This window comes from Stigmatopora argus, chromosome 3, assembly GCF_051989625.1.
Source record: "Stigmatopora argus isolate UIUO_Sarg chromosome 3, RoL_Sarg_1.0, whole genome shotgun sequence".
Lineage (NCBI taxonomy): Eukaryota > Metazoa > Chordata > Actinopteri > Syngnathiformes > Syngnathidae > Stigmatopora > Stigmatopora argus.
In genome coordinates, this window is record NC_135389.1 from 1,918,617 (window position 1) to 2,170,117 (window position 251,501).

The 251,501-nt window shown below is 42.7% G+C and overlaps 3 protein-coding genes and 1 non-coding gene across 18 annotated transcripts; all 4 read right to left on the reverse strand.

Moving 5' to 3' along the window:
- Nucleotides 1-8,275: 8,275 nt before the first annotated feature.
- On the reverse strand, nt 8,276-48,496 carry coq9 (coenzyme Q9 homolog (S. cerevisiae)). 2 transcript variants are annotated; one of them, XM_077595264.1, is made up of 9 exons: nt 48,348-48,496; nt 41,355-41,526; nt 21,785-21,917; nt 19,459-19,601; nt 19,262-19,346; nt 19,047-19,151; nt 18,732-18,887; nt 8,813-8,866; nt 8,276-8,716 (listed from the first exon to the last, which is right to left on the reverse strand). In XM_077595264.1, the coding sequence occupies exons 1-9, from the start codon at nt 48,433-48,435 to the stop codon at nt 8,681-8,683; spliced, it is 972 nt and encodes a 323-aa protein (XP_077451390.1). In that variant the 5' UTR covers nt 48,436-48,496; the 3' UTR covers nt 8,276-8,680. The 2 variants fall into 2 exon arrangements, with proteins under 2 accessions (XP_077451390.1, XP_077451389.1); XM_077595263.1 differs by having other exon boundaries at nt 41,355-41,529.
- Nucleotides 10,150-10,263, reverse strand: LOC144072020 (U5 spliceosomal RNA). The gene has a single exon (XR_013299806.1). It is a non-coding gene; the product is annotated as a U5 spliceosomal RNA (small nuclear RNA).
- Nucleotides 48,497-60,210: 11,714 nt separating the features above from the next.
- On the reverse strand, nt 60,211-226,695 carry fanca (FA complementation group A). 14 transcript variants are annotated; one of them, XM_077595441.1, is made up of 42 exons: nt 226,244-226,695; nt 218,308-218,403; nt 218,072-218,168; nt 216,254-216,393; nt 216,002-216,097; nt 212,337-212,410; nt 203,011-203,117; nt 198,329-198,442; nt 196,628-196,691; nt 187,519-187,631; nt 186,195-186,271; nt 179,953-180,094; nt 179,592-179,725; nt 178,115-178,225; nt 170,657-170,752; nt 170,485-170,547; nt 159,147-159,229; nt 158,962-159,022; nt 153,216-153,265; nt 149,666-149,736; nt 149,475-149,573; nt 137,890-138,023; nt 137,744-137,814; nt 131,191-131,290; nt 110,785-110,975; nt 110,583-110,673; nt 98,383-98,580; nt 97,604-97,677; nt 97,392-97,520; nt 92,769-92,841; nt 92,538-92,692; nt 92,351-92,456; nt 86,422-86,481; nt 86,227-86,331; nt 80,955-81,070; nt 80,372-80,519; nt 76,318-76,380; nt 75,604-75,697; nt 72,591-72,672; nt 68,260-68,401; nt 60,494-60,592; nt 60,211-60,415 (listed from the first exon to the last, which is right to left on the reverse strand). In XM_077595441.1, the coding sequence occupies exons 2-42, from the start codon at nt 218,350-218,352 to the stop codon at nt 60,317-60,319; spliced, it is 4,167 nt and encodes a 1,388-aa protein (XP_077451567.1). In that variant the 5' UTR covers nt 218,353-218,403; nt 226,244-226,695; the 3' UTR covers nt 60,211-60,316. The 14 variants fall into 14 exon arrangements, 8 of the variants coding, with proteins under 8 accessions (XP_077451567.1, XP_077451566.1, XP_077451565.1 ...); XM_077595440.1 differs by having other exon boundaries at nt 60,494-60,577; nt 218,308-218,420; XM_077595439.1 differs by having other exon boundaries at nt 218,308-218,420; nt 226,244-226,694.
- Nucleotides 226,696-241,234: 14,539 nt separating this feature from the next.
- Nucleotides 241,235-243,689, reverse strand: slc10a3 (solute carrier family 10 member 3). Its single transcript, XM_077596164.1, has one exon. The coding sequence runs from the start codon at nt 243,097-243,099 to the stop codon at nt 241,696-241,698; it is 1,404 nt and encodes a 467-aa protein (XP_077452290.1). The 5' UTR covers nt 243,100-243,689; the 3' UTR covers nt 241,235-241,695.
- Nucleotides 243,690-251,501: the final 7,812 nt, after the last annotated feature.

Consider the following 251,501-nt stretch of genomic DNA (forward strand, 5'->3'; position numbering starts at 1 on the left):
CAAAACCGGGGGCAGAAAATTACACTCCCCAGCAAGTTTTCAATATATTTGCTTGTGCAGCTCGCTCTAGATACAGTTTGGTAGCTCTGGCTAGTCCACTCTATCACCAATCATAGTTGGTGAAAGCGATGATGTATCCCTACGCCTGCAAGAAGGCCTTGGTGTCACCAAATCGAATTCTGATTGGTTAAAGCAACAATCTTATCGACGCTTGTTAAATGCAGCAGAGCCTGCAGAACTGATTGTGAAGGCCTTGAGGCAGATTTCTGACCCTGGCAACAAACAGTCATACCTCATCATACGACCGCTCGTCATACAATATTCTCGTCTTACGGCGGAAATTTCGATCGAATAATTCGCCCAAGATACGATCAAAATTTCGTGATGCGACCAATCCTGGTGGCCATGGCACTTTTTTGCATCTCTTTCGTGTATAAAATATATCTACGAGCACTGGGCGGACTTTGCATTTCCACACCCGTTTTTCCCCCCACTTGGTGTACATTTACATACCAGGTAAAACGATATTACTATGGATCGGCAAAGTTTTGCAAAGAAAAGGCGACCGTTGACAATGGACATGAAATGCGAAGTAATTGAAAAATATGAGCGTGGGGCAATGTTCCCTCTAAGCTGCGCGCGTGCGCAATTGCGCACTACTCTCATCTTCTCTGCGCAGCAGCAATCAGGGAGACAACAGTTGGAACCTTCACGAGGTGTCTCCCGAGAGGCCGCCCGCCGCGGCCTGCGAATCCAACACAACCACCCAGAGCTGCCACCCAGGAACATGGCACCCTATGTTTTTCACCCAGCCGGAGATGTCCGCCCTGCCCCACATCTCCGGTTACTCCTCCTAAGGGCAGGCGACGTCGAGGAGAACCCGGGACCTTCCTGCCCGAGATGCTCTAAGACGATCCGTCGTGACTTCACCCCACTGGTCTGCAACGCTTGCCGACAAAATTTCCACAAGACCTGTAGCGGCCTGACCCGAACCCAGATAAAGAGTCATCAAGGCTTTCTCTGCGGATCCTGTTCCGGAAATACCGGCGTGCCGTCACTTCCGTGCACAGCCTACGTGGGACCGAAAGAAAAATGCTGTGTCTGCAAAATCTCCTTCTCCCCTACCATCTCCCCCATCCCCTGCTCGAACTGCCCCAACAAATCCCACCGCTCTTGCTCTGGACTACCTCGCTCCCAAACTAATGCAAACTGGCTATGCCCGACCTGCTCACCACCCCTGACACAACAATCCTCCACACACCAAACAGCCATAACAATACACCAACCTATAAACGCAAACTGCCCCACCTGTAATAACAAATTAATCGTTTCACGCTCTCCCCTGACATGTAGATCCTGCAAACGTGGATTCCACCTCAAATGCGCCCCTGAAACCAGACACGCTTTAACCATACTTCGCAGGAACAATAACTGGTGCTGCCAGAGCTGTCTGAACCTGAAACCCTCCCACCCTCAACAACCCACAGATAGCATTGCCGATCTACCGGAGGCACGGAAAGCCGGTCTCACCATCCTTCAATGGAACTGTGACTACCTGGCAACCAAGACTACCGAACTGAAAGAGGTGAAGGCACGTCTAAAAATTGACATTCTCCTCCTCCAGGAAACAAAACTGGGACTCGAAGACCCGACGCCTCAGCTCGACGGTTATGACGTGATTCGCCAAGACCGTGAGGGCTCAGGCACAAAACAGCGACGAGGCGGGGGTCTCCTTGTCTACCTGAGATGCGGCATCCCCTACTCCATCCTTCCAGCGTCCCCATCCGGCCCCCTCGAACTCCAGCATATCCACATTCCCATCGCCCACAGGCGACACCTCTCACTGGTCAACGCCTACATCCCCCTGGCGACATCGGATTATTGTCCTGCCCCCCAAGATTTCTCCTGGTTAAACTGGCTCCCCACGGAGCATGGCCTGATCTGCGGGGATTTCAACGCACACCACCCGACCTGGGATATACTTGCCAAGACAGATCCCAGGGGTAACGCAATCCATCAATGGGTCGATGACCATGACCTAACTCTCCTTAATGACGGCGTGTGGACACGGACTGCCAGATACCAACAAGGAGCAGGCATGAGTGCCCCCGACCTAACGATCGCTGACCCCACCACGGCCGAACATCTGCAATGGGAACCCATCGACGAGATGACCTCCGAACACAGCCGATTCTGATTAGGTGGAACCGTGCTCTCTGTGTCGAATGCCAACAAAGAAGAGTACGACCCAACTTCTCGAAAGCTGACTGGAAGAGGTATCGTACCATCCTCATAGATCGCCTACCCGTAATCTCCACAGCAGCCACAGCCCCGGAAAAACTCTCCCTCTTATTGCAACACATGAAAGAGGCAGCATCACTTACAATACCGGTCAAAGTTATCCGCCAGAAGGAGCTCCCATGGTTGACAGGACCTGAAGGACCTCATCCGCGAAAGGAATCGACCACGTCGAGACCTCCAACAAAATAGGAAAGAATGGATAGCACTCTGTCAACAGATCAAACAAAAAACCACTGAAGCGAAAATAAACGCATGGCGCTTACACCTCGCCAAGATCGCCGAGACAAGATCTACGGGACAAGCCTGGTCCTTAGTAAAATCCCTCTCAGGCACCAAAACACAACAATCTGGCGAGTCCCTGGTCTACAAGAACAAGGAGTGCGTGAGTGACCGAGCCAAGGCAACAGCATTTATCAGGGAATATTCCTCGGTCAGCGGACGCAAGAGTGACAAGCGGAGCAGATGAGCAGTGCTTTCTCTACGTACTACCCGCAGACTGCTCGGCTCACCGCGACAAGTCCTCGAGCTCCCGTTCAGCGATACTGAACTGCAAACAGCGCTGTCCCAACTTAAAGCGGGTAAGGCAGCTGGACCCGACAACATAGCCCCGGACCTTCTAAAAAATCTCCCGGCAAACATCCTTCCCGAACTACTCCATATCGTCAACACCAGCTGGCTAGAGGGCTGGTGTCCACAAGCTTGGCGAGTGGCCACCATCATCCCTTTCCTCAAAAAAGGAAAACAATACCGTCGGCAAGAACAGAACCTTCAAAGAAAGGCTCCCCCAAGGCTCGGTCCTGCCACCCCTCTTATTCATCATCTACATTAATGACCTCGACAAGTTCAACGATTCCACCCTGGTCAGCGCCTATGCAGACGATCTGGCTCTTGCTTGTCGGGGTAGGAACAAAGAGGAGGTGGAAAGCAGACTTCAAGCGGCGGTTGAAAAAGTCTGGAGGTGGAGTTCCGAGGCACACCTAAACCTTAACACCACCAAGTATGAGGCGTCATTTTTTAGCCTGGACTCAGCTGAGGCCAAATGGCAACCAAAGATCTTAATAAATGGCGCCAACCTCAAGCATAACCCCACCCCCACTTTCCTTGGCGTATCTTTCGACCGACAACTCACATTTGCAGAGCAAGCAAAAAAGGTCCGCCAAACCATGTCCAAAAGAACGAACCTCCTCCGCAAACTCAGTGGCCCATCTTGGGGTTGGCAACCAAACGACCTTAGAACGGTGTATATTGCCACCCAGAGAAGTCTCGCAGAGTACGTAGCACCGGCATGGGCCCCCTGGCTGGCCCAAACTCACCTCAAATCCCTTGAAACTGCCCAACTGGAAGCAGCCCGCGCCATAACCCACCACCTCAGGGCTACCCCCACCAAAGCAGTCCTACATGAGGCACATCTTACACCCCTCTCATCCCGCCTCAAATTACAAGCACTTCTTAAGGCGGATGCCTGGAACCAGCTGCCTCCTTCTGATCCCCAACACCACCTCCTCCATGAAAACGTTAAAATGTGGTTACAAAAGAAGCCAGACTGGCGATCATCGACCCTTCCCTGTCTTACCGCTCTTGAACTCCATACCCCTTGCACATACTCTTCCCACCCCTGCCCACCCTGGCTATTACCCCCCCGCCCCCCATCCAAACCGCCTTTACTGCGGTCTCTAAACAAATGCCGATCATCATCCAAAGAGATAAGGCCGAAGAGCTCATCAGAAGCATGGGTAAACCGGACCTACAGATCTTCACAGATGGATCCACCATACCCCATTTTGGGCACTATTTCTGGCCTAACATCCGCCTGCGGACGGTGGTGCAGGTTTCGTCGTCATTAAGGAGACTGCAATCATCCACCAATGGCATGGTGCCACTGGCACCCGCAGCAGCTCCTACCACTCTGAAAAAGTGGCACTGACCGAGGCACCCTCCTGGCTGAGGGAAACAGCAGACTGGCAGACATCAATTATCCTCAGTGACTGCAAATCGCTGGTCCAAGCTATGGGAAACCCCCAAACGCAAAACCCCGCCATTCGGAGACTTCAGGGTCACATCGTCCTATTCCCTCCGCCTAAGCGACTACAGCTACTGTGGATCCCGGGCCACTGCAACATGCGGTAACGACCTGGCCGATGCCCTAGCTAAACTTGCCTTGTCAGATGACCAAACCCATACCCCCCCGGACGCAGCCACAAGACGTGCCATCATCCAACGTGAAGATCACTAACCCCCCCCCCACCCCCACCTTTTGCAGACCTACACTACGAAAGTCACAGAGGAAGAACTTGCCCTATCGAAAGGAGACCGCACAGACCTGATTCGTTTCCGCAGTGGACACCACCCCCTGCTCCGCCATTGGCTCCACCTTGTGGGGAAATCCGACTCGGATCGCTGCCGCCTGTGCGACGAGGAAACAGAGTCGTCTGAACACTTATGGCTCCGCTGTCCGGCCTTAATGACCAAACGCTACCATCGCGGCCTGGGCAACTCCCTGGATGAACTTATCTGTGTTCCAGTGGCAGCTCTAGCGCTGCTGAGGGTAATCCTCAGGCGCCTGAGGTGAAAAAGAAGAAGAAGAAGAAGAAGTAGCAGCAATCATGGCGCGCAGTAATATTTTTTTTTTTACCCCATGATGGCGCCGTTTAAGCGGCAGCCAGTGGCAGTAGCTCTGTCCACTCTTATGTTTTTCGTGTTTTACAGCATGTTTTACATGAAAAATTAGAGGGAACATTGACATGCACCTGCTTGTGGCAGGTGTGATACTGGTGTGCCCATAGTGAGTAATGATGATGTCGTGACCGGATGATTCGCCTAAAGATGTTTTGCCGACGGACGTTTGACAGACGGACAGGTCGCCGGACGACCGTTCGTTCAAACAGCGTTTAATGATTAAATACAAATACTAGTATTTGTTAGTTTAATGATTAAATACATTGTATTTAATCATTAAACACTGTTTTCAGCTGGATTTGACCGAATTTGAGAGCATTTTGAGCCGTTTGGCGAATGGACGTATATGGACGTTTTTTTTGCCTCCATCACGACATCATCGCGTTATTTTACCGAGGAATTCACTTCCCTGGGCTCGGTTCTAATGTCCAAAGAGCTCCAGTATTTGTATTTAATCATTAAATGCTGTTTTAGGATGGATTTGACCCGATTGCTGTCATTTTACGGCTCGGTTCTGCTACATCTGCCCGCCCAAGAGTGCTTATTCCCGGGCTGCCGTGCCCGCCCAAGAGTGCTTATTCCCGGGCTGCCATTGATGGTAGACTAACATAGATTTTTACTATAATTTGGACAACGCCAGCGGCGGGCCGGATTAAAAATCCTAACGGGCCGAGGTTGAAAAACTTGTACACACACGATACGGGGGCGGGGCGAGCGCGCGAATCCCGTTTCGGCGAATAAACGTTCGGCGGAACGTCCATTCGGCGACCTGCCCGTCTGTCAAACGTCCGTCGGCGAAACGTCTTTAGGCGAATCATCCGAGTTCCGATGATGTCGCTCACACTGGTACTCAGTGCCCTCAGGGAGGTTGTCTTTCTGCCCAGACCAACGAAAAATTAGAGGGAACATTGGCGTGGGGTACGTGTTACCGAGCTCGCTCGGCAATACGAGAGGAATACGTCAACCATATCCACCATCCTTAAGCAGAGGGACGCAATTAAGGAGAAGAGGCCTTCCAAAGGACTATCTATCATTTCCCACCGGCACAGTGACATTCACGACGAGATGGAGAGCCTCCTTTTGTTGTGGATAAAAGAAAAAACAATTAGCAGGACATAGTGTGGCCGAGCCAACCATTTGTGAAAAAGCCAGTGGAATTAACATAGATTTTATAACAACGAAAGGAGAGCCTTCAACAACTTTGCAACCATTTAAAGCAGTGGTCTCAAACCGGTCCTCAAAGGGCCGCAGTGGGTGCAGGTTTTCATTCCAACTCAATAAGAGGATACCTTTTGCAAGTGTAATCAGTTAATCAGTTGATTGCAGCCAGGTGCTACTTATTTTGGAAGACACCTGATTGGTTAAAATGTCGGCACTGGATCGGTTGGAACAAAAACTAGGACCCACTGCGGCCCTCGGCGGAATCGGTTTGAGACACCTGATTTAAAGCGAGTCATCGCTGGTTCGAAAAATTTAAACAAACGATCTGGAATACACTCTGTAATCCGACACGGAGAATCGGCGAGTTACAATTCGAAAGCCGCGGTGGAATTTATCAAGACATTTGCCTTGATTATCGCCCAGGAAAATTACACTCCCCAGCAAGTTTTCAACTGCAATGAAACTGGTCTTTTTTGGAAAAAGATGCCCAGGCGGACATTCATCGTGGCAGAGAAGGCATTGCCGGGACACAAACCTATGAAAGACCGCTTAACGCTAGCCCTGTGTGCTAATGCCAGCGGTGACTGTAAAATTAAGCCGCTACTAGTGTACAATGCGGAGTACCCGCGTGCCTTCAAGAGACACATCAACAAAGAAAACCTACCAAGTGATGTGGCGCGCTAATTCTAAAGCTTGGATTATGCGTCATTCACAGAATGGGTTAATCTGTGCTTCGGTTCGGCAGTCAAAACGTATTTGACAGAGAAAAGCCTGCCAATGAAATGTCTCCTGGTCCTCGAAAATGCCCCTGGTCATCCTCCTGGTCTCGAAGAGGAAATTGTGGATGAATATAAATTCATCAAGGTGCTCTATCTACCGCCCAACACCACGCCACCCCTCCAGCCCATGGACCAACAAGTGGTTTAAAATTTTAAGAAATTGTACACAAAGTATTTATTCAAGAAATGCTTCGATGTGACAGATGACAGAGCTAACCCGTAGTGAATTTTGGAAAAAGCACTTTAATATTGTCCATTGCTTGAAAATTATTAACGATGATGCATGGCAGGGCATAACACAACAAACTCTTAATTCAGCATGGAAAAAATTGTGGTCAGCTTCTGCTGAAAGAGACTTTGGAACAGCAGGCCCTGCTGCACATGATGAACTTGTGGATGATATCATGTCGCTTGGAAATTCCTTGGGGCTGGAGGTTGACGAGGCAGATGTGAATGACCTAATCGCCGAGCACCATGAAGAACTCATGACACAGGATTTAATCAACCTGCAGGAGAGTGAACATTTGTTGCCAGAACTCAGTAGTGCTGAGGCGGTGGAGGAGGCGGGGCCCTGGCTACAAAAGATATTAAAGACATGCTCGCGAAGTGGCAAGAGATTTCGGATTTTATAGAAAAGACTCACCCTAACAAGCTGGCAAGTGGTCGCGCATTATCGTATTGTGATGACATTTGTATGTGTCATTATCGAAATATTTTGAAGGGGAGAGAAAAACAAACAACTCTTGATGCGTTCGTTTTGAAGACTTCGGCGGAGTGGCCAGGTGGTGTCAACCCGTAGAATTACGTAAGGTAAAAAAGATTAAAACAAAATTAAAATTCAGTTTTGTTTGAAGTTTCATTAAACGTTGAGTCTGTATATAGTTATCCAAGTTAATTTAAATTAGTTAGTTCGTTTACGAGTGCGTTGTGGATAAAGTCCCATCCAAACACGCCCCCCCCCCCCCGCCTCCGTGTATGTCACTGTCTCTACCTTCCGCGAAGTGTGTCTAATTTTACTCCCATTAAACACATTTTATTATCAAACCACTCGTTATTTATTACTTTGTCAATATATGGCGAATTAGAAGAAATAAAACATTTTTTCCAATCCAATATCCTGTTTTTGGTGTTTTTTCAGAGGGTTGGAACGAATTAATTTGTTTTCAATTCATTTCTATGGGAAACGTCCGCCCGAGTTACGAGAAACTCGTCATACGATCTCTGTCTCGGAACGGATTAAGATCGTATGTCGAGGTACCACTGTAATGGGTGAAATGTGATTGGTTAAATGCTTCAATATGAAAACACACATCTGGAAGCAGTGCAACCAGGGGGAAAGCAATGAAAGGACACTCACAGACAATTTTGAATTATTTAAGAAGTATTCATGGACAAAATATAATTAACATCAGTCTGTGATTCAGATATTTCTTAGGCCAGCAGAGAAGGCCTTGAAGGCCCTGACGGCACACCACTGATGCTGATAATATACCTGATGCCACCAGGACCCAACATAATGTAGGCAGGTAGTATTCGTGCTTGGACTCGCGATGGTGCTGTTTCCCAGGTCAAGTACCATATAAATTTTTACTACAAGTCCAATCCTTGGATGAAATCTTACTGTCATGCGATCTACTTTAGCAATCGATTAGTAGCTCACGATCGACGCTAGGCTATGTCACAAAAAATATGAATATTAATTATATGAGTTTTATCTGCGTAAAAGGATTGGAATCTTTCTTCGACAGGTCTTTTTTTTTGCATCAGCGTCTCTTGTTTATTCTGGTCAGATTCCTCACCTGCAGAAAAAAAGGAAAATAGCAAAAAAAATTGCTATTCAAGCCCATCATCATTCATTACAATTATCTTTAGTGTAAACATCAAAGAACACTTACAGTTACAGTTGCACCCACTAGCCCTTGGACCACTGCTTTGCTTGTTGACTGTATCTGTTGGATCAAAGAAAACAAACACAATAAGATGTTATGAGGCGTGATAAGGAGACAGTTAATTGTTTTACTCATCTTTGGGTTCTTTGAAAATTGTCTGGCTTCTATGGGTGCTGCTATAAGACTCAGCAAAAAGATTGACTGAGGGCATGTGCCACACGCCAGTTTGATTCACGCTTTTTTGGTCCACTTATCAGACAAAATTCTGTCTCTCCTTCCCGGTTTAAATACTATTGAACCTGAGATTCTTTTCACTTCTTTTGCCACAGCAGTGTTCACTCATATCTAGAGCTGCCCCAACTAGTCGACATTGTCATTGACAAATCAGTGGCGGGTCGTGCATTTCACACTTAGTCCTTCAGTAGTGCTGTGTGAATCAATCCAACCATCAATATATTTTATGGCTATAAAACCTTTAATGCAACTACAGCTGCGACACATATAAAAAAGAATCAATAGCCTAAAAAAATGAAATATTTAGGAAAATAGACATATTTTACTTTTATTATTTTTATTTATACACAAAATCCATCCTCCTTTCTTTCCTCAAGAAGATTTCAATTACTCTGTCGTACAGATTACACGTGCGTTTCAGGTCCATCAAGAAGTTCTTTTCTATCGCCATCAAAACTAATGCTGACAGTCGAGTCTGTCCTGTTGTATTTCTGGCATAAGTTTTGATTCTGTTTCGGTCTGAAAATGTCCATTTGACAGAAGCAGTGGACAAAGGAATGGTCACTGTCAAACCCACTAATGTGTACAGCCGGCCCATGCTCTCATTCAGATTTTTCTGCTGAAGGAAGTCAAGGAGATCAGTGGGAGATTTTCCTGTAAAATCATCCGTGGCATACATTACAATCAGTTCTGTTCTTAGCCGAGGCAGATCGAAAAGTGTACCGTGGCTCTGCGTTAAGATGGAGAAGGCTGCATGTGGGAAAGTTTTCTGGTACTCCCTCCCTACACACTTCCTGTTGTTTATTTGGTTGGGAATGCACGGTGCTACTAACGTTTAGTGTTGTGCAGAACATGAATGCAGTCATTAAACATTTGCATGAAAAGGCTCATAATTTAATAATTGTGTTCTTAGTTTGTCAAGATAATGACTTTTAAAGGGATGTGAGGGGACAAATCAAAATACAACTATCTATCAGTTACCATTGTTTCGTTAAGAAACATCAGATGTTTAATGACTAAATGCGCATCAGACAAGCACTAAAGTATGAATCTAATGGACGACCCTGATTTATTGTATAATATATTGATTTAATTTGACAATTGAGGGAAGCTCCGCTTGCGCAGAACATCAAAAAATTGAACAAAACTCTTGTTGATCCTCCCCACGGAAATCTTTCGTAAAAGGCAAAAGATTTATACGATCTGAAGAGAAACGAGAGTGTACTGACAAAAGCATGACAGAACGAGCTAGGTATATATCCGCAATAGTACTTTAACACACAGGCTAACGCACTAAAGTGGTACCTTGAGATACGAGCTTAATTCGTTCCGGGACTGAGCTCGTATGTCGATATTCTCGTAACTCGAACGAACGTTTCCCATTGAAATGAACCAAAAACAAATTAATTTGTTCCAACCCTCTGAAAAAACACCAAAAACAGGATATTGGATTGGAAAAAATGTTTTATTTATTCTAATCGCCATCTATTAACAAAGTAACACATAACTAGTGGTTTAATATTACTAAAATGCGTTTAATAGAACTAAAATTAGACGGATTTCGGGGAGGATAGAGAGAGGGACATAGAGGGAGGTGGGGCGCGAGCGGGGGCGACTTTTAGCACCGGTTAATCGTAATATAACATAAACAAATTTAAATGAACTTGGATTACGATGCAGACACTCAAAATTAAGTTTAATCTAACCTTAGACTAAACTTAATTCTAATTTCGTTTTGCATTTTTATACCTTCTCCTTGGCTGTTTGCCCTGCCGCCACCCTCACGTTCACTATCGAAGGGCTGTTTGCTGTTGTATTCCCTTCAAAATATTCCAAAAATGATGCATGCAAGACCAGAGATATTACACGAGGAGTTGCGGAGCCAGTGCCCCTGATGTTCTTATGAGCAGCCAACTAGAAGTAATATATACCTCGTATTAGCGATCGCTCCGGAATTCGCGCTGAGTGACGGGAAAAAAACACGGGAAAATACAACGCTCCACCCAGTGCTCGTAGGTATCTGTTATACATGAGAGATGCGGCAAAAAAGACAGTGCACTACAATGATAAACGGATGGACAAAATATAATTAACATCAGTCTGTGATTCAGATATTTCTTAGGCCAGCAGAGAAGGCCTTGAAGGCCCTGACGGCACACCACTGACATAAATACATCGCACCATATTGAAAACAGTAAGCTTTAGCAAGGCGAGAGTCAACACATTTTTACATGTTGTTGTGACGTTGATGTGGCTTTAATTAATTGAAACTATCATACTGGGCGGCCCGGTGGAGCGAGTGGTTAGCACATCGGCCTCACAACTCTGGGGTCCTGGGTTCAAATCCAGGTCACGTCCACGTGTGGAGTTGGCATGTACCCCGGTTTCCTCCCACAGTCCAAAAACATGCATGGTAGGCTGATTGTACACTCGATATGGGTTTGAGTGTGCATGGTTGTCCGTCTCCTTGTGCCCTGTGATTGGCTGGTCACTGATTCAGGGTGTCCCCCGCCTCTGGCCCGGAATCAGCTGGGATAGGCTCCAGCTAATTATTGTATAATATTTAATGTTTATAATTTATGAACAATTAAATAAAATTAGCGTTGCAAACCAAATGAAATTGTCATTTATCTCATGCAATGAATGAGCGAAGGAGCTATCGTTTTACTCCAACTGCTCCAATTGCATTAATATCACCATTTCTTTTTATTTCTTGCAGACAGGATGCACAAAAAGAGAATCCAGTAGGGGAGCACTTTTTTCTCGCCAATGTCAGGAAAAAACAAGTGCAATATTGAAATATTATAAATAATCTTAAGCAACTACTTTCACCGAAACCGTTTGTCAGTCTCAGGCCCACAGCGCTAACAGGCGGGTGGTTGCGCTTGTCACCCAACAACAGGTCCAGCGCCAGATGGGTCAAGCAACACCAGGTGTGGCTCATCACCATCACTGACCGACTGAAGCCACCCGAGCTTGACCACATCGCTGGATCGTCTTAATCAGTTCACTGTTAGTACTTTCTCACATTTCTTCATGTTCATGTTGTCTGATGTCCGAATTGTTGTTTTGGGCTAGGACCATGTTTCTCGCTTCACAGATATTGTACCTTCGTCTTGAATATTCCCCCGAACTTCACGACTCTCGACCTCCACGTTCACCAACCTACCTACGCTGGTTCCCTTGTGCCTTTGTTCTATCAGGGAACATTACAATAGAGAGAAATTGCCAAGAGCAAAGCTGTCTTTGTGCCTGCTTCGGGACCCTCCGCCCACGTTCATAACAGTCAATTAGGTTGCTGTTTCTTTTTTTAACAGCCTCTTACCTATTCTGTTTGACATGATTGTGTATACTTAAAGTTCAATATTTTTTTTTATTATACTGTTGTTTTATTTCCTATATACATTTCGACAGTGATGTCCCGTCAGAGCCTTCTCTGCTGGCCTAAGAAATATCTGAATCACATATATTTTTTGCCCATGAATACTTATCAAATAATTCCAAATTGTCTGTCAGCTTCCTTTCATTGGTTTCCCCCTGGTCGCACTGCTTCCAGATGTGTGTTTTCATATTGAAGCATTTAACCATTCACATATCAGCCATTATTTGTTGCCAGGGTCAGAAATCTTCCTCAAGGCCTTCACAATCAGTTCTGCAGGCTCTGCTGCATAAAGCAAGCATCGATAAAACTGTTGCTTTAACCAATCAGATTTCGATTTGGTGACACCAAGGCCTTCCCGCAGGCGCAGAAATACGCCATCGCTCACACAAACTATGATTGGCTAGTGATAGAGTAGGCGGGCCAAAGCCAGAGTGAGCGAGCCAGAGCTCGTAAACTCCACCCACAATGGCCGACGGAGGAAAACGAATGGTTTGGTTGCAGATTTGCTGACAAAGCTATTTTCCTGATGGACTTTCCCAGAAAAAATGGACATCATTAAGAAAGGGCGGTCAACTCCGAAGCTAGCAAGCCTGTTACAAAAGGGTTTGTCCGACACTTTCAGTTCGCTAACTACGAGCGCTACCCCTGACTCACGGACTCTAAGGAACACTGCAAATTGTATTGCTGGGAGTGCTTGTTATTTGCCACTGATCGACATTGTGTTTGGAGCAACACTGGATTTGCAAATTTGACTTGTTTAACCAAAGCAGCAAAGAGACACCAAAGCACTGCCAAACACTTACAAGCAACGGTGCTCTCCAAAACATTTGGGGAAACCCGAGTGGAGTTACAGTTCAGCGAGCAAGTGCGCAGGGAAACAGAGCGCCACAACGAAAAGGTAAAACAAAAATAGGGAAATTCTAAAAAGTTTGATAGACATTTTTAGGGGACAAGAAGGAACTTTCATTTCGGGGACAAGATGAAAGCGCTGCATCCCCAAACAAAGGAATATATGTGGAACTTCTTTCTCTCATTGCTGAGAGAAACATGGATTTACATTACCACCTGTCCACTAATAAAGTGTTTAGTGGCACGTCGGGCAAAATACAAAACGACCTGATCCCTGCTATTGCTGAAGTGACGGAGGAAGAGATCAGAAGGGAAATTTAAAAAAGTACTGTTTGTCTCTGTAATGGTGGATGAGACGTCAGACGCGAGTAATGCAGCACAGCTCGCACTGGTTCTGCGTTATGTCACGGGCAAAGGTGTCAAGGAGCGGTTCGTCAGATTTGAAAATGTTAGCAGTGAGAAGTGAGCCGATGACATAGCGGTCTTATCATTCAATTTTTGGTGGAAAATGAATGTCTGGGTAAAGTCGTGGCACGGTGTTATGACGGTGCAGCGGTCATGTGTTCTGGATTAAATGGGGTGCAGGCTAAAGTTAAGGAGAGAGCACTGTTAGCTTTATTCATACACTACTATGCACTACATCGGCTCAATTTAGTACTGACTCAGGGGGTCTCAAAGCTTAAAGAATGCAAGATATTTTTTGCTCAAATCTTGAGGAAAGATAGTTGGATGGATTTTGTGTATAAATGAAAATAATTTTTGGTGAGTAAAATGTGTCTATTTTCCTAATTAATATTTCAATTTTTGAGGTTATTATTGATGCTTTTTTATGTCGCAGCTGTAGCTACAGTAAAGGTAGCACTACTGAAGGCCTAGGTGTGAAGTGCAGGGCCCGCCACTGCATTTGATAATGCATAAAATATACCTTTCATAATCAAATTGTTTTGGGGACGTTGACTTAGGAAATTGGGGCGATGTGACTGCTCCTTTAATTTCATTTTTTTAATGCTAAAAGAAAATTAAATCAGTGTTTATAAATGGTTTTGTTTGGAGGGGTTCATGACAGTTTGCCTAACCAGTTTACATGTGTTTTGTGGACTTAAAAAAAAGTGTTCAACCGCGCCCGCAAGGTATTCCTTTGGGCTATCCTCCGCAATTATGGGGCATGAGAACCCTGGATACAGTGGTCTGGTCTCTGAATGACCGTAGTCTGTTTTGCGTAGCCTGCAGTTAATTGGATTCATTTCCACTGAAAGCTGGACTTCACCAGGGATGCTTCATGTCACCGATTCTGTTAATAAATTTTGATGGCATCTCTGCTTTCTGCAGATGATGTTATTCTGTTGGCTTCATCTGGCCGAGATCTTCAATTCTCACTGGAGCGGTTCGCAACCAAGTGTGAAAAGGTGGGGATCTGAGGCCATGGTCTTCTGTCGGAAAAAGGTGGCATGCCCTCTCCGGGTCAGGTATGAGATTCTTCCCAAAGTGGAGGCATTTAAGTGTCTCAGGGTCTTGTTCATGAGTGAGGGAAGAATGAAGCAGGAGATCGACAGGTGGTGTGACGTCTGCAATTGTGGTGAAAAGCTGAGCCAAAAGGCAAAGTTCTCTATTTACTGGTCAATACATGTCCCTACCCTCTACCCTACTTTAAAAGAACAAGCTCACGAATATAAGCAGCTGGAATGAGTTTCCTCTGCAGGCTGTCTGGGCTCTCTCCTCGAAATAGGGTATGAAGCTCCGTCATCCAGGAGGGGGTCGGAGTAGAGTTGCTTCTCTTCCGCATAGCGGGGAACTAGATGAGGTTACCTCCCGAACGACTCCCCGGTGAGGTGCTCTGGTCCACGGGGCTGATGCAGAAGACACTAGGTGGTGGGGGGGGGCGGGGGTCCTTTTCCCAGCTGGGAATAAAATGTGTATAGTAATATCAACCATTTATATTATAGTACATAGTAGTAAACGGACTTTGAAGCCTCATGCCTTTTGGGGCTGTTTTAGTAAATGGAGCAGGACGATTGATAAGTGGAAAGGAGAGAATAAGTAGGGTCTTGTATTGTCGTATTTTGAATGAGAACCTCGTTCCATTACCAAGGGCAATAAAGATAAAACCTGGCTGGTCTATGAACATGACAATGATTACAAACACCAAGCAGGTAACGAGAGAGTCGGTTCCAAATAAGCATTTCAATGTCCTTGAGTGGTTGAGCTCCCAACCCCATAGATACCTTGGAGGTAGCAAAAAGGTTGTGATGCCCAATGACGGCCCAAAAACATAATTGCTCTAAAATCTTCATGGAGGAATTGGCCAAAATCCGATTAACCGTGTGTGAAAACCTGCTAAAGGTTTACAGAAAACATTTGATCGCTGTTACTGGCAACAAAGGCTATATAACCAAGTATTGAGATTGACTTTTGTTATTGACCAAATACATATTTTTCAGCATAATGTGCAAATAAATCATACAGTCATGGCCAAATGTTTTGGGAATGACACAAATACCCCATGGGGTCCGGCCGGGCACAGCCCGAAGAGACGACGTGGTTTCTCCTGCACATGTGGGCTTACCACCTGTGAGAGGGTCCAAAGAGGTCGGGTGCGTCGACAGTTGGGCGGTGGCCAAAGGAGGAATCCTTGGTGGTCTCAACTCGAGGGGGGTTGGACACTCTGGAGTCGCTCACGGTGAGAGGAGCCAAGCACGTGTAGACCGTGCACGCTTCTATTGCTGAGGCGACAGACCGCAGCTGCAGCCGCAAGGTGGTCGGTGCCTGTCGTGGCGGCAACCCCAGAACCCGCTGGTAGACACAGGCAGTAAGGGATGCTGTGAGGCTGAAAAAGGATTCCTATCGAGCCCTTTTGGCCCACGGGGGCAGCTGACGTGTACCAGGTGGCCAGGCGGCACGCGGCTCTGGTCATCTCCTAGGCAAAAACCCAGGCATGGGAGCAGTTTGGTAAAGTCATGAAGAACGACTTCCGGGTGGCTTCAAGGAAATTTTGGCCTCGCTGGAACGATTCTCAACGGAGTGTGAAATGGTCGGGATGAGAATCAGCACCTCCAAATCTGAGACCATGGTCCCCATTCGGAAAAAGGTGGCATGCCCTCTCCGGGTCAGGGATCAGGTCCTTCCTCAGGTGGAGGAGTTTAAGTATCTTGGGGTCTTGTTCACGAGTGATGGAAAAATGGAGCGGGAGATCGACAGGCGGATCGGCGTCTGCAGTGATGCGGACTCTGCATCGGCCCGTCATGGTGGAAAAAGGAGCTGAGCCAAAAATCAAGCCTCTCTATTTACCGGTCGATCTATGTGCCCCCCATCTATGGTGACCGAAAGATCCCGGATGCAAGCGGCTGAAATGAGTTTCTCCACAGGGTGTCCGGATTCTCCTTTAGAGATAAGGTGAGAAGCTCAGTCATCCAGGAGGGGCTCGGAGTAGAGCCGCTGCTCCTCCATATCGAGAGGAGGCGGATACGTTGGCTTGGGCATCTGATCAGGATGCCTCCTGGACGTCCCTTAGCATGTCCCACCGGGAGACCACATGTCCGACCTCGGACACGCTGGGGAGACTGTCTCCCGGAGGAGCTGGATGAAGTGGTTGGGGAGAGGGAAGTCTGGGCTTCCCTGCTGAAGATGCCGCCCCCACGACTCGGCAGAAGATGAGACGAGATAAGATGTGCTTTGCTGCATTTTTTTCTTATTTTCTCTCTTATCGTTGAGATACACCTATGATGAAAATTACAGGTCAAAGGACAGATTTTCAAGTGGGAGAACTTTGGTGACATACACACAAATGGAGTGACTGGACCTAATGTCTGATCGGAAACATTCCTAAGGAAAACATTTATTGATAAAAGGGGTTGGCATATTTTGGCACCCTTTGCCAAACACAACGGGAGAAGGGTACCAGAAGAAATTCCACAAATAGAGAGTTCATTCATAGGGAGTTCATTATATCAGTGTTTCCCAACCTTCTTACATTGGAAAAAATCTCAAGGCACACCATTAGCTGAAAATCTTCTAATTTAAAACTATGTCGCCTATATTAACATTATAAAGTCTTCTCATCAAAGTTTTATCAACAGGAATCAAATATGCCCCCCCCAAATAATTCCCAAATCTATTTTTTTCACACCGATCTAACATCATCAAAGTTGATGTCTGCAGACCTGAACAGCTTTCAGTTTGACTGATGTTAAAATAATTAATGCAATGTTTTTAACCTTATTTTAATTTTGGACTTTTTCTCCCTATATTACGCAAAAAGTAATCTGGTCACATAGACTACGTCGCCAAAAGTTGATGCCCCTGAAACCAAACAACTTCCGATTCACGTAGCGTAAAAACAGGAAAATGACTTAAATTACAACTTTTTTTCCTCCCAATATTACTTCAACTGCCTAACATTATGAGAAGAGCCGTTTTGTGCTCACACAGATTTAACGTCGAAAAAAGTTGAAGCCCGTTAAACCAAAGAGCTTCCGGTTTACTTTACATAAAAATAAGCAACAAAATCACTGTAATCTCATAATATTACAATTTGAATCTTATTATAGTACAATCTAAGATTTCATATTTCAATTTTAACCTCGTACTAGTTCGATTTTAATCTCTTAATATTTTGATTTCTCGAGCGGCCCGGTGGAGCGAGTGGTTACCGCGTCGGCCTCACAGCCCTGGTGTCATGGGTTTAATTCCAGGTCAAGTCCACCTGTGGGGAGTTTGCATGTTCTCCCCGGGCCTGCGTGGGTTTCTGCCGGGTACTCCGGCTTCCTCTCACATTCCAAAAACATGCATGTAGGCTGACTGGACACTCTAAATTGCCCCTAGGTATGGGTGTGAGTGTATGGTGGTCCATCTTCTCGTGCCCTGCGATTGGCTGGCCAACGATTCAGGGTGTGTCCCCCGCCTCTGGCCAGGAGACAACTGGGATTGGCTCCAAACGCCCCCCCACCCCTCCTGCGACCCTAATGAGGAGAAAGTGGTTCAGAAAAGGAGATGAGATGAAATTTAGATTTTTCTCTTGGATTATTACGATGTATGACTTCTTGTAATTTCCCACGGCATACCTGAGCATCGCTCACGGCACACTGGTTGGGAAAAACTACATTATACTACTGATATAAGAGTTGCAAGAACACGCTGTGTAATGCATTTTTCCAAGATGTGTCAAGGTTAATTTTATGAACTGCTGTTTTCAGCCACTAATCAATAGTAGCAATAATAGATATATATTGAAGACTATAACATAGTCTATAACAGACTATGACAATAGACTATAACACTAGAACATTTTTTCCTTCGATGCTGAACACGCACAATTGTTAGACGGGACCAGACTGAGTTAAGGAATTAGGGATAGGTGCTAAAACTGTACGTCTAACAATTTTTAACCTGAAATCCTTTTAAAAAATTCTATTATCCTAGTCTCCTATGTTTTTGTCCTTGGCCAAGCCCAATGCTGCATCTTACCTGTTTGGCAGAAGAAGCAATACTGAATATATCTTGAATGCGATTGTCAAGGAAGTTCCAAGTCTCCTGGAAATCCGGGGAGGAATCCTGAAGCATCACTAGCTCGGTGGTGTTGTAGGTTCCAGTCAGTACTGCTCTTTTATTGTACCAGCTCATCTGTAATAGAAATAAGAAAAAGTGAAGTTAGGGAAGTGAAATGGCACACTCCGCTAAAGGAATTGAGTATTTCGATTATTTTAAATTCAGTAAAGGGTGAAGAAATCACACAGTGGAGCAAAGTGGAATAAAAGAATGCAAAAGATCAGACCCACTCACATCTATTGATCGATCTCCCGCATAGTACCAGATGTCATCCACAAGGGTGGAAAGTAGTTTGACACTTTTGGGGATGTGATAAGGCAAAATCAGAATGCTCATGGCCTGGTGACATACAGCAGCAGCAAAGTCAAAAATATGATAGGCTTTAAATTTAGGAATGATATTCTAAGAATGGTGGGTTGCTTATTAATGCAGCAACATGCAGATATTACCTGTGGCCATGTTTCTATGTAGGGGATAATCATCCTCAGTCTCGTCTTGACAGCTCCTCTTAGGAATTCAACAGTCTCTTTTGGTCTGTAAAAATTTATGGTACTTACTGAACGGTTACTGAAATGATTTGTTAGATTACAATAGTGTTAAAGCAGTGACTTTGGGTCTGTGCGGGGGGGTATTGCATGTGACCCACTCTGACTGGCCTAACTGGCCCTGCTTCTGTTCTTCGGCTAGTGTCTCAGCCAATTGTGAATTACACTGTGCGATGAAATATAAGACGAGATCTCCGGCTCCATTGTGGAACATCCCAGTGGAAGCAGATGACAGACCAAGTCTCTGGGACATACACAGACACCAACACATTGTACAGGGGACAAGGAAAATTTTAGCAGTGTGAAAACTTGAATTGCCAGTGCATAAAGACATTGCAATATGTATACAGTCATACCTCTACTTACGAAATTAATTGGTTCCAAGACTTTTTTCGCAACTTGAAAATTTTGTAATAAGGTGTACTTTATATGTAAATTCTCTAATTCGTTCAACGGTCCTCACACAACTACCAAGTAGACCCTTTAAATTTGGTCGAAGTGTCCTAATTTTGTATGAAAGATGTGAAGAAACACAAAAATGAGAAAATTATAAGGAAATGATTTATTAATGACTTAAAATAGATTATGAAAATGTGCCCTGCTGTAATATCTTCGTCCGCGGCCGTTATAGATGTAATACCCGTGGTTGTCTGCCAGATGGCAGCAAGAGCCGAAAGCCATCCACTTTGTAGAACATTTTAGACTTATGTGTGCCCTGTGTGTGTGTGTGTGAAAATATGTGCCACGTTGCATTTGTAATAGGTTAATAAAGGTCATTCAAAATAAAATAATGGATAAGGAAAATCATTTACTTTTTGGGGGACTTTGTAACTTGGATCTTTTTCGTATCTTTAGTCAGTCATTTGCATATAAAAAAAATTCATAACTAAAACTTTCGTACCTAGAGGCATTCGCAAGTAGAGGTATGACTGTACAGTTATACCTCGACCATACGAGCAATTTGCGGTACAAGTAAAATTTTGAGCAAATATTTATCTTGAATACGAGACAAATTTTGATATTCGAGAATACAGCGGACGCGAGAGGCTGCTCAGAAGAACATCATGGGCACTGTCTTTCTGGTCGCAACTCTCTCGCGTAATGGCTCTACGAGCACTGGGCGGAGCGTTGCATTTTTATCAGTGTTTTTTTCCCGTTAGTCAGTGCAGAATGGCGGAGGAGCTTGCTCGATAATACGAGAGGAGTATATACTACTTCTCGTTGGCAGTGGTCGTGCGTTGTCCTATTGTGAGGACATTTGTGTGCATCATTTTGGGAAATATTTTGAAGGGAAGACAAAAGCAAACAACCGTTGATAGGTTGCATCTGAAAGTCAGGGTGGAGGCGGGGCAAATAGCGCCAACCCGGGAGGAGAAAGGTATCAAAATTTAAAACAAAATTAGGGTTTTTTAATTTCCAAATTAGAGTGGAAAATAAGTATTTATGAGCTGGTTCATGGCTGCGGCATGGGTATGACCGGCGGGCCAGCCGGCACGGAGAATCTTGTGCGTGGCTTTGGCACGGGGGTGACTGGGAGGCCAGCCGGCACGGGGAATCTTGTGCGTTGCTTGGGCACGGGGGTGGGTGACTGGCGGACCAGCCGGCACGGATAATCTTGTGCGAGGCTTCGGCCTGGGGCCACCCAGCACAGGCGAACGCGAGCGGGGAGCTCAGACGGGCGAAGGGAATATAAGGGAATCACAGTCTGAGTCCGAATCTGCAGCCCACAATCAGGAAAATCTGAGTCCAAATACAGATAGCTGGGGCGATCAACAGGGGGCGATGGAGGCTGAGGATTCTTCTTCCATTGAGAAAGTGAATAGCCGGAGTCCGAACCCAGATAGCGAGGAGCGATGAACAGGGGGAATTGGAAGTCGAATATTATTTCCTTGTCGAGCGAGTAGCCAGGAGCGACGGAGTGAGGGATGGGGCCAATAATCGGGGCAGTGTGAGCTGGATGGCTGGCGTCGGCGAGAGCGTCAGTGGCTTCCCGCTGGTTCCATGCTGGTCGGATCGTATGGTTACATCTTTGGGAAGACGTCGAGGCATATGACCCAATCGCAGGGAAGCAGGCGAGGACAAGGGAAGTGGTGCTCAGACGAAAACTTTAACAAGGAAAGTAACAAAGGACTTGGCGAGAAATAACGGAAAACAAACCCGACTAGGGAAAATACGGGGAATCGAGGAACGAGGTAACGTAGACACATGACAAGGCAAATAAAGCAGACGATCCGACAGATGACTTAACAATCAGTGGGATTTAAATAGACAAAACAGGAACTAATTCTAAATGATGCGCAGCTGCGCGAGAGCAACGGCGAGAGAGGAGGGACAAACAAGATTAGGGAAATGAACATGAGAACACAAGGAGAAAGCAATTCAAAAACAATAACAAGCCAATCCTAAAACATTCTGATTGGGTCTCACCTCAGCGCCAGCTGCAATGGCCTCCGTGGTCCAGCCATGCAGTGGGACAAATTCCAAAGCAGCATTGAAAACTTGAGCTTTAAGCTGTTCGTGTTTTGCATCTTCATTTTGTTTTGAACCAGACTCTTGGCAACTTTCAAACAAACACGGACAAATTCATTTTAACTTGGAGAAAGCAAAAATGGGGAACATTTTGTGACAATAGTAACAGATGTGAGAATCATACGTTTTTATAGACTGCTAATTATAATGCTACTACTAATAAAAAGAATAAAGAAAGGGCCTATATAATATTTACTCGCATATAAGCCGCATGCGCGTATAAGCCGCAGCCTTAGAATTGTTGAATTTAAAATTTCTAGCGTATAAGGCGCCTCCTGATTCTCAATTTTCACCTCCATATTTATGGTTTTAATACGAGTACAAATATGTTACTTTAAAGGGAAAATCTTAAGAAAAATCATCACACGTGGTATTTGTGAGATACTGTATGAATCAAAAGCATAATATTAGGGTCAATATTAGTTAAGTAATAAGTTAATATGCCTGTCTTTGTGAATGCAAAATATCAAATTATTCAATTTGAAAACAGAAATAAGTATCTTGATGATAACCTGATGCTTTCTAATTACAGAATTAAAATGTTCTTAAATGTTGAAATATCTAGATTTTTTTCGATGGTTCATATTACTGCAATAGTTGTCACAGCAGAATTTTGTTTTATTTCATGATCACAAATGTACAGTAATACCTCGACATACGAGTGCCCCGACATACGAGCAATTTGAGATACAAGTAACATTTCGGGCAAATATTTATCTTGAGATACGAGACAAATTTTTATATACGAGCATACAGCGGACGCGAGAGGCTGCTCATAAGAACATCATGGGCACTGTCTTTCTGGTCGCAACTCCCTCGTGCAATGTCTCTCTGGTCGCAACTCCCTCGTGTAATGCTTCTACGAGCACTGGGCGTTGTGGTTTTATTTCCCGTTAGTCTGTGCGAATGGCAGAGAGATCGCTAATACGAGAGGAGTATATACTAATTCTCGTTGGCAAGTGGTCAAGCGTTATCCTATTGTGAGGACATTTGTGCGCATCACTTTGGGAATATTTTGATGTGAAGACAAAGGCAAACAACCCTCGATAGGTTGCATCGGAAAGTCAGGGTGGAGGCGGGGCAAATAGAGCCAGGAGCCGGGAGAAGGAAGGTATAAAAATTTAAAACAAAATTAGAATTAAGTTTAGTGCAAGGTTAGATTAAACTTAATTTTGAGTGTGTCTGCATCGTAATCCAATTTCATTTAAATGTGTTTGTTATGTTACCAGCACGTTGCCGTGCAAAAAGTCCCCCTTTCTCTCTATCCCCCTTGCTCTCTCCTCTGCAAAATCTGTCTAATTTTAATACTATTAAACACAAGTTATTTGTTACTTTGTTAATAGATGGCGAATTAGAACAAAAAAAAAGTTTATCGAATCCAATATTCTGTTTTTGGTGTTTTTTCAGAAGGTTGGAACGAATTAATTGGTTTTTAGTTCATTTCTATGGGAAACGTTTGTTTGAGTTACAAGAAAAAAATCGACATACGAGCTCAGTCCCGGAACGCATTAAGCTTGTATCTCGAGGTACCACTGTACATCATTTACTTTCTGTGTTCCAAAAGGTAGGGTGTTGTTTGGATGTAGACAAAAAAGGAAGTAACGTAAGCACAAACCAGGAAATATGCCCATAGCGCTATACGTAGTGTCACCAAGTCTCTGGGTGAAATAATAGCATACACATTGCGTAGGTATCAATGTTTATATTTTAACGATCGACTGCAAGACCTTCGATCAGCCTTAACTATTGTGATGTGCTGACATGGTAAACGCTACGGTCAGAGCATGTTTATCTACGGCAGGGGTCTCAAACTCGCGGCCCGCGGGCCAACTGCGGCCCGCGGGACGATAATTTGCGGCCCCCGTCTTAATATGAAAGATTAATGTCCGTGCGGCCCGTAAGATTGATATGAATGACACTTGTTGTGTTCGGAGCTGAATGAACCAATCACGGTGAGGTAATACTGAGGCCTCCAAACCGGACCTCTCAACGCCACGGCTGCGCCTAGATATTCTGTCCATAAAAGTGATGAACATAATCGGTGACATAGCCTTGGCGGAGTCCAACCCCCACTGGAAACAGGTCCGACTTACAGCCGGCTACGCGGACCAGACTCCGGAATTTCAAGAGTTTCTCCGGAAATGCAACGCAAACTCCGGGACTCCGGACAACCTCCTTAAACTCCGGAAATCCCCAAAAGTGTTCACTATTTTTTAAGCAATAATTTCAGAAAAGTACCAAATTTCCAATTTAAATGCCTCGAAATTCACACCATCGCTACGGCCTCCGCCATCTTGATTCAACTGCACTGTAAACTGGAAGAATTCGGTAACATGAGTGCATTGTGAATCATCCCAGTTACAAGTTCTGACGAATGATTTGTCTTGTGTGACTTCAACGTGGCAATCAATTCGGAATCTATTGCGTAGGTAGCTTCTATCGCTTTAATATTTACGTTTAAGTTTTTGTTCATACGTTTTATTAAGGTTAAACCACCAGTCTTTTGTTTTGAAACTAATCCTATCATTTCCGGGGTTATCCTAAAGGAAGTAGGAGTACAGACGCTCCCCTACTTACGAACGAGTTAGGTTCTGAGCGATTGTTCATAAGTTGAATTTGTTCGTAAGTTGCTCAGTGCTATATTTTGTATTAAAATTTATGTTTAAGGCCTATATAAGTATATTGAAGGTTTATATAAGTGCATTTGTATGTTTAAGGCTTGTATAAGTAACACGCATTGGTTTGTACTGAAAAAACATTTAATTACATGGAGAGAATACATACAGTACTGTATACATACATTAGAGAGAGAGAGATTTACTACAAACTGGCCGAAAGAAGCTATCTAATGACGATTGCAGTTTTCTTTTTTTCATCATAAATGATGCGGTAGCACTGTATGGCATCATTCAATTGATTTGCAAACTTTGTGCAACATACAATAGTTGGGTCCTGCTGCTCGATCTTTGTTTATAAATGGTACTGACGGTCGAACGATTCAAGTTGTATTCACGTGCAACGCTCATCACTTTGTCACGCGCATCAGGCTTCGTTATTATTGCCACTCATTTCAAATGAAATGGCTTGCCTCTTCCTTGCACCTCCCTCAATAGAAGCCTTTCGCTTTTCACCAACCATATTGAATAATGGATGCACGAGATATTTAATGATAAAAATGAAAAAGGTTCTTTGCGCACTGGAGATACGTTCACGCACTTCCGCACTGCAACGAACTGGGCAGAGGAAGGTAGATGCTGGGTGAGCTGAGCTCTCACAGCGCCAGGCGTCGGTATTAGCGGCGGAAAGAAGCACTACTCGGAAAAAGGCGCACAATACAAAATTTAACTTACGAACATTTCTCGACAAACGCAATTTGCAGATATGTTTGTATGTACCGTTGTTCGTAACTCGAATGTTCGTAAGTAGGGGAGCGTCTGTACTACACAGCACTGGTAAGTCTCATCATGCCTGCTTGGGTTAATTGGAAAATGGATGGCAATTTGGATGAAACTTCTAATAAGAAACCTAGACACTCGCAGAAGTTTATTGGTTCATATCTGACGAAATACCCATGTTGAAGCCATCTCCAAAAGGACCGACATTTGCACATTGCACAAAATACAAGTGTGACTTCAGCGTGACACATGTTCGAATTACTGACTGTAAAATGCACGTAGAAGGACCCAAACACAAAGATAAACTTATTTTCATTATGCTGTACTTTTTCAATAGTTTGCAAAAACAATGTTTCAATTAATGTAAAACATGATAACAGTTTGATTTAAATTGTCTTCTGCTTTTTTTTAACATGTTATACAAATTTTGCGTGCATTGCATTCATTCCGGAAATGGGACAAGGTTACTCCTGAAATGTGGTCAACGCAGGTTGGCAGCTCTGAGACTCTGACACGATCATAAAGGGAACAGGGGTTCCGGAGACCCATACTTCCGGAGTACTCCAATCAAGACTGCCTGGGGGAAACGGTCGAACGCCTAATCCAAGTCCACAAAGCACATTAAGACTGGTTGGGCAAACTCCCATGATCTCATCCACCCTTGCCACCGTGGAGCTTTTTAACCACCTCGGTGACTTCAACCCCAGTGATTTGAGAGTCCACTTCATAGTCCCCTGTCTCAAACAAGTTTGGTGCATACGCACAAACAGGTTTGGTGCATACGCACAGACAGGTTTGGTGCATACGCACAGACAGGTTTGGTGCATACGCACAGACAGGTTTGGTGCATACGCACAGACAGGTTTGGTGCATACGCACAGACAGGTTTGGTGCATACGCACAGACAGGTTTGGTGCATACGCACAGACAGGTTTGGTGCATACGCAAAGACAGGTTTGGTGCATACGCACAGACAGGTTTGGTGCATACGCACAGACAGGTTTGGTGCATACGCACAGACAGGTTTGGTGCATACGCACAGACAGGTTTGGTGCATACGCACAGACAGGTTTGGTGCATACGCACAGACAGGTTTGGTGCATACGCACAGACAGGTTTGGTGCATACGCACAGACAGGTTTGGTGCATACGCACAGACAGGTTTGGTGCATACGCACAGACAGGTTTGGTGCATACGCACAGACAGGTTTGGTGCATACGCACAGACAGGTTTGGTGCATACGCACAGACAGGTTAGGTGCATACGCACAGACAGGTTAGGTGCATACGCACAGACAGGTTAGGTGCAGACGCACAGACAGGTTTGGTGCATACGCACAGACAAGTTTGGTGCATACGCACAGACAAGTTTGGTGCATACGCAGACAAGTTTGGTGCATACGCACAGACAAGTTTGGTGCATACGCAGACAAGTTTGGTGCATACGCAGACAAGTTTGGTGCATACGCACAGACAAGTTTGGTGCATACGCACAGACAAGTTTGGTGAAAACGCACAGACAAGTTTGGTGCATACGCACAGACAAGTTTGGTGCATACGCACAGACAAGTTTGGTGCATACGCACAGACAAGTTTGGTGCATACGCACAGACAAGTTTGGTGCATACGCACAGACAAGTTTGGTGCATACGCACAGACAAGTTTGGTGCATACGCACAGACAAGTTTGGTGCATACTGAAGGAATAATAGTTTAAAGCTTAAGGTATTTCATTACATATTGCTACATTCTGTGTGTGAGATTGTAAAGTGCTGAGCGTATGAACAAGGCAGAATGTTGAGTGGGGGCAAAGGTCAGAGCACAGGATGCCATGGGGGATGCAACAGTGGGATGTTTGCAGATCCCGTGGGGGTTGCACCAGTAGAATGTGTTACAGATGCCGTGGAGTGGAAAAATACAACTGGGTGGAACCGCGAGGAGATTCTTCAAGAAATAAAGACCAATGGCCAGGAGGCCTTTGTGTTGTGTCATTTGCATATTGTGGACTATAAACTAAGTTCCTGGGCAACTCGGAGGGAGAAGAACTACGACGACTGGTGGCAACATTCGTCTGCTTGGAGAGACTGAGAGGGGCCTGAACCACAGACTTATGTCTTAGATTTGTGTGTTAGAAATAAATCCACCCGTGTGTGAAAATGTCGGCTTCCTAATATCTCTATATTGCAGAACGAGCGCGCAAATTGTTGGATGAGTGAAAGTCGGGTAAGGTCATAAATTGGAGTCAGATTATTAACTTAACTTTAATATAATTATAGATTTAAATTCCAACAATTTCTGGTGACCCTGACGTGATGCGATTGAGATAGCAAGAGCCACAAGAATCTGGGATTCGGGTCTGGGACCCACGTTCACACCAGGTGACGACCTGAGAAAGGAGCCACACGCGTCCGACCGTCTTTCCTCTTGGGTGCACAGTGAAACAAGGTAAGCAGATTACTTTTCAAATTCTGCACATTGGCAATTCCAAATTATATAGGGGAAGGAGGACCGGAACGTCTTAAAATGTAAGGGTGGACAGTAGGGTATAAAATCTGGGATTTACCTACGTAGAGTAGTCCATGGTGGCTTCAAAGTGTAAGTGTGGACATTAGTAGGGTATAAAATCTGGGATTTACCTACTAAGAGTAGTTCCATTAGTAGGGTATAAAATCTGAGATTTACCTACGTAGAGTAGTCCATTTGTGGCTTAAAAAAAGGATGGACAGTAGGGTATAAAATCTGAGATTTTACCTACTACAATAATGTGGAACTACTCGTGGCTCGATACGGTTTAAAATCTGGGATTTACGTATCAGTGTGGAAGCGGTGTGTGTGAAAACTAAAATTAAAACTAAAATTGTTCTGCGTAAAAAAGTGTTTGGGATACGCACTGGTGGATTTCAAGATGGCGATGATGGGAGGTCTGATAGTGGTCTCGGGTTCCTCAGGTTGTCTAAGTAGACGAATGGAATGCAGAATGGAGATCGGAGAGTTGGTGTGTGTGTGCGTGCGTTTTGAGAGGATGTGTGTGTATGTGCGGATGCGTAATGTGGGGGTTGCCTTTGTCTGCCGCGATGGGTCGAGAGGCATGGTTTTTGTCCCAATTTGAAGGATGTGGAAGGTCTGGTGAAGGTTTGTGAAGGTGTAAGGAAGGTTTGAACATAGAAAGGGAATTATGAATAGAAAAGATTTTGGTAAAGCATGAAGAAAAGAGTTTTGTAAGTGAATAGAAAGGATTTTTGTAAGTGAGCTGAAGGAGAATTAATTGAGTTTATAGAAAAGATTTTGGTAAGAAAGTTAAGAAGGAAAAGGAATGTTGAGAGAGGGCCTGGGAGAGAATGGTGTGTGCGTGTGCGCGTGTGTGCGTTTTGAAAGGAAGAAAGGAGAAAGATGCTGAATGAGAATGGAATGGAATTAATTGATGAGAATGTGAAGATATAGAAACACAGGTTTTCAAAGACAAGCTAAATTAAATGTGAGTTGGAGAAATAATTTTGTACGTTGAAAGGAAATTTACATTGTACGGGTCAAAAGCGTTTGTCCGTAGCATTGAGAAAAAAGAAAAGAAAAAAAAATGAAAAAAGAACTGACGTCACAGCTAGGGCAGAATTTAAAAAAAAAAGAAAAAGAAAAAGTGAAATGAGAGAATGAGGAGTTGGAGGCATGGCCTGGTGCGGGGGGGGGGGTACCTTTCCCCTTTGCCCTCAGGGAGGAGGCGTGATATATGATCCTTCTTAGAGATTTGGCACTAACCCCCCTCTGGTGAGGGTAGAAAGTTTATGGCGGGGGAGGCTTTTGGCCTGGATCAGTGGACAGAGCTGCGCGCTTGACATGAGAGCAGCTATTGTCGAGGGTCTTCCAGAACCTATGTAAATTCTAAACAGGAGAAGAGAGAGCAATCCGTCCAGAGTTTCCAGGCTATGGTGCGGCACGAGCTGGTCGGTTAGGTGGTGGACACTGTGGTCATGGGCGTGGTTTTCTCTGGTGGCCGGGGAAGAAGGTACTCATGACAAGGCCAACAAGGAAAGGCAACTGTTTTATATGTGGCGGTATGAGACACGGGCACATGATTGTCCCAGCCAACAGCAGCAACCGCAACAACCGTTCCCACGGCAACCCAAGCACGGCAGTATGGCCCATTACAGCAACAGCGGCCTACGCGCGGAGGAGGACGAGACACTGGCGGACCATGGCGGCCCACAGCAGCCGGCCCAGTCACCTGGACAATATTACCAGGGCGGAGAATTTGATGGGAAGAGACTTGTTGATATCTAATGGAGCTACCATCATGTGTGAATGGCCGCACAGTGACTTTATTCCGTGTTCAAAACCAACATGAACATGTGGACAGTGGGGGACAATCTATAGGTCACGTCTTGAGCCTGAAACTTCGGCCACTGGGGGGACTTGTCCGTATATCACCGGTGGAAATCATTCATTGACTCGCTCCGGCTGTACCATTAACCTATGGATGATTTTCATTGTACGTTGTTTTACTGTTTTCAGAAGGTTCTTGGAACACCCTGGCAGTTGAAAGAATGCTTTGGCTCTGTCTCCTGGTCATGAGGCTCGCCGGCTCGGTCCAGTGGTCACGACCAGCACCCCCTTCACAGATGCGAACACCCCTCCCCCAAAGATAACAACCAAAAAAAAAAAAAAAAAAAGAGGGGGTCGCCCATTAACTGCTTTTTATCACCTAGAGCCAGGGGAGAAAGAGAGCCCCCACCAGCCCAGCCCAAGGCCCCCTCCCTCTGCGCAAACAGGGAGAGATGGAGAGATGGAGAGAGCGAGATAGTTGACAGTATGGGGATATATTAGTGACAAATTATGGGTCCTCTATTAGACACTGAAATTTATAATTAGGAAATGGCTAAGTGGAAGGTTAGTTTCTCAAAATTTTAATTGGGGTAAGAGTGAGCTACAAAAATGGTTCTTATATTAAATAAACACAAGCTTGGAGCAGAATAGCAATTCAACAAGTGCAATTTAGCTATTTTAGCAAAAAGAGAGGGATTTGCGATTTAGATTTAAGGATTAGGAATCATCCAAATTATTAATGATATCAAACATGAAGACAATGCAGAAATGGCATTGATCCAAATTATTAGGTAAATTGTAGCTGGCAAGTTTAGATAAAATAATTAATTTAGGATAGGCATAATTTCGCTGAGATGCAATAAACATCATGACTTGTCATCAGTGCACGGATAATAATTCATTGTTTTGCCATCAACAGATGAAATATGCTTTAGCGTGAGTCATAAGAATGAATGACTATGAGAATATGTCTGAAAATGAGTGTGAGCATGAATGGTTGTTTGTTTGTCTTTTTGTGTTTTTGATTGGCCGACCACCGAGATATGATCAATCGGGTAGGTATCAAGGTGGAAAATGATTTAGCAAATTGGAATCGATTTCGGAATTTGCCAATAAGCCGTTTCACGGATGGCAACGACAAATTATGGAAAAATATTTCGTCCAAGGAAATTTTTAATGAAAAAGCAGCAGTACTCCAAATGTGAAATTTGAAGGGGAGAAACAAATCTGCTATGCGAAATTTGGGAGCACTGGGAAAAACAAAGGCAGTGCATGATATGAAATTCCAAAGTACTATTGATTTATAGTGATAATGGCATCCAAATTGTGTTAATAGAAACATTGACTGAATTGACAAGAGTTTCCATATTTAGTTCCGGAAAAATATGGAAATCCAATTTGGTGGAATGTACCAGATGCCATTGTTCACTACACGATTGGAACAGGAGGATGAGGCTAATCATATGTCTGCATAAAAGAAAAAACTTTAAAGAAACGCATTAATTTTGGGTTGGCGAAGGGAGATGGTGTTTCTTAACTGGAATCATGGAGAGCACACATGAGCAACCCAGGATAAGAGTGTCCGTGCAAGATCCACCTGATGCACTGTAAGAAGGTTCTCTCAGTTGAAACGTGTGAGGAGACAGGTAAGATAAACTTTTTGACGTAATCAGACGTAATGGCAAGTACTCCAATATTGATTGGAAAGAACTTTTATATTGGTTTTTTGTCTCCATAAAAAAAAGGTGAAAGCGTTTCAATTGAGACCAAACCTTCTTACAGATAGTTAAAGTAAACAATTGAGACTAGATCTTCTTACAGATAGTTAAAGTAAACAATTGAGACCAAATCTTCTTACAGATTTTTAAAGTAAACAATTAGAAAGAGAATGGATAGAAATATAACTGGATTTTAATTTTATGCCTGAATATTGGAAAAGATTGATTAAGAAAGTTTTATAGATGATTGGCAAACTCCAAAGACAATGGCATGTTACATTTGATAAAAAGACTACTACACTGGGATATTTGGAATTTCAGACAACTGAGTTTACTATGCAACGCGATACACATTATTGAATGAATTGGGACTTGATTAATATGCATTTTGAAATTAATGAGTTTTAATTGGAAACTAAAGGACAAAAGTGGTACCATTACTCACAGTTGCGCCCGGCCCCAGACTTTGTGCCCGCCAATGGTGAGCTTAAAGGTTGACCGCCCGGACGGGCGGGTCAAGAGAGGGAATTTGACGATGGCGAGAATTGGATCAAAATTGGACTCAAAAGTGTCCGAACAAAGACGACGACAATGCAAATGTTTAACGTTATTGACTATTTTGCTTGCTGGCGTGTGCTTTGTGTGGACTATGTTGATGGTACAGGATGACGGAAGGAATGGAGTGAAAGGAGAACGAGGGATGGTGTATCATTCCTGGAATGGAACGGTATGGTATGAAGCAGAGCGAGATCGTGGTAAGACGCTGACACAGACACAACAATTACTGCTAAATCTGAAGTGTAAACAATCGACACAGGTGAACGCTTGGGTGACAATTTTGAACTGGACTCAACAATGGCTTGATTTGTTTATGGAAAAGAGAAAGCCCATTTTTGACACCCATGTTGCACAACAAAATTTCACCTGCCTAAATTTAAATGGGACTGGCCCTGGGATTGGAAATATCCAGGAGTCATGGTGTAATGAAAATGTGTCTTTGCCAGCAGGAATCCCTCTCGCTCGTGCTGATGTTTGGATGTGGTGTGGAGCGAAAGTGTTGTACGATAGGCTTCCCTCCAATGCCTCAGGTAAGTGCGCCATAGTAACGCTGATCATGACAATTAAGTGTGACAGCATTGGACATGGATTCCCAACAATGCGTCTCCTGACGGTCGTCTTGCTGGGGCATTGGAGGGTCTGCGCACGCGGAGTAACAAAATGGCCAGAGTTAATTTTTTACTGATTTTTACCAGAATTATTTTTTACTGATTTTTACCAGAATTAATTTTTTACTGTTTTTTTACTAGAATGAACTCTTATACTGATTTTTAGTTTTCTACTGATTTTTTAATTATTTACTGATTTTTAGCTTATGGTCATTGATTTTAGCTCGTGTCTAACAATAAAACAAGGGATTTGAGTGATGACCTCAGTAGTCTGAGGTCATGAGAGGGAATGAAGGAATAATAGTTTAAAGCTTAAGGTATTTCATTACATATTGCTACATTCTGTGTGTGAGATTGTAAAGTGCTGAGCGTATGAACAAGGCAGAATGTTGAGTGGGGGCAAAGGTCAGAGCACAGGATGCCATGGGGGATGCAACAGTGGGATGTTTGCAGATCCCGTGGGGGTTGCACCAGTAGAATGTGTTACAGATGCCGTGGAGTGGAAAAATACAACTGGGTGGAACCGCGAGGAGATTCTTCAAGAAATAAAGACCAATGGCCAGGAGGCCTTTGTGTTGTGTCATTTGCATATTGTGGACTATAAACTAAGTTCCAGGGCAACTCGGAGGGAGAAGAACTACGACGACTGGTGGCAACATTCGTCTGCTTGGAGAGACTGAGAGGGGCCTGAACCACAGACTTATGTCTTAGATTTGTGTGTTAGAAATAAATCCACCCGTGTGTGAAAATGTCGGCTTCCTAATATCTCTATATTGCAGAACGAGCGCGCAAATTGTTGGATGAGTGAAAGTCGGGTAAGGTCATAAATTGGAGTCAGATTATTAACTTAACTTTAATATAATTATAGATTTAAATTCCAACAATACGCACAGACAAGTTTTGTGCATACGCACAAACAAGTTTGGTCCCGTCCCCCCACCCGAAGACGGAGGGATGCTACCCTCTCATCCACCGGGATAAACCACAACATACAGGCAAGGTTCCGGGGGGAAACAAGTATGCCCACACCCGCTTGCCGCCTCTTACCGTGGGAAACTCCAGAGTGGAAGTGTCTAACACCCCTCGAGAGGAGTGGTACCGGAACCCTAGCTGTGCATAGAGGTGAGCCCGGCCGACTATGTCGAGCCGGAATTTCTTAACCTCACGCACTAGCTCAGGCTCTTAGGCTCTCAGGCTTCGTCCCAATAGCCAGGTTCTGCAGCCGGGGATCTGACCGCCAAGGATCCTTCCTTTGGCCACCGCCGAACTGTCGACACACTCGGCTTATTTGGCCCCTCTCACAGGTGGTGAGACCATGTGAGGGGGAACCCACGTCGTCTCTTCTGTGCCCGACCGGGCGCCATGGGTGTAGGCCCGGCCACCAGGCGCTCACCATCGCGCCCTTCCCTGCCTGGCTCCAGAATGTCGCCGGGTGACCCACGTCTGGGCGAGGGAAGACGTCGTTAAAATCGTTGAATTTTACAATTTCTCTCGTATAAGACTGATCCACAATTTTCACCTCCATATCCATGGTTTTAAAAGGGACTACAAATGTGTTCCTTTGAAGGGAAAATCTTAAGAAAAATCATCACGTGGTATTTCTGAGATACTGTATGAAACCAAAGGATTGTCTGCTGGATTGCACATTATTTGGGTCAATATAATAAGGAAGTTAATATGCCTGTCTTTGTAAATGCAAAATATCAAATTACTCAATTTGAAAAAAGAAATAAGTCTAACTTGACGAGAACCTGATACTTTTAAAATGTCAGAAATCAGAATTTTCTTAACAGAAGTTTAAGATGCTGTGGCAGCCATATTGGTTCCAGTGGCGGGTTGTCAGGGCCTTCGAGGCCTTCTCTGCTGGCCTAAGAAATATCTGAATCATATTATATTTTGTCCATCAATACTTATTATTCCAAATGGTCTGTTAGCTTCCTTTCATTGCTTTTCCCCCTGGTTGCACTGCTTCCAGATGTGTTTTCATATTGAAGCATTTAACCAATCACATTTCAGCCATTATTTGTTGCCAGATCAGATCTGCCTCAAAGCCTTCACAATCAGTTCTGTGGGGTCTGCTGCATTAAACTAGACTTTTGCTTTTAACCAATCAGATTTCGAGTTGGCAACCCAACAATGATTTTTCATAGGCGTTAGCATTTTGCTGGCTGGGACATGTCATTGCTTTCACCAACTATGATTGGCTAGTAGGCGGGCCAAAGCAGTACCCGAGTCAGCCGAGATCGCAAACTCCACCCACAATGGCCGACAGAAGCAAAAACAAATGGATTCTGTTTGCTCACAAAGCTATTTTCCACACGGACTTTTCCAGAAAAAATGGACATTATTAAGAAAGGGCGGTCAACTCCGAAGCTAGCAAGCCTGTTACAGCCGGGAAAATTGTGTATGCGGGACTTTCAGTACGCTAACTTAGCTGCACCACCAAATAGAATATTGTTGTGTTGATTTAAAGCCATTTTCAAAACGGACTATGCTGGAAATATGACAGGACAGGCTTGACTTTCATCATTAGCTTCGATGGCGATAGGAAAGAAGGAAGAAAGAAAGGAGGATGGATGTTGTGTACAGTTAAAAAGGATTTTTGGTGAGTACAATATGGCTATATTCCTAAATAATATTTCAATTGTGGGCCCGGTTCTGATATCTGAAAAGCTCCAGTCTTTGTATTTAATCACTAAATGCTGCTAGGATGTGGATTTTATCCCAGTTTAATTTTTGCCATTTCGCCATTGACGTCCATCGCTGTCTTTTCCCGAGGAAATCACCCCCCTGGCCTGGTTGTAATGTCTCAAAAGCTCCAGTATTTGTATTCAGTCAATAATTGCTGCTAGGAAGTGGATTTTACCTAATTTTAGTGCTTTTTTGTCATTTCACGTATGTACGTATCGACGTTCATCGCTGTCTTTTTACCGGGGAAATGATACTCCGGGCCCGGTTCTGATGTCTAAAAAGCTCCAGTATTTGTATTTAATCAATAAATGCTGTTTTCGGCTGGATTTTACCCAATTTTCGGGCAATGTTTGCCCGTACGCCATTGACGTTCATCGCTGTCTTTTCCCGGGAAAATCACCCCCCTGGCCTTGTTTTAATGTCTGAAAAGCTCCAGTATTTGTATTTAATCATGAAATGCTGCTAGGAAGTGGATTTTACCCCATTTTTGTGCATTAATTTATTGATTATTTTTTTGTGTCGCAGCTGTAGCTGCAGTAGCGGTTTTATAGCCATAAAATAGTTTTTGAGGGTTGGATTGATACGTTGAAGGCGCTACCAGAAAATGCACCGACCGCCACTGATTGGTTCTAATGTTGAAATATCTTGATTCTTTCGATGATTCATATTACTTCAATAGTTGTCACTTCCAAACAAGAAACAAAAAGAAAAAATATCAAAGCGGACTTTTGTTTTATTTCATAATCACAAATGTAGAATTTCCTTTCTTTGTTCCGAAAGGGTGTTGCTAGCATGTAGACAAATTAAAAAAGGAAGTGTGTCCGTACTGGTCTCGTTTTCACCAAGTCTCTGGGTGCAATAATTGCATGGGATACACATCACACAGGTATCAATGCTGATATTTTAATGATCGACCGCAATACCTACGATCAGCCTTAACAACTATTGGGATGTGCTGACATGGTAAACACTACGAACACATCCATCAAGTCTACTCGCATCTGGCCAGTCAGAGGACATTTAACTACGGTAAGATGGCGAAGTCCTGAGCGAGCAGTGGCAGGCACAAGTGACTGAGTTTTTTATGTTTATCTTTTCTCTATTTTGAAATAAATGACCGTATCGGCCGCATTGTCTTGTTATGGCGTTTTGTCTTTGTCACCTTGCAGTTTCGTGCATGTAAGCCATTCCCTGGATTCAGTCATTTTTAGCGACAAATACGGCTTATATGTGAGAAAATATGGTAAATGTTACAGTAATATATTAATATCTAAATATCATCTATAAAAAATGTCAATACTTTAAGTACTATATTTACAGTGAAAATAGTACCTATCTGCTTCATTTAAATAATAATGAAAAAAAAGGTTATTGGAAGCTTTAGTCCAAGTCCTCTTCATCAGATTCGAGAAACATTGGATCGTCAATGGAATCTTCAGGGGCGGCCATAGGGGCAACAGGAGCTTCTTTCTGCGAGAGGTTTTCGGCGCACAAGGAACGTGGTGACCGCCGTTTCTTTTCTTGTAAAAATATGCTGTTGTACAAGGACATGACACTGTCAAGACATTTGCCAAATTCAATGGCTGGGACCATGTTGTCATCAATCTCCTGGGCCCGTTGTTGGAAACTTCGTGCAATATTGAAGATCTCCTGCAAATGTCTTAAAGTAAAACCACGTTCTTCATCATTATTCTCGTCTTTGTCACTTGGCGTCCCTGGAAAAGGCTATGTAGCAACGTCATTTTTTGGGTCACTGTCATCATATCTTGTTTTTTCTTGGGCTAATTCATTGGATGCCTTAGATGACCCAGGACGCTAGAGGCATGTTCAATGGCGACTCAAAATCCAAACAAAGCTGGAATAGGCTTGGCGTAGTCATTCTACACAGGTGATGTACGCGATGGGAAATTCACTCGCAACAAAACAGAAGGCAAGGTGTCGTCCTTCTCGGCCTTTTATGTTATTCGGCGCATCATTCTTCTGCTGTGAAATATCGCTGAATTGGGTGGCACTCAGCGCTGAAGAAAAAGCGGAGCCCTTACTTCCACCATTTTTTTCATCCCTTGCCTTCCGCTTGCAAGTTTCAGCATGAATTTTGACATTTTTAGGACGTTTGTTTGTGCTTAATATAAAAAACCGCAAAATGGTGAAGAATGACAGTAATGCAAAGAACTTCAAAATACCTTTTATATGATGTCTGCCATGATCATGCATGGTGTTCTAAACATTTTTGGAATATTAGGAGATGACAAAAAAATTGCAATTGGGGAATAATTCTTCATTAACTGTTCTTGTTAGTTAGTGAACACTTAAATTACAATGTGTCTTTTGCCCTTATTTGGTCATGACTGCATGAATTCATTCATTTCCTCATAGAGGTCTGTTTTGTGGCCAGATCTGTCCTTGAACTGTATCGTGCACCTCTGCACGTTGGCTCATCAGTTGACCTTGGTAACTGGAAACCCTGGGCCCTGGGCATATGAATAGGAATGTGCGCGAAGCTAGCACTGGTTATACGAGGGACTTGTTGAAAATCTGATTCTTTGCATAAACAGTTTCGTCAACGCTTTTTTCACAGTATAAAGGTGATTGTAAATCTCTAGCCGGCAAGCAGTTCGTTATTGACACAGCCACTCGTCCTTAAATCACTTGTGCCCGGAATATTCATTAAATAAAAGCTTCAAAGTGACTGTTCATCGCCCCCAGCCTGCATTCGGATAACCAACATTCTCATTTCATCTCATCTCATTTTCTGAACCGCTTTATCCTCATTAGGGTCGTGGAGGATGGTGAAGCCTACCCCAGCTGACTCTGGGCCAGAGGCGGGGGACACCCTGAATCAGTGGCCAGACGATCGCAGGGCACAAGGAGACGGACAACCATGCACTCTCACACCCATACCTAGGGGCAATTTAGAATGTCAGCCTACCATGCATGTTTTTGGAATGTGGGAGGAAACCGGAGTACCCGGAGGAAACCCACACAGAACATGTCTATAGCTATCATAGGCGTGACCCTGCTTTGTGATTTTTCAATTATTGCAGCCATGTCTGGTCTACATTAACCGTGATATTCTAGGGATTACTGTATACCGCTACGGACACACTTCCTAGTTGTGTTTACGTTACTTCCTTTTTGAATTTGTCTACGTGCAGGCAACACCCTCCCTTTCGGAACACATGAAGGACATGATTATACCTTTGTGATTATGAAATAAAACACGATTCCGCTTTGATAAATTTTCTTTTTATTTCTTAATCGAAAGTGACAACTATTGAAGTAATATGAACCATCGAACAAAAATCGAGATATTTCGACATTAGAATCAATTTGGCCGCCAAAACATAAGTAATAAGGTTCTCATCAAGATAGATGTATTTCTTTTTTCAAATTGATATTTTGCATTTATAAAGACAGGTATATTAACTTCCTTATGATATTGACCCAAATAATGTGGAATCCAGCAGACGATCCTTTGCATTCAGGCAGTATCTCAGAAATACGTTGTGCAATTATTTTTCTTAAGATTTTCCCATCAAAGTAACATTTGTACTCCTTATTAAAACCATGAATATGGAGGTGAAAATTGTAAATCAGGGAGCTTCTTTACGAGAGAAATTGTCAAATTCAATGATTAAAAGACAATTTTAAGGGTGCGGCTTATATGCGAGAAAAAACGGTATCTTACCTGCCCGAGGTGGCAATCCACCTGCCTTAATTTTATGTTTACAGGATCACCATAAAAAAAATTATGTAACACTTCCTTTAAGTTCTTTATTAAGCATCAACAACAACAAAAACCTTTTTAAGTCTAACACGTGCCCGGATCACGTGTGAGAGCAAATCCGTGTTATAAAGCATCAAACAGCACACACCTGCCTCCGACATTGACATTTATTAACTGCATGAAGATCACGGTAACAACCCAAATAATAACATGAGGGAGAAAACCATTGTTTCATCTCATCTCATTTTCTGAACCGCTTTGTCCTCATTAGGGTCGCGGGGGGTGCTGGAGCCAATCCCAGCTGTCCCTGGGCCAGAGGCGGGGGACAGCTGGGATTAGCTTCATTCTCTCTATAACTTGCAATACAGCAAGGTGTAAAAATATCAAAATTATCAATAAGAGCACTCATTTAACACATCGGCTGCCATTGACGGCGGTAGACGTCCGATTATACTGTCAGAAAGGCGTTCCCAAATTTTTTGTGCAAAGGATGGGATTTTCTACAATTTGGTAAACCGGTTCTATCTTATATTAAATGGCACATTTATATTCCTATGCCCAGGGCATTACTACCAAGTTTCCAGTTAGCAAGGTACACGATACATTTCAAGGACACAACTGGCCACAAAACAGTTCATGCAGGCATGACTAAATAAGGGCAAAAGACACATTTTAATATAAGAAAGAGTGTGACACCTAAGAAAGGCAGTGACAGACCCTAACAGCAATATGTAAACATCAAAACCATTGTTATGGTAAAAAAAAGACATACACAAGAAATAAAAAACACTATTCAATCGACTTGATTGGTAACAAAAAACTAGAAAGAAAATGTAAAAATCAAATCCTATCAGGGCTCGACATTAACAACTGCCTGAATGGCAGCCAAGAACTTTTGGGCAGCTAATTACATTGACAGCTGTCCGATAGGGCAAGTAAAGTTTTGATTATGTGATCTATAATCCTTATAAAGCGTGATTTATGGATGTGTGTGTGCACCTGGAAACTCGCTGGCAGAAATTCTCCCCAAAATGACGTTTGTAAATGACGTGGAAAGGCATCTTGGGTCAGCGCGTCCAGCACGAAACATCCGTTCGACGAAATGTCTGGCGGCGAATCCGTCGACCAAACGTCCGTTCGACCGGACGTCCGTTCGACCGAACGTCCGGTCGACCAATCGTCCGGGGACCTAACGTCCGGGGACCAAACGTCTTTCGACGAAACGTCCGAGTACCGTTATTAGAACCTATTTTGTTCAATAGCTCACAAGCCAATGGACGTATTGACACCAAATTTACAGAAGAGAAATTTATTTACCTTCTGTTTAAGGAAAACCTTTTGGTTTTTTAATAACACATTCCATTTATTAATTATTAATTTATTGCTATTATTAGCTGTACGATGCACAGTTTGGATCCGACAGACATTTCTGGCCACCATAACGTCAACTCTCTACGATGCAGGGTTTGGACAAAAGTAGCGTGAGCATGTTAACATAAAACATCCACCCACAAATCACGCTATATTTATTCCTGCTCTCCGAAACACTCTTTCCCCCTGTCGTGACGGAAAGACTCCGCGAGACACGTGCTGGACGCGCTGACCCAAGACGCCTTTCCACGTCATTTACAAACCTCATTTTAGGGAGAATTTCCACCAGCGAGTTTCCAGGTGCACAGACACACACATCCATAAATTACGCTTTATAAGGATTATAGATCGCATAATCAAAACTTTACTTGCCTTATCGGGCAGATGTCAATGTAATTAGCTGCCCAAAAGTACTTGGCTGCCTCGGGCATTCGGGCAGTTGTTATGGTTGAGCCCTGAGAGGATTTGATTTTTTAATTTTCTTTCTAGTTTTTTGTTACCATAATCAAGTGGATTGAATAGTTATTTCTTGTGTATGTCAATTTAAAAAAAAAAAATTACCATAACAATGGTTTTGATGTTTACATATTGCCGTTAGGGTCTGTGACTGCCTTTCTTAGGTGTCACACTCTTTCTTATATTAAAATGTGTCTTTTGCCCTTATTTAGTCATACCTGCATGAACTGTTATGTGGCCAGTTGTGTCCTTGAAATGTATCGTGTACCTTTGCACGTCAGGTCATCAGTTGAGCTTGCTAACTGGAAACTTTGTAGTAATGCCCTGGGCATAGTAATAGGAATGTGCCATTAAGATCGAACCGGTTTACCAAATTGTAGACAATCCCATCCTTTGCACTAAAAATTTGGGAACGCCTTTCTGACAGTATAAAGGTGATTATAAATCTCTAGCCTGCGCGCAGTTCATGATTGAGACAGCTACGTGTCTGTAAATCATTTGTGCCCGGAATATTGTGTAACGTGACTGTTCATCACCCCCAGCCTGGATTCGTGTAACCAACATTCTCACCACCTCAAATTAATCAAACCCGTAGAGGAAGAAAGAGCACTCTACAACATTACCATACCTCAATGTTGGTGTGGCGAACTCATCTGCTATTGGGTTAATTGTTGAGTGTCCTTGTGAAGATGTTACTTGGTCATGGCCGGGAGAGATGTATTTTTTGTTTGATTTGCATTCATCCTGAAGCCTCAGACCTGCATCTTGGAAGCCTCCTTTCAGAATTACAGGCAGAGTTGCTGCTGGTAATACCACAAATACAAGGAGTAATGAAACATGAAACATTGGAAAAAACATTTGGACATTTTTCTGGTTGTTTGCGATATAATTTGCGACATTAAAAAGTTAAAGATTTTTCACCAGATTACTTGAATAAGCTGTTTTGGAAGACTTTGGTTGACTCACTATGATGACATTGTATTCTTCTATTGCTGTTCAATTGATTTTTTTTCCAAGATGGCGCCATTTACGCGGCAGCCAGTGGCAGTAGCTCTGTCCACTCTTATGTTTTTCGTGTTTTACAGCCCTTCTATCTTTTTTCCCCATTACATTTTAATATTTCTTAATACATTCCTTTATACTTTAAGTTGTACTTTATACTTTTTACTTTAATGTTTTTACAACTTTCCTTGTTCTGTTAGCCTGGCTTCTTTCTGCTACTTCTTTTTTGGAACCATTCAGCCATGCCTACGCTGTCATACTCATGGGACTAGCTGTTACTATACGCAGCAGAAGGAGCAACACCTCAATGCCTGTTGGGTTTATTATATATCTGATTCGCTTTCTTTAGGTTTATACATTATTATATATTGGAAATGCTTTGTTTAACTTAGCTTATTGACACTAAAAAGGGTCACTTTAGTACATCTGCTTGCAACCCTGATAAACAAAGGGAAAGGATCGATTCTCTCTTGAAGCAGAATATGCCTCCGATGTCTTTCTTATCTTAAAGCGTATCTATTGGTGAACCTAACAATGCTGCTGGAAATTGGTAGCTGGACAAAAGTGCCGGTAGAAGAAGCAACGCTTCTGACCAACCATTCCATCATGGGATAAGATGGAAGAGCTGTCGACGTTTACCAGGCCGGAAACGGGGTTGAGGCGTTCTGCTCTGCTACTGTTGTCTTCGGCTACAGACTACTGAGGAACTGAGCGAACACGCGCACACGCGTACATGCACACACGCTCTGAGTATACGTCACGTAACCAGTCTCGGCGGCGCTCGTGACGTAAATGTCAAGCGACCAGATGGATTTTTTCACGGCTCGCCGTCTGTTTTGATTTGCGACTCCATGCGTGCTCATCTCACAGCAATGGTTAAAAACCAGATCATGAAAATGAACTCAGAGACCACACTAATTTGGTGCTGGCCGTCATTTCGGCTGTATTTACAAAAGAAATCCTGCCGCTAAATGTTGGCGTCAACAGCGCATTCAAAGCTAGACTGTGAACTATGTATATATATTATATATAATAACTCGGAGCTTGTCGTCATTCCCGGAGGCTTAAGAACTACAACCGCGGGACCCAGCATTTTGGAAGACTCATTTGGGAAATTGTTAATTCGGACACAGAAAATGAGGACTTTGATGGATTTGTGGGTGATGATGACGTGAGTAAGTTGTAAAATGTCTAAATAAAGTACAACCGAACTCAGTTTTGCTTCCGTTGCCTTTTTAAAACATGTTTTTAGCGTGTGGGTGTAGCGAGGAAGAACTATATTTCCCAGCAGTCACTGCGTACCGGAACCCGAAAATAGGCTGCTTCCGGTAGCCAGCGCTATTGCGTTTCGATGTTCATCCTATATATATGCGTCTAATGAAATGGTGCGTGCTTTGTGTGTCTAAAATACAGAAATAGCACTCGTTACTGACACTGTGGCGTAATATACGATGCGCCAAATAGGCGTGAAAATACGGTATATGTATATAGTATACAGACGCTCCCCTACTTACGAACGCAATTGGTTCCGAGCGATTGTTCATAAGTTGAATTTGTTTGTAAGTTGATTCAGTGCTATATTTTGTATTATAATTTATGTTTAAGGCCGATATAAGTATATTGAAGGTTTATATAAGTGCATTTGTATGTTTAAGGCTTGTATAAGTAACACGCATTGGTTTGTACTGAAAAAAAAACATTTACCGTAATTACTCGAATATAACGCGCACTCGAAAATAACACGCAGGTAATTTTGGGCCAAAAAAATCTGGAAAAACGCAGTACTCGAATATAGTGCGCACCTAAAATTTCCCGCTGACGAAAATCAGAAATCTTACCTTTTTTTCTTCGTTTCACGATTGTTTTGTTCAAACAAATTTATTCATTAGAATCCTTCAAATGAAGAGTTCCTCTCTCTCTTTGTCTGTCCTCTCATACATCTCTTCGTTGAGAATCCTATCAACGTCCATGCTTCCTTCATCCACTTCCTCTTCCTCCCACAACACATCATCCGATTGGCTTTACGAGATGACGTAAAATCCGTGCGTCAAAGTGAGCTTGACAATGCTTTTTTCGATCGAAAATTTGTAATTTATTTTAGTTATTGATTATAACACTGAACTGAGAGAGGGTGAACTGAGACGGGTACGAGGCTAGAGGGGGGCAGTGGTGGTCTCGGCTTTACGAGATGACGTAAAATCCGTGCGTCGGCTTCACGAGATGACGTAAAATCCGTGCGTCGGCTCTACGAGATGACGTAAAATCCGTGCGTCAAAGTGAGTTTGACAATGCTTTTTTCGATCGAAAATTTGTAATTTATTTTATTCAATTCAATTTCAATTCAATTTATTTGGCAAGAAAAAGCACCAGGCTAAGGGCCATGTAACAAGACAAAAAAAAAAAAAAAAAAAAAAGTTTTTGATTATAACACGCACCCCCAACTATTGGAATTAATTATATAGCAAAAATATGCGTGTTATATTCGAGTAATTACGGTAATAAAATGGAGAGAATATGTACAGTACTGTAGAGAGAGAGAGAGATTTATGTATTAGAAATTGGCCAAAAGAAGCGACCTAATGACGATTGCACAGTTTTCTTCTTTTTTTCATCATAAATGATGCGGTAGCACTGTATGGCATCATTCAATTGATTTGCAAACTTTGTGCAACGTTCAATATTTGGGTACTGCTGCTCGATCTTTCTGTTTATAAATGGTACTGACGGTCGAACGATTCAAGTTGTATATGTGCAAACCTCACCACTCTCACGCGCATCAAGCTTCGTTATTATTGCCACTCGTTTCAAATGAAATGGCTTGCCTCTTCCTTGCAACTCCCTCAATAGAAGCCTTTAGCTTTTTACCAACCATATTCAATATTGGATGCATGAGATATTTAATGATACAAATGAAAAAGGTTCTTTGCACACTGGAGATACGTTCACGCACTTCCGCATTGCAACGAAGAAGAAGGTAGATGCTGGGTGAGCTGAGCTCTCACAGCGCCAGGCGTCGGTATTAGCGGCGGAAAGAAGTACTACTCCGAAAAAGGCGCGAAATACAAAATTGGACTTGCGAACATTTTTGGACTTAAACGCAATTTGCAGACATGTTCGTATGTACCGTTGTTCGTAAGTTGAATGTTCGTAAGTAGGGGAGCGTCTGTATAGGTATATGTATATAGATATATGTATCTAGGTATATATATATATATATATAAATAGATATATATAAATAGATAGATGTATATATATATATAGATGGAGATATTGATATATATATATATATATATATATATATATATATATATATATCAGTGGCGATCGGTGCATTTTCTCGTAGCGCTTTCAACGTATCAATCCAACCCTCAAAAACTATTTTATGGCTATAAAACCTCTACTGCAGCTAGAGCTGCGACACATAAAAAATAATCAATAAATCAATGCACAAAAATGGGGTAAAATCCACTTCCTAGCAGCATTTCATGATTAAATACAAATACTGGAGCTTTTCACACATTAAAACCAGGCCAGGGGGGCGATTTTCACGGGAAAAGACAGTGATGAACGTCAATGGCGTACGGGCAAACATTGCCCGAAAATGGGGTAAAATCCAGCCGAAAACAGCATTTATTGATTAAATACAAATACTGGAGCTTTTAAGACATCAGAACCGGGTCCGGAGTATCATTTCCACGGTAAAAAGACAGCGATGAACGTCGATACGTCCATACGTGAAATGACAAAAAATGCACTAAAATTAGGTCAAATCCACTTCCTAGCAGCATTAGTATTGATGGACAAAATATAATATGATTCAGATATTTCTTAGGCCAGCAGAGAAGGCCTTGAAGGCCCTGACGGGCCGCCACTGATGTATGTACGTACGTACGTACGCACGCACGCGTACGCACGCACGCACGCTTACACGGTTACAATAACAGTAATAAATTAATAATTAATAAATGGAATGTGTTATTGAAAAACTAAAAGGTGTTCGATAAACAGAAGGAAATTACCTATCTTTTCTGTAAATTTAGTGTCAATACACCCATTGGCCTGGGAACTATTGAACAAAATAGGTGCTAATAACCTTGATAAATTAATAAATAGAATGTGTTATTGAAAAACCAAAAGGTGTTCGTTAAACAGAAGGTTTCGGGGAGCAGGAATAGATAAAGAGTGATTTATGGATGGGTGGATGTTTTATTTTAACATTCCCATGCTACTTTTTTCCAAACCCTGCATCGCAGAGTTGACATTATGGTGGCCAGAAACGGCTGTCGGATCCTAATAGATGAGTGATTGAATTTGTTTACCTTCTCTAAGTGTGCAAACTCAAGCTTTGAGTGTTTGCAAGTATTATCGATGAGTATGCCTGACCTGAAATATTCCTTTTGGTTTTTCAATAACACATTCCATTTATTATTTATTAATTTATTACTGTTATTAGCACCTATTTTGTTCAATAGCTCCCAAGCCGAAAAGATAGGTAATTATTTTGTGTTTAACAAACACATTTTAATTTTTCAATAACACACTCCATTATTTATTACAATTATTAGCACATAATAGCTCCCAAGCCATTGGACAGATTGACACCATATTTACAGAAAAGATAGGTAATTACCTTCTGTTTAACAAATACCTTTTGGTTTTTCAATAAAATACTCAATTTATTATTTATTAATTTATTTTTGTTACTAGCACCTAATTTCTTCAAAAGCTCCCAAGCCATTTGACGTATTGACACCAAATTTACTGAAAAGATAGGTGATTTGGTGGTGTTTATTGAACACCTTGTAGTTTTTCAACATCATACTTCATTTATCAATTATTAATGTATTACTTTTATTAGCACCTAATTTCTTCAATAGCTCCCAAACCACTTGACGGATTGATACCGAATTTACATTAAAAAATAGGTGAATAGGTGTTGTTTATTGACCACACTCCATTTATTAATTATTAATGTATTACTGTTATTAGGACCTATTTTGTTGAATAACTCCCAGGCCCGTTGACCCATTGAGCCCAACTCAATACAAGTGATGGCTAATTACCCCTTGTTTATTGTAAACATTTTAGTTTTTCAACGACACACTCCATTTACTAAATACGCTGTGCTGGAACTGCCTGGTGACGTCATCGCTGGGATTTCCTTCAATGGACAGAAAAAAATCAATGCCGTAATTTTAGTTCACAGTAATATTTTCGACATACGAGTGCCCTGACATAAGAGCAATTTGAGATACGAGTAAAATTTCAAACAAATATTCATCTTGAGATATGAGACAAATTTTGAAATACGAGCATACAGCGGACGCGAGAGGCTGCTCATAAGAACATCATGGGCACTGTCTTTCTCCCCGCAACTCACTCGTGTAATGTCTCTACGAACACTGGGCGGAGCATTGCATTTTTTCAGTGTTTTTTTTCCCCGTTAGTCAGTGCAGAATGGCAGAGCTTGATCGCTAATTCGAGAGGAGTATACTACTTCTCATTGGCAAGTGGTCGTACGTTATCCTATTGTGAAGACATTTGTGTGCATCATTTTCGGAATATTTTGAAGGGAAGACAAAAGCAAACAACCCTCGATAGGTTCCTTTTAGCTGCAGCTGAAAGTAGGGTGGAGGTGGGGCAAATGGAGCCAACCCAGGAGAAGAAAGGTATAAAAATTTAAAACAAAATTAGAATTAGTTTAGTGTAAGGTTAGATTAAATATATTTTTGTGTGTGTCTGTATTGTAGTCCAAGTTCATTTAAACTTGTTCATGTTATGTTACGAGCGCGTTGCCATGCAAAAAGTAACTCTCTCTCTCCCCTCCACGGAATCCGTCTAATTTTAGTACTTTTAAACACCATAACCACTAGTTATTTGTTACTCTGTAAATAGATTGCAAATTCGAAAAAAAAATAAAAATGTTTTTCCAATCCAATAAAATGTTTTTGTTGTTTTTTCAGAGGGTTGGAACAAATTAATTTTTAGTTCATTTGTATGGGAATTGTTCATTTGAGATACGAGTAAATCGACATACGAGCTCAGTCGCGGAACGCATTAAGCTCGTATCCCGAGGTAACACTGTATTTATTTAAAGACTGACGTTTATTTGTCAAAATAGCATCTTTACATTGAATTAAATATCAATTCGAATGAGAGGGGGTTGAAACCCACTGCCCGAAGGGCTCGATTGGTATCCGGCGGTGACGTAGTCATCTTCTATTTCTCAGTTCATATGCGCGCCCGTCACTCTTTGCCATAAAACCTTAAGGCAGAGGGCAACGAAATTGAAGCGCGACACACTTGACTTCGAAAAGAGAAACAGCGGCTCACTTGACCGCAGTGCGACCCTAGTGAGGATAAACCGGTTCAAAAAAATGAATGAATGATTGAATGAATATATGACGACTTGGAGTTTTGGATAAATAATTTCTGTCTATAACGAACAATTATAGCATGACATTGGCTATTCCTTTCTTTTTACACGAGTCAGCTAAATTTAGTTCTGCTCGCATCAGCATTGAACTCTTGACAACCCGCGAAAACATCACAGCAATACAACACTATTTCTGAACAGCTCCGTCTGAATCACGTATATGAAAAATATGCACGTATTTACCGCTACAACTCCCCCGAAATGTCCTAGCGGCTCGTACAGCTCTCAGGATCGCCGCCATTTTTTTTGTATGTGTCCAAATTATGGACATTGAATAGATATCATTTACTATGAGGCTAGATTTCTTAAACGAACTGTGAGCCAACGGGGACACACGTATACTACAAAATTGCGACCAGGAACAAAAATCGATACTGCGTGGAAGTTGCGCAACTTCCCCCTGCGCGACAACAACGGCAGATATAGGTACGAGTAGATTGGACGTTGGATTTTTTTATTTTTTAAAACCTTTTGCCCAAGTACACCCCAATTCAAAAAATGCATTCATTCACATCAAAAGGAGACTGTAAGACTTTAATAATTTAAAAAAAAGTCTCAGTTTGGCCCGGAATGGTTCTGCACTTGCGCGTAATGCGTTGCCTCTTTGTGAGCCCGAGTGATTTATTTGGTTAATTCAGAGATGAAAACTATGAAAACTCAGCGGCCCAGTGAAGCTAGTGGTTAGCGCGTTGGCCTCAGCTCTGGGGTCCTGGGTTCAAATCCAGGGTCGGTCCACCTGTGTGGAGTTTGCATGTTCTCCCCGGGCCTGTGTGGCTTTCTTCCGGGTACTCCGTTTTCCTCCCACATTCCAAAAACATGCATGGTGTGCTGATTGGACACTCTAAAATGCCCCTAGGTATGGGTGTGTGTGAATGGTTGTCCATCTTCTCGTGCCCTGAGATCGGCTGGCCACCGATTCAGGGAGTCCCCCGCCTCTGGCCCGTCAGTTGGGATAGGCTCCAGCACCCCCTTGACCCTAATGAGGATCAAGCGGTTCAGAAAATGTAATGAGTGAACTGTTATAATTAGATATTATAATATATATAATATAATATATAGAATTTCCAAGGAACAATGTGACCATAATTATTAAGGGATTGTTTTCTTTTTAAATCATGTTTGTCACGATTTCCAAGTTAATAGTTTATAAGGATATGTTTCTAAGTATCAATTTCAATGTTGTTTTATTTGATCTTTTTCAGAATTCTGATTGGTGTTGTAGGCTATGTTCATTTTTGCCTTTTTTCTTTTTCTCTTCTTTTGAACTTTACTGACTTTGGGTTCATTTTGCTTTTAGTAACACTTTTACAAAGCTAATTAAATTATCACAGTAGGGATGCCCAGAGGGAGGAATGGTGGCTTTGTTCCTGACTGTCGAGACAGGCAGAGGAAAATCCTGAACTAGACACATTTAGTTAACACTTTTACATTTATCCAAAATGATTTCATATGCAAGGAGTAACTAAATTGACCTGGCAATTAATTTCTGTAATTAACTACCAATTGTTTTTATCTGTGATGTTGAAGTGGATAATGGGTAGAAAGGTAACTATTTTTATTTTATGTCTAACTATTGAAAAAAAATAAGAAAGTTTTATAGGAGATGATAGACAAACAACAAAGTCAGTGTTAAATTTTGACAAAAGAGCTACTAGAATAGGGTATTTTTAATTTTAAACAACCAAGTTTAATATGCAACGCGATACACATTATTGAATGAATTGGGACTTCTTGATTTGTATGCATTTTATAAGTTATGTGATTTAATTGCGGGAAAGGGGACATTTATGTAGTCAGGCTTAAAATATTAAACCTGACGAACAGGGCCACCCCCCGGATTATTGTGCCTCTGTAAGACCAGCATCTGGGGTCCCCCGGTTCCTTTTCTTCGATCACCCGCCGACGATCAGTACAGTGTCTGCTGGAGCGACCCCAGGTCAGGAAAGTCGTCCCTCGTTGTATTGGGATGGTGGCTTGGCTTGGAAGACTCCGAGCACTCTTTCACCTGCCTATTCTTCCTGACTACCAGTGTCTATCACCAATTGTGTGCTAGGGTATACATAATAGGTGTGACTGTGAATATTATGTGATAGGTTCACCAACAGGCATTCCCAAATGCACGCACAAATAAAAGAGACAGGAGACTCATCTGTGGTTTTCCTGCAAGAGAGAATCGAACCGATCCGTCTTAGTCCAAGTTAATTCTGGCGTTAGACACATTTTTCCTGTTTATTAGCTTCAAGGACCCTAGTTACAATAGACATCTCAGCTCTCAAGGGAGGGGTGTGAAAATAGGAGTTAGAAGTCAATAGAAGTTTTAGCTCTCAAAACAAATGAACTTCATGTTGAGCCAAAGGTTCTTCTCCGCATTCCAGCAGTCTAAGATGATTCGACCTTCATTTGTTTGGTCTAACTAAGGAGCAAGCATTTACATGGTTGCAAGCAGATGTTCTAAAATGACTTTTCTAATGTTAATAAGATAAGTAAAGCAAAGCGTTCTTCATTGCGATCATATATAATAATGTAAGACTAATAACCCTAACATTCGCCCCTGTTATTATATATTTGTACGTAATCCCATAATCTGTTTTTTATGACAAATACAAATACACTTGGGGCGGAAGTCAGTTGTCTCGATCTTTACCCGTATTCTCCTTACTTGCATGTCTGGTCTGAAAAAGGAAGAACAAAATCATTCTCGTCCAACTCATTTTCATAATTTGCATAATCCTGGACATCAATGTTATCAGCAGTAGGCTGTCTAATAAGCAGATACAATTCTAGCAATTTGGAATTTGTTAGAGCAATTGCCCTAACCATAAGTCGGTTTAGCAAAGAGCGTAAGCAGGGAATAAGACAATACCCACACATTGTCAAAGTATTAGCCAAAACAGCCATTGCTATCACCTCGGTGAAGGCCAATTTTTTACACTTGCCAAAGGTCTTATCCCACCAGTCTCCCCAGGCGGACAGTTCCACTCCAGAGTGCCTCTTTGTTTTCGGTTCAAGGTCTGCAGGCCTTCAACGGCTCTGGTTAGGGACCCATTGGGTGACGTGTCGTTGAGTGCAACATTTTCAAACATTGCATATGCCCCCTGCTCCACCAAGAGCATATCAACCGCTTTGCAGTCCTGGAAAGCCATGAGACTGGTGGCTGCCAGCTGTTCCTTCATTGCTGCAAATCCCTGCTCAGCATAATTTCCAATGTCTTTTTTTGGACATTGTAATGGATGTTGTTCACCCTATTCATATTTTTATTTGGCGTAAACTAAAGAAAAACAGACTCTTGCTGCAATTTGGCAAACCAACCCATAAGTCGGCTTGCCATCCCTCGATGAGGCTCAACGTCGTCGAGAGAGGCCAGCCGCCGAACCGAAATTATGAGCCGCCAATTGTATCTCCTCGACTGTAAAATAGATACTGGTAAAAACTGAAAACACAGTCCTGTTTCATTTTGACAGGAGTTATATAATTTATTTGCACCACTTCACCACCATAAGCCAAAACGTGGAATCAGTGGCGCAGTTTGTCTTGGACAATGGGCACACAGCGTCTCATCTACCGCACCCAGATTCAGACCAGCCCTGTAAGGTTCAAACAGGTAAAGTTAGCACAGTGGAAAAATTGGCTTGCCATTCACTGCTTTTGGAACAGGGTAGACACCGTTTCAATATTTTTCCTTTTCTTTACAAGCAGGACACGTTTTTTTCTTTCTTTTGTAAAAACACTTTACCCAAAGAATGGTGAATGTTGTTGTTATATCTGATCGTATTTTCCCTCGTCTGGCCGTTTGTTTTAACCCTTTGTAAGAAGGTTTAGTCTCAATTGAAACACTTTCACCTTTTTTGCATATGGAGACAATAAAACCAATATAAAAGAGTGCACTAGGGTTTATGGCATTGCTCCCTGAGCAATAATCTTTCCAATCAATAATGGAGTGGTTGGCATTTCGTTTTATTACGTCAGAAAGTTTTTCTCACCTGTCTCCTCAAACGTTTCAACTGAGAGAACCTTCTTACAGTGCAAACGGTGGATCCACATCCACCTCTCGGCTATTTTAATGTCTGCTGGTTGGTCAGCAACACTTGGTATGGACGTTCCCACTTTGGGTCGTGCTAGTGCTTCTTATTTACACTGCAGGTTGAGCACCCAGGCTCCTGGCACCACGGTTGGTCCGTTTCTTTTTGAGAAGCACAGTCTCCTTCTGCTAACCCAAATTCAATACGTTTTCTTAAAGATTTTCTCTTTTTATGTAGTCAGCCAGATAAGCCTCATCATCCAGTTCCAATTGTGCAGTGAATAATGGCGATTTGTATGGTCTACCAAATAGGATTTTTATATGTTGTTGTCCGGTTGAACTCGTTATGTAGGCGCAGTGATTTCATAACGAGATATGGAACCTTTTGTCAATCCAGCCAATTATTTTGTTAACACAATTTGGGTGCCATTATCACTATAAATCAATGGTTCTTTGGAATTTCAAATTGTGCACTGATATGCCGAGCACAGGTTAAGCATGCTCTGCAACCAACTTAACCCTATAAGTTGTGTAGTGGCACCGTATCAAGGCCACCATCCCCCGTCGAGACATAGGATTTACCATGACTCAATGGCAGCTCACCCAAGTAAGCTGATGTACAAATTTGGTTTTTGTTTTATTTTTTTGTCAGTGCTCCCAAATTCCCCATATCGCAGAGGAGGTTATTTGTTCCTCCACGTCACAGTTGGAGTACTGCTGCTGCGTTCTGATAAAAAAATCATTTGACGAAATCTATCTTTTTTTTCCATAATTTGTCGCCGCCATCCCTGAAAAGGGCTTATTGGCGATTTCAGAAATCGATCTCAAATTTCCAAATCCTTTTCCACCTTGATATCTGATCGATTGATTATATCTTGGTAGCCAGCCAATCAAAAACACAATAAGACAGACAACCATTCACGCTCACACTCATAATCAGGGGAATTTAGAGTGTTCAACCAGTCTAGCATCCATAATTTTGGTTTGTGGGAGTAAACTGGAGTACCCGGAGAAAACCCACGAATTCTCGAGGACACCATGAATGCTCCACACTCTTTCACCTGCCTATTCTTCCTGACTACCAGTGTCTATCACCAATTGTGTGCTAGGGTATACATAATAGGTGTGACTGTGAATATTATGTATTATAATAATATGAATGCTCCACACTCTGGAAGGTCTGGATCTACCTGGCTTTCATTAGTAGATCTTAGAACCGTAAGGTTGATGCGCTAATCACTAGTCTTTCTATTTGGGTCATTTACCCATACATTAGTGGCCCGCAAATTTTCATCACCGGTGGAGACCACCATCCCCAGTGTGGCTTTTTGGTAGTTCACCCCCTTTTGCTGTCCTATCAGCAATAATCATTCCCGAAGGAAATAGGTAATTAACGTATTAGATATGCGCGCCACGCATCTACAAATAGAAATTTGTTTTGGAAGTTCAATTGCCGCCGTTCGTCGCCCTAGTAAGTCACCATGAGCGACTGCCATGCGAGTGGCTGTGATTAACTCTTTGTTTGCCAATATTGCAATAACGGAAAAACTGTGACACACTGAAACACACATGCACCCCCACACAAGTACAGACGCTCCCCTACTTACGAACGAGTTAGGTTCCGAGCGATTGTTCATAAGTTGAATTTGTTTGTAAGTTGATTCAGTGCTATATTTTGTATTATAATTTATGGTTAAGGCCTATATAAGTATATTGAAGGTTTATACAAGTGCATTTGTATGTTTAAGGCTTGCATAAGTAACACGCATTGGTTTGTACTGAAAAAAAACATTAAATAAAATGGAGAGAATATGTACAGTACTGTATAGAGAGAGAGAGAGATTTATGTATTAGAAACTGGCCGAAAGGAGCGATCTAACGACGATTGCACAGTTTTCTTCTTTTTTTGCAGCATAAATGATGCAGTAGCACTGTGTGGCATCATTCAATTGATTTGCAAACTTTGTGCAACGTTCAATATTTGGGTCCTGCTGCTCGATCTTTCTGTTTATAAATGGTACTGACGGTCGAACGATTCAATGCCCGTGAAACGCTCACCACTCTCACGCGCATCAAGCTTAGTTATTATTGCCACTCGTTTCAAATGAAATGGCTTGCCACTTCCTTGCAACTCCCTCAATAGAAGCATTTCGCTTTTTACCAACCATATTCAATAATGGATGCACGAGATATTTAATCATACAAATGAAAAAGGTTCTTTGCCCACTGGAGATACGTTCACGCACTTCCGCATTGCAACGAAGAAGGTAGATGCTGGGTGAGCTGAGCCCTCACAGCGCCAGGCGTATTAGCGGCGGAAAGAAGCACTACTCGGAAAAAAATACAAAATTGGACTTACGAACATTTTTCGACTTAAACGCAATTTGCAGACATGTTCGTATGTACCGTTGTTCGTAAGTTGAATGTTTGTAAGTAGGGGAGCGTCTGTATATTAATTATTTGCAAAAAAAATAACCTCCATGTTTTGCATTAAGTTATACAACTCCGTTAATGCTATCAGTTTAGCCGTTTGTACATAGAATGGAGGTGGCAATAGTTTTGCATCTAAAGTTTTTTTAGTAGCAGTCAATATATATCGTATTCCGTTCAAGTTTTGCCCATTCCATTTATTCTTAGACAACCATTCTACTTAAAGCATTACTCAGAGGTTGATATTTCATAATTTGGAAGTGCTATCTTTGACCATAATTCCAGGACTTGTTTCATACCATGGAAGGCCCCACCTGATTTTGGGCCTCCAGTGCCAAATAGAGCATATTTCCAAATTTCCCTCGAATTTGTTTTAGATATGGGATTCTTATTCCCCAAATATTCCAGAATCCATGCGCCAAGGCGTTTTGTCAAACCCAAAGCGACAAACATAATCTGTTTCTTAGCCAGATTTTGGAACTTGGTGAATTGTTCCATTTCCCACTTATCTTAGCTTGTTCTTGCCAAATGTTATCTCTGTAACATTTAGGTGCATTAACCCCATATTGCAATGCTGTAAGTTTTAAGCTAAAGTTCTCTTAATTTGTATGCTTTTAACGCAATAGAAAGCAACGTCATTTGGTTGTATCAATTGATCAATGCTTATCCAATCCGTAATATCCTAATAGTCATCAACATGACCCACGCCAAAGCATATTTCACCCGCTCAGGACAAACAGGGAATCTCTTTTGTGCACTTAAAAACATTCCACGTTTCTTCAGTCCTAGGGAAACTATGCCTATCATAAACCAGTTATTTTATCTAAACCAGCCAGCTACAATCTACCTAATAATTTGTATAAATGCCATGAATTTTCTCAAGCCATTTCTGCATTGTTAATTTAATGTCTGATATCATTAACAACCAAATAACTCTTAATACTTAAGATCTAATTCACAAATCACCTCCTACGATGTTTACTTAATATAAGAGCTATTTTCTGTAGTTGATCAATTGTGATAACTTACATTAAAAACCTACAATAATTAAATTAGAGAAACCAACCTTCTACCAGGCATTTCCTAATTACAAATTTCAATGTTTAATAAAGGACCCACACATTTTCACCAATATGCCATAATATGGTAAATTTTCTCATCCTTTTTCTTTAACCAGCCAATCTCCTATGTTAAAGTATTTTGAACAAACCAACCATTCAAAAACAGTCTTAATAATCTTTTATCTTCCAAAAGCTAGTTTTCTTTAATTAAGAGCCCTTTGAAATCCACAAATTGGTCAAAAATGGCTATTTTGCTCTATTCCCAATTCCAAAGCTTTTACCAAATCAATCTTTACCCAACAGATTTTCTATCACCTCGAAAGACATTTTTGTTTAAAATCCGAAAAATAAATGCGAAGGTAATCACAGAACCCTGCATTTCTTGCAGACCATGTTTTGCTCTTATTATGAAATGTTTAACGGAAGTGCGCTCTTAGCCGTTAACTGTGACCTTTACACTCGCTGCAAAAGCAGCATTCCTCCCGCACACACACACATCTTATCTTTGTTTACAAATGCCTCCCCAGCAAGGTATCATGTTTGAAATGTCGCTTTTTTTGCTGTGCATAATGCATTTTAGAGAAAACTACCATTAATCCATAATAAGCTTAATTAATTCCTCTTCTGATATCCAACTATATCACAATATTTTGCCAAGACCCCATAATCAAAATATGCTGCTAGCATAACTATATCATAGCAAAAACCATTTTTGCCCTCAAGTTTGCTTCAGCACCCCCAAGGCCAATTATTGTAATGTCTTCACGGAAGGGGTCCAAAAATTTTAGTCGCTTGTGCGGTCCGTGCGCATATTGAATGATTGCATATAATCAAGCTTCTGTTCCTAACACCGTCCAATCGGTCGTCCCACGGCCCGCATGTTTCTCCGCGTTCCAATCGAATCAGCAGTCGCAGCAAACAGAGCGCTTCCCCCCGCAATCGGCGCATTATTTGGCAAAGTCCCCACTCAAATCATTTTGAGCAGGCATGCCGGCTAGTCATGCCGATTAGGCCTCGTTTTTAGAGACCCTATATTCCGGGCAATCCCGCGACACATGCCCCAATTTTCCGCAAACCCAGCACGCAGCACCCTCTGAAAACCCAATTTCTGTTCAACTTACTCATCTCCCTTCTTCCAATCTCTTGGCTAACATCCCTACGCTCTCGCCACCTATCTCGGTAACATTTTTCCCCATCAGCCGAGGAGGCCCCGCCAGCCGCCTCGCTCTTATCAACATGCTCATTCTGACTCTGCTCAAATTTCTTTGCCTTTCCATCGCACCTTATTTTGCCAACAAAAAACAATAGTTAGTATCTGTGGAACAAGCCGTTTCGCTTTTATCTCCATTCACATTTTATATATAGATTACCTCTATGCTTAGTGCGTATTTTATCCTGCAGGTTTATTATTTTATGCATATTAAGCAGGCCAGCAAACACATTTGTTTATCCATAAATTTAGGTGTTTAACCTTTGTAGCGATTTGATTCTCAACCAATTTCCAATCCTTATACGGCAGACGCTGTTTTGGATAGTCATCTTTAGCCGCCTTATTATCCGAGCTCCCCACTTTGAAGTGAGTTCGTGTGCAATCAGGTAGTAGCTTTTTCCCCTTTTCCGCCCTTCGTGTTTTTCCTTAGGTTATCTTCTTATTTTTTATTTTTCAGAACTACACACGCAACCCACGTATACCCTAGCCTGATATACCGTCGGCGTTATATTCGTGCTTACCGGCCCACAGCACAGGACACTGAACTGCCCCAAGTTTTATAGACTCATGCTCTGTCTCTTCACCTGTTAGGGACTAGTATTCACAGGGTTTTAATGTCGCCGTCCCCAGGACGCGAGTCTCATTTCTCAAAATGGACCTTCACATGCAATGCCCTTTTCGCGCATTTGGAGCCTTCGTCGTAACATGCAGACATTCATGCGGACTCACCAGAAATGTCCTCAGATGTCTCCCTTAGTAGGATTAGTCTTCAACCGTCGTGAATCCAGGCGCTCCGCCGAAAATCCAGCCCGCACAGGGTTTTAGACGCCGTGGCCACGGTCTTTTCCAGATGTCGCCCAGCGCCCGGATTCCTTCCGGTATGGTGACTCCCAAGCTCGTCCTGGTTTTTGTTCAAACCGATCCAGTGCCGACATTTTAACCAATCAGGTGTCTTCTAAAATAAGTAGCACCTGGCTGCAATCAACTGATTAACTGATTACACTTGCAAAAGGTATCCTCTTGTTGAGTTGGAATGAAAACCTGCACCCACTGCGGCCCTTTGAGGACCGGTTTGAGACCACAGCTCTAAAGAATCGAATCCTCTCCTGCCCATTTTATTGCATTAGAGTCAAAACAATTAAGGTCAGAAATCAAAACAATTGCATAAGAGTTAAAACAAGCAAGCATCCATTTTAAAACAATTGCGAGTCTTTTCGGAGGTCAATTCGGTATCGCCACCTGGTGCGGAAATCCAAGTCAAAACAATTAAGAATCCTTCCCAGATCTTCAGTGTGAGCTTGTGACCGTGTGAGAAGTCGAGGTTACAAAACAATCCTCCCGGATCCGTGTGAGAGGTCGAGGTTTAAAAACAATTTTGATAAGTCCAGACGGATAGAGACCTATTCCTTTGTTTATCACAGGTGCGAGCAGATGTACTGAAAATGACTTTTTTAATGTTACAAAGCTTCATTGCAAGCACATATATATAATGATTTTATTTCAAGAACATTTATAATAGTACCCAAAATAACTCCAACAGTCCACGTGAATGTTTGCATTTGTGACGGTTTCCGAATGTGGGGAAAGAGCATTCACATGAAGGTCCATTTGGGAAATGGATAAGATCGCGTCCAGAGGACAGCGAAGTCCACGTGAATGTTTGCATTTGTGATGGTTTCCGAATGTGGGGAAGAGCAATCATTTGAAGGTCAATTTGGGAAATGGATACGATTGCGTCCGGGGGACGGCGACAGTAAAACCCTGTAAATTCTAGTCCCTAACAGGTGAAGAGACAGAGAATTAGTCCATAAAACTGAAGGGCGTCGGTCTCCTGTACCTTAGCCGGTCGGTACTTAAACTCCGAGAGTATGCTTGTGTGTTGCGTGTGTAATGATAACCTAAGGAAAACAAACGAAGGTGGAAGGAAAAATAAAAATGACGGGGAAATTACTGCCCTGATTACACACCTGTTTCAAAATGGGGAGATCGAATAGCAAGGCGGCTAGTGAAGACGATCCGAAACAGCGTCTGCCGTGTAAAGATTGGAAATTTGTCGAAATTCAAAGCGCTTCAAAGGGTTAAACACCTAAACTTATGGATAAACAAATATGGGTTTGCTGGCCAGTTTAATATACATAAAATAGTAGACCTTCAGGATAAAATACGTACTAAGGGAAGGGGTGATCTATATAAAATGGAGAAGAATGGATATGATGATACCAATTATTGTTTTTTGATGGCCTAAAAAATGGTGCGATGAAAATGCAAAGAAAGTTGAGCGAAGTGGGAATGAGCATGTTGAGACGAGCGAGGCGGCTGGAAAAGCAGACCATGCTATTTTGTTCCACAGAAATGAGGGCGAAGAGACGGGTCCGGTGGGTAAAAAAGAAAAAAAAAAAAGAATACTGGGGCCTCCTCGACTGAAGGAGAACTTTTTTTTACCAAGATAGGTGGCGTAGGAATGTTACCCTAGAGAATGGGAGAAACGAAATGAGGTGAAACAGAAATCGAGTTTTCAAAAATGCTGCCTGCTGGGTTTGTGGAGAATTGGGGCATATATCGCGTGATTGCCCAAACAAGAAGACCTCTAAAAACGAGGCCCAATCGGCATGCCTGCTCAAAATGAATTGAACGAAGACTTTCAATATGAAGGTGTTGAGCTAAATTTTGCGGAAATACTGGCATATGATATGGTTAAACCTGAGATAACATTTTTCGTGAATGGAATTCGATTAGATTTTTGTGTGATACTGGAGCTTGTAAAACTGCAATTAAAATGGGAATCAAGAGGTTATTCTAGTAATGTTCTGTATACATTGCCTGTCAAAGGTTTTGAGACTCTCATTTAACTAAATGGTGAAACTTCTCAAAACCTATGACTGGAGGGTAAAGTATTTTCCGTACAAAAAGACCTGTATGTAAAATGTAGATTTCTTACTGTTGTAGTGATTTAACCTGGAAAGAAAATCAAGTGATTTATCTTTAATAATTGGCGGCCCAGCGGCTGAGTGCTTAGCGCGTTGGCCTCACAGCTCTAGGGTCCTGGGTTTAAATCCAGGTCGGTCCACCTGTGTGGAGTTTGCTTGTTCTCCTGCGGGTACTCTGGTTTCCTCCCACATTCCAAAAAAGCATGCATGGTAGGCTGATTGTACACTCTAAATTGCCCCTAGGTATGGATGTGAGTGTGCATGGTTGCCCATCACCTTGTGCCCTGCCATCGGCTGGCTACCGATTCAGGGTGCCCCCCCCCTTTGGCCCGGAGTCAGCTGAGATAGGCTCCAGCACCCCCTGCGACCGTAATGAGGATAAAGCAGTTCAGAAAATGAATTAATGAATAGATGATTTTTTTAATAATGTATCCAAGAACACGGTAGAACAAAGTGTGGAACATACTTCAGCTATACAAATACAACTTAATGCCGATGTTGCCTTGTCAGATTAAAGGCAACTCTGAAATTTTCCTGTGAGGATTAAATTGTGTAGAAAGAGCTTCTGCAACCTCTGGGTCAAATTCCACACACAGAGTCTTGAGCTGCAGTGGAAAACAGACCAGAGAGATTAGAACATAAGGACGAAATGAAAGGAAACTCATAAGGTTTTGTGTGTTTACCTGTGTGATAGTGCTGGAGAAAAGAGTGGAAGGAGACGTCTGAGAAATGGCTTTAAGAAGGAAGGTTTTGGAACTGCACAAAATCTGGCAAAAGTCAATCTGACATAAATTCCACAACATTATTAGAGGCTATAAAGTCACCAAATTCTTTTCTTCTACATATAGGAAATGTGTTTAAAAATAAGTGCTGAAAACATGCTGACAAAAGGTGAGTGCCGAATCTCTGAGTTAAAGGCAGAAACTTTTTAGGTCTGGTTTAGGGCGGGTTTAACGGATCACGTATTGTCGTCATAACTTAGGGTCGTTACTGCTTTCCGCCCCGCTCATACCATTATCAGAGCTGCCAACCTCCGTCGACCCCATTTCAGGAGTACCCTTGTCCCATTTTCGGAGTATTTCCGGAGTGAATGCGATTCGCGAAAAGCGATATAAAATGTAAAAAAAATATATAACTGTGGGACAATTGAAATAAAACTTATTATCATGTTATTACATTAATTGAAATATTGTGTTTTGCAAACTATTGAAAAAGTAAAGCATAATGAAAATAAGTTTATCTTTGTGTTTGGGTCCTTCTACGTGTGTTTTACAGTCAGTAATTCCCATGTGTCATGCTGCAATCGCACATGCATGTTGTGCAATGTGCAAATGTCGGTCTTTTTGGAGACGGCGTCAACATGAGATATTTTGTCGAATCAGAAGCAATAAAGTTCTGCGAGTGTCTGGATTTCTTCTCATCAAAATTTTATCAGCAGGAATCACATAAACCTCTAAAATTATTCCAAAATCAAATTTTTCACACTGACCTAATGTCACCAAAAGTTGATGTCTGCGGACCCTGAACAACTTCCGGCTCAAGTGATGCAAAAATAAATAATGTAATGTATTTAATTGCATTTTATGACTTTTCTCCAAATATTACTTAAATCGAATATTACGCAAAAAAAATGTTGTGCTCACACAGACTTTACGTCGCCAAAAGTTGATGCCTTAGAAACCAAACAACTTCCGGTTCATGTTAGAGAAAAATAAGCAACAAAATGACTATTTCACAATTTGAATCTTGCAATAGTATAATCTATAATTTAACGTTCATCATATTTTGATTTAAACCTTGTAATATTTCAATTTTAATATTCTTTTTAATTTTTCTCTCTGGATATTACATTGTATAACTTCTTGCAATTTCCCGTGGCACACCTGACCATTGCTGACGGCACACCAGTGTGCCGTGGCACACTATTTGGGGAACACTGGCATATTTAGCCTCGCTGAAGTCACACAAGACAAATCATTCGTCAGAAGATGGCGGAAGCCGTAGCGATGGTGTGAATTTTGAGGCATTTAAATTGAAAATTTGGTACTGAAATGGTTGCTTAAAAAAATATTAAGTGACATTTTTGGGGGATTTCCGGAGTTTAGGGAGGTTGTCCGGATTCCCGGAGTTTGCGTTGTATTTCCGGATAAACTCCGGAAATTCCGGATTAGTTGGCATCCCTGCATTATAAACCGAGTGACACCAGTGGCTATTCTTGGTAAAGAGGTAGAGTAGCACCGTCACTATCTATTAGTGGTTAATCAGTTGATTATCAGTTTTGCCTAGGATTTATACCACTATGCCATTGAAATGCACATTCCTTGGTTGCCACAAGGCATGGAGCAACATGGTGACACTACTCCAACCCAAAAATGAAACGTTAAAAGAAGAATTGGGTCGACATTCACCAGAGCCACACACATTGAAAGCTGCTAATTAATAGGCAGTCAAGAACCTGGATTCAACATCTTAAGAAGACGTTTGTTAACTATAACAAAAAATGGCTTCAAGCGTTCTTTTATACTGGTTGAAGGAGCAGTACCTTTTCTTCCTTGACGACGACAGTAATGACGATCTTTTCACCCAAAGAATTACCGTATTTACTCGCATATAAGCCACCCGTGCGTATAAGCCGCACCCTGAAAGTTGCCTTGAAATTTTTTAATTTTATAATTTCTCGCGTATAAGCCACCCCCCTGATTCTTGCCCGACAACGCGCTCGTAACATAATTTAAACAAATTTAAATGAACTTGGATTACGATGCAGACACACTCAAAAATAAGTTTAATCTAACCTTACACTAAACTTAATTCTAATTTTGTTAGAAATTTTGATACCTTTCTTCTCCTGGGTTTGCTCTATTTGCCCCGCCTCCACCCTGACTTTCAGATGCAACCTATCGAGGGTTGTTCATCATCACACGTGGTATTTGTGAGATACTGTATGAATCAAAAGCATAATATTAGGGTCAATATTAGTTAAGTAATAAGTTAATATGCCTGTCTTTGTGAATGCAAAATATCAAATTATTCAATTTGAAAAAAGAAATAAGTCTATCTTGATGAGAACCCGATGCTTTTTAATGACATAAATTACAATTTTTTTAACAGAAGTTTAAGATATGGCGGCCAAATTGCTTCTAATGTCGAAATATCTCGATTTTCGTTGGTTCATATTACTGCAATAGTTGTCACTAGAACAATAAAAAGAAAAAAAATCAAAGCAAAATTTTGTTTTATTTCATAATCACAAATGTACAATTGTTTCCTTTCTGTGTTCCGAAAGGGTTTTGTTTGCACGTAAACAAATTCAAAAAGGAAGTAACGTAAGCACAACCAGGAAATATGCCCATAGAGCTATACGTAGTGTTCACCAAGTCTCTGGGTGCAATAATAGCATAGACATTACGCAGGTATCAAGGTTTATATTTTGACGATTGACCGCAAGACCTTCGATCAGCCTTAACTATTGTGGTGTGCTGACATGGTAAATCCTATGGTCAGAGCACATACCTACGGTAACATGGCGGCGCCCCGAGCGAGCAATAGCAGACACAAGTGTACTCACGTCTGGCCAGTCTGAGCAGGTTTAACTACAGTAAGATGGCTGTGCCCCGAGTGAGCAGTAAAGGGAACGTTTTATGCAAGTTACGTACTTTTTTTTTCTTGAATTTTATTCAGAGACGTCAAAATAAATTTTCTTTACCGTTTTATCTGTTTATCTTTTCTCTATTTTGAAATAAATGAAAGTATCGGCCGAACTCGTGGCGTCACGCGCCGACGCAAGGGTGCCATCTTGAAGTGACGTCATCGTGTTGCGGCGCCAATTTGCAGTTTTTTTGGCATGTCGTGTTTATATGCGCATATAAGCCGTACACTCGACTCAGTCATCATTTTTTGTCCGACAAAAGCGGCTTATATGCGAGTAAATATATGCGAGTAAATACGGTAGTTAAATTCAGCAAAGAAATAAAAAAACACAAACAATTGTTAACCTCGAACAATTGCTCCCCTTATTAATGATTGCAATTCCCTTTATTATGTGATAATAAACTATGCAAATGCAACGCGGCACATATTTACTTACATAGGACGCACTTAAAAGTATTTTTTTTCCCCCAAAGTCGATGTAGTGCCCAATTAGTCGGTGCGCCTTTTTTGCTCTCTGCCGCACTATATTTATCTGGTGAAAAGGCGGAGCTGTGAAAGGGCAATGCGCGTGCGCATATCATGTTTAAGGCATGATAATATTTGGATAACTTTATTCATCCCGTATTCGGGAAATTTCGTTGTCACACTAGCAAGAGGGTGAGGATGCAGAAATAGGAAAGGCATTTTAGACATAAATAGATAGGTAATAAGTAAGTTGATAAATAAATACATGAATAATTATATAAATAAATAAGCGTGTTGCTGAAGTATATATTTATACATATAGACATACACCTATACATATACACATAAGCACATATATACATACATACATAGACATAGATGTACATGCATGCATACGGTAGGTCTTAGCCATTTTTTTGTTAAAGAGCCTGACAGCTGATGGGAGGAAGGATCTGCGGAAGCGCTCCTTCCTACAATGAGGGTGCCGCAGTCTATTGCTAAAAGAGCTTCGGAGGGACTCCACAGACTCATGCAGGGGGTGGGAGGTGCTGTCCATGATGGACATCATCCTGGTCAGCATCCTCCGCTCTCCCACTTCCTCCACAGAGTCTAAAGGACAGCCCAGAACAGAGCTGGCCCTTCTGACCAGCTTATTCAGCCTGTTCCTGTCCCTCTCCGTGCTCCCGCATCCCCAACAGACCACTGCATAAAACACTGTAGATGCCACCACAGTGTCGTAAAAAGTCCTCAGCAGTGTCCTGCACACTCCAAAGGACCGTAGACTCCTCAGTAGGTGGAGGCGGCTCTGGCCCCTTTTATACAGGGCATCTATGTTTGTGGACCAGTCTAGTTTGTTGTTGAGGTGAACACCCAGGTACTTAAAATTCTCCACGATTTTAATATCTGTACCCTGGATGTTCACCTGAGTGGTCTGTTGAGGATTCCTCCTAAAATTGATGACCATTTCCTTTGTCTTTCTGGTGATGATGTAGAGGTGGTTTTGCCTACACCAGTCAACAAAGGCTGTGATGACTCCCCTGTACTCCAGGTCGTTCCCGTCCGTCACTCGTCCAACAATAGCGATGTCGTCAGAGAGCTTCTGGAGGTGGCAGGTGTCTGTATTATGTTTGAAGTCTGATGTGTAGAGGGAGAAGAGGAGTGGGGAGAGCACTGTGCCTTGTGGGGCCCCCGTGCTGCAAGCTACCACATCAGACGTACAGTCCTGGAGTCTCACATATTGTGGTCTGTCAGTGAGGAAGTCGATGATCCAAGCGGCTAGGTGGTTCCTTACTCCAGCCTCTTCCAGTTTCCCTCTCAGTAGGACCAGCTGAATGGTGTTGAACGCACTGGAGAGGTAAAAAAAATCATTCTCAGCGTGCTTCCCGTGTTCTCCAGGTGTGAAAGAGACCTGTGCATTAGGTAGGTGGTAGCATCTTCCACACCAATGCCTGGACGATAGACGAACTGCAGAGGGTCCAGCTCTGCATTCATCAGTCGGCTAAGGTGATTGAGGATGATTCTCTCCAATGTCTTGATCAGGTGGGAGGTTAACGCTACCGGCCTGAAGTGGTTTGGCTCCCTGGGGTACGCAGTCTTTGGAACTGGGACCACACAGGAAGTTTTCCACAAGGTGGGGACCTTCTGCAGACTGAGGCTGAGGTTGAAAATATGCAGAATCACTTTGCCAAGCTGATCCACACACTCTCTCCGTAGTCTGGAGCTGAGGCTGTCTGGACCGGTAGCCTTCCTTGCCTCGATCTTCTTTAGCTGTTTTGTCACCTGATCGACAGTAATGGAGAGACCGGTGGAAGAGGGGGGGGAAGAGGAGGAGGAGAACGAGGGGGAGAGTTGCTTCTGGTCTGGGGGGTCAGGGGAGTGGGGCAGGACTGAATCTGTTAAAGAACTGATTCAGTTCATTGGCCTACTCCCTGTCTCTCTCACTGTTGCCCCCATGGCCCAAAATGGTCCTCAAGCTTCTCCAGACCTCTTTGGTGTTGCCTCTCTGGAGTTGGTTCTCTAGCTTCCTCCTGTAGATGGTCTTTCCCTTCCTTATCGACGATGACGTTTTCATCTTCTACCAGTGACCGAGACGATCCGGATTAGTGGAAATGGGTAAAACAAGTTCGGTTTTACAAAACATGTACTTAAAATACATCCTGTACTAAAGTTGTTATACGGCATACACAATTTGAAATGATCAAAAATGTAGAGGTTGACAGGTATGCACACACAACAAATGGGTTTTATGGATATAACCAACACATGTCGACACTGCATGAAACAACTGATGAGAATGTACGTGTCGATGAAAAGGAAGTGAGCACGCTACTTAACGTAATAAAAAACTAAGAACTAAATAATTTAACATTTTGACAACATGCAAAAAGTATTAATAACATGACGTTTCGCGTCGAAATTAATCAGCATGGTAAGTTAAAATTGCGAGCCAAAAACGAAAACATTTTTTTTCCATGGAAATCTTTAAAAAAAAGCTTGATTTTTTTTTTTGGATTGTGTAGTTTTCATACAAAATGTCTATTTAGTAGTTTGGAGAAGACTGGCTTTCAGGATTTTATTTCATATTATTATACATTTGCTTGCAACGAAGAATACACTTGGCCTTGTTATTAAATTTGCTCATCATTATTAGGATCATACTTGCTTGCAACGAAGTATAAGCTTTGCTTCTTAAAATCTTGGTTAAACTAAACAAAGAGAAGCCAAAAGGCCTTGGACTGCGTGGAGTGGACAAAACAAAGAGGAGCCAGAACGCCTTGCAGTGCTGGGAATCTGGTCTGGTAACTGCACCTCCATCCACCACAGACGCTCCACAAGGCTTCCTGATGCTTCAGTCCTCGTCTGTTTTTACTACACACGTATCAACGCATAAGCACACTCAGACTTCTCACTTATGTTTTCACCCATCCCCTTAAAGTTGAGACGTCCATGTAATCAGGGCCCTCAAATTTAATAAAACAACAGAAAATATGTGTAAGTCAGAACGGAGTTGGGAAGCTGTTTCAACGGTTGTTCTCCTTGCAAGTGAAAATTCCAGAAGGCTGTCTTTTCATCTTTTTTTGTGCGTGAATTTGGGAATTTCTAATGGCCAACCTGACACTGGAGTACTAAACAATGGCTGATTCGTAGAATTTGGCAGCTCTGCTGATGTAGCCATCGATTTCATTAGGTTTATACAGTACACTCAGAATACGAATTTGAAAAATTAATCAATATTCATCAAGAGTCGTAACTCTACTGACGAAATTAATTGGTTCCAGAACTTTTCTCTAAACTTGAAAATTTCGTAAGCAGAGGTATAAATGTAAATTCTCAAATCGTTCCATGGTCTTCACACGACTACCAACAAAACCCTTTAAAATTGGTCAGAGTATCCCAATTTTGTATGAAAGATGTGAGGAAACACAACAATGAGAAAATAGTATAAAGAAATAATTTATTAATGTCTTAAAATAAAGGAAGCATATGAAAATGTGCCCTGCACCACTGAAATAGTTCCCTCGCGGCCGTTATTATAGGAGACGTAATGTGAGTGTTTGTCCGCCAGATGGCGGCAAGAGCCCGTTCTACCAGGCCCGAAAGCTTTGTACTACATTTTAGACTTTTACCTTTGCCTTGTGTGAAAATATGTGCCGCAATGCATTTGTCCGGTTTTAATCGCTTAATAAGGGAAATTGCAATAATTTGCATTAAAAAAAAATTGTAGCCTGAAAATTTCACACCTAGAGGCATTCGTAAGTAGAGGTATGACTGTAATATGAAACGCATGATGATGATTAGACTTACCTCCAGATAAATTGACAATATTGTCCGATGTGTGTGGATTATTGATTGTGCTATGTCACAATGGACTGTGTATTGATCATATAAAAGTATTGGTCATGTAAACAAGATAAAATACCATTCTTTTACAGACTGAGAGCAATGTTGGCGATTATCATCTGCACCAGTGTCTTTTGGTGCAGAATTTAATTCTGGCTCACACGGTTCAAATATACTGTTGGATTGTGGGAAACATGAGAAACGAAACAGCATTCAATATTGTGGTGGAGCTACATTAGATTGAGGTTGGTTTGAGCACAAAAGAGGGGATGCCTACAGCTCCTAAAAACTGACAGGCAAGCTGTAATTTCTCCCTTTTTAAGCCTTATTACCTATACTAATCATTTAAAAAAACATTTAAATTTGTCCAGGTTGTTAAAACAGTCTTCGCACAATGCATCAATTTATTCATTTTAACTTGGACTTCATGGCGCCTTTAAGTGTGAATTCCATTTGAATAGAACAGGGTTGATATGGCTGGAGGGTTGCTCACCTGACTTTCAAGGGTTCCAGTCATTGAGGGCCCATCCAAGAAGTGTTGCAACAGACTGATGTAGCAAGAGACAGCAGTGCTTAGAAAGCCTGGACAACGCACAGCTTTTTGTTGTATCTCCAAGTTTTGCTGAAGCAACAGGCTTCACACACACACACGCACACATAAACATACAATATTAACAACAAAGTTACCTTCGATATGCATCAAGCGGAAATTAATATTATGGATTTGTTTTGAAGTCATCATTTAAACCACGAATATCAAATTCATTTTTTTTGTCACCGGCCACATTGGAGATAAGGTTTCATTCAAAGGGCTGTTATGTCAGCCAATTTGGCAGTCAAAATGAATCGACTAATGAATTGACAGCTTTTCTGAGAGTTGATAGATCATTTAAAAAGGCATTAAGACTAGTCCAAATCCACTTTTCTTTCTTAATAGGAAATATTCTCTTGTATTTTTTATTTTTACAAAAAAGGGGGAGCACATTCGATATTTCTATTAATTCATTCATTTTCTGAACCGCTTTATCCTCACTGGGGTCATGGGGGTGCTGGAGCCTATCCCAGCTGACTTCAGGCCAGAGGCGGGGACACACTGAATCGGTGGCCACCCAATCGCAGGGCACGAGGAGACGGCCAACCATTCACTCTCACACTGACAATTTAGAGTGTCCAATCAGCCTACCATGCACGTCTTTGGAATGTGGGAGGAAACCAGAGATAGATATTTGTATTCATCTTTTCTATTTCAAAAGGGAAAAGAACTGTTAATCTTTTTTCTTACTTATTGGAAAACAACCCTAAATATTCAGTTTTTTAGATTAAAATAAAATGTTTATTCGAACTTTATGAAAAACTATCATTTTATCATTTCATCAGAATGTGAATATATTTTAAAACTGGGGTGCTACTCCAAGCTTTTCAAAGTGTGTTTTCCCAGTAAAAAAAAACATAAATAGTAGTATAAAAGTATAAAAAGTCACATCCCGGCTAGGTGAATTCTAAAATATTGCACAGAATTCTAAAATATTGCACAGATTTCAAAGATATTGCACATTGTTATTGCACACCCCGAAGTTATTGCACAGAAGGGATTGTGTGTCGTGCTAACTCGAGTTCAGAGTCCTGATGGCTGTGGGAAAAAAACTGTCCTTAAGTCTATTTGTCCGTGCTTTGCAAGACCTGTAACGTCTGCCAGAGGGCAGCAGCTGGAACAGGTTGTGACCAGGGTGGTATTGGTCCCTGACAATGTTCCTTGCTCTGCTGAGGTAGCGAGGGCTGGCAATGTCATTCAGTGAGGGCAGAGAGCAGCCGATGATCTTCTGGGCAGTGTTGATCACCGTCTGCATGGCCTTTCTGTCTGCTGCCATGCTTCCAGCGTACCACACTGTAATGCAGTATGCCAGGATGATCTCCACGGTGGCTCTATAGAAGGTTACCAGAAGCTTAGTGTCCAAGTTGTTCCTCCTGAGTACCCTCAGGAAATGGAGTCGATTCTGGGCCTTCTTCACCACTGCCGTGGCGTTGGTAGACCAGGAGAGCTTGTCCGTGACGTGGACCCCCAGGAATTTGAAGGACTGGACCCTGTCTACGCATACTCTATTTATGAGGAGTGGGGCCAGATCTGTGTTTCGTTTGCGAAAGTCCAGGATTATTTCTTTAGTTTTCGTGGTGTTTAGTGTGAGATTGTTCACCAAACACCACGAAGACAGTTTGTTGACCTCATCTCTGTAGGCAAAGTCCTCAGTGGACCTGTTTGCTTTACAAGCAAACTGGTGAGGGTCAACTGAGGGAGGGATTTTATCCCTGATGTGGCGGGGGACCAACTTTTCAAAGCACTTCATGATCACAGGCGTAAGTGCGACAGGCCTGTAATCATTCAATGGTTGGCTTTTTAGGGACAGAGATAATGGTGGCAGATTTCAGGCAGAAGGGGATGATCGATTGTTGCAGGGAACAATTGAAAGTCTTTGTGAAAACCCCAGTCAGCTGATCAGTACAGGCTTTGAGCACCTTCCCAGGTACTCCGTCAGGGTCAGCAGCCTTCCTGGTGTTCACAGTCCGCAGTACCTGTCACACTTCATGTTCCTGAAGCTTCAGTGTACTGCTGCAAGGTGGTGGATGTGTTGAGACTTAATCCGATTTGTCAGTCTCAAACCGGGCAAAGAAACGGTTCAGTTCCTCTGCTAGTGAGGCATCTGTGTTAACAGACACCTTATTATTATCTTTGTAATTGGTAATGTGTCGTATTCCCTGCCACATCTTCTTTGGGTTATTTTCTGTGAAGTGCTCCTCAATTTTCCTTGTATATGCTGCCTTGGCCTTTTTTAATGTCTCTCTTCAGGCCTGCTCTGACAGCGCTGTATTGTAACTTGTCCCCTGACCTGAAGGCGGTATTACGGCATTTAATGAGTGCCTGTCTCTCACTGGTCATCCAGGGTTTTTGGTTAGGAAAAACCCAGATACGTTTATTAACAGTGACAGTGTTCGTACGGTTTTTGATATAGGAAAGTACAGAGTCCGTGTAGTCCTGGAGGTTGTGGTGTTCAAGAAGTTCCCAAATGGTGCGGGAAAAACAGTCCTGGAGCTGAGACAGGGCGTCCTCAGGCCATGTTTTTATTATCATTATTTGTGGCCTTGTTAGCCTCCGGAGTGGGGTGTATGAGGGGGTGCGGGACAGGCAGAGATGGTCGGATCAAGCAAGGTGAGGGAGGGGTACGGCTCTATAAGCATGTTTGATGTTAAAATAAACATGGTCTAGAGTTTTATCTCCTCTGGTGTGACACTTCACGTACTGTATAAACTTAGGCAGAACAGTCTTTAAACATGCTTTGTTGAAGTCACCGGCGACAATAAGGACTCCATCGGGGTGGTCAAGCTGCTGTTTGTTTACAGTCGATAGCAGGAGGCTAAGTGCCGTGCTAACGTTAGCATCCGGTGGGATATAAACACCCATTACAATGACTACCATTAGGTCCCTAGGTAGATAGATGGGCCTGCACAGAACTGCCAAGAGCTTTTAAATCAGGAGAACAGTGAGTGTTAATGATCCTACTGTTGCAGCACCAGTCGTGTATGTACACATACGCCTCCGTCGTATGCTGGGTGGGTTGACTATCCACGGAGATCCCGGTGGTCTCGACATGTCCCCAGGTATATTGTAGGTTTGTTGGTAATCTGTTGTGATGGATATATCGGATCTCCTACCGAGAGTAATTAAATCCTGGTGACTGTAGAAAACGTTTGCCTCGCAGATGTTTGTAAATAACAATAAGACTGAGAAAACAAAGCACCAAACTGTAGAGCAAAGAGCCGCTGCAACTGTGCGCGCTGCCATCTTGAACACAATAATACTGTATTCCTTCTTGAACTTTTGCAGGCTGCAGTTCGTTGTATTTTTTTTTCGATGCCAAAATATCAGTATCACAGTTCTCTCGTCTTCGCTTGGAAGCCATGGCTACGGTACGTCTATGCTGCTTCAAAAATCTATCGAAACTACATCCACGTGCCCTTAACGGATGTGACGTGGATGTAGTTTTGATTTGTGCCATCCTCAATCGGCAAATTTTAACTGAAAAAGTTATTAAAAGCAAACATAACGTTTCAAAACACCGATCGTGTCAGACATTGCTTGATTTTTTTGTATTTTCGTAGTTTTCATAGAAAATGCGGATTTCGTAATTAGCTATAAACTGGCGCAGTACACTACGAGCGATTCTTAGTATTTGGTAGCTCTGAAGATCCCTTAACAAGCAGCTTTGATTTGTCATTTACGTTAGCGAGTCTGTCTGCACCACACTTAAAATCCTGATGAGAGCCTGATGATTGTCTAAAGAGTCAGATATGAATGTTCAAAGAAAGTGTGAGTATTGGGCTGGGCACATTGCGATTTTGTGGTACAAACGAGACATTGTTCAAGCTTGATGGAAACCTCCAGACTGGATCAAATTTTACTCTCAGGCGATCTACCAATAGTAACTTGGCGATTGACGTAATAGTTTTAATAAGTGCATTTTTCAATTTATATGCGAAAAAACATCAGAAAATATTTGTTTTATTAAAACTATTGTTTTATTTAAAGGTCTTAAAAATGCTTTAATTTACAAAAATACAAAAGCTAAATGTTTTTTTAAAATAAAATATGTATTTATTGATATTCTCTATACATCTCTAATCTTAATTTGAATTTGATTGTAAAACATTAAGTCGACAAACATGATTTATCTTCATTGGCCACAAAAAATGTGTGTCGGGGCGAATGTGTTCCCCAGTCCGCCACTTTGACGCCTGTGATGTAAACAGTTAGGGAGGATCGAAATAACTAACTTGTAAAAAAGCCATGGAAGCAGTTGAGTAAATCGGTCAGATGTCACCAAGGTAAGACTCGGGTAACCACATTTTTCAGCATCTAAAGAAATATACATGCATTCTGTTTATATTGAATTACATTTCTAGCTACCAGTGTGGCTAAAGAGTAAAATATATGCATTAGGTATTTTTAACATTTCATCAGAAATACCAAGTCAGACAAAACAGAAATGTTATATATTTTGCAGTTGTTTTGAATTACACGTGACAACCATCTACACAACTAAAGCTTTTCTTCTTTTTTTAAAGTTTGTGTATTATTGGATTTAATAAAGTGAAAAATCTCAATTGGAAAAGTTACAAGAAACTGCTTGAAATTTACATGTAATAATAAAATAAAATTGTACGTTAACTAAAATTCATCTCATCGTTTTCCACTTTGTCCGAAGGCGGGTCTCGGGGGCAGCAGCTTCAGCATGGAAGGCCAGACTTCCCTCTCCCCAGCCACTTAATCCAGCTCTTCCAGGAGGACCCCAAGGCGTTCCCGGGGTAGCCGGGAGACAGTCTCCCCAGCGTGTACGAGGACCCACAGCTCGTGACCATAGATGAGTGTGGGAACATAGATCGACCAGTAAATAGACTCGCCTTTTGGCTCAGCTCCTTCTTCACCACGACGGACCGGTGCAGAGTCAACATCACTGAAGTCGCCGCACCAATCCGCCTGTCGATCTCCCGCTCCATTCTTCCCTGACTTGTGAACAAGAACCCCACCAGAGGTCGGACCTGATCCCTGACCCATAGAGGGCATGCCACCTTTTTCCAACTGAGGACCATGGTCTCAGATTTGGAGGTGCTGATTCTCATCCCGACCAGTTCATACTCAGTTGCGAATCGTTCCAGCGAGAATTGGAGATCACGGCCTGATGAAGCCAACAGAACCACATAATAAGCAAAAAGCAGGGATGCAATACTTAGGCCACCAAACCGTCCCCCTCAATGCCACCGGTCATAAAAGTACTGGACCCCACGTAACAGGGGTTCTGGAACACCATACTCCCGGACTATAAAAGTGATGAAAGGAATTGGTGACATAGGGCAGCCCTGGCAGAGTCCAACGCCCAGTGGAAATTGATCCGACTTACCACCGGCTACGCAGACCATACTCTGAGACTGGTCATAAAGGGACCGGACCCCACGTAACAGGGGTTCCGGAACCGCATACTCCTGGCGTAGCCCCGACAATACTCCCTGGGGACACGGTCGAACGCCTTCTCCAGGTCCAAAAAGCACACGTAGATTGGTCTGGCGAACTCCCATGCCCCCCTGAAAACCCCAGCTGAGGGTGTAGAGCTGATCCACTGTTCCACAGCCAGGACAAAAACTACAATGCTCTTCCTGAATCCGAGATTGGACCTCCCCACGAACCCTCCTCTTCAGCACCCCGGAATAGACCTTCTCGGAGAGGCTGAGGAGTATGATTCCCCTATAATTGGAACAAACCCTCCTCTTCAGCACCCCGGAATAGACCTTCTCGGAGAGGCTGAGGAGTATGATTCCCCTATAATTGGAACAAACCCTCCGGTCCCGCTTTTTAAAAAGGGGAAACACCACCCCGGTCTGCCAATCCAGAGGCACTGTCCCCGATGTCCACGCGATGTTGCAAAGGCATGTCAGCCAAGACAGCCCCACAACTTCCAGAGCCTTTAGAAACTCCGGGCCGATCTCATCCACCCCCCGGGGCTTTGCAACTGTGGAGCTTTTTAACCACCTCGGTGACTTCAACCCCAGAGATAAGAGAGTCCACCCCAGAGTACTGCTTCCTCATGGGAAGATGTGTCGGTGGAATTGAGGAGGTCTTCAAAGTATTCGGCCGACCGATTCACAACATCCCGAGTCGAGGTCAGCAGCACCCAATCCCCACTATACACTGCGTTGACGATGCACTGCTTCCCCCTCCTGAGACGTCAGCTGGTGGACTAAAATTTCCTTGAAGCCCCCAGTAAGTCAATCTCCATACCCTCACCGAACTCCTCCCAAGCCCGGGTTTTTGCCTCAGAGACAATCAGAGCCGCGTGCCGCTTGGCCACCCGGTACCCGTCGGCTGCCTCTGGAGTCCCATGGGCCAAAAGAGTCTGGTAGGACTCCGTTTTCAGCCTGATAGCATCCCTTACCGCCAGTTTCCACCAACGGGTTCAGGGGTTGCTGCCACGACAGGCACCAACCACCTTGCGGCCGCAGCTCTGGTCTGCCGCCTCAGCAATAGAAGCGCGGAACATGGTCCACTCGAACTCAATGTCCCCCGCCTCTTCGCGGACATGAGAGAAGCTCTGTCGGAGGTGGGATTTGAAACTCCTTCTGACAGGGGACTCCGCCAGGCGTTCCCAGCAGACCCTCACGAAACGTTTGGGTCTCCCTGGTCGTACCGGCATCTGCCCCCACCATCGGAGCCAACTCACCACCAGGTGGTGATCGGTTGACAGCTCCGCCCCTCTCTTAACCCGAGTGACATGTGGCTGCAAGTTCGATGACACGATCACAAAGTCAATCATCGAACTGCGGCCTAGGGTGTCCTGGTGCCAAGTGCACATATGGCCACCCTTATGCTTGAACATGGTTATTGTCAATCCACGACAAGCGCATTAGTCCAACAATAGAAACACCAATCCGGTTCTGATCAGTAGGGCCGTTCTCTTCCCTATAACTCCCCTCCAGGTCTCACTGTCATTGCCCACGTGAACATTGCCCAAGCAGTACGAGGAAGTCCCCGGAAGGAGCACTCTCAAGGACCCCCTCCAAGGACTCCAAAAGAGGTGGCTACTCTGAACTGCTGTTTGGTGCATACGCACAAACAAAATTTAGGTCCCCTCCCCCTACCCTCTCGTCCACTGAGGTAAACCCCAACATACAGGCACCGAGCCGGGCTACACACACACACACACATACACAAACACATACACATTCACATATACAAACAAATACACATACACACACAGAAGTTTAAAATTAAAGATAAGTAACCAGTTAGATTTACCTTTAAAATTAAAGATAAGTAGCCAGTCAGCTGAATTCAGCAAAAGGGTCAGGACTTCAGTGCATAGTTGTAAGGCTTTCTGATGGCACCGCTCCTAAGAAAAAGGATTTGTGACATGACAAACTCTTAAGATAAAGTTAAAAAAAACAACAACAATAACTTGTTCACTCAATACGAAATGTTATGTCACAAAACCCTTTGATTCCAAGACACAAAAACTGTTTAAGTTATGAAACATTAAACAAAATATAAATATAAACAAAAATGAAAGTGCATTCTCTCTCTCCCTCTCTCTCCCTCCCTTCCCCCCCCCCCCCGCGAAATCCGTATAATATTAGTACTATTAAACACATTTGAGTAATACTAAAGCACTAGTTATTTGTTACTTCGTTAATAGATGGCGAATTAGAACAAATAAAAATGTTTTTCCAATCCAATATCCTGTTTTGGGTGTTTTTTCAGAGGGTTGGAACAAATTAATTTGTTTTTAGTTAATTTCTTTGGGAAACGTTCGTTTGAGTTACGAGAAAATCGACATACGATCTCAGTCTCGGAACGCATTAAGCTCGTATCTCAAGGTACCACTGTATATGCGAGTAAATACGGTATGTTAAGAATGTGGAAAATATTTAAGGCAGGTGACTGTGTTTCAAAGTTTATTTATGGGTTAGTAGTGTACTCACTTTTTGAAGTTTGTTTTTAGGTTGTACTCACCTGAGGATGGAGGAGGGCTGACACGTAACTGTTCAAAGACAGGAAAAGCAAGAACACTAAAACCTGAAAGAAAAAAGAAAAAGCAACATCAACATTGCATCTATAGCCGCCCCTACTAGTCTATGTTGTTGATGACATAAGTGTGTCAGGGAGGAAAGCATACCGTCGACAATTGCACCATAAAGTCAGTTGAAAACACATTTGCACAGCTAAAATGGCGAGGTGTGGATGCTAGAGTTTTGGGTGAGGAAAAGGACAGTGGCACAATTAAAATGCCAATATATTAGGATAATTCCCTGCCAGTCTTACACCCAGGTACTAAAACAGCTGTTGTGAAACGACAGAGCCATTGTAAAGTAAATCCATACACAACTCAAGACAGGAATCGATGTTTATTAACAAAAAGGGCACGCCAAAAAAAATTGAGTATCCAAAGTATAACAAAAAACAGCACGACCGAGTCGGCGAATAAACTAAGGCTTTCAAAGTACAAAACACAAAAATACAAACATCAAAGGCAACAGAAACATGACAGTACCCCTCTTCAAAGGACGCCCCTTGGCGGAACACCTGGTTTTGCAGGATGGAGGGAGTGGGGATACGTCAAAAGTGACGGGTCAAGGATCCAGGAGCGGGGGATCCAAGAACGTTCCTCAGGGCCAGTCGACTAGATACTGCAACCCCCTACCCCGCCTACGGGAGTCGAGAATGGTGTCCGCACAGTGTACACGAGGCTGCCATCGACCAGACGAGGGGGATGAGAAGGCACAAGCGGAGGAGGGTTCAACAGGTTTGAAGACATCGGCTTGAGCAGGGCGATGTGGAACACGGGATGAACCTTCATGGAGCTGGGAAGTTTGAGTCTGATGGCCACCAGGTTCACAATCCTGTGTATCTCGAAGGGGCCCACAAACTTCGCACCCAGCTTCCTGGATGACCCAGGGAGACGCAAATCCTGCGTAGACAGCCAGACCATCTGGTCAGGATGATGGGTTGGGGCAGGTCCCCTATGACGGTCCGCAATTATGCGGTTGCGGGCTGCCGTGCGGACCAATGCCGCCCGAGTGTCACTCCAGACCTTGTGGGCACATCGAAGGTGGATTTGGACTGTTCCGTGCTTGCAGGAGATCATGATATTCCCATGGAACATTTGCCAAATTGACAGGACTAGGGGTTGTCTGCAGTTTACTGGGAAATAACAATGCAGACTTCAAACAACGAGCATAGCAAAAAATGCTCCAAGTCTCCACTTGCGACCTGGCCCAATCTATATGAGGGTTTTGCACCATCAACCGAGGGAGGCCCAAAATGATTGGGGCTGATTTGCATGGCATTACAAGGAAGCAGCGGACTTCACCATGGTTTCACGATATAGTTTAACATTGAGTGGAGTAATTAAATATCTTACGTCCACCAGGAGTCGCCCATCGAGATCACACACACACACTCTTAGTGACGGAAAGCCTAGTCAATGGACATTTAATCGCGGCGATCACGGACGGGTCGATAAAACAGTCATCCGCTCCTGAGTAAATGAGAGGAGAGCACTGAATTTGAAGTTCTTGTCCCCAAAACATAGTACCACTGGTATTTGTAGCCTCCTAGTTTCCTGATGCTCTTCTTCCTCTTGCGTGCCGTGTGTGGACTCACCCGAATTACTGCAGACATAAGAAGTCTCTGTCCTCTCTCCTCCGGAGCGAGGGACTCCATTGGAGGTAAATCCACATTGGTGCGAGAGAGAGCCGCAGCCAAGTTGCACGACTTCCACTGCCGTCGAATCAGGAACCCGCTCCGGTGCCAAAACAGACGGTGAAACATCAACCTTCCTCGCAGCCGTTGAGCAACTCCCCACAGGGGTTCTTCGATGGCTACAGCTCTCCCCGGCACGTTCTCGCTCACGCTCCCGTAGCCAATTAACCAGCCGAATGACCAAAGCCATCAGCTCCTCCAGACCGGTTGTGTCGTCCCGAGCAGCCAGCTTATCTTTGACAGCAGGGGAAAGCCCGCATCAAAAAATACCACACAGTGCCTTGTCGCCAAATCTGCACTCCACCGCCAGGATTTGAAACTGGATGGAGTAGTCAGCCACGGTTAGATCGTCTTGAATAAAGTCCAGCAAGCGGCTGCCTGCCTCCTTGCCCCCGACCGGGTGATCAAAAACTGTGACGGACTCTGCTTTGAAAACGTCGAACGAGTCACGGAAGGTCGTTTGAGCGTTGCTTATCGCCAGGGCCCAAGAGGATGGCCTACCGTTGAGAAGACTCGGCTCTACTATTTGGGCAGGTGGCATCAAACTTCCAACTGTTATTGATAGCGCACTCATCACCTTTATCAAATCGCAGATCAATTCCTCATGCCGGCTGATCATGTGATTATGACCAGCGAGCGCGTGACCAATGCCTTACGGAGTTGTGGGATCCACTTGGTCGGAATATTCTGTTGTGAAACGGCAAGCCTTAGTAAAGTGGATCCATACACAACTCAGAACAGAAATCGATGCTTAAAAATGTAATATTTATTAACAAAAAGAGCACACCAAAAATACGAGTCTCCAAAGTATAACAAAAACAGCACAACCGAGTCGGCGAATAAACTAAGGCTTTCAAAGTGCAAAACACTCTCCAAATGTAACACGTAGCATTGGCGTAGCATTCGTAACCATTAGCTTGAGTATGGCGAGCGTCAAGACTTTTTTTCTTTTTCTTTACACCTTGTTGTGACATAATTAATTGAAAATATACTCAACAGCTGAGTCTAAATAATCATAAAAATAAGTGCTGCGTTCGTTGTTGTGGACGAGATTCGACTAAATCTGATCCAATTCAATTAGATTAGTAGTCTAGGGCTGAAGAATCAACAGAAACTGAGTACAACACTGCTGAAAGAACCAGCCACGTCTCATCTTCAATGTCCTTGCTGATGGAAGGAGATTTTAACTCAAAATCTCTCGATACATGGCCCCATTCATTCTTTCCTTTACACAGATCAGTCGTCCTGGTCCCTTTGCAAAAAACAGCCCCAAAGCATGATGTTTCCTCCCCCATGCTTCAATCAATCAATCAAAAGCCTTTATTGTCATCATACACAGTGGGTATGGTGTTCTTCAGATGCAATTCAGTAATCTTTCTCCTCCAAACACGTGTGTTTCTACCAAAAAGTTCTATTTTGGTTTCATCTGACCATAACACATTCTCCCAGTCCTCTTCTGGATCATCCAAATGCTCTCTAGCGAACCGCAGACGGGCCTGGATGTGTACTGGTTTCAGCAGGGGGACACATCTGGCAGTGCAGGATTTGAGTCATTGGCGGCACATTGTGTTACTGATAGTAGCCTTTGTCACTGTGGTCTCAGCTCTCTGTAAGTCAATCACTAGGTCCCCCCGTGTGGTCCTGGGATTTTTGCTCACCGTTCTTGTTATCATTTTGACGCCACGGGGTGAGATCTTGCATGGAGCCCCAGTTCGAGGGAGATTATCAGTGGTCTTGTATGTCTTCCATTTTCTGATAGTTGCTCCCACAGTTGATTTCTTTACACCAAGCATTTTACCTATTGTAGATTCAGTCTTCCCAGCCAGGTGCAGGTCTACAATTTTGTCTCTGATGTCCTTCGACAGCTCTTTGGTCTTGGCCATAGTGGAGTTTGGAGTGTGAGAGACTGAGGTAGTGGACAGGTGTCTTTTATACCGATAATGAGTTAAAACAGATGCTATTAATACAGGTAACGAGTGGAGAGCTCGTTAGACCTTGATAGAAGTTAGAACTCTTTGACAGCCAGAAATCTTGCTTGTTTGTAGGTGACCAAATACTTATTTTCCACTCTTATTTGGAAATAAATTCTTTAAAAATAAAACTGTGATTTTCAGTTTTTTTCCACATTCTGTCTCTCATGGTTGAAGTTTACCCATGTTGACAATTACAGGCCTTTCGAATCTTTTCAAGTAGGAGAACTTGCACAAATGGTGGTTGACTAAATACTTATTTGCCCCACTGTATATGTTCAAATACACACATTCACCCACACAAGCAAACACATTTTTCAAGCCAGTTGTTTTACCTCTTTGTGTTTGATGTCCCTCTCTGGTTGCAACATTGTGAGAGCAGCTCTGACATCTTGTTCGCACCCTTGTAAGACAGCATACAAACTGGAGGCGAACAACAATGCTGGAGCAGAGGGCATCTGCAGCAAAAGACCCCTCATCAAACTGTAGAACAAAGATCAAAATAATCAAGGACCAATTTTATAATTTGGAAGACTTGTGCTTACTTTATTTTTTTTTTTAATATTTATTAAAAAAAACAAAAACATGTACATTAACATGTACATGCGCCAGATTGGGCCACAGGTTTCGATGAAGCGGGCATTATTAATATTAGGGTGGCCATGGCGCAGTTAGGACCTCAAGTTGTCCTACAACTGAAGGGTCAACAGTTTGATTTCAGGCTATGACTGCCCATCTTTGAAGTGCCCACTGCCAAGGCACTGAACTGTAATTTACCCTCCTTAGCAGGTAGGCCTTACATTGCAAGGGCATGGTAAAAATCTGTAGATAAAGGCAGTATACAAGTATATTCAACATTTACCATTATTAATACTTTGTTTTTGCTTTTTTAGTTTTTGGGATATATTATATTTATACCTGCACGCCCAGCTTCGACTGGTATTGATGAGCTGCAGTTGTTCTGGTGGACTTTCTCCAAAACGCAGACGACGCCATAATGACAACAGCACTTCTGACAGTTGCTCCCACCAGAGCTAAATCATTCATAACCAAAACAGTACAAAAATAATAACAAAGAACTTCAAAACAAACTACCGTAATTACTCGAATATAACGCGCACTCGAAAATAACACGCAGGTAATTTTGGGCCAAAAAAATCTGGAAAAACGCAGTACTCGAATATAGTGCGCACCTAAAATTTCCCGCTGATGAAAATCAGAAATCTTACCTTTTTTTCTTCGTTTCACGATTGTTTTGTTCAAAACCGGATAGAGAAATCTTAAGGTACGAGCGTGTCGAGTGTCGTGCAGTTGGTGGAGTTATGCGTTTGAATTTTAGGGCAATAGATGATACACAGAGTGGACAAACATATCATGTAGACATGTTATGTTGCAATACCTTTTAGACTTCCTTGAACATTGACTACATTTCAATTGACAATACCATGTTTTAATTCAAATATCTATTGTCATTCTCAAACAAGAAAAGGAACATACAAATTGAATAAATAAATGATTTGAAGATATGCACAATGGAAAAGACTATCACATGTAACAAGGGAATGTACTGCCCCCCGCTGGACATATTTCTAAATACAAGTACGTACTACACTACAATGTAGTATTCTATTTTCCAGCTTATTAATGCAGGATTGTGATGTTTGTGAGGCTTGACGATCTTTAATATGCGTGTATTTTGAATTCAAAGTTGGAAATTGCACAATGTCCGTGCGTCAAAGTGAGTTTGACAATGCTTTTTTCGATCGAAAATTTGTAATTTATTTTAGTTATTGATTATAACACGCACCCCCAACTATTGGAATTAATTATATAGCAAAAATATGCGTGTTATATTCGAGTAATTACGGTAATCACATAATAGAAGAGAATGAATTGTTATGTGAAAAAAATAGGAAATAAAGGGGGGGAAAGGAACATTTCATCTGTATAGACCATACTATGATTAGAGGTATAAAAAAGAGATTAACGTATTTTCACACCTACAGGGCACATTTAAAAGTCTAAAATTTTCTCTCAAATGGTTGATGTGCCCAATCGGTCAGTGTGCCTTGTTTGCGCAGAAAATTCAATTTTTGTATGGCTGTGACCGCTTGAGTGACTGGATGTATTTCTTTCCGGCACGCTACTTATTGCGATCAACGGAGCAGATGTTCACCCTAAAAATAGCCTCCCCGCGCATTCCAAGCATTACGGTAAATCCATTCAAAACATCCCAGGCGAGTGACAAGGCATTTGACTTCCATGTGCTCGCAGCGCTTTTAACCCTCAAAAACACTCAATACTGAGGAGAAACAGCTTTGCAAACGGCTTGGGAGTGATGCATGTCGCGAGTTACAATGGATTGTGGATGACTGGGCTCAAGTGTCGGCCAGCACTTTTGTTCGAGCTTTCGCCAAAGCTGGAATCAAGTTCCCGGAATACACAACTCTGGCTGACAGTGAGATGGAGCATAGCATGTTGAACGCCGAACTCTTTATATGAGATACAGAAGATGAGGAGTTGGACGGTTTTGTGGATGTTTTACTGCTTTAATTTCTATTAACTTGTGTACCTTTTACCTAAATAAAGCACTATCAAACTTAGTTTTGCTCGTGCTGTCTTAAAAAAACACGCTAGTGGCTAGCATAACATATGCTAGCAGCTAGCATAACATAGGTACGCTACCTGCTAGCATAACATACGCTAGCGCCTTATCCGATGAGGTCCCCTATGTATTGACAAAAAACTGAAAATTTACCCGCAACTGAGACTGGGTCCTTTTAGACGGTGCGTTTTATAGGTGTGAAAATATGGTACTATTACCTATTGCCTAACTGTTGTTTATTATATTAGGTATGATTATACATTGGAAACATTAAAAAAAATCCATTTTCGTACAAATAAATCCTACATTCAAATGTATTAGTGCTTAATATATTAATATTAATTCATAATGATTTTAATAATAGACTCTTGGGCATTTGTCAAAGTATCCTGATATCAGGTCCCATTTATTCCTATATTTTAAATTTGAGTTAGCAAATTAGTTGGATAATATCCATATGGAGTCTTTGAAATGGATATACTTATGGCGTGTGCGGCCGATTGATCGCCGGTCTATTGGTCACTGTCTTTTGGTGGCCGTCTTTTGGTCGCCGATCTTTTGGTCACGGTCTTTTGGTCACGGTCATTTGGTCGGCCCGTCCGCGACAACGGGCGACCAAAAGACCGGCGACCAAAAGACCGACAACCAAAAGACCGACGACCAAAAGACCGGCGACAAAACAAGGTAAAACAACACGGTCTACGCATCAATAAAAGCCAACAATGGCCATGAGCAGTTTCACTGAGCCGACGTGTGAGTGTATAAGAGTTTGTATGTACATGCGTTGTCCCTTTAAGAAGCTACGTCAGTCAGGGTCTTAACAAGTCCTCCAACAAAAAACAATAAAAGTCCGGGAAATTTGGAGCTTTTCTTTAGCCTAATAATTACTATGGCATTAAGTATGACTAAATAGTAATTTGCAGTTTGTACTTAGGGAATTTGAGCAATGATTTAAATGGTAATTATCACTTACCTTCCGGGCGACCAAAAGACCGGCGACCAAAAGATCGGCGACCAAAAGACCGGCGACCAATCGACCGTGTACCATTTATGGGGGGATTGAACACACCTTGGTCATGTATTGCCCTGGAGATCATGTGGAGCACCGGTCAAACAATCCCTTCCAAAAGAATTTATGTTTAGAAAACAAATTAACCCAAAAGTTGTATAGTGACGCCGCATTCAGCCCAACACCAACCTTGTTTCGACATGAGACTTCCCATGAGACAATATAGTAGCCCACCCAAGAAAGCTTATGTACAAATTTGGCTTTTCTCTCAGTGCTCCCAAAGCATCGTATTTATTCATTCACACCTTAAATTTCAAATTTGGACTTGGCTGCTGCATTTCATTAAACTTTAATATGATAAGATATTTCTACCATAATCTGTCGCTGCCATACCTGAAAAGGGCTTATTGGCAATATGATAAAATATTTCTGCCATAATCTGTCGCTGGCATCCCTGAAAAGGGTTTATTGGCAATATGATAAAATATTTCTGCCATAATCTGTCACTGCCATCCCTGAAAAGGTCTTATTGGCAATATGATAAAATATTTCTGCCAATGTTGACCAGATTCCAGCACATGTTTTATGCCATGAAAGGCCTGCCAAATTTCGAGTGTCTAGTGCAAAATAGAGTTAATTTCCAAATCCCCTTGAATTTGTTTTAGAAATGGGAGCCTCATTTCCTAAGTAGTCTAGAACCCAACCACCACCGCAGTTTGTCAAACCCAAAAATGACAAAAAAATCTGTTTTTTGTTAGAGGTTTTGGAGCTTGGAGAATTGTCAATTACCCACTTTTTAAGATTGTCCTTGCCAATCAATACATTTGCACTCTAACATTTAGCTAATTAAACCCTGTAATTGCACTGCCAAGCCTGATAGTTTTCTTCTCTCAAATGCCTTTAAAGCAATAGTAAGCAAACTCATCTAGTTGACATTAATTGTTTAATTCTTATGCAATCCGTAAATATTCTAATAGTCATCAATATGACGCTTGACAGAGCATATTCCACCCGCCCAGGACAGAACAGGGAATGTCTTCCAAGCACTGAAAACACTCCATTTCTCCCAAGGCCTAGGGAAATTATACCTATTCTAAAATCAGTTAACTTATCCAAACCAGCCAACTACTACTTAATTAATTGTTTGAATGAATCCCGTTTCTGCATTGTTGTTTTATGTTTGATATCATTAAAACCCAAATACTTCTTAATATTTAAGCTCTAATTTGCAAATCACCCCTATATTGTTGACCTACCCAAGGACAGCGAAATCACTGGCTGAATTCCTCCCGCCACCGAGTCGTCTGACCCCCACCAAAGAGACGATGTTTACATTAGATAGGAGACATACTCCGTAGCCCGTTGTTACAAATAAGACCAACAATAAGGCAATTCGATAAAAAAATAACCTTTCACTAGGCATGTCCCAATGATAAACTTTAGTGTTTGATAAGATGACTCACAAATTGTTGCCAATAGGCCCTAATATTTTCTATTTTCTCATCTTTTTCTCTCCAAACAACTAATCACTAGTGTTTTGAATAAACCACCCATTAAAAACCAATAATATTTTATATATATATATATATATATATATATATATATATATATATATATATATATATATATATATATATATATATATATATATATAATATATATATAGCAGTTCAGAAAATGAATGATTGAACGTGTGCCCTATGTGTGTGTATAAGGGGAACATTTAGCCGAGGTTGAAAGGTATCTGGAGATAATCTTGAAACATGGATAGTGGTTTTTGTGAGACAGCCAATGAGAGCCCAGTAGAGTGTATCGAGGTTCTAAAGTGAGAATCAATGCATCCGTGATAATATTTTCAAAATAAAATAACGGATCAGGAAATGCATTTACTTTTTGAGGGATTTCGTAACTTGGATCTTTTTTTTGTATTTCGAGGCACTCATTTGCATATAAAAGCTTCAGTAAGCTGAAAATTTTGTACTTAGAGGCCTTCAGAAGTAACACGCTTATTTATTATCTATTTTATTTATTTTGCAATTTCTTTCCTGTGTCTGTTTTCAGCTTCTTGCTACTGCAACAAAGTGCATTTCCTGAGTATGGGATGAAGAAAGTTTAATCTAATCTAAGACCAGTGGTATACCAACGTGAGGCTCCCATTGGTGGGGCACTCAAGGTCATGCCAGTGCCACTTAGATGTACCAACGCAAGACTCATATTGGTGGATGTAGCGGCGCTCGAGGTTGCGTCACGAACACAAAGGTGTGCCAATGCAAGGCTCAATAGGTGTGTTCGGGACTTAGCAGGTTTCACATTTTAACTTACAGGTTAACGCAGAGCCATATGCACTCGTCAAGAGACATATGGCTCACGAGCCATCGGTTCCCGACCCTGAAATAACTAAGATGATACAGCACGTAAAACTTTATTATGCAATACAGTATCCACAACATGGATCATGATATGGCCGTAAGTCCACGATTGTCTGTAAAAATGACTATGAAAGGATTTTCAGGACACGCCTCAAGGAAGAAGTATAAGGAGAAAAGTACTCCAGAGTTTTAAAGAATGATGCTTACCACTGTTGAGACCAGCAGTAGCGGGCAATGATGACTTATCTCAGACCAGATCTTGTTGAACTCTTCAGCCACATTACTGCAGCGTGCACTTCCACATAAAATGCTCTAAAGATATAAAAATATAAAACAAAAAATACTATTTCTTCATGAGGTAAGAAACAGGCTCCAGGTGGTTTCAAGATATTTTATACTCACTCTGAGAAAGTGTGAGGTCAATTCAAAAGACAACAAGCCATTTGTTGACCATGCAGTCCTCTAACACAAAAAAAGAATAAGACAAGAAAATATATATCACATACATCTTGTGTAGAAGTGTGTTTTTTCTCCCATCAGGTGATATGATTCATATCCCAATTCGCAGGTCATAATTCAACTCACTTAAAAAAAATCTGAGCAAAATGGACATAAAAGCACATTGATATAAATTGCTGAAACCTCATTGTCCCCCTCTCTCTGTGTCACTGTATGTCAATGTCTCTCTCTTTTGCTTTCAAAGCAGAAGGAGATGCTCAACCAAGTGCATGCCTGCACCGAAGTCAGTCGAGTGAACCTCTACACCACGAGACAGCTTATTCACAACATATGGTATGGAAACCTGGTAAAACAAACTACCAGTATGAACACAACCTCAAATGGAATTTACAATTTTAAGAGAGTCTAATTCATCATCATAACATTTAAATTTTTTCAAAGTCTGACTCATAATCATCAGATTCACCCAGTGGCGGTCCGTGCATTTTCTCGTAGCGCCTTCAACAAATCAAGCCGAACCTCAAAAACTATTTTATGGCTATAAAACCTCTACTGCATCAATGCACAAAAATGGGGTAAAATCCAGCCGAAAACAGCATTTATTGATTAAATACAAATACTGGAGCTTTTTAGACATCAGAACCTGGCCCGGAGTATCATTTCCCCGGGAAAAAGACAGCGATGAACGTCGATACGTCCATACGCGAAACGGCAAATATTGCACTAAAATGGGGTAAAATCCACTTCCTAGCAGCATTTATTGATTAAATACAAATACTGGAGCTTTTCAGACAACCGGGCCAGGGGGTGATTTCCCCGGGAAAAGACAGCGATGGACGTCAATGGCGAAACGGCAAAAATGCACTAAAATGGGGTAAAATCCACTTTCTAGCAGCATTTAGTGATTAAATACAAACACTGGAGCTTTTCAGATATCAGAACCGGGCCCACAATTGAAATATTATTTAGGAATATAGCCATATTTTACTCACCAAAAATCCTTTTTAACTGTACACAATATCCATCCTCCTTTCTTTCTTCCTTCTTTTCTATCGCCATCGTAGCTAATGCTGAAAGTCGAGCCTGTACTGTCGTATTTCTGGCATAGTCCGTCTTGAAAATGGCTTTAAATCAACAACAATATATTTGCTTGTGCAGCTCGCTCCAGATACAGTTTGGTAGCTCTGGCTAATCACTAGCCAATCATAGTTTAGGCATAGGCATTGTGGTGTTGCCAACTCGAAATCTGATTGTTAAAGCAACAGTGGTATTGACGCTTGTTTAATGCAGCAGAGCCTGCAGAACTGATTGTGAAGGCCTTGAGGCAGATTTCTGACCCTGGCAACAAATAATGGCTGAAATGTGATTGGTTAAATGCTTCAATATGAAAACACACATCTGGAAGCAGTGCAACCAGGGGGAAAAGCAATGAAAGGAAGCTAACAGACAATTTGGAGTTATTTAATAAGTATTGATGGACAAAATATAATATATGATTCAGATATTTCTTAGGCCAGCAAAGAAGGCCTTGAAGGCCCTGACGGCCCGCCACTGGATTCACCAAACAAGTTATTTTTTTCCAAGTGTCAGCATCGGAACAATAGAACACAATACAATACAACAGGCTCTCGCGCCCCATCGAGCAGACAAAGACAGGTTGTTATGTCTCTCATTGAAACGGCTGCCGAGGGCAGTTTTTCTCCGGGATTTGGTCATAAAAGCGAAGACCTCTTGTATTAAGTGCACCCGAACTTTGCTTCAGTTTTTTGGTAAGAAATTTTGCGTGTTTTACTCAAATAAATATGGTATATGCCACAACGTCCTCAACACTGAATAATTTTGAGAAATTAACCATGTCTCAAATGTTTCTAGTTGATTGCATACCTGTCAACCACAGCCAATTGCTCCCCTTATAAATGATTGCACTTCCCCTTATTTTGGGATGATAAACCTTAACAAACAACGCGGCACCTATTTACTCAATGCAAGACAGACAATGTAGAATAAAAACAAAGATAACTGTGTCAACAAGGTATTTTATTGACCAAATAAACAACAAACAATTCTTTCCCCACTTTCACAAAATTTAATGTTGCTTATTAAAAGTATAAGTGCAGAATTTTGCAGACTCAATCTGTTCTAAAGATGGTTTTACTTCGCAACAGAAACTGTCACATTTTAGTTTAAGTTGCAACAAAGATGTCAGAGTATCAGTTCTCATTGTCTTCCTATTCTTTATGTATTTTCTTCAAGGAGCTGAAAACTCTCTCGCTGTCGGCATTAGAGTAAAGTAGAACTTTTGAAATCTCTTTCATCAATGGAAAGCGATCTTTCCCAAATGCACTCCTTAATTTGTGTGGCCAAATAGACTGGTTTAATTGGTCTTCCATCTAGGCTTTTCTGTGGGATGAGAGCATCAAGTAGCAGCTGGTAATCTTCCCACTTGTCCTTTAATTCCTCCTAATACAGGTGTGTTGCAAACCTGTCAGCCAACATCACAATGTGGCTATAATCTACATCTTTTCTTGATTCCAACACCACCAAATCATTGAGAACAGCATTTTGAAAGGGGAATTTGTTGATCATTTTGGTCACAACAGCCTCATAGAAAGAAAAAAAACCTTTGCTGGTGTGATGCTTAGGTTGCCTTCATCATTATTGTCTTTGAAGAGAGCCCTAGCACTCACTCCAACTGCAAGTCTGCCATCTTCATGACGTAGGCACCTGTTGGTAATGTCCTCTTCTGTCAGGTGTTATCAGATTTCACATGCTCCATCTATTCTAAATTTTAGCAACACTTTCTTTAGCAGCCGTTCTAGTTCTGGAATCACATCACCAATCATGCATTCTTCTGTTTGGAAGAGTACGTTAAATAAATAGATGTGGTGTAAGATGAAGCTGAGGAAGTGGAGTGAGAGGAGAGTCAAAGGGTTACCATTGATTGATTTGACTTTACCAGGCCTTTCAACATCTGCATGACTGGAAAAGTATCTTTTGAGAGCCTCAAATTGTGTCAGAGTTCTTTCTACCACTTTTAGCAGAGAAAGCCATCGTGTTGGGCAATGCTTGAGGATTTGTTCATGCTCATTGTTTGGAAAGTCCTGAAACTCCTTAAAATCCTCCATTTGTTTTGAGCTGTTCTTTAAAAAAATAAAAGATATCCACCAGCAAGTCTTTCACATTGACTGGCAGTGTCTTCAGTCCACTTTTTATACAGATATTGCGAAGGCGGCAAATGCATCTAATGCTAAACACAGCCTCCATGATGACAAGCAAACTCCTAAAAAAATACAGACCATACTTTTATAATAAGTTCAACCACAAATAATAACATAAATTCATAGTCATTCTATATAAAATCTATATACAGTGGGGCAAATAAGTATTAAATCAACCACCAATTGTGCAAGGTATCCTACTTGAAAAGAATAGAGAGGCCTGTAATTGTCAACATGGGTAAACCTCGACCATGAGAGACAATGTGGAGAAAAAAAACAGAAAATCATGTTGTTTAATTTTTTAAAGACTGTTTGCAAATCATGGTGGAAAATAAGTATTTGGTCAATATCAAAAGTTCATCTCAATACTTTCTTATGTACCCTTTGTTGGCAATAACGGAGGCCAAACGTTTTCTGTAACTCTTCACAAGCTTTTCACACACTGTTGCTGATATTTTGGTCCATTCCTTCATGCAGATCTCCTCTGGAGCAGTGATGTTTTGGGGCCGTCGTTGGGCAACACGGACTTTCAACTCCCTCCACAGATTTTCTATGGGGTTGAGATCTGGAGACTGGCTAGGCCACTCAAGCACCTTGAAATGCTTCTTACGAAGTCACTCCTTTTTTTGCCCGGGCTGTGTGTTTAGGACCATTGTCATGATGAAAGACCCAGCCACGTCTCCTCTTCAATATCCTTGCTGATGGAAGGATATTTTTACTCAAAATCTCTCGATACATAGCCCCATTCATTCTTTCCTTTACACAGATCATCCTGAACATCCTGGTCCCTTTGCAGAAAAACAGCCCCAAAGCATGATGTTGCACATGCTTCACAGTGGGTATGGTGTTCTTCGGATGCAATTCAGTATTTTTTCTCCTCCAACCATGAGAATCTGTGTTTCTACCAAAAAGTTCTATTTTGGTTTCTCCAGTCCTCTCCTAGATCATCCAAATGCTCTCTAGCGAACCGTAGACGGGCCTGAATGTGTACTGGCTTCAGCAAGGGGACACGTCTGGCAGTGCAGGATTTGAGTCCCTGGCGGCGCATTGGGTTACTGATAGTAGCCTTTGTTACTGTGGTCCCAGCTCTGTGTATGTCATTCACTAGGTCCCCCCGTGTGGTTCTGGGATTTTTGCTCACCGTTCTTGTTATCATTTTGACGCCACGGGGTGAGATCTTGCATGGAGCCCCAGATCGAGGGAGATTATCAGTGGTCTTGTATGTCTTCCATTTTCTAATAATTGCTCCCACAGTTGATTTCTTTACACCTAGCGTTTTACCTATTGCAGATTCAGTCTTCCCAATCTGGTGCAGGTCTACAATTTTGTCTCTGGTGTCCTTCGACAGCTTTTTGGTGTGGGCCATAGTGGAGTTTAGAGTGTGAGAGACTGAGGTTGTGGACAGGTGTCTTTTATACCAATAATGAGTTAAAACAGATGGTATTAATTTAGGTAAGGAGGGGAGACCTCGTTAGACCTCGTTAGAAGTTGGACCTCTTTGACAGCCAGAAATATTACTTGTTTGTAGGTGACCAAATATTTATTTTCCACTCTAATTTGGGAATAAATTATTTAAAAATCAAACAATGTGATTTCCTTTTTTTTCCACATTCTGTCTCTCATGGTTGAGGTTGATTAAATACTTATTTGCCCCACTGTATATCAGATATAATAACATTAAACCATGCATGTTTCTGGAACATTAAACTCAAGAAGAATGGAATCAATCGTTTGGAGAATCTGATGATGATAAATCAGACTTGGAAAATTTGTAAATATTATGGTAATGAATTAGACTAAGAATTTAAAATTGTAAATTCCATTTGAGAATTGTGTTCATACTGGTAGTTTCTTTTACCAGGTTTCCGTACCATATGTTGTGAATAAATGTTTTGTCATGCCCACATGTGTTCAGTATTTTCCAGTTACCAGTACCGGTGCAATCCTTGGTGTGAGCTTAGAAAAAGTGAAAACAAAAATTTATATAATTTTTTAGTCAAGAATTATGAGTGTGCTTTATACTCAAATAAATACGGTATATAGTAAAAAGGTGGACGTGACTGACGTCCGAATGCAGGTGTGAAAGGGGGGAGGATATTGGGGTTTGCTGAAGCATTATAGTGAAAAAGGTGGACGTGACTGATGACCGAATGGGAGTGTGAAAGGGGAGGGGGATTGGGAAAGAATAGTGCGCATATTCCGAAACGACGGGCATGTGCATATCCTGCTTGAAGCAACCAGTGACTGAGAGGACCCGGATTACAGTCGAAACGGGTAAGAAATTGGTCTTACAAAAAACGTAACTTTTAGAAAATACAAATTTCCCATACAAGAGTTGTTATATGCCATACACAATTTGAAACGCTCAAAAAACGGGGAAACCGTATAAATTGACAGGTATATGATTGACTACCCAAAAAGTTGCTACATCTCAAAAGCCACTTCCTGCTTCGATGCATAAACATTAAACCATTGTAACTTTTCCTCTTTAAGACCATTGTACAATCTGAACGTCATCCAAATACAAAGTGTTCTGTGCAAGATATCTCTCCAGGGGATGGATCACAGTGAATGTCATGTATCCATGCATTTCTCCAGTGTTTTAAATACAAAATAGCTGATCGTACATTTCAAGAAATTAAATAGAAGAGCACCTGATGATCGCTGACATGTTGTATAAGGATTTTACAGTCGAGGTATATCCTGTCTCCTTCCACCTGGACTTTAATAAATGACATTGATTGGAGAGCCAGCATTACTCTGTGGTACATAGACATCAAGGTTTCCGATGGTGACAATCTTACGGATTAATCTTAAACTACATAGTGGATATGAGCCTACCTGTTCCATGTGTTTAGTGTGATTTCACAATTTAGATGTGCTGAAGCTGAGCTCAACGAGGCAGAGAACCTCTGAGATACCATCTCAAAGAGGACGTCACATATATGCATTCTGCTTGGTTGACTACCCGATAGCTCCAACTCATAGATCACCTTCTACTTTCAAGCATAAACATTAAACCATTATACTTTTTAGTCTGGTGTTAGTGTAAAATGAACATTTATTTCATACCTGTAATGTACAGATAATCTCAGGAAGACAGGTTCCTTTTTGTGAGACTGTGTAATCTTCAAGAAGGATTACCCTGTAAACAATAGTATTCATTAGGTATGGTACTTTGGTAATATCTGCAAAAGACAATAGAATGTAACAAGGCAACACTTGCAGTCACCTGACCAATGTCATACTTAAAGTTTAGCATGGTGGCTGTTGAGATGCTGTAAGGCAGGGGTCTCAAACTTGCGGCCCGCGGGCCAACTGCGGCCCGCGGGACGATAATTTGCGGCCCCCGTCTTAATATGAAAGATCGATTTTTATTTTTTTAATTTTTTTATTTTTTTATTTTTTTTTTACCCCTTTCCCCATGATGGCGCCGTTTAAGTGGCAGCCAGTGGCAGTAGCTCTGTCCACTCATGTTTTTCTTGTTTTACAGCATGTTTTACATGAAAAATTAGAGGGAACATTGACATGCACCTGCTTGTGGCAGGTGTGATACTGGTGTGCCGATAGCGAGCAATGATGATGTCGTGACCGGATGATTCGCCTAAAGACGTTTCGCCGACGGACGTTTGACAGACGGACAGGTCGTACTAGTATTTGTTAGTTTAATGATTAAATACAAATACTAGTATTTGTATTTAATCATTAAACGCTGTTTTCAGCTGGATTTGACCGAATTTGAGAGCATTTTGAGCCGTTTGGCGAATGGACGTCTATAGACATTTTTTTGCCTCCATCGCGATATCATCCAGTATTTGTATTTAATCATTAAATGCTGTTTTAGGATGGATTTGACCCGATTGCTGTCATTTTACGGCTCGGTTCTGCTACATCTGCCTGCCCAAGAGTGCTTATTCCCGGACTGCCATTGATGGTAGACGAACATTGATTTTTACTATAATTTGGACAACACCGGCGGCGGGCCGGATTAAAAATCCTAACGGGCCGTATATGGCCCGCGGGCCGAGGTTGAAAAACTTGTACACACACGATCCGGCGGGGCGAGCGTTCGAATCCCGTTTCGGCGAAACCTCTGTTCGGCCGAATGAACGTTCGGTGGAACGTCCATTCGGCGACCTGCCTGTCTGTCAAACGTCCGTCGGCGAAACGTCTTTAGGCGAATCATCCGAGTACCGATGATGTCGCTCACACTGGTACTCAGTGCGCTCAGGGAGGTTGTCTTTCTGCTCAGACCAACAAAAAATTAGAGGGAACTTTGGTTCGGAGCTGAATGAACCAATCACGGTGAGGTATACGGCTCTGGAGGTCGGGACATCGGCCGGGCTGTCCAGTGCCTCGCTCACTCACTCATTCCTCCAATCAGCTGGGCGGAGGAGAAGCCGTGAGGCCGATCACTCCGCTCGGCGCGCACACTCCTCCGCTGCTCTCAGCATAGAACTGAATGAGGCGCTATGATCCGTGATCCAGCCTGTGTCAGTGTCTGTAGCCATATCCGCGATTGAAACGGAGAGCGAAAGTGCACATGCGCCACAAACCCGCGCGACTGAATGTGAAAGATCAACCCGAGACTCATTCCAAGTGGAAAAACATATTACAGAGCCCCAGAGATGTCTCTTTCAAAGCCTGCCGTGAAGAGAAAGGTCGGTGATGAGCACAGACAGTTTCAAGAAAAGTGGGGAGTGCAATATTTCTTTGTTGAACACAGGGGCACCCCGACGTGTCTCATTTACACTGAAAAAGTTGCGGTGCACAAGGAATACAATTTGAAACGTAATTGTACTATGAGACATGCTGAGGAGTACGAAAAATACCAGGGAGATGAGAGAGCCAACCAGGTTGCCAGTCTTAAAACACGTCTTCTGAGGCAACAGGATCTCTTCAAGAAGGCTACCAAAGACAGTAATGCAGCAGTCAAAGCTAGCTACGCCGTTTGTGAGTTGATTGATCCTGTGCTACGTGATCCCAAATGGCTCATGGACTATTTGATAACGTTGGAAAGTTTTATCAGTGCTTTTCCTGTGGAAATCCTGATGCGGCCCAGTCTCACCCAGACTCGGCCTCTAGCGGCCCCCAGGTAAATTGAGTTCGAGACCCCTGCTGTAAGGCAATGTTTTTCAGATTAAAAAACTTCAATGTCAAGTCTAAAGAGAACTGCAATAAAAGCAATACTCAGCGTTTTTCATGATGAAAACCTCAAATTATATCCTCTTTTTTTGCCTTAGACTCTATCTTTCAGTTGCACAATAAGCTTAAATTGTCTAAGAATAATTATGCATTTATGATATAAAATACTCAAATAAATATATCTAAATTTAAGATATATTTTGGACTTTTAAGATATACTTCATGTTCTTGTGGGTGGTAAATAATAATCTCGTCTATGAAAAAAAACGTACACAGAAAAGTTAATATTTATATTTGGAGGCCAATCATAATATCAGTGTAGTGGGTCCAGCAAAATACTTTGGATCTCCTTGAGTGACACAGAAAAAGTTCAAATTTAAATGCCAAGTCCTACGGATTTTTAAAGAGCAGTTAAATTGTATAATCCTCTCATCTCATCTCATTTTCTGAACTGCTTTATCCTCCTTAGGGTTGGAGGGGTGCTGGAGCCAATCCCAGCTGTCTCCGGGCCAGAGGCCAATCGCAGGGCACAAGGAGACGGATAACCATGCACACTCACACCCTTACCCATACCCATACCCATACCTAGGGCCAATTTAGAGTGTCCAATCAGCCAACCATGCATGTTTCTGGAATGTGGGAGGAAACCGGAGTACCCAGAGGAAACCCACGCAGGCCCAGGGGGAACATGCAAACTCCACACAGATGGACGTGACCTGGATTTGAACCCAGGACCCCAGAGCTGTGAGGCCGACGTGCTAACCACTAATCCTGTCACAGAGTATACAAGAAAAAAAAATCATGGCTCACAGATCTATAACTATTGCAATTTTATCAAAAAGTATTTTATGTAACGCTACCATTAGCTTGAATAAAAAACGGTGACATCAAGATTGTACAGGAGCCAGTGGAGGGGCATATACAGTTGTGGTCAAAAGTTGACATACAGTTGTGAAGAACATAATGAATGTCATGGCTCTCTTGAGTTTCCAGTTATTTCTACAACTCTGATTTTTCTCTGATAGAGTGATTGGAACAGATACTTCTTTGTCCCAAAAACATTCATGAAGTTTGGTTCTTTTATGACTTTATTATTGGTTACCAGTAAAAGTGATCAAATCTGCTGGGTCAAAAATATACATACAGCAACACAAATCAGCAATTTTGGTGACTTAGAAAGTTGTGTCAGTGAAATGAGCTTCATAGCATGGCCTCTTAACTTCTTGTGAGTGATTGAGTGACTACACCTGGTGATTTCTCTGAGGCCATTTAAATAGGGCTCATTGGATGCAAACGCCCACAAACGCTACAATGGGAAAGTCAAAGGAGCTCAGCATGGATTTGAAAAAGCGAATCCTTGACTTTAACAAGTCAGGAAAGTCACTTGGAGCCATTTAAAAGCAGCTGCAGGTCCCAAGAGCAACAGTGGAAACAATTGTTTGTAAGTATTAAGTGCATAAAACGCAAGCTATCACGTGCTGCTGAGAGAAAATTGGTCAGGATAGTGAAGATTCAACCGAGAATCACCAAGAAGCAAATCTGCCAAGAATTAGAAGCTGCTGGAAGACAGGTGTCTGTGTCCACAGTCAAGCGTGTTTTGCATCTCCATGGACTGAGAGGCTGCCGTGCAAGAAGCCCTTGCTCCAAAAGCGGCACCTTAAGGCTCGACTGAAGTTTGCTGCTGATCACATGGACAAAGATAAGACCTTCTGGAGGAAAGTTCTGTGGTCAGACAAAACAAAAATCGAACTGTTTGGCCACAATGCCCAGCAATATGTTTGGAGGAGAAAAGGTGAGGCCTTTAACCCCAAGTACACCATCCCTACCGTCAAGCACGGTGGTAGTAGTATTATGCTGTGGGGCTGTTTTTCTGTCAATGAAACTGGTGTTTTACAGAGAGTAAATGGGATAATGAAGAAGGAGGATTACCTTCAAATTCTTCAAGATAACCTAAAGTCATCAGCCCAAAGATTGGGTCTTGGGCGCAGTTGGGTGTTCCAACAGGACAATGACCCCAAACACACATCAAAAGTGGTAATGGAATGCCTAAATCAGGCTAGAATTAAGGTTTTCGAATGACCTTCCCAAAGTCCTGACTTAAACCCCATTGAGAACTTGTGGACAATGCTGAAGAAACAAGTCCATGTCAGAAAGCCATCAAATTTAACTGAACTGCACCAATTCTGTCAAGAGGAGTGGTCAAAGATTCAACCAGAAGCTTGCCAGAAGCTTGCCAAAAGTGCCTAATTGAAGTGAAAATGGCCAAGGGACATGTTACCAAATATTAGCGCTGCTGTATGTATATTTTTGACCCAACAGATTTTATCACTTTTTACTGTTCACCCATAATAAAGTCATAAAAGAACCAAACTTCATGAATGTTTTTGTGATGAAGAAGTATCTGTTCCAATCACTCTATCAGAGAAAAATCAGAGTTGTAGAAATAACTGGAAACTCAAGAGAACCATGACATTATGTTCTTCACCAGTGTATGTAAACTTTTGACCACAAGTGTATTTTCAATGAGAGAAATTACATATTAGCAACTACCTTTGCTGCTGGTCCATGATTGCATTGATGAGATGTGAGCAGAGACTCATCAGGCTACCACCACAGCCGCCCTGATCGTCTGAACGACTAAGGTAGAGTTGCATACATACCCATTCATGGTATACCAACCTAAAGCACAGAGGCACAAGCACCACTGAGGGATTTTTTTTGAATGTATTCAATATAAATGTGTATCAGCCACTTGACATTACCGTTCGGAATCGGAAAGTGTGTCTCTACTTCTTTGGACTTGGAGTTCATTGGCCAGCCATTCGGTAAAACATAACTTCACATTGGGAGATTGTATCATGAATTCAAAAATATACATAATTTAATATAATTAATCATCCGTCACATCTAACCGCCAATACATACAGTAATACCTCGACATATGAGTGCCCCGACATATGAGCAATTTGAGATACGAGTAAAATTTCAAGCAAATATTTACAAATTTTGATATACGAGCATACAGCCTGGTGTGGCCAACGCGAGAGGCTGCTTTTGAGAACAACATGGGCACTGTCTTTCGGGTCGCAACTCCCTCTTGTTAATGTCTATACGAGCAGTGTGTGGAGAGTTGCATTTTTTCAGTGTTTTTTCCCCCAGTGCAGAAGGGTGTACACGTGGCTGAGCTTGCTCGCTGATACGAGAGGAGTATACTACTTCTCGTTGGCAAGTGGTCGTACGTTATCTTATTGTGAGGACATTTGTGTGCATCAATTTTGTAATATTTTGAAGGGAAAACGAAAGCAAACAACCCTCGATAGGTTGCAGCGCAAAGTCAGGGTGTGTCTGTTATGTTACGTCATGTTGGTGTTTTTTCAGAGGGTTGGAAAAAATTAATTTCTTTTTAGTTCAATTCTATGGGAAACATTGATTTGAGATACGAGTAAATCGACATATGAGCTCAGTCCCGGAACGCATTAAGCTCGTATCTCAAGGTACCACTGTATTTTAAAAATCTAAACAATGTAAGCAGCTATGTTACCTGATATAGTGGATGTCGTTGTAACCGTAAGAAAGTAGAATGTTTCCAAAGACGTAAAGCTGTCTTTTTCCATTTGTTGGCGGCATATATGACATTGTTCCACAGCCCTCTCCTGTTCAGGTCCTGGTCCTGGTCCTCTTTACCATCAAAAATGTTCATTCTGGTTTCAGGCAGCAGTCTTGGGATGAGGTACTGAAGCTGAAATAGGTAAAAATGCAAATTCAGGGTCCAGATAATATACAGTCAGGATATTCAGACAGTGACAACTCTTACGTATTTGGCTACAAACACCTCTGCAATTATTATTGATGATTATAAAATAAACAAAGATATCCTTGTAACTCCAAAATTTAATAATATTGTCAGGATTTTATTTCATATTATTTTACATTTGCTTGCAACAAATAATACGCTTGGGCTATATATATATATGTATATATATATATATATATATATATATATATATATATATATATACATATATATACATATATATACATATATATACATATATATACATATATATACATATATATACATATATACATATATATACATATATATACACATATACGTATATATATATATATATATATATATATATATATATATATATACAGTGGTACCTCGTCATACGACCGCTCGTCATACAAAATTCTCGTCTTACGGCGGAAATTTCTATCGAATAATTTGCCCGTCATGCGATCAAAATTTCGTGATGCGACCAAGCCAGGTCTTTTTTGCATATCTTTCGTGTATAACAATATTTACGAGCACGGAACGATTAATTCAGACGAGTTTCTCCTAATACCAGGAAACGCACAACGCGCATGCGCAGGCAAAAAGAGGGCTTTCTGGGTAATGAAGTATACTCGTGCACACAACACCTATAGGCAACGGCAACCTTTCTCAGAATAAAACTTCATTACCCACAATCAATACGTGGGTAAGCTCAACTATTGTATTTCCTGTTATTCTTTCTAAGGAAAGAAGCTCCCGCGATCGTTCTTTAAAGACTATTTCTCGTTGGCAAGTGGTCATGCGTTATCCTATTGTGAGGACATTTGTGTGCATCATTTTGGGAATATTTTGAAGGCAATACAACAGCAAAAAGTCCATCGATAGCGAACGTGAGGGTGGAGGCGTGGCAAACCGCCAACCCGGAAAACGAAGGTAACAAAAGATTACAACAAAATTAGGATTCAGGGTGGAGCCAACCCGGAGAAGAAAGGTAAAAAAATTAAAACAAAATTAGAATTCAGTCTTCTGTAAAGTTACATTAAACGTATTTTTGAGTGTCTGTATATATTAATCCAAGTTAATTTAAATTTGTTTGTTACGTTTATGAGTGCGTTACCGTGGAAAAAAAAGGAACCCCACCACCCACGCCCCCAAACATCTCTGTCTCGCATCTCGAGGTACCACTGTGTGTGTGTATGTGTACGTGAATGTGTATGTGTGTGTGTATGTGTGTATGTGTGTATGTGTGTGTGTGTATGTGTGTGTGTACAGACGCTCCCCTACTTACGAACGAGATAGGTTCCGAGCGATTGTTCATAAGTTGAATTTGTCTGTAAGTTGATTCAGTGCTATATTTTGTATTATAATTTATGTTTAAGGCCTATATAAGTATATTGAAGGTTTATATAAGTGCATTTGTATGTTTAAGGCTTGTATAAGTAACGTGCATTGGTTTGTACTGAAAAAAACATTTAATTACATGGAGAGAATACATACAGTACTGTATACATACATTAGAGAGAGAGAGAGATTTACTAGAAACTGGCAGAAAGAAGCTATCTAATGACGATTGCAGTTTTCTTTTTTTTCATCATAAATGATGCGGTAGCACTGTATGGCATCATTCAATTGATTTGCAAACTTTGTGCAACGTTCAATATTTGGGTCCTGCTGCTCGATCTTTATGTTTATAAATGGTACTGACGGTCGAACGATTCAAGTTGTATTCACGTGCAACGCTCACCACTTTCTGACGCGCATCAAGCTTCGTTATTATTGCCAAATGAAATGGCTTGCCTCTTCCTTGCACCTCCCTCAATAGAAGCCTTTCGCTTTTCACCAACCATATTGAATAATGGATGCACGAGATATTTAATGATACAAATGAAAAAGGTTCTTTGCGCACTGGAGATACGTCACGCACTTCCGCATTGCAACGAAGAAGGTAGATGCTGGGTGAGCTGAGCCCTCACAGCGCCAGGCGTATTAGCGGCGGAAAGAAGCACTACTCGGAAAAAAATACAAAATTGGACTTACGAACATTTTTCGACTTAAACGCGATTTGCCGACATGTTCGTATGTACCGTTGTTCGTAAGTTGAATGTTCGTAAGTAGGGGAGCGTCTGTATGTGTATGTGTGTATGTGTATGTGTGTGTATGTGTATGTGTGTATGTATGTATATATATGTATATATATATATATATATATATATATATATATATATGTATATATATACATCGTATTTTCACGACTATAAGGCGCACATAAAAGTCTTAAATTTTCTCCAAAATAGACAGGGCACCTTATAATCCAGTGCGCTTTATTTATGGACCAATAATAAAATTGTTATCACGATAAAATAAAATAAATCAGTCGATATGGTACATCATCCTCTACAGCTCTCACAACTACGGCAAGCAGCCCCCGACTCTACTATTTTCCCGTAGAAAAAGTACTGCGCAGTGACTGCTGGGATATACAGTTCTTTTGTCAATTCACCCAATGGATTGTGGCCTGGCGATCGGCATCAACACAGCTTTACGAAGCATGGACGCTAGCTACTAGCTAGCTACTATTTGCGAATGGATTGTGGCCTGGCGATCAGCATCAACACAGCTTTACTAAGTGTTGGAGTAATCATTATTATAAATGTGTTTGCAATGCTTATTTAGGAATATAAATCCTTATTAAAAAAATGCTTACAATATTAATCAATATATTTGCTTATTAGGAATAGTAATGCTCATCCTAAATGTGTAACAATATTAAACTATATATATATATATATATATATATATATATATATATATATATATATATATATATATATATATATATATATATATATGTGTTGATCGCTGTGCTTTTATGTTAGAGTTATTGGCATTAATAAAAGCCATTTTAATGCATCTCTTGCTAAAGTGAGGACTGTGGTTCACATCAAGAGGACAGGGAATGGCCTTGGGCATGGAGAGGTCTCACAACAGGTGCTCTTGGGAAGAGGACTGTTTACGGCTTCGGAAGATGGTCTCACAACAAGCGCTCTTGGGAACCAAGGACTGTTTTGGGAAGATTCGACAAGACCTACAATTGTTTTGATAACTGTACAAAATTGTTGTGAGACTCTACGAATGTTTAGACTTCTGTGGGGCATGGCGTTAAAATCTTATGAATAAATTAGCGAAGCGGACTTCGAGTTGTTAGAATAATCTTGACCGGACAAGCGGGTGGATGTATTCTCTCTTGCAAGAATTAAATGGAGATGTGACTACAGATGCCTTTTTTATTGAAAGCTGAGTTTGGAAATACCTAAGGATAAACCTAACATTTGGTCCTTCGAGCCTGTGGTCAAGATACCGAAGCAGAATCCAGGTCGCTTCAGTTCGATATCTGGAAAGACCGTGCGCGGCGCTTAAATACCCTTTTCCGGGCTGGATGACTCGAAGGGGCGCCTGGATTCTCGACGGTTGACGACTAACCCTCTGAAAAAGACATCTGGTGACATATCTGGTAAGTCCACGTGAATGTCTGCGTTTGTTGACGGGTTCCAAATGCGCGAAGGGGCATTGTACGTGAGGTCCATTTTTTAAATGAGACTCGCGTCCAGGGGGACTGCGTAAAACCCTGGGCATACTAGTCACTACCAGGTAAAGAGACAGAGCATGAGTCGATAAAACTTGGGGCAGTTCGGGGTGTCCTGTGCCGCGGTCCGGAAAGGTACAAATATAGCTCTGACAGTATTTCACGCTAGGTTATACATTAGGAATTTGGGGCAGTTCGGGGTGTCCTGTACGGAATGGTACAAATATAGCTCTGACAGTATTTCACGCTAGGTTATACATTAGGAATTTGGGGCAGTTCGGGGTGTCCTGTACGGAAAGGTACAAATATAGCTCTGACAGTATTTCACGCTAGGTTATACATTAGGAACTTGGGGCAGTTCGGGGTGTCCTGTACGGAAGGTACAAATATAGCTCTGACAGTATATCACGCTAGGGTATACATTTGTGTTGCGTGTGTTACTTGTGTCGTTCCGCGGAAAAGAAATTTGCTAACTGATAACAGTGCACGCAAGCTCCCTTCAAAATGGGCAGCTCGAATATCAAAGCGGCTAGCGACGACGATCCGAAACAGTGTCTGCCGTGTAAAGATGAAATTTGTTGCAAATCAAAGCGCTACAAGGGTTAAACACCTAAATGTATGGATAAACAAATATGGGTTTGCTGGCCAGCTTAAATATGCATGAAATATTAAAACCTGCAGGATAAAATACGCACTAAGCATAGAAGTAATCTATATATAATATGTGAAGGGAGATACAAGCGACACGGCTTGTTCCACAGATACTAATTATTGTTTTTGATGACGAGGCGGGGAAAGGCACAACGTGCTGTTTTGTAAATGATAGCGGTCCTCGGCTGGTTGATAGGAGCGAGGCGATGGGCTGTTTTGTTCTAAAAACTAGACAGGCCTGCTCAAAATGATTTGAATGAGGATGTTGAGCTAAATTTAAACCAGAGATCACATTCTTTGTGAATGGAATTCAATTGGAATTTTTGTTTGATGCTGAAAGTTGTAAAACAGCAATTAAAATGGTTATTTCCAAGTGCTAGGCATACTTTGTTAATAGTAACTAAATGTACTGTCAATGTACTGGAATGAAATGGCTTATTGTGGCTTATCCTGGTTTCGTTCCCGTCTGCTAGCGGGAATGTTTTGGTTAACAGAAATACAAAACGGCCAATTAAATGTTAAGCGGGGTTGCCAAAACTGCGTTTTTGTCATACTCTAAACTTGCCAAATAATGCGTCGATTGCGGGGGAAGCGCTCTGTTTTGGTGCGGCTGATTTGACGGTGTTAGACATTATAATACAGTATAGTATGCGCGCGGACCGCACAAGTGACTAAAATTTTTGGGGGACCCCTTCCGTGGAGAATAATCCAATAATTGGCCTTGAGGGTGCTAAAGCAAACTTGAGGGCAGAAATGGGTTTTTGCTATGATATAGTTATGCTTGCAGCATATTGTGATTATGGGGTCTTGGCAAAATATTGTGATATAGTTGGATATCGGGAGAGTAATTAATTTAGTTTATTAATTTAGTCTTCTCTAAAAATATTATAATTGTGCACAGGAGGCGAAACATTGTGCACAAAAAGAAAAAGAGAGCGTTTTGGAATTTGTAAACAAAAGATAAGAATGCTGCTTTTGCAGCGAGCGTGAAGGTCATGGTCAGCGGCTAAGGGCGCGCTTCCGTTTAAACATTTCAGAATAAGAACAAAACATGGACTGCAAGGGATGCAGGGTTCCGCGATTATCTTCGTACTTATTTTTTGGATTTAATCAGAAATGTCTTTCGAGGTGATAGAAAATCTGTTTGGCAAAGATTGATTTGGTAAAAGCTTTGGAATTGGGAATAATGCTATTATTATTATTATTTTATTTTTTGTTTTGTGAAGTTCAAAGGGCTCTTAATTGAAGAAAGCTAGTTTTGGAGGATAAAACGATATTAATACTGTTTTTGAATGGTTGGATTGTTCAAAATACTTTAATATAGGAGATTGGCTGGTTAAAGAAAAATGAATGGAATTTTGTTTTTTTACAATATTATGACATATTGGTGACAATTTGTGGGTCCTTTATTAAGCATTGAAAATTGTAATTAGGAAATGCCTGGTAAAAGGTTGATTTCTCTAATTTAATTATTGTAGATTTTTCTTGTGGTAACAGAGAGCTATAGGAAATAGCTCTTATCTTAAGTAAACATAGTATGGGGTGATTTACAAATTATGTCTTAGGTATTAAGAGTTATTTGGTTGTTAAAGAGATCAGACATGAAATTAGCAATGCAGAAATGTCATGAGAAATTTCGTGGCATTCGCCCAAATTATTAGGTAAATTGAACCTGGCTGGGGTAGATAAGATAATTGATTTAGGATAGGCATAGTTTCCCTAGAAGAAACATGGAGCGTCTTTAAGTGCACAAAAGACGTTCCCTGTTTGGCCTGAAGGGGGAATATGCTTTGGTATATGTCATATTGATGACTATTGGGACGTTACTGTCTATTACTTTAGGGGCATACAAATTAAGAATTTAGCCAAAACTTACTGCATTGCAATTATGGGGTTAATACACCTAAATGTTACGGTGATAACGATTGGCAATAACAAGCTTAGATAAAGGGGAATATCTCCAACAAATTCTGGTAGGGCCTTTCATGGTGTGAAACAAGTGATGAAATAATGTCTATGTTTAGAAAATAACATCTCCAAATTATAAAATATCAACCTTTGAGAAAGGCTTTAAGTAGATGGGTTGACTAGAATGGGCAAAATTTGATAACATTGAAAGGGGGTGTAACTTAATGCAGAATATGGAGGTAAAGTTTTACAAACGGTTAAAATACTTAAAGGGTGTGTGTGTGTGTGTGTTTCAATGTGTCACAACTTTTCCGTTATTGCATTATTGGCAAATAAGTAGTTAATCACAGCCACTCGCATGGCAGTCCACATGCTGACTGACTGGGGTAAGGAGCGGCCGGCAATTGTACAAATTTCTATTTTTAGATATGTGGCACGTGAATCGAATACATTAATTACCTAGTTTCTTCAGGCATCAACCTTGCGGTTCGAGGATCTACTAATGCGGCGTGGATCCAGAGTGTGGAGTATTCCTGGTGTCCTCAAGAATTCGTAGGTTTTCTCTGGGTACTCCAGTTTTACTCCAACAAACCAAAATTATGGATGATTGGGGGAGGACTCTAAATTCCTTGATTAGAGATGGATAAAAATGAAAAAGGTTCTTTGCGCACTGGAGATACGTCACGCACTTCCGCACTGCAACGAAGTGGGCAGAAGAAGGTAGATGCTGGGTGAGCTGAGCTGTCACAGCGCCAGGCGTCGGTATTAGCGGCGGAAAGAAGCACTACTCAGAAAAAGGCGCGCAATACAAAATTGAACTTACGAACATTTTTTGACATAAACGCAATTTGCAGACATGTTCGTATGTACCGTTGTTCGTAACTCGAATGTTTGTAAGTAGGGGAGCGTCTGTAATAGGTAATGAAGTTATAATTTAATTTGTGAGGACACTTTCCCCCCACAGCTGCTTTCGAGGCCAGTTAATTGTTTTCAGGACTATTGACTGAACAGGACACCATGTTCCAGGCCGAGACTGTTGATCTCAGTTGGCAATGAAGATCTACAAGGGACTCTTGAATAGTTTTGACTTGGATTCCGACAGATGGCGATAATCGAATCAACTTCCGAAAATACTCGCATTATTGTTTAAAAAATACGGTCGCTCTGTTTACCTTATAAAGAAATTATTATGCTTATTTGTGCAAATTCTTACGCAGTTGTTTTGGTTTCCGATCCGCTCGGGTCACCTTGTATGCTTACTTGTGCAAATTCTTACGCAGGGGTTTATGGTTCCGATCTAATATGAGCAGTTGTTTTTTTATCTTGATGGTGTTATTCGGTTAGCTTATGCAATTGTTTGAATCAGATTACCTTAAATGTTTTGATTATGCGCTGACTAAATTGACAGAGGAAGATGCCGTTTCTTGAGAATCATCCTGGACGAGGGCGAGTTGGGAGTGATTTTCCTTGCAAGTTGTAGCCAGTGTATGTTAATGATGTCTCCCTGTTTTTATTAAAGTGTATTAATAATAAATCTGTATGTGTACATGTGTATGTGTGTGTATGTGTAGGTATATGGATGTGTATGTGTCTGTGTGTGTGTATGTATATGTATGTATGTATGTGTCTGTGTGCGTGCATATATACATATAGACCAGTGGCGGGCGGTGCATTTTCTGGTAGCGCCTTCAACATATCAATCCAACCCTCAAAAACTATTTTATGGCTATAAAACCTCTACTGCAGCTACAGCTGCGACACACAAAAATAATCAATAAATTAATGCACAAAAATGGGGTAAAATCTACTTCCTAGCAGCATTTCATGATTAAATACAAATACTGGAGCTTTTCAGACATTAAAACCAGGCCAGGGGGTGATTTTCCCGGGAAAAGACAGCGATGAACGTCAATGGCGTACGGGCAAACATTGCCCGAAAATGGGGTAAAATCCAGCCCAAAACAGCATTTATTGATTAAATACAAATACTGGAGCTTTTTAGACATCAGAACCGGGCCCGGAGTATCATTTCCCCGGTAAAAAGACAGCGATGAACGTCGATACGTCCATACGTGAAATAACAAAAAATGCACTAAAATACTAAAATTAGGTAAAATCCACTTCCTAGCATCATTTATTGATTGAATACAAATACTGGAGCTTTTGAGACATTACAACCAGGCCAGGGGGGTGATTTTTCCCGGGAAAAGACAGCGATGGAAGTCAATGGTGAAATGCCAAAAATTAAACTGGGATAAAATCCACTTCCTAGCAGCATTTTGTGATTAAATACAAACACTGGAGCTTAAATACAAACACTGGAGCTTTTCAGATATCAGAACTTGGCCAACAATTGAAATATTATTTAGGAATATAGCCATATTTGTAATTTTACTCACCAAAAATCCTTTTTACACAATATCCATCCTCCTTTCTTTCTTCCTTCTTTCCTATCGCCATCGAAGCTAATGATGAAAGTCAAGCCTGTCCTGTCATATTTCCGGCATAGTCCGTTTTGAAAATGGCATTAAATCAACACAACAATATACTATTTGCTTGTGGAGCTAAGTTAGCGCACTGAAAGTGCCCCACACACCATTTTCCTGGCTGCAACAGGCTTGCTAGCTTCGGAGTTGACCGCCCTTTCTTAATGATGTCCATTTTTTTCCTGAAAAAGTCCGTCTAGAAAATAGCTTTGTGAGCAAACAGAATCTATTTGTTTTTGCTTCTGTCGGCCATAGTGGATGGAGTTTGCGATCTCGGCTGCCTCGGTATTGCTTTGGCCCGCCTACTAGCCAATCATAGTTTGTGAAAGCAATGACATGTGCCAGCCAGCAAAATGCTAACGCCTATGAAAAATCATTGTGGGGTTGCCAACTCGAAATCTGATTGGTTAAAAGCAACAGTCTAGTTTAATGCAGCAGAGCCCGCAAGAACTGATTGTGCAGGCTTTGAGGCAGATCTGATCTGGCAACAAATAATGGCTGAAATGTGATTGGTTAAATGCTTCAATATGAAAACACACATCTGGAAGCAGTGCAACCAGGGGGAAAAGCAATGAAAGGAAGCTAACAGACCATTTGGAATAATAAGTACGTATTGATGGACAAAATATAATATGATTCAGATATTTCTTAGGCCAGCAGAGAAGGCCTTGAAGGCCCTGACGGCCCGCCACTGATATAGACACATTTATATAGATATATACATATATACACATTTACATAGATATATACATATATACACATTTATAAAGATATATACATATATACACATTTATATAGATATATACATATATACACATTTATATAGATATATACATATATACGCATTTGTATAGATATATACATATATACACATATATTATATATATACACAGTGGTACCTCGTCATACGACCGCTCGTCATACAATATTCTCGTCTTACGACGGAAATTTCGATTGAATAATTCGCCCGTCATGCGATCAAAATTTCGTGATGCGACCAAGCCAGGTGGCCATGGCAGTCTTTTTTGCATATCTTTCGTGTATCTTTTTCAGACCAGGAAAAGCACAACGCGCATGCACGGGAAAAAGAGGGCTTTCTGGGTAATGAAGTATACTCGTGCACACAACGCCGACAGGCAATGGCACTCTTTCTCAGAATAAAACTTTACCCCCAATCAATACGTGGGTAAGCTCAGCTGTTGCATTTCCTGTTATTATTATCTAATACGAGGAGTATTATATTACTTCTCGTTCGCTGCTCGTAAGAACATCAGCGGCACTGGCTCGCAATTCCCTCTTTGTAATATTTCTGGTCGCAACTCTCTCTCGTAGGCGCCGTTCAAAGCGGCTGCGTTCAGAGCCATTTCAACGAGGGAGTTTCGAGCCGGTCTTTATGAGCAGCGGAGCGATCGCTAAAATGTACTACAAGACTATTTCTCGTTGCCAAGTGGTCGTGGGTTATCCTATTGTGAGGACATTTGTGTAAATCATTTTCGGAATATTTTGAAGGGAATACGTAGTACAACAGCAAACAGCCCATCGATAGCGAACGTGAGGGTGGAGGCGTGGCAAACCGCCAACCCGGAAAACGAAGGTAACAAAAGATTACAACAAAATTAGAATTCAGTTTTGTGTAAAGTTACATTAAACATATGTTTGAGTGTGTCTGTATATATTAATCCAAGTTAATTTAAATGTATTTGTTCGTTTACGAGTGCTGTGGATAAAGTCCCCCGAATACCCCCCCGCCCCCTGCCTCCATTTATGCCGCTGTCTCTTCCCTACGCGAAATGCGTCTAATTTTACTTCTATTAAACACATTTTATTACTATTAAACCACTCGTTATTTATTACTTAGTCAATATATGGTGAATTATAAGAAATAAAACATTTTTTCCAATCCAATATCCTGTTTTTGGTCGATAGCGAACGTGAGGGTGGAGGCGTGGCAAACCGCCAACCCGGAAAACGAAGGTAACAAAAGATTACAACAAAATTAGAATTCAGTTTTGTGTAAAGTAACATTAAACGTATGTTTGAGTGTCTGTATATATTAATCCAAGTTAATTTAAAAAAAAAAAATCCGTTTACGAGTGCGTTGTTGTAGAAAAAAAACGAACCCCCCCACGCCCCCAAACGTCTCTGTCTCCCGTCGGGAGAAAGATCGTATAATGGAACACGTGAAAGGTGCAGTGCCGATGCAATCGACGATCAATAGCGAAAAAAGAGGGAAAATCATAGAAGAGATGGAGAAACTTTTCACCATTTGGCTCAAAGATCAGCAGCAGCGGCGTATTCCTCTGAGCCTTATGCTCATTCAGGAGAAGGCCAAATCTATCTTTGAGGATGTCAAGGCTAAGGCTGGAGAAAGCGCTGCTGAAGAAACGTTTTCTGCCAGCCACGGGTGGTTTTCCCGTTTCAAGAAGAGGGCTAATCTCCACCCTGTCACCATTAAGAAATTCGAGTTGAAACTCTTGACCGAGGGCTTTTCGCTCATAGATAAAGCCATCGCACTCTTCGAGCAGCAAGACCCAAATATTGAACGTTGCACAAAGGTTGCAAATCAATTGAATGATGCCATACAGTGCTACCTCATCATTTATGATGAAGAAAAAAAAGAAAACTGTGCAATCGTCGTTAGATCGCTTCTTTCGGCCAGTTTCTAGTAAATCCTCCAAGGAAGATACTCATCAACCCTCATCTTCTTCTCCTCGACCCTCAGCTTCTTCCTACATTGAAGTTACGGGGGAGGAAGTAACTTTTGAAGCCCATTCCAGCGACGACGAAGACCCTCTCATGATATAAAATCCTATAGTCGTGAAAATACGGTATATATTTTTTATTCTATAGTTTAGGTTACAAATGAACTAACGTTTACACTTAACAGGAACACAATGTTGCACTAAGTGGCATTAGATGATTGAAAACGATTTTAACTTTGGTTTAAAAAAAATATAATACTTGTTTTTTCTCCCCGGGCCTGCTTGGGTTTTCTCCGGGTACTCCGGTTTCCTCTCACATTCCAAAAACATTCATGGTAGGCGGATTATACACTCTAAATTGCCCCTAGGTATGGGTGTGAGTGTGCATGGTTGTCTGTCTCCTTGTGCCCTGCGATCGGCTGACAACAGGTTCAGGGTGTTCCCCGCCTCTGACCCGGAGACAGCTGGGTATGATTCCAGCACCCCCCGCGACCCTAATGAGAATAAAGCGGTTCAGAAAATGAGATGAGACAATACTTGGTATTTAAATGATTCAGAGGCAGAGAAGGAGAGATCAATTAAAAGAATGGCAATGGTGAATAAAGCAAACTCAAATTCCTCAAGACAGACCTTCTTATAAATAATGCTGGGCGTCATTTCTTCTTTATGAGGCAGTGAGTCCCCTATATAGATCACATAGGACATGGCAGCCACACAGAACCTGAATAATTTGAAGAGTAATTTTAAAATATACTTGACAAGCAAAGATGAGAGAAAACAAATTGTGTCTTTAAAATAATTTGACCATACCCTAATTGTGTTAATACTTTACCTAAAACAGAAGTACATGCAAGTATCTGTGTTGCAGACCAGTGCTGAGCAAAGAGCCTCTGAGACAGATACCGGATTACTAGGCTGCCTTGGTGAAGTCAGCTGCACAACATGATTTGGGAACATGGAGGCATTGAGATGAACAACAAAGGCTGCTAACCCAACCACTTGTGGACAACTCAGCATGGACCCCTTGAAAACAGAAAATTGTATCCAAAAATTATACTTAAAATATAATGGAAACATTGAAAAGACAATTAAAATACATACAGGTAGTTTCATTTATTTTGGGGACAACATGCAGCATATGAAGAACATTTTAAAAATAATTAAAAAGGTTAAAAAGTGTTTTAATGTTACAAAATATCTATATTTAAGGAATCTTGAAAGAATTAATATCGGAGCCAAGTGCTTTGCACATGAACCATTTGAATCGGCATTAGTCTGCTGGTTCCCGATGTAAATTAAGACAAAAATGTGCAAAAACAACATTTCTGCTTCAAAAAATAGTTTAAAACTTTTTTATTTAAGAGAATTTTTCAAATGCAAAAAAACTTTAGTTGTGGTTGCTTCATGTAAGAACCACAAATCAGGCTCAGATTTTTACTTATTTGTTGGAAAAAACAAAATTTTACAAGTAAAGATAAAAAGAACACACTTTAAAATGTTTTAGTAAAATTATGTTAAATAATAATCATAGATAATTGTATCAATTAAGTTCTAAACATGATAACCGTACACGATATGTAAATTTCAACAGGGAGGTTTTAAATGTTAGGTCCCCAGGGTAAAGCAAAATACTGGTGTCCTTTCGCACAACAAACCAAAGGGAATGTATATATAGTTGAGCATGAAAATAAGTACAATCATACCTCTACTTACGAATGCCTCTAGGTACAAAATTTCAGAAACCTTTTGAGGTGCAAATGAGTGCCTCAAGATGCGAAAACAAGATCCAAGTTAGGAAAACGTCAATACATTTCCTGTATCCGTTATTTTATTTTGATATTGTCTCGTGTGCATTGCTTCTTGCTTGACAGTTTCACCACACTAACAGGCTCTTATTGGATGTCTCACAACAACAACACTCCATGTTTCAAGATTTTCTTCTGTCTATTTACCGCCCTTTGTCGTTGTGTGCTTGAACTTATGCTTGGGGGAAGCTGTGGCCAAGTGCCTTCAATGGACTCGCAGTCAACAACAACTACATGTTTCAAGATTTTCTTCTGACTGTTTACTGCCGTTTGTGGATGTGTGCTTGAACTTATCCCTGGGGGAAGATGTCGTCAAGTGCCTTCAATGGACTCGCAGTCAACAACAATTCCATGTTTCAAGATTCTCTTATGTACTTTTGACCGCCGTTCGTCGTTGTGTATGTATATATATATATATATACAAACATGTACAGGTGTACACCTGTACACCTGTACACCTGTACACCTGTACACCTGTACACATGTACGTGACCGGACGTTTTGTCGAACGGACGTTTGGTCACCGGACACTTCATCGACCGGACACTTCGCCGCCAGACAGTTCGCCTAACCTTAACCACTATTAAAGAAGACAAAGGAAATTCACATATTCTTTATATTCTTTATTAAAGAAAATAAAACAGCAAAAACTCGCTCGACAACGCAAACACATTTACATTTGGGCGTGTGTGTACTAAATGGGCTCGTCTCTAAACACACTACGCACGAAACAGGGTTCCTACGTTGAGCGCTCCATTTTAAAAATAAAAGGCAATACATGAAATTATTTTATTAAAAAAAATATTAAAAAGATGACAAAGGAAATTCACATTCTTCGTCGTCTTCTTTTTTTTTTGCTTGGTATTCCCATAGGTATCGTGTATACAAACTAGATTTTCGATGCGCGTTGTGAGGCAACGGAGCTAGACGTCGTCGCTTGTCGCCGGACACGCGAACGTTTTTAAAATAAAAGGCAATAAATAAAATTGTTTTTAAAAAAAATTATTAAAAAGAAGACAAAGGAAATTCACATATTCTTCGTCGTCTTCTTTTTTTTTGCTTGGTATTCCCATAGGTATCGTGTATACAGAGTAGATTTCCGATGCGCGTTGTGAGGCAACGGAGCTAGACGTCGTCGCTTGTCGCCGGAATCGCGAACGTTTTTTAAAATAAAATTATTTTAATTTTTTTATTAAAAAGAAGACAAAGAAAATTCACATAGTCTTTGTCATCTTTTTTATTTGCTTGGTATTCCCATAGGTATCGTGTATACAGACTAGATTTCCGATGCACGTTGTGAGGCAACAGAGCTAGACGTCGTCGCTTGTCGGCCATCTTAAGAACAGACCCATTCGCTCCTATTAATAGAGTCAATAGGTAGAGTCAATATAGCAGGTAAGTAAGCAGACAGTGGGAGGTAAGTGATCCATTTTATTCTTTGTTGGCACCGGTGAGGCAAACCTTTTCGCAGTCGCCGGGAGTTGGTTGCGCTCGGGAGGTGATGCGATGTATCCATCACGGCAGAGTGCCAGCAAGTCTGAAACTATCACTTGGTTGGGCTCTTGCCTGGGAAAAGCGCACTTTGTGGAGAAGAACTTTCAATTTCGTCATACGCAGCTGGGTATGATGACAATTAGGCTTTTGTCTAGTCAATGATGATGACAAGCCTGAGTCTGATTTTATTTAATTATTTAATAGAATTTGCTTTTTGAAAGGACAATAGATTGCTTGATTTAAAATCAAACGTGTGCGTCTATATCAAAGTCAGAGATGCAGTATTTTTGGCATACTTCATAACAAATATCAGCATCCAGTCAGAATTGTAGCCAAATCAATTCGCGATTAAAAACCAAACAGTTAATAGTAATTTAGTGGAGTCACTCAGTGCCCCCCGAGGAATCGAATTTCATTTGTCTTCTTTTTAATATTTTTTTAATAAAATAATTTTATTTTAAAAATGGAGTGCTCAATGTAGGAACCCCGTTTCGTGCGTAGTGTGTTTAGAGATGAGCCCATTTAGTACGCACACGCCCAAATGTTAATGTGTTTGTGTTGTCGAGCGAGTTTTTGCTGTTTTAATTTCTTTAATAAAGAATATGTTAATTTCCTTTGTCTTCTTTAATAGTGGTAAGGGGTTAGGCAAAGTGTCCGGCGACGAATTGTCCGGTCGACGAACTGTCCGGCGACCAAACGTCCGTTCGACGAAACGTCCGGGGACGAAGTGTCCATCAACGAAATGTCCGGGTACCCATATATACATGTACATATACACATATACACACGTACACGTACACACGTACACACGTACACGCGTACACGCGTACACGCGTACACGCGTACGCGCGTACGCGCGTACACGCGTACACACGTACGCGTACACGCGTACACGCGTGTGCGCGTACACGCGTGTGCGCGTACACGCGTACGCGTACGCGCGTACGCGTGTGTACACGCGCACGCGCGTACGCGTGTGTACACGCGTACGCGCGCACGCGTGTGTACACGCGTACGCGCGCACAGGCGCACGCGTGTGTACACGCGTACGCGCGCACAGGCGCACAGGCGCACAGGCGCACAGGCGCACAGGCGCACAGGCGCACAGGCGCACAGGCGCACAGGCGCACAGGCGCACAGGCGCACAGGCGCACAGGCGCACAGGCGCACAGGCGCACAGGCGCACAGGCGCACACGCGTACACGCGCACACGCGTACACGCGTACACGCGTACACGCGTACACGTACACGTACACACGTACACGTACACACGTACACGTACACACGTACACGTACACACGTACACGTACACACGTACACGTACACACGTACACGTACACACGTACACACGTACACGTACACACGTACACACGTACACGTACACACGTACACGTACACACGTACACGTACACACGTACACACGTACACGTACACACGTACACGTACACGCGTACATGTACACGCGCACATGTACACGTGCACATGTACACGTGCACATGTACACGTGCACATGTACACGTGCACATGTACACGTGCACATGTACACGTGCACATGTACACGTGCACATGTACACGTGCACATGTACACGTGCACATGTACACGTGCACATGTACACGTGCACACGTACACGTGCACACGTACACGTGCACACGTACACGTGCACACGTACACGTGCACACGTACACGTACACACGTACACGTACACACGTACACGTACACACGTACACGTACACACGTACACGTACACACGTACACGTACACACGTACACGTACACACGTACACGTACACACGTACACGTACACACGTACACGTACACACGTACACGTACACACGTACACACGTACACGTACACACGTACACGTACACACGTACACACGTACACACGTACACGTACACACGTACACGTACACGTGCACACGTACACGTGCACATGTACACGTGCACATGTACACGTGCACATGTACACGTGCACATGTACACGTGCACATGTACACGTGCACATGTACACGTGCACATGTACACGTGCACATGTACACGTGCACATGTACACGTGCACATGTACACGTGCACATGTACACGTGCACATGTACACGTGCACATGTACACGTGCACATATACACGTGCACATATACACGTGCACATATACACGTGCACATATACACGTGCACATATACACGTGCACATATACACGTGCACATATACACGTGCACATATACACATGTAAATTCACACATGTACATATATACATGTACATTCACACATGTACATATATACATGTACATTCACACATGTACATATATACATGTACATTCACACATGTACATATATACATGTACATTCACACATGTACATATATACATGTACATTCACACATGTACATATATACATGTACATATGCATAAACATACACATGCACTTACACATACACTTACACACACACACTTACAGTGGTACTTCGACATACGAGCACCCCGACATGCGAGCAAAATTTCGAGGAAATAATTTTCTCGAGCTACGAGACAAATTTCAAGATACGAGAAAACCAGGTGGCCAAGACATGAGAGACTGTTTATGATTTTAGTGCATCTTTTTTGCCGCATCTCTTTTGTGTATAACAGATATCTCCAAGCACTGGGCGGAGCGTTGCATTTTCCCGTGTTTTTTCCCCGTTAGTCAATGCATAATACAGTGAACAACAATGGATCCAAAGCAAACAGGTGGAATGAAGAGTTGTGCAAAGAAAAGGCGAACGTTGACAATTACTATTAAGCGCGAAATAATTGAAAGCTATGAGTGGTGTACATGTCACAGAGCTTGCTCGGCAATAAGAGAGGAATACTTCAATGATATGCACCATCCTGAAGCAGAAGGACGCAATTAAGGATAAGAGGCCTTCCAAAGGACTAACTATAATTTCCCCCCGGCGCAGTGACATTCATGACGAGATGGAGAGCCTTCTTTTATTATGGATAAAAGATAAACAGTCAGCAGGAGACAGCGTGACCGAGTCAACTATATGTGAAAAAGCCATCGGAATTGACATAGATTTAATAACAAAGAAAGGATCTGAAAAGGGGGAGCCTTCAACACCTTCAGAACCCTTTAAAGCGAGTCATGGCTTGTTCGAAAATTTTAAAAAAAGAACTGGAATACACTCGGTTATTAGACACGGGGAAGCAGGAAGTTCCAATTCGAAAGCCGCGGTGTAAATTCAGGGTGGAGCCAACCCGGAGAAGAAAGGTAAAAAAATTAAAACAAAATTAGAATTCAGTCTTCTGTAAAGTTAGAGTAAACGTATGTTGAGTGTGTCTGTATATATTAATCCAAGTTAATTTAAATTTGTTTGTTTTGTTACGAGTGCGTTGTCATGGAAAGTCGGGTGCGAAAACAGTTGGGCGGCAGCCAAAGGAGGGATCCATGGCTGTCCCCTCCCCGGCTGCGAAAACTAGCTCTTGGGACGCAGGAGGTTGAGAAATTCCGGCTCGACATAGTCGGGCTCACCTCTACACACAGATTGGGTTCGGGTACAACTCCTCTCGAGGAGGGTTGGACACTTCCACTCTGGAGTTGCCCGCAGTGAGAGGCGCCGAGCGGGTGTCAGCATACTTGTTGCCCCCCGGCTCGGTGCCTGTATGTTGGGGTTTACCCCGGTGGAAGAGAGGATAGCAACCCTCCATCTACGGGTGGGGGGACGGGACCTGACTGTTGTTTGTGCGTATGCACCAAACAGCAGTTCAGAGTACCCAGCCTTTTTGGCATGTGCGGTCGATTGGTCGCCGGTCTTTTGGTCGCGGTCTTTTGGTTACCCGGACCGCGACAACGAGCGACCAAAAGACCGACGACCAAAAGACCGACGACCAAAAGACCGGCGACAAAACAAGGTAAAACAACACGGTCTACACAGCAATAAAAGCCAACAATGGCCATGAGCAGTTTCACTGAGCCGACGTGGGAGTGTATAAGAGTTTGTATGTACATGAGTTGTCCCCTTAGGAAGGTACGTCAGTCAGGGTCTTAACAAGTTATCCAACAAAAAACAATAAGTCTGGGAAATTTGGAGCTTTTCTTTAGCCTAATAATTAATAGGGCATTAAGTATGACTAAATAGTAATTCACAGTTTGTATTTAGGGAATTTGAGCAATGATTTAAATGGTAATTATCAATAACCTTCCAGGCGACCAAAGGATTGGCCCCCAAAAGACCGGCGACCAATCGACCATGTACCTTTTTTGGAGTCCTTGGAGGGGGTGCTGGAGAATGCAATTCCTTCATTCTGCTGGGGGACTTCAATGCTCACATGGGCAATGACAGTGAGGCCTGGAGAGGAGTGATTGAGAAGAACGCCCACCCTAATCAGAACCTGAGTGGAGTTATATTGTTGTATTTCTGCGCTCGTCGTAGTTTGACAATAATGAACACCATGTTCAAGAATAAGGGTGTCCATATGTGCTCTTGGCACCAGGACGCTCTAGGCCGCAGTTCGATGATCGACTTTGTGGTCGTATCATCGAACCTGCGGCCGCATGTCTTGGACACTCGGGTAAAGAAAGGGGCGGCGCTGTCAACCGATCAACACTTGGTGATGAGTTGTCTCCGATGGTGGGGGCAGATGCCAGTGCGGCCCGGGAGACCTAAACGTTTCGTGAGGGTCTGCTGGGAATGCCTGGCGGAGTCCCTTGTCAGGGTACACGGTCGATTGGTCGCCGGTCTTTTGGTCGCCGATCTTTTGGTCGCCCGGAAGGTAAGTGATAATCACCATTTAAATCGTTGCTCAAATTCCCTAAATACAAACTGTGAATTACTATTTAGTCATACTTAATGCCCTAGTAATTATTAGGCTAAAGAAAAGCTCCAAATTTCCCAGGCTTTTATTGTTTTTTGTTGGAGAACTTGTTAAGACCCTGACTGACGTAGCTTCTTAAAGGGACAACGCATGTATATACAAACTCTTATACACTCCCACGTCGGCTCAGTGAAACTGCTCATGGCCAATGTTGGCTTTTATTGATACGTAGACCGTGTTGTTTTACCTTGTTTTGTCTCCGGTCTTTTGGTCACCCGTTGTCGCGGTCGGGGCGACTAAAAGACCGCCGACCAATCGACCGCACACGCCTTGTCAGATGGAGTTTCAAATCCCACCTCCGACAGAGCTTCTCTCATGTCCGGGAAGAGGTGAGGGACATTGAGTACAAGTGGACCATGTTCCGCGCTTCTATTGCTGAGGCGGCAGACCGGAGCTGGGGCCGCAAGGTGGTCGGTGCCTGTCGCGGCAACCCCAGAACCTGCTGGTGGACAGTGGCGGTAAGGGATGTCATCAGGCTGAAAAAGAAGTCATACTGGGCCTTTTTGGCCCATGGGACTCTGTAGGCAGCTGACGGGTACCGGGTGGCCAAGCGGCATGTGGCTCTGGTCGTCTCTGAGGCAAAAAACACGGGCATGGGAGGAGTTCGGTGAGGCCATGTAGAACGACTGCCGGGTGGCTTCAAGGAAATTTTGGTCCACCATCTGACGTCTCAGAAGGGGGAAAGCAGTGCACCGTCAACACAGTGTTTAGTGGGGATGGGGCGCTGCTGACCTCGACTCGGGATGTTGTGAATTGGTCGGCCGAATACTCCTCGATTCCACCGACGCCCCTTGCCATGAGGAAGCAGAGCCGGGGGACTCTGGGGTGGACTCTCTTATCTCTTGGGTTGAAGGCACCAAGGTGGATAACAAGCTCCTTGGTGGCAAGGCCCCGGAGGTGAATGAGAGCCGCCCGGAGTTTCTAAAGGATGTTGTGGGGCTGTCTTGGTTGACATGCGTGGACATCGGGGACAGTGCCTCTGGATTGCCAGACCTGGGTGGTGGTTCCCCTTTTTAAAAAGTTCCAATTACCAGGGAATCACACTCCTCAGCCTCCCTGGGAAGGTCTATTCTGGGGTAATGGAGACGAGGGTCTGCCGGGAGCACGGACTTTGGATTCAGGAGTAGCAGTGTGGTTTTCGTCCTGGCCGTGGAACAGTGGATCAGCTCTACACCCTCAGCAGGGTACTCAGGGAGTCATGGGATATTGCCCAACCACTTGGAGAAGGCGTTCGACCGTGTCCCCCGGGCAGTCTTGAGGGGGGTACTCCGGGAGTAAGTGCTGGTGTCAGAGTCTGGTCCGCGTAGCCGGCAGTAAGTCGGATGCGTTTCCAGTGGGGTTGGACTCCGCCAGGGCTGCCCTTTGTCACAGATTCTGTTCATCACTTTCATGGACAGAATATGTAGGCGCAGCCGTGGTGTTGAGGGGGTCCAGTTTGTTGGCCTCAGTATTGCATACCTGCTTTTTGCAAATGATGTGGTTCTGTTGGCTTCATCAGGCCGTGATCTCCAACTCTCGCTGGAACGATTCGCAACCGAGTGTAAAGCGGTCGGGATGAGAATGAGCACCTCCAAATCTGAGACCATGGTCCTCAGTCGGAAAAAGGTGGCGTGCCCTCTCTGGGTCAGGGACCAGGTCATCCCCCAGGTGGAGGAGTTTAAGTATCTTGGGGTCTTGTTCATGAATGAGGGAAGAATGGAGCAGTGATTGATAGGCGGATTGGGGCGGCGTCCACAGTGATGTGGACTCTGCACCGGTCCGTCATGGTGAAGAAGGAGCTGAGCCAAAAGGCGAAGCTCTCTATTTACCGGTCGGTCTACGTTCCCACCCTCATCAATGGTCACGAGCTGTGGGTCACGACCGAAAGAACGAGATCCCGGATACAAGCGGCTGAAATAAGTTTCCTCCGCAGGATGTACGGACTCTCCCTTAGAGATAAGGTGAGAAGCTTGGTCATCCGGGAGGGGCTCCGCTGCTCCTCCAGATCGAGAGGAGCCAGACGAGTTGGCTTGGGCATCTGATCAGGATGCATCCTGGACGCCGGGAGGAGGCCACGGGGCTGACCTCGGACACGCTGGGCAAACTGTTTCCCGGCTGGCCCGGGAATGCCTTGGGATACTCCCGGAAGAGCTGGATGAAGTGGCTGGGGGGACGGAAGTCTGGGCTTCAAGCTGCTGTCCCCGCAACACGACTTTTGATAAAGCGGAAGAAGATGAGATGAGACTCTAGTATAGTATTAGGGGCGTGTGGAGAATTGCGTGATTTTTTTTTGTTTTGTATAATATTTGGGCAGGACCTTTGTCGGCAAGAAGAAAAAAAAATGACCTTGCCACATTCCCTTTCAAATGATGTGAATGCAAACGTGTTTCAGAGCAAAATGCAGTCCAAAAATGTATTGCATACAATGAATTTACAATAGATTTAAGATGATTGCAAATAATTACACACATTTTGATTAAATACATTACAAGGCGTTTTAAGGGATTAAACTGCCGTCACTCGCATTCTGTGTTTTCACAGCTTTTTTATCCTTTATTTTTACGTTTTATTGTCTCTTAAGATTTTACTTGTTACTTTACTTTATATTTTATATTCCATACTTTAATGTTTTAAAACTTTACTTTCAAGACTCTACTCCAAGACTCAAGTTGTGCGAGAGGCAGTCTTAGATCTATTAGTTTAGTTTATCCTTGCAAATTCTGGACTTTACATTTTTGACCCACTCAGCCATGCCTCCACTGTTTTACACAAAGGATCAGCTGTTAGCGCTGCGCATCTTCTTCTTCTTCTTCTTTTTTCACCTCAGGCGCCTGAGGATTACCCTCAGCAGCGCTAGAGCTGCCACTGAAACACGGATAAGTTCATCCAGGGAGTTGCCCAAGCCGCGATGGTAGCGTTCGGTCATTAAGGCCGGGCAGCGGAGCCATAAGTGTTCAGACGACTCTGTTTCCTCGTCGCACAGGCGGCAGCGATCCGAGTTGGATTTCCCCACAAGGTGGAGCCAACGGCGGAGCAGGGGGTGGTGTCCACTGCGGAAACGAATCAGGTCTGTGCGGTCTCCTTTCGATAGGGCAAGTTCTTCCTCTGTGACTTTTGTAGTGTAGGTCTGCAAAAGGCGGGGGTGGGAGAGGGGGGGGGGGAGCGATCTTCACGTTGGATGATGGCACGTCTTGTGGCTGCGTCCGGGGGGGTATTGGTTTGGTCATCTAACGAGCCAAGTTTAGCTAGGGCATCAGCCAGGTCGTTTCCGCATATGTTGCAGTGGCCCGGGATCCACAGTAGCTGCAGTCGCTTAGGCGGAGGGAAAAGGGCGATGTCACCCTGAAGTCTCCGAATGGCGGGGTCTTGCGTATGGGGGTTTCCCATAGCTTGGACCAGCGATTTGCAGTCACTGAGGATAATTGATGTCTGCCAGTCTGCTGTTTCCCTCAGCCAGGAGAGTGCCTCGGTCAGTGCCACTTTTTCAGAGTGGTAGGAGCTGCTGCGGCTGCCAGTGGCACCATGCCATTGGTGGATGATTGCACTCTCCTTAATGACGACAAAACCTGCACCACCGTCCGCAGTGCCTTCTTTGGTGGATCCATCTGTGAAGATCTGTAGGTCCGGTTTACCCATGCTTCTGATGAGCTCTTCTGCCTTATCTCTTTGGGTGATGGTCGGCATGTGTTTAGAGACTGCGGTAAAGGCGGTTTGGATGGGGGGGGGGTAATAGCCAGGGTGGGCAGGGATGGGAAGAGTATGTGCAAGGGGTATGGAGTTCGAGAGCGGTAAGACGGGGAAGGGTCGATGATCGCCAGTCTGGCTTCTTTTGCAAACGCATTTTAACGTTTTCATGGAGGAGGCGGTGTCGGGGATCAGAAGGAGGCAGCTGGTTCCAGGCATCCGCCTTAAGAAGTGCTTGTAACTTGAGGCGGGATGAGAGGGGTGTGAGATGTGCCTCATGTAGGACTGCTTCGGTGGGGGTAGACCTGAGGTGGTGAGTTATGGCGCGGGCTGCTTCCAGTTGGGCGGTTTCAAGGGATTTGAGGTGAGTTTGGGCCAGCCAGGGGGCCCATGCCGGTGCTGCGTACTCCGCAAGACTTCTCTGGGTGGCAATATACACTGTTCTAAGGTCGTTTGGTTGCCAACCCCAGGATGTGCCACTGAGTTTGCGGAGGAGGTTCGTTCTTTTGGACATGGTTTGGCGGACTTTTTTCGCTTGCTCTGCAAACGTGAGTTGTCGGTCAAAAGATACGCCAAGAAAAGTGGGGGTGGGGTTATGCTTGAGGGTGGCGCCATTTATTAAGATCTTTGGTTGCCATTTGGCCTCAGCGGAGTCCAGGCTAAAAAATGACGCCTCACACTTGGTGGTGTTAAGGTTTAGGTGTGCCTCGGAACTCCACCTCCAGACTTTTTCAACCTCCGCTTGAAGTCTGCTTTCCACCTCCTCTTTGTTCCTACCCCGACAAGCAAGAGCCAGATCGTCTGCATAGGCGCTGACCAGGGTGGAGTCGTTGAACTTGTCGAGGAGGTCATTAATGTAGATGATGAATAAGAGGGGTGACAGGACCGAGCCTTGGGGGAGCCCTTCTTTGAAGGTTCTGCTCCTGCCGGTGGTATTGTTGATCCTGACCCTGGCTGTGCGATTTGTGAGCCAGTTGGCGATCCATCTGATGAAGCGGTAGGGGACCCCCAGGTCTGCCATTTTTTGTAAGAGACCTGTTCTCCATACCTGGTCGAATGCCTTGCTGAAGTCAAAGAATGTTGCAAGCGTGCGTTGCCGTTGAGTCGACTGGAAGCCATCAGAGATGAACTGCGACAGTCGCAGGGCCTGGTCCGTCGTGCTTCTTCCCTTTCGAAAACCGGCTTGCCAGTGGCTGAGAAGCTGTTTATCTTCCAACCACCAGGCGAGACGGTTCACGATGAGCCTTTCCATTGTTTTGCTAAGCGTAGAGGTGAGGGCGATGGGTCTGTAGTTCCCAACGTCCTTTGGTGACTTCCCTTTTTTGAGGAAAGGGATGATGGTGGCCACTCGCCAAGCTTGTGGACACCAGCCCTCTAGCCAGCTGGTGTTGACGATATGGAGTAGTTCGGGAAGGATGTTTGCCGGAAGATTTTTTAGAAGGTCCGGGGCTATGTCGTCGGGTCCAGCTGCCTTACCCGCTTTAAGTTGGGACAGCGCTGTCTGCAGTTCAGCATCGGTGAACGGGAGCTCGAGGACTTGTCGCGGTGAGCCGAGCAGTCTGCGGGTAGCTGTACGTAGAGAACGCACTGCTCGTCTGCTCCGCTTGTCACTCTTGCGTCCGCTGACCGAGGCATATTCCCTGATAAATGCTGTTGCTTTGGCTCGGTCACTCACGTACTCCTTGTTCTTGTAGACCAGGGACTCGCCAGATTGTTGTGTTTTGGTGCCTGAGAGGGATTTTACTAAGGACCAGGCTTGTCCCGTAGATCTTGTCTCGGCGATCTTGGTGAGGTGTAAGCGCCATGCGTTCCTTTTCGCTTCAGTGGTTTTTTGTTTGATCTGTTGGCAGAGTGCTATCCATTCTTTCCTATTTTGTTGGAGGTCTCGACGTAGTCGATTCCTTTCGCGGATGAGGTCCTTCAGGTCCTGTGTCAACCATGGGAGCTCCTTCTGGCGGATAACTTTGACCGGTATTGTAAGTGCTGCTGCCTCTTTCATGTGTTGCACTAGGAGGGAGAGTTTTTCCGGGGCTGTGGCTGCTGCGGAGATTACGGGTAGGCAATCCATGAGGATGGTACGATACCTCTTCCAGTCAGCTTTCGAGAAGTTGGGTCGTACTCTTCTTTGTTGGCATTCGACACGGAGAGCACGGTTCCACCTAATCAGAATCGGTCTGTGGTCGGAAGTCATCTCGTCGATGGGTTCCCATTGCAGATGTTCGGCCGTGGTGGGGTCAGTGATCGTTAGGTCGGGGGCACTCATGCCTGCTCCTTGTTGGTATCTGACAGTCCGTGTCCACACGCCGTCATTAAGGAGAGTTAGGTCATGGTCATCGACCCATTGATGGATTGCGTTACCCCTGGGATCTGTCTTGGCAAGTATATCCCAGGTCGGGTGGTGCGCGTTGAAATCCCCGCAGATCAGGCCATGCTCCGTGGGGAGCGAGTTTAACCAGGAGAAATCTTGGGGGGCAGGACAATAATCCGATGTCGCCGGGGGGATGTAGGCGTTGACCAGTGAGAGGTGCCGCCTGCGGGCGATGGGAATGTGGATATGCTGGAGTTCGAGGGGGCCTGATAGGGACGCTGGAAGGATGGAGTAGGGGATGCCGCATCTCAGGTAGACAAGGAGACCCCCGCCTCGTCGCTGTTTTGTGCCTGAGCCCTCACGGTCTTGGCGAATCACGTTATAACCGTCGAGCTGAGGCGTCGGGTCTTCGAGTCCCAGTTTTGTTTCCTGGAGGAGGAGGATGTCAATTTTTAGACGTGCCGTCACCTCTTTCAGTTCGGTAGTCTTGGTCGCCAGGTAGTCACAGTTCCATTGAAGGATGGTGAGACCGGCTTTCCGTGCCTCCGGTAGATCGGCAATCCTATCTGTGGGTTGTTGAGGGTGGGAGGGTTTCAGGTTCAGACAGCTCTGGCAGCACCAGTTATTGTTCCTGCGAAGTATGGTTAAAGCGTGTCTGGTTTCAGGGGCACATTTGAGGTGGAATCCACGTTTGCAGGATCTACATGTCAGGGGAGAGCGTGAAACGATTAATTTGTTATTACAGGTGGGGCAGTTTGCGTTTATAGGTTGGTGTGTTGTTATGGCTGTTTGGTGTGTGGAGGATTGTTGTGTCGGGGGTGGTGAGCAGGTCGGGCATAGCCAGTTTGCATTAATTTGGGAGCGAGGTAGTCCAGAGCAAGAGCGGTGGGATTTGTTGGGGCAGTTCGAGCAGGGGATGGGGGAGATGGTAGGGGAGAAGGAGATTTTGCAGACACAGCATTTTTCTTTCGGTCCCACGTAGGCTGTGCGCGGAAGTGACGGCACGACGGCATTTCCGGAACAGGATCCGCAGAGAAAGCCTTGATGACTCTTTATCTGGGTTCGGGTCAGGCCGCTACAGGTCCTGTGGAAATTTCGTCGGCAAGCGTTGCAGACCAGTGGGGTGAAGTCACGACGGATCGTCTTAGAGCATCCCGGGCAGGTAGGTCCCGGGTTCTCCTCGACGTCGCCTGCCCTTAGGAGGAGTAACCGGAGGTGTGGGGCAGGGCGGACATCTCCGGCTGGATGAAAAACATAGGGCGCCATGTTCCTGGGTGGCATCTCTGGGTGGTTGTGTTGGATTCGCAGGCCGCGGCGGGCGGCCTCTCGGGAGACACCTCGTGAAGGTTCCAACTGTTGTCTCCCTGATTGCTGCTGCGCAGAGAAGATGAGAGTAGTGCGCAATTGCGCACGCGCGCAGCTTAGAGGGAACATTGCCCCACGCTCATATTTTTCAATTACTTCGCATTTCATGTCCATTGTCAACGGTCGCCTTTTCTTTGCAAAACTTTGCCGATCCATAGTAATATCGTTTTACCTGGTATGTAAATGTACACCAAGTCATGATCAAATAACCTTTTGTAACTGGGAGAGAACTATCTCTCCTGTGATCAGCTTGAAACTTCCTGTAACTTGGACACTCCCAAAACACAATAAGAGACTTGGCGAGGGGAGATTTTCTTCAGAGTGTGTCGACGGGCTGAGACGCGAACGGTCCGAGACCCTCTCATTTTTAAATAAAATAACCTCAATTCTTTGTGTTCCTACTTTTTTCAGATTGGTGATACAAATGTCTGGTGTTTAAACCCAACAACCTTCTTCTGCCGATGCGGCAGTCGCTCTCGAGCTGCTTCACGTTACTGTGTCCCGGCTGCAGACGTCACACCCCCAGTCTCTCCTTCTTATCTCTGGTGATTTTAACCATGCTCCCTTGGTTTATACTCTCCCCACCTTCACTCAGTATGTGAAGTGCCACACAAGGGAACAAACAACTCTGGACCTGCTGTATGCCAACACAAAGGAGGCATACAGCCCAGTCCTCCTGCCCCCACTGGGCCGCTCAGACCACAACCTGGTCCATCTGATCCCCACCTACATCCCTATGGTGAGGAAAATAAAACGTACCACGATCATATAAAGATGGAGCGAGGAGACCAGCATGGTACTGAGGGACTGTTTTGATACCACTAACTGGGAGGTGCTGTGCAATTCACATGGGAAAGACATTGACAGCTTGACCCACTGCATCACAGATTATATTAACTTCTGTGTTGAGAACATTTTACCCTCCAAGGTCCGTTGTTTCTCCAACAATAAGCCGTGGGTCACCAGGGATCTAAGGGCCCGCCTGAACAAGAAGAAGAGGGCTTTTAGGTCTGGGGAGAAAAATAGTCTGAAAATGGTCCAGAAGGAGCTGAAGAGAGAGATAAGGAAGGGAAAGACCATCTACAGGAGGAAGCTAGAGAACCAACTCCAGAGAGACAACACCAAAGAGGTCTGGAGGAGCTTGAGGGCCATTTCGGGCCATAGAGGCAACAGTGAGAGAGACCCGGAGTCCGGAGACAGGGAGTGGGCCAATGAACTGAATCAGTTCTTTAACAGATTCAGTCCTGCCCCCACTCCCCTGACCCCCAAGACCAGAAGCAACACTGCCCCCTCTTTCTCCTCCTCCTCTTCCTCCCCCTCTTCCACCGGTCTCTGCATTACTGTCGATCAGGTGATAAAACAGCTAAAGAAGATCGAGGCAAGGAAAGCTACCGGTCCAGACGGCCTCAGCTCCAGACTACTGAGAGACTGTGCGGATCAGCTTGGCAAAGTGATTCTGCATATTTTCAACCTCAGACACAACCCTCTACACATCAGACTTCAAACATAATACAGACACCTGCCACCTCCAGAAGTTCTCGGATGACACCGCTATTTTTGGACGAGTGACGGACAGGAATGACCTAGAGTACAGGGGAGTCATCACAGCCTTTGTTGACTGGTGTAGGCAAAACCACCTCTACATCAACACCAGTAAGACAAAGGAAATGGTCATCGATTTTCGGAGGAATCCTCAACAGAGCACTCAGGTTCTCATTGTACATACATTGAAATCAGGTACAGACATTGAAATCGTGGAGAATTTTAAGTACCTGGGTGTTCACCTCAACAACAAACTAGACTGTTCCACAAACATAGATGCCATGTATAAAAGGGGCCAGAGGGACAGGAACAGGCTGAATAAGCTGGTCAGCTCTGTTCTGGGCTGTCCTTTGGACTCTGTGGAGGAAGTGGGAGAGCGGAGGATGCTGACCAGGATGATGTCCATCATGGACAGCACCTCCCACCCCCTACATGAGTCTGTGGAGTCCCTCCGAAGCTCTTTCAGCAATAGACTGCTGCACCCTCATTGCAGGAAGGAGCGCTTCCGCAGATCCTTCCTCCCATCAGCTGTCACGCTCTTTAACAAAACAAATGACTGAGTGTTAAGACCTACCCTATGCAAGCATGTACATCTATGTGTATGTATGTGTGTATATATATATACACATATATATACACATATATACACATACATATATACACATACATATATACACATACATATATATATACATACATATATATACATACATATATATACATACATATATATACATATATATACATATATATACATACATATACATACATATACAGTGGTACCTCGTCATACGACCGCTCGTCATACAAAATGCTCGTCTTACGGGGGAAATTTCGATCGAATAATTCGCCCCTGATGCGGTCAAAATTTCGTGATGCGACCAAGCCAGGTGGCCATGGCATTTTTTTGCATATCTTTCGTGTATAACAATATTTACGAGCACCGGATGAGTTATTCAGACCAGGAAACGCGCGGGCAAAAATAGGGCTTTCTGGGTAATGAAGTATACTCGTGCACACAACACCCATAGGCAATGGCAACCTTTCTCAGAATAAAACTTCATTACCTACAATCAATACGTGGGTAAGCTCAACTATTGTATTTCCTGTTATTCTTTCTAAGGAAAGAAGGTCCCGCGGTCGTTCTTTAAAGACTATTTCTCGTTGGCAAGTGGTCGTGCGTTATCCTATTGTGATGACATTTGTTTGTATGCGACATTATCGAAATATTTTGAAGGGTAGACAAAAACAAACAACTCTTGATGCGTTCGTTTTGAAGACTTCCGCGGAGCGGCCAGGTGGTGTCAACCCGTAGAACTACGTAAGGTAAAAAAGATTACATCAAATTTAGAATTTAGTTTTGTTTGAAGTTACATTAAACGTTGAGTGTCTGTATATAGTTATCCAAGTTAATTTAAATTTGTTTGTTCGTTTACGAGTGCATTGTTGCCGTGGATAAAGCCCACCCGAACAGCCCCCCCCGCCTTCGTGTGTATGTCGTTCCCTTCCCTTCCGCGAAATGCGTCTAATTTTACTTCTATTTAACACATTTTATTACTATCAAACCACTCGTTATTTATTACTTTGTCAATATATGGCGAATTATAAGAAATAAAACATTTTTTTTCAATCCAATATCCTGTTTTTGGTGTTTTTTTCAGAGAGTTGGAACGAATTAATTTGTTTCCCATTCATTTCAATGGGAAACTTCCGCTCAAATTACGAGAATCTTGTCATACGAGCTCAGTCCCAGATCACAGATTAAGCTCGTATCTCGAGGTACCACTGTATATATACATATATATATACATATATATATATATATATATACATACATATATACATATATACACATATATATATATACACACGTGTACATACACATATATATATATGTATACATATACGAGGGTGGTATGGGTCCCTAACAATTTATTTATATATTTATTCATGTATTTATTTATTTATTAACCTGCTTATTACCTATCTAATTATGTCTAAAATGCCTTTCCTTTTTCTGCATCCTCACTCTCTTGCTACTGTGACAACGGATTCTCCCGAATACGGGATGAATAAAGTTATCCTATCCAATCCAATCCAATCCAATTAACTTATTCAAGGTTTTACTTATTCACTCATTTATTTATCAATTTATTCATTTATTATATTTATATGCTTTGGTTAGTTTTCAATGGCCCGGCAGTGAGTGCTTAGCGTGTCAGCCTCACAGTTCTGGGATCCTGGGTTCAAATCCAGGTCGGTCCACCTGTGTGGAGTTTGGTTGTTCTCCCCGAGCCTGTGTGAGCCGGTTTCCTCCCACATTCCAAAGACATGCATTGTAGGCTGGTTGGATACTCTAAATTGCCCCTAGGTATGTGTGTGAACGTGAATGGTTGTCCGACTTCTTGTGCCCTGTGATCGGCTGGTCACCAATTCAAGGCGTTCCCCCCCTTGTGCCCCAAGTCAACTGGGATAGGCTCCAGCACCTCCCGTGACCCTAATGGGGATAAAGCAGTTTAAAAAAAAATGAATGAATGTTTATTTTTCATTGAACTGTACGCTTCTTGAGATGCTTGAGATCTGTTTTTATTTCATTTTTTTCTTGTCCAATGAATAAAAAAGACAATTCTGAATCTGTTTAGAAATGTCAGCTAATTGATGAGTTCAAAACTGAAAATCTTAGTCGTTAAGTTTTGTATCAGACATAACAGCACCCAAGTTGCAGAGTAAAATGACAGCATTTTTTAAACTTGTATGAAATAGGATTTATTATTCTTGCTTACATGGTCCAAAATATCTGATAATTTGTCTGTGTATTAAAGGGCATGATTTGAAGACATCTGTCGAACAATATTTTGAGCTGGCAAAAAAAGGAAACTACAGTAATACCTCGACATATGAGTGCCCCGACATACGAGCAATTTGATATAAGAGTAAAATTTCGGGCAAATATTTAACTTGAGATACGAGACAAATTTTGATATACGAGCATACAGCGGACGCGAGAGGCTGTTCATAAGAAAATCCTATTGTGAGGAAATTTGTGTGCATCATTTTCGGAATATTTTGAAGGGAAGACAAAAGCAAACAACCCTCGATAGGTTGCATCTGAAAGTCAGGGTGGAAGCGGGGCAAATAGAGCCAACCCAGGAGAAGAAAGGTATAAAAAAATGAATTAAGTTTAGTGTAAGGTTAGATTAAATTTATTTTTGAGTGTGTCTGCATAATAATCCAAGTTCATTTAAATTTGTTTGTTATGTTACAAACGCGTTGCCATGCAAATAGTCTCTCCCCCCTCTCGCTCCGTCCCTCTCTTTCCCCTCCGCGAAATCCGTCTAATTTTAGTACTATTAAACCACTAGTTATTTGTTACTTTGTTAATAGATGGCGAATTAGAACAAATTTAAAAAAAAATTCCAATCCAATATCCTGTTTTTGGTGTTTTTTCAGAGGGATGGAACAAATTAATTTGTTTTTAGTTCATTTCTATGGGAAACGTTCATTTCAGTTACGAGTAAATCGACCTACGAGCTCAGTCCCGGAATTAATTAAGCTCGTATCTTGAGGTACCACTGTATTTGATTTTTTTTAAATAGATTAGCAAAACTTAATTTTGTTTACAAGAGAACGTTTGGAAAACTGAAATCAGAAAAAATTGTGTACGGCTACTTTTTGTATGTCCTATGATCATTTGAATCTTACCTGCCTAATCTCAATAACTGCATAAACAAAACAATGGTATGGAACAACACAAAAAGTACACCACATTTCATGACTTTGATTTCAAATTGGGTTCAGTCTAGAACAGAGGTCGAGGACCTTTTTGACACAGAGCCATAAAAAATTCAAATTTTATTCCTTGAGAGCCATACTCAGAATTTAAGAGTAAAAATGTGAAAAGGATGTGATTTTTGGGGGGTCATTTTACCACTTTTAAAGTACTAAATGAATTATTTTGACAACACTGTTACGCAGTTCCTAATCAATGAAAATATGCATGCAGAAAAGAGGAAGTGTCAGCGCCATAGTGCCGACGTGACTCTCCTATTGGTGCATTCGGGACTTGGCTCGGTCACCAGCGGTTTAAATACATATTTTACGTCACAGCTTAGCAAAAAGCCACATGCACCCATCAGAAAAGCCATATATGGCATCCGAGCCATAGGTTCCCTACCCCTGGTCTAGAACATGTGAACAGAATACAAGCAGTTTTACCTGGTGATGGAGCAGATGCCAAACTCTATGTAGAAGGCAGGAGACCAAGTGTGTATTACAAAGTAATATAGACACAAACCCGGACGCCCATATAATCTGCCTGGAAGGACAAACAGTATGATTGCATGAAAATAGTAATGTAAAATCTGTTTTAGTTTTAGTTTGATATCCTATATATGTGCATGGCCAAGGCCGCTCAGACCGCAGTTTTTATTTTCTGTAATCTTATAACCCTACAGTGAAGGCTGTCCCAAACGGTTAATTTTCTCCTGATTAACATATTAGTTATCTCTATGAGAGATTTTTTGATAAGGATTAGTAATTCAGAAATACATTTCAGAACATTTTTTAGGCCAGAATCAAAGTGTTAGCATGATTGATGTATTTCTGTCTGTGTGATGGAGTACCGTATTTACTCACATATAAGCCACCCACGCATATAAGCCGCGCCCTGAAAATTGCCTTGAAATTTTTGAATTTTACAATACTGTATGACTGTACACCGACCCACCACTCTAACTCCATCATCAAATTTGCAGAGGGCACCACTGTGGTCGGACTCATCTCAGGGGGGATGAGTCTGCCTACAGAGATGAGGTCAACAAACTGTCTTCGAGTTGTTTGGTGAACAATCTCACACTAAACACCACGAAAACTAAAGAAATAATCCTGGACTTTCGCAAACGCAACACAGATTTAGCCCCACTCATAAATGGAGTATGCGTAGACAGGGTCCAGTCCTTCAAATTCCTGGGGGTCCACGTCACGGACAAGCTCTCCTGGTCTACCAACACCACGTCGGTGGTGAAGAAGGACCAGAAACGACTCCATTTCCTGAGGATACTCAGGAGGAACAACTTGGACACTAAGCTTCTGGTAACCTTCTATAGAGCCACTGTGGAGAGCATCCCGGCATACTGCATTACAGTGTGGTACGCTGGCAGCAGACAGTAAAGCCATGCAGAGAGTGATCAACACGGCCCAGAAGATCACCGGCTGCTCTCTGTCCTCACTGGATGACATTCCTCGCTACCTCAGTAGAGCCAGGAACATTGTTAGGGACCCATACCACCCTGGTCACAACATGTTCCAGCTGCTGCTCTCTGGCAGATGCTACAGGTTGCACAAAACACGGACAAATAGACTTAGGGACAGTTTTTTTGCCATCAGGGGTCTGAACTTGCATTAGCACGACACACAATCCCTTCTGTGCAATAACTTTGGGGTGTGCAATAGCAATGTGCAATATCGTACATTGTGCAATATTTTAGAATTTAACTTGCCGGACCTGACTTTTTAGCTGTAAACTCAAATTGATGCTTTTTTCTCAATACATTAAATCTGTTTGAAAATAAGTGCTGAAAACAAGTTGAAACAAGCTGAAGTTTTAGGCAGAAACTATTTTGTTTTACTTTTGAAGTTGTTTTTTTGGTGGGGTTTAAAAGGCCAACAGCAGTCACCCCGACTTGAAGCCCAGTGTCGCCATTGCTTTTTGGGCCACCCCTATCAGTTTTTCCATTTTAGCTTTCCTCCTAAACAATCCCACAATGTCTTTTAATTTGCTTATTCCGTGGATCTCACATTGCACTAAAAAACATGGTGTAGTTATTTAAAATACTGAAAAATTAGGAAATAAAAAAGCCATACAAAAGGAGACGTATTTCACGGGATGCCCCACCACTTATTGGAACAGTTTGCATTCCTTTTGTGAACGTGATATGCTGCCATAAATCCTCTACCACCCCTAAAACAAAATCCACAACATAGTGACAGAAAAGGGATAAAGACATCTGTAACTGCAAAAGGATGAATGTAAAAAAGTTTTTATTCTCTCCTTCTCAAGCTTTAGCAAAACCATCGTCGATTAACGGTCCATGCCAACTGTTCTGATAGTTAAGGGGACGAAACGAAACAAACGAACAGACATTTGTTCCTCGACAAAATATTTAAGCATCGATTCATTAACCTACTGAATTCCAGTACGAACAGAAAAGCCAGATTATTTAGTGTAATTATTATTATTTTTCTCATTCATAAAAATGTGTCAATACACTCTTAATTGCCCCTAGGTATGAGTCTGAGCGTGAGCTGGCCACCAATTCAGGGTGTTCTTGCCTCATGCCCGAAATAAGCTGGGATAGGCTCCAGCACCCCACGTGATCCTTGCAGGGATAAGCGGTTCAGATAATTAATGAATGAATTTGTCAGGGTTGTTAACATCAGTCTTTTCTTTCGTTCAATCCCACAATTAATTTCTTCTTACTTTGAGTTTAATGTTCCACGTTAATGTTACACATAATAGCAACTTCAGGAAAACCGTGTCATTATTGAGTAAGTAGTTTTTACATGATACTAATAAATGATATAATCTTGTCACTGAGTATTCAAAAAGAAATTCTCAAGACTCACACTGATCCATAACTTTTGAAATTGTGTAATAGAAATAAGACGCCTCGTGGTGTAGAGGTTCACTTGCCTGACTTCGGTGCGGGAAGGCGCGGGCTAGATTCCCGATGGCGGCGGTATGATTGGGAGTGTGAATGGTTGTATGTCTCTGTGTGTCCCATGGCTGATTGGCAACCAATTTAGGGCAGCGGTCCCCAAACTTTTTCTCACTGGGGACTGGTAAAGCTCTTCCTATTTTTTCAACTTAAGACAGAAGTGTGGAGGTGGAGAGGGCCATGGTTGCCAGTCAACCACGGGGTACAAGGAGACAAACAACCATTCATTCACACAGTCACACCTAGGGATAATTTGGAGTGTTCCATCAGCCTAACATGGGCTTACATTAGGCGATTATTTTTTTCCTGACTAAACTTTCTACTATCTTTACAATTAGTAATCGATAAGTTTATCGATTAGTATTTTGAATTATCTAATGGTTATTATTGGGGTTTAGGATTACCATTGCTCCTTCCTTACATCAGACAGTCGGCGGCTGCCACACACACATGCGTACGTACCGCTGTACTACGTGGACGGAAGACTGACAGGGAACAATCCTAATATAGCAGCATTTTAATTATGCCGCCGTTCTGTTGCTCACCCTAAACGCTGGTACTGTGAAACTGTGAAAACATTGTTTATCTGATTTTATGATGTGATGTGCTGGTCCAGACAATTACGTCATTGACTAGTCGGAATGCTTTAAGCTGTAAACAGGAGTACCTGGAGAAAACCCACGCTGGCATTGGGCAAACAAGCAAACTCCACACAGGAAGGCCAGATCCCGTAACTGAACCCTTGAGCTCAGAACTGTGATGCAGATGTTTTAACCAATTCGTCACCGTGTCACCTTCGAGGTGAGTCTTGATCTTTTATTTGTGACAAAATTATATCATTTAATTGGTGTGCTAGGTGGAGAAGAATTTCAGGGGAAAAGGAGAAAAAGAATGTGTGATGTAAAATCAGTTTCATTCACAGATGGGAAATGTCTAACCCAGGGGTCTCAAACTTGCGGCCCGCGGGCCAACTGCGGCCCTCGGGACGATAATTTGCGGCCCCCGTCTTAATATGAAAGATCGATTTTTTTTTTTTTTTTTTTAATTTTTTTTTTTTTTTTACCCCTTTCCCCATGATGGCGCCGTTTAAGTGGCAGCCAGTGGCAGTAGCTCTGTCCACTCATGTTTTTCTTGTTTTACAGCATGTTTTACATGAAAAATTAGAGGGAACATTGACATGCACCTGCTTGTGGCAGGTGTGATACTGGTGTGCCGATAGCGAGCAATGATGATGTCGTGACCGGATGATTCGCCTAAAGACGTTTCGCCGACGGACGTTTGACAGACGGACAGGTCGTACTAGTATTTGTTAGTTTAATGATTAAATACAAATACTAGTATTTGTATTTAATCATTAAACGCTGTTTTCAGCTGGATTTGACCGAATTTGAGAGCATTTTGAGCCGTTTGGCGAATGGACGTCTATAGACGTTTTTTGCCTCCATCGCGATATCATCCAGTATTTGTATTTAATCATTAAATGCTGTTTTAGGATGGATTTGACCCGATTGCTGTCATTTTACGGCTCGGTTCTGCTACATCTGCCTGCCCAAGAGTGCTTATTCCCGGACTGCCATTGATGGTAGACGAACATTGATTTTTACTATAATTTGGACAACACCGGCGGCGGGCCGGATTAAAAATCCTAACGGGCCGTATATGGCCCGCGGGCCGAAGTTGAAAAACTTGTACACACACGATCCGGCGGGGCGAGCGTTCGAATCCCGTTTCGGCGAAACCTCCGTTCGGCCGAATGAACGTTCGGTGGAACGTCCATTCGGCGACCTGCCCGTCTGTCAAACGTCCGTCGGCGAAACGTCTTTAGGCGAATCATCCGAGTACCGATGATGTCGCTCACACTGGTACTCAGTGCGCTCAGGGAGGTTGTCTTTCTGCTCAGACCAACAAAAAATTAGAGGGAACTTTGGTTCGGAGCTGAATGAACCAATCACGGTGAGGTATACGGCTCTGGAGGGCGGGACATCGGCCGGGCTGTCCAGTGCCTCGCTCACTCACTCATTCATTCCTCCAATCAGCTGGGCGGAGGAGAAGCCGTGAGGCCGATCACTCCGCTCGGCGCGCACACTCCTCCGCTGCTCTCAGCATAGAACTGAATGAGGCGCTATGATCCGTGATCCAGCCTGTGTCAGTGTCTGTAGCCATCTCCGCGATTGAAACGGAGAGCGAAAGTGCACATGCGCCACAAACCCGCGCGACTGAATGTGAAAGATCAACCCGAGACTCATTCCAAGTGGAAAAACATATTACAGAGCCCCAGAGATGTCTCTTTCAAAGCCTGCCGTGAAGAGAAAGGTCGGTGATGAGCACAGACAGTTTCAAGAAAAGTGGGGAGTGCAATATTTCTTTGTTGAACACAGGGGCACCCCGACGTGTCTCATTTACACTGAAAAAGTTGCGGTGCACAAGGAATACAATTTGAAACGTAATTGTACTACGAGACATGCTGAGGAGTACGAAAAATACCAGGGAGATGAGAGAGCCAACCAGGTTGCCAGTCTTAAAACACGTCTTCTGAGGCAACAGGATCTCTTCAAGAAGGCTACCAAAGACAGTAATGCAGCAGTCAAAGCTAGCTACGCCGTTTGTGAGTTGATTGATCCTGTGCTAAGTGATCCCAAATGGCTCATGGACTTGGCTTTTCTTGTTGATATCACACATGAGCTTAATGTACTGAACAAGAAGCTACAAGGCCAGGGGCAACTTGTCAGTGCTGCCTATGACAACGTGAGAGCATTCTGCACTAAACTTGTGTTATGGAAAGCCCAGCTCTCTCAGACAAACCTTTGCCATTTCCCAGCATGCAAGGCTCTCGTGGATGCAGGCACACCATTCAGTGGTGAGAAGTATGTTGAGGCCATTTCGAAGCTACAGGAGGAATTTGATCACAGATTTGCAGACTTCAAGACACACAAAGCCACATTTCAAATTTTTGCGGACCCCTTCTCCTTTGATGTGCAAGATGCCCCTCCTGAGCTTCAAATGGAGCTCATTGACCTGCAGTGCAACTCTGCACTCAAAGCCAAGTTCAGGGAGGTGAGTGGAGAAGCAGACAAGCTTGGGCAATTTTTGAGAGAGTTGACCCCCAGCTTCCCTGAACTTTCCCGAAGGTTCAAGCGGCCCATGTGCCTTTTTGGGAGCACATACTTGTGTGAGAAGCTCTTCTCCACCTTGAACTTCAATAAGTCCAAGTACAGGTCCAGACTTACTGATGAGCATCTTCAAGCTCTACTGAGGGTCTCCACTGCTTCCTCCCTCAAGCCAAATGTGACTCAGCTATGTGAGAAGAAGCGCTGCCAGGTCTCTAGCAGCAAGGAGTAGGCAAGAGAAGCCGTGTTCAGAATATTTCATGTTCAATGTTCCATTCAAGTTCAGAAAGTTAAAGGTTAAAGAGCTGTTAATACAGACATTTGAAACGGAATAAAAATAATTCATTTTCTCTACTTAGCCAGCCAGTGTATATCTACTGTATGCTCATTAGTATTATTTGGTTTTGTATTACTGATTGATTTATTTTTTATTCATCTTTAAGTTAATTTATTTAATTCATTATTTTTTGTTAAAAAATAAAGATATTTGATATCGTTGGAATGTTTTATCAGTGCTTTTCTTGTGGAAATCCTGATGCGGCCCAGTCTCACCCAGACTCGGCCACTAGCGGCCCCCAGGTAAATTGAGTTCGAGACCCCTGGTCTAACCCAACCTTGAGAAATTCAAACTCTGAGCCATATCTGCGGATTAAATACTGTATGTTCAAATGACTCAAAAAGTCATCCCTGCCAGCTGCTTAACTACCTGGGAGAAAAATATAGAATTAATTTCCTAAAAAGTGTTGCCTTAATGACGGTTCTTCTTTTTGGACTAGCATCACTTCTTGCCCGTATTTAGCTGGGATAGGCTTCAGCACCCCTGTGATAGTCATAAAGGTTAAGCGGTTCATGAATGAATGATTTAAACAATTAGACAAAAAAAAGCAATCAAGAAGCGTAACAACACGCATCAACACTATTTTTTCCAAGGAAAAGTTTGCCCACCTGTTTGGTGGAAGAGTTTTGGAAGCATCCATAATGCACTGGCTAAAGTTTTTCAAAATTTCATCGACAACCTGTGGATGAAAGGGATGATACTTGTAAGTAACATCAGCAAAATGAATGAGGAACTAATAGATTTTTGTCCATACTTGCAAATGCAGCTCTGGCATTAAAATTGTAACTGTGTTCAGTTTGATGACTTTCTTTTCCAAAAGGTCATCAGGAAGACAAGGAAAGATGAAGCTCAGAGTCTGGGAGATCTTTGACATTTGAGCCAACAAATCTAATGGAACATTATAGTAAACATGAAAAAGAAATGTAATCATAAAAAGGGTATGAGAACACCTAATATGAATGGCCATGTGAAAGACTGGATCTTAGTAATAAAGTATTTTGAGAACTGGACAATGGACCGATGGAGAAAACTAGTTAAACACAACAACAACAAAATTCACAAAATGTCTAACAATACAAATTCCTACTGATGTATTAAACCTTATTTGCCCCTTAGTCATCATGTGAGGCAATGCATAATGGGTTTAATGCATTTTTTGCCTGCTTTAATATAGAATTCACAACCTAGTTGGCCACAACACCATGACAAATCTTACTTTTCTTGTGTTATTTACTCTTATACATTGGAGACACGGAAGGAAATACATTGAATACATTTGTGGAAAAAGTGTCCTTTTCCAAAAGACTTTGTGCACCTTAAGAAAACGACTGAAAGAGAAGGTTCTGATGACGTTTGCACTGGTCTCCAAGGGATCAAATGTATAAGAGTAAATAACACCAAGACAACATTGTATTCATATATATAATTTAATCTAGGTTAAAAAGTAGAGGTGGCTGATTTGGTAAAAATATCATATTATTTTTCATAAATAAAATATATATCTCAATTTTATTGATTCTTTTTTAGATTGTTTATTTCAGTGTTCCACAACCGTTGCAAGAAATCATCTGTGTGTCATGGGAAATTATCTCCCACAAGGTAAAACATTGTAATATTTCATCTCATCTCATCTTCTTCGGCTTATCCAAAGTCAGCCGCTTGTATTTGGGATCTCTTTCTTTCGGTCGAGACCCACCGCTTGTGACCATAGATGAGGGAGGGAACGTAGCTCGACCGGTAGATAGAGAGCCTCGTCTTTTGGCTCAGCCCCTTCACCACGATGGACCAATGCAGTCTGCATCACAGCAGACGCTGCACCGATCAACCTGAAGATCTCCGGCTCCATTCTTCGCTCACTCGTGAACAAGACCCCAAGATACTTGAACTCCTCCACCAGTGGAGGAACCCGATCCCTGACCCGGAGAGGGCACGCCACCTTTTTCCTACTGAGGACCATTGTCTCAGATTTGGAGGTGCAAATTCTCATACCAACCGCTTTACACTCGGTTGCGAATCATTCCAATGAGAGTTGGAGATCACGGCCTGATGAAGCCAACAGAACCACATCATGCAATACTGAGGCCACCAAACCAGACCGCCTCAAGGCCACGGCTGCGCCTAAAAATTCTGTACATAAGTGATGAACAGAATTGGTGACATAGGGCAGCCCTGGCGGAATCCAACCCCCACTGGAAAGGGCTCCGACTTAGTGCCAGCTACGCGGGCCAGATTCTGACACCAGTGATACAGGGACCGGGCTTAAAAGGGGTTTCGGAACCCCATACTCCCGGAATACACCCCACAAGACTCCCCGGGCGACATGGTCGAACGCCTTCTCCAACTTCACAAAGCACATGTAGACTGTTTGGGCAAACTTCCGTGCCCCCCCAATCCAGAGGCACTGTCCACGCGATGTTGCCGAGACGTGTCAACCAAGACAGCCCCACCACATCCAGAACCTTTAGAAGCTCTGGGAAGATCTCATCCAGCCCTGTATCCTCTTGGTTTATGAAAAAAAGAGCTCAAACTCATATTCTTGTAGATTTACCATTTAATTAAAAAGGGTTTTCTTTCAAATGTCAAAAATGTTCTAACAACTGAAGTGTAAAAACCTCCAGATAGCTTTGTATTTTTATTGCTTTGCGTGAAATGTATTGTGCTAAATGTGTACTTAATCTCATACTAACTCAATTCATTGCCCTTAAATCAAATCATAGCAGACTTTACAATATCAAAAAATCATATTGTTCTGCAAACAATCAATATATAGTTTTACAGCTTTATAAAGCAATTTTGATGCGTGCAAAAGTACTGTAGGGCAGCCGGGTGGTGCGAGTGTTTAGCGCGTTGGCCTCACAGCTCTGGGGTCCTGAGTTGAAATCCAGGTCACGTCCACCTGTGTGGAGTTTGCATGTTCTCCCCGGGCCTGCGTGGGTTTCCTCCGGGTACTCCGGTTTCCTCCCACATTCCAAAAACATGACTGGTAGGCTGATTGGACACTCTAAATTGTCCCTAAGTATGGGTGTGAGTATGCATGGTTGTCCGTCTCCTTGTGCACTGCGATCGGCTGGCCACCGATTCGGGGTATCCCCCGCCTCTAGCCCAGTGTCAGCTGGGATAGCCTCCAGCGCCCCCCGCAACCCTAATGAGGATGAAGCGGTTCAGAAAATGAGATGAAACTATTGTCATAAAATAAATAAAGGATGGATTAATTGGTTGACTGCTTGAATTGTGAAGAAATTTTCTTAAGTATGTTGTCATATCTTAATTTTGAGTTACATCTTGTTGAGAAATTAGTGGACATTTTGGCTGAAAGATGTCTGATAGCTGTGGCAACCCTAATGGCTAATTGTACGTATCTGATCCTTTTTTGCAAATGTTACTGCTTTACCATAAACAGGTGTTGATTGAGCCTGCAGGCTTAGAACTTCCCACCAAGCCACTAAGATCTCTCCAATATAACAACACCTCCTGAGATTTTTTCTACACTTAGGTTAGACAGGAATTATTGTTTATACATAGCAGTTAATTGGCACCCAACGTAGGGCATGGAATATATATGACAATGAGCAGTGCGGAGGAAGATAGTTGAAGTGAACGCTAAGGTATATTTTTTCCTCATGGCTGCTTCTTTTGTCTCTTTTGATTGACAAAAATGGCGGGGCGCACGGGTGCAGCGGCTCTTTGCTGTCCAGTTTGGTGTTTTCTTTTCTCAATCCTATCGTTATTTACAAACATCTGCGAGGCAAACTTTTCCTACAGTCACCAGGACTTAATTGCTATCAAAAGGAGATGCGATATATCCGATCTCACAACAAACTACCAACGGACCTACGATATCCCCAAGGACATCTTGAGACCTCCGGGATCTCCGTGGATAGTCAGCCCACTCAAAGTATGTCGAAGGAGGCGAAGGCGGCGAAGAGAGAGGAAGCAAAAGCGCAGATGTCGGGTGGGCCTTGCTGCTAAGCCAAGTCAACAACCACACCGAGCACCGCTTCCTAGTATCTTTTTGACCAACGCCAGATCCATCACCCACAAAATGGATGAGTTGGAACTTCGAATTGCTACCAACAGCTTTGTTAGGAACTGCAACATTATTCTCATCACGGAAACGTGGCTACACCCGCAAATCCCTGACGCTGCGGTATCGCTAGCTAGCCGAACGCTTTTTCGGAACGATCTTTCAAAGGAACTAACAGGCAAAAGCAGGAGGAGGACTTTGCTTGTTCATACAAAATGAATGGTGTGGTGACAGTAAGATAATTGACACTCACTGTTCCCCGGACTTAGAGCTATTGGCAGTACGATGTAGACCCTACTATCTACCGAGAGAGCTAACGGTCGTCATAGTACGGCGATCTATATACCTCCAAATGTAAAAGTCAACACGGCACTAAACCTCCTGCTAACGGCCGTAAACAAACAACAGCTTGACCACCCCGATGGAGTCTTTATTGTTACTGGTGACTTCAACAAAGCATGTTTAAAGACTGTTCTACCTAAGTTTATCCAATACGTAAAATGTCACACAAGGGGAGACAAAACTCTTGACCATGTTTATTCTAACATCAAACATGCTTACAAAGCCACTTCCCTCCCTCACCTAGCTGGATCAGACAACCTCTGTCTAGCCCTCACCTCAGCATACACTCCATTCCGGAGGCTAACAAGGCCACAAATACAGACAATAAAAACTTGGCCCGAGGACGCCCTTTCTCAGATGCAGGACTGTTTTTCCCGCACCAACTGGGAACTCTTCGAACACGACAACCTCCAGGACTATACAGATGCTGTACTTTCCTATATCAAAAACTGCATGGACAACGTCACTATAAATCAGGGGTCCCCAAACTTTTTTCCTGTGAGGGCCACATAACTTTTCCCTTCTCTGATGGGGGGCCGGTGTCAGTTTGTAACAGAAAAAGTGTGATGATCGTAGGGGAGCTTAATTTTTTTTTATTGTTTTCCAGAAAGCCACACATAACCAAATAACCCTTTCCAGGTTCTTTACAGAAAAAAAGTCAGGAAACAAATAACACTATTAATGAAATAAATAATAACTATAAATAATAACTAAATAACCCTCTCTGAGTTCTTCACAGAAAAAAACAGGAAATAAATAACACTATTTATGAAATAAATAATAACTAAATAACTCTCTCTGGGTTCTTCATAGAAAAAAAAGCCATGGAACATTAACTTTCTGTTGTGCCATGCACAATCTTCTCCCTTTGCTCTGAAGTTTATGCATGACACCTCAACCGTCATTACAGAATCCCACGTCAACATTTTGCAGCACCGTGCTTGCTGGTGAATTCGGCAGTGGACTCGTAGCGGGGTGGTGAGACCCTTTTTTTCCAACTCCAGGTTCATGCGTCCCATTATTAGACCGCGAGTTTCGGCCACCATGCTAGGAGCCCCGTGAGTTGTGATGCTAGCTAGCTTTGACCAGTCCAGGTCCAACTTCTCCATGGTTTGGCACACTTTGTCAAAAATATCCTCTCCCGTTGTAGTCCCTTTGAAACTTTGGAGGGCTACCAGATCGTAGCAAATCTCAAAGTTTGCGCTAACTCCACGAATAAAAATGAGCAGTTGCGCTGTGTCTTGCACGTCCGTGCTTTCATCCAGTGCTAATGAAAAAAAGTCAAATTATTTACTCTTCTGCTGCAGCTGGGCATATACATTACTCCCGATTTCTTCAACGCATCTGGTCATTGTACTCACCGACAGACTTACGGCATTAAATGCATCTTTCTTCTCGTGACACACTTCCTCCACTACAACATCCATACATTTCTTAAAAAACTCTCCGTCAGTGAAAGGCTTACCATTGCTTGCAGTTTTGCAACCCGAAAGCTGGCCCGAACGGATGACTGGTTCAGCTGAGCTTGGCGTAGAAATGTAGTCTGCTGAGATAATAGTCCAACTTTTAGCTTTGAGAGTTTGTCTGCTCGTATTTGGCCTTGCACGCTACCGTACTTGTCTTTGTGACGGGATTCATAGTGCCGGCGAAGATTGTATTCTTTGAATACTGCCACCGTCTCTTGACAGATGAGACAAACAGCCTTTTCTTTGCATTGAACAAAAAAATAATCGTTTGTCCACTGCAGGTTAAATACCCTGCATTCTGAATCAATTTTTGTCTTAACTAACCTTTTCGCCATTATTCCGTTTTCAAACAGGTTCAGGTTGCAGTTTTTATATGCTTGAATAGCATCGCAATAGCGATGGTACCAGGGCTCCGCCCTCACCTGCGATCGTCCAGATGTCTCGCTAACACTCTGATCACGCATGCAACGGTGTAAATGCCCGCATGCATCAAAGGCAAACACTCTCCCCGCGCGTGTCACCAAAGAAGCAATGCGAAGGCCCGCTTCACTGGGATGATTTGTGGGCTCAGCAGGGGTGCAATGAACCAAACACAAGATTAAAACGTCCCAGTCTTCAAGGCCAAATAGGAAAAAAATCTGATAGCGTCTCTGGTATTGTTCAGAGGGCCGGTCCAAATGTGCCCGCGTGCCGGATACGGCCCGCGGGCCGTAGTTTGGTGACCCCTGCTATAAATATACAAATACAGGTTTTTCATAACCAAAAACCCTGGATGACCAAGGAGACACAGGCACTCATCAAATGCCGTAACACCGCTTTCAGATCAGGGGACAAGATGAAATATAGAGCTGCCAGAGCTGAGCTGAGAAAAGAGGCATTAAAAAGGCCAAGGCAGAATTGACTAAGAAAATTGAGGAGCACTTCACAGAAAATAACCCAAAGAAGATGTGGCAGGGAATACGACATATTACCAACTACAATAACAATAATAAGTCTGTTAACGCAGATGCCTCACTAGCGGAGGAACTGAACCGTTTCTTTGCCCGCTTTGAGACTGACAAATCAGACCCAGTCTCAACACCCCCACCACTACCCTGCAGCAATACACTGAAGTTCCAGGAACAGGAAGTGAGACTGGAAATGCGGTCTGTGAATACCAGGAAGGCTGCTGGCCCTGACGGAGTACCTGGGAAGGTGCTCAAAGCCCGTGCTGACCAGTTCCCTGCAACAATCCATCATTCCATCCTGCCTGAAATCTGCCACCATTATCCCTGTCCCCAAAAAGCCAACCATTGACAGCATGAATGATTATAGGCCTGTTGCACTCAAGCCTGTGATCATGAAGTGCTTTGAAAAGTTGATAGCCCACCATATCAGGAATACAATCTCTCCCTCAGTTGACCCTCACCAGTTTGCTTATAGAGCTAACAGGTCCACTGAGGATGCTATCACCATTGCTCTACATACAGCATTAAGCCAGCTGGAACACCATGGGAATTACGTGAGGATGCTTTTCATTGACTATAGCTCAGCCTTCAACACCATGAAACCGGACATTCTGACTGACAAACTCTCCCACCTTGGACTATCCTCCTCCATCTGCTGTTGGATAAAGAACTTCCTAACCAACCGACCACAAACTGGACTTGGTTCCCACCTTTCTTGCTCCATTACACTGAGCACTGGCTCCCCTCAAGGCTGTGTACTGAGTCCTCTTCTGTACTCCCTGTACACTTATGACTGTACACCAACCCACCAGTCTAACTCCATCATCAAATTTGCCGATAACACCACTGTGGTCGGACTCATCTCAGGGGGATGAGTGTGCCTACAGAGACGAGGTCAACAAACTGTCATCATGGCGTTTGATGAACAACCTCACACTGAACAACACGAAAACTAAATAATCCTGGACTTCCGCAAACAGAGCACAGATCTGGCCCCACTCCTCATAAATGGAGTTCGTGTAGACAGGGTCCAGTCCTTTAAATTCCTGGGGGTCCACGTCACGGACAAGCTCTCCTGGTCTACAAACACCACAGCAGTAGTGAAGAAGGCCCACAAACGACTCAATTTCCTGAGGGTACTCAGGAGGAACAACTTGGACACTAAGCTTCTGGTACACTGGAAGCACGGCAGCAGACAAAAAGGCCATGCAGAGAGTGATTAACACTGCCCAGAAGATCGTCGGCTGCTCTCTGCCCTCACTGGAAGATATTGCCAGCCCTCGCTACCTCAGCAGAGCCGGGAACATTGTCGGGGACCCGTACCACCCTGGTCACAACCTGTTCCAGCTGCTTCCCTCTGGCAGGCGCTACTGGTCTCACAAAGCACGGACAAAGAGGCTTAAGGACAGCTTCTTTCCCACAGCCATCAGGACTCTGAATTTGCAGTAGCACGACACACAATCCCCTCTGTGTAACAACTTCGGGGTGATGAAACATGAAGGACGTTGGGCGGTGATCTGCCTCCTGCTGGCTGACTGAAGGTAAGTAAGAAGACAGTGGGAGGTAAGCGATCCATTTTATTCTTTGTTGGCATCGGTGAGGCAAACCTTTTTGCAGTCGCCGGGATTTGGTTGCGCTCGGGAGGTGCGCGATGTATCCATCACGGCAGAGTGCCAGAGAGTCTGAAACTATCACTTGGTTGGGCTTTTGCCTGGGAAAAGCGCACTTTGTGGAGAAGCACTACCAATTTCGTCATATGCAGCGTCAATGATGATGACAAGCCTATGTCTGATTTTATTTTATTTATTTTTTTATTAGAAAATTTCCTACATGGTCTTGCTTCCGAAGGGGAATCGGCAGATTGACAAGTGTTCTGAATTTAACCAGCAGAGTGCAGAGAGTGTTAGGATTATTAGTTTTACATTATTATATATTTGGTTGCAATGAAGAATGCTTTGCTTTACTATTAAACTTTGCTCATTATCATTAGAGGATTATTAGTTTCACATGATTATATATTTGCTTGCAATGAAGAATATGCTTTGCTTTACTATTAAACTTAGTTTCATGTTATTATTATTATATGGTTGCTTGCAACGAAGTAAATGCTTTTCTCCTGAGAACCTTAGTTAGACTAAACACCAAAACGCCTTGGAACTTGAACTGCTTGGAGTAGACTAAACAAAGAAGATTCAAAACACATTGAGCTGCACATGACTTTCAAATCTTCATTTGTTTTGACTATATTGATGTCTCGCTTCTGTTTCCCACCCCTCCCTTGAGAGTTGAGACGTGAATGGTAACTACGGTCCTTGAAGTTAATAAACAAGAAAAGAAGTGCGTGCGGCCAGAACAGAGCGGGGACTCGGCATGACCAGTTCTGTTCTCCTCGCAAGAAGAAATCCAGATTGTCTTTTGTCTTTATTTGTGCGTGCATTTGGAAAATGCCTATATTTGCGAATGCCTATTGGTGAACCTATCATATTGGTCCGTCGAGCCTGGGAGTCAATATACCGGAGGCATCCAGGCACTTAGTCGACATCTGGGAAGGACCGTGGCCACAGCATTTAAGACCCTTTTGACGGGCTGGGTCTCGGCTAAGACCCTGGATTCCTGGAGTTGACGACTTAACCAAAAAGAGTTGAAGACATCTCTGGTGAGTCCATATGAATGTGTCCATTCGTGAGGGGCTCCGAATGTGAGGGATTCACTTCATATGAGGGTCCATTTGTGAGGGAGGTCCATATGGAGATCGCGTCGGGGACGGCGATGGTAAAACCCTGTAAATACTAGTCACTAACAGGTGAAGAGACAGAGTATTAGTCTATAAAACTGAAGGGCGTCGGTGTCCTGTACCTAAGCAGATCGTACTTAAACTCCGAGTGTATGATTGTGTTGCGTGTGTGGTGACAACCTCGGGAAAAACAAATGAAGGGGGAAAGAAAAAGAAAAAGAACGGGTAAATTACTGCCCTAATTACACACCTGTTTTGAAATGGGGAGATAGATAGCAAGGCGGCTATTGATGATGATTCAAAACAGCGTCTGGTGTGTAAGGATTGGAAATTTGTTGAAAATCAAAGCGCTTCGAGAGTTAAACACCTATATTTATGGATAGACTAAATATGACTTGGCTGGCCATCTTAATAATATTAGGGAAAGAAAGGCATACCTGCAGGAAAAAGTAAATTCAACACAAAAGAGATAGGGAAAGAAAGTAGAAAAAGGTAGTCATAATTGGTTATAAGTGAACACAAATTTGTATGTTACAGTCCTGTGTCGTCATGTTTTTGTATTTTCTTTTTGTTTCGTTTTTATGTCTCCCAGTGTTCTCACAGCTGTGCTATCAAACTGGGCCGGGAGTCTGTTCCCACTATCATTATTGTTGTCGTTTTTCTTTTATCGTTCTTTAGGAAAAGTATACAAAAATTACTAGACGAAGGAGTGAAATGTGTGACGGAAAAGCATTGTCATGCGGAAACTCTTTTTAGTTGTGACTATTATTTATATTGGCATTATGGCTGACGGTGAATATTTAAGGTGCCTGGGTGTTAATTCCGTTGGTTGATCGTCTGATTGGGGAAGACGTTAGCAAGAGTGGTAGAGATTGTCTGCTGAAGTGAAATATGTGGGAGTCAGGAAGTAGAAAGCAGTCTTTAAACAATTCTCAAATAAAAGCATTGGCGGATCCCTTAATTGGCTCTAGAGGTTGCTAAAGCAAACTTGTGTGTGCAGAAAAAAAAACTTTTTTTGCTATGCGATAAAGTTGTGCTTGCAGCATTTTTGGGATTATGGAGTCGTGAAAAATTGTGTGGTGTGGTTGGAAACCGGATGGGAATTTAGTTTATTATGGACTAATGGTAGTCTTCTCTAAAATGCAATACTCACGGCTAAAAAAAACGACATTTCAAACATGATACCTCGCTGGGAAGGCATTTTTAAAAAGAGCAAAACAAGGAATTTATAACAGATAGGCTGTGTGTGAGGAGAATCGTGCTTTTTGCAGCGAGTGTAAAGCTCAGAGTTAGCGGCTAAGATCGCGTTTCCGTTGAACATTTCAGAATAAGAGCAAAACGCGGTCTGCAGGAAATGCAGGGTTATGCGGTTACTTTTGCATTTTTCTGATTACACAAAAAAAAGTGTCTTTCCAGGTCATAGAAAATCTGTTTGGTGAAAGATTGGTTATTTGGCTTCAAAATTGGCAAGAGAGCAAAGGGTTCTTAGAAGGAATGAGCAAAACTTACATTGGGTTTTTCATCTATTTCAGATTTAATGATAAAACTAGCTTTCGGAAGATAAAAGGTTATTAATATTGTCTTTAAATGGGTGGTTCGTTCAAAATACTTTAACATGTGGGATTAGTTGGTTAGAGAGAAAGTGGTGAGAAAATTGACAATATATTGGCAACAATTTGTGGGTCATTTTATCAAACACTAAAATTTATCATTGGAACATGCCTATTGAAAGGTTATATTTCTCTAATTAGCTTATTGTAGGTTTTAATTGTGGTAACAGTGAGCTACTGAATATGGCTCTTATCTTAAGTAAACATCTTCTCACTGGTGGGGGTGAGACGGGTCGGTTGCGGGAGGAACTCAGCTAGTGATTTAGCTGTCCTGCCCTCCTTGGGGAGGTTAACAATATGGGTTTGATTTGAGAATTAGATCTTAAATATTAAGAATTAGTATTGGGGTGTTAAGGATATCAAACATGAAAGCAACAATGCAGAAACGGCATTCATTCAAACTGCAGTGGTACCTCGACCTACGATCAGCTCTACCTACAACATGCTCGAGGTACGATGAAAATTTCGATCGAATAATTCGCCCGCCATACGATCAAAATTTCGAGATGCGACCAAGCCAGGTGGCCATGACATGAGAGGCTGTTTATCATTGTAGCGCACTTTTTTGCTGCATCTCTTTCGTGTATAACAGATATCTACGAGTACTGAACGATTTAGTCAGACAAGTTTCCTCCTACGCATCGACCAGGAAACAACGCGCATGCGCGGGCAAAAAGAGGGCTTTATGGGTAATGAAGTATACTCGTGCACACAACACCGATAGGCAATGGCACCCTTTCTAAGAATAAAACTTCATTACCCACAATCAATACGTGGGTAGGCTATTGCATTTCCTGTTTTCCCCCCTAGCCTGTTAGCTCCCGTTGGCGGAGCGATCGCTAATTCAAGACTACTTCTCGTTGGCAAATGGTCGTGTGTTATCCTATTGTGAGGACATCTTTGTGCATCATTTTCGGATTATTTTGAAGGGAATACAACAGCAAACAGCCCATCGATAGCGAACGTGAGGTTGGAGCCGTGGCAAACAACTAACCCGGCCACAACGAAGGTAAACAAAAATTAAAACAAAATTAGAATTCAGTTTTTTGTAAAGTTACATTAAACGTATGTTTGAGTGTCTGTATATATTAATCCAAGTTAATTTAAATTTGTTTGTTCCGTTAGAGTGCGTTGTCATGGAAATGTAATCCATTTTGACTCATGTCGCAACAGGATAATGACAGCCTACTAGTAAGACACCATATTATGAACCTACCTCCATCCTTTCCATTAAAAATTAGTCGTCTTTGCTCCTGTAGCTGAACTTTTAGGAGAGGCAGAGGATCATCATAATTCTCCTCATATACAGCTTTTCCTGTAATCATAGTGTGGATCTTGTATGTGTCAACAACATTTTTTTCTTAAGGGCTAATTTGTGTGTCAAAGTCAACTGAAAAGGAGACCAACCTTCTTGCTGTCTTAGTCTCTGACAAGAATCCAAGTATAATGAATATTGTGCAGCAGGAATCTTACCTGCTCTAAAAAAATCAATATATATGCAATTTATAGCTGAATTTCACTTGAAAATATAAATAAAACATGGAACTTTGTGAAACATTTGATTGTCAGTAAGTATCCTTGTACTGTTTTGGATTTCTCCAATTCTATTGTCAAAGAAGGCTAGAGAAAGCCTAATACAGGGTACTGCCATACATCATGAGGAAGCCTGGAGTAGCAGAGAAATATATCAGAGTACTTGGGGGCATGTATGACAGTTGTACTACAGCAGTGAAGTGTGCAATAAGAATGTCTTCAACCTGCACTAGGGACTTAAGATGGAAATTATCCTTTGGCTATAATCTTACATATTTAGATATGTACATATGTTCATTAACATGTATATGTCTAATAAATGTACTGTCCCTTTATTAAATAAATCAAACTCAAGCTGATAAATGAGGTGAGACAGGATGGTCCTTAGTATATCTGCAGTGAGAGCAGAAAGCAGGTACCACTCCACTCGAGGGGGGTTGTACACGCTTTCACTCTGGAGTCGCTCACGGTGAGAGCCGCCGAGCAGGTGTGGGGATACTTATTGCCCCCGGTGCCTGTATGTTGGGCTTTACCCCCCTTTACTAGCATCCTTCTATCTTCAGGTGAGGGGATGGGAGTTGACTGTTGTTAGTGCGTATGCACCAAACAGCAGGTCAGAGTACCCGCCCTTTTTGGAGTCATTGGAAGGGGTGCTGGAGAGCGCTCCTTAGGGGGACTCCCTCGTTCGCTAGGGAACTTTAATGGTCATGTGGGCAACGGCAGAGAGACCTGGAGTGGAGTGTTTGGGAAGAACTTCCCTCCTGATCGGAAACCGAGTGGTGTTCTATTGTTAGATTTCTGCACGCGTCGTGGAGTGACAATAATGAACACCATCTTCAATCATAAGTGTGTCTATATGTGTATTTGGCATCAGGGCACCCTAGGCCGGAGTCCAATGATCGACTTTGTGGTTATCTCATTGGACCTGCGGCCGCATGTCTTGGACACTCGGGTAAACGGAGGGGCCGAGCTGTCAAACGATCACCACCTGGTGGTGAGTTGACTCCGATGGTGGGGGCAGATGCCACTGCGTCCCGGGAGACCCAAACGTTTTGTGAGGGTCTGCTTGGAACGCCTGGCGGAGTCCTGTCAGAAGGAGTTTCAATTGCCACCTCCGACAGAGCTTCTCACATGTCTGGCAAGAGGCGGGAGACATTGAGTCCGACTGGACCATGTTCCGCGCTTCTATTGCTGAGGCAGCAGACCAGAGCTGCGGCTGCAAGGGGGTGTGTGCCTGTCGTGGCGGCAATCCCAGAACCCGCTAATATACACCGGCGGTCCGGGATGCCGTCAGGCTGAAAAAGGAGTCCTATCAGGCCTTTTTTGGCCCACGGGACTCCAGAGGCAGCTGACTGGTACCAGTTGGCCCCGCGGCACGCGGCTCTGGTCGTCTCCGGGGCAAAACCACGGACATGGAAGGAGTTCGGTGATGCCATGGAGAACGACTTCCGGGTGGCTTCAAGGAAATTTTGGTCCACCATCCGACGTTTCAGGAGGGGGAAGCACTGCACCATCAACACAGTGATGGTCTGAATGGGGCGCTGCTGACCTCGACTCGGGATGTTGAATCGGTGGGCGGAATACTTTTAAGACCTCCTCAACCAACTCCACCGACTCACCATCCCATGAGGAAGCAGAGCCGGGGGACTCTGAGGCGGATTCTCTTATCTCTGGGGTGGAAGTCACTGAAGTGGTCAAAAAGCTCCTTGGTGGCAAGGCCCCAGGGGTGGATGAGATGCGCCCGGAGTTTTTAAAGGCTCTGGTTGTTGTGGGGCTGTCTTGGTTGACACATCTATGAAACATTGTGTGGACATCGAGGACAGTGCCTCTGGATTGGCAGACTGGGGGACCGCAGGTTGTGTTCCAATTGTAAGGGAATCACACACCATGTTCTTTGTGGACTTGGAAAAGGCATTTGACTGTGTCCCCTGAAGAGTCTTGTGGGAGGTACTCCGGGAGTATGGGGTTCCAGAACCCCTGATACGCCAGGTCCCTGTATTGCACTGGTGTCAGAGCGTGTTCCACATAGCCGGCAGTAAGTCGGATCTGTTTCCAGTGGGGGTTGGACTCCGCCAGGGCTGCCCTATGTCACTGATTCTGTTCATAACTTTTTGGACAGAATATATAGGCGCACCCGCGGCGTTGAGGGGGTACGGTTTGGTGGCCTCATTATTGCATCCCTACTTTTTGCAGATTATGTGGTTCTGTTGCCTTCACCAGGCCGTGTTCTCCAACTCTTGCTGGAACGATTCGTAGCCGAGTGTGAAGCGGTCAGGTCCTTCCCTGGGTGGAGGAGTTTAAGTATCTGGGGATCTTGTTCACAGGTAAGGTAAGAATGGAGCGGGAGATCGACAGGCGGATCGGTGCGGCGTCTGCAGTCCACCCAGGGAAGGACCTGATGCCTGACACTTAAGAGGGGCTGCCACCTTTTTCAAACTGAGGACCATGGTCACAGATCTGCATCGGTACGTCGTGGTGAAGGAGCTGAGCCAAAAGGTGAGGCTTTCCATTCACAGGTCGATCTACATTCCCACCCTCATCTATGGTCACAAGCTGTGGGTTGGGACCGAAAGAACGAGATCCGGGATACAAGCAACTTAAATGAGTTTCCTCCGCAGGATGTCTGGACTCTCCCTTAGATATAGGGTGAGAAGCTCGGTCATCTGGGAGGGGTTCTGAGTAGTCGCTGGGTTGGGTAATCAATGACATTAACTGGAATCAAAACTGTATGTTTACTAGTGTGTTCGTTGTCTTATTAAAACACCCTTTTCAAGGGCATGTCCTCTTTCATCAAAAGACAACATGATCTCACACAGTATTCTGACATTTGCAAATTGATCCATGATCCCCTAGTATGAAAAAAAGCGCAGAAACATGTAGAAAGGTAGTAATAATAGGGGAGATCCAACTTCACGGTTTTTCGATTATCGTGGCCATTTTTGGCCTACATTGTCCACGATATTCGAGAGATTACTGTATTTTTAACACTTGTATATTCTACGCATGTATTTGCATTGAGAATGGTAGCCTGATTATTGATTTCTTTTCGTTCCCGGGCTAATCATTTAAAATAATTTAATTCTGAATTAAATTGGTACTCTTTTGTCATTGCTGAGATCAGTATGATATTTGGTATATTCTAGGAATGTACAGTATTTGTACTAATCGTCACAGCACTATTTCTAATTTTATGTCCCGGGGTTGATTAATTAAATTAATTGCTTACTTGTTGTGTAGGTTCTGAGTTAGCCACTAAAAAGCCAAGTGGTCATACTTAATTTTGAACATATTTAATGTAAGTTATTTGACATGCTGAGTTCTCTTAAAACAGATTAGCATATGAAATCATGTGACATACAAAAAGATGACAAACAATTCAACAAAACATGATATCTGTTGAATCAAATAAGATTGGAGGAGTTACCTTTTCAGGGCCTCTATGAAGTTCATTTGCGCATCTGCTTTCAAAGGAAGCTGAAATTTTCAAAGGTGAAACTGCATCATTTTGAGTTAAGAGAGATAACTGTATATATTACCCTGTTTCAAGCAGTAACGTTCATCCTAATCTCTACCTCTCAAAAATTTACGTATGCCAACTGCTCACGACCACAAAGGTAAAATGTCTTTTTATTGTTCTTATGTTGTAATTGTGCTCCTTCTTTTGTTTTGTTTCCCAGAGGTTACAAAGACAACATCCTATGTGTGACAAGGACTCAACGAGTGGAGGAGATGGGCGACCAGGACGAGACTTCACAGCAGCTGATTGCAGCATGAGCTCTTCCCATATATCTGGGAAAGGCCAGGAACTTAATAAACTGTTGATCAATCGGAGGAAGACGACTTTCTCCTTTTGCCTTCAATGTGTACAAAAGACTGTACAGTTCAGATAGTCTTGGTCAATCTACACATCTCTGCTAAGGAAATGTGTAGGATGGTAGTAGAGACAAAGCGTGCTGAATTTGACTCCTCTTGAGCAAAATTGTTTTAGACTAGAATGAGTCGTTTTTGGAGTCCTTTTACAAAAAATGAACATGCATGGAACGTTAATTGATTCCAGGGTCAAAGGTGAATTAAAACACAGGTTCCCTTAGTAGCAATACTCTTGTTATACATAGATAGATTGATTAAAAATTCATTTCCAATCCATACAGCCTTGGACGTACACAGAACATATAACTCAAGTTGGCGGGGCTAAGATCACATAGTTTTGTGACTTGGTGATCAATGTAACCTGTAGAGAATCTTAAAATGTATTGTGGCTATTGCCGATGTTAAGTAGTTACAAAGGATAGTTAGCCCAATAACAGACAGCACCCCTTCCAAGAACTACAATAAGAGTGGGTACAGTGGTACCTCGACATACGAGCAATTAGAGATACGAGTAAAACATTGAGCAAATATTTATCTTGAGATACGAGACAAATTTTGATATACGGGCAGACAGCGGACGCGAAAGCCTGCTCATGAGAACATCATGAGCACTCTCTCTCTCCCCGCAACTCCCCCGTGTAATGTCTATCTGGTCGCAACTCCCTTGTGTAATGTCTCTTTGGTCCCAACTCCCTCGTGTAATGTCTCTGCGAGCACTGTTGCATTTTTTTCCCCCTTAGTCAGTGTGAATGGCGCATATACTATTTCTCGTTGGCAAGTGGTCGTGCGCTATTGTGAGGACATTTGTGTGCATCATTTTGGGAATATTTTGAAGGGAAGACAAAAGCAAATAACCCTCGATAGGTTGCATCTGAAAGTCAAGGTGGAGGTGGGGCAAAGAGCCAACCCGGGAGAAGAAAGGTTTCAAAATTAAAAAAAAAAATTAGAGTCAAGTTTGGTGTAAGGTTAGATTAAACATATTTTTGAGGGTACTCGGCCATTTGGTCGCCGGACTTTTGGTCGCCCGGAAGGTTATTGATAATTAACCATTTAAAATTGCTGCTCAAATTCCCTAAATAAGAACTGCGAATTATTATTTAGTCATACTTAATGCACTATTAATTATTAAGCTACAGAAAAGCTCCAAATTTCCCGTACTTTTATTGTGTTTTATTGGAGAACTTGTTAAGACCCTGACTGACCTCCCTTCCTAAGGGGACAACTCATGTACATACAAACTCTTACACACTCACACGTCCGCTCAGTGAAACTGCTCAGGGCCATTGTTGGCTTTGATTGATGCGTAGACCGTGTTGTTTTACCTTGTTTTGTCGCCGGACGTTTGGTCGCAGGTTGTTTGGGTCCGGGCGACCAAACCTCCGGCGACCAAAAGTCTGGCGACCAAAAGTCTGGCGACCAAAAGTCCGGCGACCAAAAGTCCGGCGACCAAACGTCCGGCGACCAAAAGTCCGGCGACCAAACGTCCGGTCACGATTTTTGAGTGTGTCTGCATCGTAAATCCAAATTCATTTAAATTTGTTTGTTATGTTACGAGCGTGTTGCCGTGCAAAAAGTCTCCCTCCCCACTCTCTCTCTGTCCGTCTCTCTCCCCTCCGCAAAATCCGTCTAATTTTAATAATATTAAACACATTTTAGTACAGTATTAAACCACTAGTTATTTGTTACGTTGTTAATAGATGGCGAATAAGAACTAATAAAAATGTTTTTCCAATCCAATATCCTGTTTTGGGTGTTTTTTCAGAGGGTAGCAACGAATTAATTTGTTTATAGTTCATTTCATGGGAAACGTTCGTTTGAGTTACGAAGAAATCGACATACGAGCTTAGTCCTGGAACGAAGTAAGCTCGTATCTCGAGGTACCACAGTATTCTGAACTGCCGTTTGTTGCATACACACAAACAACAGTTACCATATTTAAGCCGCTTTTGTCAGACAAAAAAAGAGACTGAATCGAGGGTACGGCTTATACAGTGGGGAGAATAAGTATTTAGTCAACCCCTAATTGTGCAAGTTCTCCTACTTGAAAAGATTAGAGAGGCCTGTAATTGTCAACATGGGTAAACCACAACCATGAGAGGCAGAATGTGGGGAAAAAACTGAAAATCACATTGTTTGATTTTTAAAGAATTCAATACCAAAAGTTCATCTCAATACTTTGTTATGCATGTAAGACACCTATCCACAAACTCAATCTCTCACACGAAGGACACCAGAGACAAAATTGTAGACCTGCACCAGGTTGGGAAGACTGAATCTGCAATAGATAAAACGCTTAGTGTAAAGAAATCAACTGGGGGAGCAATTATTAGAAAATGGAAGACATAAAAGACCACTGATAATCTCCCTCGATCTGGGGCTGCATGCAAGATCTCAACCCTTGGCGTCAAAATGATAACAAGAACGGTGAGCAAAAATCCCAGAATCACACGGGGGGACCTAGTGTATTACCTACAAAGAGCTGGGACCACAGTAACATAGGCTACTATCAGTAACACAATGCGCCGCCAGGGACTCAAATCCTGGACGTGTCCGCCTGCTGAAGCCAGAACACATCCAGGCCCGTCTGCAGTTCGCTAGAGAACATTTGGATGATCCAGAAGAGGACAGGGAGAATGTGTTATGGTCAGATGAAACCAAAATAGAACTTTTTGGTAGAGACACAGGTTCTGAATTGCATCTGAAAAATACCATACCCACTGTGAAGCATGGGGGTGGAAACATCATGCTTTGGGGCTGTTTTTCTGCAAAGCGACCAGGACGACTGATCTGTGTAAAGGAAAGATTGAATGGGGCCATGTATCGAGAGATTTTGAGTGAAAATATCCTTCCATCAGCAAGGAAATTGAAGAGACGTGGCTGGTTCTTTCAGCATGACAATGATCCCAAACACAGCCAGGGCAACAAAGGAGTGGCTTCGTAAGAAGCATTTCAAGGTCCTGGAGTGGCCTAGCCAGTCTCCAGATCTCAACCCCATAGAAAATCTGTGGAGAGAGTTCAAAGTCTGTGTTGCCCAACGATAGCCCCAAAACAACACTGCTCTAGAGGAGATCTGCATGGAGGAATTGGCCAAAATACCAGCAACAGTGTGTGAAAAGCTTGTGAAGAGTTACAGAAAATGTTTGGCCTCCGTCATTGCCAACAAAGGGTACAAAACAAAGTAATGAACTTTTGGTATTGGCTTGGATAACTTTATTCATCCCGTATTCGGGACATTTTGTTGTCACTGTAGCAAGGGGGTGAGGATGCAGAAATAGGGAAGGCATTTTAGACATAAATAGATAGGTAATAAGTGGGTTAATAAATAAATACATGAATAAATATATAAATAAATAAGCGTGTTGCTGAAATATATTTATATATATATATATATATATATATGTGTATACACACATATATATACATACACATACATACATATATATAAGCATATACATACATATAGATGTACATGCATGCATACGGTAGGTCTTAACACAGCCATTTTTTTGTTAAAGAGCCTGACAGCTGATGGGAGGAAGGATCTGCGGAAGCACTCCTTCCTGCAATGAGGGTGCGGCAGTCTATTGCTGAAAGAGCTTCGGAGAGACTCCACAGACTCATGCAGGGGGTGGGAGGTGCTGTCCATGATGGACATCATCCTGGTCAGCATCCTCCGCTCTCCCACTTCCTCCACAGAGTCCAAAGGACAGCCCAGAACAGAGCTGGCCCTCCTGACCAGCTTATTCAGCCTGTTCCTGTCCCTCTCCGTGCTACCGCATCCCCAACTGACCACTGCATAAAACACTATAGATGCCACCACAGTGTCGTAGAAAGTCCTCAGCAGTGTCCTGCACACTCCAAAGGACCGTAGACTCCTCAGTAGGTAGAGGCGGCTCTGGCCCGTTTATTGACCAAATACTTATTTTCCACCATGATTTGCAAATAAATTCTTTAAAAATCAAACAATGTGATTTTCTGTTTTTTTTTTCCACATTCCGTCTCTCATCGTTGAGGTTTACCCATGTTGACAATTACAGGCCTCTCTAATCTTTTCAAGTAGGATAACTTGCACAATTGGTGGTTGACTAAATACTTATTTGCCCCACTGTATGTCCCATCTGGACTCTGGATTCTCCAGGAGACCAAATTTCCATGGAGGAGAAAGTCCAGGCATTACTGTCCAATAGGAGATAAGCTGAAGATGGTGGGTGGATGGGACAGGTGTCTCAGGAGGTGAGGCAGGCTCTTTGCTGCTACCAGTTACCAAATTGGATTGGATTGGATTGGATAACTTTATTCATCCCGTATTCGGGAAATTTCATTGTGGCAGTAGCAAGAGGGTGATTAGACAGAACAATAAAGCAAAAGCACAAAGTACAAAGCAAATCAAAGTAAATGGGATCATTGAGAATCACCAAATCAAATCATTAAGACAGAAAAGCAGCAAAAACACAAAACGAGCAAGAGTGGAGGGAGCTACTGCTGCCGGCTTCCACTTGAACGGTGCCATCTTGGTTGCGGTAGCTAAAACGGATATAGACTCCAAAAGACGTTGTAAAGTTGGAAAAAAACTGGAACCACACACAGGAAGTCTTCCACAAGATGGGGAACTTCTGCAGACTGGGACCGAGGTAGAGAATATGCAGAGTCACTCTTCCAAGCTTTTCCGCAGAGTCTCTCTTCCAAGCTTTTCCGCAGAGTCTCTCTTCCAAGCTTTTCCGCACAGTTCTTCAGTAGTCTGGAGCTGAAGACAACAGTAGCAGAGTAGAGCCCCTCAGCTCCGTTGCTGGCAAGCGACGACAGCTCTTCCATCTTATCCCATGATGGAATGGTTGGTAAGAAGCGTTGCCTCTTCTCCCGGCACTTTTGTCCAGCTCCGAATCTCTGGCGGCACCAAGGTGTTGTTCTTTTCTGCTGCGTATTGTAACAGCCAGTCCCATGTGTGTGACAGCGTAGACATGGCTGAATGGTTCCAAATAAGAAGTAGCCAAAAGAAGCCAGGCTCACAGAACAAAGAAAGTTGTAAAAAGTATAAAGTACAAAGTAAAGTAAATAGGAATGTATTAAGCAATACTAAAATGTAATTTAAAAAAGATAGAATGGCTGTAAAACACGAAAAACAAGAATGGACAGAGCTACTGCCACTGGCTTCTGCATGACGGCGCCATCTTGGAAAAAAAAATATATACATAGTTTTGTTCACAGTGGAACACTAATTTAGGTGTCAAAACTAAAAGCTTTACAAGAAAATTGCCAGAAGTACTGGGTAGAACTATAATATTGATGAAAAAAACACTTACCAGTCTTGGTTTCATCAGAGCGGGAAGGAACTGTGTGAGGAAATACGCCCGTCGAAAAATACTGTGAGGATAAGATAATAAATTAAGGAGTTATTTAACATTGTGAAAAGTAAGGCAATTTAAAAGGCTGGACTTAACTTCTAATATTATAGTGACAAATTTGCTGATGAATTGATGTAGAGTACCTGGCCTCCATGACAACGGAAGAGATTTTCCCCGTAATCTCAAAAAGAGATGAAGCTCTTTCCACATCCTGTGCAGTCTGGAACTACGGTCCACATACAAAGAAAATATGGGGCAACAATTTACTAAACATCCAGATTATACAGGCGGTCATCCGTTTATGAATGTTTGGACATATGATAGTCTAATACAGTTGTACCTCTTCTTACGAATGTCTGTAGGTACAGAATTTTTAGCTTTTTATATGCAAATGAGTACCTGAAGATACGAAAACAAGATCCAAGTTACGAAATTTCTCCCAAACGTCAATACATTTCCCACATCCGTTATTTTATTTTGAAATTGTCACAGATGCATTGATTCTCACTTTATAATCTCGCTACAATTTACTGTACTCTCATTGGCTGTCTCACATCAACCACTATCCATGTTTCAAGATTCTCTTGTGTATTTTTTAACGCTGTTTGTCATCACAGCGTTCCAACGGTGTTTTTTGTGTCCCCCCCAAGTGTGGTAAAAGCAGGTTCTTCTGTTTGAATTATCATGCCTCCCAAGAAAATTACGAGTGCGAATGAAAAGAAGAAGCGGGCCCTTTTGTGGAATAAGTCTTGGGGTACACAGGGATCAGTGGTGGGTCCAATGCTCTTCAGTCTTTACATAAATGATCTGTCAAGCTGTTCTCCTTCAATTGTCACCTGCCAAATGTATGCTGATGATGCCATTCTATACGTCCACGCGAAAGACAAAAAACATGGAACCCAAAGATGCAATTACGAGCGTGAATAACTGGCTTGAAAAATCCTAACTAAACTTTAACATGTTACGTCTTTGGCTAAGTCGAGCATGGAACGTACAAGTAGGACCCAAATGCAGGGAAGCAGGCAATGGACAAGGATGTGGGGTATTCTAACAAAACTTTAATTACTAAAGGCAGGTAGAAAATAACAAGGACTTACAAATTAAAGAACAAAATCAAACCTGACATGAAAGACATGGGGTAACGAAGAACTTGATATGGAGACGTGGCATGGTACAAACAAAGAAATCAGAAAAAGACTAACAAACACACAGGGAATAAATAGACAAAAAAGGGCTGATTATCAATAACGAGCAGCCGGTCACAAGAAGAAGGGAAGCCCGAAGTGTTAGTGTTTGGTGTTTTTTAATATCCGGAAGAGTATCCCACATGTTTCATCAATACCATGGAAGATCAACCATAGACAAATTTAATTTATAAATCACCAAAGAGGAAACAATTTTTGTGAACATAAACACTTGGTTATGATTTGCTAAATTGGACTAAAATATTGTAGAAAGTGGTGACATTTGGAGATTTGGAATGAACGCATATCTGAAATGCTTTATATTTAGGTTTAATGAGTAGACTTTACAATTAGCTACAGCTATATGGTGTACCGGAAATATTTTGTTTATTAAAAATAACTTTTAAGGAACAATTTAACCATTAATATTAAGGTATTGTTTACTCTTTAAATCATGTTTGTCACGATTTTCAAGTCAAAAGTTTATAAAGACAGGTTTCTGGGGACTAAGTTGAATTTTGTTTTATTTGATTTTTTTTGTTTGTTTCAGAATTCTGATTAGTTAAGTAGGCTACCTTCAGTTAAGTTCTTACTTTTTTTCCTTTTTCGCACTTTTTGAATTTCACCAGAAATAACTTTGGATTCAGTTTGCTTTTGTTAACACTTTTACATTTATCCAACTTGATTTGATATGCATTTAACTAAATTGGCCTGACAATTAATGTCTGAAATTGACTGTAAACTGTTTTTGTAATTGATTAAAAAAGGTCTAAAGGAGATGATGAACAAACTACAAAGACAATGTAAAGTTAAATTCTCTAAAAAGCTACTAGAGTGGAGTATTTTTATTGGAAACAAATGGTTTAATGTGTAACAAGATGCTTATTATTGAATGAATTTGGAGTCCTTGATTAGTATGCATTTTAAAGTTACGTGGTTTAATTGCTGTAAGGGCGCAGTTATATAGGCAGGCTTAAAACATGAATCCTTGCGAACATGGGGAGTGTTGGTTCAATTCTATTAAGAAATATAAATTTGTTCATTTGTTTCTGAATGTTAACTGATGTGAATATAACATGTTCACTGGTGAGAAGTAGTGAACTTGCATACGGGGGAAGCCAGTCTGGCTATTTATTAGAGAAAAATGATGAGGGGGAAAAAATGAATGAAACGGTGCCCTGTTACGAAATCAGTTAACGACAAGCCAATTTTTTTCACTGAAGATGCCTTTGATAACGTTACCTGTTTTGAACCTTACAGGGCAGGGTCTGAATCTGGGTGCAGTAAATGAGACATGGTGTTCCCATGTTCCAAGACAAACTGCGCCACTGATTCCACATTTTGACCTATGGTGGTGATGTGGTGCAAATAAATTATATTACTCCTGCCAAAAAGAAACAGGACTACAGTGGTACCTCGTGATACGACAGCTCGTCATACAACATGCTCATGTTACGACAGAATTTTCGATCGAATAATTCGCTCGCGATACAATTAAAATTTCGAGATGCGACGAAGCCAGGTGGCCATGACATGAGAGGCTGTTTATCATTGTAGCGCGTCTTTTTTGCCGCATCTCTTTCGTGTATAACAATATCTACGAGCCCTGAACATTTATTTAGACGAGTTTCGACCAGGAAACGCACAACGCGCATGCACGGGAAAAAAGGGCTTTCTGGGTAATGAAGTATACTCGTGCACACAACACCGATTCTCAGAATAAAACTTCATTACCTACAATCAATGTGTGTAAGCTCGGCTGTTGCATTTCCTTTTCATAAGAACATCAGGGGCACTGGCTCGCAACTCCCTCCCCGCAACAGTATCTCTGGTCGCAACTCTCTCATAGGCGCCGTTCAAAGCGGTTGCGTCCAGAGCTACTACAAAGAGGGAGTTGCGAGCCAGCGCCCCTGATGTTCCCACGAGCAGCGGAGCGATCGCTAATACTATAAGACTACTTCTCGTTGGCAAGTGGTCGTGCGTTATCCTATTGTGAGGACATTTGTGTGCATCATTTTCTGAATATTTTGAAGGGAATACGTAGTACAACAGCAAACAGCCCATCGATAGCGAACGTGAGGGTGGAGGCGTGGCAAACAACTAACCCGGCCAGAATGAAGTTTAAAAAAAAGATAAAAACAAAATTAGAATTCCGTTTTGTGTAAAGTTACATTAAATGTATGTTTGAGTGTCTGTATACAGTCATACCTCGTCATACGACCGCTCGTCATACAACATGCTCGTCTTACGACGGAAATTTCGATCGAATAATTCGCCGAGATACGATCAAAATTTTGTGATGCGACCAAGCCAGGTGGCCATGGCACTGTCTTTTTTGCATCTCTTTCGTGTATAAAATATATCTACGAGCACTGGGCGGACTTTGCATTTCCCCACCCACCCGCTTTTCCTCCCACATTTACATCCCAGGTAAACAATACTATGGCTCGGCAGAGTTTTGCAAAGAAAAGGCGACCGTTGACAATGGACATGAAGCAAGTATTCAACTGCGATGAAAGTGGTCTTTTTTGGAAAAAGATGCCCAGGCGGACATTCATCGTGGCAGAGGAGAAGGCATTACCGGGACACAAACCTATGAAGGAGTGCTTAACGCTAGCGTTGTGTGCTAATGCGAGCGGTGACTGTAAAATTAAGCCGCTACTGGTGTACAATGCGGAGAACCCGCGTGCCTTCAAGACACACAACATAAAGAAAGAGAACCTACAAGTGATATGGCGCGCTAATTCTAAAGCTTGGATTACGCGTCATTTTCAAAACATTTTGAAGGTGAGGCAAGTTCCAAACAACTCTTGATGCGTTTGTTTCGAAGACTTTGGCGGAGCCACCGGGTGGTGTCAACCCGTAGAAAAGATTTAAAAAACTAGAATTCAGTTTTGTTTGAAGTTACATTAAACGTTGAGTGTCTGTATATAGTTATCCAAGTTAATTTAAATTTGTTTGTTCGTTTACGAGTGCGTTGTGGATAAAGTCTCAACGAACACCCCCCCCCCGCCTCCGTGTATGTCACTGTCTCTACCCTCCGCGAAATGTCTAATTTTACTCCTATTAAACACATTTTATTACTATTAAACCACTTGTTATGTATTATTTGTCAATATATGGTGAATTAGAAGAAATAAAACATTTTTTCCAATCCAATATCCTGTTTTTGGTGTTTTTTCAGAGGGTTGGAACGAATTAATTTGTTTTCAATTCATTTCAAATGGGAAACGTCCGCTCGAGTTACGAGAAGCTCGTCATACGATCTCAGTCTCGGAACGGATTACGATCGTATGTCGAGGTACCACTGTATATTAATCCAAGTTAATTTAAATTTGTTTGTTCCGTTTACGAGTGCATTGGCGTGGAAAAAAACGACACGTCACCCGATGGGTCCCTAACCAGGCCTGCAGACCCTCAACCAGAATATGAAGAGGCATTCTGGAGTGGAGTTGTCCGCCTGGACAGACTGGTGGGATAAGACCTTTGGCAAGTGTGAAGAATTGGCCTTGTCTGTGGGGATCTCAGTGGCTGTTTTTGCTACTACTTTGACATTGTGTGGGCGTTGTCTTATCCCCTGCTTACGCATTGTGTTAAGTTGACTTATAACCGTGGCAAATGCGCCTACAAATTCCAAAAAGTGTATCCACTCATTATACAGCCTACTGGTGAGGGCATTGCTGTCCATGACTATGACGAATACGAAAGTGAATTGGACGAGATTGATTTTGTTCTTCCTTTTTCAGACCTGACCTGCAAGTAAGGGGGATTCGGGTAAAGAGCAGACCTTCACATTCCCTCCCGGGTAGAATTATAATTGTCATAAAAATGAGTTATTAAAAATATAGGCATAAGGGTATTAGATTGTTTGCAAATGTATGATCAGAGGGGGAATGTCAGGATTTTATTTCATATTATTATACATTTGCTTGCAACGAAGAATACGCTTTGCTTAACTATTGATCTTGCTCTGCTCATCATTTTTAGTATCATACCTGCTTGCAACGAAGTAAATGCTTTACTCCTGATAGCCTTAGTTGGTCTGAACCAAGAGGAGCAAGAACGGACTGCACTCCTACCTGCCTTTTGCTAATAAACTTTACTCCTGGAAGTCTAAACAAAGAGGTTACATCCGGGAGGCTGACGATGGGAAGAGGTGGAGCGAGCACCCAACTCCAACATGTGGCGTGACAAGCCACCATCTCAGGACGACGAGGGACAACTTTCCTATCCTGCGGTCCCCCCAGGGGACAGACACTGTGCTGCTTTGTTAAAGGTTAGATAAGTTTTGCTGGACACAAGATGGGCATCTATGCATGCCTGATGTGAACTCATCTTTATTTAGTAAATGATATCTTATGCCACCAGTGTTCTCCAACACCCTACCCAGTTTTCCCTTTGCATAGCATCGTCCACAAGCCTTTGGTGATTTCTCATCTCATCTCAACTCATTTTCTGAACCACTTTATCCTCATTAAGGTTGCGGGGGGTGCTGTCTTCGGGCCAGAGGCGGGGGACACCCTGAATCAGGAACTCCATCATATTCCAAAGGCTCCTTGTGAACAAATCTGTCCTTATTATACATTTTATTGTGGAATTAGATCTAATGCATCTATTACGCGTTATAGTATAGGGATTTGCACGGCCGCGGAATGAACCTTGTTACGTAAGCCCCCGCGAGTCGAGGAAAACATCCCGTTTTTGTACGAGCAAGAGTCAGGCTGACCTGTCAAGAAATATCTAGAACAATGTGTTTTCGCCAAAGCGATGATGAAAGAGCGCAGCTGCATCCTATTTTCGTTGATAACGAGCCTATAAGAGACGCAAGTTTTGCGATAAATATTTGAGCCTTGTTCCTGTCTTACTGCTGTCTGAGCGTGCATTTTGTTCAAACTCCAATAATTGGCGACACGGGCAGGTGTTAACAGTTCTGACAATAGTGTGTCTTTTGCTTTGTTGTGTTGTGCCCGTTCTGAAGAAGCTCATGAAAACTGTACCAAAGCAGATGACTACGGTTGCTGTTACCAAAGTGCCAGAGGCACAGCTGGCGCAACTAGTATACGAACAACCTGATCTGTTCCCAAATTCAGATGACTTGGCGGATGGGGACAGCGACTTATAGTCTAAGACGGCAGATGAGGTATGACGGGAATGACACCTAAACAATTTGCACCGGTGACTATTTACCACTAAGGTTGACGGGGGATCAGCTAGCAGATATTAAGAGACACATGTAGTAACTAAACGCTCACTATCAGCTTTATATCGAGAAATTTATCATAGTCCGACTAACATACAATTTCAACAATGACAGTATTTACCAGTTAGAGTTTTGTGCATTATAACATTATCCATATTCACTCTATCTATAACAGTGCAGTAAGGGCAGCCCGGTGGAGCGAGTGGTTAGCGCGTCGGCCTCACAGCTCTGGGTCCTCGGTTCAAATCCAGGTCACGTCCACCTGTGTGGAGTTTGCATGTTCTTCCCGGGCCTGCATGGGTTTCCTCCAGGCACTCCAGTTTCCTCCCACGGTCAGGAGTGGCTCAATTGTCACTCCTGGCTTGCCGTCAGATCAGAGCAGCTGCAGACAATCCTTGTTTGCCTCCTGGTGTGGGTATTTAAGCACCACACAAAGGATGGCTCATTGTCGGATCGTTCCTGCAACTCCTGCATGCGTCCTGCATGCTCCTGTTTTGGTACCAAAGCTTTGTTGATTTGTAGATCCCTGTTGATTTATTAAAGATGTTGTTTTGAGGCTAACTGCCTCGTTCCCCTCCTGCTTCCTGCGCCTGGGTCCTAACCATTCCCGATCGCGCCACGACGATGCAGCGCGATCGTAACAGATCGATCCGACCACAATGGACCCAGCGGGAAGCCACCCACGCTCGCGCCGACGCTCTCGTCAACGCCAGCCATCCATCTCAAAGGCCCCCAACCACATGGATTCAGCAAGAAGCTCCCCAAGATCTTTTGGGGAGTTTATAACGGACAACGACCACGGATCGCGCGCCAAGGGCAGCGACCACAGATCACAGACCGACCACGGATCGCGCGCCAGGGGCAGCGACCACGGATCACGGACCAAGGACAAAAACCACGGATTGCGCGCCAAGGGCAGCGACCACAGACCACGGACGGTAACACCCACATTCCAAAAACATGCATGGTAGCCTGATTGGACACTCTAAATTGCCCCTATGTGTGGGTGTGAGTGTGCATAGTTGTCCGTCTCCTTGTGCCCTGCGATCGGTTGGCCACTGATTTAGGGTGTCCCCCGTCTCTGGCCCGGAGTCAGCTGGGATGGGCTCCAGCACCCCCCGCAACCCTAATGAGGATAAAGCGGTTCAGGAAATGAGATGAGATAACAGTGCAGTGTACATACACAACGACTGGTGCTGCAACAGTAGGATCATTAACACTCACTGTTCCCCTGATTTTGAACTCTTGGCAGTTCGGTGCAGGCCCTTCTATCTACCTAGTGAGCTAACAATTGTCATTGTAATGGCTGTTTACATCCCACCGGATGCTAACGTTAGCACGGCACTTAGCCTCCTGCTAGCGACTGTAAACCAACAGCAGCTTGACCACCCCGATGGAGTCCTTATTGTCGCTGGTGACTTCAACAAAGCATGTTTAAAGACTGTTCTCTCTAAGTATATCCAGCACATGAAGTGTCACACCAGAGGAGATAAAACTCTAGACCATGTTTATTCTAACATCAAACATGCTTATAGAGCCACACCCCTCCCTCACCTTGCTGGATCCGACCATCTCTGCCTGTCCCGCAACCCCTCATACAACTGTACAGACACTGTCACTATTAATTAACTTATACGGGGTTTTCCTAACCAAAAACCCTGGATGACCAGTGAGACACAGGCACTCATTAAATGCCGTAACACCGCCTTCAGGTCAGGGGACAAGTTACAATACAGCGCGGCCAGAGCGGACCTGAAGAGAGGCATTAAAAAGGTCAAGGCAGCATATACAAAGAAAATTAAGGAGCACTTCACAGAAAATAACACAAGATGTGGCAGGGTAAATGACACATTAACAATTACAATGACAATAATAAGGTGTGTGTTAACGCAAATGCCTCACTAGCAGAGGAACTGAACTGTTTCTTTGCTCGCTTAGAGACTGACAAATCGGATTCAGTCTCAACACATTCACCACCTTGCAGCAGTACACTGAAGCTTCAGGAACATGAAGTGAGACAGGTACTGCAGACTGTGAACACCAGGAAGGCTGCTGGCCCTGACAGAGTATCTGGAAAGGTGCTCAAAGCCTGTGCTGACCAGCTGACTGGGGTTTTCACAAAGATTTTCAATTGTTCCCTGCAACAATCCATCATCCCATCCTGCCTGAAATCTGCCACCATTATCCCTGTCCCTAAAAAGCCAACCATTGACAGCCTGAATGATTATAGGCCTGTTGCACTTACGCCTGTGATCATGAAGTGCTTTGAAAAGTTGGTCGCCCGCCACATCAGGGATACAATCCCTCCCTCAGTTGACCCTCACCAGTTTGCTTATAGAGCAAACAGGTCCATTGAGGACGCCATCGCCGTAGCTCTACACACAGCACTGAGCCACCTTGAGCACCATGGGAACTATGTGAGAATGCTTTTCATTGACTATAGCTCAGCCTTCAACACTATAATACCGGACATTCTGGCTGACAAACTCTCCCACCTTGGACTATCCTCTTCCATCTGCTTCTTAACCAACCGTCCACAAACTGTTAGACTTGGTCCGCACCTCTCTTCCTCCATTACACTGAGCACTGGCTACCCTCAAGGCTGTGTACTGAGTCATCTTCTATACTCCATGTACACATGCTAATGAACCTGGATTAGCACGACACACAATCTTTTCTGTGGAATAACACAATGTGCAATATTTTAGAATTTACCTCGCCAGGACGTGACTTTTTATATTTCTATATTACTAATTTATGTTTTTACTGGGAAAACGCACTTTGTGGAGTAGCACCACCAATTTCGTTATACGCAGCTGTGTATGATGACAATAAAGGCTTTTGATTTGATTTGAAAGAGTAATCGGATCCCTCCTGGAAGAGTTTTCCTGTGGGACGAGCCATTCACTGAGGGACACCGTGAGAGCATCGTGGAACCGGGGAAGAGGTGGTGCGAGCGCCGAACTCCTGCATGTGGCGTGCCAAGCCACCATCTCAAGACGACGAGGGACGACTTTCCTTACCTGGGGTCCCTCCAGCGGAAACTGATCATCGGCGGGTGATTGCAAAAAAGGGACCTGGGGTCCCTCCAGCGGAAACTGATCATCGGCGGGTGATTGCAGAAAAGGGACCTGGGGACCCCAGATACAGTTCTTACAGAAGCACAATAATTGTCTGGGCGGTAATAAAAGCGGAAACATCGCCCCTGCTACATTCGTCAGGACCGGCTTGCATCGGAAGTCCAAAGAACTGAACTGTGTGATCTGTTCGAATGTTGGAACTGTACTAATGTATTTGTAGTTAAAAACTCCAAAGGGAGGGAATATTGTGGAATTAGATCTAATGCATCTATTATGCGTTATAGTACAGTCATACCTCGTCATACAATATTCTCGTGTTACGACAGAAATTTCGATCGAATAATTCGCCCGAGATGCGATCAAAATTTCGTGATGCGACCAAGCCAGGTGGCCATGGCACTGTCTTTTTTGCATCTCTTTCGTCTATAAAATATATCTACGAGCACTGGGCGGACTTTGCATTTCCACACCCGTTTTTCCCCCCCACTTTGGTCTACATTTACATACCAGGTAAACAACAATGGATCGGCAGAGTTTTGCAAAGAAAAGATCTGGAATATACACTCGGTAATCAGACACGGGGAAGCGGCAAGTTCCAAACAACTCTTGATGCGTTCGTTTTGAAGGCTCCGGCGGAACGTCGGGGTGGGGTGAACCCGTTAAAAAGGTAAAAAAAAGATTAAAACAAAATTAGAATTCAGTTTTGTGTGAAGTTACATTAAACGTTGAGTGTCTGTATATATTAATCCAAGTTCATTTAAATTTGTTTGTTCGTTTACGAGTGCCGTGGATAAAGTCCCCCCCGAACACCTCCCCCGCCTCCGTGTGTATGTCGCTGTCTATATCCCCTGCGAAATGCGTCTAATTTTACTTCTATTAAACACATTTTATTACTATTAAACCACTCATTATTTATTACTTTGTCAATACATGGCGAATTAGAAGAAATAAAACATGTTTTACACGAGTGTGTCGTTGCCGTGGATAAAGTCCCCCCAACACCTCCCCCCGCCTCCGTGTGTATGTCGCTGTCTATATCCCCGGCGAAATGCGTCTAATTGTACTTCTATTAAACACATTTTATTACTATTAAACCACTCGTTATTTATTACTTTGTCAATATATGGCGAATTAGAAGAAATAAAACATTTTTTCCAATCCAATATTCTGTTTTTGGTGTTTTTTCAGAGGGTTGGAACGAATTAATTTGTTTTCCATTCATTTCAATGGGAAACGTCCGCTCGAGTTACGAGAATCTCGTCATACGATCTCAGTCTCGGAACGGATTACGATCGTATGTCGAGGTACCACTGTATAGAGATTTGTACGGCCGCCAGTTGAACCCTGTTACGTAAGCCTTCTGTGTTTGTACGAGCAAGAGTCAGGCTGACCTGCCAAGAAAGATCTAGAACAAAGTGTTTTCCCCAAAACGATGACAAAAGAGTGCAGCAGCATCTTGTTTTCGTTGATAACGAGGCTATAAAAGACGCGAGCTTTGCAATAAAGATTTGAGTCTTGCTCCCGTCTTACTGCTGTCTGAGGGTGCATTTTGTTCAAACTCCAATGATGTCACATTTGGTAAAGGTCCTGCGAAATGGTGACCATGTCGAAGAAAGGATGACTGCACTATTGCAATTTTACAGCTAGAAATGATTTTATAATTATTCCTTCCAAAACAATGAATCAAGCATCACCCACTTTTCTCCAGCAATTCCGGGTGTGATATCAAAAATATATTTTAATTTTTTGCCTAACTTGCTGGTGAGGCACTACTTACTAATGACATAACGTTCTGGTGGTAACAACACCATAGAAATCCCATCGATAGCAGGGTAGCAGAGTGCAAAATCTGCAGTTTATTATGGGTTTGACATCTTTTTGGAGATTGTTTTATTGGGTGGCAAAGGCACGTTAAGCCTTTGTTTCATGGAGCTGTGTCAAAAAATTGTATGCTATCAATTTAAAGGCACTTGTTAAAACATTTCAGAGCACATTTACTCCTCAAGATGTAATGTACCTTGACTGATGCATCTTCAGCACAAGAAACAATCTCATCCAGACCCATCTTCTGCAACGATTCCTGAAAAAGTAGACATATATTCACAACCAAATCTAACATCTATGTGGTCTAAAACAAATGACTGAAGAATAGTGAGGAACACAAAAGTATTATTTTTCGTTAAATTTACCTTAAGATCAGCAAGTCTTGTCTTGGCCAGGGAGACATACTCTTTCAGAAGGCTATGGTACTTCATAGGCACATATGGAGGGTGGAGGATGTGTATCTTGTATGTGGAAATTAAGATGTTTTTTGTTGTTAATATTAAGTTTAACAATCTGTATTGAACTCATGAAAATTGGCTGTTCAGGTGAATAATAGTCGTATGAGAAATTTGGGACCCTTGATCATTTTCAAGATTTTCCTTTATAAATCATCGGTTGTTTGGTTCAGCAATTTCAGTTAAATATATCATATAGCAGACAAACAGTGATATTTAAGAAGTGAAATGAAAATTATAGGATGTACAGAAAGTGTCCAATAATTAATTAAACAAAAGCACATTTGGGAACCCCAAACAAAAAAATTACACCAATATTTAGTAGATCCTCCTTTTGCAGAAATAACAGCTTCTAAACGCTAGAGTCTGGATTTTGGTTGAAGGTCTTTTTTACCATTCTTCTTTACAAAACATCTCCAGTTCAGTCAGGTTTGATGGTTGCTTTCCAAGCATGGACAATACGCTTTAAATCACACCAGAAATATTCAGGTCTGGAAGTGAGATGGCCATTCTAGAATATTGTACTTGTTGCTCTGCATCACTGCCTTAGTACAGTAGTTCTTAATCTTGGTTTGATCGAACCATAAGGGTTCGGTGAGTCGGTCTCAGGGGTCCGGGGGAGCCTCTGCCACGGAGGCCAAGACAGATCGACAAATCATGTCTATACACGATAACATGCCTGGCTTGACCATCACTGGTGCAGATGATCACATAACATTGTTTGGCCAATCAGTGCTGTGACGAATTGAAGTATTTTGAATTTGGAAGGAAAAAAAATCATTTTATTTTACACTAAAGTAGGGTTCCATGAATGCGCATTTGAAACTGGTGGGGTATGGAAGCTCCAACAAGGTTAAGAACCACTGCCTTAGTAGAATGTGAGCAATGTTTAGGTTTGTTGCCTTGTTAAATTATCCCGCCCCGGCGCAATTTCAACTTTGTCACTGATTCTTACATATTGTTAGTAAGTATCTGCTGATACTGACTGGAATCCATGCGACCTTCAACTTTAACAAGATTGGCAGTACAGTGGTACCTCAATGCCCCGACATACGAGCAATTTGAGAGATGAGAAAAAACTCGGGCAAATATTTATCTTGAAATACGAGACAAATTTTGATATACGAGCATACAGCGGACGCGAGAGGCTGCTCATAAGAACATCATGGACACTGTCACCGTTATTCAGTGCGAATGGCATATATACTACTTCTCGTTGACAAGTGGTCGTGCGTTATCCTATTGTGAGAACATTTGTGTGCATCATTTTTGGAATATTTTGAAGGGAATACAAAAGCAAACAGCCCTCGATAGGTTGCATCTGAAAGTCAGGGTGGAGGTGGGGCAAATAGAGCCAACCTGGGAGAAGAAAGGTATAAAAAACAAAAAAACAAAATTAGAATTAAGTTTAGTGTAAAGTTACATTAAATTAATTATTGAATGTGTCTGCATCGTAATAAATTTGTTTATGTTACGAACGCGTTGCCGTGCAAAAGGTCTCCCCGCCCCCTTTCCCCCTCTCTCTCTGTCCGCCTCGCTTCCCTCTGCGAAATCTGTCCAATTTTAGTACTATTAAACACATTTTAGTACTATTAAACCACTCGTTATTTGTTACTTTGTTAATAGATGGCAAATTTGAACAAATATAAATGTTTTTCCAATCCAATATCCCCTTTTGGGTGTTTTTTCAGAGAGTTGGAATGAATTAATTTTTTTTTAGTTCATTTCTATGGGAAATGTTCATTTGAGTTACGGGTAAATTGATATACGAGCTAAGTCCCAAAACGAATTAAGCGTGTATCTCGAGGTACCACTGTAAATGCACTGGCCGCACAGCCCCACAGCTTGACGGAACCACCACCTAATGTTACTGTGGCTAGAAAGTGTTTGTCTTGGAATGGTGTGTTCTTCTTCCGCCATGCATACCGCCCCTTGTTTTTTCCAAATAACTCAATTTCAGTTTCATTAATCCACAGCACGTTATTCCAAAATGAATGTGGCTTGTCCAAATGTTCTTTAGCATACCTCAAGCGACTCTGTGGCATGTGCGCAGAAAAGGCTTCTGCCGCATTACTCTCCCAGCATCTCCTTGTGCAGTGTGCTGAATAGTTGAATGATGCACAGTGACACCATGTGCACCAAGATCAAGTCGTAGGTCTTTGGAGCTGGTCTGTTGGTTGAGTTTGACTGTTCTCACCATCTTCCACCTCTATTTTCTTGACCTTCTACTCCAGGCCTTACTATAACGGTGCCAGTGGTCTTCTATGTCCTCAATCTCTTTCTCAGAGTAGAAACTGACACCTGAAATCTCTGAGCTAGCTTTTAGTATCCTTCCGCTAAACCATGGGTCTCAAACTCAATTTACCTGGGGGCCGCTAGAGGCCAAGTCTGGGTGAGACTGGGCCGCATCAGGATTTCCACAAGAAAAGCGCTGATAAAACATTCCAACGTTATCAAATATCTTTATTTTTTTACAAAAAATAATGAATTAGATAAATTAACTTAAAGATGAATTAAAAAATCAATCAATCAGTAATACAAAAATAAAATAATAATAATGAGATATACACTGGCTGCCAAAGTAGAGAAAATGAATTATTTTTATTCCGTTTCAAATGTCTGTATTAACAGATCTTTAACCTTTAACTTTCTGAACTTGAATGGAACATTGAATATGAAATATTCTGAACACGGCTTCTCTTGCCTACTCCTTGCTGCTAGAGACCTGGCATAGCTGAGTCACATTTGGCTTGAGGGAGGAAGCAGTGGAGACCCTCAGTAGAGCTTGAAGATGCTCATCAGTAAGTCTGGACCTGTACTTGGACTTATTGAAGTTCAGGGTGGAGAAGAGCTTCTCACACAAGTATGTGCTCCCAAAAAGGCACATGGTCCGCTTGAACATTCGGGAAAGTTCAGGGAAGCTGGGGGTCAACTCTCTCACCTCCCTGAACTTGGCTTTGAGTGCAGAGTTGCACTGCAGGTCAATGAGCTCCATTTGGCTTTGTGTGTCTTGAAGTCTGCAAATCTGTGATCAAATTCCTCCTGTAGCTTCGAAATGGCCTCAACATACTTCTCACCACTGAATGGTGTGCCTGCATCCACGAGAGCCTTGCATGCTGGGAAATGGCAAAGGTTTGCCTGAGAAAGCTGGGCTTTCCATAACACAAGTTTAGTGCAGAATGCTCTCACGTTGTCATAGGCAGCACTGACAAGTTGCCCATGGCCTTGTAGCTTCTTGTTCAGTACATTAAGCTCATGTGTGATATCAACAAGAAAAGCCAAGTCCATGAGCCATTTGGGATCACTTAGCACAGGAACAGCAACCCCGTCTATCTCCATGAAGTCTTTTACTTCTGCTCTCAACTCAAAAAATCTCAAAAACGTTTCCCCTGCTGAGCCAACGTACCTCAGTGAAGTAGAGCACATCCCCATATTCTGACTCCATTTCCTCTAAAAAAGCACGGAACCTTCTGTGCTTTAAGCCCCTGGATCTGATTTGGTTGACGCATTTCACAACGACAGACATCACATTGTCAAACTTCAGGCATCTGCTGCAAAGGGCCTGCTGATGTATAATGCAGTGCAGAGCTATGGCCTCCTCCACACTCTCCTCTTCCAGTTTTTTTTTAACAAGTGCTACCAGTCCATTCTTCCTCCCTGTCATTGATGGGGCTCCATCGGTTGTTATTCCAACAAAGCTCTTCCATGGCAAACTGGCATTCTTAATGGCATCACACAGCTGGTGAAATATTTCCTTCGTGGTGGTCTGGCCATGCATTGGAATTACTGTGAGCAACTCCTCCATTACTTTAAAATTGTCATCAACACCACGGATATATATTGCGAGCTGGGCAGTGTCTGTGATGTCTGTGGTCTCATCAAGAGCCACTTTTCTTGAAACTGTCTGTGCTCATCAACGACCTTTCTCTTCACGCCAGGCTTTGAAAGAGACATCTCTGGGGCTCTGTAATATGTTTTTCCACTTGGAATGAGTCTCGGGTTGATCTTTCACGTTCAGTCGCGCGGGTTTGTGGAGCATGCGCACTTTCGCTCTCCGTTTCTCCGTTTCGCTCGCGAAGATGGCTACACTGACACAGGCTGGATCACGGATCATAGCGCCTCATTCAGTTGTATGCTGAGAGCAGCGGAGGAGTGTGCGCGACGAGCGGAGTGATCGGCTTCACGGCTTCTCCTCCGCCCAGCTGATTGGAGGAATGAATGAGTGAGTGAGGCACTGGACAGCCCGGCCGATGTCCCGCCCTCCAGAGCCGTATACCTCACCGTGATTGGTTCATTCAGCTCCGAACACAACAAGTGTCATTCATATCAATCTTACGGGCCGCACGAACATTAATCTTTCATATTAAGACGGGGGCCGCAAATTATCGTCCCGAGGGCCGCAGTTGGCCCGCGGGCCGCGAGTTTGAGACCCCTGCGCTAAACCATGTATTCCTTGTGCAACCATGTCGGGTCATTTGACAGTTGTTTTGTGGCTACCGCGTTGGCACTCTTTAGAGAAGACGCAAAGAGGAGAACAACTTGTAACCAATGTTCCCTCTAATTTTTCGTTGGTCTGGGCAGAAAGACAACCTCCCTGAGCGCACTGAGTACCAGTGTGAGCGACATCATCGGTACTCGGATGATTCGCCTAAAGACTTTTCGCCGACGGACGTTTGACAGACGGGCAGGTCGCCGAATGGATGTTCCGCTGAACGTTCATTCGCCGAAACGGGATTCGCGCGCTCGCCCCGCCCCCGGATCGTGTGTGTACAAGTTTTTCAACCTCGGCCCGCGGGCCATATACGGCCGTTAGGATTTTTAATCCGGCCCGCCGCCATAGCCCAAATTACAGTAAAAATCAATGTTAGTCAATGGCAGCCCAGGAATAAGTACTCTTGGGCGGGCATGGCAGCCCGGGAATAAGCACTCTTGGGCGGGCAGATGTAGCAGAACCGAGCCGTAAAATGACAGCAATCGGGTCAAATCCATCTTAAAAGAACATTTAATGATTAAATACAAATACTGGAGCTCTTTGGACATTAGAACCAAGCCCAGGGAAGTGAATTCCTCGGTAAAATGTCGCGATGATGTCGCGATGGAGGCAAAAAAACGTCTATATACGTCCATTCGGCAAACGGCTCAAAATGCTCTCAAATTCGGTCAAATCCAGCCGAAAACAACGTTTAACGATTAAATACAAATACTGGAGCTCTTTGGAAAATTAGAACCGAGCCCAGGGAAGTGAATTCCTCGGTAAAATGTTGCGATGATGTCGTGATGGAGGCAAAAAAAACGTCCATATACGTCCATTCGTCAAACGGCTCAAAATGCTCTCAAATTCGGTCAAATCCAGCTGAAAGCAGCGTTTAATGATTAAATTCAAATACTAGTATTTGTATTTAATCATTAAAACTAACAAATACTAGTATTTGTATTTAATCATTAAAACTAACAAATACTAGTATTAATCATTAAACGCTGTTTGAACGAACGGTCATTCGGTGACCTGTCCGTCTGTCAAACGTCCGTCGGCAAAACGTCTTTAGGCGAATCATCCGGTCACGACATCATCATTGCTCACTATGGGCACACCAGTATCACACCTGCCACAAGCAGGTGCATGTCAATGTTCCCTCTAATTTTTCATGTAAAACATGCTGTAAAACACGAAAAACATAAGAGTGGACAGAGCTACTGCCACTGGCTGCCGCTTAAACGGCGCCATCATGGGGAAAGGGGTAAAATATATATATATATATATATATATATATATATATATATATATATATATATATATATATATATATATATATATATATAAAAATACTGCGCGCCATATGATTGCTGCTGCGCGGAGAAGACGAGAGTAGTGCGCAATTGCGCATGCGCGCAGCTTAGAGGGAACATTGCTTGTAACTGGCCACCATTCATACCCTTTCTCATGATTCGCTTCACCTGTGTAGGTAGGTCAAGGGTAAATGAGCTTAACAAACAAATTGTGTGTACCAATAATTTGTGCAAAAGGTATTCAAATCAATAAAACAACAAAGGTGCACAAATTAATGGACCTGCCTACTTTTGTTTAAGTAATTATTGCACACTTTCTCTAAATCCTATAAACTTCATTTCACTTCTCAAATATAACTGGGTTTGTCTGCTGTATGATACATTGAAGTGAAATTGCTGTTCCGATGTTAGGGTTGCTTGGTTTAATGCTTTTCCCCCCTGGTGTACTGTCTGAGTGATTGCCCATTGTATTCAGCTGTCGTTTCTCCGCCCCTGGTGTATTCCCTGCCTGCTCTCTCGTGTGTTTCCAAGGTGTTCCTAATTGTCTCGTCAACACATTTCAGTGTGTTTAAACCCCATTGATTGTTATGTCATTTGTCGGATCGTCTGCCTTATTTCCCTTGCCATGTGTCTGTAATACCTCGTTCCTCGATTCCTCGTGTTTACCCTAGTCAGGTTTGATTTTGTGATTTGATTTCTAAGTTTTTGTTATTTTCTAAGATCCTGCCTATGTCATTAAAGTTTTGGTAGGAGCACTACTTCCCTCGTCCTCGCCTGCTTCCCTAAGATTGTGTCCTATTCCTTGTTTTTTCGCCACGACGTCTTGCCAAAGACGTAACAGAACGATCTGACCAGCACGGACCCAGCGGGAAACTACCGGCGCTCTCACCGACGCCAGCAGTCCAGCTCATACTCCCCCGATTATTGGCACCATCCCTCACTCCGTCGCTCCTGGCTACTCGCTACTACTAGGAGAGAATACCCGAATTCCATCGCCCTAGTTATCTGGATTCGGACTCCAGCTATTCATTTCCTCAATGGAGGGAGAATCCGCAGCCTCCATCGCCCCCTGTTGATCACCCCAGCTATCAGTATTTGGACTCAGATTTTTCTGATTGTGCGGACGGTCATGAGCTAATTGATATGTGGGCTGGAGATTCGGACTCGAACTGTGATTCCCTCAGCCGATTCGGACTTCGATAAACGCCCCCGGAGGACCTTAACCGCGCCATCTTCTCCGATGACTCCGACCTGGATTCCCAGCTGGCCATCTGCAATGGACCACCTCTAGCGGCCGGCGGTGAGGCTCAGGTAGGAGTTTCGAAGACTGCCCACCTTGTCTTTGTGGGGAGGCGCAGCCTAAGTTATTAAAGTTTTAGTATGAGCACTACTTCCCTCGTCCTCGTCAGCTTCCCTGCGATTGGTTCCTATTCCTCGTTACCTCACCACAACATTTTGTCAAAGACGTAACACAATGGTTTATAAAGGAAAATCTTGAAAATGATTAGGGGTGCCCTAACTTTTTCACACGACTGTATGTATCAATAAATGATTAGTGCATGTAGAACTCAACATGCTTACCTTGAGGTACTGTTGGGGTTCAAACGGAACCAAGTCGGAGAGAAACTTAAGTAGAAACATCAGAGATTTTTTGCTGGTAGAATGAAAACAACTGGCACTGCCAAAAGACTCCTGGCATGAGAGAACCAAACAAACAAAAAGACTAACAAATTTGAGCAAAAGACCAAATTCTTGTGGGAATAATTGTGCACACATTTAACATTAAGCTTTTCTTACACCACTTATAAACATAGTAGTGATTAGATTCGAATGACTGTTGAGTTAATTATTTGGGGCTTTGAAGCCTTCCAGCATTCAATCGTTAATTTGCTTCCGCCATTTGCTTCTGTGCGTATATATGTGCGTATATATGTGCGTATATATGTGCGTATATACATGCGTATATACGTGCGTATATACGTGCGTATATATGTGCGAGAGAGAGAGAGAGCGAGAGAGAGAGAGAGAAAGAGAGAGAGAGAGAGAGAGAGCGAGAGAGAGAGCGAGAGAGAGAGCGAGAGAGAGCGCGAGAGAGAGTGCGAGAGAGAGCGCGAGAGAGAGCGCGAGAGAGAGCGCGAGAGGGGAGAGCAAGAGAGAGGGAGAGCGGGAGAGAGGGAGAGCAGGAGAGAGGGAGAGCAGGAGAGAGGGAGAGCAGGAGAGAGGGAGAGGGGAGGGGAGAGAGGAGAGGGGAGGGGAGAGGGGAGGGGAGAGGGGAGAGGGGAGAGGGGAGAGGGGAGAGGGGAGAGGGGAGAGGGGAGAGGGGAGGGGAGAGGGGAGAGAGGGAGAGAGGAGGGGAGAGGGGAGAGGGGAGAGGGGAGAGAGGAGAGAAGAGAGAAGAGAGAAGAGAGAAGATAGAGAGGAGAGAGAGAGGAGAGAGAGAGGAGAGAGAGGGCGAGGGGGCGAGAGCGAGAGCAGAGGGCGAGAGGAGAGAGGGTGAGAGGAGAGAGGGTGAGAGGAGAGAGGGTGAGAGGAGAGAGGGTGAGAGGAGAGAGGGTGAGAGGAGAGAGGGTGAGAGGAGAGAGGGTGAGAGGAGAGAGGGTGAGAGGAGAGAGGGTGAGAGGAGAGAGGGTGAGAGGAGAGAGGGTGAGAGGAGAGAGGGTGAGAGGAGAGAGGGTGAGAGGAGAGAGGGTGAGAGGAGAGAGGGTGAGAGGAGAGAGGGTGAGAGGAGAGAGGGTGAGAGGAGAGAGGGTGAGAGGAGAGAGGGTGAGAGGAGAGAGGGTGAGAGGAGAGAGAGGGCAAGAGCGAGAGATAGATAGATATACATACAAACGGCAATTTATTTACCGTTGGGAAATATGGGCTTTGATTGTTTTTTTAATCCTCTATTAGAGATGAGAAAAAATATTTTGTGTTTTTTAGATTGTGAAACGTTTTTTCCCATTATGATGCACAAGAAAAATGTGTTGTCTTTCCGCTCATCATTCTGTGTGCCCAAGAAGTTGAACATGACAGGTAAGAAAAAAATTCTGATTATTGTTAGAACAGGAGAGAATTGAACCTTGAACCAGTCACTGTAGGAAGGAAAGGTGGAAGGTCCATGAAGCGCTCCATGCCGTGCCAACAGGAATGCAGTTATGATGCTCTCCAAGTCGTAACGTTCAAATGCAGAAGTCAACAATCCGGACAGAAGTTCTGAAAGGAATTGTTGGGAAAAAAAATAATAAAAGATATTTATTCTATCTCTCGCTCTCACTTGGCTGAGATATTTATTGATTACTAAGATATACATTTAAGATTTTTTTTCTTAAATATTTTTTGATTCCTTAGTTATCTATTGTCATGTATTCAGTTTGTAATACAATGTCTTTTTCACATGAAAAGAAAAATCACCATCCTCTATACAAAAACTGAAGTGATACCTCTCAAATTGTGCTGTGCAGAAGGGTTATACACCAACAGAGTTGAAAGGAAGCACAATACGTGTTTCCAGCTGACTTCATGGCTTTCTAAAATCTGTTGCAAGTGTTGTAGCAGCTGTTTCACACTGAAGATCACAGTCATCTTTAAAGAAAAAAACAGAAGCACCTACAGATAAAGCCATTAAGGGGATTCACAGCGCTGGCCACATTGCCACTGGAACGTTAGAATATTGTCACATATTGATCCATTCTTTTTTTTTTAAGATGGCACCATTCAAGCGGTAGCCGGGAGCGATAGCTTCATCCACTCTTTCTCGTTTTGTGTTTTTGCTGCTTTTCTATCTTTTTTTAATTGCATTTTAGTATTTCTTAATGCTTTCCCATATACTTTGCTTTGTACTTTTTGCTTAATTGTTTTTGCGACCCTTTGTGACTCAACTCCACCCGTCGCGTGGCTTGGTTTCTTCGTGCTAGTCCTAGACCACTTTGGAGCCGTTCAGCTGTGCCTCCGCTGTCATGAACGTGGGATCAGCTGTGAGCAGTGGACGATAGTGCTGGGAGAAGAGGCGACGCTCCAGACGGAGCATTCCATCATTGTTATGAATGTCCAATGAAATTATCTCAGTACTGCGGTTTCTTCCCACATCCCAAAATTTCACACCTGGAGAACGCGGGAAGCACGCTGAGAATGATGTTTTTTGACCTCTCCAGTGCGTTCAACACCATTCAGCCGGTTCTACTGAGAGGGAAACTGGAAGAGGCTGGAGTAAGGAACCACCTAGCCGCATGGATCATCGACTTCCTCACTGACAGACCACAATATGTGAGACTCCAGGACTGTACGTCTGATGTGGTAGCTTGCAGCACGGGGGCCCCACAAGGCACAGTGCTCTCTCCACTCCTCTTCTCCCTCTACACATCGGACTTTAAACATAATACAGACACCTGCCACCTCCAGAAGTTCTCTGACAACACCGCTATTGTTGGACGAGTGACGGACGGGAACGACCTGGAGTACAGGGGAGTCATCACAGCCTTTGTTGACTGGTGTAGGCAAAACCACCTCTACATCAACACCAGTAAGACAAAGGAAATGGTCATCGATTTTCGGAGGAATCCTCAACAGACCACTCAGGTGAACATCCAGGGTACAGACATTGAAATCGTGGATAATTTTAAGTACCTGGGTGTTCACCTCAACAACAAACTAGACTGGTCCACAAACACAGATGCCCTGTACAAAAGGGGCCAGAGCCGCCTCTACCTACTGAGGAGTCTACGGTCCTTTGGAGTGTGCAGGACACTGCTGAGGACTTTCTACGACACTGTGGTGGCCTCTACAGTGTTTTATGCAGTGCTTTGTTGGGGATGCGGGAGCACGGAGAGGGACAGGAACAGGCTGAATAAGCTGGTCAGGAGGGCCAGCTCTGTTCTGGGCTGTCCTCTGGACTCTGTGGAGGAAGTGGGAGAGCGGAGGATGCTGACCAGGATGATGTCCATCATGGACAGCACCTCCCACCCCCTGCATGAGTCTGTGGATTCCCTCCGAAGCTCCTTTAGCAATAGACTGCGGCACCCTCATTGCAGGAAGGAGCGCTTCCGCAGATCCTTCCTCCCATCAGCTGTCAGGCTCTTTAACAAAAAAATGGCTGTGTGTTAAGACCTACCGTATGCATGCATGTACATTTATGTGTATGTATGTATGTATATATGTGCTAAGCAACACACTTATTTAATTATATATTTATTCATGTATTTATTTCTTGACCTCCTTATTACCTATCTATTTATGTCTAAAATGCCTTTCCTATTCCTGCATCCTCACCCTCTTGCCACTGGAACAACGAAATTTCCCGAATACGGGATGAATAAAGTTATCCAATCCAATCCAAAAGCATCCATGGTAGGCTTGTTGAACACTAAAATGGTCCAAGGTGTGAGTGTGAACGGTTCTGTCCTTGTGCCCTGCAATTGGCTGGCAACCAAATTAGGGTGTCCGGCGCCTACTGCCCACAGGTGGCTGGGATATTTTTAAATTTGAATTGAAGTGCATCCGAATTATCATGAACATCACTCATGTCAACAGTTTACTTACAGCAAAAATGTTTCTCTATACATTATGCTCGCGTTTCTTTTAATGTTAGTGTGAATGTATGGCAAATACTGGAAAATTTGTTTATTGCAGTGTTTTATAACCACTGGCACTAGTGGTGGTGTATGGGAAAGATCCCCTATCACTATTTATTCACAGCTCTCTCCCGCACACCTGGTCTTTGAGGTTTCGGCTCCTGATACGGAACATTCGTTGCAGATTGACTGCATAATGCAATGCCTTTACACCAAATGTTTTAAGTTTGAAAGTTTCCTTACGTTTCAAATGTTTCCCTCCATCAGCTTCAACCATTCACTGAACTGTTCATCATGAAGCCAAAATCATTAAACTTGCACTTACCCATGGATGGGAGTAGTGTAATTTGGTTCTATTTAACATTTTCTTTGCTGCAATGCTAATGAAGCTGTCAAAACACAACTGCAATAATAGCTACAATAATAGCTGCAATAATAATATAAATATCAATGGATGAGTGTTATAAGGGCTAAAGCAACAAAATAATCAAAAGGTATAAAGTAATACAGTGGTACCTCGACATACGATCGTAATCCATTCCGAGACTGAGATCGTATGACGAGGTTCTCGTAACTCGTAACTCGTGCGGATGTTTCCCATTGAAATGAATGGAAAACAAATTAATTCGTTCCAACCCTCTGAAAAAACACCAAAAACAGGATATTGGATTGGAAAAAAATATTTTATTTCTTCTAATTCCCCATCTATTAACAAAGTAACACATAAGTAGTGGTTTAATAGTAATAAAATGTGTTTAATCTCACTAAGATTGGGCGGATTTCGCCGAGGGGAGAGAGACGCACAAAAGGGGCGGGGGGCTTCGTTTTTTTCCACCACAACGCACTCGTAAACGGAACAAACACTCCACCCTCACGTTCGCTATCGATGGGCTGTTTGCTGTTGTATTATTCCCTTCAAAATATTCCGAAAATGATGCACACAAATGTCCTCACAATCGGATAACGCACGACCACATGCCAACGAGAAGCAGTCTTTTATCAGCGATCGCTTCGCTGCTCATGGGAGCATCGGGGGCGCTGGCTCGTGGCTCCCTTTTAGCTTGTAGCATCTGTGGTCGCAACCGCTTTGAACGGCGCCTATGATAGAGTTGCTACCGGGGATGCTATTGCGGGGAGTTGCGAGCCAGTGCCCCTGATGTTCTAATGAAGTTTTATTCTGAGAAAGAGTGCCATTGCCTAACGGCGTTGTGTGCACGAGTATACTTCATTACCCAAAAAGCCCTCTTTTTCCCGCGCATGCGCGTTGTGCGTTTCCTGGTCCGAATAACTCATTCGGTGCTCGTAGATATTGTTATACACGAAAGAGATCCAAAAAAGACAGTGCCATGGCCACCTGGCTTGGTCGCATCACAAATTTTTGATCGCATCACGGGCGAATTATTCGATCGAATTTTCCGTCGTAAGAATATTGTATGACGAGCGGTCGTATGACGAGGTACCACTGTACCGTATTTTTTGGGCTAGAAGTCAGACTGTAGAATAAATTTCATCTTTAAGGAGCATTTTTGTTATTATTATTAAATAGAAAACAACAGACAAAATAGGCTGTTAACGTAATTTACAGTATTCCCTTGAATTTCGCGAGTAATGTTGACCACACATGGCCACAATAATAAAAAAAACTGCGAAGTAGGATCACCTCTATTGTTTCTACCATACCATGTTTTTGCGTCCATACAATATCAAGTGTAGATATTAAACGTTACTCAATGATGTAAATGCGTACAGTGGTACCTCGAGATACGAGCTTAATGCGTTCCGGGACTGAGCTCGTATCTCGATTTACTCCTAACTCAAACGAACGTTTCCCATAGAAATCAACTAAAAACAAATTAATTCGTTCGAACCCCCTGAAAAAAACACCAAAAAACATGATATTGGAATGGAAAAACATTTTTATTTGTTCTAATTCGCCAGTAGTTGGATTACGATGCAGACACTCAAAAATAAATTTAATCTAACCTTGCACTTAACTTAATTCTAATTTTGTTTTAAATTTTTATACCTTTCTTCTCCCGGGTTGGTTCTATTTGCCCTGCCTCCACCCTCACTTTCAGATGCAGTTAAAAGGAAACAACCAAGGGTTGTTTGCTTTTGTCTTCCCTTCAAAATATTCCCAAAATTATGCACACAAATGTCCTCACAATAGGATAACGCACGACCACTTGCCAACGAGAAGTAGTATATACTCCTCTCGTATTAGTGATCGCTCCGCCATTCGCACTGACTAACGGGGAAAAAAACACTGAAAAAATGCAACGCTCCGCCCAGTGCTCGTAGAGCCATTACACGAGGGAATTGCGACCAGAAAGGCAGTGCCCATGATGTTCTTATGAGCAGCCTCTCGCAAACGCTGTATGCTTATATATCAAAATTTGTCTCGTATCTCAAGATAAATATTTGCTCAAAATTTTCCTCGTATCTCAAATTGCTCGTATGTCGAGGTATTACTGTAATTACTTTAAATACTTTACTCACCTCTCACAATAGTTCTCTGCTTAATCTAAATCCAGAAAATGACAATGAGAGACCCTGTGCACTATGATTAAGGTGAAGTGAAGATTATGCGCAGGTGATTGAGAGCCATATTCCAAGTCAAGTAAATCTTTCCTTGTCACATTCGAGAGTTGTCGTTTGGTCAGCAGGAGGAGCTTGTGCGAGAGGTTTTTGGCGCACAAAGAACAAGGTGATGGCAAGTTGTGACTGGCTGTTTCTTTTTTGTAAAAGGACATGACACCCTCAGGACGATTGCCATATTCAATGGCAATGACCATGTTGTTATAAATCTCTGGGACAAAATTTCTAGCCAATTTCACAAAGTCCACCACCCAGAGAACTCTATTTTTTAATAAGGGCAATGGCGTTCACCCAGTGCCCACATTTACAGGGAAATTCAACTTCCACTCTTCTCCAGCACGGCCTCGAGCCGTCTCACCCAACTACATAGCTCTATTTTCGGATAAGGGCGACGGCGTCTGCCGTAAAATATCCTGGAGCTTGTACTTAGAAACATTTCTGGGAAACTCCCTCCTTACTTCCACTGCCGCGAGAATCCCAGCCGTCCTGTCCGCTCAGAGGGCTCTATTTTCTGATAAGAGCGACAGCATCAGCCGAGAGGTCGCCCAGTGCAATAATTTCCGGAAATAATTCACCCTCACAGGGGCTCCCGGCCGTCCTGCCTAACCAGAGGGCTCAACTTTTGGATAATGACGACAGTATCCACCTTAAGGTCGCCCAGGGCTCGCATTTCTGAAAAAAAATACACTCTCACCGAGGCTCCCGGCCGTCCAGTTCGTTCAGAGAGCTTTATTATCAGTTAAGAGCGACGGCCTCCACCCGGTCGGTGCCTGCCATTTTTCTTCTTCGGAGCTGAGTTAAAAGACGGTCAACTGTCTTTCGTCATTTTTCTGAGTGGCAAGCTTAAGACAGGTAAGAATTGGATACTTGAATACTGCAATAGAGTGAAGCCGCGAAGTGGCGAAGGATGACAGTATTAAAAGTTGTTTTGGGGGGGAAAAGAAACGCAAGTTATTTGCAGTCAGAGTGAAAAAAAGACATTAGAAGCACAACACGGTACTTATGTATATCTATACTCCTAAAACAAAAATTGAAGAGCAAAAGTAAGCCTTGGCTCAAAAAAAGATCGAAAAATATTGGTTTAGTACACCTCGCAATCGTCATGTTATTTAACTCATTTTCCGGCAGCCGAGTGGTTAGCGCGTCGGCCTCATAGTGTTGTGGGTTAGATCCCATGTCGGTCCTCACTGTTTCTCTGGGTACACTGGTTTCTTCTCACATCCCAAAAGCATGCAGAGTAGGCTATTTGAAAACTCTAAATTGCCCCTAGGTATGAGTGTGAAGGTGAATGGCTGTCCGTCTCCTTGTGCCCAGTGATTGGCTGGCCACCAATTCAGGGTGTCCACCTCCTCTGGCCCGAAGTCAGCTGGGATAGGCTCCAGCACCCCCCGCGACCCTAATGAGGATAAAGCGATTCAGAAAATGAATGACAATATTTTCAGGATCACAAACATTTTATACGGCCCCTTTGTGGGGATGAATTAGATATAACTCATTTCACAAGGACTCACACTTACCTTGGAGAAAAGAGAGATTAGTAGTGGACTGGCTTTTGCAAAGGACCACTTGTTCTGCTGAGCAATTGCATCTGACACTGAAAAAATAATCTCCACTATTTTAATCATAAAACAATGCAAATTATTGTCATATCAGAAAACTACCGTATTTTCACGACTATAAGGCGCACATAAAAGTCTTAAATTTTCTCCAAAATAGACAGGGCGCCTTATAATCCAGTGCACTTTATAAATGGACCAATACTAAAATTGTTATCACGATAAGATAAAATAAATCAGTCGATAGGACATCTACGGCACGCAGCCCCCAACTCTACTATTTTCCCGTAAATAAAGTACTGCGCAGTGACTGCTGGGATATAGAATTCTTAATACACCCAGTTCTTCAATACACCCAGTATGACGGCGAGCACACTAATTTGGTGCTCGCCGCCATTTCGGCTGTATTTACAAAAGAAAACCTGCCGCTAGATGTTGGCGACAACAGAGCATTTAAAGCTAGACTGCGGATTATATATATATATATATATATATATATATATATATATATATATATATATATATATATATATATATATATATATATATATATATATATATATATATATATATATAATATATATATAATATATATTATATATATTAACTTGGAGCTCGTCGTCATTCCTGGAAGCTTGAGAACTACAACCGCTGGACTTTGGCATCAACCGGGCTTTCAAAGCAAAGTTGCGAGCAGCATGGGAGCAGTGGAGAGGGGACCCGGCATTTTGGAAGACTCATTTGGGCAATTGTTTAATTCGGACACAGAAAAGGAGGACGTTGATGGTTTTGTGGGTGATGATGACGTGAGTACATTGTAAAATGGCTAAATAAAGTACAACCGAACTCAGTTTTGCTTCCGTTGCCTTTTTAAAAACGTGTTTTTAGCGTGCGGGTTTAGCGTGCATTTGGTGCATGTAGCACCAAATTAGTGTGTTCGCCGTTGTAGTATATTGATACTATTAGTGCAAAGTTATCACAGCCGTCAACCTGGGTGTATTGACAAAAGGACTATATATCCCAGCAGTCACTGCGCACCGGAAATAGCGTCTGGGGCCGCTTCCGTAGCCAGCGCTATTACGGTTCGAAATTCATCCATAAATAATATATATATGCCATGCCTGGCTGAGTCTAAAAGAACGGTGCGTCCTTTGTGTCTCTAAAATACAGAAATGGCACTCGTTATTGACACTGCGGCTAAAAATACGATGCGCCGAATAGTCGTGAAAATACGGTAAGTAAGAGTTTTTGTATTCCTAGTGAGAGTCTGTTGCATGTATGTTACCTGCAAGTTGAGGTTTGTAGGTGAGAGTCTGTGTTAAACAGTGTTTTAAAAAGCGCTGGAGGACATCTGGAGCACCTAAAACTTTACACAACGAGGTATCCAATAGCTGACACCTGCATAAAATACAGCACACAACCACGGAGTACAGCAGTTTAATTATTTCCTGAAAATAGCAACTTGAATGAATACAACCAAATACAGTAATGCTCATATTTCAATTTACTCGTATCTCAAATAAATTTTTCCCATAGAAATGAACTAAATACAAATTAATTCGAATCAAAAGCACATTATTAGGGTCAATATCATAAGGAAGTTAATATGCCTGTCTTTGTAAATGCAAAATATCAAATTATTCAATTTGAAAAAAGAAATAAGTCTATCTTGATGAGAACCTGATGCTTTCCAATTACAGTGGTACCTCGACATACGAGCGTAATCCGTTCCGAGACTGAGATTGTATGACGAGATTCTCGTAACTCGAGCGGACGTTTCCCATTGAAATGAATGGAAAACAAATTAATTCGTTCCAACCCGCTGAAAAAAACACCAAAAACAGGATATTGGATTGGAAAAAATGTTTTATTTCTTCTAATTCGCCATGTATTGACAAAGCAATAAATAACGAGTGGTTTAATAGTAATAAAATGTGTTTAATAGAAGTAAAATAAGACGCATTTTGCGGAGGGGAAGGGAACGACATACACACGGAGGCGGGGGCATTTCGGGGGGACTTTATCCACGGCAACGCCGCACTCGTGTAAAACATGTTTTATTTCTTCTAATTCGCCATGTATTGACAAAGTAATAAATAACGAGTGGTTTAATAGTAATAAAATGTGTTTAATAGAAGTAAAATTAGACGTATTTCGCGGAGGGTAAGGGAACGACATACACACGGAGGCGAGGGGGCTTCGGGGGGACTTTATCCACGGCAACGCCGCACTCGTGTAAAACATGTTTTATTTCTTCTAATTCGCCATGTATTGACAAAGTAATAAATAACGAGTGGGTTAATAGTAATAAAATGTGTTTAATAGAAGTAAAATTAGACGCATTTCGCGGAGGGGAAGGGAACGACATACACACGGAGGCGGGGGGGGGGGGGGGGCTGTTCGGGGGGGCTTTATCCACGGCAACGCCGCACTCGTGTAAAACATGTTTTATTTATTCTAATTCGCCATGTATTGACAAAGTAATAAATAATGAGTGGTTTAATAGTAATAAAATGTGTTTAATAGAAGTAAAACTTAGACGCATTTCGCGGAGGGGAAGGGAACAACATACACACGGAGGCGGGGGGGGCTGTTCGGGGGACTTTATCCATCAATTCTTTTGATGGTTCATATTACTCCAATAGCAAAGTGAAATTTTGTTTTATTTCAAAATCAAGGCTACTTGCGCTTGAACAGTCCGAGCACATTTAACTAGGTTTAGATGGCAGCCCCCTAGGTAAGATGGCCGTGGCCCGAGTGAGCAGTGACGGAATGTGTTTTTTTACGTTTTATGCAACATATGTACGTTTTTTTCTTTAATTTCATTTATAGACGTCTGACGCCATTACGTCATGACGTCATCGTGTATCGTATCATGGCGTTGTCAACTTGCAGTTTTGTGCATGTCGTGTTTATATGCGCATATAAGCCGTACTCTCGATTCAGTCATCTTTTTTTGTCCGACAAAAGCGGCTTTTATGCGAGTAAATACTGTATCTAGTGGTTATGATCTTCAATACTAAAATGTCACATTATTCATTATTCAGACAAACGGTAATGGAGTGCGGGGATGAGAGAGAGAATGGACAGGAAGGAGAGAGGCTTGACGGACGCGCTCGAAACATAACCTTTAAATTTAACTTAAATGAACTTAGATTCCTATATACACACTTAACAATAAGTTTTAATCTTACGTTACACAATATTTAAACTTTCTTGTGCAATAACCGATGCAAAGATGTTAATGTATTCCAAGGCAGAACTTCCTGCTTCGCAGTGCATCACAACCGAATGTATCACCCCAGTTCGTTTTTTTAAATTATCGAAACAGCCACGACTCACTTTGAATTGTTCAGCTCGTCTTGAATAGTCCCCTTTTTCAAATGCTTGCTTTGCTTTCAAGTCCATGTAGATTCGGCTGGCTTTTTCACATATTATCGACTCGGTCACTATCTCCTGCTAACTGTTTATCTTTTATCCATATTAAAAGAAGGCTCTCCATCTCGTTATGAATGTCACTGCGCAGCTTGGAAATTATGGTTAGTCCTTTGGAAGGCTTGATGTGGCTCTGATGTGGTAGCTTGTAGGACGGGGTCCCTACAAGGCACGGTGCTCTCCCCGCTCCTCTTCTCCCTCTACACATCAGACTTCAAACATAATACAGAAATCTGCCACCTCCAGAAGTTCTCTGACGACACCGCTATTGTTGGACGACTGATGGACGGCAGCGGCCTAGAGTACAGGGGAGTCATCACAGCCTTTGTTGACTGGTGTAGACAAAACCACCTCTACATCAACACGAGTAAGACAAAGGAAACGGTAATCAATTTTTGGGAGGAATCCTCAAGGTACTTAAAATTCTCCACGATTTCAATGCATGTACCCTGGATGTTTACTTGAGTGGTCTGCACTCAGGTAAACATCCATTGTACAGACATTGAAATCGTGGAGAATTTTAAGTACCTGGGTGTTCACCTCAACAACAAACTAGACTGGTCCACAAACATAGATGCCCTGTATAAAAGGGGCCAGAGCCGTCTCTACCTACTGAGGAGACTACGGTCCTTTGGAGTGTGCAGGACACTGCTGAGGACCTTTTACGACACTGTGGTGGCATCTACAGAGTTTTATGCAGTGGTCTGTTGGGGATGCGGGAGCATGGAGAGGGACAGGAACAGGCTGAATAAGCTGGTCAGGAGGGCCAGCTCTGTTCTGGGCCGTCCTTTGGACTCTGTGGAGGAAGTGGGAGAGCGGAGGATGCTGACCAGGATGATGTCCATCATGGACAGCACCTCCCACCCCCTGCATGAGTCTGTGGAGTCCCTTCCGAAGCTCTTTCAGCAATAGACTGCTGCACCCTCATTGCAAGAAGCGCTTCCGCAGATCCTTCCTCTCATCAGCTGTCAGGCTCTTTAAAAAATCAAATGGGTGAGTGTTAAGACCTACCGTATGGAGCTATCACGTTTCACTGGTTTGGTTTTCAAAAGGTGGAAGCATTCATTTCCATGTGAAGATCCTTTTGTAACATCCTGTCCACCTTCACAGCAAGTGTTGCAGCTGTAAAATCCAGTCTAGGAATTGTTATCTGTTTGAGTGGGGCTAATCTGGATTTTCCAAGTATGAAGGCAATATGGACGTTTTGTTTTATCTGTATTTCTGATGTAACTCACAGTTCCATATCTTGACTCAATTGCATCACAGAAATGGTGCAGCTCAGCAGTCCTCACAGTAAAATTCTCAGGCTTCAGGCACCTGTCCATCTCAAATCTGCATAGCTGGTCGAATTCTGTGAGCCATCTTTTCCAAGGTCCTGTCATCTCATCAGGAAGGATGTCGTCTCATCCATGCTTATCCTGACAAAGTTTCTGCAGGATCTGTTTGGCTTTTAGAGTAAAGGGAGAAAGAACACCTACTGGGTCATAAATAGAACTCATCATTGAAAGGATGTTTCGTCTGGTAGGTGCCTTGCTTTTGATAGTTACGTGGAAGCAGAATGTATCCCTTTTGATGTTCCATTGAATCCCCAATGCTCTCTCGAGTGGTGTTTTTTTCTAGGTCCAAGTCAAGTTGTTTCACGAGTGCAGCTCTGGTTTTCTGGAATAGTTTCAAGTACTTTGTAACTGTTGCTCACCCATTTATTTAAAGTGAAGCCACCTTGGGCACATGCTTTTCTAAAGCATCTGGTGAGTTGGATTGCTTCTTGTGCAGAGGCCACAGACTTGAGGCAGTCATCCACATAAAAGCTGTAGTTGATTGTGTCCCGTACTTCAATGCTGATGTGAATTGTCCACTGCTGTTTGTTTCAGTGCAAAGTTTGCAATGCTTGGGGACGACACTGTACCAAAAAGGTGAACCGTCATCTGATAGACTTCTATTGGCTGGCTCGTATCCAATGTTCCCTCTAAGATGCGCGCGTGCGCAATTGCGCACTACTCTTGCGTTCTCTGCACACGGCAAACATATGCAGCGCACAAAATCAAATTGGATTAAATTGAATTGAATGCTTTTATTGTACGCCAACCTGAATTGTTAAAAAAAAAAAAGACATTACATTTTTTTTCTGTGCCATTTTGCGTCGCAACTCAGAGTGGCAGCCTGTCACCGAGAAACGAGAACAAAAAGTCATTTCGGATAAAACTGACAAACACCGTGTCCAGCCGATGATATGATGCGGTTCGGGTCACGGCGCGTGTGTTTACTTACACGGCATGCGTTCATTTCGCAGGTGAGCATATAGCCAACAACTCGGTGGAGCTGCTGCCAAGCCTTTATCAAGGCCAAACGAGTCAAAGTAAAATAGAAATGCGGTTCTTCTAAGATGGAATGGCTGTCGGAGCAGATAGAAGAACAAGCGGTGAAATTGGGTGAGAACTGTCGAAAACTTTGCCAAGTGTGCATCTGTGTGTGTTTCAGTGTGTGTGTCAAAATCAAAAGAAAGTTCTCTGCAAAACATACAGCAAAGCTAAAGTTGTAAGCGAGTTTTCCGATGGAAAAATATTGCACATAAATGGACGCTTGACTATCTTGAGTGACACATTCAGCAGAAACGTCATTTGAAGCAGAATGAGAAGTGAGAAGGACAGATGTGAAAATGAGGTCAACTTGAAGTCAGATTTGTGCAGATTCTAGTGTCATTTATTTAGATATTTTATCCACAGATATCAATCATTACATTTTATTAGGACTAGATCATTTATGGCTAGTAGACACATACCTGTCAAGGTATACGTTTTTTGATCATTTCAAATTGTGTACGCTGTATAACAACCAGAGGAAAACAGCATCGTCAATTGCTAATAATGTCAAGCATGATATGCGCACATGCATTCCCCTTTCACCCGTCCGCCTTTTCACCATCAAAAATATAGCAAGCAAGGTACCCCGACATGCACCTGCTCATGGCAGGTGTTCTACTGGTGTGTGCCCATAGCGAGCAATGATGATGTTGCTCACACTGGTACTCAGTGTGCTCAGGGAGCTTGTCTTTCTGCCCAGACAAACGAAAAATTAGAGGGAACATTGCTCGTATCCCCTTCTGGCCACCACAGGAATCTCACGAAGTCACGCTGATACCCATGGACTTGCACTTGGTGAAACATTGCTTCATTGTCAGCCATTATCGCAATCCTCGCATGTCTGAATCTTAGCAGGACACCCAGCAGTGGATTAGCAAGATCAGGTCCTTGAAGAAGAGCGGTGTTGAGAGATTTGCCTTTGTATGAGGATGAACAATCAAAACCCACACGAAGTTATCCCTTTTGTATGTGGTACACACCATGGTGTGGTATATACCATACATGGCCATCATTCCTTTGCAACTGGTTCTGTGGCACCTTTTCTGCATACCCCTTTTCCAAGACACCTTCCATGAAAGTCTTGTATTCCGTGGCATAAGCAGAATCCTTCTTCAACCTTTTAGATAAGCTTAGTGCATGCTGTGCTGCCATATCATAGTTATTGGGCAAGGTTATATTCTTGTCACGAAAGGGCAAAGGTAAGTGGTAGTGTCCATCTTTCAGAATGATTGAATTTGTTGCCATGTCCATGAACATGTTATCCTCAACCAACATTTCTCTTCTCTCTTCATATTCCTTTTCAGGGAAGTCATGATTATACTGTTTGATCAGCAGTTCCTTAAGATTATCCAGTGAGATACGATTAGCTGCCATCGTCACTGTTCCAGCCTGTTCCATAGCAGTACTATTGAGTGGACCGTTGACCACCCATCCAAAAAGAGTTTTAATTGCATACGGTCCATTTCCTTGACTTTGTATTATTTTCCAAGGTTCAATGGAACATTGATTCCAATCAACAGCTCAATTTCGACATCAATTCCTTGCAGTCTAATTCCATTTAAATATGGCCATTTTCTCAGGTCTTGCTGAATTAACAAATTCCCTTTTCACACTGGGATGTTTGTTTGTAATAATCGGACATAGGCTTTGTCATCATCATTGACTCGACAAAAGCCTAATTGTCATCATACCCAGCTGCGTATGACGACATTGGTAATCTACTTCTTTTTAACTCTTCGTTAGCGGTCTAGGTAGATAGATAGAAGGGCCTGCACCGAATCGCCAATAGCTCTAAATCCGGGTAGCAGTGTGTTAATGATCCTAATGTCGCAACATCATTCATTGTGTATGAACAGGCAAAGTCCCCCTCCTTTGCTTTTCCCTGTTAATTCTTTGGAACGATCGTTTCGAAAGTGTGTACACTTTAGGTAAATCAGTGTATGCACTGCCATCAATGCTACCAATTTGCAATGCTTTCAGCTTATAACATTTTACAGGTCTTTTTGCCCCATAGTTTTCAACATAGTTTCAATATTGCGCCCTCTGGTGTTCAGCTGGTTCATTAGGTTTTCAGTGCAAAATGTAGCTGAGCTACCTGGATCAAGAAAAGCATAGGTTCTGATTATCTTACTTCTTTTTCCAGCTTTAACTTGAACAGGTACTATGGCTATTGCACAGTCCATACTGGCCCCAGTTGCATGATTGGCTGAAACCAGAGCGCACTCGACAGAGGTTTCTTTTAAATTGGTGGGTTTTGGTGGGGTCTGCTGCTTGGTGTCAACACTATCAATGTGCAGCAGTGTGGGATGTTTCCTTTTGCATATTTGGCAATCCATTCTTTTGTTACAGTCCTTTCTCATAGGTGCTCTTTTCAGACAGCCAAAACAATGACAGTTCTTCTTCAGGTGTTCAACCTTTTTGTCATGTGGATCTGATGCAAACCTTTTGCAGTCCAACACTGAATGTGTGTTTGTGTAAATTGTGCTGTTGTAATTTCCACAATTCCACATCCTTCATGAAATAATTAAAGTTTGTAATTCATGGCTCAAACCAATCATTTTCCTTTTCTTCCTCATTAAGAAGATCTTGCACTGTTGTATGCACAAAAGTCATTCATACATCTCATAAAATCTGTCATAAGATGTCCACCTGATTGACATTTCCATTTTTTTTCAGCTGAGCTTTAATGTCAGTGAGTGTCAGTAAATGTCATTTAATGTCGTTGAGAACATTGTACCCTCCAAGAAGGTCCGTTGTTTCTCCAACAGTAAGCCGTGGGTCACCAGGGATCTAAGGGCCCTCCTGAACAAGAAGAGGGCTTTTAGGTCTGGGGAAAAAGAGTCTCAAAATGGTCCAGAAGGAGCTGAAGAGAGAGATAAGGAAGGGAAAGACCATCTACAGGAGGAAGCTAGAGACCAACTCCAGAGAGGCAACACCAAAGAGGTCTGGAGGAGCTTGAGGACCATTTCGGGCCATGGAGGCAACAGTGAGAGAGACCCGTAGTCCGGAGACAGGGAGTGGGCCAATGAACTGAATCAGTTCTTTAACAGATTCAGTCCTGCCCCCACTCCCCTGACCCCCAAGACCAGAAGCAACACTGCCCCCTCTTTCTCCTCCTCCTCTTCCTCCCCCTCTTCCACCGGTCTCTGCATTACTGTCGATCAGGTGATAAAACAGCTAAAGAAGATCGAGGCAAGGAAAGCTACCGGTCCAGACGGCCTCAGCTCCAGACTGCTGAGAGACTGTGCGGATCAGCTTGGCAAAGTGATTCTGCATATTTTCAACCTCAGCCTCAGTCTGCAGAAGGTCACCACCTTGTGGAAAACTTCCTGTGTGGTCCCAGTTCTAAAGACTGCGAACCCGAGGGAGCCAAACCACTTCAGGCCGGTAGCATTAACCTCTCACCTGATCAAGACATTGGAGGGAATCATCCTCAATCACCTCAGCCCCCTAATGAATGCAGAGCTGGACCCTCTGCAGTTCGCCTATCGTCCAGGCATTGGTGTGGAAGATGCTACCACCTACCTGATGCACAGGTCTCTTTCACACCTGGAGACCACGGGAAGCACGGTGAGAATGATGTTTTTTTATCTCTCCAGTGCGTTCAACACCATTCAGCCGGTCCTACTGAGAGGGAAACTGGAAGAGGCTGGAGTAAGGAACCACCTAGCCACACGGATCATAGACTTCCTCACTGACAGACCACATGTGAGACTCCAGGACTGTACGTCTGATGTGGTAGCTTGCAGCACGGGGGCCCCACAAGGCACAGTGCTCTCCCCACTCCTCTTCTCCCTCTACACATCGGACTTTAAACATAATACAGACACCTGCCACCTCCAGAAGTTCTCTGACGACACCGCTATTGTTGGACGAGTGACAGACAGGAACGACCTGGATACAGGGGAGTCATCACAGCCTTTGTTGACTGGTGTAGGCAAAATCACCTCTACATCAACACCAGTAAGACAAAGGAAATGGTCATCGATTTTCGAAGGAATGCTCAACAGACCACTCAGGTGAACATCCACGGTACAGACATTGAAATCGTGGAGAATTTTAAGTACCTGGGTGTTCACCTCAACAACAAACTAGACTGGTCCACAAACATAGATGCCCTGTAGAGTTGCATCATTCCATCCAGTTCCCGCCGTTGCAGCCAAAACCGGATGGCTCAATCAGCCACACTGCGCCTTCTGTGCCATAGGTTATTTATTTCTTATTTATTGATTATTTAGTGATTATTTATGTCTCCTATATCTTGATGATCTAGGTGTCTGCTTGTTTGTTGTTGCGTCCATAGACTCAGCAAGTGGTGCGACCTGGCGCTGGACGTCTCCAAAAACCATGGAATTCATCCTGGACTTCAGGTGTAACAAGCCCGCTTCACTCTTTTGACCTCACGTTGACTTATTTGTTCATTTCTTATTTATTTAGATTATTTATTTGTCTGTCTGTTGTTATTTGTGCACTATGTGGTAAAAGCTTTAAATCTAATTATACTTGTATAACATTAAAAGCATTTAATTCAATTCAACATGTAACAGTATGTGGAACTCTGCATGCAAATAAATTTATCAAATGAAAAAAAATACGAACCATCTCTCTGGTGCGGTTTCAGAAAACGACTGTGCTGAATTTGTATCTGCAGCGTCCAGAACCCCTGAAGGGGAAAGACACACAGATGCAGTCAAGCATGCACAAGCAGACACAAGCACACCCCGACACGCCTCAAAAAACGCGCACACTTCAAAATTGAATTGTCTTAAGAGTCACAAAACAAACAAATTAAGGTTTGAGTAACTTTAAGTGTTTCAAACATGCTTCCACACCAAACACTGTTCCCTCTAAGCTGCGCGCGTGCGCAATTGCGCACTACTCTCGTCTTCTCTGCGCAGCAGCAATCCTATGGCGCGCAGTAAAAAAAAAAAAACGGATTTTTTTTTTTTTTTTTTACCCCTTTCTTCATGATGGAGCCGTTTAAGCGGCAGCCAGTGGCAGTAGCTCTGTCCACTTATGTTTTTCGTGTTTTACAGCATGTTTTACATGAAAAATTAGAGGGAACATTGACATGCACCTGCTTGTGGCAGGTGTGATACTGGTGTGCCCATAGCGAGCAATGATGATGTCGTGACCGGATGATTCGCCTAAAGACGTTTCGCCGACGGACGTTTGACAGACGGACAGGTCTCCGAATGAACATTCGTTCAAACAGCGTTTAATGATTAAATACAAATACCAGTATTTGTATTTAATCATTAAACTCTGTTTTCAGCTGGATTTGACCGAATTTGAGAGTATTTTGAGCCGTTTGGCGAATGGACGTAAATGGACATTTTTTTGCCTCCATCGCGATATCATCACGACATTTTACCGAGGAATTTACTTCCCTGGGCTCGGTTCTAATGTCCAAAGAGCTCCAGTATTTGTATTTAATCATTAAACGCTGTTTTCGGCTGGATTTGACCAAATTTGAGAGCATTTTGAGCCGTTTTGCGAATGGACGTATATAGACGTTTTTTTGCCTCCATCGCGATATCATCACGACATTTTACCAAGGAATTCACTTCCCTGGGCTCGGTTCTAATGTCCAAAGAGCTCCAGTATTTGTATTTAATCATTAAATGCTGTTTTAGGATGGATTTGACCCGATTGCTGTCATTTTACGGCTCGGTTCTGCTACATCTGCCCGCCCAACAGTGCTTATTCCCGGGCTGCCATTGATGGTAGACTAACATTGATTTTTACTATAATTTGGACAACACCGGCGGCGGGCCGGATTAAAAATCCTAACGGGCCGTATATGGCCCGCGGGCCGAGGTTGAAAAACTTGTACACACACGATCCGGGGGCGGGGTGAGCGCGCGAATCCCGTTTCGGCGAAACCTCCGTTCGGCCGAATGAACGTTCGGCGGAACGTCCATTCAGCGACCTGCCTGTCTGTCAAACGTCCGTCGGCGAAACGTCTTTAGGCGAATCATCCGAGTACCGATGATGTCGCTCACACTGGTATTCAGTGCGCTCAGGGAGGTTGACTTTCTGCTCAGACCAACGAAAAATTAGAGGGAACATTGACACCAAAACATTTCAAGCAAAAGATATACGGAACATAACTTATTTTAAATAATGTGTTGTCTATCAGTAAATTATGGTTCTCCCACTAAAAAAATAGTGTAAATGGATATGATAATTTGTGTTACTTTTAGTGCTTTTTAGTGTTTCAAACCTGGATTGTTTTTTTAAGTGAATCATAGTAAATAGAATAAACATTGTGACCATGGTGCATGATTGCTCACTCACAGAAGAGCATGTCATCTAGGGTTGAGATGCAGAGCAGAATGCACCTCTTCTCCACTGCTACCTCTGGCTCCTGACTTGAGTGGAAGCTCAAGTTAATTAGCCATCTCAACAAAGCTATGAATCAGAAAAGATTGAAAAAATGCACTATCAGTAACATTACAATAAATGGCTTGACACAAAATATATATATTTTTTAATACAAGCAAATTGTATTTTTTGGAGTATAAGCCACTTGGGAATATAGGTTGCATAAAAAAAAAACAGAGGTCTACCCACCATCAGTCCCCCCAAAATTTGATAAATTATTCTAGTTGAGCTCATGTTTTATTCAGAGGAGCCCAAGCCATAACAAACATAGCATCAATGTCAGTCGCGTCTGAACCTTCCTTCACAATCTATATTTTTGTTTAAAGGCGCCCCGGCGGCCGAGTGGTTAACGCGTCCGCCTAACAGTTCTGGGGTCGATGATTCGATCTCAAGTCGGTCCTTATTGTATGGAATTTGCATGTTCTCCCCGGTCTAGCAAGGGTTTTTTCTGGGTACTCCGGGTTCCTCCCTCATCCCAAAACATGCAGGGTAGGCTGGTTGAACACTCTAAACTGCATGTATTTAAGTACGAGTGTGAGCATGAATGGTTGTCCGTCTCCCTGTGCCCTGCGATTGTCTGGCCACCAATTCAAGGTGTCCCCCACCTGGTGCCGAAGTCAATTGGGATAGGCTCCAGCACACCCCCGATCCTTGAGGATAAGCAGTTCAGAAAATGAATGAATGTTATGGTTTATACTTCCACGAAAAAAAGGCAAATGTAGAAGAAGCCGTAGCCTATTGATAACAGCCTCAGTCCAATTTTTTATATGAAACTTTTGTGCGATTGGATGTATTTTTCTGAATTTTTCACCATAAAGCCTTTCAACAATTTTAACAGTTGTACCTCTACTTCCAAATGCTTCTACATATGAAATATTAAGGTTACAAACATCCTTGTTGGGAAACCTTTTGTTCCAAGTTACAAAAACAATCCAATTAAGAAACTTAAAATGAAATCAAACATCCCCCAAAATGCAAAAAGTAGTACTGGTTCACTTACGGAAAATCCAACTCACGAAACAAGCTCGAGAACCAATTAAGTTCAGCAGTGGAGATGCCACTGTACACGTCTCTCTCAAAAACACAACAATCAGGTGAGGTACTAGGGCAGGGCTCTCAAACTCGCGGCCCGCGGGCCAACTGCGGCCCTCGGGACGATAATTTGCGGCCCCCGTCTTAATATGGAAGATTAATGTTCGTGCGGCCCGCAAGCTTGATATGAATGACACTTGTTGTGTTCGGAGCTGAATGAACCAATCACGGTGAGGTATATGGCTCTGGAGGGCGGGACATCGGCCAGGCTGTCCAGTGCCTCGCTGACTCACTCATTCCTTCCTCCAACAATCAGCTGGGCGGAGGAGAAGCCGTGAAGCCGATCACTCCGCTCGGCGCGCACAGTCCTCCGCTGCTCTAAGCATAGAACTGAATGAGGCGCAATGATCCGTGATCCAGCCTGTGTCAGTGTCTGTAGCCATCTCCGCGAGTGAAACTGAAACTTAACAGTAAGTGCGTTAACATGACACTTGAGAAATTCGGAGAACTTCCGTAATCCAATACGATCGGAGAGCGAAAGTGCGCATGCACCACAGACCCGCGCGACTGAAAGTTAAAGTTCAATCCGAGACTCATTCCAAGTGGAAACACATATTACAGAGCCCCAGAGATGTCTCTTTCAAAGCCTGCCGTGAAGAGAAAGGTCGGTGATGAGCACAGACAGTTTCAAGAAAAGTGGGGAGTGCAATATTTCTTTGTTGAGCACAGGGGCACCCCGACGTGTCTCATTTGCACTGAAAAAGTTGCGGTGCACAAGGAATACAACTTGAAACGTCATTATACTACGAGACATGCTGAGGAGTACGAAAAATACCAGGGAGATGAGAGCCAACAAGGTTGCCAGTCTTAAAACATGTCTTCTGAGGCAACAGGATTTCTTCAAGAAGGCTACCAAAGACAGTAGTGCAGCAGTCGAAGCTAGCTACGCCGTTTGTGAGTTGATTGCTAAAGCAGGAAAGCCATTCACAGAAGGTGAATGTATCAAAAAGTGCATATTACAGCTGCACATTTTGTCTGTCCAGAAAAGAATAGTCAGTTCAACCACATCAGCCTTTCTGCCAACACCGTGGCAGAGCGCATTTCTCACCTGTCAAGTGACATTTATGATCAACTGTGTGAGAAAGCACAATGTTTCAGTGTATATTCAGTGGCTCTTGATGAGACCACAGACATCACAGACACTGCCCAGTGTTGGAGTAATCATTATTATAAATGTGTTTGCAATGCTTATTTAGGAATAGAAAGCCTTATTATGAACATGCTTACTATATTAATCAATATATTTGCTTATTAGGAATAGTAATGCTCATCCTGAATGTGTAACAATATTAAACAATATATATATATATATATGTGTTGAACGCTGTGCTTTTATGTTACAGTTATTGGCATTAATAAAAGCCATTTTAATGCATGCCTTGCTAAAGTAAGAACTGTGGTTCACATCAAGAGGACAGGGAATGGCCATGGGCATGGAGAGGTCTCAAAACAATTGCTCTTGGGAACTGCGAACTGTTTTCGGCTTCGGAGGACTCACGACAGGTGCTCTTGGGAACTGAGGACTGTTTTCGGCTTCGGAAGATGGACTCACGACAGGTGCTCTTGGGAACCTTGGACTGTTTTGGGAAGCACCTCTTCACTGAAGGGTTCGCATCGAAACTCGCTTGGGAAGATTCGACAGGACCTACAATTGTTTTGATAACTGTACAAAATTGTTGTGAGACTCTACGAATGTTTAGACTTCTGTGGAGCATGGCGTTGAAATCTTATGATTAAATTAGCGAAACTGACTTCGAGTTGTTAGAATGATCTTGACCGGACACGCGGGTGGATGTATTCTCTTCTTGCAAGAATTAAATGGAGCTGTGACTACAGATGCCTTTTTTATTGAAAGCTGAATTTGGAGATACCTAAGGATTTACCTAACACCCAGCTCGCAATATATGTCCGTGGTGTTGATGACAATTTTGAAGTAATGGAGGAGTTGCTCACAGTAATTCCAATGCATGGCCAGACCACCGCTAAGGAAATATTTCACCAGCTGTGTGATGCCATTAAGAATGCCGGTTTGCCATGGAAGAGCTTTGTTGGAATAACAACCGATGGAGGACAGGGAGGAAGAATGGACTGGTAGCACTTGTTCAAAAAAAAACTGGAAGAGGGTGTGGAGGAGGCCATAGCTCTGCACTGCATTATCCATCAGCAGGCCCTTTGCAGCAAATGCCTGAAGTTTGACAATGTGATGTCTGTTGTTGTGAAATGAATCAACCAAATCAGATCCAGGGGCTTAAAGCACAGAAGGTTCCGTGCTTGTTTAGAGGAAATGGAGTCAGAATATGGGGATGTGCTCTACTTCACTGAGGTTCGTTGGCTCAGCAGGGGAAACGTGTTGAAGAGATTTTTTGAGTTGAGAGCAGAAGTAAAAGACCTCATGGAGATAGACGGGGTTGCTGTTCCTGTGCTAAGTGATCCCAAATGGCTCATGGACTTGGATTTTCTTGTTGATATCACACATGAGTTTAATGTACTGAACAAGAAGCTACAAGGCCAGGGGCAACTTGTCAGTGCTGCCTATGACAACGCGAGAGCATTCTGCACTAAACTTGTGTTATGGAAAGCCCAGCTCTCTCAGACAAACCTTTGCCATTTCCCAGCATGCAAGGCTCTCGTGGATGCAGGCACACCATTCAGTGGTGAGAAGTATGTTGAGGCCATTTCGAAGCTACAGAAGGAATTTGATCACAGATTTGCAGACTTCAAGACACACAAAGCCACATTTCAAATTTTTGCGGACCCCTTCTCCTTTTATGTGCAATGGAGCTCATTGACCTGCAGTGCAACTCTGCACTCAAAGCCAAGTTCAGGGAGGTGAGTGGAGAAACAGACAAGCTTGGGCAATTTTTGAGAGAGTTGACCCCCCCAGCTTTCCCTGAACTTTCCCGAATGTTCAAGCGGACCATGTGCCTTTTTGGGAGAACATACTTGTGTGAGAAGCTCTTCTCCACCCTGAACTTCAATAAGTCCAAGTACAGGTCCAGACTTACTGATGAGCATCTTCAAGCTCTACTGAGGGTCTCCACTGCTTCCTCCCTCAAGCCAAATGTGACTCAGCTATGTGAGAAGAAGCGCTGCCAGGTCTCTAGCAGCAAGGAGTAGGCAAGAGAAGCCGTGTTCAGAATATTTCATGTTCAATGTTCCATTCAAGTTCAGAAAGTTAAAGGTTAAAGAGCTGTTGTCAGACATTTGAAACGGAATAAAAATAATTTGTTTTCTCTACTTAGCCAGCCAGTGTATATCTACTGTATGCTCATTATTACTATTTTATTTTTGTATTACTGATTGATTGATTTTTTATTCATCTTTAAGTTAATTTATTTAATTCATTATTTTTTGTTAAAAAATAAAGATATTTGATAACGTTGGAATGTTTTATCAGCGCTTTTCTTGTGGAAAGCCTGATGTGGCCCAGTCTCACCCAGACTCGGCCTCTAGCGGCCCCCAGGTAAATTGAGTTTGAGACCCCTGTACTAGGGGGTACTTACTTGACAGTACTTCCATTTGAGCTTCAGTGGCGGCATTCTTCTCTTGAGGTATCCAACTACAGAGAGCCTTCAGCTGTGGAACCAACCACAAGCTCACACCTTCGTCACTAAGACAAGCAATGAACAAAAAGGGATAAGAACTGAGAAAGAGATCTGATTAATTATTGGATACATGAATGAAGTCCTTGACTGATAGAAGTACCACTATGCCTCATTTTGGGAAGCAGAACCTGTGAGGTAGGATTTGCGGATAAGACATGGGCGCAGTAATCCAAAAACCGCAAAGTAGGATCACCCCTATTATTACTGCGCATCATACTACATGTTTTTGCACCTATACGAAAATACACGTACATAATTACAATTATCAAGGTGTATTTATTAATCATTACAGTTACAGGCATATGAAAAGACTATAATGTATTAATATCATATATAATATAATCTACTAATTAGAAAATACTTTGAAATACAGTGAAAATAGTTCCCCTTCGCTTGATTTAAATAATAAAAAAACAGGTTATTAGAGCTTAAGTCCAAGTCCTCTTCGTCAGATTCGAGAGGTATTTTTGTACAAATATTGTTGTTGACACTGTCAAGACGATTGCCAAATTGAATGGCATCATCAGTCTCCTTCCGAGTGGCTACATTTAGTGAGGTGACGTCCTATCGTCATGCCAGCTTCACGGCCGTATCTACAGCGTAAATCCATCATAATGCTGGTTCTTTTTTCATTCCTCGGGGTCGGGGCGTCTTCGTCCACACAAGAATTTGAGGTTCCGCACCCTGAAAGAGGCAAGCTTTGGGCAGTGAACAACGGCACGTGCGTGCCAGTGGCCAAGCAAAAGCGTCAGCGCTTCAGGAAGAACAGTCGCTGCAACGTACCAGAGCAAATGAAAAGAAGTGGTGAGTGAGGAGGACATTGACGAGTTGGTCGAGGGGCACAAAAACGAATTCTCAACAGAGGAGCTGAATGAACTAGAGTTAAAAGAACACTTGGCAACACAGGAGGAATATAACGAGAAGGCGGACGAGGAGAAACCAGCGAGCAATCCAACAGCAAAAATCAAAGAAATGCTGAAGAAATTTCACAAACTTTCCGTCTTTGTAGAAAAAAACACTTCCAGAAAGTGTTCACGAGTTGTGCGATCGCCCACTTTGACGGCGTTTGTCTGTAGCATTATAGTAACATTATTATAATGCAAATGTCTTTGGATCGTTTTTTTCCCTCCCCCAAAACGCCCGACAACCTACACTGCGGCGGGGCAACATAAATCTCAATAGCTAAGAAACCGGTAGCGAGAAATAAAATGGGTGAAAAATTAAATTCCAAAGAAATCCTAAAATGTTAATGTTTGTCGTTGATTAATTTTGTTAATGTTGTGGTTTGAATTCTTAATTTTGTGTTTGTTAGATGTGTTCATGTGTTTCGAGTGCTCTCTCTCTTGCCTACCGTTAGCTTTCTAATGTTCACCTGCGTTTTAACACGGATAGATTTTGCATGCTTGTTATTCATTTTAAAACATTCACAATCGTCAACGCTTCCAACAGTACCTCGCTGTTCTTCCATGCAGACATGAGCTGCTAGGAAATGTAATGGAGGAGAGGAGGCAACGACCTCACCTTCTGGCTATTGAAGCATCCAGCATTGTGGAAGCACTGGTTGAACATACGTTTTATTTTGTCCGAACGCTTGGTGGTCGACATGATCACGGGGTAGTGGAGAACGTCGCCTTCTAACAGCTCACTTGACATGAGCCTTAGCTGAGAATTGTGCTCGAGCCACTCAAAGAGGTGGCTCACCACCTTGATGGTGATCATGATGGCGTTGAAGGTGTGTATGGTCACTTGAGGGACCAGTTTCATGTCGTCGTTGTAGTTGCCTTGGGCGCATGGGAGGTGGATATCTCAAACAGACACCAACCCGCAAACAGCGAGGCACTGGAACAAAGATGCCATCCTGATATTGAGCATCATGGAAGAGCAGTGGAAGTCGCCTATACCCATGGTTCATAAAAATGATACCTCTGTTCGACTCGGCCAACAACCTCATCAAGACCACCACGCAAATACACATTACCATGGAACTATACGTAGAAACCGCTCCTGAACGGCCGGCCATCAACATGCCTCTTATAGACAAGATCACGCTCATTCACACTCCAGGCCATCCGCCCGAATGCACCTTCCACACCATACTGCAAATACCCATCAACCGAGGAGTGCTGCCACAACCGGTACTCGGATGATTCGCCTAAAGACATTTCGCCGACGGACGTTTGACAGACGGACAGGTCGCCGAATGGACGATCCGCTGAACGTCCATTCGGCCGAACGGAGGTTTCGCCGAAACTCGATTCGCGCGCTTGCCCCGCCCCCGGATCGTGTGTGTACAAGTTTTTCAACCTCGGCCTGCGGACCATATACGGCCCGTTTGGATTTTTAATCCGGCCCGCCACCGGCGTTGTCCAAATTATAGTAAAAATCAATGATTCATTTCGCTTTGCCGCTCATCACTCAATTTATTTGTCTACCGTCAATGGCAGCCTGGGAATAAGCACTCTTGGGCGGGCATGTCAGCCCGGGAATAAGCACTCTTGGGCGGGCAGATGTAGCAGAACCGAGCCGTGAAATGACAGCAATCGGGTCAAATCCATCCTAAAACAGCATTTAATGATACAATACAAATGCTGGAGCTCTTTGGACATTAGAACCGAGCCCAGGGAAGTGAATTCCTCGGTAAAATGTCGCGATAAGGCAAAAAAAACGTCTATATACGTTCATTCGCCAAACGGCTCAAAATGCTCTCAAATTCGGTCAAATCCAGCCGAAAACAGCGTTTAATGATTAAATACAAATACTAGTATTGTATATACAAATGCTAGTATTTGTATTTAATCATTAAACGCTGTTTTCGGCTGGATTTGACCGAATTTGAGAGCAGTTTGAGCCTTGAAATTTTTAATTTTACAATTTCTCGCATATAATCCGCCCCCTGATTGCCAATTTTCACCTCCATATTTATGGTTTAAATAGGGAGTACAAATGTGTTACTTTGAAGGGAAAATATTAAGACAAATCATCACTAGTGATATTTCTGAGATACTGTATGAATCAAAAGCACATTAGGGAGCAATATCATAAGTAAGTTAATATGCCTGTCTTTGTAAATGCAAAATATCAACTTACTGTATTTTCACACCTATAAAACACACCATCCTGTAAGGCGCAGTCTCATTTGTGGGTATATTTTCAGTTTTTTGTCAATACATTGGGTGCTTCCTCAGAAAAGGAGAATGACACTAGGCTAGCGTATGTTATGCTAGCCGCTAGCGTACCTACGATATGCTAGCCACTAGCGTATGTTATGCTATCCACTTGCGTATGTTATGCATGCTAGCTGCTAGCGTATGTATGGCTAGCCGCTAGCGTGTTTTAAAGACAGCACGAGCAAAACTAAGTTTGATAATGCTTTACTGAGGTAAAAGGTAAACTCTGGTATAAAGAGCTCGGCATTCAACATGCTAAGCTCCACTGTCAGTCAGAGTTGCATATTCCGTGAACTTGATTCCAGCTTTGACGAAAGCTCGACAACAGTGCTGGCCGACACTTAAGCCCAGTCATCCAAAATCCATTTTAACTCGCGTCATGCATAACTCCCAAGCCTTTTGCTTCTCCTCGCTGTTATATCGGCATCAACAATTCATTCCAAATCATCACGTAACTTGTGCGACGCTGCCCGCCCGAACTACTATGTTGGCCATCCGTTAGCAATCTGTTAGCAAAGCTGTTAAATTGTGTTCGATCCATGGCTTCAGTCCATTTTCCAAGCGTTCACACGCGCATTCTGTTGTCATTCACGTCAGGCATTTCCTCTGTATAGCTCTAATATGCTGTTTCTTCTGTATTGAGTGTTTTTGAGGGTTAAAAGCGCTGCGAGCACACGGAAGTCAAATGCCTTGCCACTCCCCTGGGATGTTTTGAATGGATTTACCGTAATGCTTTGAATGCGCAGGGAGGCTATTTTTAAGGTGAATGTCCGCTGGGTTGATCGCAATAAGTAGCATGCCGGCAAGAAATAAAACCAGTCACCCAAGCGGCCCACTCAACGGCGCCATTTTGTCATGACATCATTGTGTCACGGCACCGCAGTTTTTTTGCATGTCGGGTTTTTATGCGCATTTAAGCCGTACCCTCGATTCAGTCATCATTTTTTTGTCCAACAAAAGCGGCTTATATGCGAGTAAATAGGGTATGTCCTCCCTGGTTCTCCTTATTGAGTTTGGCCGGGTACAAAGCCATGTTTGCACAATCGCCCCCGGGCCAAAAAGCCCACCAACATTCCTTATTGGAAGTGGAAAACTCAATTTTTGGAAAAACTGGGGCCCAAATTTAGAGCTGTACATTTGCAATTATTTGTTCAAAACCGCATTCAAATCGGATGTGCGGTATTGTCTCCATTTCGTCCGATGCTAGCTGACTAACGCACACATTCTCTGAAATAGTCATATGTATAGATAATTTATAACGAGGTACTTTAACAAATAAGACAGCCGAGTATACCCCTTCCCCCAAAAAAGAGCCGAGTTAAGAACTACAAGTTACTTTCTATCATCATGACAGGAGGGAGAACTACAAGGAAATTAGCAAAGAAATATCTTATTTGGTAATATGTTGAGAGAATTTACAAGAACGTCCTCCATTTTAATTCCACTGCCCAACCAATATAAATATGTACACACAAAGACACTCGCGCTGGTCAATCATTTCCCCTGCTATCTATGCATGAACCACGAACATGCCAACTTTGTCCATATTACAGATGCCAGTTTACCATGCAAGAAAGTTATCTTGGAAAACAAAAAAGAACTTTACCTGACGATGACAAATGGTGAAACGTTGGTGTCTGTTGTCATTTTTTCTTTGTTTTCATTGTCTGCATTGAAAAGGCATCTCCAATACATATTCTTGTCCTATTTCTAATTTTGTCATGACTCAGGTGAGATTCTGTATTTTTTTCTTACTCTTTTGGATAACAACATTGTTAATTGTAACTGTTTATAAAAGTTGTGGTAACCTTAGCTTCCACACCCTACGTAGCAACCTAAGCAACAAACCAATCTCGTAATTGACTGATTGGTGGACGGTTTCACGCTTGTTAATACTGAATCATAAAGTAGGAGTTATGCGCACATCATTTCCATTTATCACACATTTGCTATATTTCAGATATGCTTTGCCTGAATTTGAACAAATTCTTGCTTTAGAAAAAGAGTTGACATCATTTCATTTCTTGGCACCAATGAAGAACGTTTTTCATCCATTCATTTTCCGAGCTGCTTATCCTCACAAATGTTGCACGAGGTGCTGGAGACGGACAACCTTTCACGCTCACACTCATACCTAGGGGCAATTTAAAGTATTCAACCAGCCGACCATGCATGTTTTTGGAATATGGGAGGAAGTACCCAGAGAAAATCCACACAAACCCATGTAAAACATTCCAACTTTCACACATTGAGGACCCATCTCGGATCAAACCCTCAACCCCAGAACTGTGAGGCCGACTTGCTAACCACTCATACCCTGGACCGTCTTGAAGAACATTTTGTATGTCCTTCAAAATGAGATGTACCAAGGCGTCTTGGACTCCTTGAACCTTCTCTTTTGACTACCGGGATGAGATTGCGAAGGTGTTTTGAAAACTCAGATGACCCAAATGTGTAATCCACCCCTCCCTTTAGAGTTGGAACATCCATGTAACCAGGGCCTCTGAATATACGAAAAATGGACAAAAGAAAAGAAAGGGCAGAACGCTGTTGTGGAACAAGCGGAGCTCAACGTCCGTCCTCCTTGTAAGTAAAAATCCAAAAGGGTGTCTTGCCTCTTTCTTTATGCAAGTTTTTGTGGATGTCTAACTGCAAACCTGACGGATGGAGCTCCAAATGCGAAGTTGACATCCAGGCAATAACGTGTCCACGGCATCTCAGACCCTTTTACGGGACTGGGCTCTGGTTACCAAAAAGAGTGAAGATATGTATATCTGGTGAGTAGACATTTACCAGTGTATGCCTTCGTGAAAGGATTACATATGTGCGAGTTTGCGTTAAGGTCACAGCATTGTCTATAAAACGCTGACAATATCAGTCACTATCAGGTGAGAGAGACAGAGAAGTCTATAACACTGTAAAAAGTCCTGGACTAGTACTTAAACTCCGAAAAAGTGTGATTGTGCAATGTGTGCGTATGTATGGGTGTCTGTAGACTAAGGTCTCATTGAAAAGATTTAAGTGGCAACCATCTACAGAAGCAGAGGAAATAATTGTCCGCCTTGTGTTGTACTTACTAGAGATGGAAAGTAATTGTCACCTTGTTCTAGTTTTGTCTGGCCCAGGGCCAGACTGGTGGGTGGCTGCGCCTACCATCCAATCACAGGTCCAGCACCTGATGGCTCAAGGAGTGCCAGGTGTGGCTCATCAGTCAGCAAAGAGTATTTAAAGCCAACCAGAGCAGGACCATGTCGATGGATCGTCTTAATCCGTTTACTGTTCAGTACCTTCTTGCGCCATCTCCTTTTTTGCCTCGCCTGATCTCCGACCTCTTGTTTTGTTCCCAGGACCCACCACGGGCCTAAGACCAGTTCAGACACTCTAAAGCAGGGGTGGACAAACCCTTGTAGGACACCAGATTGATTAAAAAGTGCCCTCTTTATGGGTTGGAACGAAAACCCGCACCCACTGCGGCGCTTTGTGGAATAGTCCACCCCTGCGCTAAAGTGTAAAAAAAATAATCTAAAAATTGGGTAAATCAAATGGCAAAACAATTGATTACGAGGACCAATATTCATTCATTCCTCCCGTCCTTTCTCCCTTCCTCCCTCATAATGTGGAACGAGTCAACAATAGGGGGGAAATTAGGTCTACCTTAGAATGGATGCTTGAAGTTGAATACGACTTTTGTGGCATAAAACAAGTCAACATGAGCACTTCCAAATTATAAAAGAGCAACCTCTGAATAAGACGAATTTCATTTGGTAGACAGGTCATATATGAAAAAATGAAATGGGCAAAACCCAAACAGGATATGATGCATTGACCACTACTGACATTTTAAAAGCAGAAGCATTACCAAACTATTACTATGCTCAAGCAGGTGAAATGATAGCATTAACAGAGAGGTATGTGACAATGCAAAATGTGAAGGGTAAATTTTATACAGACATGTCACATTTGCCCATTATTTCAATATTGGCAAAATGGCAAGAGAGTCACTCATGCTGAGTTACGACAAAGACTAATATCTGTGGTTCTACTTCCAAAACAAATTGCTATTTGTAAATATGCAGCGGAAACTTCCAATACTTCTAATACCCATTTCCTTAGGCAATCAGTCCCTGATAGGACAGCAAAAGAGGCTGCCAAGAAAACCTCTGCAGGCGGGGATGGCACACTACACTTGTGAAGAAAACAATGCATGCCACCAAGGTGGTTGGGCGGCCTGATGGAATCATGGTTAGCACATCGACCACACGGTTCTGAGATCGAGGGCTCAATCACGGATGGGTTCCGACCTTCCAGTTGAATATTTCGGATGTAGAGACATTCGTAAGTAAAAACTCATGTAGGGAGTCATGGTCAACCTTGACCAGTTGTCTGATGTGGCAGAGTAAAATGACACAGCATAATAAATGAGATAAGATATTTCACTTAGTTGTAGACCTCTGGAATTGCAGTGTATGAGATATATGATTTCCCAGGCACTTTATATTGTTGGTCAAATGTTCACACCAACTCTTGAAGTGTTGCTTCTTCAACTGTGACAAACAATCCTATTTCTTCAAGAATGTTTCATTTGTACAGTGGTACCTCATCACACGACCGCTCGTCATACAATATTCTCGTCTTACGACGGAAATTTCGATCGAATAATTCGCCCGTCATGCGATCAAAATTTCGTGATGCGACCAAGCCAGGTGGCCATGGCACAGTCTTCTTTGCATATCTTTCGTGTATAACAATATTTACGAGCACCGAATGAATTATTCAGACCAGGAAACGCACAACGCGCATGCGTGGGGAAAAGAGGGCTTTCTGGGTAATGAAGTATACTCGTGCACACAACGCCGACAGGCAATGGCACTCTTTCTCAGAATAAAACTTTACCCACAATCAATACGTGGGTAAGCTCAGCTGCTGCATTTCCTGTTATTTGTATCTAATACGAGGAGTATTATATTACTTCTCATTCGCTGCTCATAAGAACATCAGGGGCACTGGCTCGCAACTCCCCGCAATAGCATCCCAGGTAGCAACTCTATCATAGGCGCCGTTCAAAGTGGATCTGAACACAGATGCTACAAGCTAAAAGGGAGCCGCTAGCCAGCGCCCCCGAAGCTCCCATGAGCAGAACATCAGGGGCACTGGCTCGCAACTCCCCGCAATAGCATCCCCGGTAGCAACTCTATCATAGGCGCCGTTCAAAGCGGATGTGAACACAGATGCTACAAGCTAAAAGAGAGCAGCTAGCCAGCGCCCCCGAAGCTCCCATGAGCATTTATTTCTATTAAACCACTAGTTATGTGTTACTTTGTTAATAGATGGGGAATTAGAAGAAGTAAAACATTTTTTCCAATCCAATATCCTGTTTTTGGTGTTTTTTCAGAGGGCTGGAACGAATTACATTTTTTTCCATTCATTTCAATGGGAAACGTCCGCTCGAGTTACGAGAACCTCGTCATACGATCTCAGTCTCGGAACGGATTACGATCGTATGTCGAGGTACCACTGTATTTAACAAATAGAACAAATACCCCCGTAACTGTTGATTGATGTGACAAGCAAGGTTCAGTTTGTTACGGTGCAGTAAAAAGAGTGGTTGTGTTTCAAATGGCACAGTATGTAGATTTGTGGTGGCCCTCTTTAGTGAGAACCTGGAGACTGGCTCCTTCTTGTTGGTTGATAGGCTGTTGATTTCAAATCAAAATATTCCAAAACCAAGGCTCTTGGAAATCAACATTTTCCGGCTCTTTTTGTCTTTTCTATTCTGCCTACCTACATCGATGTGCCGTCTGTGCACTCAGCCCTGTCTCCCTCCATTGAATGATTGACATGATGGTCAATCAAATTAAGACCCAGAAGTCACTAAAAATAGTGCGTCCTAATGTCCCAGATGTGACTAAACTCTTACAATGTGGAACCAACTTTTAAAATTGACGTTCATATCATTTAAAATTTTGGAGGAAAAAAAAAAAACTAAATTTATACATTTATTACTGAAGTGTCTGAAACGGATCAAATATGTGGGAGAAAAAAAAGTAAAGCCCTTACCTTTCTATAATATCTTTCAATTCGAGGGTATTGTAAAACTGAAAGAGGTACACCACATGCAGATTTGGAAGTTTCTGTAAACACATAACATGAATTATTTCATGTACAAAATACAACACATTCATCAAACTTGAATGCCTGTTATTAATACTTGAGAATCAGCACACATTTGTACTTAGAAAATTCGAGGGTATTGTAAAACTGAAAGAGGTACACCACATGCAGAATTGGAAGTTTCTGTAAACACATAACATGAATTATTTCATGTACAAAATACAACACAATCATCAAACTTGAATACCTGTTATTAATACTCGAGAATCAGCACATATTTGTACTTAGAAAATTTCTCGACGAAAGGCGTAAAAATGTGGAGTTTGGATTTTAGCACTTATACCGGGTGACCCAAAAAGATGCATACCCATATTTTATTCGATAAAAAATCCATTTTTTAACAAATGTCTTTTCTGTTGGAGGATGTGAAAGGTGAACCTATGGATGATCGTTTTCAGCTATAATTGTGTAAAAGTGTGTAAAAGTGATTGACAACTTTGTCAGACGAGTACAGGTTTGCTTGCAACGGAATGGTGGACATTAGGAACACATCTTGGGAAAGCCATAAATTGACTAAAAATTGACAGAAATAGCTGAAACTCTGGTGAATGGTCTTCCATAAACTGAATAATGTGTGGTTGTAATTTGAAATAAATAGCTTTTTAATCAAAGTCACAATTGAAATTTTCATGGGTACGCATCTTTTTGGGTCACCCTGTAATACAAGCAGAGGGACCCAGCTTTGCCTGGCGAATAGTGCCATGGCGTCATCAACTTGCAGTTTCGTGCATGTCATGTTTTATGCGCATATAAGCCGTACCCTCGATTCAGTCATCATTTTTCTGTCCGACAAAAGCGGCTTATATGCGAGTATATACGGTATGTATAGATAATCAACGTATTTAAATCATATTAAAATTCACCAGTTGGCTACATGCATCAAAATTAATAAGCCAAAATTGTGCAATTCTGTTAAGGAATCTGTTCCACTAACATGATAAAACACCTGCGGTTGGTTTGTAAACCATTTTATGCTGATAATAACAATTTTGTCACATAAGCTTCAATTGAAAATAAACTAGTATGAATATGAGTCACTTTTTGCAGATTTCAATTTTTTTTTCAATGTATGCGTGTGTGTGTGCGCGTGTGTGTGTCTGCGCGCGTGCGTGCGTGTGTGTGTGCATGTACAGTAATCTGGACTTTGAATTGGCCACACCAAAACCTTAACTTTGTTTTTTGTTTTTTTTAGCAATTCAGAGGTGGACCTGCTGGTGTGCTTTGGATTGTTGTTATTCTGCATGCTTCAAGAGCGCTGGAGTTTGAGTGCATGAACTGAGGGCCGTTCTCCTTCAAAATTTGCTGGTAGACAGCAGAATTCATTCTTCCATCAATTACAGCAAGTCGTCCTCGTCCTGAGGAAGCAAAGCGGCCCCAGACCATCACACTGCCACCATGCTTCATTGTTGGTATAGTGTTCTTTTGATGGAAGGCTGTGCCATTTATTTGCGAAATGTAATAGGCCGCACACATTCCAATAAATTCAACTTTTGACTCATCAGACCACAGAATGTTCTTCCAAAAGTGTGGAGGATCATCAAGATTTTTTTTGGCAAACGTCGGACAAGCCTCTATATTCTTTTTGGACAGCAATGGTTTTCGCCATACATACATACATTCATGGATGCATGCATGAATAGATGTATGCATATATGTATGTATGCATGCATGCATTGTGGGCCTACTAGTAAACGTCTTGGCGGCTTGTAATGATTATTACTGTACAGTGGTACCTCGAGATACGAGCTTAATCCGTTCCGGAACTGAGCTCGTATGACGAGATTCTCGTAACTCGAGCGGACGTTTTCCATTGAAATGAATGGAAAACAAATTAATTCGTTCCAGCCCTCTGAAAAAACACCAAAAACAGGATATTGGATTGGAAAAAAATGTTTTATTTCTTCTAATTCGCCATCTATTAACAAAGTACCACATAACTAGTGGTTTAATAGTAATAAAATGTGTTTAATCTAACTAAAATTGGGCAGATTTCGCCGACGGGAGACAGAGACGTTTGGGGGCGCGAGGGGGTGGGGTTCGTTTTTTTCCACGACAATGCACTCGTAAACGGAACAAACAAATTTAAATTAACTTGGATTAATATATACAGACACTCAAACATACGTTTAATGTAACTTTACACAACTGAATTCTAATTTTGTTGTAATCTTTTGTTACCTTCGTTTTTCGGGTTGGCGGTTTGCCACGCCTACGCGCTCACGTTCGCTATCGATGGACTGTTTGCTGTTGTATTGCCTTCAAAATATTCCCAAAATGATGCACACAAATGTCCTCACAATAGGATAACGCACGACCACTTGCCAACGAGAAATAGTCTTTAAGGGACGATCGCGGGACCATTCCTAAGAAAGAACAACAGGAAATGACATAGCTGAGCTTCCCACGTATTGATTGTGGGTAATGAAGTTTTATTCTGAGAAAGGTTGCCATTGCCTATGGGTGTTGTCTGCAGGAGTATACTTCATTACCCAGAAAGCCTTCTTTTTGCATGCGCGTTGTGCGTTTCCTGGTCCGAGGAGGAACTCGTTTGAATTAATCGTTCCGTGCTCGTAAATATTGTTATACACGAAAGATATGCAAAAAAGACCTGGCTTGGTCGCATCACGAAATTTTGACCGCATAACGGGCGAATTATTCGATCGAAATTTCCCCCGTAAGACGAGCATTTTGTATGACGAGCGGTCGTATGACGAGGTGCCACTGTATTTACCTTCTCATAGAAAAAAATCTAAGATGCACCATGTATGTGAAAGACGAACAGCGAAAGGGCGAGGGAACACTGTATATTGTATGCATGTGTAAACAGACATGGAAAATGCAGTAATTAATATTACCGTATTTATTCGAGTACAACGAACAAAATTTTGTACCAAAACCCTGAAGCAAAGTTCGGGTGCGTGTTATACACAAATCCTGGTGAAACAGTGCCCCCTGCCGGTGAAAAAGTCCCCTCCGCAGCCGTTATGTATAAAAACCTGTCTTTGTCCGCCAGATGGCGATAGTCTAGCTTTCACAAAAGCCAGTCCTCTCCAAATAACCTTTGGCAAGTTTATAGGGTAATAGTGGTAAAAATGAAGAAAAAAAGTTGCTCCAGGGAAGAGTCCACCCAGGGAGCACTATCCTTGCTCAAGAAGAATGGAATTTATTGTTTGGTGAATCTGATGATGATCTATCAGACTGTAAAATGTTTTAAATATTATGATGATGAATTAGACTAAGGGTTTAAAATTGTGAATTCCATTTGAGAAGTGTCCATATTGGTAGTAGTTTGTTTTACCGGGTTTCCGTACCATGTTTTTTTTTGTTTATTTTTTTTAAATAAATGTTTTGTCATGGTGACATGTGTTCATCATTTGCCAGTTACCAGTACCGGTGCAATCCTAGGTGTGAGCTGAGAAAAACTGGAGAAAAAAATTATACAATTTTTAGTCACAAATTATGGGTGCGGATTATACACGGGCGTGCGTTATACTCAAATAAATACGGTATTTAAAAGAAATCACATGGAATCCACACATCTTTTAACACACCTCATTCTTCCTATATTCCTGCCACAATGCCTTGGGGGAGAGGACTCCATGGGAGAAAAGTTCACCAAGTGATATTAGCAGGATATGAAGTTGCTCCTATACAATGAAATAAATAAATGAACACAACAAATTAAATGGGTGTGGGTAATTTCCATTGATAGATATTGATTGCATTAACTTTTCTTTAATGATTTAAAAACTTGAGTAACAGATCACACAACACAAAACTTAATAGCACGGGAAGATACTTACTCTCTGAGACGATGTAAGAAGACCATTTGAATTGTTGTCATCAATTCTTGTGATGACTTTTAGTCTTTCTAGGACCAATTTGGCTGACAGTGTTGGTAACGGGACACAAAGGTGCATAGCTTGATGTCGCAACCCATACACTGCGAAAACAAAACTCAATCATGGAGAGCATAGGGGTTTGCAAGTCTGCTCTTTACCCGAATTCCCCTTACTCGCAGGGCAGATCTAAAAAAGGAAGAATAAAATCAACCTCGTCAAATAGTCGTAAGTTTCATATTGATCATAGTGATGGACATCAACGCTCCCAGGGTAACAGAGGCACAAAATTCTGTTGCATTTTGACAGGAGTCATATAATTTATTTGCACCACACCACCACCATAGGTCAGAATGTGGAATTAGTGGCACAGACTGTCTTAGAATGTGAGTACACCATGTCTCATTTACTGCCCCAGGATTCAAATCCCGCCCTGTAAGGTTCAAACTGGTTAAGTTAGTAAAGGCAATTGATGGAATAATGATTATTATAAATGTGTTTGCAATGCTTACTTAGGAATAGAAAGCCTTATTATAAACATGCTTACTATATTAATCAATATATTTACTTATTAGGAATAGTAATGCTCATCCTGAATGTGTAACAATATTAAACAATACATATATGTGTTGAACGCTGTGCTTTTATGTTAGAGTTATTGGCATTAATAAAAGCCATTTTAATGCATGCCTTGCTAAAGTAAGGACTGGTTCACATCAAGAGGACAGGGCATGGAGAGGTCTCACAACAATTGCTCTTGGGAACTGCGAACTGTTTTCGGATTCGGAGGACTCAGGACAGGTGCTCTTGGGAACTGAGGACTGTTTACGGCTTCGGAAGATGGACTCACAACAAGCGCTCTTGGGAACCAAGGACTGTTTTGGGAAGCCCCTCTTCGCTGAAGGGCTCGCATCGAAACTCGCTTGGGAAGATTCGACAGGTCCTACAATTGTTTTGATAACTGTACAAAATTGTTGTGAGACTCTACGAATGTTTAGACTTCTGTGGGGAAATCTTATGATTAAATTAGCGAAACGGACTTCGAGTTGTTAGAATGATCTTGGCCGGAGACGCGGATGGATGTATTCTCTCTTGCAAGAATTAAACAAAGATATGACTACAGATGCCTTTTTATTGAAAGCTGAATACGGAAAAACCTAAGGATAAACCTACAATTGGATGAACCTAACAGCAATATCAGTGAAATAAAAATTGGTCTGTCCTTTACCTAATACTCCAGTTTTCTCCCAAATCCCAAAAACATGCATGGTAGGTTGGTTGAACACTCTAAATTGTCTTTCAGTTTGAGTGTGAGCAGGAATGGTAGTTTGTCTCATTGTCCCTTGCAATTGGATGGCAACCAATTCAAGGTGTCCCCACCAACTGTCCAACATTAACTAGGGTAGGCTCCAGCACACTGGGAACCTCTGGCTGAGCAGACCAGTAAATTAAGGAATTTCTTACCTTGTTATTCTCACCGGTGGAGTCTCAAAATGTAGCCATTAGAGGAGTTATCTGACATTCACTGTTGCCACCAAAAGGCAATGTGTACCCCAAATGAATAAAAAAAATAAAGCAATTTCAAAACAAACCATTACAACACCTCTCTAATTAAACTTGTAATAGAAACAGAAAAAAATAGTCAATTTTATTATGAATTATTATTCTTTGTTGCAGCAGTCATTCTCTCCCTCTTTTTTTAGAATAAATGGTGTCGGTCTTTGACTGAGGAACTGCAGCTGCAACTTTATTTTAAAATGAGGTCATAAGCATTAGACTTACCCAGAAGTGAACCAGCGTGAACTAAACGGATGCTTTCAGAGGCCACCTCCCTTTGCTTGTCATAGCCAGTGTTGAAAGGGTAACTTGGATGTGGATTCTACAAACACATCAAAGTTTGAGTGTCAAATGTCTAGACATGACTCAAATGTGCAACAAATTCAGCAAAGAATACAAATTTACACCAACTGCAATGCCACTGCTATGGTAAAGACTTTGGATGGACTCTACTGACTAACCTCAACCTCCTTGAATAAACTGCAGAGATCGGGCAATTCCTCCATTAAGTGGACTACTCCCTCCTGCAGTTGTTGCCGATCGCCTTGACTGGATCTCTTTAAAACATGAGCAGCTGGAAATGTAAGCAGGCATGTGAATTTTGTTGTGGTATTATGTTACATATTATATTACATATTACATATCATCTATAAAGGAATGATAGAAACTGCCATTTTGACTTCAGAAAATTAGATTTTTTAAGTTTTACATTTATTGTGTTTCATGGCTTATTTGGTTAAAACAAAGTAAGTAATACAGTAACATGTTGTTAGGATTTCAAATCGTCCTTGAAAAGGCCTTCTATGCGTCCTGGATCATCTAAGGCAGGGATTTCAAAGTCAAATACACAGAGAGCCAAAAAGACAAATGTGCTACAAGCCGAGGGCAGAACTAATTCAATTTTTATTTTAATAAATGATTGCACAGTCTATTGAACCTAACACAGTGTAAACCTTTTATGATTAAATGAGTAATCCATTATTTGTTATGCCTCTGTCAGTGAAAACATTTTTCAACACACAGACAAAAAAACTTCAATAAAAATCACATGCCCTTAGCATGAAATGAATAAAGCAATATTGTCTCATGGCCCTGTCAATAATTTCAAGGGAAAATACAACATTTTCAACAGGCAAACAGCACAAATGTAAATGTCCTTTAGCAACACAATATGTTCCTTAATATCAAATATCAAGATACTTCCTTCATGTAAAAAAATACCTCTTGTAAAATCAAATGTAAAGAGTTTAACAAAATGAAACACTAAAGATACATTAATAATCTGTGATGCTCCCTTGTCTGAGGATGAGCCTGATTGGATTGGATTGGATAACTTTATTCATCCCGTATTCGGGAAATTTCATTGTGACAGTAGCAAGAAAAGACAGAGTTATAAGTTAGACAGTACAGTCAAAGGCCGCAGAACAACAAAGCAAAAGCAAAAAGCACAAATTACACTGCATATTCTCTACCTCGGTCGCAGTCTGCAGAAGTTCCCCATCTCGTGGAAGACTTCCTGTGTGTGGTTCCAGTTTTGTCCAACTTTACGTCTTTTTGAGTGTTTCCGTTTTTGCTACAGAAACTCGTAGCTCCTTTTGTGTTTACTCAGTGATGTCTCATTTGTACAAGTTCGTCAATGTTCAGGGTCATCTCTGAGCTGAGGAAATCCTCAGGTGCTTATCATTATCAGTAAGACGGCTCCTGAGTGATGTTTTGTCTAGCCTCATAAAACAAAACAGTTGTTCACACAGGTATAGTGGGGCAAATAAGTATTTAGTCAACCACCAATTGTTCTCCTACTTGAAAAGATTAGAGGCCTGTAATTGTCAAAATGGGTAAACATCAACCGTGAGAGACAGAATGTGAGGAAAAAAAGAAAATCATCTTGTTTGATTTTTAAAGAATTTATTTCCAAATTAGAGTGGAAAATAAGTATTTGGTCACCTACAAAGGGCAAGATTTTTGGCTGTCAAAGAGGTCTGACGAGGTCTCCACTCATTACCTGTATTAATAGCATCTGTTTTAACTCATTATCAGTATAAAAGACACCTGTCCACAACCTCAGTCTCTCACACTCTAAACTCCATTATGGTCAAGACCAAAGAGCTGTCGAAGGACACCAGAGACAAAATTGTAGACCTGCACCAGGCTGGGAAGACTGAATCTGCAATAGGTAAAACGCTTGGTGTAAAGAAATCAACTGTGGGAGCAATTATTAGAAAATGGAAGACATACAAGACCACTAATAATCTCCCTCGATCTGGAGCTCCATGCAAGATTTCCCCCCGTGGTGTCAAAATGGTAACAAGAACGGTGAGCAAAAATCCCAGAACCGCACGGGGGGACCTAGTGAATGACTTACAGAGAGCTGGGACCACAGTAACAAAGGCTACGATCAGTAACACAATGCGCCGCCAGGGACTCACATCCTGCACTACCAGACCTGTCCCCCTGTTGAAGCCAGTACACATCCAGGCCCATCTGCGGTTCGCTAGAAAGCATTTGCATGATCCAGAAGAGGACTGGGAGAATGTGTTATGGTCAGATGAAACCAAAATGGAAGTTTTTGGTAGAAACACAGGTTCTCGTGTTTGGAGGAGAAAGAATACTGAATTGCATCCGAAGAACACCATACCCACTGTGAAGCATGGGGGTGGAAACATCATGCTTTGGGCTGTTTTTCTGCAAAAGGACCAGGACGACTGATCTGTGTAAAGGAAAGAATGAATGGGGCCATGTATCGAGACATTTTGACTGAAAATCTCCTTCCATCAGCAAGGACATTGAAGATGAGAGGTGCCTGGGTCTTTCAGCACGACAATGATCCCAAACACACAGCCAGGGCAACAGGGGAGCTGCTTCATAAGAAGCATTTCAAGGTCCTGGAGTAGCCTAGCCAGTCTCCAGATCTCAACCCCATAGAAAATCTGTGGAGGGAGTTGAAAGTCCGTGTTCCCCAACGACAGCCCTAAAACATCACTTCTCTAGAGGAGATCTGCATGGAGGAATGGGCCAAAATACCAGCAACAGTGTGTGAAAAGCTTGTGAAGAGTTACAGAAAACGTTTGGCCTGCGTTATTGCCAACAAAGGGTATTGACCAAATACTTATTTTCCACCATGATTTGCAAATAAATTCTTTAAAAATCAAACAATGTGATTAACTGGGTTTTTTTCCACATTCTTTCTCTCATGGTTGAGGTTTACCCATGTTGACAATTACAGGCCTCTCTAATTTTTTCAAGTAGGATACATGGTGGTTGACTAAATACTTATTCGGCCCACTGTATGTGCTGCCAAACAAAGAGAGCGTCTTTGCAACTGGGCTGCCCAACTGGGGCATTGTGTCCGGAATGAGCCCAAGAAAAAATGAGACATGATGACAGTGACCTAAAAAGTGAAGGTGCTATGCATGACGAGACATCTGCAGGAGATCTTCAATATGGTACACAGTTTGCAACCACAAGTACAGGAAATTGATGACAACATGGTCGGAGCCATTGAATTTGGAAATCGTCTTGATACTGTCATGTCCTTGTACACCAGAATATTTGTACAAGAAAAGAATGGGCAGTCGCCATGTTCCTTGTGCGCCGAAAGCCTCTCGCAGAAAGAAGCTCCTCCTGCGGCCCCTACTGTGCCTTGTGAAGATTTCATCAATGATCCAATGCCTCTCTAATCAGCCAATCAGACGAAGAGGGCTTGGACTAAAGCTCACAATAACCCGTTTTTTTTGTTTGTTTTAAATCAAGCGGAAAGAAACTAATTTCACTGTGAGTACAGTATTTACAATGTTTTTATTTATAGATTTTATTTAGAGAATACATTAGTCTTTTCATATGCCTAAAGCTGTAATATTTAATAAATACACTTCATGATAATTGTACTTGTCTACTTGTATTTTTGTATAGCCGCGAAAACGTGTAGTATGGTAAGTATTAATAACATGGGTGATCCTACTTTTTGATAATCGCGGGCATGTCCAGTCCACATTATCCATGATATTCAAGGGATTACTGTACGTTAGTAAACTCTTCTATGAAGTGAGATGATTGTTTTCGTTTATTACTGATGGATGCGTCATTTTCCTTCACACACACTGCCTTGACGAAAAACTTAGGTGTTGGTAGAGTAAACAATTAATCTAAGACCGCCTGTCTGCCCTGAAAGTTTACTGGCTAGTTTTTATGACTGAACCAATCAGCGGTGTCTGTGCCATGCACAGCTCCCACCTTTTGGAGAGAGAGGGAAAAAATAGTCCCGTGCATGACACAAAATCTGGTATATTTCATCTAACTTGCGGGCATCAACGGAGACATTATCAATGGCCTACTACAGTCGTACCTCTACAGTCATACCTTGAGCTTAATGCGGGACTGAGCTCATATATTGATTTACTTGTATCTCAAATCAACGTTTCCCATAGAAATGAACCAAGTACAAGTTAATTCATTCCCAACCTCTGAAAAAAACACCAAAAAACAGGATATTACAATTGAAAAACAGTTTTATTAGTTGTAATTCACCATCTACAAACAGAGTAACAAATAACTCGCGTTTATGATGTTTAGTAACAAAATGAGATATTAAATACAACATTGTAATGCTCCGCCCAGTGCTCGGAGAGATCTTTGCACGAGAAAAATGCGGCGAGACAGAAATCACAAGCGGCCTCTCGCGTCTGCTTGTATCTCAAAATGTGTCTCATATCTCAAGGTAAATAAGTATTACTGTACTTACGAATGCCTCAAGGTACAACATTTCCAAGTTACGAAACCTTTTGAGATGCAAATTTAGCGCCTCAAGATGCGAAAACAAGATCCAAGTTACGAAAACAAAACGTCAATATATTTGTCGTATCTGTTATTTTATTTTGAAATTGTCGCGGATGCATTGCTTCTTTCTTGACAAATTCACTACACTCTACTGGGCTCTCATTGGCTGTCTCACAACAAAAATTCACCCACTTTGACAACATTTGTCTTGTGCATTTTAAAAAACATTATTTAAAGTCATCCACTGCAATTCTTTAGATCGATTTTTCTCGAAACGTCCGTCAACAAGCACTGCAAAAGGAGAACCTAAAAGCAAACAGGTAAGAAGCAGTGGTGATAAATAAAATGGGTGAAAAATTATATGCCAAAGACATAATAATTAATGAAAAAGATTAAAAGTGAAACGTAATGTTTTGAATTCTTTATTTTATGTTATGTAGATGTGTGTGCATGTGTTCATGTGCCTAATGTTTGCTTGCTGACACTTGTGCACGTGCACTTCAACACATAGATTTTGCATGTTTATTATTCATTTTATTGGCTTATTAAATAATTGTATGATCATTTTCTTTCATTTGTGTCTTTACATCTTTCCTACAAAAAACATGGATCAATTTTAGAGTTTAGTTGGTAGTTTTGTGAGAACCGTGGAACAGATTTCGTAAATAGAGGTACGACTGTAGCACACTAATCCCTCGTTTTTCTGGCCACAAGATGAAATGAATTTAATACAACTAAGAATAAAACATTGCTGCCTGTACAGTCATACCTCTACTTATGAAATTTTCAGGTTACAAAAGCTTTTTATATGTAAATGAGAGCTTCGAGATACGAAAAAGATCCAAGTTACGAAATTCTTCAATAAATACCGTATTTTCACACCTATTAGGCGGAGTTAAAAGTCTAACATTTTCTCTAAAGGCGCCCAATCGGTCTGTGCCTTGTCCTGGCCCTGACCGCTTGAGTGACTGGATTTATTTCTTGCCGGCACACTACTTATTGCGATCAACCCAGTGGACATTCACCCTAAAAATAGCATCCCTGCGCATTCCGAGCATTACAGTAAATCCATTCAAAACATCTTAGGGGAGTGGCAAGGCCTTTGACTTCCGTGTGCTCGCAGCACTTTTAACCCTCAAAAACACTCAATGGTCAAGAAACAGCACATTAGAGCTATACAGAGCCTGACGTGAATGAGAACAGAATGCGGGTGTGAACACTGACGGACTGAAGCCATAGATCGAACACAATTTAACAGCGAGGAGAAACAGCTTTGTTAACGGCTTGGGAGTGATGAATGACGGATGGCCAACATAGTAGTTCGGGCAGCCAGCGTTGCACGAATTACGTGACGATTTGGAATTATTTGTCGATGCTGATATAACAGTGACGAGAATCAAAGGCTTGGGAGTGATGCATGTCACGGGTTACAATGGATTGTGGATGACTGGGCTCAAGTGTCGGCCAGCACTGTTGTTCGAGCTTTCGCCAAAGCTGGAATCAAGTTCCCGGAATACACAACTCTGACTGACAGTAGAGCCTAGCATGTTGAACGCCGAACTCTTTATATCAGTGTACCTTTTACCTCAATAGAGCATTATCAAACTTAGTTTTGCTCGTGCTGTCTTTAAAAAACACGCTAGCGGCTAGCCTAACATACGCTAGCTGCTAGCCTAACATACGCTAGCTGCTAGCCTAACATACGCTAGCTGCTAGCCTAACATACGCTAGCTGCTAGCCTAACATACGCTAGCTGCTAGCCTAACATACGCTAGCTGCTAGCCTAACATAGGTACGTTAGCAGCTAGCATAACATAGGTACGCTAGCGGCTAGCATAACATACACTAGCCTCGTGTCATGCTAGCGCCGTTTCAAACGAGGTGCACTATGTATTGACAAAAGACTGAAAATATACCCGCAACTGAGACTCCGCCCTATCAGACGGTGCTTTTATAGGTGTGAAAATACAGTAAATGCATTTCCTTGTCCGTTATTTTATTTTGAAAACATTGTCATGGATGTATTGATTCTCACTTTGGAACCTCGCTACACTCTACTGGGTTCTCATTGGCTGTCACAAATACTCTCCATGTTTCTTGTCTGCTTAAACTTATGTTTGGAAGAAGCTCAGGCTGAGTGCCTTCAATGGACTCGCAGTTGACAACAACTCTTCATGTCACAAGATTCACTTATGTTTTTTTCCACCCCTGTCTGTCGTTGTGGGCTTGAATTTTGCTTAGAGGAAGCTGTGGGCGCCGAATGCCTTCGACGAACTCCCAGTCGAGCCTCAACCTGAACTGCAGCCTGCGGTGGGTGAAATTGTGTCGCGGGGGTAGGTGGTCAGTAAGGAGGACATTTTCGAGTTGGTCAAGGGGCACCAAAACGAACTCTCAACGGAGCAGGAGTTAATGCAACGCTCGGCAACACGAGGAATTCAACGAGGAGGCAGGCGGCTGAGGAGGAAGCAGCTACCATTCCAACAGCACAAATCAGAAAAACAACGGGGGAGAAATTATACGAACTTTCCGACTTGGTGGAAAAAAACATTCTGAAAGTGTTCACGAGTCGTGCGATCGCCCACTTTGATGACGTTTGTCTTGTGCATTTTAGAAACATTATAAAAAGTCGTCAAAGGCAGTTGTCTTTAAATTGATTTCTGTCAACAAGCACCGCTGAAGGTAAGAAGCAGTGGCAATAAATAAAATGGGTGAAAAATTAGATGCCAAAGAAATCATAAAAGGTTAATGAAAAAGATTAAAAGTTCAATGTAATATTGTTTTGAGATCTTAATTTTATGTTTAAGAGATGTGTTCATGTGTTTGTTGGCTCTCTGCTTCTGTTGCCTAACGTTCGCTTCCTAACACATGAATAGATTTTGCATGTTTATTCATTTTAATGGCTTATTAAATAATTTTATGATCATTTTCTCTCATTTTTGTGTCTTCACACTTTTCCTACAAAATTGGGACACTGATGAATTTTTGAGGGTTTAGTTCAGGGGTGGTCAAACTGCTCCTCGATGGCCGTTGTGGGTGCAGGTTTTTGTAGCAACTGATCCAGCAAAGACACTTTAACCAATGAGATTTCTGCAGAAAACATGAAGCACCTGACTGTGGAATAGTTTGCCCACCCTTAGTTTAGTTAATAGTTTTTTGGGAGGACCGTTGAACAAAGAGTATTTACATATAAAGTACTGCTCTACTTAAAACATTTTCAAATTAAAAAGTTTCATAAGTAGAGGTATGACTGTATATTGGATGACGAATCGGAAAGCCTGGATCACTAACCCTAACCTCTTCCAGGACTTGGACTAAAACTCCCATTAACCAGTTTTTTTTTTGGTTGTTTTTTTTTTGGGGGGGGGGGGGGGGGTGTTAAGGGGAGAGGAACTATTTCCTCTGTGAGTACAGTATTTAAAGTCATTACAATTTTGTATATACATTATATTTAGATATTACTACATTAGACTTTTCACATGCTTATAACTGTAATATAATGATATCATTTAAGTAAAATGTTTTTCACATTTAGAAAATGTTTATCAAACTCAGAAATACTCAAGAAACAACTTCGGGATGAACGGGGGTTGACATTAATGTGGTTCAGTCGAGAAGTTAACTCACCAAGAAGGCTCGAAAGGAATCCTTTCTGAGAGACAGAGTCGGTTGAAGCACTCAGTGACATTGTTTGAATGAAGTCCGGATAGAACTTGCTCCTTATAAGATTATCGAAAATAAGACCATGTATCTCTAATCTACGATAACAAACAACTCCACATGTACAATGTCACTAATATTGTTTGTCGTTCACTGTTGCGAATGCAATACCATAGCGCTTCCATTCATTTTCCATATTATTTCCATCCAGAGCGGGGGAGCTCTGGCGCCTCTCTCCCTCATTGGCTGAGCAAATCCGAGTTGAGGATCAAAAGGGAGAGAAACGATTCGACCATAGAAATATATGACAAGATGTTTTGGGCAAAAACACCGTGAAGGCACACGAGACTCCGAGACACCGTTGTAATTGTCCTTGTGGCGACTTTTCGCTACAACGCATGCTTAAAAATCCACGTCACTTCCCCTCGAGTGACGTCGGCAGATATAGTTTAATGGGGTGGCCAATTCCATTCCTCGATAGCCCCTATCCAGTCTGTTTTCCATATCTCCCTCTCCTACAACACCTGAATCAAATGATCAACTCATCTGCAAGCTGCCCAGGAGCTTGATACCGATCAAGATTATTTGATTCTTGTGTGTTGGTGGAGGGAGATATGGAAAACAGAACGGATAGTCTAGGGCAGGGGTCGGGAACCTTTTTGACGAAGAGAGCCATAAACAATTCATATTTTCTAATGTTATTCCTTGAGAGCCATACTCCGAATTTAAAAGTCAAAATACATGTAAATGGGTGTGTTTTATTTTAGTAATGTCACCACTTTTAAAGTGGAAAAAAAAGAATACTTTTGACAACATTCTTATGCAGTTGCTAATCAATGAGTATGCATGCTAGCAGAGTCTAATGCAAAAAAAGAAGACTAAAGCAGCACTGGACGTAGTATCTCAGTTCTGTCACCAGTGGGTTCCATATTTTAGCTCACAGGTTAGCGAAGAGCCAGATGCACCCATCAAAAGAGCCACATGTGGCTCCCGAGCCATAGGTTCCCTACCCCTGGTCTAGGGGCTCTCGAGGACCGGACTTGGCCACCCCTGCCGGGCGGCATTAATGAAATGGCTGCGAGATGTGTTTTTTTTTCAAAGAGAAAGGAAATAAAGTATACTGTTGGCGTTTTTTTTTTTTTTTTCGACCTCGTACTTACAACGCCACATGCTCTTTTTTGTCCTGGAGGATTTATTTGATAAAGACATGGAAAAACAGAAATGGGATCCCAGGTCAGTTCTCAGTACATCGTTTACAGTAATACATCGACATACGAGTTCCCCGACATAAGAGCAATTTGAGATACGAGTAAAATTTGTAGCAAATATTTATCTTGATATACGAGACAAATTTTGATATACGAGCAGACAGCGGACGTGAGAGGCTGCTCATAAGAGCAGATCATCATGGGCACTGTCTCTCTCCCCGCAACTCCCTCGTGTAATGTCTCTGGTCGCAACTCCCTCTTGTAATGTCTCTGCGAGCACTGGGTGGAGCGTTGCATTTTTTCAGTGTTTTTTTCCCGTTAGTCATAGTGAATGGGGTGGGTGTACAGTCGTAGGTGTACAGGGAGTACAGAAGAGGACTCAGTACACAGCCTTGAGGGGAGCCAGTGCTTAGTGTAATGGAGGAAGAGAGGTGGGGACCAAGTCTAACAGTCTGTGGTCGGTTGTGTTACCTAGACTGCCGTGGAAGGAAAAGGATAATACAGCGGAGGAAAACAGCATCTTCTATTTCTCAGTAGTGGATGAGCATCCCGTGCAGGCTACAGAGATCGCACAGAGCACTCTCAAGGACCCAGTCCTATGCAAAGTACTGGAGCTGACTCGGTCTGGATGGCCAAGTCATAACAAGGACGAGAGACTGAAACCATACTTTTTCAGGAAAAATGAACTGTCTGTGGAACAAGGTTGCATATTGTGGGGAATTCCAGTTATCATTCCACCAGCACACTGAGAGCGACTACTGCATGATCTTCACCAAGGACACCCTGGAGGATGCAGGATGGAGGCCTTGGCCAGGAGCTACTTGTGGTGGCCGCAGCTGGACAGTGAAATAGAACATACAGTACAACAATGTGAGGCCTGTCAGAGTGTGAGGAAACTACCAGCAGCAGCACCTCTACACTGCTGGCAGTGGCCAACTAGAGTCTGGCAGCGAATACATATTGACTTTGCAGAGAAAGATCAACACCACTTTTTAGTATTAGTGAATAGTCATTCAAAATGGCTTGAGGTCATCACCATGGCAACAACCACAGCAGCCAAAATGATTGAGGTGTTGCGGAACATCTTTTCTTCCTACGGTCTTCCTGAGGAGATTGTTTCTGACAACGGTGCTCAATTCACTTCGCAGGAGTACAAGACATTCCTGCTGAGCAACGGAATAAAACAGACTTTGGTACCAGCTTACCATCCCGCTTCCAATGGAGCTGCAGAGCGAGCAGTTTGGACAGTGAAAGCATCACTGCTAAAACAAGTGCTCGAGGAAAGAAAACAAAATGTCACAATAACAATGCAGCACAGGCTAGCTAACTTCCTGATATCATACAGGAGTACTCCGCACAGTGTTACTGAATGTGCACCAGCTGAACTGTTTCTCAAACGTCAAATCAGGACCAGGTTCAGCTTACTGAAACCAGATGTCGCTCGAGTGGTGGAAGCAAAACAACAAAAGCAGAAACACTATCATGATAAAACCGCCTCCAAGCTAAGACATATGTCTGAGGGTGACTCAGTCCTGATTCGGAATTTCCGTGGAGGAAAGGAGAGGTGGACAAAAGGAACAGTGGAAAAGAGACTCGGACCAGTCACCTACCTGGTGTGGAATGGGGTGAGCCGACGCTCAGTCCACATTGACCATCGGCTGTATGTTTTGAAAACATGCAAAATGCAAAACTTATTTAGAACCAGACGTTGTGTTTCAAAATTAATAGGCAAGTTAAAATGGCGAGCCAAAAACTTCACGTAAAAAAAAAACAATAACCAAAAACATTGCTTGATTTTTTTTCATTTTTATTTTTTCATAGTGTTAGACTACAAGCCCTGATATCTGACTCTACCTGACTATAACTATTTTTATCTACATTAAACTACAACTGGCTTGTCGTCCTAACAAAAGGGCATGCTCAAAATTCGAATAGAGACGACCAAGATGCGCTGGGTTACTCCACAGAATATTCATTCCTAATATATAAATCCAATTCAGAGTTGCTCCCCTCCACAGCTCTGGGTCAAAAAGAACAATTCTCAAACAGGTTGCACAGTTTTTCTATGCTTGAATAGTCCGCGATGGTCCCAGGGCTCCACCCTCTCCTGCGATCGTCCAGATGTCTCGGTAACACTGTGCCCGCGCATGCACCGGTGGACGTGCCCGCTTGCATCAAAGGGAAACACTCTCCCCGCGCGTGTCACCAAAGAAGCAATGCGAAGCCCCGCTTCACTGGGATCATTTGTGGGCTCAGCGGGGGTGCAGAGGGGTCAGTTTTGGGACACCCAAGCTTCACTGCAATGAACCAAACACAAGATTAAAAAGTCCCAGTCTTCAGTAGTTATTTAGTAGTTTAGTAAAGACTGGTGTGGTAATTTACAGACGATTTGTAGTATTGGGCATCTATGTTAAAACATTTAAACAGGGGTTTTATAGGGGAAATTAAAGTAAAGTAAAAATGACAATCTTGTCTATCTTTAGGAACCTATTTGGTAAAAAAAAATGAAAATAATTCATGTTGAGCACAATGAGGACATAATGATTCCTGCAAATTTGAGGGGTTACAAAACTAATTACCCAAACGTGCAGTATAAACAGCACATACACGCACCCCTGGACATGCACACACTCATATACGCACTTCCTCACAGGATCATGGGTACCTGCACACACACTTACTCTTAGACCTTGATGTGAATAATAGGCGCACTAAGGAAAAAAATAAATAAATGACACCTAGTTTATGTTTTGATGAGTGTTACGATTGTCTCTTGACTTCGTTCCTCCAACGCTACTTACTCGTTTTCTGTTCTGGAGCATTGGAAGACAGGCGGAGACATAACATACTGAGACTCAGGTTTGTTCAAGCACATCGACCAAAGCTTTATTTTGAGAAGCAAACTCAGTGGCACATCTTGGGGTTGGCAACCAAACGACCTTAGAACGGTGTATATTGCCACCCAGAGAAGTCTCGCAGAGTACGCAGCACCGGCATGGGCCCCCTGGCTGGCCCAAACTCACCTCAAATCCCTTGAAACCGCCCAACTGGAAGCAGCCCGCGCCATAACCCACCACCTCAGGTCTACCCCCACCGAAGCAGTCCTACATGAGGCACATCTTACACCCCTCTCATCCCGCCTCAAGTTACAAGCACTTCTTAAGGCGGATGCCTGGAACCAGCTGCCTCCTTCTGATCCCCGACACCGCCTCCTCCATGAAAACGTTAAAATGCGGTTACGAAGAAGCCAGACTGGCGATCATCGACCCTTCCCCGTCTTACCGCTCTCGAACTCCATACCCCTTGCACATACTCTTCCCATCCCTGCCCACCCTGGCTATTACCCCCCCCCCCCCCCATCCAAACCGCCTTTACTGCAGTCTCTAAACACATGCCGACCATCATCCAAAGAGGTAAGGCCGAAGAGCTCATCAGAAGCATGGGTAAACCGGACGTACAGATCTTCACAGATGGATCCACCAAAGAAGGCACTGCGGACGGTGGTGCAGGTTTTGTCGTCATTAAGGAGACTGCAATCATCCACCAATGGCATGGTGCCACTGGCACCCGCAGCAGCTCCTACCACTCTGAAAAAGTGGCACTGACCGAGGCACTCTCCTGGCTGAGGGAAACAGCAGACTGGCAGACATCAATTATCCTCAGTGACTGCAAATCGCTGGTCCAAGCTATGGGAAACCCCCATACGCAAGACCCCGCCATTCGGAGACTTCAGGGTGACATCGCCCTTTTCCCTTCGCCTAAGCGACTACAGCTACTGTGGATCCCGGGCCACTGCAACATATGCGGAAACGACCTGGCTGATGCCCTAGCTAAACTTGGCTCGTTAGATGACCAAACCCATACCCCCCCGGACGCAGCCACAAGACGTGCCATCATCCAACGTGAAGATCGCTCCGCCCCCCTCTCCCACCCCCGCCTTTTGCAGACCTACACTACGAAAGTCACAGAGGAAGAACTTGCCATATCGAAAGGAGACCGCACAGACCTGATTCGTTTCTGCAGTGGACACCACCCCCTGCTCCGCCGTTGGCTCCACCTTGTGGGGAAATCCGACTCAGATCGCTGCCGCCTGTGCGACGAGGAAACAGAGTCGTCTGAACACTTATGGCTCCGCTGTCCGGCCTTAATGACCGAACGCTACCATCGCGGCTTGGGCAACTCCCTGGATGAACTTATCCGTGTTCCAGTGGCAGCTCTAGCGCTGCTGAGGGTAATCCTCAGGCGCCTGAGGTGAAAAAGAAGAAGAAGAAGATGAGAAGCACACACTTCGACATATGACCCAAGCTTCTTTCAGCAGACAAAAGTGGGCGTTAATTTGAATATCAGTGGGTCTGTTTCAGTTTAGAAGAAGCTTCCAGATACGGAGTTGTTTCCTATGGCCAATTATTCTTGGCTATTAAACCATCCCCCCACTCAGGGCCCCGAGAACACCTACATGATACTAGCACCAGGCCAAACTTTGAAATGCATATTGCAACTTGCGGAACAAAGGAACACCTGTTTGGGAAAGCAAACACAATGACCAAGTCTTATGATTTGTGGAGGGTGGCAGGACCCAGACGCAGGGAATCAGGCAGGAAGTGAGTGCACGAGAAAAAACTTTAATAACTGAGGCAAGGTTCTCAAAAAATAACAAAGACTTAAAAATCTAAGAACAAAATGAGACCTGACGGGGAAGACGTGGGGAAACGAGGCACACAGGACATGACGAGAGTACAAGGAAACACATGGATACACAAGACGATCCGACAAGGATGACAAATACACAGGGTTAAAATAGACAAATATGGGTTGACGAGACAATCAGAAACACCTGGGTCACACGAAAGGCCAGCAGGAGATGCAGCAACGACAGGGAAACGACAGGTGAACTCAATGGGGAATCACGAGGAAAGGTTGTGGAATCATTGCAGTTGAAATGATTGTATTATTTTAATTTCAATAAATTCCCATATATTTATTCATTATTGAACATTTAAAAAAAAAAGTATGCCAATAAAAATCAGTGTCAATGTACAACTTTGAAATATTTTTATAGGTGATTTTGGAGCGGATTCTAAGAAAATTATTTCTAGAGATGCCAAAAGATGCAAGTCCACCTGTCATGAGGGAACAGTATGATACACAAGAGAATACATGGAAAAAAATACAGTGCATCTAAGTCATTTTAATTTGGTCATTTTTTTCCTAACTATCTAGGTTAGAGTAAAAGTCTGGTTTATTTACGTAGACTACTCTTCTGTTGCTTTATTAAATTCGGGGGCCCTAATTCACATGGCCGTGTCAACTCAAAAGGGAGGGGTGGAAAACACAAGTGAGACCTCTGAGCGTGTTTATCTATGTGCATTGAGTCTAATTCATGTGTACCAAAACACATTCACAATAGTCAAAACAGATGAGGACCGAAAGCGCCAGGAAGCCTCTTGGAGCGCCCATGGTGGAGAGCAGATGGCACAGGTGCAGTGCTCAGAGCAGGTTCTCAGTACGTCAAAGCGTCCCAGCTCCTCTTTGTTTAGAGTAGACAAGGCTTCCAGGAGCAAAGCTTATACTTCATTACAAGCAAGTATGACAACTAAGGGTGAGCAAAGCATTCTTTAATAACAAGGACAAGTTTATATTTCATTGCAAGCAAATATATAATAATATGAAATAAAAACCCTGACAATACAAATTGTATTGCAGTTAGTAAAAATGGCAACGTTCTATCATGTAAACCTATAAATAAAAATATACCTAAATCTGGACTACATTTTTATTGAAAACATCACTTTTTTTTCCTTTTTGAAATAGAAGAAATCATAAGGCAAGCAACTGTTTAGTAGCTGCTGGTCAGGAGAAAAGTTGTCTGTAATCCCACTCCACACAAAGTGAATGTTCAACTCCATTAGCATCAGCAGGTGAATCCTGCTCCATCCCAGCAGAATAAGTTAGTTGACAGCCTGCTGTTCACATGGTGTCGGTCCACATTCTCCTCCATTGCACGAAGGAGACTGGAGACTCCTTTCAGATGGGCTTTCTCAGAACTCGCTGACAGATGTCATTTTCTCTGTGGGTAAGTATTTTACAGTAATAGTGTTCGTACTGACGAAAAATATGCTAGCCGCAAAATTGGTAACTGTTTCTGTACATGCTTTTCCGGAATCATATTTGTTGAAAACATATTAACTGCTTTAAAAATGTAAGCGTCAATACAAACATCATTATTTGTGTATCCTCAATTGGAAAACTTCAAAATGCTTTCAAATTTTCCCTATTAAATTAATTATTTTTCATTGATTCATTTTCTGAACCGCATTATCCTCATTAGGATCACGGGGGGTGCTCGACCTATCGTCTATCCCAGCTGACTTCGGGCCAGGGGTGAGGGACACCCTGAATCGGTGGATAGCCGATCACAGGGCACGAGCACGGACAACCATGCACGCTCACACTCATACCTAGGAACAATTTAGAGTATCCAATCAACCTACCATGCATGTTATTTGAATGTGGGAGGAAACCGGAGTATCCCCGGAGAAAAGCCACGCAGGCCTGGGGCGAACATGCAAACTCCACACAGGTGAACCGACCTGGATTTGAACCCAGGACCCTAGAGCTGTGAAGCCGACATGCTAACCACTCAACCCAATGGCCCACCCTCCCTATTAAATTTCCCTGTAAAATGCTTCTCGCAGAGATTTATAATCAACCCCGTGTTTTTTTTCTTTTCGTAAAGTTATAATTAACTATACAAATACTCCCCCTTCTTTAGACATGTTTAGTTAAATAAAACACAACTAAATTAATTCCTTGTTTTTTTTGTTCTGCACCAGTTCTTCATTGTACACCAATCCCCATTCCTCAACATGTTAGAAATTATATCTTAAAATATAATAAATACATTTAGCAGCATAAGCTGAACAATTCATTGTAAAATTTACCCAGTATTTTTCTTCATTGTAGTGGAGACTTTTGGTCGTTATGTACACAAAATGTATATTCTTGCAAGCCTATTAGCCTTTTGACTCTACTCACACTGATCATGTATATATTTTGTATTATCACTCGAGTCACATATGTATTAACACAAGTGCATTTTTGTCCTACATATTCTACATTTATCCTGGGACTCATAATTCTTTCTCGTTAGCCCTGGTTGTCCAGGAAGGCAGGAAATATCGTATTGGCCCGAATATAAGACGATCCTTAATTTTAAGACCCCCCCCTTATTCAAGACTCAAGTTTGAAAAAAAACAATTTTGAAGACGAAATTCAATTTTTATACACAAAATAATGACAGGCGACCCAGCGCCTTTAATGGTTACCATGTCGGCCCTATAGCTCTGGGGTCCTGTGTTCAAATCCAGGTCGGTCCACCTGTGTGGAGTTTGCATGTTCTCCTTGGGCCTGCATGGGTTATATGCATGGGAATACTCCAATTTCCTCCCACATTCCAAAGACATGCATGGTAGGCTGATTGGAGACTCTAAATTGCCCCTAGGTGAGCGTGAATGGTTGTCCGTCTCCTTGTGCCCTGCGATCGGCTGGCCACCGATTCAGGGTGTCTCCCACCTCTGTCCTGAAGTCAGCTCCGGCACCCCTCGCGACCCTAGTGAGGATAAAGCGGTTCAGAAAATGACTAAATGAAAAAAAATAATGATTATATAACTGAAACAGTTATAATCTAATATGGAAGAATGAATCAGGACACTCTACTCATTCAACTTTGGGAGGAAGAACCCAATCTTTAATGCAAGCTCACGTCTTTTATGGACCCACGAAAACAAGAAACATCTGCAACCCATCGTTATCGTTTTGGCGCAAACACCACTTACTTTTGGTCAAGTACGCAGGATGTTTAAAAGATTTGCGGGGGCTTACAATAGTTATACAAAAAGTTCATTTTAGGGAATTAGACATCGCTTATATTATGGATTCATTTCGGCACAATTCCACAATACTAGAACCCAGTGGTGGTCCATGCATTTTCTGGTAGCGCCTTCAACGTATCAATCCAACCCTCAAAAACTATTTTATGGCTATAAAACCTCTACACATAGAAAACAATCAATAAATCAATGCACAAAAATGGGGTAAAATCCACTTCCTAGCAGCATTTCATGAATAAATACAAATACTGGAGCTTTTCAGACATTAAAACCAGGCCAGGGGGTGATTTTCCCGGGAAAAGACAGCGATGAACGTCAATGGCGTACGGGCAAACATTGCCCGAAAATGGGGTAAAATCCAGCCGAAAACAGCATTTATTGATTAAATACAAATACTGAAGCTTTTTAGACATCAGAACCGGGCCCGGAGTATCATTTCCCCGGTAAAAAGACAGCGATGAACGTTGATACGTCCATACGTGAAACAGCACTAAAATGAGGTACAATCCACTTCCTAGCAGCATTTATTGATTGAATACAAATACTGGAGCTGTTAAGACATTACAACCAGGACAGGGGGTTGATTTTTCCCGGGAAAAGACAGCGATGGACGTCAATGGCGAAACGCCAAAAATTAAACTGGGGTAAAATCCACTTCCTAGCAGCATTTAGTGATTAAATACAAACACTGGAGCTTTTCAGATATCAGAACTGGGCCCACAATTGAAATATTATTTAGGAATATAGCCATATTATACTCACCAAAAATCATTTTTAACTGTACACAATATCCATCCTCCTTTCTTTCTTCCTTCTTTTCTATCGCCATCAAAGCTAATGATGAAAGTCGAGCCTGTCGTGTCATATTTCCGGCATAGTCCGTCTTGAAAATAGCTTTAAATCAACACAACAATATATTTGCTTGTGCAGCTAAGTTAGCGCACTGAAAACACACCCTTTTTCCGGCTGTAACAGGCTTGCTAGCTTCGGAGTTGACCGCCCTTTCTTAATGATGTCCATTTTTTTCTGGAAAAGTCCGTCTGGAAAATAGCTTTGTGAGCAAATCTGCAACAAAATCCATTTGTTTTGCTGTCGGCTATTGTGGGTGGAGTTTGCGATCTCTGGCTGCCTCACTATGGCTTTGGCCCGCCTACTCTCTATAGCAGGGGTCGGGAACCTTTTTGACACAGAGAGCCATAAACAATTCCTATTTTCAAATTGTATTTCTTTGAGAGCCATACTCAGAATTTTAGTGTAAAAATGTGAAAATGAGATGTGACTTTTTGGGGGTCATTTTCCCACTTTTAAAGTACTAAATGAATTATTTTGACAGCACTGTTGCGCAGTTGCTAACCAATGAAAATATGCATGCAGAAAAGTGTAATAAAAATATAATTTAAAAAAAGATGATTAAAGTTAGAGGTACTGTCAGTGCCATAGTGCCGACGTGACACTCCTATTGGTGCATTCGGGACTCGGCTCTGTCACCAGCGGTCTAAAAACATAATTTACCTCACAGGTTAGCGAAGAGCCACATGCACCCATCAGAAGAGCCACATATGGCTCCCGAGCCATAGGTTCCCTACCCCTGCTCTATAGCAAGGCAATAATAGTTGGTGAAAGCAATGACGTATCCCAGCCAGCAAAATGCCAATGTGTATGAAAAAGCATTGTGGGGTTGCCAACTCGAAATCTGATTGGTTAAAAGCAACAGTCTAGTTTAATGCAGCAGAGCCCGCAGAACTGATTGTGAAGGCTTTGAGGCAAATTTCTGATCCTGGCAACAAATAATGGCTGAAATGTGATTGATTAAATGCTTCAATATGAAAACACACATCTGGAAGCAGTGCAACCAGGGGGGAAAGCAATGAAAGGAAGCTAACAGACCATTTGGAATAATAAGTATTGATGGGCAAAATATAATGATTCAGATATTTCTTAGGCCAGCAGAGAAGGCCTTGAAGGCCCTGACGGACCGCCACTGCTAGAACCTAATCTAGACACATTTCTTATCTTGTACTTGCACTCAAAGACCTTAGGCTGCTAACTACCGTATTTTCACACCTATAGGGCGCACTTAAAAGTCTAAAATTTTCTCTAAAATGGTCGATGCGCACAATCGGTCGGTGCGTCTTGTCTGTGCACTAAATTTGATTTTTGTATGGCCCTGACCGCTTGAGTGACTGGTTTTAGTTCTTGACGGCACGCTACTTATTGCGATTAACCCAGGGGACGTTCACCCTAAAAATAGTCTCCCCGTGCATTCCAAGCATTACGGTAAATCCATTCAAAACATCCCAGGGGAGTGGTAAGGCATTTGACTTCCGTGTCCATGCAGCACTTTTAACCCTCAAAAAACACTCGCAATACTCAAAGAAACAGCATATTAGAGGTAAACTGAGGAAATGCCTGACGTGAATGACAACACAATGCGGGTGTGAATGCTTGGAAAATGTACTGAAGCTATGGATTGAACACTATTTAACAGCTTTGCTAACAGATTGGTAACGGATGGCCAACATTGTACTTCGGGCAGGTAGCGTCGCACGAGTTACGTGACGTTTTGGAATGAATTGTCAATGCCGATGTAACAGCGAGGAGAATCAAAGGCGTGGGAGTGATGCATGTCGCGAGTTAAAATGGATTGTGGATGACTGGGCTGAAGGGTCGGCCAGTACTGTTCGAGCTTTTGCCAAAGCTGGAATCAAATTCCCAGAATACACAACACTGACTGACAGTGGAGCCTAGCATGTTAAATGCCGAACCCTTAATATCAGAGTGTACCTTTTACCTCAATAAAGCATTATCAAACTTAGTTTTGCTCGTGCTCTAGTGCCTAGCCTGACATACGCTAGCGTCTAGCATAACATAGGTACGCTAGCGGCTAGCATAACATAGGTACGCTAGCGGCTAGCATAACATAGGTACGCTAGCGGCTAGCATAACATAGGTACACTAGCGGCTAGCATAACATACACTAGCCTAGTGTCATGCTAGCACCTTATCAGACGAAGCGTCCAATGTATTGACAAAAAAACCCAGAAAATATACCCGAAAATGAGTCTGCGCCCTATCACACGGTGCGTTTTATAGGTGTGGAAATACGGTACTTTAGTCACTTTTTGTACCCGACTACTTATCTAATTTGGATATATATTAACGTTGACTACCGAATTTACTTGCATATAAGCCGCCTGCACGTATAGGCCACACCCTTACATTTTTTTTAAATTTTACAATTTCTCGCATATAAGCCACCCCCGATTCCCAATTTTCACCTCCATAATCATGGTTTTAATAGGGAGTACAAATGTGTTACTTTGGAGGAAAAAACCTAAATAAAAATCAAGTGGAATTTCTGAGATACTGTATGAATCAAAAGCATATTATTAGGGTCAAAATCCTAAGTTAATGTCTGTCTTTTTAAATGTAAAATATCAAATTATTCAATTTGAAAAAAGAAAAGTCTATCTTGATGAGAACCTGATGCTTTCTTAATTGGAAATTACAATTTTCTTACCAGAAGTTTAAGATGTTGTGGCAGCCATATTGTTTCTTATGTCAAAATATCTCAATTCTTTCGATGGTTCATATTACCCCAATAGTTGTCACTTTCGAACAAAAAAATAAAACGAAAAAAAATCAATTTATCACATTGCTAAATTATGATTGAGTTCTGACATTGAGGGGGCGAACCGTCAAGAACTTGCTCCGGGATGAAAAATTCCTCGGTACGCCACTGTAAGGAATTAAACAACATATATTTCAATAATTGGGCGAAATTTATATTGGTGCATAACGTGAGAAAATTGTTATTATTTTTAAAATGGGAAAAATTGATTTAAACCCCAAAAATTAAATTTTGATGACCCCTGGGACTACAACCCCGAAGTTCAATTAGCAAAATATTAAAAACTGGATTTAGAAATATATTGCAATAATTTTCAATTATTGTTTTCTACAGCGAAAATTTTAATATATTTATATACATTTATTTTGCGAGACAAATATATTTCTGATATCCGGAGACAGGGAGTGGGCAAATGAACTGAATCAGTTCTTTAACAGATTTGATTCTGGCCTCGCTCTCTCCTTGGTGCCCCAGATCAGAGGCACCCCTCCTCCCGCCTCTTCCTCTTCTCACCTTTGCACCATCCTACCATCAATACCCCCCACGACACCACAGGCGACATCATCCTCCTCCCCCACCGGCCTGTCCATGACTGTTGATCATGTGATAAGACTTGCTTAAGAGGAGGCTACCAGTCCTGATGGCCTCAGCTCCAGACTATTGAGGGACTGTGCGGATCAGCTTGGAAGTGATTGTGCATATTTTCAACCTAAGTCTCAGTCTGCAGAAGGTCTCCACCTTGTGGAAAACTTTCTGCGTGGTTCCAGTTCCAAAGACTGTAAATCCCAGGAAGCCCAACCACTTCAGACGGGTATCATTAACCTCTCACAGAGCTGCCAACTACTACAGAATTTCAGGAGTTTACCCGGATATGCAAGGCAAACTCCGGGACTCTGGACAACCTCCCTAAACTCCAGAAATCCCCAAAAATTGTCACTTAATTTTTTTTTAACCAACTATTTCGGAAATGTACCAAATTTCCCATTTAAATGCCTCGAAATTCACACCACTGCTACGGCTTCCGCCATCTTGATTCAACTGCACTGTAAACTGGAAGAATTCACTAATACGAGAGCATTTTGAATCATCCAAGTTACAAGTTCTGACGGATGATTCGTCTTGTGCGACTTCAGCGCATATTGATTTTGCGTGAATCGCATTCACTCCGGATAAACTCCGGAAATGGGACAAGGTTACTCCTGAAATGGGGTGAATGGAGGTTGGCAGCTCTGCTCTCACCTGATCAAGACAATGGCAAGAATCATCCTGAACCACCTCAGCCCCCTGGTTAATAGAGCTGGACCGTCCAGGCATTGGTGTGGAAGATACAACCATCTACCTAATGCACAGGTCTCTTTCACACCTGGAGATCACAGGAAGCACAGTGAGAGTCATGTTTTTTTAACCTCTCCAGTGTTTTTAACACCATTCAGCTAGCACTACTGAGGGGGAAACTGGAAGAGGCTGGAGTAGAACCACCTGGCTGCTTGGACCGTAGACTACCACAGACAGGCCACAATATGTGAGACTTCAGGACTGTGTCTGATGTGGTAGTTTGCAGCACAGCGGCTCCACAGGGCTTGGTGCTTTCCCCCATTCCTCTTCACCCTCTACACATCGTGTGCAGGACACTGCTGAGGACCTTTTAAGACACAGTGGTGGCATCTGCAGTGTTTTATGTTGGGGATACGGGAGCACAGAGAGGGACAGGAACAGGCAGAATAAGATGGTTTTCACCACTGTCATTATGTTCACTGTCTGTGTTTTCACCTTCTTGCTACTGCAACAAAGTGAATTTCTCCGAGTATGAGATGAATAAAGTTTAGACTAGGCTAGGCGAGGCGATGCTAGACTAAACTGTGATATTTGACAAAGTAGTAAAAACCGATAGACATGTCTATTAGAAAAAGCTTCAATCACAAAATCTGATGGAACACTAGCAACCAATCATTTAAAAATATTGAGGCTAGAGATGGGGCTTCAATTAACGATTCACATTAACCCTTTGTGTAACATAATTATAATACTAATACAATAAAGACAATGGACCGGTTGCAATGATTGAAGGTACCATACTAAAGTTTGAATTTTGGTATCACTTAATACAGTTTGCATTTTCACTTAGAAGTTCTAACATCTTAAATGAGCTCACTGTATTGTTCCAAGTTAGAACAATAAAGTGAGCTCATATAAAATGTTGGTTTCTAACACACAGACACTGTAACAACTGTTGCTTTTACATGTTTTATTACTTACTTTTTCTTTATTCAAATATGTGGATGCACAGATCCAGCAAACATAATTACAAATACTTGTATTACAAAACATCATTTGTCATACAAAACCTCTTTGCAGTCACAATTCTCCCATCACCAGCTAAGACACATTGAGCTGCTTGTAAACATGATATAAATCAATTAATTTTGTTTAGGAAAAAAAAGTAAGTACTTTTAGTAGAAAAATATAATTTGTAGCAATTCCTTTTTTTGGTATTTGCACATAGAAGCATAGAAGACAGACCAAATAAGCTCAGCAGGGTTTAAGGCCATTGGTTTTCATGAAAAATGTTACCTACAAAAAGTCAATTTGTCTTGACCGGATTGAAACCCACCAGGCATGCAAAATGTAATAAGCTTTTGTCCCCCACAGGTCGGTTTAGACAGTTTACTTTTCTCAAAATTGCAGCTACAATCAAGTTTCAGTTCCTGGGACAGTGGGCCCACACAACCAGTGATGAGTGTAATATACCAGAACTATGAGAAGCATTTCTGAGGTGCTACTCAGTGCCACAATGAAAGGAGCTTGTGAGGCAAAGTCAGCTTCCATCCGACGGAAGGAAAGCTGCATGACAGCAAGAGCCAACAAACTGTTCTGAACCCCTACTTCAATGCTCACTGTCTTCTTCTGTGGTGGTGCCAGGCCCGCCAACCTAGCCAGAATGCCCCCAACAAACAACCCGAGTAAAGGTACCGTCACCCCGACAGCTACAATCTGGGGTCTGACATTGGCCAGTATGGATGCACCCATTTGATAGGCCATGAAGATTCCCCCAACAACAAGGACAAAGCTGAAGGGCCTTATAAGTCCTAGCAAAACACGAGTGAGCGCGGGCAGACGTAGCTTGACCAGCATGCCAAGAGAAATGGGGATAGCGATGAAGAGGAGGGTGCCGAGAATCTTCACAAACGGCACGTGCAGGGCAGCGTGCACGCCGAGCAGGTGGCCATAAAAAGATGATGACAGAGGCATGGCTGCCGCTGCCACCACCGTAGACACCAGTGTCATGGAGATAGCGAGGGTGACATCTCCACCGAGCAGTAGGCTGTAAAGGTACCCCCCTCCGCCTCCTGGGGCAGAGCACGTGATCACCAGGCCCAGTGAGAGCGCTTTAGGAAGCAACGCCAGCCGAGACATGCAGAAAGCATACAAAGGCATCACTAGAAACTGACCTAGCACCCCAAGGAGCAGTGGCACAGGGCTCTTCAATAGCGCTTTCAGTACCTCCACCTCCACCTTGCAACCAAAGGCACACTTGTTGACAAAAATGAGGGGAAGCAAAGCAAAAAGTACAGGGTTCTCTGAGAAATGGGATAATCCACCTGACTTGATGAGTTGCGTGGCTGTGTTATCACTCCCAGGGGCCACCACGATGCAATACTCCCCCCTCTCCTCAATCAGAATGGGCACAGAGTCCTGGTCCTGGTCCAGAAGTTGGATTTGAAGGTGGGCCCTTCCTGGAAACCCGGAGCGGATACTGATAATGTAGCTCCTTGCAGGTCCCCCCGCATGGCCACTGTTAGTAACATTATGGATAGAGAGGACCTCCGGATCCAAAGAACGCACTGTCACAGTCTGTTTCCAGTTCTCTCGGCCTTTCCCGTTGGCTGGTGGCCTACGGTATTGACTAGAGATTACAATCACACCATTGGTGTTTTCAGGGAACTCGAATTCCTGCGACGAACCGTCCCCAATTGTAAGATACCTGCTGCTATCTGCCGTTAAGTTGGAAGGGGTGTTACGATTTATACTGCTCCACCCCGGGTCCGCTTCGCCGGTAAGAAGGAACAGACAGCATAATGTAAATAGCGTCCTCATTGTATTCTCCGACAGATGCCACAGAGAAAATCTCTCCACCAGTAGCCTCTCTCGCCAGGCTGTTCCGCGCCACTATTCCGTGAAGGAAAAAAATGTCATTGTCTCTCTATTGTAATACAGGAGCATTTGACATCTCTCCATCCCGTTCGCTTCCAATTTTTTTTGCTGCTATCATACCGGAAGCGAAACATCACCCCACCCTTTCTCGTTAGTGACGCGCATTGACAGCAGACGTTTCTACACAGGAAATACAACCACGTAGCTTTGCTTTTATGGGTGCATTTAGCTCTACTATCTGATAAAACCAACATCTCTCGTCATCTTTGCCTTTGTTGACTCGTGTGCTGCCGCAAGGTGAAAACAAAATCTATGCTGCTTTCTGGCGATCACAAATTAGGACATTTACAAGGAGGTATAATTTGTTCTGGTTGGGACCTTACAAAATAAAACTACTTTCATTTTCCGGAATCAAACTATGGTGTTCAGTGAAACGCAAAGTTATTAAAAAATCGCCTTTCATGCCATCTTCAAATTAACCACAGAAAAAATAAAACATGCATGCCTGCTATCAAACAACAACACACCTACTGTGTTGCCAAGGGTAAGTCACTTCCGCGTAGATCACACAAGTATCACAACAGGGAACCAATGTCGTTGGGCATTGGATGGGCAGTCGTAATTCCATAAATTTGTTCAAGTTTAATAAGTTAAAAAATCATGTATCAAGAACAGCGATTATAAATCACACTATCCACTTTGCTGATCTCACTTGGACTACTTATTCATTTACTTATTTATTGATTTTTTTTATTTGTCTGTTTGTTGTTGTTATTTGTGCAGTACATGGTGAAGCTTTAAATATCATTATACTTGTATAATGACAATAAAAAGCATTCATTTCAAAATGTAATGAAACAATATAACGTGCAGAAATGTTGACAGACACCTTTATTTTTATAAACTTGCCTTCAAAACAAAAGTTGCTATCCAGCATGAAATAATATATAATAATAATAATAATCGGACATAGGCCATGTCGTCATTACCACAACACAAAAGCCTACTTGTCATCACACGCAGAAACTGCGTGTGACGAAATTGATGGTGCTTCTCCATAAGCTACGTTTAATCGGCAAAAGGCCTAAATAAGTGTAAGTTACGGACTTGTAATTTGTCATTCCGCTGTTGTGGATACAGGTCGCAATAATCAACTGAAGACATAATCAACATTGGCAAGCAAACACACCATTTAAGCCTCACAAAAATATATGTAAACTTACCTCAAATATGTTCTTTTTAAATAAAATGAAAAGATAAATTAAGAAAGTGGTTTCGGCCTCAGTTAGCACATTGAGATGCTTTTCAATAAGGCTGCTGTCTGTCCAAAGGTTTTTAAGAGGTATTTTTCACAAGAAAACAAAAAGAAAATGGCCTTATACTCCCAATGCTATACTCCAGTGCAAGTGATGGTATAATCATGTAGTCTCTCTCGTCTCGCTCCCTCTCTTTCTCAGGTTTTTGTGTCTTGTCTGTGTTTAGTTAGCCATATTAGTAAAAGAGCCGCCCTACTCGGTCAGACTTTCTATGATTGGCTTACCCTAACATTTTACCTCATGTTAGTCAGTTATTACCCTCTTCTGGGATGTGTTGTCTTCAAGTGTTAGTGATAGTGATGGGGGCAGCCCAGTGGCGCGAGTGGTTAGCACGTTTGCCTCACAGCTCTGTGGTCCTGGGTTCAAATCCAGGTCAATCCACCAGTGTGGCGTTTGCATGTTCTCCCTGGGCCTGCGTGGGTTTTCTCTGGGTTTCCTCCCACATTCCAAAAAACATGCATGATAGGCGGGTTGGACACTCTAAATTCCCTCTAGGTATGAGTGTGAATGATTCTCTCCTGGCCACCGATTCAGGGTCCCCCCTGCCTCGTGCCCGAAAGTCAGCTGGGATAGGATCTAGCACCCCTCCCCATCCCCGTGAACCTTGTGAGGATAAGCAGTTGAGAAAATGAATGAGTTTCATACTTAAGTTGCACTGGAGTATACGTCGCACCACCGGCCAAACTATAATACATTGTGATTTATAGTCCAGAAAATACGGTTAATCTTAATAGATGCTTAATTTTCCGATAACAGTGGTTCTTAACCTGGGTTCGGTGATTCGGTCTTGGGGTTTGGTGGTGCTTCTGCCGTATAGGTCAAGACACATCGACTCATCATGTCTATTCACGATAACATGCCCGCTTGACCATCACTGGCTGCAGATGATCACATGACATTGCTTGGCCAATCAGTGCTGCGAGGAATTTATATATCTTGAATTAGAAAAAAATCAGATTTTATTTTTACACTAAAGTAGGGTTCGGTCAATGCACAAATGAAACTGGTGGGGTTCGGTGAATGCGCATATGAAACTGGCGGGGTTCGGTAGCTCCAACAAGGTTAAGAACCACTGCCCTATAATTAGTTTTCCTCTTTGACATAACATGCCCGCTTTTAATTTTTAAGGTAGTGTTGTATATGACATTAGATTGACCTATGAGATACCAAGAATCTCATTGAGCACTGAGATACTGTGTGGCTTAAACTTGAATAAAAAAGCGCAAGACATCAGAAAAGAAAAGGAGAACTTTGTATTACAGTAAGAGCAAAAGTCCCAGTGGCAGCTATCAACTGTTCTCAAACGTGGCTTCTGGCCTGGCTCACTGAAATGGGGGCTGTATTCATAGGAGACCAGGTTACATTGGCGATTTCGACGAAGGCGGCATGGGATGAATTGCTACTCAGTGATGGTATGAACGTGGATGCCAATAGTTGTCTGTCTCTATATGCTCCCTGTGGTAAGGGAGATACTAATGACGTTTCTGTTAAAGCATGAAGCACCTGACTCCAAAGATCTTATTACGCTTGTGAAATACCAGATGTGTGAAAAGGTGACGCCTTGTTGGTTGAAATGAAATTCCGCACCCACTGTGGCCCTTTGTGGAATAGTTTGGAGACCCCTGATATAAAGCAATGTCCCATTGTCTTACCCCATATTTGAATACAATTTGATTGCGCCGAATGGAAGTGTGTGTACGCGAGAACCAGTCCCTCCTGTCTAGAATTTGGGGAACGGTGTCCGTGCAAGACTTCCAAATATCTCGATAACTTCTGCTTGTTCAGGCCGCCTTGTGGTGTAGAGGTTCACTCGCCTGACTTTGGTGCGGCCAGGTGCGGGCTCTATTCCTCCTGGTGGCAGTATGATTGTGATTGCGGCTGGTTGTTTGTCTCTGATCCCTACAGCTGCCTGGCGACCAGTCTTGGATGTAGTCTGCTTTTCACCCAAAGTCAGCTGGGATAGGCTCCAGCAACGTCTGCAACCCTTTCGAGGATGCGTGGGATGGAAGATGAATGAATGATGATGCTGCATGCTCGTTCTTTGAATTAATTTTTTTCCCCGCTGCCGGCCAGGCTCAGGGAAAAAAAAACAGGGAGAAAAAATATAATAAAAAAACAACCCCAGAAAAAAATTAAAAACCAAGCCCAAACATGAATTAATTTGAAAAATTGACTTTTCCAAAAATTATTAATAAAAAAAATAAATTGAAAAACAGCCATGGCTTTTTTATTTTATTTTTAAGGTGAATGCAATACGCTTCCGTATTCTTCGATGTTGTTGCATTGCTTCACGTCCCCGCTGGCATCGTTTTGCGGCCCCGGAGGGGGAGCGCCCCACTATTTGAGAAGATCGGATTTAAAGTAAGGTATTTATTGCAGAATGTGTAGATCAGGGGTGTCAAACGTAAAGCCTCAAATCCGGCAGTGGGTTGCGTCATATTCCGGATCCTATGTCAAATTGGTGCCCCCAAAAAATCATGAGTGATATGCTTTGGCCACAACTAGCCTAGAACTGCTTTAGTGATTTACACAAGCAAAATCAATGCTACCCTGTTCATAAATGTGTTGTTAACCGGGCCAACTAATGGTTTATAAGTCATTGTCTTAGCTGAACCATATGGAGGACTGGATAACTCCATTCAAAAAATGAAAATGATGTAAACCCGCTGGGAGATGTGCTCTGGCAGTGGTCCAAGAACGGAGCCTTGGGGGACACCGCTGGGGGCGTTGTGAGTCTCCGAGAGTATGCCGTTGACTTGAACTTGAAAGGTGCGGCCAGCCAAAAACGCACCAATCCACCTCACGACCGCTGGGTGAATCGCATAAGCTTCCAGCTTGCGGAGTAGCAAGCGATGGTTGACCGAGTCAAACGCCTTGGCGAAGTCCAGGAAGACCAGGTCGGCAATTTGTCGATCGTCCATTAATTGAGTGACCCATTCCTCCATCATCAGCAAGTTGGTGAGGCAGGATCTCTTGGACACGAAGCCATGCTGACTATTGGAGACCATGGACGTTTTGAATCGGCGGAAGGCTGCTTTTTCGGTGCGCATCGCCGGACCTTGGAACCGGCTTCCGCAGAGTGTGGTCGAGAAGCCGATGGTCGCTCAGTTCAAGAGGGCTCTGGATGACGTGTTGGCCGTGAACCAGTGTCAACACCGCCTTTTTTTTATTTTACACACTTCTTGTATCTTCGTTACATGGCCCTTAGCCTTTGTGCTTCTCTTTCGCCAATAAATTGAATTGAATTGAAACCGTTTATGGAAAAATAATTTTCCAACAGTCTGTTTTTTCATGCAAACCTACCACAACTTGAATAAACAAGGACAATTTCACTACAATTCTCAAAGTTCCTACTTGACTGTGTATATATAATGTGATGAGTTAACTGAAGTTGCAAACATTTAAAAATGGGTGATTTCCTAACCAAATGTTTTATCAGGATAAATCATTACTGATGATCAATCCATTGATTTTTACAAAAGATACATAAAGTTTATACAAATACAGTGATCTTTAAATTGTGTATATACAGTACAAGCAGCTGCTTGTTTAGAACCAAAAGACAGTTGTTGCGCTGTGAAAATTCTCTTGAAAAATGGGTTAGATGAGAAAGGAAAATTTCAGTTACACGCATAGCACAGCAAACGTGTATATAATTATGTACAGGTATGATACAGAAGTTCAGCACTTCAAATCAATCAAGCAAAATGTAAAGATATGATATGAGAAGCAATTCAGCAGTTCAATTCAATCAAGCCAAAGCATCAAAATAAATCAAATTTGATATGGGACTTGAGCTGGGAAACAGCCCTATCGCGTGTCCAAGCATGATTACTACCTGCCTACACTACTTTGGGTTTTTACTGGCGTCAGCAGTCACAGTAACTGCTGAGCTTTGTCATTGGCTTTGTCAAAAAAAAGGGTAGATCGCGTAAAGTTGGCTCCTTGAAAAGTAGATCTTTGAGCAAATAAATTTCAGCACCACTGATTTTGAGGAATATGTCGAAATGGAGGGCGGCCTGCTGGAGCGAGTGGTTAGCGCATCGGACTCACTGCTCTGGGGTCCTGGGTTCAAATCCAAGTCACGGCCACCTGTTTGGAGTTTGCATGTTCTCCCCGGGCCTGCGTGGGTTTCCTCCCACATTCCAAAAACATGCTTGATAGGCGGATTGAACACTCTAGATTGCCCCTAGGTACGGGTGTGAGTGTGTATGATTGTCCGTCTCCTTGTGCCCTGCGATCGGCTGGCCACCGATTCTGGGTGTCCTCCGCCTTTGGCCCGGAGTCAGCTGGGATAGGCTCCAGCACCCCCCACGACCCTAATGAGGATAAAGCGGTTCAGAAAACGAGATGAGATGTCAAAATGGAATTCTCTTTCATGGGGACCCTAAAAAGTGAAAAAAAAACATGAAGCAGGTTTTAAGGATGTCCAAAATCAAGGGTTTTTGTCGTTTCGTAGCTTGATGGTAGAAGCAGATAAATGCCACATGTGCGCCTGCATAGTGCTGCAAAAACTGTAATCGTTTGTGGTCTGAAAGTTTTGCATGTGTTAAAAAACTGCGTCAAAGGTAAAAAATGCGACGTCAGGGTCGATTTGAATCATTTTTTTGAAGAACCAAAGGCGAAATACTAAAATCGGGCCCTGTCATGACACAATTCACGATTGAAGCTAACCATAGTCGAAAACCGGACGTAAAATGTGGAAATGGCGTCCTATCCGTATGAAATGGCTGTTTTTGTAAGTGTCCAAAATCGAGGGTTTTTATAGATTTTTAGCAAGACGACACGAAATACCTGGAAAATGATGCATATGCAATGTTGTCCTCATCATGGTGCTTTTATCAAAACAGAGTAGTTTTGATCTGAAAGTTTCGCAAGTAACGAAAAAATGGCCCAAAGTTTCACTTTTCCGACCTCAAAAATTCAACAAATATCGATTTTCTGAAAAACTGGAGTCCAAATTCGAAAATCGGCCACTGTGCATCCCTAGAGGCGCAAACTTGACAACCTTTGGTGAAAACCGCATTCAAATTGGACTTACGGTCTTGTCTCCATTTCAAAACATCCCACACTCTCAGCGCTTTTATCCCTCAAAAACACTCTCAATACTCAAAGAAACAGCATATCAGAGCTATACAGAGGAAATGCCTGACGTGAATGACAACAGAATGCGGGTGTGAACGCTTGGAAAATGGACTGAAGCCATGGATCAAACACAATTTAACAGCTTTGGTAATGGATTGCCAACATAGTAGTTCAGGCAGGCAGCGTCGCACGGGTTACTTGACGTTTTGGAATGAATTGTCGATGCCGATATAACAGCGAGGAGAATCAAAGGCTTGCGAGTGATACATGTCGCGAGTTACAATGGATTGTGGATGAGTGGGCTCAAGTGCCGGCCAGCACTGTAGTTCGAGCTTTTGCCAAAGCTGGAATCAAGTTCCCGGAATACACAACTCTGACCGACAGTGGAGCCTAGCATGTTAAACGCCGAACTCTGTTATCAGAGTGTACCTTTTACCTCAATAAAGCATTATCAAACTTAGTTTTGCTCGTGCTCTATAAAAAACACGCTAGCGGCTAGCATAACATACGCTAGCCTAGTGTCATGCTAGCGCATTTTCCGAGGAGGCACCCAATGTAATGAACGACACCCTCTAATTGAACGGCACCTCTAATAGAACTGCACCCTCTAATACAGTGGTTCCCAAACTATCTTACCTGACGCCCCCTTCTTGCTTCCAGTAGACCCGCACGCCCCCCCCTCCCACTTTCTCTTTTGCTCATGTGAACTTATTTTATTTTATTGCATTGATTTCTTAGCATTGTTCAGGAAAACAGATCTCTGTTTGCATTAAATTTTAATAATGAAAGCCACTCAAACAAATAATAGTACATTCCAGAGAGACATTTTTTCTAAGTAAACTAAACACATTTGGTTCAAAAGGAGCGAAAAAAAACTTTAGCAAACTGGCAAAATTGACTGGCAATTTTAAGAATCTAAATAAATTGAAAACATTACATATTATATTTGGAAAGACTCATGAGACTTGGGCACAATTTTATGAACTAATTTAATGAGATGGATGTTGTTGCTTCTTCCTCACGAGATCAGAAATCCTAGGTTTGAAGGATGACGGCGATTTTATTATTCTTATAATCTATTTAAACATTTTTTTTAGCAGATGACTTCACGCCCCCCTTGAATTCTCTTTACGCCTCCCTAGGGGGGCGCGCCCCCCAGTTTGGGAACCACTGCTCTAATAGAAGGGCACCCTCTAATTGAACGGCACCCTCTATTGAACGACACCCCTAATTGAACAGCACCTCTAATTGAACGGCACTAAAGGTGAAGAAAAGTTTTTTTTCTCAACCTGAGGTGGTCAGATGGCAAGTGCCTTCTTGCCTGGGATTTATACCGTTGTCACATTACAATGCCACCAAGAAGCAATTGAAGAAGCTCCATATTGATGTGGCCGTGATTCCAGGAGGCTGCACCAAATTTATACAGGCCCCCGAGGTCTACTGGAACGCCCCATTCAAGGCCAAAGTCCGACAGTTCTACGAGAACTGGATCTTGCACGGCGAGAAGAGCTACATACACCAAATTTGGCCTACATGCAAGCACCATCAATGGAAGTTTATTTGAAATTGATTGTCGATGCTTGGAATCATCTGCCAAAGGATCTAATCATCAAATCGTTCAAGGGATGCGGCCAGATCCATTGTTTCATTTCAGACGGCCCGATTCAGACTAGTTTGCAACTTCTCCATCAAGCGCGAGCCAATGCTGGCGACGATGAACGTGAACTCACTCAGAAACTCGACACTGATGCGGAAGGTGATGACGAGGACAGCTACAACAGCGACGTGTCACTTGATTTTCACCAGTGAATTTGTAATTACTTACCAGTAATCGCCTTGTATTTGTTCCTTTTGTTAAATAAATATGCATATGTTACCTGGTTTTGAAAAATAGAACGGCATGCTATTGAAATAGAGGTTTTACGGTATTTTGAGTGTATGTAT

Excerpts from the sequence above, each read along its gene's own strand:
- coq9 (XM_077595263.1), bottom strand. The coding sequence starts at position 48,435 with ATGTCCATAATTTGGACACATACAAAAAAAATGGCGGCGATCCTGAGA. Across the intron at positions 18,888-19,046 it reads CGGGAGATCGATCAATAGAT|ATGAGCTGGTACAATAAAAG; the intron begins GTGAGTGGGTCT and ends TTTCTATTACAG. Across the intron at positions 8,717-8,812 it reads TAGTGGGTGCAACTGTAACT|GTGAGGAATCTGACCAGAAT; the intron begins GTAAGTGTTCTT and ends TTTTTTCTGCAG.
- fanca (XM_077595439.1), bottom strand. The coding sequence starts at position 226,304 with ATGTCACTGAGTGCTTCAACCGACTCTGTCTCTCAGAAAGGATTCCTT. Across the intron at positions 159,230-170,484 it reads CTGAAGATGCATCAGTCAAG|TTCCAGACTGCACAGGATGT; the intron begins GTACATTACATC and ends TGTGGACCGTAG. Across the intron at positions 75,698-76,317 it reads CAGCCCTCCTCCATCCTCAG|GAGCGGTGCCATCAGAAAGC; the intron begins GTGAGTACAACC and ends CCTTTTTCTTAG.
- slc10a3 (XM_077596164.1), bottom strand. The coding sequence starts at position 243,099 with ATGAGGACGCTATTTACATTATGCTGTCTGTTCCTTCTTACCGGCGAA.